Source organism: Falco punctatus (genome assembly GCF_963210335.1).
Source record: "Falco punctatus genome assembly, chromosome: 4".
Classification (NCBI taxonomy): Eukaryota; Metazoa; Chordata; class Aves; order Falconiformes; family Falconidae; genus Falco; species Falco punctatus.
Genome location: NC_137583.1, coordinates 35,849,818 through 36,078,692, shown reverse-complemented (window position 1 = coordinate 36,078,692; position 228,875 = coordinate 35,849,818). Strand labels below are relative to the sequence as shown.

General features: G+C 36.5%; 4 protein-coding genes and 1 long non-coding RNA gene across 18 annotated transcripts; 2 read left to right on the top strand and 3 right to left on the bottom strand.

Annotated features, from left to right (window-relative positions):
• Nucleotides 1–27,110: 27,110 nt before the first annotated feature.
• Nucleotides 27,111–162,772, bottom strand: SNX29 (sorting nexin 29). 4 transcript variants are annotated; one of them, XM_080383431.1, is made up of 21 exons: nucleotides 162,605–162,772; nucleotides 156,776–156,840; nucleotides 155,837–155,889; nucleotides 152,191–152,315; nucleotides 146,836–147,016; nucleotides 144,907–144,977; nucleotides 143,846–144,094; nucleotides 141,456–141,822; nucleotides 140,565–140,683; nucleotides 137,393–137,471; nucleotides 136,832–136,914; nucleotides 128,343–128,406; nucleotides 127,451–127,579; nucleotides 117,832–117,914; nucleotides 113,533–113,639; nucleotides 100,292–100,408; nucleotides 97,508–97,563; nucleotides 96,481–96,562; nucleotides 78,048–78,188; nucleotides 60,393–60,532; nucleotides 27,111–28,938 (listed from the first exon to the last, which is right to left on the bottom strand). In XM_080383431.1, the coding sequence occupies exons 1-21, from the start codon at nucleotides 162,759–162,761 to the stop codon at nucleotides 28,809–28,811; spliced, it is 2,598 nt and encodes an 865-aa protein (XP_080239557.1). In that variant the 5' UTR covers nucleotides 162,762–162,772; the 3' UTR covers nucleotides 27,111–28,808. The 4 variants fall into 4 exon arrangements, 2 of the variants coding, with proteins under 2 accessions (XP_080239557.1, XP_080239558.1); XR_013927519.1 differs by lacking the exon at nucleotides 27,111–28,938 and adding an exon at nucleotides 62,542–62,658 and having other exon boundaries at nucleotides 60,515–60,532; XR_013927520.1 differs by lacking the exons at nucleotides 27,111–28,938; nucleotides 60,393–60,532; nucleotides 78,048–78,188; nucleotides 96,481–96,562 and having other exon boundaries at nucleotides 97,545–97,563; nucleotides 100,292–100,421.
• A 1,343-nt stretch (nucleotides 162,773–164,115) lies between these two features.
• TNFRSF17 (TNF receptor superfamily member 17) lies at nucleotides 164,116–184,969 on the bottom strand. 9 transcript variants are annotated; one of them, XM_080383474.1, is made up of 9 exons: nucleotides 184,758–184,969; nucleotides 178,600–178,691; nucleotides 176,988–177,049; nucleotides 172,413–172,974; nucleotides 172,016–172,082; nucleotides 170,809–170,926; nucleotides 165,961–166,095; nucleotides 165,493–165,624; nucleotides 164,116–164,694 (listed from the first exon to the last, which is right to left on the bottom strand). In XM_080383474.1, exons 7-9 carry the CDS (start codon nucleotides 166,073–166,075, stop codon nucleotides 164,438–164,440), a joined length of 504 nt encoding a protein of 167 aa, XP_080239600.1. In that variant the 5' UTR covers nucleotides 166,076–166,095; nucleotides 170,809–170,926; nucleotides 172,016–172,082; nucleotides 172,413–172,974; nucleotides 176,988–177,049; nucleotides 178,600–178,691; nucleotides 184,758–184,969; the 3' UTR covers nucleotides 164,116–164,437. The 9 variants fall into 9 exon arrangements, with proteins under 9 accessions (XP_080239600.1, XP_080239601.1, XP_080239603.1 ...); XM_080383475.1 differs by lacking the exon at nucleotides 184,758–184,969 and adding an exon at nucleotides 180,648–180,745; XM_080383477.1 differs by lacking the exon at nucleotides 172,413–172,974.
• A 110-nt stretch (nucleotides 184,970–185,079) lies between these two features.
• GSPT1 (G1 to S phase transition 1) lies at nucleotides 185,080–210,436 on the top strand. Of its 2 annotated transcripts, none has more exons than XM_080383439.1 (15): nucleotides 185,080–185,656; nucleotides 196,491–196,538; nucleotides 196,950–196,991; nucleotides 197,736–197,963; nucleotides 198,951–198,984; nucleotides 200,537–200,614; nucleotides 202,890–203,070; nucleotides 203,441–203,595; nucleotides 204,914–205,054; nucleotides 205,790–205,883; nucleotides 206,218–206,298; nucleotides 207,994–208,167; nucleotides 208,621–208,710; nucleotides 209,054–209,222; nucleotides 209,942–210,436. In XM_080383439.1, the coding sequence occupies exons 1-15, from the start codon at nucleotides 185,356–185,358 to the stop codon at nucleotides 209,992–209,994; spliced, it is 1,869 nt and encodes a 622-aa protein (XP_080239565.1). In that variant the 5' UTR covers nucleotides 185,080–185,355; the 3' UTR covers nucleotides 209,995–210,436. The 2 variants fall into 2 exon arrangements, with proteins under 2 accessions (XP_080239565.1, XP_080239566.1); XM_080383440.1 differs by lacking the exon at nucleotides 185,080–185,656 and adding an exon at nucleotides 185,672–185,876.
• LOC308062263 lies at nucleotides 210,260–217,718 on the bottom strand. 2 transcript variants are annotated; one of them, XR_013927527.1, is made up of 3 exons: nucleotides 217,656–217,718; nucleotides 215,993–216,097; nucleotides 210,260–215,768 (listed from the first exon to the last, which is right to left on the bottom strand). It is a non-coding gene; the product is annotated as an uncharacterized lncRNA (long non-coding RNA). The 2 variants fall into 2 exon arrangements; XR_013927528.1 differs by lacking the exon at nucleotides 217,656–217,718 and having other exon boundaries at nucleotides 215,993–217,615.
• A 31-nt stretch (nucleotides 217,719–217,749) lies between these two features.
• On the top strand, nucleotides 217,750–224,257 carry RSL1D1 (ribosomal L1 domain containing 1). The gene is made up of 9 exons (XM_080383457.1): nucleotides 217,750–217,857; nucleotides 217,951–218,090; nucleotides 218,798–218,936; nucleotides 219,596–219,744; nucleotides 219,921–220,022; nucleotides 220,589–220,682; nucleotides 220,770–220,898; nucleotides 221,662–221,862; nucleotides 223,258–224,257. Exons 1-9 carry the CDS (start codon nucleotides 217,753–217,755, stop codon nucleotides 223,588–223,590), a joined length of 1,392 nt encoding a protein of 463 aa, XP_080239583.1. The 5' UTR covers nucleotides 217,750–217,752; the 3' UTR covers nucleotides 223,591–224,257.
• The last annotated feature ends 4,618 nt before the right edge of the window (nucleotides 224,258–228,875 follow it).

The window sequence follows — 228,875 nt, the reverse complement described above, 5'->3', positions numbered from 1 at the left end:
ACTGTTTTCCAATACAAAGAACGGTGAGTAGAAATGGAGGCAAAAAACATAATCAGCGTTATGGCAGGAGCTATCAAATCTGGAGGGAATTCTTTGAGGATGCTTCAGCTATTTGATAATGCAGCATTTGGGAAGGCATCAAACCAGCAACTGTCACAGCAGTAAGATTCTACATAAGGCACCAGCCAGAAAACTTCCCTTGTCAGTTATAACATCAGTTTATTCACAGTCCTGCTCTTCATTGGCTTAATATAATAAATATGCAAATTTAGTAGTTGTTAATGACAGCGGTTATTTCCCACTTTTGCTTTAAAACCCAGCAGGAAAGACTTACTGCTATATATGCATCTCTTGTTTAGCAGGCACGTAAGACCCACCAGAAGATTACAAATACTCTGATTTTCCTGAACTTCTTCAGCTGGTTATGAATTTGTTTCTTATAAACGAGTACCAGACCAGTGTCATGGGATTCTTAACATAAGCACAGCAACAGCAGCAAAAATCAGGATCTACTTCTCCCTGCAGGACTCCCTGAGGAACTGTATCTGATGACTCAGACACTTTACTACTTGTTTATAGTGTTTGTATGCATGGAGCTGTGGGAAATGATAAAAGCTGGTACCTGAGGGTAAAGGAAGAAGAATATAGAAAGATGACTGATCAAAGCAAATGTTTCTGCCTGCCTGATTACAAAAGGAACAGAAACAAAAAAAGTTCTGGGTCACTTGCAGCAACACTTACCAAGAGTGGCTGGCTACGTGTTCATCACATGGTAAAGCAGTCTGCCCAAAGAACAAGCCCTAGACTCTATGACCTTTCACACACATATATATGCTCCTAGGTCAAATCCTGTCCACCCCATCTGCAGCAGCCAAAAGTTGTCATTAAACTAACAGATGCAGGTGGTCCCTTTCTACTTCAAAGAAAAGAATGTCAATGTGAAGTCTGCAGGTAATGCAAAGATCAGAATGGAATGATTCTTCCTACCCTCACACAGAGGCAGAGCTCACTTAGCTGTTATAGGCATACCCTGCCACACGTCAAAAACGCTTTCCAGAAAAATGCAACAGTTAAGAGACTCAGTGAACAGTGAAGCCATTTCCTCATAAGAATTCACATAGCAGAGGAGGACTGCATGCAGATGCTTAAGAAAAACACAAGGACATTGCAGTGCAGCTAAGGTTCTCCCATTCAAATCTGAATACAACTGCCATGAAAAATGAGATCTCTGTGGCACAAACCAAAAACAAAGACAGCGATGCTACTGCATAGTCATCCAACAAGAATCTCTGCACATTTTTGCTACTATTGGTGTTATGATCAACACAGAACTCCCAAGGAATGGACAGAGAAGTGATGAACAGTAGGGTGTTACAGTCTCTCCCACTCTGCAGGGTCTCATTAGCCCCAGGTGGTGGATCTATGCACCCAAATTGACTTACTGTACTGACCAGTAAGCATGTACTGAAGTTGCGTAAAAGAAATTTATCTTGCAGGAATATTTTCCCAGTATACTTCACCACAAAAATATTACAAGATGCAAAGTCTGAAAGGTCTGTCATAGGCAGTAAGCGGTTTGGGAAATCTAAGACATGAAACACAGTTCTCATAGGATAATCAGACCTACTCAGATTTCTGTACAGCTAACAAGCCTTGGGGAAAAGCCTATCAAAAAGTCATTCTTGTAAGAATTTTTTTTTAAATGAAAGGAAATTCCTTGAGGAAGACACCTCATTTTTGTTACTTCATCTTAAAAGAAATTTGTAAGAGAATATGAAGTTTCTTGAAGATGAGATTCTTTTTATAAAACCAGGGAAACCCAAGTAAGATTTACATAAACTTGCAAAGCATTTAAAGATTATGGAAATAATGTTAAGAACACATCAAGAGTCTCCTTGACCCTAGATCATTCTGAGAACAGGAGCTGTGAGACAGCCTTCCTTGTAGTATTAAGCATATAAACATTTTTTTGTTACTAACAGGTCTGTGAAACGGATGAAAAGATTTTATAGTATAACTGCTACACAGATGAATAAGAAAATCCGATTTGATATCTTAGTAGACTACAGTACAAAGCAAGACGGTCCATTTTTGTCATAAGGGAAGCTTATGACAAAAGAAAGGCTTATTTCTTTTCATCCCTACTATGCAATCTCCAAAAACACCACTCAGCTGACTACAACGTTGAATTAATATCTGTAATGATAAATAGCTGTTTTGATAAAATGTTTTATAGTAAACTGTAAATCCATTTTCCCTTTTTCTTAGACATCTTAATACTAATTACGACAGAGATGCAATATTTGCATTCCTTTTGGGGCTCTATACTTACTGTTTATATGCAAATATGAAATAGAAGATTAGAGGAGTCAGAAAGCTTACTCTTCATTTGAATCCAGCATGTGTCATAAAAAGCAAGGCAGCTGGAAAGGCAAAGGAATATGAGGTAATAGAGATTTACATTGTACAATACATTCAAACAGACAAGAAGTGGATTAAATGTACATTTGGGAAATCTGAGTATTTTATTTTCTTCCCTTTTTCCTTCCACCTCCCCAGAAGCCAGAGTTTGCACCACAAATTCTCCCTTTACAATTTTTGTTTTCCACTTCCAGTTTAATATTAGTTCACTATTTACTGTTGAAAAACAAGCAAACAGAGATAACAGAAAGCCTGCTAACCTGTACAGTTCATAGTTTAGAAAACCTAATATTTGGAAGTGTGCGCACATGTTTAAAAAAAAAAAAAAAAACAACAACAAAACCGAACCAAACCAAAAACCAACCCTATGAAGACCTGAACTACTTTAATAAGAAATAATATGTGAATATTTCTGGTCTGCAGCTTTATGATCAAATAATCTTCCATCTAAACAAGGTGTCCACTACCAACAGTGTCAGAATTAAATCAGTATTAGCTATTCCAGAACTGCTTGGAAAAAACTCCTACTGTAAGAAAAGACCAATGTGACAAAGACTGCAGAAATAGTACATCAAAGCTCTACAGAAGAGACAGCAAAAAGGAATGAGAACCCAATCTCCACTACAACTAATCACAGCAAGAATGAAAAGTCTAAAAACATGGTGTCCAAAGGGTAACAACACGCATACTTGTGAAATGCCACTCACACTTGACTCCAAACACATGGAAGATAAACCCTACAACAGGATGAAAGTCTAGAGACTTCTTCAGTAAGAATCACCTAAGTAACTATAAAAGCTAAAGAACTTGGAAAACCCACCAAATTTAATTACAATTCCTGGTCTCCATGGTCTACCTAAAGCTTTTTTCTGACAGTAACAGACAAGGGACAGCAGGTCTGCTTCTGTTTATGCCCCATCTTTTAAAGATTGATGCTAGGTAACTATAGAACCAATTTGAAAAGTCACTCTCCAGGTATGAAATCAAGCAAGCCTAGGGTCCAGGCAATGATCCTGAATAGTGCTGTTGACTCAAAACCATAGGAAACGTTCATCAGGAGGCTATGATGCCTGCCCAGAATGTTTTACAGCACAGCTCTCCTTCCCACTGCAGCCAAAAGATCATGTTGGGTGCTCTCACAAGGAAAAGAAAATGACACTTCATTTTCAAACACTAAAGCAGCCTTCCCAAGCCCCCAGAGAAACAGGAAAGTGGATTTTCTATGTATAGAAAGTGTGGAAATAAGAAGCGGAGCTGGGTCTCCTACAGAGGAGTTATCCCAGTGTCTCTGATTTAGCATTACAGAAGAAAAAACAGAGGGAAAATTACCCTTTCCTCAGTCTTCATAGGAAGGGAACAACCTTTATCTTCACAGAGGAGAATGAGGACAAAAACAGACACACAGTCCTGGGTTACTGAGAAGGAAGAGCACTGCAAAGGTAGCAGTGATGTACCCAGTAATTGCCCATGACAAAGATGCACAGAACCTCATGACTAATGCTTGAATCTCTGAATGTCCCTACAGCTAACCTTCAAGAAACACACTGATCTACCTTCCTTCTTCTATTTAACCTTTACATCCTCTACTTTCATCAAGCTCATTCATTACCCAAGAGCTTGGCAAAGATTCCTGGTTCTGCTAAAGAAAGCTGTACATATGCACATTCAACACATGCTAGCTCAGAGACATTTTTTTTCCAAGCCCTCACAGCTCTGTGAAAGTCAGGAATGCAAACACCTACACTTCACAAGAGGCGTAGCTATAATGATCCAAAACACTTGCAACCAATGTGTACAAATACATCCCATCAATACTCAATGAGAAAATATGGCCTGTGACTGCCTCTGCTCCCTGAATCATAACGGATGAATTATCCTCCCACATCTAAAAGCAACAGACACTAATATTGTACTCACCATATCTTTTCTAAATGCAATATTTAGTTTCATGTGAGGGTTATCTCCCTATCTGACTTTTCTGCATGCTCACCACAATTTCTTTTTAACTAAAACAGCCATAGTTACCTCGCTGTTCTGCAGTATGCCACTCACTGTTCTGGTTTTGGCTGGGATAGAGTCAATTTTCTTCGCAGCAGCTACTGTTGGGCTATCTTTTTGATTTGGGCTAGAAACATCACACAGGGATGTTTTAGTTATTGCTAAGCAGTGCTTACACTGAGTCAAGGCCTTTTCTGATCTCTGCCACACCAGTTTGGAGGAGAGAACACAGCTGGGACAGCTGACCCCAACTGACCAAAGGGACTTTCCATACCATACGATGTCACGCTCAGTGTATAAATCTGGGGAAGAAGGAAGCAGGGGACATTCAGAGTTACGGTGCCTGTCTTCCCAAGTAACCATTACATGTGATGGATCCCTGCTTTCCTGGAGATGGCTGAAGACCTACCTGCCAATGGGAAATGGTGAATGAATTCCTTGTTTTGCTTTATTTGTGTGTGGCTTTTGCTTTGCCTGTTAAACTGTCTTTATCTCAACCCATGAGTTTTCTCACTTTTACCCTTCCGATTCTCTTCCCCATCCCACTGGGGGGGAAATGAGCAAGCAGCTGTGTAGTATGTAGTTGCCAGCTGGGGTTAAACCATAACACTCACTAATTAGCACAGGAATGGGGGATGCTTGTTTGTTTGTTTTGGTGCAATGTTTTTTTTATATCACCACTATTAACAGGCACCAGGAAGCTGAACCACACGGGATCTTCTTGTTCCACAGCTATTATGCTGCAGATCACCAGAAAATAACAAGCTATAAAGGATGTTCTAGGCCATTTTACTGCAGACACTGGAGAGTTCTGTTCTCTGACATGTTTTAAGAACTAATTGAGTAACTCCTGGTAGTCTGAACAGAGATTATTTTTCACTTACTTCGTGTTCAGAGGAATTCTGTATTCCTTATTCAAAGACAGAAGCTGTCCAGAACCCTTCATGATGAAAGAAGGTCAGGGTCAGACTTCTTCCAGTATTTCTCCTACAGAATTTCACAGACCAAGTGTATATTTAACTGTATCTGATGTATATTTCACTCACCCCAATGAAGAAACGGGTATACAAAATTGACAACGGGGAAATATTGCTTCCAGGGCTGTGTAAAAAATTATGTGCTTATGTAGTTACATAACTTCCTATTACCAGGTAGCACTCTCTACGTGACTGGGAAGCTAGAGACTTTAGGGTCTTTGTAGACTTTTCCACTTACAAAATCCAACAAATGGCAGTGTCATCAGTCCACTGAGTCACAGACACTGTAAATAAAGCAGGCTTCGCATGATAGCTTGTCATTCCTTTAAGAAATTCTGCTTTGTCAGTATCTTCCATAATACATTGTATGATGTAAAAATACACTATCACAGCTCAGGAATAACAATACGCTCTATTTGTAAGATCTTAATGACAACAGGGTTTAGTGGTTAGAGTGAAGGATTTGGAAACTGTATTCATAAATTCTTTTCTTTACCCTGCCAATGACTCCCTCTTTATCCACAGCATTAGTGGGCCTATTTTCTAATGTTGATCCATATCGTATTAGTTCAACTGAAACATAAAGACCATACTCCTACTGCAGTCCCATCTGTCACACCAGGACAGTTATTCATGTCTGTTTGTCTTTCTCTACTCCATCAATAGTTTAGGACAATTGTATTTACCAGCTTGATGGGGCACTATACAATTATATGAATCCACATATGATATGTAGTCTGCAAGCAGGTAAGATATAATTGGCTAAAGAATTATGAAGGGCTGTTACCTAAACTTGTATTAAAAATGAAAACTGAATTGAATCCTGTCCCACACCACAAATCAAGTACTTCCTGAGCCTGCAAACTTCAGATATATGGTTGCAAACTTTATTTTAGATTAATTTGACAGGGGAGTGCTGCTGAAGTAAAGCACCAAGGGAGAAATGAATACACTCAAAGACAAAAGAGCATCCAGTCTATAACATGGGCTGGATAGAAAGGGAAAGGACAAAGATTTCTAGCTTAATTTTGAAGAGCTAAGAAGTTTGCAAGTTTTCCAAGCTTTTTGAGGATTTCCATCAATAGCACAAACATAAGTTTAGAAATTAGTAATGACTATAAGTTTCAAAAACTTAATTATGAAGTTAATTCAAGTATTTTGCTGTGGAGTTTTGTAAAAAGAAGTGAACCCTTTGCAAATGAACTAATGACATTATCAGAGAAAGCAGAGGACTTGCCACATTAGGTACAAAGGGTAACTTCGCTCATCTCCCTGAGGTGATGAAAACTGCACGTGTCCTCCAGGACCTTCTACCTCACTAATTCTCACATCAAGTCACAGGATTTTTCTTTTACGAGTAACTATGCTACCTCCCTCAGTGACAAGTGTTGCACATTGAGTAAATACTACCCAAAAAATCATTTAAATTTTAACACCTCCTCCTCTATTAATTCACGAGTTCCTTCCTATTTTGTTCGCAAAGTAAGAGCAAAAGAAGCAAGGCAACTATAAAGGAAATACCGTAAAGGGTTGAGCACTGAAGAGCCCTGTGGCATTTCCCACTGAACAGACAGACATTAAACATCTGGTACCTTTCTCCAAAGCCAAACCGCTGCCCACACTGGGCTGCAGCAGCACACTGGGCGCAGGACACACCAGGCGCAGGACACACCAGGCGCAGATCAACAGGTTCACTTGTTCCCAGAACGCATTCTCCCACGTATAGCTCCATATCCCGTGGGGGGGTCACCTTAGGGCAACACAAGAGCTCAGGCTAAAAGCTCTTTTAAAAAAAAAAAAAAAATAAAAAACCCCAAGCATATGAATGCCCTGCAGGGCAGAAGCAGTGGGGGGGATGGAGGGCCGCACCACCAGCAGGCATGGCGGGTGGTGCCACTGCAGCACCCGCAGCGGGGAAGGTTCTAGAAGCCTCCGGTTGACCCCCTCGGGGATTCGTGCGGACCGGCTGCCACCGGGCGCGGGAAACAGCGGTTTGTGAAAGAAACCTGGGCCACCTGTGAGGGAGTCCAGGGCACCGCCGGCCTGAAACCAGGCCAGTTGGCAGGAAAAAGCGGGCACCCCTCTATGCCACCAAAGCAGGCGCTGTGAGGAGGCTGCTTCAGAAATCTGTGGCAAGCAATTTTTTCTGGAGGTACTTACAGAGCAGCCGCTACAGCCGCCAGGCACCCGGCCGCCCGCCCGCTCCATCCGGCGGGGCGCGCACGTTAAAGCAGCCGCGCCGGGGCGGGGCGGGGAGTGCTGGGCGCACAAAATGGCGGCAGGCGCTGAGGTGTGGAACAGGTATTCAACCGGGGTTAAAACAAAGTCAAGTTTTAATTTAGAGAATGTTGCTAGAGAAGGGCGCCGCATGGGAAGAAAGTATAGGAAAACTTTAGATTGATGAATAAGGAAAAGTTTCCACGGAAACCCTGACTGGCAGCCAGCGGTGGTGGCTGGGAGCTGAGGTGACCCCTCAGAGGAGAAAATCCCTCTGCTGCAGAGAGGTGGCATATGGTTTGTGTAGGGAGGGTAGCTTGTCAACAAAGCCTGAAACTTTGATTTTGACTGGAAAAGAGCAAGTGAAGGGTACATGAGCCACCTTCAGACACCTGAGGGAAGGCTTGGCTGCCTGAGGGTATCAGGGCTGGAAGGAGCTTCCACCTTCACACTAGCCAAATGCCACCTGTGTCCCTGCAGGAATGCCTCAGCTCACTCAAAATTACTGCTAACAGGCCCTCTGAACACACTGTCCCAGTGTCTGTAACCAGCCACAGGACTGACAGATCTGTATTGCTGTTGCTGCATTCAGATTTCAGCCCTGCTTAATATCTATCTCCATGAGAGTGAGGTGGTCAACAGGTAACCAGGAGGAGATGAAATTCAGGAGGATGACAGCAGACAGGTGAGGGAAACTGGCATTATCATAATGGCCTTTCCTCCTGCACTGCAGAGATAACACTCACCCGCTGTTCAGAAAGACCACACTCTGTGTCTGTAATATTACATAGGTAACTGTTTCTTGGCTACCATCAAGAGACTTTTCAGGTACTGATACCCTTGATCCAAAATACCTGTCAAAGATGATGACAGGAAAAATGTTGCAATCAATAACACTTACAGTTTCTCCACTTCCTGTAATACTGACCTGCTGCAAATTGGAAGGGGGCAAAAAAACCCCCAACGCTACGCTTTTTCCTTGTTCAACCTGGCAATTTACAAAGTTCATCCTTCAGTGCTGCCTCCTGGACACTGCAGATAATCCAGGATGGTAAGACAATTTGCAGATTCAGGTTTTGTTCATGAACTTTCAATTTGCCTTTCACAAGTAAAACCAATAATTGATTGGAACCAAATCCAAAGGCATCTGATTGATACAAAGGGATATAGTGTGTCACAGTTGTCCAGTATTCCAGATCTGCAGAAAACTAAGATATGCATGAAATTAAAAACCAAGCAAATCCATACATTTTAATTGTGTTTTGCCAGTACTTTATCCCACCAACATGTTACAACTGGGAAAGTACTGCTGGCTTTCAATGTTGTCGTACAAGTATTGTGCACAGATTTAACACCTACAATAAATATGTCAGTGTCGGACTCTCATTGGTGTTTATTAACCTGTGGATATGAAGATAGTTTGAGAAAAAACAGCCACTCCTAAAAATGCAGAATTTGTATGCAAGGTATGGTGACTGGCTTAGACTATCCACAATGCTGCAGGTCTTTTTGCTTGTAGAATCATACCTGTTTGTCTGAATTATGCGACATTTCAAAAACTTTGTTATTTGGGAATTCTCAAAGGAAATTCTAATTCTCAGAATTTGCTCCTTGCAAAATTGCACTGTCTGTGTGAACCTTGACTACTTATTAACTGCAGTATTCATAGATGGTGTTTTTTGTTGTTGTTTCCTAGACAACCACTCCAGGTTCCCCCCAGAGCTCTTGCTTTTGTGTTCCCTGATTAAGATGTACATGCTGCCTTTGGCTGATCTTGTTTCTGGGAATAGTATTAATTTTTGTAGGTGTGATACTGATTAACTTTTTATTTTCTTAAACAATATTAATTCCAGTATTTTATAAAGAATGATAGGATTACATGAATTTTAACTTTGCTAAATTACAGCGTAAGCTCCCTAATGTGGAAATTATTCTAGTGATTTTGCTCAAGGCAACTTTTGGTTTACACAACAGACTGATTGAATTCTACAGTTCAGTTTTCCTCAATTTTTATGCAGACTAGCCATAATTAGAACATGCCTATCTTGTCCTGAGGACTCCTAGAGTTCTCTTTTGAGTCACTCAACTATGGCATTTTCTGAGTTTGTAACTCAAGTTGTAACTCAAATAGTTATGTCAAATGCCAGACATGTGGCTCCTCCACTGTGGCTACTACTGCGACTTCTAGTCCCTTACGGAAGTTTTCCTGGCAGTACAAAGGCCATCAAATCTACCATCTTGTCTTGCCTTAGTCTTAGTGTTGCCTTGGTCTTTGGATAGTTAATTAAATTTCACTGGGTGTAAAATCGAATTGGGTGCAAGGGAAGGAGGGGTAGAAACACACATCTGTGTCTAGGTGAACCTGGCTCATTAGCTCCTCTCTTACTGCCTGGAAATGGATCCATTACTTCACTAGCCAGATAATCCTGTACTCAAATGAGTCAAAAATTTGGAAGAGGAACCATGCTTGGAAAAAAACATGAAAGTTATTATCTTAAAGTTCAGGTAGAGTTTAAGTACCTTCCTCCATAGGGAAAAAACTTTAGAATGTGCTTAATGGACTACAAAATCAGGACCCCAAGGGGAGCTAAGATCTGGCCATCAAGTGTAGTATCTCCTATCTTTGCCTACCAGACTTGCATTCCTTTGTTTCTCCAAGCACTTACTATATTAAAATATTAATATACACATTATGTGGCTTTACTAAAAATTAATTATAGATCAAGTTTTTATTAGCAAGAAGCTAGAGTTCTTGATATGATTAAAACATCTTGTGTATTGGACAAGATATATCTGATTTGTGTTTCCCAGCATTAAAAACTAAACACTTTAAGCCATATTTTCTATAGTATATATCTGGTTTGTATTTTTACAACATGGACTTTTTGTGAGATGTTTGAATCTTACAGAATTTACAAGACTGTTTAATGCATCTATTTTACTTGCTGAAAACTTCCCTCAAAATTGAGTAGGCCATTTTGCTTAATATGAGAAGCAAGAAACACTATTTCATGAAGATAAAAATGCAAGAATCTCAAGCAGAAACCATTATATGTGCTTTTCCCCAGCACCATAAGAAATAAATAATGGAGCTCATTTTTATAAATCTCTGTCAACAACTAGTACCATGTTAATTGCATTTATAAGGTGACCTGGGGCATACAAAAACATGTATTAAGGGGGAGTGGAACTGTATGATTTTATTTTTATATAGTTCTTCCTGGGGAAAAGCATCCATTTCTCTTAATGAAGCAAAGTCCATTTTGCTTCATGCAATGTATGAATGCTTTCAAGTATAACTCACTATCTGAATAATACCTGAATCCTGAAAAGTTTTTTGGAGGGGTTTAATGTATCTTAAATTAGAAAGGTTACTTCAATGGGAGACAATGAAGTCCCACAGTTTTACTGCTTGAATGTAATTCTGGAGCGTAAGGCCTTTTGTAAATATTGGACAAAATGCACAACAGGTTTTCTGTTAGTACACTGCTTTAATATTTTTTACAATACCCTTTACTGATGCCTTGTTTTCTCCTGTGGCTATTTTTGGGGGAGCATTATACACAATCAGTCAGCTTTATACATTTCAGAATTGCTTCTGATGCCTTTCTTTCACACTAAAAGCCTCTGTAGTACATTACACTGCTTTACAAACGGGAATCTCGTACCGTGTTCCTTATGTACATATGTAAATTGCTTTCATTTATTTATGCCAGTGGCCTCTACGCTCAAATTGTATGACTGCTGAATAAACAACTTTTCTCTCCGAGTTACTTTTTTCATGCCATTCATGTCGTGCTGCCGTGCAGCACAGGGTGTATGTAGCCACTAAGTGAGGTGTGCTTAACCTTGGAACATAAGTTGGTTCCCAAAACTCCTTGGGAATACCTTGGAAATCCTTTCTGCCAGCTGCCTATTGCAGAAGAAATAAGTTTGCCCAGATTTCACCAGTGAAAATTGGAGTGCCTCTCTTTTCAAGCACAACTTTGTTACAGAAAAGTGAAAGATGTCTTTATTTCCATCTTTCTGCTAATCAACTATTATGAGATCTCTGATGTGCAAACAAGCAAACATCACATAAGCAACAACTGTGGCTCTCCAAATGCTCCCCAGTTGCCATTTCCAATTAAATGTTCCTGGAATGTTCAAGCTTAATCTCAATTGTATTTCAGTTTTCATTAGGTCAAAAGTAGGCTCTTCTCTCCATCCATCAAAATTTGCTGTTTCCTTGAGAATAAGATAGGGAAAACTGGCATATAGGTTCATAATGAACATACTCTTGAAGAGGTGGGGGGTGACCTTATTTTATTAACTTTGGGCTATATTGTCATTTGTTCCATGACTTACCCATACAATGTCTTTTCCATTTTCCCTCCAAAACAACGCTTCCTCAACTGCCTGTGTCCAGCTGTAGTCTATGGCAGTATCTCTCCTACTCATTGTCTGTGTTTAAGCACATTTTTGCTTTCTTGCACTAGCACAAAAAGATAGCACCATGCAAACATTTGTTTGATACCAGCTTTCCTTTCAAAGGATACAATAACAACCTTTTCTCTTTCCTTCCAGAACAGGTATCCTTGAGGTGCCTTGCCAACTGCTAGACAGCAAGTATGCACTGCTGCTCTGCCAGTGAGCAGGCCAGACAAATTGCTTTCCAAGCTGTGTAATGCAAGCCCGAAACAGAGGAAAATAGGAGCAAGGTAAGCACAAACCAGACACCAAAGGGAGAAAAGCATCAGACAATACCCAGTTCCAAAATGATCCACTAGCATCTACATTTGCCAGATACAGAGAAACAAGTCTAAAACACATAAAGAAACATGAAAATAAATTTTGATGCTGGGAAAACTTTTGACACCAGAATAAAGGTAGTCAATTGCATCACACTTTTTTTTTTTTATTTGCTCCTTTTTTTCTTTAATTGAAAGTCCTTGTAAAGCTCTAACCCACAGGCAAAAGGGAGATAACAAATAGGAGACAAAAAGAACTCAGAGAGCAGGAGTCACAGCAGCCAGAGTCACCTTGGGATATGCCTTGGACAAAGCTGCTCTGGCTTTTTTTTCCTGTGAGGTAGCCTATGAGGAGGAGCTGTAGGCTCAGCCCTTAGTGTTTCCTGTGTACTTGTCATCAGAGAATTGTTCTCAACGTTTCTCAATATATGGTACAGTTAATCTATGGTGGCATTGATCTTAAAATACCATGTACTTCATTACAGCCTCAGCTAACCCACCTTTAATGGGAAAATGATCACTGTTTATCCCTTGTTTATAGGTAATAGAACATAATAGCTTGAACTGTTCAAAGGCTGACCATTTGTTATAATGTCAAACTCGACACCATTTACCTTACTAAAATCCAACAAAAGATATACAGCCACAAAGAAGCATTTTTTTCCCTCTGTTGTCTAGTGCATTGGCAGGACTTTGTAATTTAGATTTACTAAAACTGTGTGCTCCAGTGGAATGCAAAGAACTCCATAAATGCTGAACGCCATTATTATTATCAATGTAAATCAAAAGGTGCAATTCTGATTGAGTAACAGAAGCCAAGATCTCTCAGCAGAGAATGTTACTAGCACCTAAGACTTTAATGGTCATATCAAACCATGTCAGAAGAGCTGCTTTTCTACAGTGCAAAATCCTTTGGTTGAGGAAGATGTTTGTTTTTAAGCAAATGCCTCTCATATAGATGATGTTTTGTGAGTAATAATGTAATGATAGAGATAAAGAAAAGAGAGTAATTCCAACAATCACTAGAAGTTGAAAAGCCCTGAATGTTTAGAACAGTTGTACTGTAGTCTAATATATACAGAAGATAAACTTACTGTTTCAAAAACACAAGCAGGTATGAAGAATTCCTTTAGAAAGAAAGACTTGCTTCCCACCATCCATTTCCATCATAGGTATTTATAGGAAACTAAATCATTTCTGTCACCCCCAAATATTTTAACAAAGGCAGGTAAGGCACACGAGAGACACTACACATACAAACACATAGCCTCAAGAAACTTCTAACTCACTTCTTTGGGAGGAAGAGAAGAATGAAGGAGTCTGTAGAATTCGTGCCTTCCATTTCTACATGAGGGAACTGATGGCAGATCTGCTTCAGAGGGAAAATGTTCTAGTTATCCTTAGCACTGGAAGCAAAAAAGCTGTGACAGGATGTCCCTGAGCTATACTGCTTTAGAGATCAAATTCAGATCTCTTGCCTGGTATTGTACTGGACCATGTAGGGACATGATTATATCACTGACTCCCCTTGTAACCTGGCACAGTTAACACCCTAACTCCCCAAATATAAAAAGAAACATTTATTTTCTTTCATCTAGAACATGTAATTTATAAACTCTATTCTTAAATATATGATGTTGCGTTAGTGTTAAGGATAGATCTTTTGCATACGTGTGTGATGTGTACACACATGCAGTCACACAAATTGTTTCAGTTTTCCAGTTTCACTGTTGTTTCAGATACTCTGTTCTTTGATACGGATATAGAATTGGTGTCTATATGTAAGGGAACCTTCTTGTCAGCTGAATATTACACTGACAATGGGTCAATGCTGGCTTTTGATATCATTTGGTACGTGCATGTTACCTGATTTGTACTTTTCCTTTCTTTTCTAGTTTACACTTTGAAACAACATTAATGTTCGCTGAGGAATGTTTTTATGTATCGAAGGATACATCTAAAGGAGGCATCTAAATCTAATGGAAGTACAAGGAAAGCCTCACAGACCTCACAGCATCCCTGACCTTTCCCTCACATCTGTTCTCCTCTTCCTACGCATGCATATATACAGAGTCAAAAGATTTACAAAGCATGAAAACAAATGGAGTCATACAAGTCATTCATACTGGGTCACATCCCTGCTTTGACAAGGTACAATTTAACCTCAGACTGAACCTGATTTTCATAGACCATGGGGAACAGTTATATAACAATGAACAGTTGAAACATAAATAGACAAAGATTTTACAAACCAAAGCAAAGGCAAATTATTAACTTATTTTTTAAAATTACTTTTCACACTAGCTTATCTTGAACTAAATACTATAAAACTACAACCTTAGGAATACCATTTATATGTTAGTTCTCATCTTGAACAGATAACTTATTTGATATTTTATTGATGATCCTTATATTCTAAATAATTTAAAAAGAATGAATCTCAAGGAAGAGCTTCAGCCTTAAGAATATGTCTCTGTAGTACAGCTTTATACTGCTTTAGAACTGCATCTGTATGTGGTCGGCCCTTGCACAGCCAGAGGATTCTCATGTTTGACACTTCTCTGTGGGACACTGTTGCTGTTTCTTTTTCTGAATGTTGCAATTAAGGATTTTTCAAACTTTCCCTGATGACAGCTATAGTCAAATGTACTGAACAGGTTTTTACCTCTCTAAGCAAAAAACTTCTGTATGACAATTGTGAGATGCTATATATTGAAGGCAACCTAAAAAACTAAAAACATTAGACATCCTCCCTCCTCCTCTTTCACCTCTCTTCCCTTATTCAGATGCTTAAAATTCACTCACATTATGTCTAAATTGAACATTACATTGCTGTTTAGCAATATGTGCAATAAGATGATAATTCATAATACAAAATCCAATACCAGCTTAATGTGGTAATAGAAAACTGCTTTTACACCCTTCATTATATAGACGTGCTATATGCCTTTATAGTGTTAATGTGTGGTGCCATTTTACAGTTATAGATGAATACAAATTCAATAGAGAAGGGTAATCAGAAAGAAGAGAGACTGTTACAGTCTGTGCAGTGCTGAAGACTGACCTTGGTTATTCATGAGGTTTTTATAAAACCCCTCCCTGTAGAAGTCCAATGGCAGGAGGGATCTGATGTGAAATTCAGAGCCAATAAAGAGCACAGGGGAGTTGAATAATCATTCTTCTCTGTAAGTGTTGGACGTTACGCAGCTTGCAGACTTCTCTTGCCTATAATTTGACTCTCTTACTCATTCTATTTCAGTAAATCAAGAGATGACTCATAGAAAATCAGAATCCAGGCACAACAGAGATACCATATAACGAGTCATTTGTTTTATACTGGGAATGTTGGCAAACTTACATGTATACATGCTGACTTCTCTCCTTAGTACTCAGTTAAGCTTTTGACTGCTGGATAATCTCTTTTTACCTTAATCAATTGCACTGTGACATAAAATTTTAAAATAGGCTGGTTTTCTTATGGTAATAATGCTGTAGAGCTGACTCAAGAACAATTGTTAAGGCTAAAATTGTAATTAAAGATACATGCTTATTGCCCAATTTACTTGTGCTTCTTAAGAACTATTTATTATTTGTTTAAGGAATGTTTTCAGAGAGATTAAATTAAAACCACCATTTTTGTCTGTGAGGCCTGTTCAAAAGAAGTAACAATTGCATTTCAGTCCTGAATCCAGCATTTGAGTTTCCATATCTGATTTAAGCCTAAGCTGCTTTAAGCAAAAAATTAAATAAAAAAAAAATTCTAAGAAGCATTAAGTAAAAAAAGAAAAGATGAGAGAGCTCAGCTATCACCCAGCTGACATCTCCTAACCTCTATAAAGTGACCACAAGGCTGAAATTGGTTTGGATTTCTTTTGCTGTTGTTTGACTGGTCCTGCTCATATGTAACAGCGGCATTTGTGGGGAGTACACAGAAATGTATGTTAAACAAGAATCCAGAGACACGGTGCAACGTGCTATGTTGTAAAAAGTAAGATTACTCTTGCTTCTGCTATCCAGCGTGAGATATATTAGTAAGATATAATATTAGCATTTATATGAGCTTCACAGTGTACAGTACGTGAAAACTCCTCCACATTGCACTGGCCCCCAACCTGACTGATGAGTTTACATAAACGCTAAAGCTAGCCTCTCTCACTGTATGTCATGACATACAAAAGAGATCTTTGTGAAAGATAGCAGATGGGGTAATCTTTTAAGCTGAATATTTCATGTTCATTTCTGAATTCATTGTCCCATTCCCTCAAAAGAAATTGTCCACGCTTCAGCATTTTGTTTGGGGAGGTAATAGTTTTATCTTAGAAGGAGGTGTTTATACTTGTAGGTTCTACACTTATATCAGAAACCATAAAGATTTGTGATTCTACAGTCTTGGACTGGACCCCAAGAATTACGAGTCTCTGTTCTCCCCAGAATTACAGGAGGAAGCACTTAGGATTATAACCTTTGCTTTTGAGCTTGTGTCCCAAGCAGATCTGATGCCAAACTTTTAGAACTGACTTCAACATTGAAGGTAACTTGCTCTCATCCTCCTTATTTTCATAAGATCAGGAATACATCTCCTATATCTGTCATCAAAACACCCTGTGGTGTTTCTTTGTCTACCTTATGGTGGACACAAATACAACCAACTTCATTCAACTTTTATATGGGCAGAGGCTCCTTTCTTTTGAAGTTGTTATAGAAACAACTTGAGCCTGAATGCAGGCTGAAGGTTTCACAGAATCCTGCTCTAAGCACCTCAGAGTAGCAGAAAGAGAGCTGCCTCCACCCCACTGATCATATTATTACGTATATTAATACTTAAACCACCACTGCCTTCTCTCTTGGCGTTTTCTGCTGATCATACACAGACTGAAAGTGGGTCAAGGATATGCTGAAAAATTTTACAAGTCCAATCAATGTCTGAGTCAAAGAAACAGAGTACTGCTGCATAAAGAAGTCATTTGACACAGTAAGTTACAGTTAATATATAAACAAATAAAGTGCCTAAGTGTGGAGCGGAATTTCATGCTTTAGCACAAACAGGCCATGAGCAGAGGGTGAGTTTCTAATTAAGAGAAAATTGCTATGGTAACCAAAGGTGGTCACACATAATTGGGTGTGAAACCACATGAAGCTTCATGACAGAGGTGTCTGCATATATTATCCAGCACATTTTCTGTTTCTTAAATGGAATTCATTGTCAGGTCAGACAATATTTCCATATTTGATGTGCCTCCTTTCTGAGCAACAAAAAAATGCATCTCTGTGGGCTTCAGTGACAGTTTCAGCTCTTAGCATCCTTCCTACAGCCAAGGCAGCAGAAGTCTGGATGCAACTCCTGCATGAGCTAACAAGCAACAGAAGAAAATGACATTTTCATTGTATCTGTATGAAACGCGGGAAGGGGTCTTGGTTCTTTAGATGATATCAGAACAGCCTATGCGCAAAGGCAAACTCAAAGTGAGGATTCTCAGCCCCAACTTATTCTCGATCATGAGCCAAGAACAAAGAGAGGTATTTGACTACATGTTTCCTAACCCAATTGAATGGGACAGAGAAGCAAGATAATTCCCTGTGTTGGTGAAGCAGAGCAATCAGGGATGAAGGTAACACTGCTTCTCAAAAGTGGGACTGTGCACACTGTCTAGCTTCTGGATATCAGACTTGATACTATAGTGTCTTAGTTAAAACAGTTATTATTGAAAGTTGGTATTTTATCACAATTAGTGGGAGAGAGAAAAGTGATAGTCTTGGAGACTGAATTATTGTGTGCAACCAAGACCAGTCTGGTAGGAGCACAGGGAATGCTTGAAGCTCACAGTACGTCAGCACAGTGACACCTGCAGCAGCAGCCAATTGTAACTAACAAATTTACTTAAATTTGTGAAAGTTACTTACCAACTTAAGCACCTCCTACTAGAAAGTTTTGAGCATTATCTTAACTAATTAGATTATGCATTATCTATGCAACGAATCGTGCATTATCTGTGTAATGAATCCTAATGAAGATTAAAGGAAAATCTCATTACTTCAAATTGTTCTGGCACAAGATTTCTGATTTCTATTAAAACTCTTTCTTGAACACATGGATATGAAAGGTCAGGTCTTTGACTTACAAATCCCCATTTCTCTGTACCACCTGCACTTAAAGGGCACAGAGCTACTTGAATGCATCCAATATTCCTCTAGTCTGGATACATCTTGTAACTTCTCAGGACAAGATGGATTCAGAAATGGGGAGGATAATTAGAGCAGCTCCTCCAGACTTCCACTATTACTGCAACTGTGAGAATCTTTGAGACTCAGTTTTGTTAAGAACTGCTTCAGGATCTTAAATAGTCCTTTTTCCATTTACCTTATATTGATGGTGGTTCTCTAGGTCCATTGTATTTGGCAGTTTCTCTGTATACAAGGAGTCAATTAACAAGTTCTGACTTAACACATTTTTGCATTCCTGTTGTCTACAAAACAAGAGCCGATCTGTTCTGCATCTTTAAATGAGGTAGTGGGCTATCATTAGTCTCTCTGTATATCTGAGAAGGCTGCTCAACCGCTCTGAAAGTGCAATCTGTATACACAGTAGGGCATTAAGGCAGCCAGGAAAAGTGTATCTGACAGAAAAGTAGTCAAAGATAAGTCAAAACTCTCAGTCAGCACTGTACTGCCAATCTAGCTGTGTTCTGCTCTTTCTGCACATGCAGATTTCCCATTAATTACATCTCAGCAGGAGTTCTGCATAAAGCGATGTGGTCAGTCACTAAGAAAAAGCAGAATATCATAGTCTGCCTCTGTCATGCAGGGAGGAGAACCTTGCCCATGGTGATTAGGTACAATGGTTGACAACAGATGTTAATTATTAACATATCCAAAGGGTCCTATGGCTTAACAGAATCTGTAACAGATACGTTATCTACTTCATTGTAGTTCATCGTGGAAGATATAGTGGCAGTTTGATGTAATAGGATTTTTAAGGGTTTTTGAACGTATTCCTGCATTGCATTCCTCACTCCTTTTTCTGCTTCTTCTTGATGCATCACATTGTGTTTTCTTTGTTTTCCTTTTTTTCTAGTATCTGATTACCCACTATTTTCTGATACAGTAGAACTACTCAGAGGTACTGATCTGTTTTGTTTGCCAATTCACATGTATTTCTTTTCACCTTTAAAAAGTATCAACCAGATGGTTTCCAAAAATGCCAATTATATCTAATATATTGTTTGAAATTAAAGTATCACTGCAAAATGCCTCTCATCTTATTAACTGCTTGAAGCTATATGTATCACTTCAGATGCACAAAGAACTATGTTCCGTCACTGTATTAAACAAAAGCCTACTGAGATTTTAAGCTGCTTCAAGATAAATCTGGATGAATAGCTAAATTGCATGCTACGAAGTATTAATGTGTATCTAAAGCTCAGATCTGAAAGCAGATCCTTCAAACCGTTCAGCAGTTTCAACAGCACAGTAAAAGAACACACTGATATTTTTTTTCTGTCTCACAGTTAAGAAACAGACTTGCTTGTGTATATCAATGGAGACAAGATACATCTTTCTGATGACAAATGACTGAGGTGTTACCTGCTTTTGCTTGTAGCTGGGAAGTTACTTAACTCTATTAAATAATATTTCATTTTCTACTTCTCTGTAACCCTACATTCCCACTCCAGAAGGCACCTGGGGATCTTCACTGCTGAAAATCAGTTTTCTTATAAAAAAAATAAAATTGGGAACGTTAATAGTCATAATTTAGTTTCCTACTAGAAACTGAGACATAGAAACTGTCACTGACCTTGACACACATGCAAACGACTTAATTAATGGATTAATTGGCACTTGCAAAAGAACAGGGAACCAAGTGAGGAAGAAGAAAAAAAATTTAGGTATTTAAAAATTTGTATGAACCTGATTAACTCTTTTCTTGCTATATTAGTTTAACCTGTAAATATTTTTCACAGATCGAAGCTACATAATATGAATGTGAAATCTATTTTACCATGACGGTAATTCCCAAAGAAAGGCCTTGTATTCAACAGCTCTGGCAGATGCTAGCGGGAATCATGATAAAGAGACTTATGTCATACAAAGTTGATGACTTAGCACTCAGACACTGAGTAAAACAAACCCTTGATGTACCTCAGCTGTTTCTGAACAACATGTATCACCAGAAACAAAAATTATAAAAATATTCTTAATAGGAAAATGAACTAGTTAAAGTCAGAGTGGAAGCACTATGTAAGGATGTAAGGATTTGCCAGACACATCAATTCCAGAAAACTGGGGGAGGGCAGGTCTTTTTGATCCAACAGACACTCCAAAAATACCACAGGCTCAACACAGAAGGTGTAAAGAGCAAAAGTCGAAGTGCACAAAAAAGAGTATATAAAGCGTCACATACAATGAACACGCACGAACTGCTGCAGGCCTGGCATTTGGAACTAAATGCAAGAAGTGCAGAGGCTCACACTGTTCCGTAAGGGGCACTGTGTGCATGCAGCCAGGGCAGAGCACAACAGTTTGCACAGAAGAAAGCTCTATAGGAGGGACATCTAATGGTGCAATTAATGAATGGCCTAAATGAATGAAACAACTATAAGCTGCACATGAGTATGGATATAAGAACATCTAAAAATCCATACTTCTCAAGCAATGACAAATGCAGTGTATTGAATAAGGTATATGCACTTGCTGAGCAACTTTAAAATACTGGGAAATTAAAAACTGTTGAAATTGGCATGGATATTGTTGAATTGGAAGTAAAAAGAAAGTTATTATTGCCATTGTACTTAGAGTTCACACACAATAACAGTCTGCTGTTACAATGCAGATCAAAAAAATTGCAAGAAAAATTCAGAAAATAAGTATGACAAACACATGCCATAGTTTGCACAATGATTTTCTAGAACAAAACCAAGCATGACTTACAATATATCCAAATATCAGTTATCTGTTATTTTATTTTGGGGGATACAGTAAGTTCACTTACAATACTTAAAAGGTCATGCAGAAAGACTGATGTGCAGTCGCAAAAATCTTACATTATCTTAAAAATACCTTCGCTCTTCTAACACATCATTTGTACAAAACTTTCTCATTTCCTTAAAATTTTAGGGGCAAAAAAAACCCCAGTAAATCCTGCTCAGGTTTTTTCCTGAAAAGAGAGAAACTTTAAACCCTGTAGGCCCATACAGAAAAGCCAAGCCACTGCAACTCTCCAAATGCAATTTTTGCCTGAATTCATAGAAAAATCAGTCGTCCTTTTAAATGATCTTGTTCTTCCTGGGATTTTGAAAGTGGTAATTAAGCAGCAGCATCTCAGCATCTGGACAAGGCTGTGAGATACACTTAAATGCACATTAGGGTTATTGCATAAACCCTTTCCTTTCCAGCCTTCTCTGGCCCAGGCTTTTGAATCTAGTTGTCTTTCCCCCAGTTACCAGATTTTACTCTTCCCACAGCAGTTCAAAGGCTCATACTGCCAGACCATTAAGTAAAGCTCAAGTGGCCAAAAAACACCCCTCAGAACAGAGACTTGTTCTGCAGCATTGAAACTGAATATCTGGTACAGTGAGATCTTTGACTTTCATAGAGTCCGAAGACAAGCCCCCACCTTGGGGCTGTTTGGGGGCTGGTACCTCAAGAAGACAGAAACTGAAAGAAACTATGGCTTGAAACTTAATTAAAACTTTGTAAGCATAATTTTGCTTAAGATCTTAAATAATTGAAATGAAAAGCTTGTACTCTATTGGTAGCTAGTATCAGGATTGAAATTGTTCAGAAAGTCTCATCCATATTTGCTTAGAAACAACAAAATCCTATGGACTGCCAAGACAAATTAAGAGAAAAGTTCTGTCTTCTAAGTCCTGTAAAGATACCTAACCTACCACATGTTTTAAAAGATGCAGATATGTAAATATCACTATGAATTTTACAATAAGTGCCTTTTTTTTTTTTTTAACATGAGCAGTTCAACTAATCTGATCTTCGTATAATGGCAGTGTCTTGAAAATTTTTAACTCAATTAGCACAAGGAATCTAACAGTATTTTTCATTAAATTATAGCTTTGTCTGTTTAGTGGAAACTGATTAAATGTATACCTCACTTCCAATTTAACACTTTCATTTTCAATGAAGCATCCAAATCTAGCAGCTTGTTTTCACATGATACAGAAGCATTCAGTTATGAACTGGATATCAAAGTGTCAGTCTGAATACCCAAATGTGTCATATCTCAATAAAAGGAAATCAGACTATGTATGTGGGCTCTGAATGTAAGAAAGCCGAACACCACAAAATAATATAAATATGTTAAATCAATCCTTTCAGAAAACCTCACTTCAAGGGATTTTTTTAGTGTCTTTTCTTATAAAATTCTGGCTTGCAGCATTGTACAAGGGAAGGAACAACGAAGAGGAGGCACCCCCTGCTCTGCTCCAGCAATGAATAGAAAGGAAGGAAAAAGTTATCCTTGTAACCTTTTCCTAGTGAACACAGTTTTCATAAAAATCACCATTCTTCAAGGGGTTATCAGCTTGTACGCATATTGCAGACAGACCTTAAAACAGCTTTGGAATTCTTGCTTTCTAAAGAAGGCAATAAAATCAGAGGGAGAGTGAAATTTCCAGAGCAAACCAGCATCAGACATGAAAACAGTGCAGATCTCAGTCTCCTGATCTGTATTGAAACACCAGTTATACTGAAATTACATGTATACCATTTAATTCCCATGTAACTTCAGTACAGATGTTCTGTATTAGCAACACACAAGACAAAAACTTGCAAAACATTGTTTTCCTTCTTGTGCGAGTGATTTTTCTAATATATATTAGAATATATATTCTGCCTTCAGTGATTATAAACTGAAATGTTCAAGATTTCTTTCAATAAATACTACTTATATGATGAAATAATAAGGCTTTTAACAAATTGAAGCCTGATACCTACATACATCATTCTAGAAATGCATTGAAAAGCATGAACATAAATCACAGAAGCAATTACAAAACAGCTAGAAAGAATAAATAAGGTGTAAGCATGCTCTATTTCAAACAAGAAAAGATGTTATTTTTTATTGTCTTCTTGGTAAAGTATATTTCAACCAGATTACAACAAAATTACCACAGGATATTTAAAAAAAATACAAGAAAGCATTTAGAAAATTATATATATACACATTTGCTTAAAAAGTCTTTAATGTAAACATTAGCATAACAAGTTAAAATAATATTACAAACAGTTTATTAATACTTAGGTGAATACTGTACATATATACGCTTCAGAATTAATACTCTTTCCTACAGTTTTAACAGGAACAACAACAAAAAAAATCTCCTCCCCCCCCCCCCCCCCCCAATTAAAAGGGAAAACCAGCTTCTTCAATTGCCAGCAGGTTTGGTCCCACATACAAGATACTTCGTTAGATATCTAAGCATTAAGTAAGAAAGAAAGCATAGCCTTTCAGAATTCAATTTTCAACCACATTTATGTTTCTATAATTCTTAGTGTCTTAAATGATTAATACTCCACTCAAAAAAACAATCGCAGTTTAATTTCTGTCATGGCATAGACATAATTTCTGAAATCTTGTTAAAGAAACAGATTTCCCCTACATGGAAGTGCAATACATTTGTTTCAATGCAACAGGAAAATTATTTTTTAAGCCAGATATTTGCAGCAATTTGTAAACCTGGAAAATTCATTCCTCTCTAAACATTTCAGTGCTGTTTTCTAGTATAAATTCATGCAATTATTAACCAAAACCTAAGCCACTATTATTAATTAGAAGTATACTCTGATTATTTTTAAAAAATAAATAAATAATCTTAGGTTATAGATAACAGGACCGTAAAAGCACAATTAGTGCAGAGTAAGAAATAAATGAAATGTACAGTGTCAGACCACTGTGTAGAACACGTGTTTTATCTTCCATTCAATATGTGAAATACAAAGCAGTTTAACTGGTATTTTTAAAGATATTCTATATTTCATGTATATAATTTCATATATTAAAGTGATTCTTCCAATACCTAATGCTAAGAAACTACTGAAGTGACTAAATAATAATCAAATTAATATTCCATGTGGTACAGGGCGCTGACTGAAATATCCTAACCTACAGACACTGAAGGAGAGAAATTCTTTACTTTCTTGAGTAGCCTAACCACTTTTCCAGAAGTGACTCAAGCTCCAGTACAGAAGTATTGTTATTGCTTCCAAGGAGAAAATTTTGTTCTCATCTTAAATGTGTTTGTTTTCACATATACTGGAGTTCCAGCTAGAAGAGCACAGTGCTGTTATCAAAGATTTGCAAGGGTGTACAGGAGCAGAATTTGGTGAAAAAAAGTCTTTCTTTCTTTTAAGCAGCTGTTCCACAGGTTTCTCATAACAATTTCAAGCGGGTAACAGTATTTCTATCCACAGGTATATATTATCTGTCCTCAGAATTACAAGATAGTAAATGAAAAATGTTTTGAGTTGGGGGATGAGGGGTTTGAACCTTTGAAATGGCGTGAAACTTAAGCAGAAAGGAGATCCCTCTGTGCTTTGAAGGAAAAAGAATGGCAATATCTGAAAGTAACTAGTAACTGATTCTGTTAACAAAATATATTCTTAAATCACTTATGTGTCCTGACAGACAGTATCATTAGTTCACTTGGGGTTCACCAAGTCTCCCTTATTGTTAACTTGCTGCTCTGAGTCTGTCAACCCCATTTGTTAGTAGGTTCTCATTAATTAATTGACAGCTACCAAGCAGATAACCATTCTATACAATAAAACATTATTTTGTAACCAAAAAAAATGCTCCTTAGCAATAGGTCACAATTTTGAGCCAGTAATCGTTAACACCATTATGCCCTTTCTCTAAATACTTTTATTAATCCAATCACGATGGTTTGTGACTTGCAGTAGATTCTGTAAGAGAGTTGAATTTGATTACAACTATCACATCATCAATATATTCCATAAAAAAGACTGTCTTTGAAATTATTAATCTTCCTAAGAGTATGTGACTTAATGGATGTATCAATTTAAGCCTTTATAACTATGTCAATACTCTGCCTTACATAAACCTTGGAAATTTATTATTATTATTGGGAAGCTTGATTTAATGCAAAAGCCAAGCCGATACAATGCATTCTCTATAATGAATGACAGAATCTCTAAATAAATGAGATTCTGAAAAACCATAGTCAATATGTAATGAATACTGATAAGACAATCACATCTGCAAAAGACAGAACCGAGTCTTGCCTGGCCTGTGTTTCTTAGGAAATTGTTCATTTTGCATGTGATTGGAGATCAGCATTAAAATAAGTGTGGTGCCACTTGTTTCTACAATTTATTTTGAATAGTCATTAAAAGGTTCCAGATGAGCAGCCCTAGAGCCCTAATACATCTGAAGATAAAACAGGAGTGAAATGGAAACAGTATTATAAATTCCTTGGTACTGCCTCACACCACGCTGTAGCCTGAGGCTCGCAGGAACAACTCCAGGGACCAGCCTGTCCGAGTTCTCCGTTTTGTTGTTACAGTGCTGACAAGAACTGGTCGAATCCATCAACTCATGGTGCACCAGCCACTGACCACATCCATACAAGGGTTTAAGAACTATCAGTCAGTACCAAAGGAAATCAGATTTGTACAAAAATTCTAACTACATGCATGGAATTAGGTGACACAGAACAAACTGACAAAATAATTCAATTGATAGAATCATTGTTACAGGTATTTTATAAGAATAACATAACTATTTGGGATTCTTAATACCAGCTGGTCAACCTTCTTCAACAGTCTTTGCTGGTTCTGGTAGATAAACATTAGAAGTGGGATTTGTGACAGATGCGTACGAGTCTCTCAAAGACAGGGCATTTACAGTGTCTTGAGGTGCTAAAGATTTGGGCATTCGTATCGCCAGGTATCTACTTGCAGTCATGCAAGTACCTCACTGATCTTCAGAATAACCAGGGTTATAAAGTGGGAAAGCTATCTGGTGATGAAAGGCTTTCATTTAATTATTTTCTGAGATTTTAGAGAAATCACAGATGAGCTTTTAAATGGATTAGTAATGCACCCATGATAGTATCTAGTATCACAAAGTGAACACTGTTTGCAGACTGTAATCTTAGGAGCCGATACACCATTCAGCTAAAGGTAATTAATTGTAAAGAACAATTTGTACACAGTACACATTTGTACACAGTAAACAAGTTTAGTATTTTTGTGATCTACATATATACATTAAAAACTACAAGAAGCAAGATAATCCAGAATGAAATAAGATCCAAGTGTCTATATAAAAAAATTCCTGCTAACCAACTAAAAAGATATTTAAATTTAGTCTGCACTAAATGAGATTTCTTACCATTTTCAAGTTTCTGAATAAGGAATGCTTTAATTTCTGAATTATTTCCTGAAAATGAAGAGAGCTTTGTGTGACAGATACATCACAAGGGTTTGCACACAGTGTTTTCTTTCAGATTTACTTGCAACTCTGTGTTAATAAACGTGTGTTATATTTCTAACCTAGTCTCCACTTTCAGAAAAATTAATTTAGAATTGTTTCAAAGTGAGACCATCGTTATACCTATTTTTGCTTCCAACTAAACTATCAGCAGTGTATCAGACTGAAGAGTTTGGAGAAGCATTAAATGACAAGATACTCACGTTCTTCTTAAATAAATGTCCTGCTGTAGTTTACAGAAAACACCAACAGTAACTCATCTTATAATAAAAACAAATCGGCTAGCTCCCAGGCTGGCCTTTTGGATTTTCTTTTTATCTTTCTATTTATTTTGTAAATGAGATTCTCTTACTGACCGAAAATAGTTCCATTTCTGTGACATCATTTTACTCAGTGGTACTTCATTTACTGAAATTTCTGACCTGAAGAGTGAACTCCACTTCCCTCTGCCACATTTTGCTATTCAGTGCAATCTATAAGCTACATATTTCAATGGTAGGAATCCAGCACTGGGGGCTCACACTCAGGCACCAGCCCACTGATGCTACTCACTGTGTGTAACAAACCCCCACTCAAAATGACTGGACCACCTACCTGACAAAACAATACATGATGGTCACAGATTTGCAGAATGAAAGTTCCAGTTTGCTAGAACTTTAGTAAAGCAGTGAGGTACACAATCTGTTATTAATCATCAGCTTGTTTTTCTGCAGAGTAATACTAGATTTCAGTATCTACTGACATGAGAATTTAATATAATGAGTGGATAATAAAATGACAAGACACATCAATTTAAGTAACATTATCCAAAAAAACTTCTGAGAAGAGAGATGTTCTTACACAAAGGAAAACCAGAATATAATTGATAGAAAATTTGAACGTACACTGCTTAAACTTAATGAAGAGAAGAAGATAGTAACATATAATTAACTGCCTACGGCAGCGCAGCTAATGGATACTGAACTGGATTCCAGTTAATCCATGTCAGGACTTCCATCACTTGTAATAATTCTTGTCAATTTTTTTTCATTACTCTTACAGTAGTACCATTACAAATTACTTTTCAGTAAGAGGTGATGGGTAACAGGCACTTTCATTACAGGCAATTTTTAAGTGTCGCCATGCGAAGGGTTCTACAAAACCAGAGGAAGAATTCCAGACTGCCCTGTTAATGATGGACTGTTCTGTAACATCAGCAACAAATAACAAAATATAACCCATAACTTGAAACCACTGTTTTGTACCACACTAACTCTGTGTATCCTTGTTGTGGTGTGTAGAAATCAATGATACTGCACCCAGCTTTACAGCAAGACTGAAATTTCACTAAAAAATTATTACATTCTCTGACTTTAAAGAATTACTTCCCACAAATGAAGGCTATTGAGAATATCTAACTAGAAATGTACAAAAGCTATTTTTCCACCTGTAATGTTTTTCCCTTGTCAACTTTGTCAAGTTTTTTAAAAACCTTTGTGTGTGTCAGAGGTTACAACAAAAAAACTCCAGTCTTCCTATTTACAAAAGGTAATAAATTAGTAAGGTTCTTTTAAGCACATTCTTCTGACACATTAAGTAGTAATAATTGTAACTGTTCTCCAAAGGAAAAAAAAAAACAAACTGTCTTGACATGATACTCATGTCTCTCTGGAACAGAAAAACGTTCATGTAGAAAGGGAGACAACACAATACAAACAAGGAATTCATAGTAACAGAAGAACTTCAGAACAAAGGAGAATATGTGCAATGCAGCTTTACAAAACAAAGAAAATGCCTATCGGTTTGCTGAGCCCTGGTGAAGAGCCCTCATATTCTTTTGAGAAAGTGATTACTGCCTTCCAAAGTAGTTAATCAGGATATGACCCTTAGTAATGAATGTCTCCTTTCAGGATTTAAGTTGATGCAGCTGTAGTCTCTTCAGGAGTTTAAATTATAAATACAGGCTAGGAAGGAATCACAGAATTAAAGTACATGGTGCCAGTATTCACAATGACAAAAACAGGGTCAAAGATCACCACTCTGAGGTTCCAGGCTTCGTGGCTCTCTTTGGTGGCTGCGAGATAGTTTGGGGAAGCGTGTTGTCACTCTCGAGCGATTGCTTTTGCTTACTGGTTCTCCAGAAGGTGGAATATCACTAAGAAGACAAGAAATAAAGACAGAAGTATCTAGTTTATGTTATACGTAAATTATTCTGTAGTTATTCCAAACATGAAAAAAGCAGATGTTATGAGAGTCTGGCACATGACTGCGAAGTACGGCACACATCTTCAACTACACAGAACTGCATTCTTTCTACTGGTATCTCAAGTGTGAATTACAAAATGGGCTCTTTCAAAAATGAGAACTAGTAGAACTTTCAATACTTTATGGAAGATTGCAAATTACAGGATAAAAGCGTATCTCTATGAGTTTGCAGTTCAGAAATGGTGGGAAAAGCATTCTGAAGCGATAAAAGTACAAGCAAAATAGACAAGAGCTTGGATGATGCTCTACTTAACAATCCTCTAATAATGGATGGATGTATCATTACATGATGAAGTACATTAGTAATACATCCCTGTTGGGAATTCTTCAGTCTCTTCTGACCCACAACAGACTGCAGTCTTACATGAATGAGCCTTTTGGAAAAGACTCTGAGAAGTACATTAAGTTCATAAACAAGCAGTAACAGAAAATTCCAGCTTACCTAGGTGATATTCAGAGGCTATAGACTCCTCGGAAAACTACAGTATAAAGGGATAGCATTGTACTATTGCCATTCTTGTAGAGGACTCCACATGGTTTTTAATTATACTGCTTACATACAGATCAATAAATAAAACCCGAAATTTTGCATTTTGCAACTCAGCTAGGCAATAAAATTACACACCATACAAAGCTAAGCTTATTTTTGAAAGTTAAAAAAAACCCTTATAATGCTCATCTTCAGAGCGCGTTAACAAGTCCGTAAGGGAGGAACTGCTCATCTGCAGTTTTGGCCAGATTAAACACATAAAGATACATTTTAAAACAGTCACTGAATGTACTCTGTGTAGTTCCCTTTTTCCTGCAGAGTGACCTTCCTCACAGGTCAGGCAGCCCTGCAAAAGCCATGGGCACACGCGGCTCCACTTGAGCATTTTGAGCACCCACACGGGAGAGATCTCGGCAAAGCAAAAGCCTTTAACAAGTCCTGGGACTGAGTGGAAAATTCACTTGCGGAAAGCAGAGCAATTCTGCACGATAAGGCAGCTGTAGCACTGGTAGCCATTAGCTTGGTAACCACGATGCACACATTAGCTGTTACTCACTACAGTAATAATAAAAAATCAGTATAGAAAAAAAATGTGTCCATATGCTAAACATTCACAGAAAATAAAATTATGGTTTTTAATGGCAGTGTATTTTACTTGTCTAAATTTCTGAGCAGAACAGTCTAAAATAACCTTAGTTAAAACACCACAGGATTTTTCTAAATTAAAATTCATCGTACTCCTATTACAGTAGTTAGTCTTCCTAGATAAGCAGGAACACCCTCACATGACAAAGTTGCATGAAATACCTGTGGTATACATCCTCCTCCTCTTTAACAAGATTAACAAATTAGGTCTCTAATTCCTTATTTTTCTTGTCACTGAAATAATAAACTCTAAAAATTAATTTAGCATATGTTATTAATTCTTGGCAGACAAGGATAATTAGACTTCCAACCCTGGTCCTATGACTTCTTATTTTGAAACTCAGCAATGCTATCCAAGTTACTGTAGAGAATTCTGATCATGTGAATCCAGTTTCAGCTGTGCTCATTAGCATGGATTTCTTTTAGTGACATGAATATTATTACTCATTATTTTTATACTATTTATAAAATTGCAGCGATGCAGCGTTGACACACTAATAGTTGTAAAATACAGCATGGGATACTGGCTTCAGATGGTTGTGATTCTGTGTACAAGTATGCATTTTTCAGAACACGTAAACACAAAAGTACCTAAATATCAAATAAGCAATGGAATAAAATTAAATTTTCACCTCACTGGGCTTTTGTCAATCTGAAGTAGGTTAATTTACCAACACAATGGCCACTGCTGATAGTACTTTAGTTTTATCAGGCAGACAGACAGCTACTTTATGGATACATGGTAGTTTGCCGAAGAAAGCACAGTGTTATGTGCAATTACTATAATTTGGTGATTGCTTTATTGAAAGTACATTTTTATACACAAGCTCCTCCTGCTGGCATGTCCACAACATGACATTACTGTCAGCCCAATGGGAAGTCACGTTTCCCTTCTGGAGGAAAAATGCCAAAGAAAAAAACCGCAAAAGGTGCAAAATTAATTTCCCTAAAATGAAGAGATATGAGTTAATAGAGGTCTTCCCTGATAGGCACGGCTGAGGTAATAAGATCATCTTAGGATAATTACATGAACACCAACGTGTGTGAATGGAGGACAAAAACTGCAAGTAATGCTTCTAATTTAAATGATGCTACTACAAGATACATCTAATAATGAAATTAGAGATAATTTGTCTTCAATGTCTTAGCTAATTTTTATAATAACAATCCAAATTCGAAGACAAATCATTATGTTATGTAGGTTTACAGAAACTAATTTATATCTGAAGAATGAGATCTTCAAGCATCATCCAGCATGAAAAAGCAAACTGGAGCTGAAATGGAACTGACCGACTTCCATGGAAACAGATGTTGTATGGGGAAAAAAGTTGAGAGTATTAAAAAGAAGTCCCACTTTTAAAAGTGTATCTGTCAAGCCCCTTTCCAGCCTCCTTCCTCCAAAACCTGATGAGAAAACTTGCCATCTCACCTGTTGGTCTCAGCTCTATAGCTTTTTACTCTGAAATTAAAATGCTGACTTTCAAGGAACACCCACAAAGTTTAAACTACTAAATTTGGGGAAAATATGACTAACCAGCCCCAAAACACACGGTGACCAAATAGGAGGTAAAGATTAATCTCCCATCTCTTCTGTCTCCTGTTCTTAGATTTAATAATCCAGTTCTGGCCTTGAGCTCACATGATACTTGGAGAGTCTCTGGCACAAACCAGACACCTTTTTAAACCTATTGACAGTTCAACAGGTCAGATACTCTGTGAACGGTTGGGCAGAGATATGAAGTCCTTGACATGATCTTGTCAGCATTTCTGGCAAACGCACTTGAAGATGGGGTGGAAACGCCCATTCTTAAATCTATTTCTGCCAATCTGTGTTTGGGATTGAGGAATGAACAAGTATACCTACATGCAAAGCCTGCAAATCCTCTCATTTGTCTCATTCTGCAAAACCAGTCTCCAAGCTAGTCTTTTTAGGGTTGAGTTAGGCTTCACCTATAGTTAACGGTTTTACTCAGATTAAAATACAAATTAGAAGTACATAAATCTAAACCAGGGAGTAGCTATTCTAGAATAACTTCCCGAACAGCTACCCCACGTCCCTGTGGTAAGCAAATACTCTTGCAAGTCTGCATCTGTCCCAGTTACACTCGTTCAGTTTAAATACAAAGTTCTTCTTTCCATTCTATTATCTTCTTAGACACTGAAGTCTTAACAGGGTTTCATTTTCCAGGCTGCATCTGGCAGGCGGCTAGATGCTCACCAGGCATTACCCTACTCAGCAGCAGAATGTCCAAGTATTAAAGGCTCAAGTTCTTTTCTACATTCTCACCTTGTCCCATTCCAAAGAAAAAAAGCAACCTGCTGAGGCAATCAATTCCTTCTTCCCACCAGGTCATTGTTTAGCTTCTAAGCATTCCTGATTGATCTGCCTAGTATTTGTTTGGATACCAATTCAGTTTCATTGATTTTGTCTTGGTGTCAAGTTCTGCCTAAGGTGCATCAATAAAAATAGCTTAAAATAACTGGTCTTTTTAATCAGCTTCTAGTTTATTCATACCTTCAGTTATTGCTCTCCATGTATCAAAATGTAAACCACATTTTGTGTGTTTTTCTTTACATAGTTAGCACACAGAATGTGGTATTCTCTTAGCTGATATTGTGAACTTCTACATGAAGAAATTTAATTCCCATCTCACTGTCTACTCTTCAGGATAAAATCAGAGAAGTTTCTTTAAAAAAATAGTATAACATGTCTGCAATTAGAAATACTTCCGTACCAGCCAGAGATCAGAGACCAGAAGTAATAAGCCCATCTTGGGAGTGCAGCAAAGCTCAGGATCAAGTATTTCATATACCTCTATCTACCTCACATGTAAATGCACCTCTGGAGACATTCTAGTTTTGCTTGAGTTGTATTAAACATGCTTAAAGAAGAAAGGCAATAGCTGGCACATTAATTTGGTGACTCCTTTTTGCCAGCTTCTTGTGTTATTAATATTTTTGTTTGTCATGATAATAATCTAATTTCTGGTTATAACCCTAATAATCATTGTAGTAAACTGGATTCTGGCAGGCAGCCTCCTCAAAAAGGTAGTATTAAACAATGCCTATATTATATTAAGAGATCCTTATTAGACAATGAGAACTTACTCTGACTTGCCAATGTAATATATCTCAGCACCTTCTTCTGCCAATTAAAATCAGCTAAAACACCTGTTTAGTGGCATTATTAACTAAGACTGACTTTGTCAAATCATTTTACGTACTCTAGTAACTCCTGCTTTGCAGTCATCTGGGTAAAATCCTTGTTTCCAATTGCTGAAGTGTAAAAATAATTGGAGCCACATTTCTGCCATCACTCCCAATTTTGTAGAAATGAAATATACTATTAAGAAAGTGATCTCCATCTATTAATACAAATGACTGAGCTGGGATGTTTAGTCAGCTATTCACAGAAGAAACAGAAAGATATGGATAAAATAATCCCTCTATAGTACACTTCAACATGGAAAATCCTGAAGACACTATTAGAGCAAAGCTATCAGGTTAAAAACTGAATAATCATCTTCTGCTAAGATTAGACCTGAACTGATCAAGAAACAAAAAGCATTAATTCTAATATTCTATCCAACTTTTTATTTAATGTACATCTCCTTCTACTTCCACATACACAGTTCTAATGATGTATTCCATCTCTTCTCGCTATAAAATAATTACAAACACATATTCATGCTTCCATTTGTTATAATTTGAATGATCCTAACTTGAACATTCTCATGCTACAAATCAGTTTCCATATCAGCATGAAGATTTTCTTCATAACCATCATCTGCATTGGTACTTGCATTTTTCTTGTAAACCATGACACCATATATAATTCTGATGACCAGACCTTTTTTTTCTTCCATTAATTTGACTTTGAAGTTGGCATAACAAGATGGTTACTGTACATTGAATGTTTAGTATCCATTGGTTCTATCCTATAAATTGAATGATAATACCTCTGAATTATACTTTATTAAATGCACTCTCATTCAGGAAATGCTCAGAACCCTGTAAAAATGACCTTTCATTAGTTTACTTCTCAGCAGCAATACTTAGACCTAGTCTCATTCCTTGGCTTTCTAATGCATAACGGCATCTGCATTTGGGAAGGGTTCCTTTTCCATCTTTTGTGGAACAGAACAATGTCTCCAGCAATAATAGCATAATGCATGAATACGGTACTCACGTAAAGGATCCCTTCACACCTAACTAGAACACCAGAAACCACTGAACACATGTATAGGAAAAAGTTTGCCATAATACACTATTTATTCATAATTGTTTTGTGTATTTCAGTGATAAGCTGAAAGGCAGTAAGTTTGGCTATTCCATCCATTTCCATCTGGAAATCACCAACATCCCACTCTGTTGGGGGTTAGTTGGATTTCTGTCAGCAGTATAACATACCAGTTCTCATTGATAGGCAATGTAATGAACCAACGGTTCCTAAGCAGAACATGTTCCTGGCCTGTGTATATAACAAAATGTAGGATTTGCTTTCAGAACAGTGTTCAGTGAATACCTGAATTTATTTTTTCCTGCTAGTACTATAATTATCATCTTTAAGGAAAGCAGAGATAGATCTAGGATACATTTCTATTAAAAACATCAAGGTAACTAAGAACAGCAGACATGCATCAGGACTCACAATGCAACATATATGTGAAAATAAAAGGAGTAAACCTCTTGTTTGACAAGTAGCAATTTCAACGTGCTGAGACAGCAGTGCATTACAGTGACTAGCCAGGCACTTCCTCCTCCATATTCACAAGTTGTTTGCACGCAAAAATGACATGGAACAGAGACAACCTTAATTACCAAATTAGCTTTTGAACAGCCCACAATCAATACAACTAGCACTGGAAGTAACACAGGAAGAGTTTACAGATAGAGTGTTCTCAGACACCAGCGCATGAGAAGCCAGTAACAGGAGTTACATATTAGCGCTTGTGAGCTACCCATCTCTAATTTACACAGAACAAAAAGTGCGAAGTCAACCACCTTTCATGCGAAGGGGGGCAGGGGGAAAGCAAGCTTTACCATCTTCTCTAATTTGCCTAACTTTGCCAATATCACAGAGAAGAAAAATCTGAAAGTTTACAACAATTCTTCCTACCTGTTCATCCCTATCATTTACCTGACACTGAGCTTCTCAATTCGTCAGACTAATTTCAATTAAAAACTTGGTGCCTTACTTCACTAATATCTGACTTCTAACACCACATAATTCAGCTTCACAGGTAATGCAGCACAGTTACGCCTCCTGTTCTGGAAATCCGCCACCTACGTTTCCATTTGCTCAGGGAGCAAACAGCTGCTAGTGCTTTAGTTCCGAGCTGGGGGTAACAGCCCTGGTGTTGCTGCTGTTTCCCTGTCGAGAGGCTTTGGCCCCTCCATGCTTCTTTACTCTTCTTTGCTCAAAATTCAGCCAGGCAAGAATATTTGCCCACAAGCACTAGCATTTACACTTTTCAACATAGTTTAAATAGTCTCCATGGGAATAATGCAACTTAACTGTCTTTGCTTTGAGTTTTGCAAGTAAACTGCTCATCGTAAAAAAACAACCTGCACAATTACCGTTATTATTTTAAGAACAAAACCCTTCTTTTAAAATTACCATAAAAGCAAATGGGATGATAAAAAAAAGTTGTGATCAAAACATGTTGTTTTGATCTTCCAAGAAAATGCTTGAGTTTTAATTGCTCCATCAAGTTAAGAGGTATCAGCTGCTTCTCTCAAGTATCTTAATTTCTCATGAAGATTACAGGATGATATTAACATATGCAACAAGGCAGAAGAGAGCTGACATGACCATTCTCAGGGACAGATTCAGATTTGAATGGATGTCATCTTAACAGTAATAGCAATGAATGTGAAAAAATGAACAAACCCCAAAACTGCTTCGAGTATCCCACAGAATCATAACTCTTTTCTGGAAAATATGTTAGCAATAACAGAAGTGAAGAACAGTGCTTTATGGCAATCACTCTTTCTGGGTTTTGTTTGTATTTTTTAAATACTAAGGGCACCTTACTGCACTCCAATAATAAGCTTGATACTGATAGTGATCCATGACCTAAAAACTCAAAAATATAGGTCTTAATCTCAACCTTTAGGAGCTTTTAGATTGTTCTTAATTTTAATCTATTATTTTTAGTTTCCCTAAACATAAAAAAACCAAACCAAACCAAACAACAACAACAACAAAATCACACAGAGTTGCACAGCACATAGAAAATAGTGCGCATGGAAACATAATCACAGAGAGAGAACTGAGACTTGGCACGGTGGAATTAAACCTGTACTCTGAATAAACAAAAGTAACCAAGATGGGAAAATATTTAAATAAAGTACAGAAATTAGTATTGTCAACAAAACAACCAGGTAAATGCTGACTTTGCCCTTGGTAATGAAGACAAGGAGTAATGTTTACATTTAATCCAACACAGAACACGAAGCTAATCAAAGAAGGTATGACATTGCCCAGTAAATGGCTAAGGGAGCCAGCTTGGGATGCAACACTCTTGATTGATTAGACAGCAACTAAACAAGCATCAGGCTGTCCAGCAAAAAGACGACCACAGTATTTGGCACCCAAAATCACATTTTCTGTTTAGTCAGATTTCCATTATTTACTCTGTAAGAAATGAAATAGCAATGATAAATACAGGCTCATCTTTTTTTTAATTTCCAGTCTAAATTAGGCTAACAGGAAGCAAAATTTGCTACTGACTCCAGTAGGACCTAAATGCACAGCACACTGCTAGCCATGAGCTCCTGAAATTTGGGGTCAGTTCTCTAGGTATCATCAGATTCAGAATCTTTAAAACATGTTTCATCTTGGTCCCCCTCTAATGCAGGTAACAAATTTGCCAATGAGTTCAAATAAAAACAAATAAAATTTGCAATAAGCTTGCTCCTTGCCAGAATATTAAAGAAAAATCAATTGCAGACAGCCGTGATCAGCTGTGACTGTCATATTGCTGGCACCCATTTAGGTGCAAATCCAGCACTGCAGCTGCGTGACTGGCAACCGGGCAAGAGCAGCTTGGGAGCTACTGGAAGTTCTCAGTTCTCAGCTACACAGAGCAGCACGAAAATGGCTGCTGCGACTCAAAGTATCTGCTTCTGTAGCACAGCTTTTTATCCCATAAAGGAAGTTACTGGATCACAAGAAAGGCACTTCCATCTTTTACCTTTGAACTCACCAGGAAGTTTGTCTTCTCCTTGTCTCTCTAAGTTTTGTGGCTTTCGGCCACATGAAGATTCTGGTGTTAGGAAGACCAGCCAACCTTGACACAGGACATTTTATGGGTCTGAATAAACTTTGAACAAAATGGTAACTGAAAAAGCTGCTGAGGTACCAGTTTCCCTGGTTTAGAAACAGATCAATGAAGCATCTGCATGTAGAGGACAATATTACACTATTGTGTAATATTACAGTATTATATACTGTACCTTGTATATACAGGTACCAGAAGGCTGTAAGATGATGCAGAATTTTATCTTTGTTAGGGTAGCTCTGCTTTGCAAGCAGCAGGAGAAAAGTCTTAGAAGACACCGTATACAGCATGTGCCTACAATTCCTCCTTGCAATATTACTATACAGGCCTGAAAAGCAAAGAACTGATGCAATGTGAAGGCTATTTATGCTGTTTGTGGGTGCATAGGTGATGTACATCAACCTGACTGCAGTAACAACAGCTCTGCAGTTAGACAAGGAGCATTTTTAATCATACATACAGCCGCCCTGTGCTTAGAAAACGCTGAGCACTGGGTTTTGTTGGAGCCTTCAGGATTTAGATGCATTTGACTCAGCTATAGCACTAACAGTAAAAATATGGTAAAATATTCAGTCTGCCTGACAATGCAGACCAGCCCTATTTTATTTCCCTTTGGTCATACCTAGCTATTCTCAACAGCTAGTGCTTTGGGATTTCTCTCTTTTAATATGTAGGAGTCTTCTACTGGAAGATTTTTAAAGGAGCCAGACATTCAGAGCTGTTCAGTATTCTTGATTTACTCAGAAACTGTAGTAAGACTAATAAATTAAATCTCTTCTAAAGAATTAATTTATGAGTTCTTAAAGGTTAGAATAAAATTTCAGCAACAAGATTTCAGAGTTAAAATAGACATGGACTAGTCAGAAACAGGCTCTTTGGCTCATTTTGCAGTTCCAAAATTAAGGGATCTTATGCAAGCTGTTTACAAGGCACAGATTTCTAACACTTTCTAGAGGGAACAGCAATCCCTGCAGACCCACATACTAGTGCTTCTCCTTCTTACTATATATCATGCGTTTCACTAAACTCTTAAGTGTAAGTGTTACACTTTAAAAATCTTAATCTAAAAGTAAACCTTCATACTGCTGTTGGTATAATCAAACTCTGGAGGACTGTGTAATTAATATGTGAAGATTTGAAAAGAAATGACTCTCGTCTGCTCTTGGAGACCGTGACATCAGCCATCCCAATACCAATCATTGCTGTAATTTCTGTCTAAGATTGGGTTATTTTAGCAGGAGTAAACTGAAGGAGCCTGTTTCACTATGAAGCCTATCTGCATTAGGAAATCTGCAGCTATTCTGACCACATCATCATAGGCAAGAATAGCCTGATGTTATACTTAGACCGATGTTGTAAATACGCAAAGGACCCCAGTCACATCATCCCTGGGTTAGGGCCATACTGAAATAGTATGTGAAACGAACGTGGAGAGGGAATCTAGGCAATCTCTGCACGCTGCAGATAAACCAGAACTGTGTGATGAAGCTACCTCTATTACTTCTGCACAGACCTCAACAGTTCAGGTAACTCTGCATTTCTAAACTGCCATTTGGCCTAATCTGCACCTACAGAGAATGTATTTGGAGACCTCTAAAGCAGTGTAAAGAATATTCCTAAAACTATAGCAACAAGCACTTTCTTTACTCATTTGTTAATGACATGAAGTGATACGGCAGGGAAGTATGCGTGCATATCATTAATTTTTGTTATTAATAGATGAGTGCCTATAATTACACCAAGTTATTCTAGAATCCATCAGCTAACTGCTCATGGATTCTGCTACCACCACAGAAGTGCCAAACATATTAAAATACACCACAAAAATAGCATCTGAAATACAACAGAATTGAATGGACTATGTTTATAGCTGGCAGATTAACAAAACCAAGGAACAAAGCTTCTGTAGGATGTTTTGAATTTCAGTGATGGCCTGTAGCTAATTCATGCTGTTTTCACACGAGAAACTGATGGCTGCTGAAATATTTTTCAATACAAGTTCAAATGAGGAAAAGAAATAACCCACCTCCTTTTGAAAAACTGTGCAGTTAGGCATAAACAAACTTGTTACGGTCTGGATTAAAGCCAAGTACATGCACAAGCACAAAGATACCTCCCTTATGAAGATTATTTGCTTCATGTGTTTGAATGGATGCATCCATTTATCCATTACTGTCAGTGCTGCACAGAAAGGAGGATGAATAAACACTGGAAGACTGCAATATAAGATGTATAAACAGATTTTTCTAAACTATATTTTCATGAGTACTCCTTACTGTTTCATCTGCTAAGAGAAATGAATAAAGCTTATATATCCATCTCTCAGCAAAGCCTCGTCCACTCCTCAAAATCTTTTCCACTGTGGAAAAATTAAACTTAATTTTCGGGTTTATTCCCAGTGAAATAAGCATGACAGAACACTATACTCCAAATCTAAAAACACATGAAGAGAAAAATTTTGAAGTCATGTTATGTCATTAGCAAATTGATTTTTAAAAAAACCTGCCATTCTAGTAATTATGTGAAATTTACATATGGGAGTATATTTACGCACAGTGTGTTCTGATGTAAAGAACAGTGTATTTTCAATACTTGTTCTCCTTTGTTTTTCTCCTCCCTAACAGATTCCTCAAGGGCAACTGAACTGAGACATTGACATTTCAGGAGATCCGTAGCAAACAACAAAAACTCATGTTTGAGTTTAGCTTGCAATACTTCCGACAATGGATTACATAAATACACTACACCAAAACTGTTTGCAAATGCCATCCTGTGCCAAAATGTCACACAGAACCACCCAATATGAAAAGGGCCCTTTCCTTAATCTGCAGTGATTACTTCTGCACAAAGGCCTGATCTGCAGGCTGCAGAACACAAAGTGCTTGACTGAGGCTGGCTGTGCCCCTCTGTGACTCCCATCAGTAGGAAATGAAAGCATGCAGTGACTTACAGGAATCGTTCATTGTTTTTCTGCATCAGGTATCTTGAAAAAAATACCATTTTCAATTTCACAGAGGATCAGGAAGACAATTTGGTGATAAGACAATGGGTGTTTGGGAACTGAAGAGAGAACACAGGTCTATTGTCCTGACTAAAAGGAGATACAGCTAACCTGTTAGGGCATGTCGCTCAGACCCTAGTTCCTAAACAATAAATACAACAAATCATGTGCTTACTGGACAGTGTTGCTTTTGTATAACAAATAGACACTTACCGGTCTGTGATTTTTTCCATTCTTCCACATTTTAGAAAGTCTTGGAATAAAAGTGATTTTTTTAGATGGTCTACATTGTTGGCAAATATCTCAATCAAGCCTCCCCTTTAAAAGAATTCCAGTTGAAAATGGCAAGCCAAAGACTTTCTCTTGAACATACCCTCTGAATTTAAGCCACTGTTGTTTGTACCAGGATTTACCCGTTAGAAACTGTGTCTCTCAATTTCATCACTCTATATGATATTTCTCTAAGTAGGGATTATCTCATTGATCTCCAGACTGAGTTTTGTCCAGGGCATGTCACCCAGGCCCGGCTAGTGTAGTTTTAAGTGATGTATGTTGCCATGCAGACTGGTCGAAGTAAGTCAGAAGCTCTTAAGTTCCTTTCAACACATCAGAGTCACTCAGGAGTAGGAACAACCTCACCCTTTGTTAGAATAGTAGGGCTTCAAAAACCTCTTAAAGTGCCACAGTTGCATGGTATGCAGCTTCCAAATATATTATAAATACTATATATTATAAATAAGATTATTTGTGATTTTTTCAGTTCCATTAGTTTCTATTCATTCTGTGAATTAATATTTAAATACATATTTCCTTCTTCAGCTGTACATTTTGAATGTGAATTAAAATAAAAAATCACTAGAAATTATTTGGGCTGTGAGAATCTGTCAATAAATAAAGTACACAATCCCACCTACTCAGAGTCCTCATACTGCACTACCTAGCTGAAATCTGCTTTCAGCTGTATGTAGAATGTAACTTTGAAAATTTCTCTTCCTGGAAATGTCATGGGCTTTTCCAGTACTCTGCCATTCCAAAAAAGAGATCAGATTTTGGAGCATTTGAGCTATCACTGTACACAGTGGAATAATACATCATCAAAAGGGGTCTCCTCTAAGGCACTGTTTTGAAGATCATGAATGGTAACTAAGGGTTATGGATCCCAGAGCTCTCATATCCATCTGCACTTGCACGTAGATTGCTCTGACTGACCAGATGGCTTCTTACAAAACAACGTGTTTAGATGAACACTTTCCCAAACACTTTCTGGTGGTACACTTATTTCCTGTAAGAGACCTGCAGATGGTTCCCTTCTCCTACCTATACATTCTCAAAAATATATCTCCTGAACTAGCTATTATGCAATCTTCAGCTACATATGTGGATATTTGACTGTGAATATCCAAAGCTGGCAATTTTCTTAAAATAATCTCCACAAAGAGAAACTTAACAGGCAATTACAGATCAGCTAGTTTAAGTGCAGCTGTAGAATAAATATTACAAACTGTTTTGCAGGATTTAGTCGGCCAAAAAGTAAGACTGAAAACGACAATTTCATTACAGGGAATTCACATATAGTTGGGCAAGGGTGGTCTTGTTTAACTTGCGTTCTTTGACAATATTGCTGCCATGGCAAACAAGGGTCATTAAGTGGATATCAGTGCTTTAGGTTTATAACTGTCATAAAGTCTGATACCAGATGGTAATGTAACTCAATGGGCAGGAAACTGGCTCAAGAAGCAGCAAATTTTGTGAAAAGAAATAAGAGATATCAGAGGTGTCTGTGGGGTGTACACATGACATGAATAGTGAGGTACCTGCAACAGTCCTGAACAACCATGCAATAAATTGCTCTTATAATCTGCATTTACCACTACGTATTCATTCTAGTAACTGTCACTACAGAGACAATTCTCACCTGCTGAACAGCTTAAAAAATTATACTGAGAAAAAAATTATCTTCATATCAAATAAAAATACTCTATTCTGGCCAGTCTGCTGCTCTCTTATGACTTGAATGCTACATAAAAATATGTATTAGGATGTAACATAATATTCTACATGTTTACAGACCTTTTATATTGGAAATTCTGTGCCCATTTTAAAATATTATATTAATATTTAGGACTTTGATTGAAAAGGGACAGAAAAATACAGCTTTGGTAGTTTAAAGCATGAGAGCTCCCACATGTTCAAAGTTATGTCCCATCACACAGCAGGGACAGCAAATCCATCTAGGCATCTGCACTTGCTGACAATCCCAACATTTTAGAACATTCTTAATATTGATTGTTTGCATTGCAAACTCCTCTGTGCTCTCCTCCTCTGGAAAAGTCGGCTCCAGCAGAATAATGGGGCAATTATCATGGACAAGGGATAACTAGGAAATAAAGTGTCCAGACGCATCTAGTCTCATTTACTAGAGAATTTAGGAAACCATAAGGAAAACCAACCACTTTCTCACTAAATTCAGTATATTATTGGAGCAATTTTTCAAAAAGAATCCTACTCGAGTAGTCATGCCAGAAACCGTTTTACATTTTGAAAAGAAATAACTAGACAGTTAGAAACAAGAGTATTAGACTTCGCTTCTTACACAAATCATGCATATTTGTTAATAAGCACCAAAAAATCTGAAACACTGATAATTACTGTTATTTGAACAGGAGGAGGAAAGGAAATGCCCTGTAAGATTTCTTAGCTATTCAAGTAGAAATATGTTCTACATGCTTACAAGAAGAGTTTTTATCAGTCCTGTAGAGATGTAATCTCTTTCAAATGTAAAAATTTCAAATGTCATTATTTTACAACTGTTAGTAATCAGACAGAGACTAGGAGGTTAATGGGAAGCAGTCTTCTACATTGTTTTGTACGTTAACATTTTCATGGTTCCTTTGCAACTCTTGATTATCTTTTGTATGAGAACTAAAACATACATTTATTTTATTCAAGATTTAAGTATAACACTATGGCATTCCATCTGGAGACAAACACAATACAAATAACAAATTAACCCACTGCAGAGCCTGCTGAACTGAGAATACACCTACCTCAAACTCTCAGTGAGACTTAATTTAACAGAGACTGGTAAATTGAGTTGACAGGCAGACTTCGAGGCTCTGGGCGAGCCTGGGTGAGCTATGCAACATGCACAGACTGAGCAGCGCATGAAACTGAAAGACTAACAATGCCACAATAAATCAGAGATACAAATATGGTCAGAATCAACCATCATATTGCATCTGGAAGAGTTGCTGGTTAGCTTACCTAGGCAAGTGTTTCAGTTCCCTGTATTTTTCCATAGAGTTCATACCTTAGGCCTAGAGAATGAGCACAGTAGCCTGATACAGAAGATACCACAAACGCCTGTATTTTAAATAGTATTAAAATTGCCATCTAGATTTAATTTTGTGAGGATGCACATATGCCCCACACATGCACATTTAAAGATTTTATATATCCATTTACAGTATATTGATACCAATAAACAGAGACAACAGAGTTTTAGAATTGTACAAAGAAAATGTTTCTTATTGAGGAAATACAGATATGAATTCTAAGGTTTCAGGATGAGTGGTGTATATATACTGCTGCATGGGGAAAAAAAAATATCAATATACGAACTACCATAGACTCTGTTGAATGCTTACATAAGCAAAAATTCATTTAAAAGTACACAGACAATGAAGTTACAGAAGATAGAAGTCATTTGTTTGTGCACTTTCAAAGTTTCTAGTACTAAAAACCAAAAAGTGGACTTTGACACGTAGACATCCTGCATTATGCTGAAAGATTCCTCAGAAGTCTAAAATATGCATGGCAGCATTTTGGAGATCTTAATTTTTAGTTAAATACAATCATAATTTCTTCACTGGAGGTAGACAAATATAAAATAAAAAGAACTTGAAATAGTCTGAATAAAATTCAGTTTTAGTTGCCCTTTATTGGTGATGCTATATCTCATTAACTCTCAGCATAGCTTGTATATTCAGGATATGCTTCGCACCACTGGAAAATAGTTTATAAAGAGAGGTATGAAAATTAAATGTGAGTTAAGCCATGTTGGCTGCAATTGGTGAGTATCATTTGGCCTGGATGTAACATGGACGATATTCTGAAAAAACAAGGATGATTCTTATAAAATTCTCAACTTTAGAACCTGTCATTCCTTAGTTTAAAGGAAGTTAATTATTTGCTATGTAAAGAAAACAAAGCATTTCACAAAACTATATTCAGGGTATGAGAAGATGAGAGTGGGAGCTTATAGATCTGAGGATTAAAGGAAGACAGACAGTTTTGGCCCAGTACCCAGAGACCAGGTACACTGAATGATCACCCAGCTGGTCAGACTTAGCAGAGGAATCCCTTCCCAGTCACTTACTTGGCTTCATACATGGGGTAACAATGAATGCAGAATATTCCTTACACCAGATCTTCTCATACCAAGATCCTAGGTGGAGCTGAATCTTTTTACCCAATAAGCATCTACTAACATACCAGATTCACCTATGCATATTTTTTTCAAGGCTTACTTTCAAAGGAAAGACAAAATACCTTCTAGTGTGTAAGTAAAGATTCTATGCCCATGGTGAGCCTCTTCTTTTTTCACTATTTCAGCTACCATTGACATGTCAATAAATGAAAGCAAATCTCAATCACTTGTAATGAAATGGATTCTTTTCTGCCTGCACAAAATCCAGTAAAAGAAAATAAATCCCCTACAAGCGAGCGTTGCCATATTTCCGTTTCATTCTTTCCCACCATCTTCCTTTTGCACCTCATTTTCACATACATTCTCTTCGTTCAGTCCTGTCTTAGTCTCTTGCTTCTGTTACTTTTTATAGTGCTCTTCTGCTCTTAATCATTTATTTTCATTCCCCACCTTCTCCAGTTTTTCTTTATCAATTCACGCCAACAGCTACAATATAGTTTATTACCCAAGACTTTCCCAGGTATTGTTTGCTTCTCTTCTTTTTTTACCTAATTCTTCGCTCAACAAACTCCTGTGCTGAGTTGATTCTACACAGCTGAGTGAATCTTCTGTTGCCCAGAAGTCAAGTCATTCTCACAGCTCTCCATCTAAACCAATTCTCTCCTGAATTAATGACCTACACATCGTTATCTCTTTTAAATCAATTCACCTACTTCATGTTTCGGTTTGCCCTCATTTCACTTTTTTCTTTATTGCCATACAGACCTCAAGTTCCAGTTGACTCTCTCAGATCTTCAGCCACCCAGACCTCAATCAGAGCATGACACTGGGCTGCCCAATCTTGGTGAGGAAATCCTGTCTTTGGCACATTTGTATTCTACTGTTTTACCTTCTGAAACATATTTTGTGAAAACTACCGGTTTAAGGCTTTTTTAGTATACTTCTCCAGGCTGAAAAACCTCACTTGAAAGTTCTTACTGGACAAGTCACTCCAATTAAAAGAATGACTCCAGTGAAAAACTGCCTACTGTTGCAATTTGGACTTTTCTGGTTTATGCACTGTTGTTAAATTAATTTAAACTAGAACCTAGATACTGTGCTGCACATCCTAACACACTATGATAATGACATTCTTGGGTTAAATTCTGCTCCTACATGTCATTACTTAAATACATTAACCAGTGCTGACCGACAGTAAAAAGAGGGTTAAAGTGAGCATAAGCATATATGTACAAACCCACGATGCTTACAAGAAACATACATTAGTTCTGTATTTGAATGGCAAGTAAAGCTATCATATGGCTAGGCTGACAAGAACAACTTTATTCTTTTATTCACTTAGGAAAATCATGCCACATTACAAAGAAAAGGTTTCAAGATAGTTGTCAACGTTGCTGAAAGCAAAAAAAGGTAAACTGATTGTTCTATACCTTATGCCATAGTAAAATGCTTTCATGCTATCAAAACTGAGGACAGTACTTTGAAGTTCTGCACACTTAATATTAGCATTTCTAGTACTCCATTTTTCATAGCTAGGATGCAAAATTTGTTGCAGATTCAAAAGCAGTATAAGGAGCTCTAAAGAATATCAGATCTATTATTAATGAATTAGGTATGGAAAAAGTAGAAGTAGGATTTTTCTGTGTGTGTTTAAAATTAGAAATACTTTATGATTTAGCTAACCAAATCCACTTTGGCAAACACGCAGTAAGCATACTGGTAGGAATTAAGTGATTTTGTTGATGGGCAATAGAAAACAAGTTAATTCACATTTAGAACCTAAGCTATAGAACTCTGCAAAGGGTTTTATACATTCCCTCAGTGCAATGGCTGGATGTCTAAAAACTTGCTAGTCACCACTTTCTACTAAAATAACAAGTGATCTCCACTTTTTTTTAAAAAAAATATCTGTCTTGCCCTACAAATTGACTTCATATCTGTGTAAAATATATTTGGGAATGGATGGTAGCTACACCTTACATTTTGCAACTTATAGTCTTAAGCAGCATTATTCTAATTTACTGGGCAAATGTGTGCTGTAAAAATCCCAGCACAGAAAACTGACAGCTAATTGAGGTTTTTTACAAATGGACTTCAAAGGAGTGGGGCTCCTTTGTCATTGCTGCCACTAGAACTGAGGTAAAAAACCAATCTGACCTTCAAGGCAGGACTAAACCTTCCAACCACAGGAAACGGAAAGAAACCTCTTTCTCAATAAAAAGACACAAGCCATAGAAGCAAGACTTTTCCAAGACAGGGGGAAGGTGGTGGAGAGTCTGAGGAGTCACAGTAACGTGCAGAAGTAAGACACAAACAACTCCTTTCCTGTTCCACAAGATTTTTCCTGTCACTACTCATTGTGGAGTATCAAGAACTAGTTCTCAAATGCATCAGTCTTCCAACTAACTTGTTTTTATTCAAGATAATCTATGATCTCAGCTTTTTGGATATCATGCTGAAACCTATAAAAGGTTTGACTTTATTGGTGGTAGCCTGTACTTTTGAGTACTCAGCATTAAAATTTGTTGTTTATTTTACTACCTCATTGAAAGAAATGTGAATTTATAATAAGAGCTGATAACTGTAAAGACAGAAAAACAGGGATGGCAGAGATTAAAATTATGCTTCTGTAAGACTGGTTTAATTTTATGCTGCTTGCAAAGTGAAGAAGAGAATTACAAACGTATTCTTCCTATTTTGCTCTGCCTCAAAATTTAAACATCTTTTTTACTGGCTCTAGAACCCATTCTTTGATATCAATTTCAGAAACACCTGCTGCAGTACAGAAATGCCTGAATATATAGTGTTTGCTTTTTAACAAGGGAGTCCATGTGACTTGCTTGTTACCAAGGAAACAGGATCACTGCTGTAATGACACAAAACTTTAACTGGCTGTGTGCTCTTTTTATGAGAAAAATCTTAACCACTTCTTGCACTGCTATAAGTTTAGCATGTTAGGGACATAAACTGCACAGTTTAGAAAATCTGCCTCTTGCTAGAGACTCGTTGAGTTTACCAGCAAGCAGTGAAAGAGCAAGAGAAAAGGAAGAAGTAAATCCTACTGAGAACAACTCTTCTCTCAGAATGATCTTTCATTACTAAACATATTGTTAACTGGGAGGGAAAATGACAGAAAGTGATGATCCAATTCCAGGGGCCCACTCAAAATAAACAGTCAAAAGTATCTTGATCCAGCCAGTTCCTTAGTGAGGCTGACCAGCATCCCATCTTGACCCAAGCTGCCTACGGTAAGAAAAATGGTTATGCAAAATAATTACCTCGTACAAATGGGTAACCAGGCATAATCAAGAGTAATGAAAGGGACTCAATCTGACACTGAACTATTTCTGCATGTTATAAAGGTGTTAAATGAAAAAATATTAGGTAAATTGATGATTTTGTATTTTCATGGTAGGCAACTTGGCATTTTTACTAACTCTTAGAGCCTTTTCTGTTATTTGCAAAAGGCAGACAGAAACGGACCCATCAGAAAATGAACTGCACAGTTAAAAGCTCATTTTGTATAGCACCGAAGTTTGCCCTTACATTGAATGTGGCTTTATTCAACATACTCTCCATTTGTTTCAGAGCTTTATAAATAGTGTCTTTGTAAAGGAAACTGATATATACCAAATAGCTACCAACAGCAACATATAAAGTGCTTTTTGACTGTTACTGCCAATCCACTCGCTTTAAATTTTTGCCCCATTCTTTTAAACTATGGAAAGGAGAACATTTTTGTACATGTCTACACACATGCGAGAAATATCATACCATATCCTCTCCCTCATTTAATTCAACAATTTTAGACACAAAATACCAGGATTGCCTGCTTTAACCTTCTTATTTTCTCTGGCAGCATTAAACAAGAGTTTGTTCTGAGGCAACCGTAAAAGATCACAAGCCCTTAAATGCTTCCAAGGGTGACTGGAGAGTATTCAACTCTAATACAGTATACACTAAACTATTCTTCTCATAAGCACTGTAAAGATCACTTTGAATACAAAGAAGCACAACAAAAATCTACTTGATGGAAATCTGCTCACAAATACCTATTTCTGAGGTCCGTTGAACAATTCATAGCAATTAACTTTATAGAGCAAGTCTCACTGTCTTTACTGAGATGGCAATCGGTGTAAGAGTCATACTATTTGAAAGTGAAGTTAATTTATATTTTTTTAATGGCAAGACTCAATAATGAGACAATAAATACAACACATGAAACCCTTCAGTATTATGGAGTTGCTGTATGACATACCAGTTTTATTGCACATCACACCAAGGCAAATGACAAACACCTTTTCTTTGAGGTGTCTTAGTCCTGGAACCATACAACACTGAGGTGTTTCATTAGGGTGACTTTAGAAGGATATGTTTCTGTAAAACTTCCACTACTACCCATAATCTGCAGGAGAAAATGTTTTCAATTGTACTTATACTGAATACTGAAACACTTCTGGCTCAGTACTGCCTTAAAAGTGAAAGACAGAAAATGCAAGTGAGAGCAAGAAAGTGTAAGCAAGCGCAAGAAAATAAGCAGGCAGGAGTCAGACATGCACATGAACAGATTCTTGCACCTGAATAAAAGCTATTTACACTGGGTACTGCTGGCAAATTTCTCTTAATAAGACCAACTGCTGGAAAAAGAAATACTACCTATAGAAATGCAGCTGAGAGGAATAAAGAACTAAGAAAACCAAACAGTTTCTAGTCCTTTTTACTTTAACAATTGAGAAAAAGATTAACTACAAAAATAGTTTTGACAATATAAAACCATACATTCTGACTCCAGTTTTTTACTTTGCTTATATTTTGATCTGAAATGTAAAGGATTACATTTGTACATAAAGCAGATCTTACTGATAATTTTATATGCTTCCTGTAGAGCATTAGAAATTATGCATAATATTCTTCCTGATTAAAAATTGTCATTTAAGCTGTAGCAAGTAGTTACTTGACTGCTAACTTCTGTAAAACTAAGAGCAAAACTAAGCGGAAGCTGGCAGATATCTTGAGTGCTGACAGGTATTTGGAGTATATCTCCATCTACAGCAACTGTCTAAAGGCTGTGAATGCTGCTAGTAGTATTGTCAGTGTAACTATCCTGAAATTAGCACATCATGGACAGAAAACTCTGACTGGAATGTCTATATATTAACTCAGAAGGGTTATAAAAAGAAAATTGCATATTAAAAAAACATTGATGGGGAAGATGTCAATTCTGTCAGACATGAAATAGAGAATGCCACACTACAGGCAGGGCAGAGGAGGCGGCAACACAGGGAACATGAAAACAAATGTGGATGTATCATCACTCTGTTCACAAATCAGATTAAGGAGCTTTTCTTTCTACAATACTTTTAATGGCGTCTCTGTACTGCAAATTGCTCCTTGGGATCAAAAGGGAGAAAAGCAAATAAAATTTCTTGTTAGTACAGACACATTATTCTTACCAGCATGGGTGGCATCGTCCATAAGTATTTGAAGGGAGAGGTTTTCCATATATACACTCCTAACTGACATGAGTGTGCTGGAAAAATCCTCAAAGATAAACTAAGATTTGGTCAATTATGTACTCAAGTTGAAACAGAGCTTCCATAACTCTCCTGCAATGTCTTTCACACACAACAGAATAAAACTATGCTATGCTTTGCATTATGGAGGCAATCACCTTCCACAGATAATTGTCTTCTCCCAGCTCAATTTACAGATTTTTAGCATTTTTTCAGACCATTTAAAAAGACTAACCACTGGTAATAAAGAAAGAAATAATTCTGCAAACCTTAGGTCTGAATGAAATAAGAGGATGCAGGGCAGGACCACATGGAAAGGAGCAGCAGAGTTGCAACAAATGCTATCTGACAGACTTGACACACTTTTCCAATGACTATTCAATAACCTGCCAAATCCCAGACAGATCACTTGTTAAAATCAAAACCGACAACCATAACATCACCTTCATTTGTTTGGATAAAACTAGCTTTATAAAGCCAAATGCTTCTAGTAAGCCTCAAGTACCAGTATTTCCCTGTACTTCCTTACCACATTCAAACCACCCTTCCTTCTAACATTAAGCATTCTGTGTGTCTTTCTCCCTGCTTGTTTTTGCCCTCTTTATCACTGCTTCTGCTCCTCCTGATATATTTTTTTCCTTCCTCATTTTCCTCTAACATTCATCAACCCTCCAGAGCAGGGAAAGGCAAATTTAATACATTCGTAGAATGGCATGTAATACCCATCTTCAATGTCGATACGTGCCAAGACACAGAATAAATGACAATGTAACATGATAACACAATTCTTGCAGAATGAAGAGACATGAAAATATGAATTCTCATATACTTTGACCAAACAATTTTTGCCCTACTTCTCACATTTCAGTTAGATCAAAACAGGCACGATGCTTTTTTGAAGTTTGATGTCAAGCCTCATAGGTTATGAAAGACTAAAAACAAAACTGTCAGTTATGAAGTGAGGAATGCAGAAAACAAGAATAACAGTGAGACAGCTCTATGTTTGTTAAGAGCAATCCACTCCAAATATTTTAATTCTACCATCCACAAAAATTCCACAGAACAGTACTTTTTTGCAATGCAACTTCATGCATTATCTGAACAGGCTAATCAAATTTCAGATATTGAAGATATTTTTACTTCAACAATCATCAGTGCTTGGCAACACAGTTCTATTGAAAGATAAATACTGTGTAATGTCTCAACATAGTTTTGTAAGTAGATCAATCAATTAACATAGCAATAAATTAGTTCTATTAGCATGTTTCAGGCATTAGGAGGTGCTTTACTAATTAAGTCACATATTTAAGCAAATGCTATTCCCAGTTTGTTCATGTAAATTATATTCCTCTCTATCAGAGTGCTTGCTTACTGTTACAGAATGTAACTGAGATCTGTTAAAGTTCAGTGCCAAGTTGATAACACAAGCTGCTACTTAAGGATCCAACCAGGTAAAAATCTGGCCACTAGCCACAGTTCTTAGGATTCGTTAGCTGAATCCTGCCATCTATTCTATTAGAAGGCACGGATATGTACACAGATAGCTTTAAGAACTGTTATGCCATCACCACCTGTGTTTTTGAGAAATTAATCTAGTCAAAACTTAATTTAAAACTTTACTTCCCATCGATATTGTTTTGCAGTATTTCAGGGTTTAATTACTTATTTTAATCTTATTGTTTATCTGATCGTGCCCTAACAGCAGAATACTGGCACCACGTACACTGCAAACTGAACGGTCAGGACAGTTTTGCTGCCTCGTTTCCAATCGCCCCCAGAACTTCTGGGCTGCAACTGCAGATCCAATGTGTTACAGAATGTGCAAAACAAAAATTCAGTATAAAAATCATATTATTAGTATTTCCCAAAAAACATATGTAACTGAACACCACATAACCTACTTACGTAACTGATGCAATGCCTAACTAAATATATAACCATATTCTAACTATATGGATGTCAAAGAAATCATCTCAATGAGCATTCGGCACTCACGTATAAGTATCAATACCTGAAAATACTCCAAACTTTTTCTGCAGAATAAAATTATAAAAAACATTCACTGCTGCATTGATACAGGTGTATGTGTGTAGGCTTTTGCTTATTTACGTTATATATAGATAGTATGGAATTCAAATAAGAGGTATTCACATTCATTCAATGTATAAATTCTGTATTAACGATAATTTCAGCTATTTTGTTTATATGCTTGAGAAACATTTTTTAGAATTATTTTGCTTTTTCATAGACGCATCTGTTGTAGCTTTTCATCCGGAAGACTAGTTAACTGAGAGCTATACTGCTGCTATAAATACAGTACTATCAGCCCAGCTAAGCAAGTGCTAAAAGGAGAAAATAATTAGAATATTTTGGAAACATTTCTGTAGCTATAAAACTTATTTCTTATATATCTAAAAATGAGGCAGAGAACGTAACATGACATGAACAGCATAAAGCATAAGACTACAAAAACATTTTTCACCTTATTCAAGATTGAAATTAAAAGTCCTGCAAATGGAGAAATTTATAAAACTAAAGTTCCTTTAAAATGTTGATTAGTTTATCAAAACCTTATCTCAATACTGTCACCGGCCAAGAACACAGTAAAAGCATTGTTTTAAAAAGTCCTTCTCCTCTGTCTTTATTGTAAATACATTAATGCCTATGTATTCAAACATCTTATTTAAAATAATATTCCACAAATATTTCCGTGAAGCAATTTTAGTTCATTCTTTACACTAGAACAGTGCCTGTACCTGTCATATAGTAAACTGTCCCCTGTTGAGAGATGAAGCTATTGAATGAAATACAAATGATGGACCAGTTTGCAGTTAAGTACGAGGAAATGTTTTTATCCCTCCAAAATATTTGAAAGTAACTTTGAAAGGGTAAATTTTCAATTTCTTTAAAATGAACTCAGAGATACAATATCCATAGGAACCTCACAGTCATTTTCTTAAAAGATTTCCTTTATGCTTAAAAGCAACATTTTAAGACTAGTAATGGTATTGTATAGAAATTAACACTCTTTTTACCTCTCATACCTTTAACATACACATTTAAATGTTCTCAATAACACACTGACAATTGCAACTGAAATGCAGATAAGAAAAACCCCAAAATCCAAACCAAACAAGAATACTTTGACACACTAAAACGAAACATTTATTCTTCCACATTATTTTAACTTTATGGCCCGCAACATCAAAAGCAGATTCCTGGCTTTATATACTGTTTAGTGCTAAATAAATTTTAAGAGGAATATTTCCAGGAAAACTTTTTTTTTTTGAGTGGCTGACTGGTTGGTACTGAAATTTGCCTGTCAGTTGGTACCTGTGTCTTTCTACCATGTGTCTCATAGCTACCTTGCAGGAGGGAGGAAGCATTTACAAAATGAGAGAGGTAGAAATAGTGAATGTTTTTACTACAATTTAACTCGGTGACTCAAAGGCCACTGACGCAAAACATCTAAGAACACAACATTTGCTATCAAATATGTTGCCAGTAACGTCATCACGTGAAATGAAGACAACATATTTTTTGAACATTGCAATCCTCTAATCATCACAGAGAACTGATGACTCCTCTGGTGTACAAACATATACCACAGACAACAGTTCCTCAGAACTTGCTCTAGCCTCTGTTCTGATGATTTACTGAGCAGATTCTCTGCTTTCTTTGAAGTGTATGTTTGAGCAGCTATCACACAAGAGAACAAACACTCAGCTCTACAACTTAACAGAACATAAAACTTATAAATATCTGTAACCTGTTGCAGCATGTAGCTGTGGCCTAGAAATGAGGTAAAACAATACCCAGCAGAGTAACCTCTGAAAATATTCACAAAATTCTGTTTATATCCTTCCTGCATATATTTTAATCCAAACATTGGCATTGCCAAAGCAAAACAGTCAATAAAGTGGCAGTATTCTTATTTGAGTAACATTGCATAGCTACAAAGTGGAGTACATTTTAGTAGTTTCACACTGCTTAGGCTTTTTTTCAGTTCACATATAACATCTGTTTGACCAGCTGTGTATTTAGCTAACACCTCTGCCTGGGTTTTATGTGAAACACAACTCAAGTTAAAATTGCAGGTTGCGATTTTGGGGAATCACAGATTTATAGTTAATTTGAGGCTGGAAGGCACCTCTAGAGGTTGCCCAGCCAATCCCCCTGCACAAGGCTGCCCAGGCCTGTGCTCTGTCAAGTCTTTCATATATCCGAGCGTGGAGTGTCAATAATCTCTGGGCAACCTGTTAGAGCGTTCCATCACCCTTACAGTAAAACCAGTTTTTTCTTATTTTCCATGTTTTTCAGTTTGTGCCAGTTATGAGGATGATGGGAAGAAAATGTTCTCACTTTTTAGAAGAACATTTGATAAAGAAACCAGAGAGATAGAAAAGTGGAACATCGCAACATTTTACTGGGGTTTTTATAACTTTTTACAGCTTTTAGCTTTCTATATACTTGAAATCATATAACCTATTATGATGATTTATGTTGAAAGACTCAGTTATATGGTCCAAAGACTTGTGATCCTTGTTGCCAAAGATCCCTCTTGTTCCTCTATATGTATTTACAAAGAGCTAATGTGTGTGATATTTTCCCAATAGATTGATAAGAATGTGATTAAAACACAAGTGTACTTGTTATAACAAGTTTTATTTATCTGTAATGTACCAATTATGAGTGTAAATAAATGTTAATTTAAATAAGTATTAACAGATAGGCCTTCACCAGCTAGCAGATGCAGCAACCTAATTCAACAGTGTCAATTCTTGATTTAGGTTTTGCTCTGCATGGACTGGAAAATTTAACTTGTGATGTCAATTTTGTTATTACAAAGAACTTGTTATTCAGCCGACAAATTAGCAGAGCTAGAATCTCTTTTTTACATGAAGGCATGAAAGTGGACTATAAAGAAAGCTATTTGACCAAAGCTGTGACTGAGCTAATGCAGCATTAAAATTGGGAAATACGAAAACCAAGATTACAAATGATAGAGAATGACAACAGAAAGAATACATTAATGGCAGTTCACAGCATAAGGAATCAAAACAAATTAAATTTCCATGATTAACCACTAACATTTGATACAACAATGAAGAGAAATGCTTGCAAGCTGATCCATATTATTTTACTGCAAACTGTTAACTGTATCTGAGTTTCAAAATACAATTCTTTCTTTATAACAGTGGCAGACTATTTCATACAGATCAATTAAAATGTTTTGCCTCATCAGAGCTATGCTGATTGTATGAAATTACTGCACTTGGAAGGGAGAAATCCCCAAAGGAACAACCTCACAACAAAAATCTTAGGCAATATTCCTTCCAGCATTTAATAATCAGTGCATTCACTCTTAGAGACATTAATCTTATTTTCTGATCACCATAATCCTATTCTAGGACCTAAATCAGATCTTAAAAGTGATTAATTAAAAACTGACCCTCTAATTTGTATCTATAGGATGCCTAATCAGACATAACCATTATAGGATTTTTCATTTTCACACTGAAGTGTGGTCATTTAATTTTGCAGTGAGAAGAAACCCAGAGAGAAGACCAGATTAATTATTTTTATTATTTTATATTACATTTCTTCCTAATAGACAGATGTAATGCCCCAGAGACTTTTTATGCATATTAAGACTGTAATTTTTTTCTCCTAGACTGAGGTATCCCTATGTTCTACAGCATAGTCCTATGACTAATATCTCAATGTTTCATAACTGCTAACTCTTCCATTAATAAAGATGTAATTAGCAACTATACACACACCTGTACTATAAAGCACAAACTAAATAGAATAATCATATGTATTTACAGTGTTTTATATTAAAATACTATTAAACCAAAATATTATTAAACCTATAGTATAGAAGTATTGCAGGTAGTGTCCTGGTTTCAGCTGGGACAGATTGAATTTTCTTCCTAGTAGCTGGTACAGCGCTGTGTTTAGGGTGAGAATAATGTTGGTAACACACTGATGTTCCTCGTTGTTGCTAAGTAATGTTTATACCAAGCCAAAGACTTTTCAGTTTCTCAGGCCTTGCCAGCGAGCGAAAAGGCTGGAGGGGTACAAGAAGCTGGAAGGACACAGCCAGGACAGCTGACCCAAACTGGCCAAAGGGATATTCCATAGCACAGGATGTCGTGCTCAGCATATAAAATGGGGGGAGTGAGCTGGGGAGTGGGGATCGCTGCTCAGGGACTGGCTGGGCATCGGTCAGCGGATGGTCAGCAATTGTGTTGAGCATCACTTGTCTTTTTTTTCCCACTTGAGTTTTATTTCTGTTTCTCTTTTTGTTATCTCCCTTTCCATTACTATTCTTATATTATTATCCTTATGATTAGTAATAGTCATATATTTTCTATATTTCAATTATTAAACTGCTCTTGTCTCAACCTCCCCCCCACGCCCCGATTCTCCTCCCCATCCCACTGCAGGGGGTGGGGTGTGAAGGAGGCTGCATGGTACTTAGTTGCTGGCTGAGGTTAAACCACAACAGTAAGGTACAGAGGTTACCACTGAATAACGTAATAAGCACTTCAGAGTCCAGCACGTTCAAGATCTCCTGTTGATGAAGCTGAAAATCCATTAAGAAAGGACAATACTGGAGAAGCTGGCAACATGAAGTGAATCTGACGTGCATTTCTTTTAGATGCTTTTTCTTACCCAACAGTGCCAGGTCATGACTCTCAGAAAATAAAGGGCATTGAGAATTCAAATGATACCCTAGCAATGATGATACTTTCTAAAATGGGATCCTTCTGTCATTGCCTGAAAGATCTTTATATTAGTTTAATACTGCTGCTCTAGCTGCTGAGGAAGTCTGGTATGTCAGTAGAAAAATGCATTTTAAAACCCACTTTATCTGCTGTAGATGAGGTATATAGTAATTTTGCTCAACAGCTATGCTTTTCTGGAATCCCACTAATATTCCAGTGGAGAACTATCTAGCTAAGACAGAATGCCAACACATCTATTATTCAAGAAAAATATCCAAGGAAATAGTTCAGAGATACATACATGAACAGAACCTTTTTGTCATAATGTCCAGATATTAAAGAATATTCTCGAATCCACTACAGTCCATTGCTTCATGCAATGTGTTGAGAATTATGAAATTACCAAATGCAAAACAAGCCTCTAAAAATAAACACAGTCTTTTTGCAACCTATTGTAACGCAAAAAAGGTTAACATCAATGCAGTGCATCGGACTTGTGTTTACAAATTGTTGACAAATGGTGTTGGCAACTTTCCTTGAGCAAATTCCGTTGAACAAATTTCTTTCCTTAGAGATAATTGCTTTATTTTGTATCACAATGTTTCACATACTAAATTGTACTCATACTAAGAAACAGGTTACTTAAGTATGCTACCTTCTCAATAAAACTTTGCTCTTTCTGTGAAATCAATTGTATCAATCTCATTCAGCTCACTACATTTATTAGAAGAAAACAGGTTTGGTTTTTGTTTGGTTTGGGTTTGGGTTTTCTTTACATCAGCAAAATAGTGTAATGGTGTTTCTTCTAACCTGTGCATCATTCATACAACCCATTATGTTGGTTTGTGTTTTTGAATATTTTCCTGTGCAGGTCCCTCATACCTGGCTTTTTTTTTTTTTTTTTTTTAATAAGCAAAAACATGAGAATGTTTAGGTCTCAGGAATAAGGAAATTCTTTTCCCTTCCTCTTTTTAACATAAGTGGCTAAGAGATCATAAACAAACTATACTTGAAATGTCATTTCTCAAAGTAGAATAAAAAGATACTGTAATAAAATATTTCTGTAACAACAATGTATTAGGATGAAAAAACCACCTGAAAAGTGGTATCATTGCTTTTAGATCAGTGCTGTATTATTCATAGTTATAATGTCACAGTATGGTTACTGTTGAATTGTACAATTGATGACAGATTTTTTAAAAAATACGTGAAATTCTGACAATTGAAATTTAAAAAAAAATCCAAACCCAAAACAATATTGGTTAAAGCAGGAAAATAATACATCACAGTTCAAGTAATGAAGTGCTACTATGAATGCATTTTCCATTGATTAAGGCCAAATTTTCAAATTAATATTGCTACCTAGAGTATCCACAGTATTTCCTAATCTAATGGCTTCTGGTTGAACCGTTGTCCAATTTTGTCATATTTTAGTATTAATTGTTTTGCTATCTTTATGACTGCTTGTGGAGGTAATGATAATTACTCCAGCAACTCAATGTACACCTGAAACCATAATCATAACTTATTAAAATATCTTGGTATCCCATAAAGCTTGAAATTGAGTTTCTTTCATAATCAAACTGGTTGAGGAGGAGAAACTAGCTACCCTTAACTTACAGATGTTATACTGCATTAACACTTGTTTGCACGGAACTCAGGATCATCAGTTCTAACAAGCCAATGAAAAGATAAGACCTTCAATAGCACACTGTTTGGAATTTATTTTCCTGCTCTATGTTTAAAGCAGCAAGTTATGAAATGAAGTTGACAAGAAGTTATCAGTTCACTACTTCACATAGCTATACTTAACAGTCTTAAAATGAAATATAACTGGACAGGAAGAGCAAAAATTGAGTTAAAAATTTAATTGCAAATGTATTTTGTAATTTCCCCCTTTAAAAAAAAAAAATTAAGCACAAAATGAAGGACATTTTCTTTTAAATGACTTAACAAAAAGCCACATATGGGCCCCTCAACTTGAAGTACTTGAAACCATTTTAATCTTCACAGCGCTTAGCCAAATTCTACAAAACGGGTTCTTAGGGAGAAAAAGGTAAGTCTCTTGAGATGTTTTTCTATACAAACATAATTTTGCCATTTATAACATCATCATCATCCTCAAGATGCCTCATCAAATTGATTTTTGCTTTTTCAAATCCCGGAAAAATCAAAAAGAGATGAAGGCCACAAAATACATCTTGGCATTCTTCCATTTATCTATTACATTTCCCAGTACATCTAGCTTTCTTGAAAAAAAGTTTCAACTTGAAAATCAGAAACTCTGCACAAGACCATGCAAATAGTACAACTAAGTATGTACACTTCTACTGAAACATATGGATTTCAAACTGGGCTGGATTCTGCAAATTGATACATCCATGGACTCACAGGTATGGATGCACTATCCCTGTGCAGAGGCTTGTGGACAACAAATTTAATATGACGGCTTACTATGAATGTGTTTTTCCAATCTATAAACAATTTGTACAGGTGTAGTACTGAAAAAACATTGTACTGAAAAATTATTAGTGAAAGAAGTTAACACCGCTTTCAAAAACAAACACTCATCAACATTACTTCTTAAATAGTTCTTAATATCATTTACAAATACTCTAGATAATTATGTTTACAGCAAAATGGAAAGATTTTAGCGGATTATATCCATTGTATGATTGTATATCAAAGGGTTTGTTTTGAGATTTTGAACAGATGACTGTATTAAACTATTTCTGGACATATTCAATGTTAACATTAATGAAACCAGCACACACAGCAGCAGATTGCAAAATTCAGCAAGAAAGAGTTCAATGGCTGGACTTTTTAATTTGGTTGATAAACACTCTTAATAAATAGTGCTTCACTGTCATCCCCCCCAAAAAATTTAAAAAAAAAAAAATACAAACCCCACACAAACAAAAGCAAAACAAAACTAAAAAAGACCAAATAAAAGAAATCAAAATCACCCAATGTTTGAAGACATGTACGGATGCAGACTTCGAGGTCACTTACATATTTCTGAAAGCTTTACACAGTGATTTTTGTTCAAATTTAAATAAATAAAAATGACTATATATGTCATATATTCCTTTAAAACATAACAAATACACTTGTAATTTGAACAGGAACATTCTATTTTAAAAAAACCCACTGTTTTAAAGATTTTGAAGATGCTGGCATTATATTTCAAATTAAATTATGATGAAAAAAGCTTAGTATTTTCTGGACTACTTGACAGATACTTACACAAAAAAGGGCATCAGCTGAATAAGAGTCTCTTTTTTGGGATTGGCTGTGAATTCTGGCACAGTTTGAATAATTTTGTTCATTACGTTCCTTAAGTAATTTTGTAGCTGCTTGCGTCGCTCTTCTACAAACTTTGCATCCTAAAAACAGAAAGGAAAAAATATAATTGGCACAAAGTTTGTTTTTCAACTCTACAATGTAACTGAACAGTCCTAATAAGCATAAAATTTAATCTGTTTATGATCTATGTTTATTATGTCTATAGAAATGTATTGGCAATATGTTAAAAACCCCTTGACTCAGTCCTCAAGGGAAAAACATGCAAGCTAATAAAAAAACATCCACTGTAGGATGCCAAGTTTTCTCCTAGGCAGAATGTCTCTTCCATAGACCAGAATTCTTTTACCAACAGTAGATCTCCATAAAATACTAGTGTCTTAAAAAGGCAGTGCATAACAGCAGCATAGGCAATTTATGCGCATAACAATTTATGCAACTCTTTGAGATCCAGGACTACCAGACTTCGCAGGAGGAAACACCAACTTATGCCCACCATTTCTTCAGAATTCATACTTTTTCAATATTTGGCACACAAGCTTCAGAATGGATTAATATTTTTCCAGCTTTTTTATTTTGTCAATAAATTATTATTTTGTGATGGAGCTTTCATATAGTAGATTGCTTTTTTAAAGGCTATCTCACAACTCTCAAAAATGTTTTATTGAAGTTCCTATAGTAATTTGGTCTCATGATTTTATACTATATTGGCCCCAATAAACAAAATAATTCTGTTAACTCCACATTCTGCTGAGGGACTCACAAATTAAAAGTCTAACAACCATCAAATGCCATGCATCCTGTAATTTACATTTAACTTAAATTATTTCCCGTGAGGGATCACAATCACAGTGACCTATAATATCAAGTGTATGTATTTCACACTAATGTAAGACTATAATAGGTTTACAATGAAATCAGGCACTGACTGGTTTGTGCTACAGCCAGCACGCTGTATCTCAGGAATGCAGGCATCCTGATCACCTAGTTTAAATGTCAGAGTATGTTCTTTTGGCATGAAGCCAAAACTATTATTAGACAACGACAGCTTTCAAAGGAAGACTATTACATGTAAGATGTTTCTATCCAACCTGTATTATTTATCTGGGTAAGAAAAGCTGTTGAAACAAATTCTTGTTTCTTGGGGGCGGGGGGGCGGGGAGAGGAGACAACCCACCAATAAAACCACCATAAATACATTTGACTACACTGAATAAATTCATTGTATTAAAAAGGTTTAAACCACGGTGCCACGAATGGGATGCAAATCTGAAGATTATCCCTTCCTCAGACAATAGACACTAATTCATCATTAAAGCAGGGATGCTCTTTCGATTTCAGGAGGACTGCTGTAGAGTTCCTAGAATCTTGATTGACATTTCATTCTGTTCTCTCTCATTAGGAGAAGTTAACAGGAACAGCAATATTTTAGGAGACATAAGAAAATGAGGAAAGATTCTGAATGACATTTCACAAAGTAGTAATTTAAATTCATAGAATTAAAAAAAAAAATCAACCAATGTTAAGGAAGGTACATTTGCAAATATTGGGAACTAATTCTGTATACTGAAAATAGACTAATTTTTTAGAATTTATATAAGTCTTTCTGTTCTTTGACTTATTTGCATGTGATTACTTAATAACATGTAATTGTAATTATTGTAACATTTATAAATGCTGAAAGCATTCATACTTACAGGCTTCAAAATCTTAGGCAGTGCTTGTGTTAATTAAGTTCACAAAATTCCAAAACATACACAGATGTATTTTATTATTTTCTGGATATGAACTTACATAGATGTCCAGCCCTGTTTCACATTCCAATTTTATATAATTACATGTAATAATCAAGATCAGTGTGAAAACAAAAAAAACTTATGTATTCTATGGTTTACCATTTCTTTTTTATCAGTCACATTGGTTTTTAGCAACATACACACACTACACACAAATTGTATAGCAAGTGATTCTAGTGTTGATTTACTGATAAATGAAAAAATGAAGTCTGAAAACTCTTGGAAACCGGTACTTTATTAAGAAACAAAGCTGCATTGTTGACACTTCATGCAATCCACTCTGCAGAGTCACTCACCCAGTACTCCACAACTGAGTACAGTTACTATTCAAACAGAACAGAGCAACAGCTTGCTCTGTGCCCCGCTTCACTGACGAAGTCTGGACAAATGTGTGGAACAGAAGTCTATACAAGCTGTTGGGAAATGTTAAAGCAAAAATTTTAATATGTGGCGACACACAGTATTAGAATAAAATGGAATGCTAATAATAAATAAAAGTGTAGTGCAATACTAATTAACTAATTGACTAATGCAAATTTTAATTCTTTTTCCTCTTTCCAACTAAGATTTTTGTTCCTACTGGATTCTTTGACTAGCTAAAGGAACAGCCCTGTCTTCCCATCTTTCCACTCAAAGGATTTCAAGTATCACATCATCACATTGATTGGGACACTAATTTGCTACAGCCAATTGTGTGAGGCAGAAGACAAGAAAGTGTGGCACAGGAGATCTCACAGAAAAAGTTGTTGTTTGTGGAACAGCTTTGGTTCTGAAAGCATTAACTATATGAGTAACGGTGATGCTTGGCATGTGAGACCGTTTCAATTATGGAGTAATCCTCTCCCCCAGTCTTACTTGACCGTATAATGCAGGAAGGAGGTGCGCTGCTTTGCTCAACAAGCCTGCTTCCAGTGCAGACAGCTTGGAGCCATTCCAAAGAACCAGCCTCGCCCCCACTACGCTTCTTTGGTTCTACTTTCCTCACTTCTATCAATTATGTTTTCAAGCCCCCAAGAAAAATCTCCATTTTTCAAGTACCACATTCGTTAGCACTTTTTCAGTTCTTAACGCTTTTTGGTCACAAATCCTCAACAAAAGTATTTTCAGTGAAATAATTTCTATTATGTTAAGATTTGCTCTTAAGAAGAACCTGCATTCTTTTAGCATGACTTCTGTACTGTACATGTATTTAAATAAATACATCTTCCTTCACAGGCAGGACCACTTCGTTACAAACACAGGAGCAAAATGCTGAATGTAGGTACTTTCTAGCCCTTATGTTATTGTAAAGAATCTCATTAACTACAGATAATAATGGCACAAAGGAGTTTTCTAATTAAGACTGCCAGAACATGTTTAGGGAATGCATTGTTGCTATTTAAAATGCATCAAATTAGTGTTTATAATATAGCTATTTTTCCACCATTTAATCAAGCGAAATACAGAAAATCTCAGAAATTAAACTCAGCCTGAAAACAGTCAAAAATGTTCTTTTGGCCTGATATAAATTTGATCTCTAAAACAAACACTGAGCGATCTACCATGAAATTCTGTACCATGTACTAAAGCCCATTGTCCTTACCAGAAGTAATGTAAACCAAGGTCAAAATGATTCAGCTGTAGGTCTATACTTTATCATTAAATGTGCATTTTCCAACAGCAGGTCAGCTACTCAGAGGACTTATTTTACCACACAGTTGTTACTGCCAAGTTGCTGTAGTAATAGTTTTTGTCACGAAACAGTAAATAGAATAATTGGTAATAGAAAAACACAACTGGTTCCAAGCCTGGCCAATTTTTTCAGTCAGAAATTATAAAAAGGTAACTGTTACCCTCTTTTTATGGGACCCAATTATCTACAACTGAAATCTAGTTAGTATTTTATAGTCTGACTCCTAAATGGTATTTTTATTTATGAGCAAAAAGGGAAAGATTTTGATTTAGATTTGTAGCTGTGAAAAAACTCATACTTTCAGTACCTATCTTTGGTGATTATATGAGATTGCATCTCTACACAAATCTACACTTGCATATCTGTTCACACAGGAAACAGCAAAAATATTCCCCTAAGATCCGATACACAGATTTATGTATGCTTGATATGAATGTACTCTGGGAACAAAGTAATTCTGTTAAAATTACAACTACATATACTTTTGCAAAAAAAAAATTACATTTTCACAGTATTAAAGGTTAGATTATATAGTTTCATTTTTAGGTAAATGCATGCATGTATGGGAAGATAAAGTAACAGTACTAAACAAACACACACTTTCAAGATCTCACTGAAGAGAAATCCTGCTTAATATGGTTGAAAAAGGAGACCTGCTCTCAAAAATATGGATTGGTATTATTTCAAAGATCAAATGTATTTTCTGAAATTCCGGTAAGAAAAATGTATATAAGAAATGGAATGCTTATTAACTTTAAAATGAAAAGGCACAGCTACCTGGCCCTTTCATTTCTTCTAACTGGGGCCAGTAGCAGATTGAACAATGCCACCAAAGTTGATGATATTTAACTCTTTACTATTACTTGTAAAAGATCTCCTGCTATATTCATTGTAAGGCTTGTCCCTGATCCCGTGGCACTACAGGGGGCAAAAGAGTATGCAAAGAAGGCAGGAGGTCTGCTTTCAAGATTTGAGATTTCTTTTCAATTCAAAAGATGAATTCTACGAAGCCATATATCCTCAGTGTGAAGGATTATTTATGGACAGCTATTATCACTCTTTGCAATGATGCTGAATTTACCTTACTGTACTTGAAAAGCAGCTCCAATGTGACCAAAGAGAAAGCCTCACATATTCAACACCACCTGATTAACAAACCGTGAAAACATTCTGTGCATAGAAGAGGAACTCGTACGTGCAGGGATGCATTGCCTATAACCATAATCCACTGCGCTTCCTAACTGATCCAAGAATCTCCCTGTTAAAAAAAGGGACTCATCGTGGCCACATTTACAACCAATTCACACTGACTAAACTTATATTGTACACAAACTGTTAATTGAGACAACACACTGGCATTCACCTTCAATTTGTAGGCGTATTTTCTGAAAAATAAAGCTACTGCTGTTTCTGCACAAACTGCTGAAGTTATTTCTTAGCCACAGTTAAAAAGCATATATACTTTTGATTAAGAGTCCACAAAATTTCAGGTAACATGCAAAGCCGCTTCAGATTGCAGAAGCATCAAAACACATCTGGGAAAATACTTTTAATCTGAAATTAATGTCTCCCAAATTATTTTATGAAATTTTTTGGCAGAGAATTTGCCAAGTTTCTGCCCACAGCAAAATGCTAATAACAAATTACAAATCTCTAAAAATGAGAATACATAAAGGAAATCTTATAGACTCTCAACAGATATTAAAAGATGACGTTAAGCTGTAAAACTAAAAAGCAGAGTCTTATGTACTGTATTTTACATTACGCTTTTTTGCAGGTTTTCATCACAAGCCAAGTTCATTCCAACTTGCAGTTTAAATTGTTTCACACAACTGCTGGTCTTTCATATACTCTGTTAGTATGTAACAGATGGCAAAACACTGATATTCTTCATTATTAACAGGACAGCTCACTTAAGATGTTTCAAGTATTTTCCATGAGCTGTTGGAAATTGTATGATTGCCATGGTTACCTGCCATGATTTAGGTACAGATAAAACACTTATATTCTGGGTTTGGTGCTGTTGCAAGCAACATAAAATGCAATGCTTCTGATGTTCTAACCATTATTTATCATTCAACTACCCTCCTATTGTTAGTGTTGGGGAGAAAAAAAAACCAACAAACAAATGCAAACAACAAAACAGCTCAGGGCTCAATCCAACTCAATTAAAATAAAAGGAAATGTGGCTTTAGGACTTTACTGAGAGCTGTATCAGCCTCTGATACCACACAATGTATTCTATCTTAAATAAAGCTGACAATAGCGCTGTTCAAAGATGAACCTGCAAATGCAGAAATAAGCTCAGGTTATTCTACTGTAGCCTAATATTTTTCACCATCTTGGTCAACCAGTCTTAGCAAAATCATCTTATCAGTTTTTGTCTATTTACATGGCATCAAATGGTTAAACTCAAAACAAAGCTGGAAATCAGAAGCAGAAATGGGAGCTAATTAAACACTGAATTGCTGAGTCATCCTCACTGTTCTATGATTAAAGAATAGTTAGATAGCAAGTATTAATTTTTACAGGCTAATTGACACCTTTGCAAAGGTCACAGTAAAACATGACTTGAATACACCTGTCCTTCAGTAACTACTGCATCATGAAACAGTTCTACAAAGCTACAGTTTTGAAAACTAAATATACCAAACACTACATATTATACAAAAAAATCTCAAAATTACTGCAATTACGGAAGCTTAGATTTCTATCCTACCTATATTACCCATTTCTTTATGGCAGAATCAGGCTAGCATTATACAACAAAACAGGGTTACACAAAACTTGAAATTGCCATTTTTGCCATCCCACTGTGAGATCTTCTGTACATTCGCTGTTCAGTGGAACCAAACAGGAATTTAAGAGGATGAGATACAAAGAAGAAATCAGGGAACTGCCAGTTTTTAAAAGAAATCTTTCTTTGAACAGAGATTTACTACATAATTGTAATTACCACTCTGTGTTTCTCTACTCAAATAGTTGATCCATCTCCATTTCCATCTCCAACTATGGGTTCCTTTCCATGATACCAGAAAGTAAGTGATGCTTTTAGATAAAGTCATTTGAAAAAGGCATTGCTGCAAAACCACCCAGCAGCAGACATGCTAAGGGTGAGCTACAGTCCTGTCAACGTCCTCAGTCCAGCACAAATTTCTGTGGACAACTGCAAAATTTTTTTGAGACTTGAGGCATCTCCTGCCAGTACTATGCAGAGCTGCTCAGCACAGCCTACCTGTTCAGTAGGGGAATGGTTCTCGGCAGCTGGGCCAGCCTTCTCAGGTCACCAGAACAGCTGCAAGCTCAGTCTATGCCTCGCAAATATGGGGTTTATTCAAATGTTATTTTTTTTGAAAAAAGTCTTACCGTTTATTTTGAGTAAGAGGGTAATTTATTTATCACAACATTACAGCTACTAAGGTTTAGTCTTAGAATACACTGTTGCTGTATAGCATCCTCTAAGCAAGTCCAGAGCACAAGCATGTTAACAGACACATAAAAGCTTGTAGCCCCCCAGCCCTATGGAAACAACAGACAATCCCATTTTGCTGAATTCTTCCCCCATGCAATAGATCTCAGCCAAACTATGTCTTGTACCTCTCCAAATTGGCTCAGACATTTAGAGAATCCTGGAACAAAGTATGTTTCTTAAGATAGCTGGTATTTTCAAGCTAGCAATACCATCCATCCAAAAGGCTAAACTTTCTCAAAACCCTTTTTGAGAAAAAGTGTTAAAAATGAATAAATAATAGGAAAAAAAGAAAGCTCGTGAATAAAACTAAAAATAATCTCTTTTTAGTGTTGTGTTCAATGGCACTATTAGAAAAAGAACTCGGTAACATTATGCTAACAAAATCCAGCATCATTTAATATTCCATTATTTAAAGACACAAATGCCAACCATGTATCAATTTGTCAACTGGTCAGGAATCAACTGTTCATTAAAAAGCATCATAAACTGCAGTCCATAGCAAGACCCTTAAGGCTTATCTTTTGCTCAGCTACTGAACTGGGAAATTCTATTTCTGTTTTCTCCTCAGACCAAGTATTATCAGTCTATAATCTATATTTTTATTCAGGAGATTCAGGAAACTATGGCAACAGTTCAAGAAACTGAGATCCATTTTTTCACTAGCCTGTATTACCGTAATAACTATCAACAATATTAGTTAAAATGTGTCTCGGTTCAGTGCTTCCTCCCAACACTGCAGTTTTCTTACTTAATTTCTTTCTTTTATCAGGTTTGAAAATACCCTGAAGACCAGCAAAGACAAATTCTACATTTTAAACAACAGAATAACAACCCCAAAACTCTTTAGAAATATCATAAATACAGTGCTTACAGTGTACAAGCTTATATATATGAGCTTAAAGTGATGCTTTCCAATAAAATAATAAATTAAATAAAAAACAAAAACCAAAAAGAAACCACAGCAAAGAGCCAAACCCACAAACCAATTAATGAAAATCTGCAATTTCCCTTTCTATTCTCTCAGCAAGTAAAAGAAACTGCTTCCAAATTCCCCACAAAGTTCAGTAACAATCATTTCTTTACCACATTTCAGTAAATATTTTCCATTCCCAGTAAATACTTTCAAGCAGAACTTATGCCACTTCTCTCCTGATGGATGGTTCCAGCAAGTCAGGAGGGGGGATACTGAGAGGATACAGACGGGTGCAGACTGCCACAGAACTGCTGAAAGAGGACGGTTACAGGGAGCCACCCAACGCCCCAGATCCAACTCTCTTGACTAACCACTCCTGGTTAAGATTACAGCACTCTTGCTTAGTCTGCTGGAAACCAGAAACATCCAAGACATCTAAAGGAGATCTGCAAGAAGGCTGCTAGCTTCTGACTACTGTCTACACCTGTGGGCTAACAGTATCCAAATACGTTTATTAGAAATGTTTCAACTCTAGGAAAAGTGTGATTTTCAGGGGGAAAAAATCAGAATAATTAATAGAGCAGTTTACCATCCCAACAGCCAAACACAAGGATACAAGATGGTCTTTAAACTTTACTCTCACTCAAAAGACTAGATGCTCCTTTAATAAAAAATTTATTTAGATGCACTCTGACAGGGAGATTACTTTTTCTAAAATAAAAATTGAATGAATGAGGAATATTAATATCAAATGCCTGTTACTTGTAGTGCTTTCAGGTAAAGATATTTAACGTGGCACAAAGAGGTAAACCAGATTTTTCACGCAGGAAGTGTCCCTAGCATCTCAAACAAATATTTAGTTTCTTTCACTTCTTAAAAAAATTAACAGAGTATGTTTAATACTAGCAATTGCCCAAAAAGCTGTAGAGCAAGTAAGATAAAAATTTACTGATATTTATAAAACAATATTTTGGGAGGGGGGATAAAACCAAGCATATTGATAGGTCCAGAAAGACAGAAAAATGTGGGTAAAATTTCAAATTCAAAGAAAGAAAATTTTAGTTTTATTTCTGTAATCAGGTGTCTCTGCCAAGATCTCTCTGAAAGGAAATTTATTAATCCAAGTAACTTGGTAATTCAGCATCACCATCACAATAAGAAATAAATTTAGAAAAATATTTTTATATTTTTGCTTTATACCAGGAGGCTACTAGAATACCTAAATAATGCATGAGCAGTTATAAAACTGCAATACTTTATCTAGCAGTTGTCCAAGCAGCATGTAAATTACATTACTTTTTTTGTCCCCCATAATGTCATGATGTAAAGCAACACTATCTGAACTGTTTCTATGGGCGCTATCTTCAATAATTTGTTAAAATAAGTTGCTTATCTTAACTACGAGATTACAAGACAACAAAAATAAAAACATCTCGACAGGCATTTTTTTTTTTTTGTATGCTGTAAATAATCTGCTTCCCTTCTTCCTAAACTTCAGCAATTAACAGCAAATTTCTGTGACCTGAAAAGACTCAATATTACGCTTCAACACCGAATGAGCACATTAATGAATGCATTAATTCAGTGAGACATTCTGAAAGAGATCATAGAATCACGGAACAGTTTGGGTTGGAAGAGACCTTAAAGATCACCTAGTCCCAACCCCCCTGCCACGGGCAGGGACACCTCCCCTCAGCCCAGGCTGCTCCCAGCCCCGTCCAGCCTGGCCTTGGGCACTGCCAGGGATGGGGCACACACAGCTGCTCTGGGCAGCCTGGGCCAGCGTCTCACCACCCTCACAGTGAAGAATTTCTTCCTATGTTTAATCTAGATCTACCCCTTGTCCTGTTGCTTCCCACCCTTGCAAAAAGCCCCTCTCCAGCTTTCCTGCTGGCCCCCTGAGGCACTGGAAGGTGCTGTAAGGTCCCCCCGGAGCCTCCTCTGCTCCAGGCTGAACCACCCCAACTCTCTCAGCCTGGCTTCACAGGAGAGCTGCTCCAGCCCTCTCATCGTCTTCATGGCCTCCTCTGGGCTCGCTCCAGCAGGCCCGTGTCCTCCTCATGGTGGGGCCCCAGAGCTGAATGCAGCACTTCAGGCAGGGTCCCACCAGAGCAGAGCAAAGGGGGAGAATCACCCCCCTCAGCCTGCTGGCCACACTGCTTTTGATACAGCCCCGGGTTCGGCTGGCTTTCTGGGCTGCAAACATGTTGTCAGGCCATGTTGAACTTTTCATCCACTGGCCCCGCTACATCCTTCTCCTCAGGGCTGCTTTCAATCCACCCCCCACCCAGCCTGTATTGATACTGGAGAAGTATGAGTTGGCAAACCGTTTACCTCCTAAATTAAACCACCGAAAATGAAATATACTACTCTGCACTATGCTAGCTTTAATCTTCATGCTGAGTTTCAGGTAACCCAGACATTTCATACCACAGAACTTGAAGATGAATTGTTTGCTATAAAGTATTTGTCATATAAAAGCCAACCAATTCCTACTGACTTATTTCTGTTCTCTTAGATAGTGATATGACAAAAAAAAATGGAAATTAAGAAGAACTGAATGCTCTTTTCTAAGTGCTGTATACATGAAACATCAACTGCAGTCTTTTCCAGTAGAAACGCCAGAGGATCTGGATTCAAAATATACTCTGTAGTCCCCCTTAGTGTGTAGGTGACAGTGTCAGAAAAGAGGTATGTTGTGACTAGAAATCTTAATAATTATGCCAAATTTGAAATTATTTTTTTTCTGTCTGTATGGTACTTCAGCTAAGGTACCTATTTGAAAACTAGATTGTATTCATTTAATCTCAACAGCTACCTAAAGCTCATACTACTTTGAGGATTGAATTTTCCAGTTATGAAGTAACTTGGTGAACTTAGAGAATAAAATTTATTTTATGGCTTTAGAATGCCATAAAACACAGTGTTATAGAACTAATGCATATGGCTATACATATATGATTAATGTGATTTCCTTTCCAGATTTGAACACAATACAAATGGATCCCTTTCTTTTCTTTTTAACCACACTACAGCACAAGTATGTCTGTCAAATTTGTATTAGCTACATTTTTCTCCTAAAACCCACAAGGCAAAACAGCATATGAAAATAACTCAATATATTAGTTACATCCACTAAGAGCACTGAACATTAAAATCTACTCACTTGGAAAATCAAGAACATTACAGAATTTAAGCACCTATATTACATCATCCAAAAATCAAATTAAGGAAGCATTAATGAAAGCAATCCTTAACTTCAAATTTTTAATATATAACTTAAGGATTTACATTTGCAAAGCTTATCTCCTTTAATAAATGTATTCCAGTTCTGAAACATCAGTCATAATTTTCTACTAATTCTACTTGAAGACATCGGATATCAAAGCTTAGTACTAAGAAATATTATTTAGCCCACTGCCCCAAAGGCATTAGCTAGAAGTTTTGCTTTCTTCTCTGCTTTCTAAGTCACAGCTCCCTCTGACAATATGACTTTGACAAACTAATTTGATGAAGTATAGTTTCTTTGAGCTACTAAACCCCATAAAGTACAAAAGCACAGATATATGTACGTCTGATTTCAATGCAAGTCAACAAAACAAGTTGTGCATCACTTGTTTTTTTTCCCTTCCCTTTGGATTTAATTCCTTTTCCCTTCTCCCTCCTTTTCATTATAACTGCTATAATTATTATTATTATTGTTTTTATTTTATTTATTGAAGTGTTCTTATCTCAACCCTTGAGTTTTATATTTCTTTCCAATTCTCCTCCTTATCCCTCTGTGGGGTGAGTGAGCAAGCAGCTGCATGGTACTTAGTTGCTGGCTGGGGTTAAACTATAACAGTACTTGTCACTGGGTGGACAGGTCCTGCTGGCCCAAAAGGGCAGATCAACTTTTTACAGTAAGGAAATGCATAACAGGGCTTACACGTCAACAGCATAATGTGAAACCCTTAAGAAAATAATAAAATTGAAACTCTAATTTGAATGGCTTCAAATTACATCATATATATATACGTATACACACACAGAGCTAGGCAATTCTTGATAAACTTTTAAAAAACAGTATACATTACAAGCATACAACACAAGCTATGTTGTTTTCTTTTCTTCTAAATAAAATCTTTACCTGCTGTACCTTTCAATGCTAAAACAGTTATCCCGCAGACTGTCTTAAACGCTTCACTATCTTCAGCAACAGGCAAACAGAGCAGACACTGATAAAAAAGCAGCTGTGCTGAGGGGGTGGGGAAGGAAGCAATCTCCACTGACATAAATGGGAGAAAGATAAAGTCCCTGGTAAATAGAACTTTCAGAATTACAAGATACATTCCAGAAACCAACTTCATATATATCCTAAATGCTGTCTTTGATATTGTCATATGCATATGTGTATATATGTCTATACAAATATATAGCTTTTGAGAAACATAAACTCATTTACAAGCTTTTAAAACAATTACGCAGAGTAACGTACAATTTAGCTTAGTTACTGATAGGTGAGAGGGACACATATACTTTATTGCACCAACACGTGGCCGTGAAACAAGCTATGGCTAGAGAAACTGCTCACAGACTTCAGTTGCATGGGATAAAAATGATGAATGATGTTGCTCTCAACATTTTCTCCTAGACAGAAAACTCATTTTAGATTTCTGTATTGTTCCTCCTATGCAGCTGAGGAGTCATGGCAAAGTCACTCTCTTCTAATCTCAGAAGAGTGCTGTATATTCTTTCCATATGGGGTATCCGATGTTTTAAAGGAAAGCAAAGGATATCATGCAGTCAAGTCAGCACTCAGTGGAAAACTACCTTATTCAATTTCTACACACTCAATCACTGAATTCACATTTCCAGTGGAAGCAAAGAACCATTTCTATTTTGATGTGTCCTTTATTGGGACAATACCCTTGCAAGAGGAGACTTAATTAGGTGTTTACTCAGTTACTAAAATCCATTCTTTAACTGTTAGAATCTGCCCAAGGCAGAAGTAGCAACTGAGATTTTAAGGACAATGCAATGTTCAAAAATTAAGAGTAATAGGTCCAGTAAGTACTCCATATTATTATTTAACCATTAGTCTGAAAGAAACATTTCAAGAAGTGAGACATCAACACAGCACTGACAAACTTCCAAAGCTAAATGTAAAGGCTCATTTTCAATGAAAAAACCATAAGCTATATTTCTATGCAAAAGCATGCAGGGATCTCTTTGCAATCATGTATTAATACATATAGATGAAGCTTCTCTTCATGAGCTTCACCTAACTCAGCACACTCTAAACTAGAGCGTGCTGGTTTATAAACCAAACCAGTCCTTTGGACATTAGGAACCTGACAGGAAGGCAGTAGTCACAAGGACTTAAACAGTGAAAGTATGAATGCAAAAGATCCAAAGTACCTGAAGGCTAGCTAAAAGGCAAAAACCTATTTCATGCAAGAAAACCAGCTTGAAATTACAAGTCTTGGTATATACACCTACATTTAAAATACTTAGCAAACCACAAACCAGGCTGATAAGAGGGCACAGTGGTTTAAAATTACAAAAATAAACAGTTCAAATCTTAAAAATACAGTTCAGATTTTTAAGTTTTAAATAAAATGATCTGCAGTTTACAAAAGAAGTACAAAAATATACAATGAATATATGACATTTTTCTTATACATGCAACAAAAGAGAACAAATACATTTCTTGTTTTCACTCAAACAAAACACTGATAAACTGAAGGAAGACACTTATTCTTGTAAGGAAAATTTGACAAGTTTTGCTACCAGCACTGAAAGACCATTAGTAGAAAATATACAGCACGGGAACTGGTATGTATGAAACTTCAGACATGGTGTCTTGCAAGCATTATTGTTACATGCTCCTTCAGTAATTAAATTACCAGTTCTGGGTTGATTCAAAGCAACATTTATAAATTAATCTATTCTTTTCATTTCTTTGCATTAGTTCTAACTGACTTTATTCAAATGTTTGAACTGATACACTGAAAATAAGGTTACCAACCTGAAAGGCAAATACACATTCTTGTTTGTAATCGAAAAAAGGTTACTTTTTCAAAGCAGTGTTCTTCCCTCTTCTCTGTTCACTTTCTACTAGTTGGTGTTCTGTATATTAAATTTATGCTTTCCTCAAGCATTAAAGCTAGTTTCTAATCCTACATACATAACTTTTTGAAAGTTCATGAACATGAACTGTTCAGATAAACTGTCCCAACTTAAGGCAAAAACACATTAAAACATAACAATTAGAATATAAATATTAGATTCTTAATCCATTGTTTTACAATAGTCAAATATTTTCAGATATAACTACTTGACAATATATATGCAGTAATAAACACTTGATTTTCTCACTTTTAAGAATCCTCATTCAGCTGAAATTCTGCTTTTGTTCTGCATTTTCCCTGTGTCAAACTCTGCAACTTTGCATTTGAACCTGACCTCCCTGATTTCTATTGCAGTAAGCAGGAAAAATACGCATGTAAATTAATAGTTTTTTCTACATTATTCTCTTCTAGTCAAGTTCCCTCCTCAGGGCTCAAATATTTTGCATAGCAAAACAATGGATAGTATTTTGTGACTCTGTAGTAGTGGTTCTAGGTCATTGTGTAGAGCATGGTGTCCTCTTGTGGTCTCGGAGGTTCCCTCAATCTGAGACACGCAACTGAACACCAAATTTAGTGCTGGGTATTTAAGGGAGAAATCAATTACAGCAAAACCCTCTTTTGGTGCACTAATATTTAGATATTTACTAGATATTTACTAAATATTTACTAATATTTATTAAAAAAACCCTAAAATTAGTTTAATTTTAGCTAGCCTAAAATTAAACTAATATTTAGAATAAGCATATCACCTTCATTAGCCTCACAGTACCAAACACAGTGTATTGAAGATATGCAATGAGTAACATCAGTCAGGTACAGACCTGAAGGATATAAAAGCACATACCACCATTTTCCAAAAGCTGCAAAACAGTCATTTTTAGCCATTTACATACGGAGGACTATGTTTTACCACTGTGTTATCTGGGCATCTAGTAGCACTGAAGATTTGTGAAGGAGATGAAAACCACAGACTGATGTAAACTGAATAGAGATACTTCTATTAGCAGAATTTAGCTACTGAAACCACTCTTCAGGCACTGATTTAATATTCTATTGATTAATCTAGAAATGGCAAGGCAGATGCAATTCTATTAAAAACAGTATAATATCAGAGTGAAAAACTTTCTATGGTAACGTAACAGTATACGTAAAAGGGAACATACTTTTGTAGCCACTAAAGTTAAAAAAGTATTGAAAACAGTAGATTGATAATATCTCTTCTACTGTTTATTACCAAACATTTGCACATCTAACATCCTGCACAAATCCCTCATCCTAAACTTAAAAGTTCTACAGAATTCCAAGACAGACATTCCCACATGAATTAATTTTACATGGAGTTTTTTAACATTCCATTTACTTCAACTTGCTCTGTCATGGAAAAAAGGGCCATCTCAAGGCCATTAACTCATCTCATTCAGTCACACAGTGCAATGTGTTCCAAGGAGCTACTACTTTTGCTGGATCTGTAGGGTAATTGTTCCTGAAGCATGATTCACCACACCACAGAAAACCATGCAATATTCCTAAATGCAATATGTACCATGACATGGTACTAAAAATAGTACCACTAAAAGGACCAAAATTTGCCTACACAATGTACTGTGGAAATAAGCTCTAGTGTGATAAACTGAGGTAAGCTCTTGCAAAGCTGATGTGAAAGCACTATTTTGTGACTTGTAAGATATTTACAGCAGGTACCCAGAAATATAATCACTAATCAATTCCAATTATACAACTAGCTTATGTCTCATCATAGGAGTCTTTCAGGAGTGCAATGGATGGCACCCATTTCTTGCTGTAAAGAACAGATCTCTGAAAAAGTATCTTATATGACAGAAAGTGATCGTGGGCTTAAGCATGATTACGGTAGAATTTTGGCCCAAAGCTAAAGTACTGAAAGAATAAGCAATGCAAATTTTTTAATGAGTTGCTCAACTGATAATTTTGTACGCATCAGTTGTGCAACTGAAATTGTAATTCAATTAGTATTTAAAGTAATTAAGGATGAAAGACTATCAAAAAAAGCTTAAAAGAAGGCTTTTGTAATTTATTGAAGAGGCTGATACTCCATCACTTCAAAAAAGAATTCATTATGTAACAAAGAAGAAAATACATTGCTTTATTACAAAACTATCCATTGAAAATGAAATGAAAAACGCATGATCTAATATACAGAAAAAAAAGCAGAAAAGCTTTCATAAGTACTTTCATTTACTAGTTCAGTGGGCAATGAACAACTACATTAACTCTGGACTTTATGCCAAGCAAACAGACCTACAGATTTTATTGAAAAATTCCAGATATATTTGTATCACCACCGCTTATTCCAGATTATATGCATCACTACTCCCTTCGTATCATGTGTGCCAAGCTTAACTACTCATTTTTATGGAACACATGGGAAACACACAGATCAGAGTTACTATTTTTAAACATTCACTGACATCTGAATGCCATTAAGAAGTTTATATATATTATTTTTTCTATTTATTTTTTAAATTTTGTATTACTTCATACGAATCATCAATTATGATTTTTTTCCTATCATGGACAAGTTGCAACAGATATAATTACATGATTCTGGCATTTTAGTGATACATGTATTAATGTGGTCTTAGGTCAAATAAAATGTCATTAAGATCTTGAAGTATTTCAGTCATCATGTCAGCTTTCTTTTGATGACTTCACTGATCACTATGGTTGGTGCTTCTTAGATATTTGATACAAGAACTCAGTGATAATATGGCAAAAAAAAAAAAAAAAACCAAAGGGGAAAATCCCATATAAAAGCTAACAAATTTGATTAACATTAGCAATGTTGATTTAAGCACCCAGTGGTTTCATAGAGATGTTTTTAGTCATAAGCATGTTTTAAATGTTTTACTTATGATAAATATTTTTTTCAGATCATTCTTACACTTTGATTACTTATCAGTCCTTACTGGATTTATGGTATATATTGCAATGGGTATTTAAGCTCTTGAACTTCTTAAAGTTTTGGTGATTAAGGACTCAATTACATGATACTACATATTTACTACATACTTAGTACAATATTTACTGTATTTCTTGCAAAATCCCTATGAAAGGAAAACGCAGGAAGGCCCATTTTAAAATGGGAGAGCTAAAACACAAAGACACAGATTATGGGAATTAAGAACCCAAATGCCTTCAAAAAGCTGGTTCAAAGAAGTTACAACAATTGGTGAACAGCACAGGAAAAGTAATGAGTTTAGACTGATACTTTTTAAAATTTACAAAGATATTTAATTAATTACTGATCGGTGTTAATAGCTGACATTTATTGAAAATAATGGAGTAAAAAATTACATTTTACATATACAGCTGTCCGGTACAGTTATGGGAGTTTTGTGCATTTGTCTACTGTATATGTCATCAGTATTTCATTTAACCAAAAGAGTTTCCTTTTAAGTGAGTAGAAAAATCAATGCATTAACTATATTATCAGTGAATCTGCAGCTGATGAGTGCTGTGTGTATAAAAATAGCAGGGACTGTCTAGCACGTGTAAAAAATATCTATGACAGTCACATCTTTTTTGTGTGTGTGTGGACAGGAAAGGTTTTTTTTTCCCCAACTCTTACTGATACTATAAGTTCTTTTAAGTACCTTGTTTCCAATGGCCTTTTTTGGTGGAAAGTTAAAAGTCCTCACTTGCTGGTATTTATTCTGTAATTTATGATGCAAGCTTCTGAACTCTGCATATCTTCGATAAACATTCCATTCATCATCCTTTATCCTAATATAAACCTGCAAAATACAGATACGGAAGGAAACAATTTAAAGACAAACCATTGAGCTAATATATTCCCTTTACTCTTTACAGCTTCATGGCTTAACACCTTCACATTCATGATGAAATGGTACCAGCATTTCCAGGATTACTTACTCATAGATACATCTCTGACTGTATATTTGCTGTTTCTGTTGTACAGGTCAATCTTCTCCCTTCGTCCTTCTCCTTCTCTTTTCCTCTCTTTTTATTATATTAAACAAGACAAACATAGCTTGCTCATTTTAACAAGACTCTGGGGCAAACATGGTAGCACTTTTTGTTACCATGGTTTCCAGCATATTCTATTAGCCAGTGACCAAAGGAAAAAATATTTTTATACCACTATAAAATTGATTTCTATGTACTCAAAACAATTTTTCAACTTTGTAAATTAGCTTTGCAGCATCAGAATTGCAAAACATGATTTTACCCAAAGTATGAAATTTAGTTTACTTTCTAAAAAAAATTACATTGAAAACTAAACTAGAAATTTTATTGTTTGGAAAATAAACACAGTTCATTCTTTCTGTTTGTATAGGACATTAAGTATAATTTAACACAGCTGTAGTTTTTGTGATTTTCTGTTTTTGTTTGCCACTGAATTATTTCATGAGCATATTACCAATTACATGCTAAATATTCATGTTCTCTAGGAACATTTCATGCAGAAGTGAAATATACTTACAGAAAGCTGAGATTTCATTCATTACTAGGCAATAACCTTTCCTCTACTGAAACAAGCCCACAGTTTTAAAGAATGCTGAAATAGCACAAGTCAGAAACTATAAACCAAGCATCAAAACTCAAGATCCAGAGTGACCCTTTCCTTAGCTGCTTCTGTGGAATCTGTAGCTCATTCATTCTCATGTGTGAGTTTATCTCAGTATTTTGCATCACAAATTAAGCTGGAATGGTACTGATGACACTGCATTGCCTTGCTTCTCAAAAAACCCTCAGTAATTTAGTAAATTGTAAGGCAAGTATCAGGAGAATGCTTATGTAAAAAAGCAACAAGATCTACCACACACAGTGGGCAGTAACAACTGTATTTTCATGAATGCTAGGAAAAAATGAAATTTGGATTTTGAATCCAACATGGAATTGTAGCTTCTTGTGATGACTGAAACATTAACATGGTCCTTTCTCCTCTAGATTTGCCAGGTGCTTAGGAAAAATAAAATTTTACTAAGGACTCATGGTATTTCAGAGATCCAGTGATGTCTTGTCTTCTCCCACAGAAGCAGCTTACGCAGCCTTCCTTTGGTTTGGTCTCAAATTTATAGAAGGCTTCTGTCTTGCAACAAAACAAAATACACCATGCAACTTCTGCCAAACTATTTCACTGTAGAAAAATATTCATATATTCATAATATTTGATTCTATTGAATAACACGTGTATTTTGGGGTTACTATGTATTTCATCATGTTTCATGATGATGACAAAAATTAAATTAATATAGTAATTCCAAAATTAGCACTTCTAAGAATACAAAAGATTCAGAGATTTGTGTGAAGTACAAATGTGTATCTAAACACAAATCCAACTAGTTTTGGTACAAGAATTCAGATAGTGTAATGATGGAACCACTACAACAGGTCTACAAGAAGTATTCAGACCTTCTTTCATTTTGAAAGTAAAGCCTGGATAAAGATAATTAAACATCTACAGGACCACCTGTTTTAACAATTCAGTTCATCTCTGAAAATCCATGAAGGGAAATATGAAATGCAAGTATTTTGCATATTTTCAATGAAGTTAATTTAATGTAGTAAAAACTGTATTACATATTCTTTATTCACCCAGCTCTAACCTTTCTCCCTCCCTGCGCTCACTTCAACCAGCATATTGTCTGAAATTTTTTATACATTCCCAAGATTCATTTCAGCTTCCCTGCAGGGGGCAGGGATGACAAAAAAGCTTGAATTATTTTTAACCAAGTTATTTAATATGGAAATCCTAATTTAACTGAGCAGTTATCTTTGCACATGTGATGCGGTGAATCACACAGTTCAGTATTACCTGATAATCTGTAACCTACAGTTAAATAATTAAGGAATCCAGTAATTGGAATTTTTAAGGACTGCAAAAACATAAATTAATTTCTTAGATAAAACTGCTAACAAAATTCTTCCTGTTCTATGTAAATCAATATTGATTTCTTTTAGACAGTAAGAAACGAAAATGTAACAACTGTGCCATATTGAATTTATTGACAATCATATAATAGAGTATGAAAGGCATATTAAAGTTCATGATGTAATACACATTTAAAGCTTTGTTATCTCAACAGGGAATACTATTCACAAGCCGAGATACTTCAAGACACTTAATGCAAATTTAGTTGGGAAATCAAACAAAGTAAATCCTAAATATAAAACTGCTCGGATAAACTTATACTAGGCTAGTCATATAAGGCATATAGTCTCATTTAAAACAAATACAGATCATACAACTTAATCACAGGAATAACATGGAACAATTATCTTTGTAGACAGAATTTAAAAATAGTACTGAATCAAGCAACTTGAGATGCACGGTTTGAAATTGTCTTAGAAGTCATTATGACTATTCCTACTACCTTTAATGTATCCACAATTTCATTCATGCTGTTTTAATCAGAAATGGAATCTGTAGCTGCCAAGTACATTTTTGTGCATGTTTGTCCCAAATAATTATGCTGCACCCTAGGGCAGCACTACTTTCTACTACTGAAAATACCTTAAAAAATGACATAAATACAGAACAGTATTTTAAGATCATGTTATAGGAAGTTGAAAGGACTACTCTTAGGCTCACTATCTGATCAATTTAAAAATCAATTCCAAATCACCACATTTCCTTTCAAATGCCCATGTTTTCCAGAAATCCACTTCCTAACCTAATTAAGTAATTTTCAAGATAAAGAAAATTTACAGACCAAATCGAAATCACCACTAGACTGCTTGTTGGACTGTAGACAAAAGATACTACTTCAATATTCTTTTGTATATAAAAAAATTAATTCAGTAGCTTTTGCTTGTAACTTAGGAGCACTTTCCAATTGGGTCTGCTATATAAAGTCTGATAGGTAACTTTTTTGTAGCTATGATTTACAGCAGCTGAAAATAAAAATTTCAGTTATTAAGTATATATAATTAATTAGTCTGTTATTTTCTCATCACAAACATGTTTAAAGTCAAAGACTTGAAGAGAAATAGCAAAAACAGTAGTAATTTCCTATTTTGTTTCTCAGCCAACTACCTGCTATCTTAATATTATTGAAATGTCAAAAAACTTCTGAAAACCGATTTGAAAACACTAGTTTAATGACTGCATGCTGAAATGAATAAATCCTACTCCCATGGTACTGTTTTTTGTGCCAAAAGTTGCTTTAATATGTTAAGGAATCTTTAAGCAGTTCTGAGTAAAAAATGCTGTTAACAAATCCCAGTAACAGACTAGTAATTATTCACACAGTTCATCACTACTTGTGTATAAAAGCCTGAGGAGTAGAAAGGACAAATGCCAAAATTCCAACTCGCTTCAGTTCCAGTGCACCTTCACAGACTAAATACCTATACTCAACACTAGTTCTTCAGGTGTGCAGAAGTCTACAATGGGCTCTCTTCATTTTGGATGCAAAATATATGTTGGTATATTTAGGATTCACTTTTTGGGTCTCAAGCATTGTAGATAGAAAGAGATACTGAATGGAATATTAGAGACTCTTCTGTTGCAATGACATTCATTGTTATAGAAATATCAGATTAAGTAACAGAAAGGAACTTCCCTAAACCAAGTTATTCCTGAATCTTCCCTACAAATGTGTCACACATTTCCTGGTAAGTTGATCTGAATACATAATGAAAAATGAAATTCTAGCCAGAGAACTCTGTGCATGGGAGCTCCACAAATACAAACCTGCTCAAGTTAAAGACCCTGTGAGTCTATATCCCATTCCAGAGGCAACAAAAATGTCAGGAGAGAGAAAATGCTAATGGAAGGTAAGCAGTGAAACTCTACTAAACCGTATACAAAGTTCAATGGCACAAGGTGCGAGAGGAGTCAGAACATTTCAGCAGTAGAACACTTCAAAGGACATAACTAATACAGAGAAAGTTTGTAAAGAATCAGTGATATACTGGACAAAGTCATAGTTTTTCTTACCAGAATGAAAACAAACTATGATGGGCAGTATAGGGAATGTAAATGAGACTGATCAACACTAAGGAAGCTACTGTGACTGCCGCTGAACTCAGCATTATTGGGGTGGGTGGGAGGGCAGACAAAACAGAAGGAGCTGAGAGAAAAACTATTATTTCTTCATTATTGTATTTCTAGTGTATTACTGTATTTCTAACTTCCTTTCCCTCACTAATAAAACAGGGTTTTCTAGAAATCCTCTTGTTTGTTACACAGGCCTTTAAAATCAATGCCCAAGCATGCAACAACAAAAACAAGAAATCAGCAACTGCTTTGGTAGAGACAATGCAATCAGCATGAATACAAAAACGTTAACACACAAAGTGGCACCATACTTTTTTAGATGTTAAGTCAGCTGAACTTGACTGGTGAAAGTTTTCTTTACATTTGCTTTTAAATAACACTTCAAAAAATTCTGGAATATCATTGGTCCATAGTTTTACCACAACACTTCATTACTCAGTACAGCAAGAAAAAGGAAAGTAGACATGAAGCAGCAGAGATGCTTTAATTTTTTTGCTAGAGTTTCATTCTTGGTAAAGGAGCTATAAAATATTTCCATAAAATGGGAATATTTGCTTCAGATACAGGAATATCTGCTTAGATAGAACAGATTAAGATAAAAAAAGATGAGAAGATTAATAATCAAACCTGCTCATGCTAACAGAACATATATATCTTAAGCAGCATATTGCTAGGACTCAGCAGGATAAACCAATGAATGAATGACAGTTCTTAAATAGATTTTATGCATCTTCTAAGACTGGCAATGTGAACATTATGGGAGGATGGGAGAAGAGATTGTACAGGGAGGGACACGTTATGTGCTTAACTTTGCCTCTTTTTTTTTTTTCCCTAGACAGGACAAAGTGAGGTTGGACCAAATAAAAAAGTTACATAGAACAGACTGTTCCTCTGACTACCTATGTTGATACATCTGTTCTAACACTTTGTTGGGTTAGAAAAGCCAACAAAAACCATGCCAGGAGATGATATGGATGAAGTTCAAACTGCAGTAATTTCAGCCTTTCCCCTTCTTATAGGCAGACTCTACCACCAAAATCTTGCATCTCCTTTACCGCTCACCTTTGAAATACTCAATTTAAATAATTATATATTGTATTATATAATCATAATTTCATGTCAGGTCCAAACTGCAAGACTTGTAATGTCCCCAAATTACCTTCTGAACTACTAAAATTATTTTCTAAAATACTCTAATCCTACTGTGACCTACATTATCTTCTACCAGTCTTAACAGTAGGGATAATTTCTCTTTTATTCTTGCAAAAAGTAATCTACTAAACAGCATAAAAAACATCCTCTTCTGCTACAATTACTGAGAGGGAACATCAAGTATGAGACAGGGACTTGTAGAAGTCTAGTTCAGAATTACTGATGGAGAGCTGGAAGTAGTAAGAGGAGACAAGATTTCATCTGCATCTAAAGTTCTCCTCAACTACCTAACCCACTCATTTTCACTGCTTTCGCTATGAGTTTCCCATTTATAAAATAAACCCACGCATTTCAGAATGTCTGTTACATTTATTTATGATATAAAGGAGAGAAAAGACTAAAGAGAAATAATTTCAGTGCTCGGAAATATTAGGCAAAACTTGTTAATATCAATAAAATTTATCTATTCATTCTCTACATGTACTGAGTTTGCTGTTATAGACATTATAGAAGCCTGGAATATTCATTGCAACAACCCCCAAGTAATTGTTAATGTAACATTTGGTTAAACAAACCTTATAACCCATGATATTTCCAGAAAACGAAACTGCCAGTACTTCCGTAAAGTATTGCTAACGTAATCTAAGAAAAATTACAGACCAGTCTTTCTGTGGAAAGAAGAAAATGCATTCATTTTAACCTGAGGTGCAGACAGGTTCTGGGATGAGCTTCTAGAACTACTACTTGTTCTGTTTCTCAAATATTGGTTTATGATGATAATAAAGTTTTAAAAATCCTTAAAACTGACTCAACTGTAATGTATATCTTAATTATTCAGGAACACTAAGCTAAAGAGATTTTGATCAAAATTTACAATTTAAGAAATAATTGTTTTCAGGGAACTGGACTCTCTTTTTTTCCTATTTCATAGCATGCTTTTTTGAGAGGAGTAATGTGTTTCAATTTATTTAGGAAGCTTTTCTCAAAATTATTTCTGCACTCAAACCATATAGAAGTAGTAAAAGGTATGAAACCAAAGGGGAAGTAAATAGCAAAAAAGGAAGAACCCGTAATATTTCTTGACTTTATTGGACAATGGGATTCTGTTTAGAATATAATTTCAAGCTGAATTCTCCAAAGTTACCTTTGAAGTTTGAGAAAAGAATACAAATGCAAGTTATATTTTGACACAGCTGCAGGACTGCATTTATGGTTAAGTTCCCTCTTTGAAAATGATCCAATTTAAGAATTTCTGCATAATGAAAAACAAATGGAACAATGAAACTTTTCAGCTGTGATATGAGCAGCTTTTTGTGTGCCTTTCTATGTACAGAGAACAGAAATTAAAGTGAACAAGCTTTTATCTCAATAAGACCATTTTACCTACTTGCACATAGACTACAAATACTATATTTTCTTATGTTACATCTTCAAATTTTTGATATTTAGTTCATAAAAATGAACAATATAATGTCAAATATATGAGGAATGCACATGAAAGCATGGACCTTAAGAACCACCAATATTGTTCTACTAAACAGAAATATGTCATGCATTTTAGGCCTATCCACTCAATTACATACGTGCAGAAGTATGTTCACTGTGTTTCTGTAGCCACAGTTCTGTTTCTATTCACCAAAAACAGCACTAAAGTGACAAAAGCAGTATGCCTATGCTTTTGCTGGAAGAAATAAAAAATGTATTTATTCCAAATACAAAGCAAATCAGCACAGAAGACTTCATTCAATAACACAATTAGCTCCTTTTGACAGTGAAATGTTACTTATAATACCAAAAAATAATTAACACCATTTCACAAACATGCACTTTGAACTGATACAGTCACTGCAATGCATGACAACCACTGCAGTGAAAGAAGTTTCTGCAGGGGAGAGTATAGGTAAAACGACAGAACTGCTGGCTTTTTCTCCAAGTATCGTATTTTGGGTGCTTTGGCCAGGGAAAGGAGGATACCTCACTGATCAGTTTGTAAATACGGTAACTATTATTTATTCTAGATATTTATTGGATAAAAATTATTATCTTCTTTCTGTAGTAGGTATGAAGTAAATTGAAAATTTAATTTCTACTTTGATTTTCTTAGTATTTTTTGCATCCAGATTAGCATATCTATAAGCATAACAGTGTATTAAGTTGTATTACGATTTCCTTTACAAAAATAAATAAAAGTCTCTGAGGTCTGATCTCACCTTTGTATACTCCCTCCATCCCAGCTATTTGAATTTTTTTCTCCTTTACCTGCTTTTATGCTTCTCTGATGCTTCCTCCTGACACAGGTCCCATTACAGAAAAAGTGGGACATTCAACTTTTTTGGTTCATGCACTCTCAAACCACTCTCTTTCAAAATGCCACATGCCTCATCTTTCTCTCAAATTCTCCCAATCATTCTAGGCCATTTTCTTCTCTGCTTGCCCTGAGATGGAATGTGATTAGAAGACTATTTCCTTCTCCTTTTTGCTTGCTTCGTACTGCAGCTGCTGAAGTAATCCAATTCCTCATATATAAGGGAAACGAAAATCAGCTTTGGGTTTGAAATGTTGCCTACTTTTCAACTATTTTAACTGTCTATCCACTGTCTTCCATTGTTAAGATTTCTACCTTTGATGAAATACCAAGGCTATGCTGGCTCATGTATAAACTAAAGGTCGACAGTAACATCCGGCAGATTCCAGACTTTGCTTTCACTGTTTCATCTCTCACCCAAAGAATTTGCTGGGCACTCTCCCCTTCAAAAACTGTTGAGCATCAGATACTGTTCTCTTCCGTGTCTTTTATGCTGCATTTCTGTGAAAATTCTTCCCTCTGTTTAAGCAGGAGCATTCAGGTACTCACTGTAAGAAAGACACTGAGGTGCTGGAGTATATCCAAAGAAGGACAATGAAGCTGATGAAGGGTCTGGAGCACAAGTCCTGTGAGGAGCCACTGAGGGAACTGGGGTTGTTTAGCCTGGAGAAAAGGAGGCTTAGGGGAGACCTTATCATTCTCTACAACTACCTGAAAGGAGGCTGTAGACAGGTGAGGGTCAGTCTTTTTTCCCAGTTAACAAGCAGTAGTACAAGAAGAAACGGCCTCAAGTTGTACCAGGAAAGGTTTAGATTGGATATTGGGAAACATTCATTCACTGAAAGGGTGGTCAAGCATTGGAACAGGCTGCCCAGGGAGGTGGTGGAGTCACCATCCCTGCAGGTATTTAAAACATGTGTAGATGTGGCACTTAGGGACATGATTTAGCTGTGGACTTGGCAGTGCGAAGTTAATGGCTGGACTCAATCTTAAAGGTCTTTTCCAACCTAAACAATTTTATGATAATAGCCCCTTCATAGGAAGGTATTATGCTCTTCCATCAGAGAGGAAGCCGAGAGGAAAAACAGCACATCATTGAAAGTAATAGAAAAAGAAATATTTTGAGAAGAGATATTAGTCAATATTAAACAGTAAGACTGAAGAGACTCAAAGGAATAAAAAAGTTGTAAAAGGAGTATGTTTATTGATTATGATTTTAGGGGGTCCTATTCATATGCAAATAGCATCAGTCTTGTCTGATTAGCATATTTCTCTTTAATTTTATTTGGCATAATCTAAAACGTTTATTGCTCCACAAACAAGTAGCGATTTAAATATTGGTATCATTTTAAGAATCACAAAATCTCGGTTTCCTTATCTTAAGTGTCAGCCATTGGTAATTATAGCAACAAAAGGCATGACTAATGGCATTTGTTGTGTACTTCACAGGAAAGTGGAATCCATACGTATGCAGAAAATAACAAAGATATTCTACACTTGAGAAATAGGATAAAATAATATTATTGCAATAATATATTGCTTCACAGGCACTAAAGAAACTGCAATTAACTATCACCATCTAGAGGTCAAATGTAAATGCAAGTGTTTTTTTTTTATTCTGTCTATCCCGGTGGATATACTAGACAAAAAATTATTTTCTAATGCTAGGCTGACTGAGCAACATCAGCCTCACAAAAAAGGTTCACAAAAAAGATGGGCAGCAAAGTGCATATATCACAAATAACTAGCTGCTTTCTGATGACTGCTAACTAGAGAAGAGAGGATGTGTCTAAGAGAAGACTTGACTTTTGCCAGCATTACCCCGATTTTACAAAGCCACCTAATATTTAGATTACCTGTTTAAAGGACTAGACTTTCTTAACTGTTACTTAGTACAAAATATATTGGTTTCTTCACACATGGCTAGGTCCTTTAACACTTTTAACTAATCAGTTTACCACTTACAAATAGCCTCACAAAATTTGTAAGAGAATAAACTTCTAAAGCCTTTTCTGGGCTTCAAGTGGATAACTATAATTGTTCTAATGTTCTTGCTAGAAGATACTGTTATGACTGTCTAGTCTGAGCTCCTGTCACAGCCCAAAATTTCATCCAGTATCATCTAAATAATCCTTACAATTTGTTGATTCACAGTAAGGACATCAACTGGTCATCTAATTAATCTTTCTACTCATATGCAAAATTAATTATATCTGTCAGCACTAATGAATGACAAGACAGTAGTCAAGACACAAACTTTAAGCAAAACAAAGCTGAGCAAGTATAGAGAAAGGATGTGCTTCTGAAAACATTAGCGTGAGCTTGCCATGCATAGAAGATAAACACTAGTGGAAGGGAGGAGATTTCCTAATTATACCTATTATTCCTGTTTCAGGACTGAATTACTCATTCTTAGCATAGCATTAAAGACAAGCCATGTTCAGTTAATCCTACCCCATGACCTCCAAGTTTCTCCCATTGTACTGTTACTGCCAAGTATATTGATTTCAACAGTTTAGAAAAATCTTGGGTGAATTATGAAATGTATTTTATTCAGTACACTTAAATATGAACAAAAGGTGTAGTTTTATTTATGCAGAAAAGTTATCTATCATCCGTAATATTGCTATACAGGGATTTCCTCAGAAAGAAGTCACGTCCTTGTGTTTGGATTGATTATTTTTTTTAACTTAATTAGCTCATTTATTTTCTAGACCCACATAAACCTTCAGTATTCTCAAGTCCTGTGGCAAGACGTCTTGCACCGCAATTACATGTTGTGGAGAAAACCGCTGTCACACACTTGTTTTGAAAGTGCAAGCTGGCAGTTTCAATGGACGCTCCAATTTGCATTTTGAAACAGTTAAAAATCTCTCTGTGTCTTTCATTATTTGAAAGATTGCTATCTTACTCCCCTCTCAGTTTTCTTTCTTGCAGGCTAAAAATTTTTAATATGCTCCTCAAATGAAAAAGCCTCATTTTTTCACACATATTCTTTCCAGTTCTGATATATTTCTTTGGAGAGGACTAGAACTGCACACAGATAAACCAGAGATTATACATGGCATAACAGTGTTCTGGTTTTCTGTCCCTTTTCTAATGATTTCTAACAACTCTGGTTTTAGACTTCTCTAAACCCTTTTAAAAATTGTATCAGATTACCGACTTTAAAATCTTCTGCTACCTAAGACAGAAGCTATTTATCACTCAGTTTTCAGCTATTTCACCCTTGAATTCCTGGTGAATTGCATGTAGAGATTTATTCTTTATTTGTTCAATAAGATCTTCTACTGGTATTTCATTTAAAACAGACAATCTGCTAATTCTTCACAACGAATAATCCAGAATAGGAATCAGAGTCATAGAATGGTACGGGTTGGAAGGGACCTTAAAGATCACTTAGTTCCCCCATAACAGCTCCATGGTGAACTGAGATTTTAAAATATGCATTCTTCTGTTACTATTTTATGTTCTGAGACCTTCTTCTTCAGCTTGAATATTTGTCCTGCTGACTTTAGCAAGTGGCCTTTTCCTGACACGTACAAAAGAGACTATTAGATTTTATGCCTTTTGCAAGTTGTAAGAGGCCTGTAATACTATTTCTACTTTTTTCCTCCAGAATGTGTACATTCCTCTATTTTTCTTTGGAGGCAACTTAAATGCTTTGATATTTTAAAATTCATTTTATTTACTGCTACTTAGCCATCCTTCTCTTGGTTTTCCCCTCTGTTTTTAAAAATGGGTTATGCATTTCCTGTGAGCAATATCCACGTTTTTAAATAGTCTCCATTATGCCTGCAAACCATCTTAGCTATCCTTTTAGGGTTTTTTTTAACCATCTTCCAAATTTTTTCCCTCATTCTCTTTTTTCCAGTTAAATATTACAGTAATGAATTTTTGCTTTTGTTGCTCCTTTTACAATAGAGTTTAAATTTATTAGGTTTAGTTTATTTAAATACCTATTCCCATCTCAAACATCTGATTTTCTTTATATGTAAACCTTCCTCTACTTTTCAGTTTATAAATTTTATGATCTTCAAGTGCCAGTAACTGAGTCCTGGCATTTAAATGCATCCCTCCTGTGAAAATTTCCTTTATTCCAGAAATATATCCAAATCTTGATGAATCCAAACCTATTATTTCTCCAACATTTTTTCATTCATGCAGCAAAATACTAGATCTCCACCTCTCTGAAGCCCTCATAGTCTCCTTTACCCTATATCACTGGAAACCAAATGGAACATTATCTTCCACACCACGGCTTAGTAGCCCATCTGGAAACACGAAGTTTTCCCACCTTTCTATTTGTCAGGTAAAGTCCCAGATGATACCCGAGGGAATGACAAAATTGAACTGCCCAAAACCTACAGCCACCTCTTCTCAGTAGAGATCTTTGTCCTCAGAGGACTACTCACAATGCAAGAGAAAACAAAGCCCTAACTGGCTATTTAATTTTAAAAGCACTGTATCACAATGTTTATTTTTTTGTCTTTATTTATTGTAGTCACCATTTATTTCTTGTACTCATCTGAAAGTTCAATTATGTGAAATTAAATTCAATTAAGTGAAATTGTGGTATTTCAGAAAACAAGTGAAAAATACTGAACTTCATAACTGCACTTTAGTGCACATCCAATTCTAAACAGCTTTTTCACTTTTTTTTTTTTTAGATTTATATACCATCTAATTGTTGTAACATCCACAGCTGAATGATATAAGTCTATGGCTTTTAATTTTTCAGGCAGTATTAGATAGTGCTGAAATGTGAGCACCGATTAATCTGCTGCTCACAACTGTCCCTTTGAACTCAGTCATTCAAATTGAGCATAAAATTTGGCTACATTTCTAGACCTTGTTTTTAAATTCCTAAGATTCATAACCAGTACATTCTGCTAGTTAAACATTACTGCAAGAGTGCAGTGTAACTCTACAAGTACAGAAGTCTGATTAAAATTTCCACATCTAAGAGGATTCATTATAAAATGTTTCTTGCTTTCAGAGCCCACAACCTTATTTCTGAGCTTGCCCAGAATCCTTAATCCTTAACAGAAATTAAGGAAACTATCTGATCGTTGAAACTATGTGACAAGTATGCTGGAGCTGGAAATTCTCCCTTCTGTATTCACCAAAGAATAACATCTGGGGGTTTTTAAGGATAGAAGTTGTACTGATTTTGAACATGACATCTGGAACATGCTGAAATATTAACATGACACAAAAATGCTTTGAAACACCCTTCAAAACAGCATTATAAATCTGCATTAAATTAAAAAAAAAAAAAAAAAAACAAAAACAAAAAAACCCAAACATGTCATTCATTTATTTTCCTTGTTTAAGAAGTACAAATGCAAAACTGGCTACCCAGATTTATTTCTCCTAATTCTTATATTCTTAATAATAATTTATAAGTCCACAAAAAATAGATTACAGATATCGTGGCACTGACAGGTTCTAACTTTTCCAAACTATCTGAGGTGCTCAGCAATTCTTTCCACCCTTTTTTGGTCATTCTCAGGGCATGCGATATGTATGCAGTAGTTTATTTACTGCTAGAAAATATGCGTTTATAAGCAAAAAGGGACAGAAGAGGCACAACGGTTCTGAAGTGCATCAACAAGAAATGTGACATAGCAAGTGTCCACTGGCACACCACCTTCCTCTCCATCAAATGAAATGCTCCAGAGAGACGTAATTTCAAATCAGCAAAGGTTAACAAGGTGGGTCATTAACAGAAGGGGAAAGGAGGACAGTTTCTTTAGCTTTCTAATAACAGAAAATGCAGAAGAAATCAAGCCATGTTAGAAATACATTTATATGAACTGCATTTGGAAAAGCAATGGTCAAGGTCCATGCCCTTTTGTAGTATCTTCATTTGGCAGCAACATCTTACCTGAATAGTATTACGAATGTGATCTCATTTTCAGGCAGGCTAAGCATCTTAAGAATAATTTCCAATTAGCTTTAAGTACAGTCATAAGTGTTTAGCATATCTAAAAATTTATGTTTACCTGAACCCAGTTTCAAGCTTTGCCTGTTCCCATCAGCACACTAGCTTTCTCCAAAGTTCGCCTGACAACTTTCTCTCAGAATTAACCAGCACAACCAAGAGTCAGTTTTTACATCTCAAGCTACAGTTACTCAAGTACCCACAGAGAAATCTGAACTCCAAAAGGTGTTAGTAATGATCTCGACAACATCAACATTCTGCAATATTGCTACTTTCCTTTACATTGATATACTACAAGCAATTTCTCATGTAGCTGATACAAAGAGTTATACATGGATTTTAATTCTCTGCCATTGGAGAAATACATGATAAAGCAGCAAAAATAATGTTTATTATGAATAAGAGGACACTCAGAAATTAAATCCATCATTTATCCTAATTGTTCACTCCCAGTCCTTGTCTGTTCATTACATACTGGTAGCCTGGTAAATATCCTCTTCCATAATTTCAACATTGAATCAAATTCCCTGTAATCAGGAGCACATGTTTTGGCAGTGATTTAACAAGATAAATGCACAGTGGTGTTACTGAGGCTATTCTGAAGTTTTATAAATTAATGCTTTCCTGGTAGCTATAAAATGCAGAATATATATTCAGCAAGCACATAAGTGTTTCATCATAGTGCTATGATAGAGAATACAGGTCTATTTAGAAAAATGTCTTTTTGCCTTTTTTTTCACGTATATGGTGTTTTTTGCTAGTTATTTGCTAGACAGGTACTCTTCCCAGTCATACTCCTAGTTAATGAGATCAAAACCTGGTAGGAATGCCACTAATGTATTCTTCCATAAGGAAAGTTCCCAGCAGGTAGCCAAGATCAAAGTTTAATAAGAACTACGTAAGTTTTAGGTCACTTCTACAGGTAATTCTTGTTTTTTTTTTTTTTTATTATTATTTTTTAAAGTACTAAAAGATAAAGTTGAGAGAATACACAACTGTTCACCACAGGAATACTATGATATTCTGTTCTGTCCTTTAATTAAAGACAAACTACTCTGACCATAGATACTCTATGCCTATTGTAGATAAACACTTCTAACTTTCCACATTACCTATGTCCCATAAATTGTTAGTGTGAATAGATAACGAACAGAGCATATTCAGAAGAACATTCATATTTTTCAAATACATATACCAATACACAAAATTTTGTACGCTACGGATGCCCAACATTGTAAGTATATATTGTAGACATAAAGAACTTAAAAGTCTAAAAATTTTCTTTTTGTAAAGTTATAATTTTCAATCTTAGTATCTTGCAGTGATATTTGCTTCCTTTTTTCCTCTTCACAAGAGGTTTAGCTGCCTTTGTTTTCCATTGATGATGAGTAATAGATTAAGCCTATTAAAACCCACTCTGTACAACACATTTTCTAAAATGCCATGCCAATGATAGATAGAAATAAGGTGCAAAAGCACAATAAAAAAACTTATTTTTTGTTCACGTCACTGTAGTTAGGCCCTTAACCAAAGCAAACTGAAAGCAACATCTACCTCTACTCACTTCAGCAGATTTTGGATAAAGCCCTGAACCTCTTACAAATTGGGAAGCTTTGTATATCTCAGTATTGTTCCTATTGAAAAATAATATGCAGAACATCTATAGTATATATGATTTCTATAAAATTTCCAGGTTTTGATGATGCCATTTATATAGTCAACAAACAGTCAAACTGCATGGAAAGTATGGAACTCTTTACACACTAAATTTGATACTGAGTTACAAGTGAAATTAAAAATAAATGAAATTTTTCAAAGAATTAATTTTTTTTAATCCAGTTCTAATAAATCTTAAAGAAAAGCACTTCATTACTTTTTTAAATAAAGATACATTTGGAATATTAGATAGCAACCCTATAAATAAATTGTTTCCGTTTCATGTCTTAGTAGTAACACTAACAAAACTCGAAATACACAAGCAAGTTTAATAATAAAAAAGGATTCTTTCTTCCCAGTCAACCAAAGAGAATGCAACTGAAAAAGCAGAGAAAATCATTGTTGATAAAAATGCAACTGTTTGCAATACACATTCTTCATGACACCCTTTTTCACGCAGATACATGCCTATGTGCATGGCCTCCCTATGCAGTAATAATGTTACTGTTGAACTCAACCACTTTTAATAGTATACAAAGACAGTTTTCCTCCCACATTCCTTCATCTATCACATCTCCTCTTACTAAAGGGCTGCCCCTATCTAAACTCTGCTTATCCACAAGCAGCTGCAACAACTGTTTTGCTTCTAATTCTCACTAACTAAATGGGGAGGACAACCTGTGTGAGCAACAGATAAATTTGTAAATATAACTGAAAAAGTCATAGTTTACTTCTTATTCACGACTTACACAGAAAAGATTTTAGAGTCCTTTTCTTCACAATAAGACTCCCACTGCAACAATTCATGTCCACAATTTGATAATTAGAAATTATGTTAACTTGTCACCTATATGTGAAAGAAATGTGGAACTGTGTACACTGCAACCATATAGGCTTTCCTGAGTATCAGGAAAAGATAAGGTCAACTACTGGATCATATTCCCCCTCTCCTGTCTTTCACGTAACAGCAGATACCAGTAACATTAAAAAGACACAAAATTGAGACTGTACAGGCAGTACTGTTACACGTCATATCTCACCATCATTAACAAGCGTGCCAAGCCTAAACAGTCAGAAATGCGCTTTAAAATTACAGGCATATACACTTAATGCCTTCATTTCAATCTGCACTGCAGATATAGCTTAAAAAAAAAAAAAAAAAAGAAAAATGAAAAGCCAGAGAATGTAGAAAGTAACATATTGTTGCAAAGACAACAGACTTCGTTGTTCAGACACCAAATATCTTACAGAATTGTCTTATTTTGTTATTTGCCAGAAACTCCAATTTACATGCAACTTCAGGAGGAAAAAAAAAAACCAAACTACATTACATTCCATTTTTTTCCCAATCAACAGTCTAGATGTAAAAATCCTTGAGGAAAGACTGAACTTTAAAAACTCAAAGCTTTTTAAACAGTACACGATAGGTACCCCTTATTATAACCGTTTAGTATTCATCCACATAGGCAGCAACATCAATTCCAGACAAGACAACTACCAAATCAAGGGCAACCAAACAGCACTGGGGCAATGATGAAGTGCATAGGGGCCCAGCTGGTCTTCTAGATCCTGCTTGGGAGGTCAAAGGCTTGGCACAGGAGCACATGGGTCCTGTGGATCAATACCTGGTTGCACAGCAGGTGCCGCTGACAGATTTGGCTTTTACAATCATGGGACTATCTCCAAGGGTCAAGGACTGCTGGGAGAGATTAAATCCATCTCAGAGAGTGGGACAAGATATCTTTGTCAACATGCTGACCAACCTAGTGAGGAAATGGTAGATGGGGTGGAAAGCAAATGGTGTATGCTGATAGGAACATGAGAAACTTAAGAGATGACAAAGTAGGATGAAAAGAATAAAACAGAGCAACCCAGGAGGTGAAACCAGAGTTTCTAGTGGTCATAGAACTGCATCATTAGAGTAACAGATGTAGTGGGGTGGTATATTGATGCTTTGAAGAATTTCTGCAGTAGCAGACTCTAGTGTCTGGGTTTGAGAACATGTAGCCAGTGACAGCAGACTGGAGGAATATGTGAGAGCTAAGACACTTGTCAATAAGTTAGGTTTCCACAAACACTTGTGCACCTGAATTTTATCAATTATTCAATGTTTTTGAGCAAATAACTAACTGTTCAGTATTGTTAGCTTTCCTTTCCATTAGCTGAAGTCTTATTTTTCTTTGTCTTTTACTGGCCAAAAGGTGGGTGTTTTCCTGTATTTTTCAACTATCTGCCAACACTTCATAAATAATTCAAAATTCTACAAAAATCATCAGAGTGAGAGGAATATTAACAAGCTTCAGAAATCTTGTTCAGAGCTAAGTACACGTGGCTGAAACAAAAGTGGAAAAAATTTGCAGCTGCTAATAATCCACAAATAAAGACATACAGCCTAGGACAGAATATTAAAGTGCTTAAAGTCTGCCCTGCCATTCTATCCATGGAGGGTATAATTGTTCTGAAGCCAATAATCCAGGAATCAAAGAATAGTATAGGATTTCAGTGCTTCAACTACAAGACAGGCTAGAGTGCAAACCCCTAAATTCAGACCCAGCTGAAGAAGAGCACACTATGAACATGTCCAATGACACATAGTGAAGACCTGTTGCACGATTCAAAATATTTTCAAGTGAGCTACTACAGTAAGCCACATATGTCTGTCAAGCAACATTTCTGGTCACTGATACCCCCAAAATTGAAACAGAATAGGTACATGCATATTGAAGAAGGCATTACTGATTAATATTGAATTGTTGTACCCCCTGACCAATGCACTCATCTTACTAACATTTTTTTAAAATATTAAACTATGAAAAGCCATCCCTCAAAATACGCTATTTGTATTATCAACACAACCTATGGATGAATAATATCTATGAAGTTACTACTGTTGTTCATTACCTGATCTCTAATGAAATGATACTGACATCTTTGATTTATTAACATGTGCCATATTAGTCAGAAACTTTTTCACAGAATGTGTTAAGATGTATCACTTACCTGATAAACATGGAATGCATTAGCAGCTTTTCCACGCAGAAAGACTGAGGGAATCCAAACATTAATAAGAGCACGATTTGATCTGAGGATGAGAGAGAAAAAACTCAAAATAGGGAATCATATTTATGTATAAGAATTGCAAAGCAACTACCTCCAGTGATTTAGATAATGATCAAAGTGATCAACAAAGCAACTTAACATTTCAATTGTAGTATCAGAAAAACTGTAGTTGTGCCTGAACCTTTTATATCTGCTGTATCTAAAAGTGTTCCTTAGAATTAACATAACTGAAAAAGAGCACTGGAACAATTCCATCTACAGTGGTTTTGGTTTATTTTACAGCAAGTATTTGACAATATTTGATTATATGCATGAAACAAAAATTATTCATTTCAATAAACCCAACATTTTTATGCACAAAACTCAGCAAAAAACCAAGTTAATTAAATAACATAAGAGCACTGCACAATTATGGAGAAGCCATTTCCATCCACTCTTTGTAATTAATCTCCAAATTTCTATGATTCAAAGACACCAGCTACATTTTTACCCCTTCACCCACAAAAAGCTAGACTCATTAGTCAACTAATGCATGCAAAAATCCAAATCACAACACTCTAGAATGATCTGGGATGACCAGCTGGGATTTTTGTAGTACTATTTGTATGCACTGAGTAGGAGTTATTCTGCAAAAATGAGAAAGTCTATCACATGATGAATAGCATCCAGCATCTATCAACCCCAGAGCAACGGAAAACTAACTTTTTAGTGCTTTGTTAGAATACCAAGACCTAGTGCACTGAAAGAGAATCTTCATAAATCTAAACTCCTTGCATTCAACATTATTAAAAACTACACTAGGGTATGGACTGTGCAGCTCTCCACACTTTTTAACAATAGAACACCACAGCTGAGAATTCAGTTATTGGAAATAATACAGGAAAAGCAAACTACTGAATCTGTTTGCTTATTCTTCTTTCCCATAAAGACATTACAGAGAGAAAAATATGTTTATTATGAAACTTACATTTCAAAATCTGACAAACTCTGGTCTTCAGATGTTTGACTCAAATCTCCAGGGACCTATATTTACAAAAAAGAAATGATTCCCACACACTGGTTATTATGCTTTCTATTAAGGAAACATAATATTATAAGGAAATTACAATTCAACATTCGATTTTTTAAATGCCAATAAAAACTATTACTGAGAAACAATAAAAGAAAAATAAACAATCATGCAACAGGATTATGAACATATCACCCTTGTGAGTTCTTCATGTTAGAATTTGCTAGTTTCATGAAGAAACAAATTGGCATTTGTAAAAGCATGTAATTTTGAAAGGTATAGGAAACCCAGAAAAAAGTATCATTATTAAGTCTTTATAAGAAAGTATGCTAAACCAAAGTACACTGTGTGTATAAACAATTTATGGGAAGAGACGAAGCATATAAAAACTAGCAATCACTTTATTTTACAACCAACATTTCATTAAGACAGATACATGATCCTTCTATTTTAGCTTAGTTCTTACAAAACATTATATAGCTACAAAAGTTCATAAAGATGGCAATGATGGACCTGCAGAATCAAAAGAAGTAGCAGTTGTGAGAAAATAAGATTGAAAGAGCATTTAGAATTGGAACAGCAATAGCTTTTTACCTTACTTTAAAGCTAGTTAAACACAAAAGGCTATCTTCTCTCCTTTAAATACTGTAAAATGTAAAGTGTAAACCAGAATAGTGTTTTGATGGAGAACAGCTAGAAGTTGTGAACTTCCATAGACAGCTTCCACATTAAATTCTGGTTCAGCGTAACTCTATACTGTATGTTACATACATATTACTGTTTTTCAGAATATTTCTGCCTAAGAAACTTAAATATATATTATTGCTGATTGTAAAACAATATATATTTCAAAGGGGACTAAAGAAAATCTACTTCCCACACATTTTGACAGACCGGTTCAAGACCTCCCAATACACAAGGCATAACTGAATTCTGCCTTCCCAAGATTAAAGGGATATGGCTCAGGAAAAGCGAAGTCATTTCTGCCAGAGAAAGGAAAAGAACTGTGCAGAGCCAAGACAGCTCCAGAGCATATATACAGGGCATATATATGGAAGCCTGAATAGCTCTGCTGTCCTTTTTTAGAGGAATGAGGTGGGAAGGGCCAGTATGACCTCACTCTCAATTACCACCATCAGCTACTGTCTGTTCACAGTCCAGCCCACAGCCTGGCTTTCAGGGCTCTTGTGCCTGAACAGACATTCTTCTATCTTGCCTAAAACCTGCACCCTCTCTTTGCCTGTATCTGAAGTGGCAAATCCTACCACCAGATACATACAGCTACTTTAATTATCTTCAGTAAAAATTCTGCATATAAACCTCAAAAACAAAGTGTGGACTTTGGAAGTAAGAAAAAGCATGACATTAATGAGTTCCAGTGCTTGCACATCTGTGTTGAAACAGATTGGTTACTGATTTTGAGATGTTAATTGAAGCGTTGCTCATTGTAATGCAAAACAGAGTAATGGAGACATTACATCGAAGTACTTCCTCATACACTTCAAAGCACATTTTTGTTTTTTGTGAAACGCTTTTTGTTCTAATATTTCCCTGTTTATTGTAGGAGTTCTGAAACCCAATAACTAGAAATTTGCAAAGATAATTATCAACAATTAATTTATAAATTACAGCCACAAAAATTTATTATCAGCATTAAAAGGAAAAGAGAAAATAGCAAAGAATCATGGAAGCTATTTTTATAACTAACTGTAAATTACATACTATTTTAATAATATATTGCTAAGAACCTGGCTGATATTTTCAAACAAGTCCAAGGGGGATCAAATATTCACATCCCACAATTTTTGACAGTTACACACTTCACCAATTTTCAAAGGTCTAATTAAGGTCTATTAAGTAACAGATAACACTTTCAGCATAGAATTTTGTTTACTAACATAGAAATAAAGTATATCCACTTCTGAGGATAATGCAAAAGTCTTTAGGACTGTATTCAACTTACACTTTCATTTTGGACAGTAGCAACAAATAACAACTAGCATTTAGCTAACCCTTAAAAATATAGTATCACTTCCACTTCTTAAGTAGTTTCAGGAAGTCATTTTCTCTCAGTATCTGATACATTTAAATATCATATCAATATCTAACTACTGGATTAGAATATGGAGATAAATGGTTAAAAGCAAATTCTCTAAACAGGGACATACAGCCAAAAATCTCCCAGTAAAAAAGTACAGCTACAATATGCATGTGATTGATTTATCAGTTGTCATCTCTTAGCACAATAATGTGATTGTTTCCATCTAAAAGGCTGAAAATTATAGGTGAAATCCTGCTTCACTAATGCACACAGAACTGTCATCAGCCTCTTTACATAGACATTATGAGAAAATAGGCCTGAATGCTTCCAGTGCAAACAGAAAAGTTAGGAGCAATACCACGTAATCATATGAACAAAAAACTATCAAAATACACTGCTCTCATATGATGGACAAGTAATAGGAACATTCTTAACTCCTGTTTCCTCCCTGTTCATTTCTGAATTTCAACCCAATCTTTCCTTTTAACACAAAAAGCCAAAGTGAAGCAATAGGTGGTAGAAAACAATTGTATTGTCTGAATATATTTATGTTACATTCAACTCTGCTAAAGAGAATCAAACACTATCAAAAATACCAAGTAAGGTGTTCTTGACAGATGTGTTAGTAGCTGTTATTTCTTAATTTCATCACGAGTAATGGTTTTGGGCTTATTCCAAAATGGCAAGAAACAAACACTTACCGGCCCTCTCAAATCAATTAGTTCTTGTCTCATCTGGGACACAAGAGCTTCTTTAGCCATCAGAGCACGATGCAGCCTTTCATTGAATTCAATCAGTTCCCCATGCATTTCAGCTACCTGAAAAACAAAGCTAAGAGATAATTGTGCTCTAAACTGAAAAAACCCACACTACGGAATTTCTTAATTGTGTATCACCCTTTATTTATATTTTTTTTATTATTTTACCATACTCTCCAAGTAGTTCATCTCATTGCTAATGCATTAGTTTGAGCTGACCATTAAGAACTGACAGTTACAATAATTTTGACTCATGCCTTGAAACGTAGATACTGATACTGAATTCAACAGGACAAAATACAACTCTACATCCAATTTTATTCCTATCAGAGGAGATCCTACGGCAACCTATTCTAACAAAACACCTACTAACTTCTGTTCTCCGTTTAATTCTTTGATGAACTCAGCACACAACAGTTATAAACTAATCACAGTATTTTGAACTGGGAATAAACCAAAATGCACAAACTGCATTAAACTTCGTCAATAATTCATGAGTAATATGTTCTGCACTCTTACTTGGGAGTTTTAATAGGACTGGAGCTAGAAGTCCACTCATCAAAGGGTGTCAAAGGAATATAAATACCACAGTTATGCTGTGGCACAAGCTGCTATGCACAGGAAAACAGTGTGGCCTCAAGCATGGCCTCTGTGGACATGAAGTCTAGCTACATCTGTGCTCTCCATTTGAGAATCAAAGTGTCAATAAAGTACCAATTGATGCATAATGTTTATGGAAGTAAACAGGGCTGGATGAATGTCAAGGATGAAAAGTATACCATTTTACAGAGCAAACTATGTTTAAGTTGGGCCCCTGCCAAGAGAAGCAAGAAACATTAAAACTCAAATCAAGGTTAAAGATGACATTGAGCTCTTGAATTTTTCTTACACAGAAGTGTAAGCCTACAACTTATGGGAGAACTTTGAAAGGACAAGGGTTCCCAAACAGCAAAGATCTAAATAGTAGTAGTAGTATGTTATCATCAAGAGAATGCAATGGGGAAACTTGCAAAAATGAGGAGCAAAGCTAAAATAAACTTAAAATCTGCATTAAGCAAGATTTTTAGCTACTCCTATCAGAACCATTATACTGTAAAATTGAATTAAAGTTTCAATTATGATGGATGATCTATCAGTATATAATATACCTGGCAAGGGAGCAGTCTTGAAGGGATAATGCCACTTGTAGCCTTATAGCACAGAAATTTGAGCCAAAAAAGGGTTTGTAGAATTATTTTCTAGAGAAAAGAAAGATACTGCAGAAAACCCCATTGTTGGAAGGTTCCAAGAAAATCCTCCCTATATGACTCCTGTATTAAAGAAAAGGATACTGATGAGGGCCACTATCAGAGGTAAAGAACCAGATGAGCAGTCCCAGGACAGAGCAAGAAAAGCTACAGTTTTAACAGGAGTATTCAGATGAAACCAGCAGCAGTGACTGGTTGGCCCCTCTAATGGGCATAGCAGGCTACCACAACAATATTGTTAAACAGGTTTTTCAGGTTACAGCAGCTCTTGAAATGCCTCCCCCTATGGCCATCCAAAGTTAGAACAGTAGAGGTAATTGTGTAACATTATGAAAGCACAAATGAACAAGATGAATATCAATAAACTACCCTCAAGCACAGCACAGGGACTTGGACTACTGCCAAATCTCTTGAGAGTTCACAGTTCCCCTGCTGGAGGCACTTCACTGCTATCTATGAATTTCATGCTTTCCTTTTTTTGAATTACCAACATGCCTTCTCTCTCTTCCCCTGGGAAATTCCCCAAAACAAAGCAGTTTAATTCAATTTGTTTAATTTAGTACTTGCTTTTACTTTAGTGCTTTGTTCCAGAAAACCTGTATCCTACACATAATCAAACAGAAATAACAGCTTCACTTTGACAAGCTAGGAGCTGACATCATTGATAAAAATTAAAAAAAAATATATATATACTTGAGTTGAACTTCAAGTATTCTTTTCCAATTTCTTTCTGTATTAGAGGTAGTCCTTCAAATCCAGTAATTCATCAGTGTGGCAATTACAAAAAAAGAGCTAAACTAAGCCTAGATATGAATTGTCTAGACCGGTATCTCTCATTAATTCTGAATTTACAAACGATTCTGAAATGCTTAGCAAATTACAAGCTAAAAACCAGTAAAAGTAATTGAACTAAAACCCAACTTTCCTTGCAATGGGACAATAAAAAGTACAAAAGTTAAAGATTTCACAGAGAGATTATTTAAACCCAAATAGACAAACATATTTGTTTGCCTGATTACATAACCAGTTTTAGATTAATATTGATGCTTTATCTTACACATTGCAATACAAAAAGCTTGTAACATGTCTGAATTACCCATTTAGTTGCACCCCTCACTTTCTGAAGTCCAAAGGTTTAACATAGTATTAATATAGTTTCAACAATCAAAAGCTTTTATTATTATTATTTATAGTGTACTAAAAGCAGCTTTAATTTACTGTTTCTCGTTTTTTCTTGTCAAGCATTTCTGTTGCACTTAATTCCATTAGAGAAAACAACTTCCCAGCCTCATAATTACTCTTTTCTGCCACCTCCTGATAAAAATCAGAACATTAGGGTTCCCATGTTATCAATTAATGGCACTATATATTCATATCTTAATCGTTCATTCAACATCATCCTTGATAACAAAGGTTCTTTGACTTCACTTGTTAGGAATTAGTAAGCTCATTTTGTGAAAATAAATAAATAAATAAATAAATAAAAAATGATACCTAAATCTGTATGAACTTCTGCATTATGACTAACGTAGTAGGTGCCACTTAGCAAGCAGCTTGGCTTCACAAATTTCAAAGAGTTATGCACCAAACAAAACTGTCAACTTCACTAAAGAATGTCATTAACTCTGTATATATTATTTTCCATACTAGCTTAACCAATCATTTCAATTCAAAGTGAGGAGTGTAGTATTTAAGAATATCATAAGCCCATCTCTGATTCAGGTTAATATTAGCAGGTCATTGTTAATTACAGAGAGCCTGGGCTGGGAGGCAGAACCTCCTTGTATTTCACATACAAAAAGATGCAGTACACTACTACTAGTTGCAAATGCACAGAGAAAGTGATTGATTGGTTATCAAAAGCAATATACAAATTTATGAATGGATGCAAAACTCAGAAGTTTACATATTTGAAATCATGTTTGATTTTCCAGTGCCTTTCTCTAGAAGAACAAAATCCAATCTGATGTAATATCTTTTCTTTCCCTCTAATTTGGATGTCCTTGAAATAACTTTCTACTTGCAGACTCAATTAATATGTAAATTCAACAGCTCTCTCAAAACACTGGAAGTAACATAAATTTGTAAGTGTCCCTAGCAAAGTTAAATAATAAAATAATAAAAAAAAAATTTAACAGCAAATAAAACAGCAGATCACTTGCCATATATTATCAAAAGGACAAATTGGCAAGGATGTTACTTGTGAAAATCACTTTTATTAGTAATTAAGCTAATTCAACACTTCTTCTTGTCAAACTAAAATGTATTACCATCACAGCAAACCAAAAGGAGCAATGAGATATACTTCTGAATAGCAATAGGTTCCTCTAACTTTTCCTGCATCAAGGTCTGCTAAAAACAATAAAGAGGTCTCCTTATAATTACATCCTTTCAGTTATATTTTATGTTGCCACATCTTCCTTTATTCATTCCACTCTAAAGCTTAAGCAACAACTTTCCCTATTGGGACTTCAGTTATCTTTACAGTTGATTTTCTTCATGAAAATATGTTTAAAGCAGAAAATTTAAGTACAAATGAGGTAAGTTTGCTTTGGCCAGATATCATCGAGATTTCATCCTGGTCATATCAGAAAGCATGCTTAAAGAGCCTAAACCCTCATCATGAAGGGAAAGTGAGGCTAATGTAAAATATGGAGATTCCACACTAACAGAACTCTAAAGACCTATTGTCAAAAGAAAGTCTAAGTCTACTCCTCTGCCTGATAGCACAGCAGCTATGTTGTCCAGCATGATGGCATTTAAGAGGTACCTCCAGAGAAGTGACAAAGGTAAATACCACTTAACGTTCCACAGCAAAATACTAAGCTGTTAACTTCAAAAACAGAATCACGGAACAGTTTGGGTTGGAAGAGACCTTAAAGATCACCTAGTCCCAACCCCCCTGCCACGGGCAGGGACACCTCCCCTCAGCCCAGGCTGCTCCCAGCCCCGTCCAGCCTGGCCTTGGGCACTGCCAGGGATGGGGCACACACAGCTGCTCTGGGCAGCCTGGGCCAGCGCCTCAGCACCCTCACAGTGAAGAATTTCTTCCTATGTTTAATCTAGATCTACCCCTTGTCCTGTTGCTTCCCACCCTTGCAAAAAAGCCCCTCTCCAGCTTTCCTGCTGGCCCCCTGAGGCACTGGAAGGTGCTGTAAGGACCCCCGGAGCCTCCTCTGCTCCAGGCTGAACCACCCCAACTCTCTCAGCCTGGCTTCACAGGAGAGCTGCTCCAGCCCTCTCATCGTCTTCATGGCCTCCTCTGGGCTCTCTCCAGCAGGCCCGTGTCCTCCTCATGGTGGGGCCCCAGAGCTGAATGCAGCACTTCAGGCAGGGTCCCACCAGAGCAGAGCAAAGGGGGAGAATCACCCCCCTCAGCCTGCTGGCCACACTGCTTTTGATACAGCCCCGGGTTCGGCTGGCTTTCTGGGCTGCAAGCATGCACTGCTGGGTCATGTTGAGCTTCTTGTCAACCAACACCCACAAGTCTTTCTCCTCAGGGAGAGGAGAAACACGCTAGGAATGTTTCACCAAGCATACGATACAATCTGTCTTAGAAGGACGTGGTTTTAGAGTAGAGAAACAGACTTCTGACAACTGGCAACAAGAAAAAAATAGTAAGTTTTTTTAAAGGTTGTTTGAGTGGAACTCAGGTTTTCTTTAATATAATTTCCACCTAAAATTCATAAATGTTTTTGCACAAGCCACATCTGAATTAATGGCTTTTTGTCGGGTATACACATCTTTCCTCAATTGTCACAATATGAAAAAAAATGCGTGTCCCAAGAAATTCTAGACAGAACTGAAAACTGCTTCCATTTGCTCTCAGTGGAAGCACCGAGAAGGAAGGTATACTTTTCCGATGAGGATGCCCTTTTTCAAAAATCAACATACTTCTACATTTTTCACCAGAAATAAAGCCAAAGGTCTTCATAAAAAGAGCAGGTATCCTACTAAATACTAGTAATTTCATTTTTCTGTAAGTAAAAAACCAGTAAAACTCAAAATGACAGACAGTTCAGGCAAAACTATTGATATAGCTGTTACAGAAGGATAGAGATTTAATCTTAAGAACTTACAGTTCTTTAAACTTAAGAACTTATAAGTAGTCATGCATCCTAGGTTCGAACAGTTAGTGTTAAGGTACCTCGTTTGTTTGAAACTAATCTTTGTATACTTGTAAGCAATAAATTCAGGTTCTAACAAAGAGGTAGCCCTGCAGGATGAAGGAAAACCAGCCCAAGGCCAGTGATTCCAGGGCAAGAAAGAGTAAGAGACCAAGATAACCTGGTTTAAGATGATATATTGGGACTACAAAGGAGAACTCTAGCCAAACTCAACAAAGGAGAACTCAACTGAATAGAGGAGCAGGTGAATTTGCAGACCCTGAGACAACCAAAGACCCCTGCTCTGGACAATTGCCATGTATGAGGGGGAGTGGGAATATTGTAATTTGTTTTGGGTAATCTCATAAATATTTATGTCTTTTTCTGTGAAATTTGTTGAATATGTATACATTTACTGCATAAAAAGAGCTACCTGAGAGAAGGAAGCTATGCACATTACGTGGAGCGATCCCCTGTGCATTCAGCACTGCAATAAAGAATGCCTGCTTCATAATGCTACCTTGGTGTTAAGGAGTTTCATATTCCTGATTTCGGTGACATAACCGTAAAATGCTTAGTCATTGCTTTCTTTTTCAAAACTTCTATTTTGTATTCTTGATATTCCATCTGCAAGCAAGTTACTTGGTTCAAGGCACACTGAAGGTCCATTTAAGAGTAAGGTTGGGTTTCGGTTGTTTTGGTTTGTTGGGCTTTTGATGTGTGGATTCTTCTTTGGTTGGTTGGTTGGTTGGTTTTTTACTATAGCTACATAAGGTAAACACAAGTCACAATTCATCAAAACCAACAAGAAGAAAATAAGCTGTAGCTTTCAATTCAAAATACATTGGAAACTGTGCACATCAGATGAACTACATATTAATGCTTGAAATATTTCACAGGTTTTGTCAATTGTTCACAGTCACCAAGACTAATCCTGACATACAAAAGAGCACTAACAGAACAGGAAAAAACACTACTCTGACAGGACCTGTGCCTGGCCACAGAAATTGAAAGTAACCAGAAAAAGCAAAATCAGATACACAGGATAATGAGTTTAATAAGCTTTAATAAGAGGAGTAAAAATGACTATGTTTCTACCTGCTGCATCCTTTCATGTATCCTCACAGCAAAAGCCAAACACAAGACAAAAGTTCTAACCAATAAAGAACTACACAAATCTCTAAACAACACCATTAACTTTTGCTAGATCTTTTTAGCTTCCCATTTCACACCTAGAGGAAAGTTTCACCTCATCTACTGTGCTGAGACAGCTGTTCTGAATTGCAACTCATTATCCCTTTACCAGGATTATTTTCATGAGCTAACAGAAAGCAGTTCGAATGTGCAACCAGCATTCATAAGATAATCTGACATAAGCAATGAAGTACAGAGACACAGTTATTATCAGGAGACCACTTTTCATATACATTCCATAGCTCAACTCCAAGAGAACAAGAATTGGAGCTAAATTAGCTTTATTATTGGATACTAAAAAGCATGGACTCAAAAAAAGTAATTTTGCATGCCACAAAACATCTAGTGTAAATAACTTTGATGATTCAAATTTTTTCAAAAGAAATGTTGGCAGACTAATTTTTACCTAGCACTAGACCAGGTATTAACTGTCCTCCCATAACTTGCTCAAGTACAACAAAACCAAACTGGCACAAGTTTTTATGTTATAGCTACACAAATGCAGTTGTGGTTCCACACCTCATCCAAACCAATTGGAGCTCAGCTGACTTGACAGTGTACAGATCCAGTATTTATTAAAGACTGTGGAGCCACAAAAGCATAACAGAAATGTTTCTTTTCTTGGTCATCACAGTTTTATCCTTGTTATCCACCATACACTGTGTTTGGATTGCAATTATAAAAAGACTTCCAGCACCATCAGCCAACACCTTTCGGACCCCAGTAGTCCCCCTCCTGGGAGAGGGCTACTTAAAGTCACATCAATCTGTGCTTCACTATTCCAGATACTAATTTGCTATCACTTTGCCCTTGCTAGTTAACTCTCTGTTACTAAGCTGCTAACCATCCTTTTTTCTTTTAAATCATGATAGATTAACATAGTTAGGTAACATATTCAGCAGTTGTTGCCATCCTCTAGAGGCACCTTGGTGTTTGCTGTGTCCAAGGTTTTACAATAAGGAAATCTTCAGCAGTGACCAAAAAATACTGCTGCTCTTCATGTTCATTCATTTCGGTAGACTGTCAGATGAGTAAAGTGATCTGGATGAAAGAAAATATGTAAAAAAATAAAAAAACCTGACCAATGCGTACATTAACAAATGGATCACTGTTAAAGTGCATGGTGATTCATGAGCGCATCATTCTTGCCACAGAAAACAAAACACTTCATCTTACTCAGCCAGGACCAGTCTGTCAATGAGAGAGATGCTATACACATCATTCAGCAAACTACGTATTACATTTCAAGAGGTGCACAAAAAATAATTCTTGTCAGCTGACTTTTTCTAGTACTATTGCACTTACTAACTAAAACTGTGCATTGCACACCCTTGGGAGTAAACAGCTTATCAGAGTTGGGGGGATGGTCATTTGGACATAAATTCTTACTGAGAAAATAAATACATACATATATAAAAGCATATTTCACAATTATGAAATAAGATAAATTCTTTTAAGAAATACAAAAAAAGTCTATCCTTGTACCAAGGTGTACTGCCCAGATGAAAGCACACCTCACTGTATTTCAGTAATAGTTAAATTGACAAAAGCTACAGAAGGGCTTCCACAGAAAAAGTGCTGGCCAATTTACTAGTTTAAGACATGTTTTCTATAATGACTTCAAACACAGCTAACATCTAGTAACAAAGCTGCATGCCAAGCTAAGACCTTTAAATAAGAAAATAATAATTTCCAGAAGTATCATTGTCTGCTGATGCACTGATGTCGTTTGCCTGCTGAATGAAATCTCATGCTGAATGCAAGCATGCTAATAAAGTCAATGTCAGTAAACAGTATGACTGACTCAAGAGATACAAACAAAAGAGATCAAACTTGCAGTGTTTCTTCAATGCTAACAAGAGCCAAAGATTTTTTTTGTTTGTTTCACAAAAGCCTGTTTTTCAATCGTGTCCTCTGAGAAAATGTTAAATCTAAGCAAGCAAGCACTATTATTTAATAATTTTATTTGTACACACTTTACTATCTAGGAGAAAAAAAATCCATGTCTTTACAGAATCCTGTCCAAGAAACAAAACTTATCTTCATTGATTTCCAATAAAAAGGGTCATGCAGTTCAATGAAATGGTGCTCAGAGAAGTCTTCAACTACATTATTTAATATTTCAGAGTTTTTCTTAAAGAAAGGGTTCTTTTTATTCCTGTCTTAGAATGTCATTTACAGGTAAGAGCACATACTGTTAATATAGTGGAAGGTTCTAGGTTTACCAATACTTTGTAGAATCACTTGGGGATCACAAGTAATAAAAGAAGAAATCAAAATTATTATTAGAAGAAAAGCATGAGAAGAAAAGTGACAAGCAGTGAAATAATTCTTCTTAGAGGTGTTTTCATTTTTTAAGCAGGTAACTAAGTTGCTCTGTGGCTGTCACAGCCTTTCCACACAATCGTTTCATGCTGAAGAATAAGTAGCACTTTATGCAGACATTACCAAAATTGCTATAATGTCAAAATTCCCCATTTCAGGACCTCAGTTCAGGACATAGTAAGGAAATTACAGTATATTGTTACGCTAAACTGAGAGACAATTCTCCAAAGATGCTGAGACTTTTTGGCAAAGCTTTTAGTGATTTAAGGTACCTTCTCTGACCAGATAGCTTACTATTTTGAGATGGGATTCTGTAACAATAAAACCCCAAACCCATGCACTGCATCATGAACAAAGCCATATCCTTACATTTGAAAATCCTCCAATATTTAGAAACTTTCTTTAATTATCTGATAGGATACTACTCAAAAAATAAATCTGAGCAAAATTAATTTACAATCTATCTCCAGACTTTTTAAGACCTAAAGGCTTCTTTTGAACTTCCATTTACTAACAATGACAGCAGCACAAAGAACCTTAAAGAAAGTCACACAACTGCTTTTCACATACTATGCTATCTCCTTACTCCATTATATGTGAAAGGAATAAAATTCATCAAAAGGTGTTTAGAAAAGACACCTACCCAACAAAAGTGATACACGGCATAATTGGTTCTTTTTGTGTAATTGCTGGCTCAAAACCAATCCTCAACACAACTTGAAGTCATTTGAGAAGAAATGAAACTAAGGACATTAAAGTCGAAAATCTAGAAGGCAGTCTGAGTAAAAATAATCAGTAACATGGCCAATGAATTACTTGTTCAACAAGAAAGAGGCCATGAAAATTCATGAAGTGAAACTCTCCAGAATGGTGAAAGCTTGGCTTAATACCCAAAATTACCTTTCATAGATATTGTTTCAAATGCTTGAAACAATTCAACTTTTCAGAAGAGCTGCATAATTTTTCAGGAATTTTTAAAACATTAAACTTAACCTTTTTGACAGATGGCAGATCTCATGAATATCTAATATTCAGAAATAAACGTTCAACTCTAATCTATTGAGTGTACTTATTTGAACAAAGTGATTCACATTTTGAGTTCACATGACCAACATTTGCACCTTCCATGTCAGAAAACTAATTTCCCAACCTCATATACCAAATGCTCAGAAATTATTTTGTCAGGCCTAAAAATACAGTAGTACACCTACCACATAAAAAGGTAACTCTATGAGCTTTCCTATGAGTAGGAAAAGGTACAAGAGCATTTTCAAGGTCATTAAAAAGCTAACTGCAGGTTTCTATGGAACTTAAAACCTGAACAATTCCTAGTTAATTTATGTAGAAAAATTCCAGCTCCTAGAAATGTTTCTTGTACAGGCTTCTACATGGAAAACCTTAGAGAGCTGGAAAGGGTCTTTCCTTTTTTTAACTGTTTTTCTCCAACATTCCTGTAAGAGTAAGTGTTTCTGCAGAACAACAAGAGATTAACATACTGTGATACAAGTTTCAGTACATCAAAAGCCTGTTACTCCAGCAGAGGAGCTAGTCTCCTTATTCCCTAGTTTGACAAGAACAGTCTATTCCAGGAAACTGAAAATTCAGTGTCATTGATTGAGTCTTTAACAGAACTCTCTCGTAATACTACTTAGTACATCGTGAGCATAACCTACAATTTAACTTTGATGAAATGCAGGTTAAAGTCCATCACTAAAATTACTCTTTATAAAAAGTACAAAATCATCAAAGACTGAAACTGCAAAGAAAGTTTAAGTCTTGTTCTCTCTAGATACCTTTACTAGTTCATTACAGCCACAAAGAGAAAGCACAGAGCAACTGGAAACAGTATCTTACAGGTAACAATCTGACCACAATTAAATTTTGTCAGAAAATTTACAAACACTACAATTGTTTCAGGTTTTTTGTTAGTTTTGCTTCATTTTAAATCCTTCTTGATATCAGGTCTAACACGTCAGCAAGTTTTTAGTAATTGTTTGAGCTTAGTTGCAATGCAAACTATGAAGACCTGCTGCAAGGCAAACTATGAAGAATTTGTCTCTCCCTTGGTGCATAACACAGGAAAACGGTGATGTTACTCTGACAAACCTTCATAAGCAGGACAAAGCAAAGAAACATATTTTACCTTACATACAAACTTATGCTAACAATGGATAGCATGGACCAAAACATAACTTCTGATTACTTGAAGCACACTTTATTATTCATGGCTTGAGAGTTGTAGAATTCAACCTACTTTCTCTTCGAAAACAAACAGCATTCAAATCCCAAAGAATATGAAATCGGAAAATGTGGGAATTGCTAGAGGTATCCAAAGACCTATCAATACCCCAACAAGTTTCGAGTTGGAGGTTAGAAGAAATTGTGGTAGCTAAATAGACGTTCCACTACTATTTCTAAGGAAATAGAACATTACATAATATTAGAAACATTTTTACAAAAAAATCTGCATAATTTTGTTTTAAGCATAAAAAGTTTCTTTACTCCTTCAGAATTCTTAGTTGCAACTTTTCTCCATCCACTTGGTTAAACCAACTGATTTACAGATCATTATTAAATAACTTTGGTAAATACAAACTTTTTTACAAATATGGTAAGAAACTAAAAGTTTCTTCACTATTATGAACAAAATCATTTTCAATGCAAAAGCAGGAGGAAAAAAAAAATCTCTACTCATCAGAACTTTTTTGTCTTTTTTTTCTCTTGACAGCAAGTCATTTTTCTATGGGGAGACTTCGATATCCTGATCAGCTAACAAGAAACTCAAGGGAAACTTTGTCTTCAGTTGAAATAGTTTAATAGGCACAAAGTAACAGTTACTAAAACTGCTTAAAGTCTGAACATTTTTCAGACCAAATTCTAGCTGAATGGAACTGCCAGAATGGCATTCAAAAGTGGTATCTATCCTAGTCCTCAATCTGGAACACCACGCAGGCTAACATTTGAAAGTAACACTTCACATCTTCATTTGCAGAGAGAAAAAGTAGTAATGACTTTTGTTAAATACATCTGAATTGTTATGGGAGTTAAATGCTATTTTGAGTACGTGAAGATACTGTTACAGACTAGTGAGACTCAGATGCACACTTCCTCTTTGGAATGTGATTTGCAACAAAGTTTTGCACTGGTTGTATCCACTGTTGTGTCATCAGTGCTAGTGCTAACACTGTCTTCCACAAATTCAGAAGTGTTAGCAACAAATTTCTGAACATGCAGAACAAACTTAGTAGAACTAAGGAGGATGCTTTTAAAGCTGAAAGATAGTTTACCTGTGTTCTTAATTAAGATATTCTTTTGATAGGTACAGAACAGAGGAAAGGAGTCAGAAGAACCCAACCAAAGGTATGCATTAGGGAGGGAATTAGTTTCACATGGTCCTATGAGAAAAGGATAACCAAGTATGAATGTTTTAGAAGAACTGTATTAATCTCTTTTGATGCATGACCTGCATTTTTAGTCATCTTCATGTTAATCAGTTAATATGAGTATCCAATTTCAGAGTATTTTGGGCAAGAGAAAGACATAGATAATTGTTTTACTTTTTATAAAAATGTTCATTTAATATTTAATAGGAGATATGGGTATTAGATATTAAATTTCATTACTTTTGTCTGGAAAATCATTTGTATTTAAATATGGGATGAAACCCTAATCTTTCTTTTTTTTTCCTTTTATGAATTTTACATTAGTCTTAAAAGTGAATCTTGCATCAAGAACTTTTTCTAACATGGTCATATCAACAGAACTAGTAGATTCCATCATCCATGTCCATACTGCAGTATTCAATAAGCTACACAGTAAAGCAATATAAAAATGAAGCACAGCTTGGCAATCAGAAAACAGTATGAAAGCACAGAAAAAGCTATGGATTTGAGTATGTCCTCGGTTCAAAGCTCAACTGACAAAACAGCAATGCCTGTAATAATGTACTGTACCTTGTACATGAAACCTGTTGTCTGTGATGCTTCCAACTTCACCACCATCACTCACAACCTTAAGGAACTTTTATTTATTAACATCTTCATTTTAATATCGAACTATAAACATGTTCCCTCATTAGAAAAAGTATTTTTAATTATCTGAGTTGCTTTAAACATGCTATGAAATTAAATGAACAAATCTGTATTTTAACCACAGAAGCCTGAAAATCAAATATTTCATTGTTTTCTTTTTAAAGCTAAAATCAGACTTCTCAATATCAACAAAAATATCAACTAAGCAAAGAAACTATTTACAGCTTCAAATGTTATGTTACAATTATGATTCCATAAAATTTGTGCAGTACAAACTTTACCTCAATCAATTTTCTTTCATAAGAGCTGGCTAGTTCCTCATTGTTTTCTACTTGCTTTTGCTCTGGAATAGTAAATTCACCATCAGTGCTCCAAATGTTTGACAGAACTAAAACAAAAAAGACACCTCAAATTAAAAGGTTAAATTACATAAATATCTAAGACAAGCTATTTAGAAGTAATAGCTCTAAAAGAAACAGTTATTAGAAGTATCAAAACAGGATGAACTATTAAACAGTGTTACAAGTGCTAAAATACAAATGCTGCAGGGAGCTTTCCCATAAGCAATATTTAGACAGGAACTCTCAACAGAAAAAAATGCAAACTCAAAGCATTTGGTTGTTCTGTGACTACAGCTACCTAATATATTTAGGTAGTTAACTGCAGTTCCTCCCCAAAGCCTTTGAAAAATATGACTATGTCTCAATCTTAGGTCTTTTTTTCTATTTCTCTTCCAAAATACCACTTCATATTACTTGTACAGACTACTTACATATCATAAAAATTACAGAAAATAGGGCTGAGAATGGACATTCCATACCTCATCTAGTATTTCATGGTTTTGCATAAAGCAGAATCAGCTGTAGTTATTTCATTCCTGGCAGTTAATTGTCTAATTTATTCCTAGAAACCTCCAATAATGGAGATTTCATGCTTCCCTGCACAATCTATTTAAATTTAAGTATTATTCTCAGAAAGATTTTCTTGATAGCTAATCAAACTTCCTTCACCTGCCATTTAAGCCCATTACTTCTTTTCTTATTCTCAGTGAATGAGAACTACAGTTTATTCTATTCCTGTTCCTAGTTCTCATTTATGTATTTGATGAACACTTTAAGACATATTCTAAGTCTCCTCTTTTCCAAGTAACACAAAGTCCAATTCAACTTCTCCTCACAGATCATGAATTTCTAAAAAAAAAAGTTAGCATATATAAAGTAAAGAAGCCCTAATAAAAAAGATGTTTAACAAATACTTTAACCATTTTTCAAAATCTAAACTATATATACAACAACTATAAGGTAGATAGAAAAGACACCATAATTCATCTGACTAAATACTCTTGAGCATGGGAAGTGACTTTTGCTTCGAATAAGAATATATATATTCAGAAGTTTACTATTATTTTAAGTGAATTTTGAACCTATTTTAAGAGCTATTTATTGTAAAACTTGCTCAAATTTCTTCAGCTGAAAACTTCCAAGACCAGCATTTTCACATACATAACATTATTGTACCTATGCAGATCTGAAAAATGGTACACATCCAACTCCTGCTGGTGGCTGAGAAATCAGCATGCTCATTTATTAAATACTTAAATACCAACATCATTTGTATATGCTCAGTCTGTTGCAGTGATCAGTCATTTTGAAAGCTGCTATGACATTCTGAAATAGACACAGTTCTGACTTCTGGGCAATTTATTTATAATCACATTTGCTGAGCGTTTTGGGGGGGTTTTAAGTCACTGCAAGGCGAAGTATTATGCTGAGTTTCATTTATCAGCTTAGGAAACTGTTTAAAAGTCATACTGAACAGCATCTGAGCTGACTATTTTAGCAAACAGATTCTTCTCTATTTATAGTCATAAAAATAACAGCAAAACCTCAATTTACTTTTACTTTCAAAATAGTTTCACAGAAAGTTTAAACACAGTGTTCTAAAATCTACAATGCATTTAAGACTTTTGTTTTGATACCATCTGGAAGAAGATTAAGCATTGTTGAAATTACTCATTATAACACAGGGCAGCATTGAAGTTAGTATGCAACAGTTTACACTGCCCTGATGAAGACAATTTCCGAACATTACAGCAAGAGGAAAATTAATTTTTCCAGATTTAAACAGATCAGAACTCTATGTCCCTGTCTGCATGCAAGGCTGAAAGTCAAGAACCTTAACATATGAGCATGTAAATTAGTATATAAGAAACCAAGAAGAATTTTAACTTAAAATGACAAAAGCAGAGAAAACACTAACTTCTTAATCTTTATTTTCTTCACAAAATTGTCATAATCTCAGAACACAGTAATAAAACAGGTCTTGTAAATATACTCTGTAATCCTTCTAAGCATGTAAGGTAACTAGAAACAAAATTACTTAAGGCAAATTGTTACAGTCACTTTTAAGTTATACCACAATTGGAATTCAATAATTTGCCTTAAGTTACACAATGATACATGTACTGAAAAGTACAAATACCTCTTTGTAATAATTCCAATATTTTTAATTACGGAGGCTCCCATCTGAAAAATATGAATGCCTACAATAAGACATTGCAAGTCATGTATATAAACCATGGGTGCAAGTTTCTATAAATCTTGTAAAAGAAAAAAGTTTTTTTTGTTTCACTCCCCTTTGTTGATGTGTATCTAAACATATTAGTTCTCAGGGATTATTTACATGCTTAAGTATGTTTTTGAGTCAGAGGCCCCAGTACTACTAAAAATTTCACATAAATCACCAAGAGCAGCTAAGAGGAAAAAAATACTCGTTTTATAAAAATATGTGTGAAGTTAGAATGTAAGAAAAATTACCACACACAGTGCATGTAGCTGAAAATTATTCCAGTCACCAATGATAAGTGTTACAGAAAATTACTGTGGATTGATTAAATATCCTTTGAGCATAAAGCATACATGTATGTATTCATTTTTAGAAATGTTGGTACTGTTCCATCCCCCTTTTTCATCTATAAAATCTGACCATCCTACTCAGTTTCTATTCTTATCACTCACTAATTTGCATAATTTTAACATGGCAGAATATAGCTTGCCTTGGAATTTTTTTTTCTTTTCCTATAATTACACTCATCATGGAAACTGTCAGTATCTAATGAAGGATAATTTCTGCTATTATAAGAAGCTTAAGCGATGGTTTTCGTGAATAATTCTTAATATGAATCACTACACTCCAGCAAAGTCGGAAGTAAAAACATGTGTTCTCACTAACAAAAATCTTTTCAAGGATGAATGAAGTTTCTAAACTACAGAAAAGTATAGTAACTAGCCCTTAAGAGCAGAAAAAATATAGTATTCAATTCATACAGCCAGTTATATGACCACAATATTGACAATTAATTTTTTTTTTTTTTTAAATAGACAGACAATACTAATTTCTGAAAAGCCACCTCATCTCTCAAAACATCTTCTGTAGTCAGTGGAAATACAGGTCCTACCAGATGAGTCACAATCAGGACTCCAATTAATCCTGTCATGGACACCTCATCACCACAGAAAAAAAAACAGGTAACACTGCTAGTAACTTAACTTGTTATCTTTCAGATACATAAAATAAAATAAAAAAAAATCTGCTTATTAGTCAGAGCAACTTTGCAAAGAAAGTGAAACGTCTCATCTTAAACAGACTCTATTTCAAACAGTCCGCAAACACTGATCTCCAAAACAAGACTAACGGTATAATTTAGAGATACTAAATTTTCTCTCCTCAAAATTATTACTTCTCTGTTTCAATAACACACTAAATTCCAGGTTATTTTATAAATTACATTTTAATCCGATACTTTTTTTTTCAATAAGAAACTTTCCAGAAAAAGCTAAGCCCACCTAATCTACCAGAAAACATTCTGTAAAAGTACAAAAATGTACATCAGTATTTTTCTAAAAAGGAAAGATATCAAATATGTTACTTTCTCTATTGGGAGATATTACTCTACCATAGTTGGAAGCAATGAATAGGGCTTGTAATTATCTCTCGCTAGCCCCACTTTCATGTAAATGATTTCATTTGTTTTGGTGAAGACTCAGTAAGGAAAGCAAACATTTCTTCATTGTTTCCACTCAGCAGTAATCTGATAGTATGCCATCCCATAACATTAATTTTTTTTGTTACTGATCTGCATTACAAAACTGTTCACACAACAGCACACAGCCCAGTTAGAGATGCATTAGGGACAGCTCCCAAACCTAACTGTCATCTTTTCAGATGCTGATATTTTCCAGCAGGGGGAGGGGTGATGACATACTGGGTAGCATGTGGAAGTACGAATGATGTCCCCAGCCCCACTAGATTGTTTTGTGTAGCTGAAGTGTTGATTATGGACCAGGGCTTGCACAGGATTGTGTGGCTGGTCATCTGCACACATCCACTCCCGGATCAATCTTGTAAACCATAGCATGCCTGTTCACTGGTTTTCTTATATTGTCAGTTTTGATACAAGTCTAGGAGTCACTTCCATCATTTGGTTACTATACCTATGCTTCCAATTAAACTCTGTCTCAATGGTAACACAAACCCTGTGCATGGATTTATTATTTTTGTTTCCTTCATTTTATCCTTACCTTCCACTGTTTGACCTTCTCTTCTGAGCATTTGGACAGCTCCTACATACTTCTTAAGCTGCACTTTTAGCACCTCATTTTCTCTATTGATAAAAAGAACAGAATAAACAAATATTATTGTTCTCTCAAAATAGATGAAAGCCCCTTTCAATGGAAACAAACATACTATCTGTAACAACAAGCTTTATCTAAGTTGTGTCATCAAGATGAAAAAAATAGTGACTTACACATTAAACAATACATCAACAGCAGCCACAAACACATCAGTAAAACAGATTATCCCATAATCAAAAACTTTTCATTAATTGATGGCAGAAAAATGATGCAGTCTTATCTAAATCAACAGTCGATCAAAAAAATAAGGATGGGATACTAGAGAAGGAAATTCAGAATGGCCAGTATAAAATTAGATAATAATTTTATTAGTTGTCCAAGTATTTAATGTCAAGCAAGTAAGAATTCAGCTTTAGAAACAGACTTTATCGTTGTTAAGAAAATACCGGTACTTCAGCAACATTATTCAAGGTTAGAATTTTCCACATACCATTTCTAAATGAAAACCGTAAGAGAAGAAATTAAGTTAGTCTCTTCAACTGTTATATTTCAGTGCCTGTATCACTTTTCTTTGGAATGTACAAGTATTTAAACCAGGTACTACCACAGCTCCACCTAACAACATGAAGCACTTTAGTTTATATTTGCAGGGGAGGAGGAGGCAGGAAATAAAAAGGATTCTAACCAATTGAATTTTAAGTAAAGCTAACAAATTGCATGTCTGAAAATCCAATTATCTGCCTAAGCCCATGCAGTTAACCAAGCATGACAGAAGTGTTTATACAGAAGAAACATAAAATGTGTTGCAAAAGAGTGAATTCAGACAACTTTTAGTAGTCTTCAAGAAAATACCAGAGTAGAAATACATAGGTGCTACAGATGCAGCACGTAACACAACAAACCTGCAACTGGTAAGAGAGAATAGGCAGGTCAAAATCACACCAGAGGAGCAGCAGAAGCTCTAGGAATTATGAAAGGCTAAATATGTAATAGATTACAGAAAGCTGTAAGCAGATTATACACAAAAAGGTATGCATTTCATTTACAGGAATGTATTTCAGAAACACATACAAATATGTTTGATGGTCCTTATTATACAATATATATACACACACACACAAAATATACATATATTATATATATACACACACCAAAATGAACTGCTGCTGTTAGCAACGCCACGTTTACATATTAAAGCCCTAGACTGGTACTATATTCATATTTTTATGAATTTCAAATTAGTTTTCTGAACTACCTAACCTCAATTTTATTCAGTCCTTTATCCAATCTTAGTAGGAGATTGCTAAATAATTGAGAAGAAACTATTGATTACCCAACTATCAAATTTTAACAAAGTCCTTGATGATGTTATGCATTTTGTAATATTTTTCATTTCCTAGACAATGAAGAAAAAGTCAGTTTTTCCACCAGAGATGGACACTGATATTCAGATTAAGGAAAAAAAAAATCAGAAACACAGTTTAATTCTATATACTGTGCCAAAACAAGCCCAAATAATTCATTCATGAAAAAAAAAAAATGTATGAGAGCTAGACAAAAAGATTTCTCACCAGAAGCATAAATATGCCTGCACAGAAATAACTGTATACAATGACAATATATTAAGCATTCTCATAAAATAATCACATACCATATCATTTCTACATTTGAGAACAGACCAGTGCCTTCTGTCTGTACTAAGACAGCATTAAAAAAAAAAAAATCCAAACCATTTGTTACTATTGTGCCTATCGACTTAAAATTGTTACAGTACAGATGAACTTCAGAGAGACTTTAACTCACTTAAGGTTTTTGATTCAAGACTGAAATTCAAAAATTCAAAGCAGGATACTATGCCCCAGTCACAATTTTCTAATATCTCTTTATCATCTTATTATTTCTCATTCTTTCATTACTACTATTTAGCTAGATTTCAAAGAGGGCCCATCCTGATATACATTAATTTATAGAGCTCTTTTTATCAGGGCATGTTTAAAAAAAATTTTTCTTCAAATATTCATGAATGGTACAAGCCACAGAACACCTCAGCAACAATAAACTTGCTTATTTTTTGGAAAGCTATCTGGAATGACAAGGTATGATCAATTATATAATAAATCTAAGTTGTCAAATACCTTCAATTCCCTGCATAATTTTGAAGCAAAAACAATTACACTTCCTCTCAATTCTATTATTTTAAAATTAGCATTTAAGGAAATCCTGCCTAAAAGAAAATCAAACTACTGGAAGAATGGTAATTTTTTTTCCATACACCTAACTTCTATGTATGGAATGAATGAAAACATATCATGCAATACTACTGATAAATGCATATCCTCACCCACAAGTTAATTCATGCCAGGAAAACTAGCAACTGTTCCCTAAGGACTCTCATATCGAGAGGATAAATGTAACAGGATAACAAGCAGCATGTTCTCACATCAAAGCGAGGACAACATGGAAGAGAGCTGCTATTCATATGCAACACTGCAGTGGAACAGCCCCCCAGCTGGGACTTCTGCTGTATTCTTGGAGAAGGACCAAGGGCCCACAAGTTGAGATCTCCCCCACCTTCCTTGTGCTATAGCATCCCTTTCAAAAACCATGGGGAGACAAGGGGAACTGAAGGAGATTCGTTATTTTCCAGTAATGCCCACAAAGTTTCTGTGATAGATAGTCCTGCTTACTGACGCATGTATACATACACCAAACACACATATATATATATACACACCAAGCACAGTTAAAGTCTACTATGCAAGTCAAATTAAATACATCTTATGTTCGTCAAAATAAGATTTCTGGCTGTTAATACAAATGAATACTAGTAAGAAAGTGTTTTATAAAAGCTGACTTCCAAAAATTTTATTTAAAAAAGAATATACCTTTAAGTTATGATTTTTGTTGCAGAGCAAGAGCCCTTATAGGACTTATTTTCCTACACCTTAACAGGGCAGAGGGGGAAGCCAACACATCACACAATTGCTTCTTGAAAAAGATACAAAAATTCCTCTAGGGCTTCTGTAAAATCAGAATCGTAAAAAAAAGAATTTGAAAAAAGAGTACTTTCTCATGTATCTCAACTATAGTGGCGTGAAGAATATTGTAATTAAGTTTCTGGCACAAACATCAGATACTAACAAGTGTTTTCTGTGGAGCTTACTCTTAAAAACTTCTTATTTCTAAATTCAGGCTTACAAAACAAACAAAAAAACCCACAAAACCCAGCAGATGTCTATGTCTTGATCAAAACTATAAAGGTAATTAATTGAAATAAACAGTGTGCTCCAAGAATATGTAGAATCTATACACAGAGGTTGGTTTAGATGACTTCCAGAGATATCCTTCAACCCAAATTATCTTATGATACTGCTATGAGGTGCTGCAAGATCACAGTTCATTGTAATCATATATACCCTAAATGAAATCAGGAAAATGAGAACTATTAGTCATAGAAGTGGAAGTTGAACTATATACAATATAATGTGATTATAGTATAAAACCAATCTCTGAAAAAAAACTGTAACAACAAATAACTGCTTGTCATGGGCAAAAGGCACTGCAGCTGAGTGATAGCGGCACAGTTGGTTCTTTGGTTCAGCCACAGTGCCTGTCACTGGGGTTGAAGTAGCTGCAATGTCTGTCACTTTGTCATCAGACCCAGAAACCTTCTCTTCCCCTTGAGGGTACTGAACAGTGTTGAACAGGGCTCAGTAGGCATGGGCCAGGCCCCAGCACGTTGCAGCAATTTGTGTCTGTCTGGAATTCCCAGGGTGACACCATACATTATCCAAATATTTTACTAGTTTTTCCAGATTCTGCACTTGTTCACAGGTGAAAATCCAAAACACTGGAGGCGATCATTGTCCTAGGCACTTGCCCATACTATCCTACACACCATGCCACTCACAACTATCCAGCCTTGGGGCAGATCTCTGGGTGGTATTCTTAAATAGTTGTTTAACCCTAAACAAGACCTAGAACACATTCAGGAGACATAGCAATAGGAACATGCCTATTTGAACATCCCTGGGATGTTCAGAATTCTCAAGGGCTATTGTAACTAGCCTGGCAGAGAAGGGGAAGATGGAAGAAGGTATTTCCCCCATAAACTGGCTGTCCAAGGAGAAAAGGTAGAGTGTCATTATTAAGAGTTTCCAAGAGATGGTTCCCAAAGTACAGATGACAGCAATGCTGAGTATAAACACCAGATTAGTATCTTGACCAGTAATTTCATCATAAGCTAGTATTAACACAGTACAGCAAAATGATAACTTCAATCCAGCCCCCAGAAGTGATACAGAGCACAACAGGGAACACATAGAGCAAGTAAGCGTTACATAATGCAACTCTGAGAGCAAATAAATCAACACTGTGACCAAAAACTATTAATACAATGAATGCTTATAAAAAAACCTGTTTTAACACGCTTTGGTCAGATCTGTCACCTCAACCCTTCGTGCCCAGTGTTGGGCACCAAAAAAGACTGTTCTGTTGTGGTTTAGTCCAGCAGACAGCTAAACACTCCCCCAGTGGGATGGGAGGGATAATTAGAAAAAAGTTAAAACTCATGGGGTTGAGATAAAGGCAGTTTAAGACAGAAAAGGAAGGGAAAATCATAGTAATGATAAAACAATACACAACAAAAGTGATGTACAATGCAATTGCTCACCACCCGCCAACCAATGCGCAGCCAGTTCCTGAGCACTGGGCCCCAGCCAGCTAACTCCCCTCAGTTTTTATATACTCAGTATGACATAATATGTTATGGAATATCCTTTGGCCAGTTTGGGTCTGCTGTCCCAGATGTGTCTCCTCGCAACCTTTTCTGCCCCTCAGCCTCCTAGCTGGTGCAGTGGTGTGAGAAGCTGATAAGTTGTTGACTTGGTGTAAGCAGCAACAACTAAAACATCAGTATGTTATCAACATTACTCTCATCCTAAATCCAAAACACAGCTCTATACCAGCTACTAGGAAGAAAATTAACTCTATCCTAGCCGAAACCAGGATAAACACTGTATGTTCAATAAACTGGGAACTATTCTCATGATAGCTTTACAACATAGACATTCAAATCTAAATTATGGAAGAATTCTATCTTAGCATTGATATCATACCTAAAAAAGTAAAAAATGATTCTGTGGATAAGAAATATGAGGAAGTTGTTACCTCACAAAATAATGTATCTGACTTTTTATAAAATTTTTTTGTAACTTGTGACATGTCACGTCAACAACTAAATAAGCAGGAAGGAAAAAAAAATCACTGAATATAGGAATATTCAAATTAGTTTTCACAAGCAGGGACAAGAGATATTTTTTCCTCTCTCTAAGAAGCTTATTAAGGTTAAGTGATGTAATCATTTCAAGATGCACAACACATCATTTCACTCATCACTGAAGCGCTATGGTTCTGAATGAAGTGTTGTACAACAGATTAATATAAAATACTAAATCCAAAAGCAATGTGGCTTAAATAACACCGACATTAGGTAAGAGGAGGCTGATTAGGTTACAGAATCTTCAGTAAACAGAAGGTACATAGAAGTGTAAGATAAAGTACCATCAAATTCTCATCCCCCATTTCCCTACACAGTGCATTATCATCTTCTCTTCCTGTCTGCTTTCCTTGCTACAAAGCCTGTCCTTTGTAAAATGTTTTCCTCCAACATTTCTGAATATAAGAATATGCAATCTGAGATTATGCAATTTCACAGTCAACTTCAATAAATTTCTTTGCCTTGCAAAGGAATGTAATAGTATTCCATACAAAAAAAAAAAGAATCTCAATTAAAAAAAAGTCAGCACTGCCAAGAAGTCATTGCCACAGTATGTCCATGCAATCTGAGAAAGGCTCATTGACAAGGGGCAGAGGGAAGCCAGAAAAAAAAAAACCACAGCTTACAAAATTATACTAGTCAATTTAGTTTATTCTATCAGAAGGCTAGGAAATAGGTTGAATGCTGAGACTGCTCCTTTTGAAACATTATCATAACTGTTATGAAACAGTTATTCAAATACTTCACATGGAAGAATAAGATTGCCAGTACTTGAAACTAAAATGACCTAAGAATTTTTCTATTTTTCAAAAAGAACTTAGGAAACTCAGGAAAATTCCTCTAAGCTTCTAGAGGTCGGATCAGAGACTTTTCAGAGAATCTAGAAGACCAGCTGAATTAATCAATTTTGCAGATATCCAGAAGTAATCACTTCAACACTGACTGATGTGTCACTGAAATTTGTGTTCTCAGAGCTTTAAGGAAGATATTTACATCAAATTCTTAACAAGAGCTTTGGACCCACATATAAATATCAGCTCTCATAATGTGAAGCATATTCATTCATCAAATTACAATAGTCAGACCATTACTGAATTATTTTCCTTGCCTTGAGATGTTCAGAATGTTACAGTTGAGGAAATTGCTCTACTCCAGTCATGTGATCAATTGTTTTCAAGGTAAACAGTGCAATTTCACTACCACAAATTAGCTGAAACTTAGTTTCCTCTCACTCACTTAATCTATTATGCAGCACTTAAGAAGCAATTCCAAAATTTTTGTTTCTTCAAATTATTCAGCTTACCCAACTCCTGGTATAAGTATTATTTATTAAAAAAATTTACTACTCTTCCTATTGCACCAGCAACACCTACAGTGTAAAAAGTGAACCAACAAAAAGCATTTAGAAGAAAAACCTATATTCCAAAATAACTATATGTGAAGTTTCTTATGTTCTAGAAAACGAGTTGCAATTAATTATTAAAGGAATGTATCCAAAGTCCAATGGTGACACAAGAATTTGTTGTACCTAAGCAGCTCCCAACACTGTTTTTACCATGTGACAAGGTAAACTGACTTTCAGAAGAACTTATCAACACAACATACCCAGCCACTGTAACAATAAGAGAAATTAAATAAACTTGTTTAAAAATAATTAGCTTAAGTGAGCATCTCTTTAAATCTTGTTATAAAAGCTCCTTGTCTATTCTTTAAAAAGGTATGTGCATGACAAATATCTGATTCACTCATATGTCACTGCAAATTCTAAAACTGTGGGGGAAGTGAGTCAAAGAAATACGAATATACAATTCCTATAACCTGAAATGTGAATATTAAATGATGAAGTATTTGCATTGTCTCCATTGCCCTACATCACGTGAATGTCAAACCCACTTACCGCCTATCTTTCCCTCCCTCAAAGTGAGTAGTTCAGTTTGATGTGTCATCAAAAGCTCAATTAGTAACATTCTAAATACTTTTTTTTAAGAAAGCATTGTATTTATCATTTTCAGATACTAGTTCTGCTGTGCAATAAAAAGCTTATAGGAATGTCAGCTGTGGTAATTCACAGTTGACAAGCACTCTGCCTGCACATGCAGAAAACAAACACCTCTCTGCAATAAGGCCCAGTTTACTAACTTCAACATTTGGGATAGGTTTGTTGTTTATTACACATGCAAGTGATTCCCAAGATCTCAGGCATTGTAAGTTACTCTAGAGCTTATTTAGAATTTGAAAAAGAAAGTTGCGCTATTACAACTGCATTTACTTTCAGAAGTCTTTCTTTAGCCAAACTACATTTAGACAAGGTGAGAGTTAAAATTCTTTTCAGCATAGCTGCAGCACAAACTTAAGCTGAAGGCAAGTCTCTACTGGGGCCAATGTTTTTTAACACCTTCATTAACGACCCAGATGCTGGGACAGAGTGCACCCTCAGCAAGTTCACAGACAATGCAAAACTGGGGAGCAGCTGATACACCAGACTGGTTATGCTGCCACTCAGAGGGACCTGGACAGGCTGGAGAACTGGACTCAGATGAATCCCTTAAAGTTCAATGAGGGGAAGGAAATGCAAAGTCCTGCACCTAGGGAGGCACAGCCCTAGGCACCCATAGCACCTAGACACCTGGGGGCTGGAAAAGAGCTCTGTGGAGAAAGATTTGGGAGCTCTGGTGGACAACAAGCTGACCATGAGCCAGTAAAGCACCCTTCATGGCAAAGAAAGCCAAGAGCGCCTTGCACCACATTAGGAAGAACATTGCCAACAGGTTACTGCCAACAACATTCCCTAGAGGGGTTGTGGAGTCTCCATCTATGGAGATATTAAAACCTGACTGGAAATGGTCCTGAGCAACCTGTTCCAGTTCTAGACCTTCCTAGAGCTAGGGGGAAGCACTTGCACCACTTCAGAAACTGGTACTGTTTATACTGTTCAGCAACAACTGTTGCTGATCATACAGCGGCTAATAAAATGGTCAGCCATGAAAACCTGACAACAGGACAAGAAAAAAAAAAATCAGCCCAAGGAAAAAAGTCATCCTTAAATAATCAGATAGAAGGAAGATGGATCGGATGGAATGTCGCTAAAGAAGATGCATAATCCATTCTTTACTGCTTACATATATACATGAGGGTACGTACAGAAGGGTATCTGTGTCAGCAGCAGCAGATGCTGACAGATTCTCTATAACTGAAAGCAATAAAGGCACAAATATTCCTAGTCAATTTAACTGACACTAGGACCTCCAAGCACAATTTGTACTGACTGAAGTAATAACCTGCTGAGAAGAGAGAAGTTCACCATACTAATCTCAGTGCGGAACTATACAAGACATTTACCAGAAGAAATACTGTGGAGTAATATTAAAATGTAATAGTCCCCAAAACAAGTCCTCATTGGATCTGAAAGCTAGAATCCCAACAATCTAAGTTGTGTATTTTTGAAAAACAAACAAACCAACCCTGTTTTTTACACATGCACCGAAATAGCCATTTATACAACTAGAATGAGCATTCCATTATTCTGGGACAGTGATGTTCACAAGAAATGTTAACACAGTGCTTCTGTTCCCCTCCTCAGCACCTTATATTTAAAAGCTGTATCAGATATGAGGTTTGGAAAATACTGTTTGCAGACAGTGCTAGGTACTTTAACAACATTAATAATATCATATATCCAATAGAAGGAAGAAAATCCAGGACCTTGATATTGTGATTTGTTCCAGACTGGGCAGACAGTTATACCAAGAATCTCCCAAATATCAAGTAAAATGAAAATTAATTAAAAAAAAAAAAAGGAGGGGGGGATGGGACACAGAGGGTAGAACTGGAATATATGGAGACAGAAAAGTCATCTTACATTTACTTTACACATACATGTATTCCTTTGTATCTAGTCTCATTATCTAACTGTAGCTATATTCATGGCTTATATTTCGTAATATTAGTCTAATAACTTTTTAAATTTAAACTCAATGTTGTCCTAAGTTCAGCTCACTAATATTCTTCCCTCTGGAACTGTAATGATGTTTTTACTAATATTTTAAACTCTCACTGTTAACACTTAACAGAACAAAACCCGCAAACCCACTAAATTTGTCAGAAAAATCTTTCAAACATTTTTTTTCAGCTTACATTTCAGCTAAAGTCCATGGGATTTTCAGTCCTAAATCACTCATGTTTTTCTGAAAACTAAACTACTTTAAAATTATTTTTCCTTGTATGCAGAATTTTTTATTCCCTTCTTTCACTGCTGTTACTTTTCATGACACTTTCAGTGCTTCTTACCGTGCCAAGGCTTGGACTTTTGTGGCATGTCGTTCTTCCTGTTCTGCTACTTTCCTTCTCCAGTTGTCCATTTCCTGCCTTAGCACTGCAGAATGCTCCATCTCTCCATCAAGCAGATTTCTCAGAGATCTGGAAGAAGGCAGCAGCCTCTGTTAGAACATTGCAAATACTGCTACCTAGGAATTAGAGGATACTCTGCAAATCACAGACTAGGTTGCCCGAATGATATCAATAATGTCATCCTAATATTTCATTATTCAACATAATAAATTCACTTGATTTTATTATACAAAGATATGAAAAGCTACAAGGAAAAAGTACCCAAGCAAAACAGTTGTTAAGTGTTTACTGTTAATTTGTATTACAATCTCATCAACGCGTCCAAATCACAACCTATTATTATGGTATCTACTGTACCACCATGCAGAAAGAATTTATTACAGAAAACAGTTTATAATGTGGTTACAGTGCTTCAGCACAAGTCCATACACCTCAGGAACAATCTATAAGCAGTACACTGACACCAGAAGGGGAAAAAAGGAAATTTTCTGACTGTTTGTATATAGACAAACTTTTACTCATTTGGAAAGCTATCTTAACAATCTTTTGGCTACAAGTTTTGCTTTTGGAAAAAACATAACTGGCAAAAGCCTCCAAGATAGGAAGAGTTTTATGTGATTCAAATTCAAAGGAAAAAGTTGACCTGTAAACATTACTCTTCAGTATCAACATTTGAAAACTGAAGTATTAGGCTTAAATTTCACGGAAAAATAATATATACATAAAAAAAGATTATAAAAAGATTACACATAGCTTTACATAAAGGACAGCTTGTATTACAGAACACATTTTTTTAAATGATAGTGTCTCTTAACTATAAAAGGAAAGCTACCTATTCTGTTCTTCCAGCTCATCCTTTCTATTCATCATGGCCACAATAGCTTGACGAAGTTCATCTAAAGAGAAGGGACACAAAAAGATTAATTTCTGCATGTACTTCTGCTCTTTTCAGATCTAAAAGTCATGTACACAGTGGCACTAATTCAGTGACATGCTTAAATGATGTCAATATCTTTGCTACCCAGCAAAGCCATCTTTCAAAAGTGGTATTTAACACAGTGTCAGAAGCATTGATCAAATCAAATTAGTCTGCATCTGGATTTAATACAAATGTTTACAAGTTTGCCTGTAGTTGCAGCTGTTTTGTTTTAATCACAGACATATGGGACAATGCACCTTTTCACTACATGTATATTAATGAGATACATTATCACTTGTTTAACTTTTTCAAATTGCTTGTTTCCTTCGCTATAAATTCCACCACAAGAAATAGAGCTATTACACTGAGACCAGAGTAGAGATACTGCCATTACTTCATGCCATTTCTTCTCAAGTTCAGTCTTCAAGGTTACCTTAAAAATGATGGGATTTCTGAATCTTGTAATTTCCTATAAATAACTTTTTATTTCCTATAAATACCTTAAAAAATACCTTCTGCCATTACATCAAGAACAAAGTTTTTTAAAAAAAGTATGACAGAATTTTAGATTTTTTAAAGGCTTCTTTAGGGTTAGGTTTAACAGTGATACCAGAGCAGCTGAATACCACACAAAGTGCCACCTCAAAGCACTGTCTCACCTGGAGTCCTTCTGCTGTTGTAAAGGTTCTGTCCTATAACTGTAGAGTTGTACTACTACAGTTTATTATAAATTTAAAGAAAATATTAGGACATAGTCATCTAATCTAAAACAGATGCTGACTTCCAGACCTTGCATGAATACATGAAATACAACAGGTCCTCAAAGATCTGAATGGCTTCCAGCAAACATCAGGATGGATACATAATTTCATTAACTATCTCACATATGTTAATCAATAATTTTATGAGAGCTTCTGCAGGGACACAATTATATTAAAACACCCCTCCCAATAGTTAAATGAAACGCTCCTATGTTTATATATAATACATCAGCTAATTCTGTTCCACAAGTATTCAAAGCGATTTTTTTGTGTTTTACTGAAAACATACTAACTGAACTGGTATGACTTAATCTATTCAAGTAATCAAAGCCACTGGAAAACTTTTTTCTCCTTTACATTCAGTTCACTGATGTATCCATATCTTTCCTAATATTTTCTAGTCTTTCTTAATTTTTTCAATAGTTAGAGAAATTAAATAAAAAAATTAAGGTTGTCCTGTGGACCAGATTAAGTCTGCAAAAAAAAATGGTCAAAATGTGGAAGTTTTTACTGTGTCTATCAAACGTATCAGTCAGTGCAGACACCACAATTCTAGTCTGGCATTGGTAACCTGCTGGTAAATCCCTCCTTGCAGGATTCGGCAAGATTCTCATATCACTTGAAACCAGCCAATCCAATTTCTTCATGCTAGATTTTTTCCAAAACGTTTCTGCTTCTTTGGCCATGGAGAAAGCAGATGATTATTTTCATACCCATTCCACATTACAGCTTGAGAACTAATTGACATTAGCAAGAAACATTTCATTAGGTCATTAGAGGGATTTTGCACCCCATTAATTCAGCACAGAAAGAAGAATTATTTTTCAACAGTAACTTAGCATCTTTACATGCATTCTCTATACAGCTATCAACAACAACAACAAATCTCAATCTTGTTGAAAAGCCAAAAGTGAAATTTGTGGGTATTAAATACTAACATACAAGGGGGATAGGGGGGAAGTCTGGAGACCTGCTTTCTCCCTTGATATTTCTCACATTCAAAACCTGTACACATCAAAAGCTGTGATTATATGACTACTTTAATCAGTCTTCCTAAGGCTGTGCTTTCTGCAAAAAAGACATTCCAGCTTTACCCATCATTGCTACCATCTCCCTTATTCTAGCACTGGTGTTTACACAAATACAGTGTCCTAGCAGGAACTGATCCAGCTCAAAAATGGTTTTAGCTTTTTCTCTGTTGGGCTACTTTTCAGACAAGCAGTTGCCAAGTGATCTTAGTGTTGAGTTTAATACTGTTGTTGGCCCAACGTACATAGCAGAAAGCAGTCACAGCAGAACAGAACACTTCTTTAGTCAATAAACGTGAGGAATAAAAAGTGGAATATCATTTCTGGCAAGAGTGAAGTTCATATTGCATTGAAATGACTAGGTAACCACTGCAATTTACGTAGCAATTGCAGAAAAATTTAGAATGGAAAGATTATATATGACAAACTATGCTGTACTCCATTATTTTCCTATCTGTTTTTCAAAAGGTGGTCTATAATAGCTTCTATTGACTAGCATTTATTGGGCGGGGGGGGACGGGACGGACACGACGTGACACAGACTACAATGACACAAAAATCCCCACAAAACCCTACATTCTGAGGATTAAGTATTATATTTAGCTATAAAATATCAAACTTGGTGATCATGAAACTCAACACACTATTAGTATTCTTTCAGTCATGATGAGACACCACCACTTTGAGGGCAGACTGGAAAGGTTGGGGGTTTTGAGTCGGTTTTTTGTTTGGGTTATTTTGTGATTTGTTGGGGTGGGGGGTAGGGGTGTGACAATAGAAAATTGATGGGTTATAACAGTTGTGAAAAAAAATACGTAGTGTTGTGAAAATGGACCACGATCCATCAGCCTATCTATGCAATAAAAAAATCATGCTAAGGTTAAGGAAAACAAAATAATCCAGTAAGTGTTCAAGCCTTGGACAAATGTACAACATAAGCAAAAAACATCCGTAAAAAGCTTTCAGTACAGTAACATTCTATAACAAAATAAAGATATTTAACTATAAAGCTGAATGCAGAATCCTCCTGAAGAAAGCATCAAGACAATGGCATTTTAAATATTTCAAGAGTATCATTAAAATATGATAATGCACAATCTGAGTTAGTTGCTATTATTTCTCTGACTCTGAATAAATTAAAGCCATTGCTACTTAGACAAGTTATTGTAGCACCGGCTCTGCACTTACACCGGGATGACTACTCTGCAGTAATTGCCTGTATGCATACTCAAGTCTGTTTAAAACTGTACTGATTTATTAACATTTAAACAGTAAAGCTATTATAAATTGTCTCCATTTTTCCAATTTTACCAGCCTATTCTAACTGTAACCTTAAGTTGCCTAATAACTTAATCTTCTTTCCCTTATTTCACTCAGAATCTTCTGTGTGAGCACAGTTGAAATCCCATCTTCTCTCACTTCCCTCTCCAACACACGTAAGTAAGCAGAGCATGAAAGCATGGTTCTGTTAAAGACGATGTTTTGCATAAGAGAAGAAGAAAAAAAACTCTTGAAATAAAAGATGTTAAAATGTTTTTTGTTTCCATTTGCCTCATTTTTTCTGAGAGTCATGGAATTGACAATACTGTAGAGACACAGCAAAGCAGACTCCAAATTTCATTATCACACATAGGACAAAAATCAATGCTTAATTTAGGACCACAAAAGCAAATACACTTCATTCTCAGTATTTAGTTCAACTACAGATAGCAGTTGAGATGTGGAAGGAAGCATCAATGCAAACAACTAGTCTGGGCTAAGAGCTTAGGGTTCAAAGAAGACCTGTACAGCCTGTGCTTACCCTAGCAGCAACATTGCTTCATTGCTATACCTATGTCATTTCTTCTTGAACTGATGAGTATTAAGGGTCATATTAAATTTTATCTGTTACTCAAAACAAACACAAGAACTACACAGTTCAACACTGTATATCAATACTTCTTTACCCTCTCCATCCACAGTAAATATAAAGGAGTCATTCACTAGTATAATAAAACGAAAAAAGTTACCAAGAAAAAAATCAGAAACTATAATTTCATAATCTGTTGATGTATGTAACTGAATATAACTAAAAGGACACCATCCTATTTAATTAGATATAACATTCAAAAAATTCAAAAATTGTAATTTCTTCCTCTCACTTATACTTCTTGAAAAATTTTATCACCATGTCAGAACAGTCAGCCAAATGAAAAGAAAGTAAATCCACTACCATACACTGCGACAGGTTCACTCCAAATCTGCCAGAACATCCACAGTTCATAAGCCTTTGTCTCTGTGTTATGCTTGCCTCTGAGACAAGTGTATGAGCATAATCTAAATTTTTTCAGCAGACTTATGTCTCATTCATTGTGTGGGTTAGAAAAATAAATAAATAAATAAATCAGGGTTGTAGCAGCAACCATAAATTTGGCATTTTCTGAATTCTGGACTTCACAACCTCAATCTTTCTCCCCCTCTTTTTTTTTTTTTTTTTAACATAACACAGTGGGAGGACGGCCAAGTATACCCACTTCAGAAAACTGTTTGATGTTAGAGTTTATGTCCTACTTCTAACTGCTTTGCACTTGATATGCCATTTACATTTTGTAAATTAACATTCAAGGAAAGAGCTACACTACTGTTATTAAGGATCAGCATTCAACGCCAACATATGTAAAACTCAAGTGATAATCAGCATTTCATAAAGACATCAGAAGATAATTAGTGAAGTCTTTCAAATTATGGAATATTAAAATATATTTTTCCCATAACTTCTTAAATAAAAGAGTCTCATGTGCAAACCAATAATTCCAAACCAGGTCTTTCTTTATCAGTAATAAAATATAAAAATCAATGAATGTACTAATTAAATTTTTCATATTAAACCTCACTTTTTAAAAGACAAAAAAATATTTTTTATTACTGAAATTAAGCTGTAGTGCCTAATTACTAAGAAAGCAAATATCTGCTCTAAAACACTTTTTAATTCACTTGCATACTACATGCAAAATCTAGCTTCTAGAAGGCTTTTATAAGGTCATATTTAGAGCATGAAATACATTAAAGCACCATGCTTTAAGAAACACCTGTCAATTTCCCAGCAACCTCCAGAAAAGTCATAAGTTTCACAACTCTTCTGCTGTTTAGCCAAAGATTGGGTAAGTATGACTTGCAATCACCTGTTATGAAGAATGAGCTGTAAGTGAAATCATCTCTCAGTGTACACAAGGTCATGCAGCACTCCTCTGCAATCCTGCAGATAGAATATCAGGGTGGGCTGGGAGCAGTCTACAGGAATGATTTTTTTATTTTGCCGAGTGCAAATTTACACAGATATTTTCAGAGACAAATAAAACTTCCAGCAGACTAGTTACATCTTAAATCAAAAGTCTGACCTCTAAATACATGCTCCCTAAGCAGCCTGCACGAACATTGGCTATTAAGGCTTTATTTAGTGCTTCAAAAGCTTGTAAATATTATCCTGTCACATCATTATTAATAGGGCAAATTTCAGTAGGCAACAAATTTGACAATACACTGCTGGCCTTCTACTGCATACTAGGGTCCTGACCAAAAAGAAGTCCATAAGATGAAGTGCTGCTTTCTTCTCAATGATGAATTTTATATACCCTATTTTCACAACTGTGCTTTCAGAGAAGTCACAAGAATGTTGTACGTGTCAGTGACCAGTGGCAACCAAGTTACAGAACAGGTCAGAAGCTCTTTAGGGGACAGAGAAAGTACAAAAACATATCTTATTTATTCACTTACATAGGACAAAAATACAATACGTAGGTTTGATTATTCACTAAAGTTCTTCAGTGATCATGAAAAACTGGGGGCTTTCTCAAGAATATATGAAAAAATATGGTATAATGTACAATGCTACAACCTTTGCTGACCTTTCTGGTTAAGCTGAACTTTAACAACTGAGGAAAATTATAGTGGAAAAATTAAGTTCCCAATTATTTACTAAAAATAGCACTATAATCAAAGAACCTTGTAAAGAAGGACACAAGTACCATCCTTCTATAATGAAAGTTTTGGATCTTCCCTTTTTTTCCACTGGAAAAAAAAATACAAAAATAGGGAGACTTGTGCTGGTAGGACAGATTTTTCTGTATAAAATGATGTTGGAAATATATTCTTCCAATGACAACAACTTGAGGAGACAAAATTGTTTGTGATTCAACTATGACAAGACAAACACCATTTTTTAAAAAAGTAGAAAATGACATAATGAAAAAGGCGCATAAATATAAAACTAAAATTTAATTGCTTATAAAATTGGTTATAAGACAATCTGTGAAGTAGATCAAGTTTCCAAATGATATCTAATATACACAGTGAAACTAACTCTACAGAGTAGGATTTCTCTTGAGGGGTATTAATATACTTTTTTAATGTATCTGCTGATAAGTTAACCTAAAATGATATCTAATATACACAGTGAAACTAACTAGAGATTAGGATTTCTCTTGAGGGGTATTATTTTTTTTTTATGTATCTGCTGATAAGTTAACCTACACCTTACAAATGCGTGGAACAAATTCAGGAAAATCATTCAAAATGGCAGGAATATTTTAAATTAGAGCTTTTTATAACATAATTTTCTAGGCTGCATATCAAAAGAAACAAGAAAAGGTTAGTACTATACTAGTAAATTGGAAAGGAAGCAGGAAAGGAATAGATTTAAAAAAAAAAAAAAATCATTTCAGGCTTTGTCTTCAGAAGAAAAAAGCACAAAAATCCAGCCACTGGAGACATCATGAGCTCTTCTCACTCCACTATTGCATTCCATTTTTCTTTTCTGATGTGTTAGATTTAGTTGCTATGCAACCAAGCTATAAGCCTCAACATTTAATAATTCTTCTGCTAATTGCAATAGAGAAAAAAAGAGCTTCAGTGTCTGGCTTTGTCATAGCACTGAATTCTTCCTGTACAGAGAATCTACGACCAGTAACAATGAACTTGAAAAAAACATTTTTGTTGAATGTATCCGGGATCAGCTCTTATAAAGGTATTAACTTATATGTATAGTCAGATGAATTTTTATTATAATGATAATTAGATTACTTACTAAGTGTTCTGGCTTTACAGATAGTTTTGATGTACTTCCCCCCTTCCTTCCACCAAAACCTTCTCTGAAATGGACAACTAATGATAGTGTGTATGCTTCTGTTGATCCTGTGGTTAATTTCTTTTAGAAATTGCTAAGTATCGAGAATTGAAAATCTTAAGATTTACTTCCTATTTCATAGCTGATTTAACTACACACAGGAACTAACAGAGAAACTGAAGGAGACCAATTGCGGCCCCTGCTGGTACCTAATAAAACCTACAAAACAAAATCAGTTTTTGTTTTCCATTAAAATTCTATTACTAAAAAATGAAATAAAAATGTAAGAACGAAAGGATATCATAGTAACAACATAAGCAGAGAATATCTAGTGACAAAAGCATCACAGTAACTACCAACAGAACTCCACCTTCACCTTCAACTACATCACTTACAAGTCTCAAAGCTAGTTCCCTACTTCATAAAGTACTTTGTAAGAAAGGATTTTCAGCTTTGTGAAGCTCAGTCAGCAGATTCATGCCAGAGTCTGAAACAGTACCCAGTTAAAACGCAAGGTCTACCTCCTCTAACATTGACACAGATATTGTTTGAACATGACATTAGAACATAAGATTAGAATATTTTAAGGGTTCATTCATTTTGATGATTTCATAAATCAATCTCAGAAAAAGATCTTGGCTGCATCACTTCTAACTTCCCAAATATCATAATTTAAAAATTTCACATATTTAAATTTATAAAAAGAAACAGATAAACACACACCCTAGAGCTTTAGGAACCGAGTCATATCCACCAGTTCAGTTACAAAACTTTCTGTGTAGTGAGGAAAATAAAACCATACTGGCTTAAACTGACTAGCTGTCTAAACATGTAAGAACTAAGTCCTTGTTCTACAAGTCTGGGGGGGGGGGGGGGGGGCGAAGTTAAAGATGAGGCAAACAAACTGCCTTGCTTCTATTAATCTCTTCCTACAGCAAAGGCTATTCTATCTTGTCCAGCTCAACCTTTAACAACACTGAAAATTTGACTGTCCTCCACCTTAATCTTAGCTGAAGTTTTAGCTTAGGAAAGCCCATACCCATGTTTGGAGCAGATTCCCATATCAAAACCACAGACTGAATATACATAGAAAAAGCTCCAGGTTTTTGGGGGGGGTTCTGTCCAACTAGGCATTAATGAAAGTAGGCAAAATAAGTAAGATCACATCAGCACCAACCATTAGTGTCTTCAGAGCTTGCAGAGATTTAAAGATGTTAATCAAATTAAATCCTTATTGTTCATTTAACTACTCAAGCCACATCTAGTATAAGGATGACATTAGCTTCTCTATGGAAAGAGAAGCTAATGTCATACCAGTTGCAATGAACCATGACCCAGGATCTGTCAATTCAAAAAAATTTTTAGAGCAATCATTTCTAATTTGGCCAGCATATCAGAAATCAATGCTGTATGCCTCTCTAAACAGATCTTACCGATATCAAAATAGAAATGAAGAGTTACAGGAATTTCAAAGTTAATTCCATCAATCTAGATACATCAGGAAGTACTTACTAATTGTCATGGATTCTGGCACAGTGGCTGAAGGCAACGTATTGCTTAATGTATTCACTTGAGCTGGAGGACTGACTTCCACTCTAGTCATAAAAGCACAGTATCATCAGTAAATGAAAACAAAATCCTGAATTCAAAACTTAAGGAGAAAAAAAAAAGCATTCCAAAAATCAGAATTGTCATCATATTCACCCATATTCAATCAACTTATGCTTAATTATCCCTTAATGTTTCTGTTTAGAGTCTGATTTTAGAATACACACAAAGATCCAAATCAATAGGCCATGGAAAATACAGTAAAAAAACAACATAGAAAAACAACATTAAACCTATTTTCAAAAGCAAGAGGCTAAGTCTGCCTGTTATTTGACATGACTACATGACTTCAAGCTAATTAGGAAAAGTTCAACATATAAAACTATGCAAAAAGGGAAGTGTAGGCTTTTGCATCTGTCTTTCCAAACATTTGCAAAAGTACCCTGATAGTTCATTTTCCAGTACTGACTAGCTATGCTTGGGTATCAATAATAAGACAAAGTAAAAAACATATTTGACACGTACCTGTAAGGAAGATCAGATCTTCTTGGAACCAGTTCTACTGCATGAACATGTTCATGCCCTTCTCCATTCTCCAAGTTATCTAAAGTAGAATGCACATACATTACCTTTCTTCAGTTAACAGTACTTAAAATAAAATAAAAACAAAACCAGAAGGAAAGTAGTTAAGTTTTTTATTAGGAATACTCATCTTTACTAAAGCTTTTAAACACTTTCTTTCTCTAAGGTTGGCTTCTGCACATTCACCCTGAATGGCAGCAGGATTGTAAAGTCCCTTAGAAACACAGACATCAGTTTAGAAAAAAATTACCATTCCTAAATTGCAATTTAGATGTACATTTTACATTGATAACAGTGTTGCAAAGCTATGAGGAGACTTCTTACTGAAGCTGTATTTGCAAGCCCCAGGAGTTTAACCACCACATAGCATCTGGTCCTCATTACAAATCTGTTTGTGACTTGCAGGAAAAGAATTTGTGGTTAGTCACCGGTACATGAAACCTTGTCATATAATATATGGTTTATTATTTATAAACCAATCCTTTATACATTCTCAAGAGAGCACCACAACTTTTCTCTGGCTCCTTATGCCTGTGTACCAAACACCAGGAATCAAGACAGATGGTATATTTTTTAAAAAGCATGGATAATATACATCTGTCCACAGATCCAGAACTGTCAGGATCACAATATACACATCACTAGATCAGTCGTTAAGGTAGTTCAGGTGGAAATAAACAAAAAACACATTTTATTGATGTTTTCAGCATTTTTCTATGTAAGAATTGCAAAGTTACCATAAGCCAATCCTGAAATCATGAACTAAAATAGCACAGAACATAAAAAGCAAGAATTCTAGGAAAAAAATTAATGGAAAGTAGAGTTATATGAGAATGACTATGGAGGAGAAAGTTAATTTTGTAAGCTATAGAGTTTACTGAAGCTCAGTTCCTAAAATGCATACTCTATTTTTGTTCCAAGGAACTGAATTTTGACTCAGACTTTCTTGTCCCTAGGTACCTGGAGATATGATACACCCTGACACATCCCTGAAGCACTGCAACAGACAAACTGAAAACACAGATATTAACATACAACACTATAGATTATACTGTAATGTATTTCAAATACATGTGTCTTGTTATTGAACTGTATTAAGACCTATATACCAAAATACTGGGTTAAACTATGTATTTTACAAGAGCTCATTAAGTATGTTTTAGAAAAAATGTTGTCATAATAATAATAATAAGCCTACCAGCTACTGGGCTGAACTGCTGTCAGAAAAATCTAACCCGCGTTCCCTCCAACATAATTCATCTAGTGAAAGTGTAACTTCCAAAGTCAAGCAAACAACTGCCTAGGGCAGCTTTCAGTCTCATTAAATTGTTGTGGCTGGGGAGACGGTGACCATACCCATGTGCATCACTCCCCCTAACTGGCTGGCATTTGGGCTGCATGATGGGCTTTTCAGTGAAGACTGCTTGCCTACTCTGTCAGTTCAAGACTGTTCAGAAGGGCCCACTGACAGCATGGAAAGTTGAAATCAGGGGATCAGCAGAATTTGTGTTGATGTAAACGATGAAGATGCGTTTCACTAGCCTGATGCCATATTGTTCTGGCTTGCATGCTGAATCATAGGGTTTACCACAAAGACAAAGAGGGGCAGGAGGAGAACTGAAAAGATCTCTGTACTGTGCCAGAAGGGATCTGAATGGGCCTGATCATCATTGCTAGTAGTCTGAGCATTGTCTTCAAAAAGTTCTGAGATGAAGCAAGATGAAACAATGGTCTTTGGTATCTCCTTAATAAAAGTAAGCCCTGTTACACTTATTGTTGTCCTCTCTGGTCAACTGTCTACAGTAGGAAGTCTTGGCTTGGTCTCCTGACTTTTGATTTCAGCTACAAAGCTCTAGCTCCTGATGCCTTGTGACATTTGAGTGGCTACTAACTCCCACAGCTCAACTTCAAGCTCCCATTCCACAACCCCTCCTCCATAAACAGGAATGTTTACTTGTATTACAGATTTCAACCTGTTGCATTCAGCAAACACTTATAAACCTATTAACTTTTTCAAAGTTTCTGTATAAAATTTAAGATAACACGATGCCACAAACCACCTAATATTTTTCAAATCCATTCCTTCATAAATTAGAAAATGTGGGAGCACAAAGGAAAAAAAAAAGAAAACTTTCTACTTTTTTTGAACTACTGACATTTCTTAAGATGTACCTGTCTTAAAATACAGCAGAGGGCAGTACAGCATTATTTTATGATTCACATTATTTTTATCACTGAACTTACAGAACTGAATTATTCAATTAACGGTCCAAAAACTCTTGACCACATATAATATATAGGAAAAAATATGACATATTTTACAATTAAAATATTATATGAATGCCACTGAGAAGATTTTAAGTGGTCACTGAAATCAGAATACATACCCAAAGTTTTATCAAAGCAATGTTTTATAAATACCTAGCAAAATATTAACTTCAGGGGGGCAGAGGAGGAAGTTGGCATGGCGTGGAAGTTTTTTTGGTTTTGGTACCAATACAGATACTGGAAAAGCACCAGGTCTTCCATACCTTTGACCATTTTTATTGCTTGCTTCGAGATCTTTTCAAATGGTCCACATAATTCCTCAAGTGCAGTACCTCAAACTGCATACAATACTGCCACATTGAGGCCAACTGAACCATACTGCCAATTGAGGCCACATCAGAGCCAACTGAACAGAAATTTACAAATGACACTTTCATTTATGCACGTCCATATGAAGTGTGCTTTTACTGCAGAAGCACAGCACGACTAGTTCACTATCAGCTTGTGACCCACTGCAGTGGGTTTCCTGCAGTGCTTGCAGCCCAGAAATCCAATCTAATACTGGGCTGCATAAAACAAAGTGTAGCAAGCAGGTTGATAGAGGTGATTCTCCCCCTCTATTTTGCATTCTTGAGACCCCACTTGCATACTGTCTCCAGCTCTGAGGCCCAAGTACAAGAAAGGCATGGACCTGTTCGAGTGAGTCCAGAATAAATTTCAACTGAACCTCCCATTCCAGTTGTGCAATATCTCCTATGTCCTTACAATCCCATTGTTTCTTACCATTGCTGCATGTCAGAAATTCTGTCATAAAGTCTGCTGGAATTTGGTAAATTAAAATACCTACCTGTTTGGGAGTAAGAGCCAACAGCACTGACAGGAAATAGAACATCTGAGTCATCGTTCAGGACCTGCAGAGGAGTCCAACTGCATATCCGAGAATTGCATGTTCCTATTTCATGTGGCCTAGATTTAAAACAAACAAAACAACCTCTTTATACAGACAATATTAGTGCTCAAAATGCTTACACTCCTTTCAGAGATATCACTGCAAGAAACAAATAATCCATATTTAAAACTGCCTGTCAACTTCTTAGTCCAGACATACGTAAATTCCTTAAAGATCAGACCATTCCAAAGCAGATGAGATAAGCAGTGCTTGCCTCTTTTTCTCCAAAGGGATTTCTGTGTCAGAAATAAAGAGGCCATATTAGTATCCAAAATTATTCCTTGTCTCTCAGTTTTGTCTTGTCTTGTTTAACTACCTACTCTGATGATAACAGGCTAACTCTATTTAAAATATGCAGTTTTATTGTGAAGCCAAAATAGAGCTGGTGTCATACTAAGGAAACTTCAAATAGGCCAGAATTATAGCCTGGCTGTATCATGCAACAATTTCATCAGCTGAGAACTTCCAGAAGAACAAGTTCTGAATTCTGAAATCACAAAATTTTGGTTTTCAGTGGAACACAGAATCAAAATACCATCACCACAGTGCCCCAAATGGTTTAAACAATGGAAAAGAAAAAAAAAGGGGGCAGGGAGGAAAAAAGGTGAGGGAGAAAACAGGGCGCGGGGGGCAGGGGGGGAGGAGGCAGCGAAGGATATCTATGGTTCAGTTAGTTACATAACTTTACTAATACCCATGAAGGGGGGGGGGGAGGAAGGAGGGAAGGAGGAAGGAGGAAAAAAAAAAAGCCGTGGAAAATTCACCCCTGGCTCCTGCAACATTACTTACTTTTCAGAAGCTTCTGTTTCACCTTCTGTGTCTTTATTTCCACATGTTTTTCCATACAGTTCATCCTCATTTGCGTCTTCATCATCAATGCTCTTCACATCTAGTTTCTGGTATTCATACTCTCCGTTCATGAATACTGAATTGCTCTTCCACGAATGGTTACTTTCATTCCCATTCAAATTTCTTCTGAGAGTGCTTTCAGATGAGAATACAAAAACTGAAGGTCTGTCTACACTCTCCTCTGAACTTTCTCCTGTAATCACAGTCTTTGTGGCATCCCCCAAATTTTGCTCATCTTCCTCTTCATCAAATGAGATAATATTAGTCACTCTCTTCTTCTTTTTCCGATCTTTTTTATATTTCAAATCTAGTAGCAACATAAGGGTTTACATCATTTAGAAGAGAAACAATGTAATGAACTTTTTTTTTTTTTTACTGAACATTTAGTACATGAGTTTTTAAGAAAAAAACATTTAGATCTAAAAGGCATTTAATAATTTTTCCATACACAGGAGCTTTTAAATCTTTAACTACCATCTTTATTTCATATGCCTTACATAATTCAGATTTTAGAAGATATTTTGGAGGTGCATTTATATCAGTATTCATTTGGAACTGCAAAAAAAAGTTCAAAAAACTCATAAAATTACATTTAAAATCAAAAGTTCGCCTTCCCATCACTTTCTCCCATGGCATATGGCTAACATATGTTGCAGAGTATGTCTATACAACAGAGAAAACTTGAAACACTTCTAGGGAGAAAGAGTTAAAAAGATCAAACTCACCAACAAAATCACAGTTTGCAATCAAATTAAGTTAGTTTTGTCTACATTCTAGAAATTGAGCAGTCAATTTTCAGAAAAAGAAATTAAAACTTCCTCCTTCCCTCAGCTAATTAGCTCTTGGTCTAGAAATACACTGAAATCCTCTCTGATTACATCACATCCACACTGTGACAGCACTTGTTCTTAAATTATTACCTATTCTCACTGATTCAAACATGCACATGAAGCTAAATGATCTTGTAAAGTTGAAGCACTGTAAGAAATATCAGAAATTTACTCACCAAGACAATCACAATGGGACTAAAGTGTTTTGTTTAATTCAAGTCCAGATGTTATATATCCATAGAAAACATTAACATACTTTTAAGAGTAACAGGATGTAAAAACCCATTCTGGATGCAAATAGAATTCCAGCAAAGAACATAGAATTTAATGAAAACATCTGACTTGCTTTAACATTCCACATATAATGGCATTTGAACAAACCCAAATATTTTTAGAATATAATTTTATTCTAAGTTGTACATTACATGTACTGTATACACATGTACGGTACACACAACGTACATTATGCTGTAGAGTCATGTGCAGCATATGGTCAACTATTCTGTTATTTAGTCTTGCAAACCTATTCTATATGAACAAAGGTTATCCCAAGTCAAGTATCACCTACTATTTTAATCTCATTCCAAGTGCTAAACAACAAAAGCTTTACCACAAGTTTGTTTTGAAAAAAAAGTCTATTTTAAATGCCAATTAAAAAATAGATCTTATCCCAACTTCTATCCCAACTTCTATCCCAGATAGCAGTCACATGTGAGTTTTCTTTCCTTTTTCTCCTAATGAAAACAATTTAAAGCCTAAATCCAAACTTTGTTTCTTAATCAAAAAACACATACATCCCAGAATCTTCCTGCAGTTTTGTACCTTTACAAAGCAAAACATTCTTTCAACATAACTTCTGGAAATAAAGATGGTAAAATATTCCTTTGATTTTTTGGAATGGAAAATGTATAATGAATATCACGTTTTACTATATTAATTTCAAATTATAAGAGATTAAGACTTTAGGTCTTTGTTCGTAAGTAACATCCTACCAACTGGTTGTAACACTAAGAAGAGCGTATGATTAAATTGTCATTTGTGGTAGTTATCTACTTCATATAGGAATTCAGACTGTAAGCATGGGTGCTGCTTGACACTAAGATTTTTACCTGATAATATAAATGGCAGTGTATTTCTGACTGATAATGTGCCAAAATAAAACATATTAAACCCAAAAAATCATTACATCAGAAACCACAAGGCATAATCTTAAGAATACAAAATTGAAATTCAGGTCACAAGCAAACTACTTTTCCAGTAAGATGGTTTATCTTCCCTCTCGTAGTGATACAATAAAGCTAAAATACACATTTACCATCCACACCTATATTTCTAAACAATTTCATACTTTTTATTTCACACTCAACTAGTTTGTATGTGTAGTGCACTTATTTTTAAGGTTTCTGTTCCATAATAGCACATGAAAATTAATTTTAAAAGTTATTTAAACACACTTGAATATTTTATGTTTCTAAATTGCAACACTGCAAAAACGCTTACCAGAAATTACATTCTTTGAGAGAACAGGAAGTGGGTCAGCGTCTTGATCAGGTTTTATCAGAATCGAGACAGCTGATGATGCAGTTATTTCTCTAAGAAGGCTGCTAACACCCTGAGTGGATTCTTTCAATAACGAGGTTACATTTTGTGTTGATTCCTTTAATAAATCAGACACCGTGGGTGTGCATTTGCTCTGTCCATTTAAATCCTTATTATCAATGCTGATTGCAAAAAGAATGGAGTTCAGACCTTCAGATAAAAGAAAGCAGAAAAAAAGACCAAAAACCCACTATATATTTCATACAAAAGTTACAAAGATAGAACCTAAGGATTAACAAAACTATGACATAAAACATTTTTCCCCAAAAATTTCCCACAGTTCTCCATGCATGATTTTTTATTCTTTCATGTACCATTCATTCTTTTTTAGATTATATCCAAGCTGATGCAATCAGTTCTGAATTTATCTTGATGTCTGTTCAGCTGCACATTAAACAAGCAGTAAGTGTGGTGAACTCATTTATTTATAACCTTTTATCCATTTCACTGCAACTTTAAGTTGGTTCCTATATTCCATTAAGAAATATTCCTGCAAACTCTATCTTGCAGAACAAAGCATGTGACCATGTACCTGAGAAAAGAGCACCGCTGCGGTCAAACTCTAGTAAAGTCAATTAACTGTTATCTTACTCTCTTTCCATATATTTACCTATAATTTGGGTCTTACTATAAAGTCTATCATTGCTCTTTCTAGTCAGAAATAACTTATTTTGGTTTCTGTGCTAGTTTTTTAAATAAGGTTAGCCTTGACTGATGAAGAGTTAGAAAATTATGTGAAAGACTTTTGCGCTGTAGGAACCCAGATCTGGTGTTTCAACAGTTCATCAATTCATATCTTTAACTGGTGTAATACATTGACTATTCACCCTGAATGTGCATCTGGCACAAATTCTCCACGTAAGCAAAGAGTGTATTAGAGAAGCTCTCTGCAACCAGAAACATGTAACATCCCAAAATTAAATAGCTTTCCAAGAACAGTACCATTTAAGAGAAAGTCTTACCAGCTGCCATTGTAGGGATCATGCTAGAACGTTCTTCATCCATCATAAAAGACCAGTCTTCATAGAAGACACTATCATGTGAAGGGGGGAGGGGGAGGAAGAATATACAGTCCTATATTAACATACATTCCACTTCTAAAAGACATGAAAACTCCGAAGTGTGAGTACACCAATGGATTAAATTATATGCCACATTAAATCCCTGAAGCCCTGAAATATATAGAACTGTCTGAACACTTATCCAAGACATGCTAAATAGTATTTTTTTTATCTTCAGGTTTAGATCTACATTTTTTTTAATGGGAAAAAGCCACTGAGGGCAAGGAGGTTCATTACGTGACAATAGCAGTCACAATATTTCTCTACACCTGTACTGCACATATCTGTTTTTAAATAACTACAGGTGACCATAATAACTAAGCCATTTTGTAAAATATTAGAATGCATGAATACAAACAAAAAGATAAATTTCATCATGAGCAACCTGATCTGGTAAAAGATGTCCTTGACCACAGCGGGGGGGTTGGACTAGATGATCTTTAAAGGCCCCTTCTAACTCAAACCATTCTATTATTCCTGATTCTATGACCTCTTTCAGTATCCAAATCCACATCAATTATTCTGAATAGAGTCAACTAGGAATTTGGGTGCAAGAAAAAAAAGTTTACATGAATTTCACTGTGAACACATAAATTTAGTTGTTCTAAACTTGGTGCTTTTTAGTCACAGGATGCTGTATTTTTACTATCAGCATTCAGCCAACGAAACATAAAAACAGATAGCAAGAAAACCCTCAACCTATATTGAACAGTTTTGACAGATTCATTTTAAAGTTTCCAAAACAGATACAAACTGGGGATGTAAAGTAATTCTGCAAATCCCATTTGAATTTTGATAACATTTAAATCTTAAATATTCTGGAATAAGCATTTTTAGAAATAATATTACATGTACAATGCAGAGAGTACTGATAATCCTGATACTGCATAAGTATTGCTACAAGCATGCGAGTAATTAGTGACACTGATCCAAGTCACTAATTTCCTCATAGTGGTTTTCAGATTCTTTTTCCTTTATTGTTTCATTTGTTTTTACTTGATTTCATATCAAAATCTGTTGCAAGAAAGCTACAGAGGACTGTAACAGACTGAAAAGAAAAGGATATACTAATGAACTCAGTTCTGCCAATAATCTTGTCCAATACATCCATTAATTGATGCAAATGGAAAAAATGCTTTTCTGCTGAATCCACTGGACTTGATCATGTTCAACAGTTACTAATAACCCAGATTTTCAAAAAGAAAAAGAAAATTTCAAAAAGAGCTGCAGATGTATGAGAAAAAGGATAGGACCCAGTTAAGTACGAACTTAAGTGCGTTTTGCACATCCAAAGTACCTTAGAATTTCACACCACATAGTAAGTTATTCTCAGTAACTCTCTAACAAGAAGGTTCACAAACTGCTACAAAAGCACTTCCAAGTGATCAGCTACCTATTGCTTGACTGCTGGAGCTTTTCAATTACAGCACAAGCATTTCCAAAAGGCAACAGGCAATTACCACTGATACACTGATAAGATCAAGGCTGCAGCCGTGTACTATTTTAATGGAATGAGAGGAGCACCTCAAAGCTTGGTGTCAAGGTCTCAGTGAGGAAACTGTTGAAAGACTAAGGGAATTGAGAAAGAGGATGGAAATTAAGATGAGGATAGAAATGTATATTCTCACATGCTAGAATGAAGCCGGTTTCAGGTCACATGTTGATACAGGCACAAGCCACTATCTTCAGAACAAAAGTATGAGGTTAAGTGGCTTAACTAGCACAGCATGGTGTACTATTACAGATGGGGTTTGGTTGGTTGTTGTTTTTCATCTCAGCACTTCATTTGTCAATACACTTCCTGCATTACAAAGATAGCAAATACAGTACCTGAGTCGATTCTTATCTGCAAGCAGCATATGAATGTATCTTTCCAGGGAATGTTCATTTAATGCACAGCGCAACCAAGCACGGCCTCTACCAATATCTGTAGTAATTGTCTTCAGAGAGTAAAAGCGCTGTAGTTCATGTTTATTCAGAATTTCTTTCACATAGTACCAAAACACTGGCTCTAAAATAAAAATAAAAATATAATTGTAATAAAAACTCCACCAAAAAACTCTAACTCATACCTGAATGCATTTATATGCAATTTTATAAAACAAACAGGTAACTGTATATAACTTCGAACAAAGGTGAATCATTTACCATGTTCATACAACTCTCCAGTTAAATAGGTTATTTATTTCTACAAAACTTAGAACTTTTCACTTCATTGAAAAAGCCAAACACACGCATTAAAGGATTGTCTCACATTTTTTAATTAAATTAACATTTTAAAGCACATTTAAGCTATTATTTCATCCACAGAACAGATTCATATGTTCAGCTGGGAATATATTATGCAAAGGGAAAAGATTCTTTGAGATTCCATCTTACTGCTGATTGCAAAATGTTATAAACCAAGTCCAAAGGAACAGGTAGCTGCAGAATTTGCAGGCATGCAAATGACAAATTCATGTTACTTGAAAAAACAAGTGTGTTACATTTAAAAGGCAACAATACCCCTTTCCACTAAAATATTTTCCTTACCGTCCCCAAAAACTGATAAAAAGTTTTTCGGCAGTTGCCTCAAGTTTCTCGATTGGACATAACAGAAATCTATATCAGTAACTGTAAACGTACAAAAGAATACCTAGTATTTTACATATTCCTAACTGAATAAGAACATATTTTAAGGACATATTATTACAATTCACCTCTTACCATTTTCTCAGGGTGAAAAGAACAACCAAACATCAGACAATTCATCTGAAAGACTTGAATCATGACTATATGGTATCGTTTGGCAACTGTTAGTCACTAATGTTGCATCAAATACATACTGCTTGAAAGTATCTTAAACATTAACAATAACAGACATGTGGCTTTGGCGTTTTTATAAATAGAACTACTCAAATAACTAGAACGGTTTGAAAGCTGTTAATGTATACAGTTAGTAACATATTAGGAGACTGAATTTAAGGCAAATAGGATATTTTTAAGAGAAAAAAATCTGGAAAACCCAAGCATTACAAAAAAAACTTTAAAACACATCAGTCTCTCAAGGAAGACATACTACTCTTGACAGTTTAAGGAATGTGTTTGCTCAACTTTTTTTTTTTTTTAACAAAAAAAGAATAATTCTATTGTACAAGTGAATGGTGCACTATCACCTCAATTATTACGCTGGCTTTTGATCATAATCTCAATGTAGGCAGCATAAAGCAGATGTTTAAAGACAGGTAAAAAATTTCCTCAAAGACAGAGAAAAAAATGTACACGAGAGAAAATATATTGATCCTGCAATTCCTTGCTTATCACTTTTCTAAATATTTTTTAATGTAGTAAAAATGTTAAGAAAAGGCCATCCATGATGCTTCTCTCTCTCTGCTAAATAAAGTGCATGCAGTCAGAATTTTAGTAGTTTTTCATTACAGCTTGCAACTTCTTTTGGTGAAATACGCTCATGTGAGAGTACAGGGGATTTTATTCATATTTACATATATCAAGGATTTTTAAAAGCTTTTAAATTTGGATTATTAAGTTTTTAATTAAAATCTATCCAATAGAAATAAAGTAAGAGCATTCCATACTCTAAGTCCCTCTGTTACATACTTCATAAAAACAGTAATAAGCAGCATTTTCAAATGACTAAGTTTTCTTCTGTTGGAGTACTGGCAAATGAAAATTCAAGTCTTAACTGTTGATATTATTTTTTCATAGCAAATAATCCAATACTTTTTATTCAGAAGTAAGATCATTTTATTACCATAAAATATAATTTGTATAATTATACTGTGGGCAAAGAAGACACTGGCCCAATTCACCCAAATATAAATCACTCTGTGAAAACAGTTTATTTAATTTTAATAATGTCGTAGTTCCGATAACTGCAATACAATCAATCATTAATCAGCACCAAATAGCAATCATGTCTCAAGCTGAGAGCATAGAGATCAATTTAAAGTCAGGTTCGTTGCCACCTTATGCAAAATAAAAAGTAGTAAACAATTTAAATGTGCAGCCATTGTGCATTTCAGTGTCTTTCTGTCAAGTAACTAATGAACAATTTCATATTTGTCACAAGTGTCTCGGAGTACAACATTCTTTGCTATAGCTAGAATATTAGTTCTTTCAATTCTAATCGAGAGTATCACTAAATTAAGTTTATATTCCATAAGCCTCAGTCTATGATTTTCACTTCTAACCACAGCAACTAATAATTTTACTATATTAGCCTTCAGCATTAGTCTACAATATCCTACTATTCATAAGCAAGCTATAAGATGCAAAGTAGTAGAACTATAAACATATTGTGACTTTGCAACAATTTTGAAATACATTTCCATTTTTGGTATTGATGTGCCATGAGGCTGTGAACAAATCACACCCGTAATTCTGCCGTGGTTTACCTATCTTTAAATAGATATTACTATCCTACAGTTATAGCATCAAAGCATATACATCAATCTATGGCAATAAGCAGCACCAGAACTACTATTATGGCATCAGCACATAGCAGGCCAGCACACAACAAGTGTAAGTTAAAGCAAGAGAGGCTCAGACTGGATATTAGGAAAATCTCTTTCATCATGAGGACAGTCAAACGTTGGAACATGGTTAACCAAAGAAGTTGTACAGTCTGGAGGTTTTCAAGTCCCGAATGGATGTAGCCCCAGGCAACCTCCTTTAATCTCGCAGACAATCTTTGTAGGACTGCAGACCTCCTGAAGACCCTTCCAATTTCTATTAGCCTATGATCCTCTGATTGAGTGCAGAAAAAACACTGCTATGAACTATTACTGCTACTACTGGCAGAAAGGTTTCAGCGAGTTTGGAATCCCTGATAAAACAGTAGAAAGAGCAGCCAGAGGCAATGGAATCTATGTAGATTCTTTCAACAACATTGTCCTAATAATTTTTAACAAATACTACATCAGCTACAGTGTTCTCACATAAACTCACCTGGACTTAAATGAAGACACCCTCATATTGTTAAAAAGTAAAGACAGAACACAGTTTTATTGTTTGCTGATTTTGTTGATTGCTTAATATAAATGAGCTGCACATGCCTGTAATGACCATGCCATCAATTGATACTAAATCACACTGATATTAGGAATATGTTTACTTGAATATATATTAAAAAATTAAAATATTTTAAATAGGATTTTTAAGTCATGGTTCCAAAGAACCACTACTGGAGTTTTTGTTTAAAACTTTTATTTTAAGAAAAACAAAGAAAAAAACAATGAAGCTTTTAGATGCAAAATGATGCTACACTGTTTACAGTCATTTGAAAGTACAGTTTATCCTGAAGTACCTGTAATTTTCAAATAAAAACCACTGCTGAACAATTTTATTTTTCAGTTGCCAAAGCCTGAAGGTATAGCCTAAACAGCAGTATTCCACTATGTTGAAGAAAAAGATAACACCTGTGATTATGTTAGAATGGAAAATAAATCACAACAGGCTCATTTGCCTGAAAGTGATAAAAATGTAGAAGTACTTTGCAACTGCTTTCAGGAATTAAAAAAAAAAATAATAAAAAAAAAACCAAAAACAATACACCACTGTAACTCACAAAGATAAATGCACCAAAACCCAGTAATTTCCACTAAAAACTTCTGTCACAGTACAGCATTAATTTTGCCGCAAGGCAGCCACATTTTTGCTCTTGAACTTCCATACATTTCTTAAGTTTCTTAAAGATGACGTTTCTTACATGATGTTTTCTTCTTCAATTCTACTTCTTCAGTACCTTAGATAACTTTCCTGACTCTCCTCTTCTTCCACATCATCTCACTGACAAGGCCCCAAATGAGAGACACAATCACACAAACATACAGCTAAATTGTTACTAAGTTCCCAAGCATCAGAGATGCACCTTTGTACATATGACCACTAAAAGACAGGATCAAAAATTCCATGCACCTTGAGGTTACTAACAGACAAGAGAGAAATCATAAGAATTATACACAATGTCCTCAAATTGGAAGGCAGGCACACTACTTGCATAAATCTGAGAGGGTAACAGTGGAGAACATTCTCTGCAACAAAGCATAAGGCTCTCAATTGCAGTCTGCGGGGGGATCACAAGCAGATAACCAAATCACTACTCATTAAAGAGATGGAAACTACCCAGAGCTGAAAAAGACCACAGAGTACCAAATCCTCAATTACAAGCACACACATGGGAGAAAAAAAAGCATCCAGAAGAGCTGAAAAATCTGTAAAGATTATGTAAACAGCTGAATTTTGTTTGCTTGTTCATTTAGTCTGCAAAATGTCAAGTCTCGCCCATTACTAAGTAAAAGAGGCAAACATGGGAAACAACAAATTCCCTAAAAGCATAGCTATTTTAGATCCCAAAAAAAGCTAAGCCTGCAGGCTCTGACCCATTAGCAGGAAAGTCAGCATGCAAGACCCAACATTTCACCCTATCATCCACAGCAAACACAGTTATTACAGCAATTTTAAACCACCATTGTATCAAACTACACATTTTGCATTAAAGTAATACCCATTATATGCAGTTATCTGGTGTAACTGGAAGTTATGCTGGAGATCAAAATGTATTAACTGTTCTAGTACTACTGAACATATTTAAAAAACAATCCCCCTCTATGTGTTACATATCACAATTATTTATAGCATGTGTACCCTGTTTAAGAAAAAAAAGATACTGTACGTCAAACTTCATAGCAAAAGTGATGAAGATTAACACCTTCATGTACTTTTGATAAAAAAACAAAGGGAAACTTCAAGGTGAAGAGAAGGCAACAAAAATAAAGGAATCTTTCCTTTAAATGTGGAGAAAGTAATAAAAAACAACCCAACCAATACAAGAAATGTAAATTTGCTTTTAAAATTACATCAATACTTAAACATATGTGATGCTATAGAACTTAACAGCACAATTACACAATGTTTATGCCTACCAGAATTTAAAAGACATTTGCCAATGATATTACTCATGACAGAACTGTAGGAAGTACAGATTTCCAAACATCAAAATTTCTAGAGAAATTTGGCGTGAAAGTTAAACTACATTAAGAAAGCAATAACCATTTTCATGCTGTATTGAGTATGCTACAAACAGTCGGCAGTTTGGTGCATTGCTTAAAACCTCCATTAGAAATTATATCACTTGCTTGTGCTTATCAACTGTTTAAAATACAATAGTTGCATTTAACAAATTACCTGTTTCAGTTTTACTGGAGAAACCTGCTGCTTGTTTGATTGCTGCTGCTGTTAATGCTAGTCCTCGGCTCCTCCTCAGACCATGCTGTAACACAGCTTCAAACTGAGCACACAAACAAGTGACTCTGCAACAGAATTTTTACAGAAATCACGTGAAAACAACAATGAACTATGTTTCTACAGAGCAGGTTTATTCCAGATCTCTGAATAGAGAATGTAAAGGTGAACCATGATCTTATATGTAGTTAAAGACCCCTTGTCTACACTAATCTCATTATTTGCAAACAGTATAATCTACTTATACCCACAGTCTCATCACGACTATCTAAAGCTGGGGCACAAATTACATTCAGAGTTGGCAATCAATTTGAGAAATCATCCTCACCTGCTATAGTGGTTGTTAGCCATGTTATTTCAGGTTACCTACGGTTCATGTAATGCAATTACATTTTCATAAGTTTGCTTTGTACTACACGTGCAATGAATAATTTTCTGAGAATATACTGTAACTTCCTATAAAATCAACAGAAAATTTTGATAACTCACATTAGTCTATGTGTCTATAATAGAACTATAAGTCAAGCCTTGAAAAACAATAAATCATACATTTTAATATCCTTCAGAAATCCTAAGCATAGGAAAATAAGAAAGATTTTTCTGGAGGTGTGTTGAATCTTCAGGTTTTGATGTTGTTCTCTACAATACTAATTATAAAATTCCTGATTTTTTTTAAACATAACCCAGTTAATCAATTTTCACACAGGTACAAACACTGTAAAAACAGCAAGGTTTTAAAATTCAGCCTGCCAAAGGAATATTATTGTAACCTACAGAAAACAGTACGGCTTAAGGTTTAACAGACATGAATGCCATCTGTTTGTTTGAAATCTTACTTTCTCCAAGTTTTATTTTGCCATTAAACAAACAATAGTTAAGCTTTGAGAAAGTTGTCACCTGGCTGCCAAAGCTGATTATTAAAAGGAAGGACAGATACTTTAACTAAGTTCAAGAAAATAAATAAAAACAGTTGAGAGAGTGGCTCAGGACTCTGCCCCAGCATTCCAGAAGTACAGAGTTCTATGCAGAGTCACAAAAAAAGCACATCTCAGGAGAAGCCTGACAGAAAAAGAGGTCTACTTACCATAATTGCTCTGGACAGAAGAGCTTTTAATGTGTAATGCTTTCTACTACATCTATGTTAGGAAACTTTACTTTGTTAGGAAAACTTTACTAGTAAAGCAGAATATAATTCAAACAGTACTCAAGATGATTGTGGAGCAGTTGATTCATTTTTGCAAAAAGACTGCTGCTGTTGAAAATGGAAATTCCTCCAGATATGTGACCCCCCCAGAAAAAAAAAAAAAACAAAAGTACTTGAACTTTTCAATTCAGAAAAAGCAGAACAGAAACTAGGTTCTGTGAAAGAGCTCATATTATTAAAAATCCATATGCACTGAGAATTAAAGCTGTGCAGCATTTTACAGGAAAACTTAAGCTACTAGCAAAACAAATTTTTTTTAAAAAAAAACAGTATCCTACAATGCCCAATATACATCATATATTTACTAGATAGCATCATGGGGGCATGTTAAAATTAACAATATAGAAAAACACTGAGAAGTCTAGTGTACATAAACACAGTAGAACTCTGAACAATTATAATCTCAAAGACAAAAAAATCTGCTCAGAGAAGAAAACTTGGAGAATTATGGATTTCACTGGATTTTGATCTAAATTCTCAGACTATTCTCTTTTTCAAAATTATCTCACAATATTTAGCATAGTAACATCCTCAAATATCATGGAATTTAGGGAAAAAATCTATTAATGTAATTTCTACTTCCTTTTCAATCCTGCAACTGACTAGTTATATTCCATTATTTCACACATCTACTTAATTCTAAGGAAAATATTTACAAGTAAAATTTGGCCAGCATTGTATCTTTGGAATCCTAACCCAGAAGACAAATACTACAGTTCATCATTCAAATTATTAAATAACTGCAGTAAAGCAGTTGTTCAAGCAAACTGAGCCACAAAGCATAAATTTTAGATCCAGGGAATTTGCTCTGCATAGGAGGTACCTCCTTCTAGGCAAGTTCATGCCATGTACTACAAAGGCAAACATCATCAAAACATTCTCTCACATAATCTAAACAGTGAAGATTAAATAACTACCTCTAGTTGGTGCTTCTGTGCCAGCAGCTGTAGCTGCACAGCCAGTCCAACTGCTAGGTGCTTCAGCCCCACCATCCCTTTATCCCACCTGCACCTTCTCGCTTCCTCCCTCGCACTAGCTTCTGTCCAACAATCCCTATGCTGAACAGACCGTGTACTGAACTGTTTCCACTACGCTATTTCAACAAAACACTATTTCTGTTTCCTCAAAACACTGCAGGGTGAAACAGCCAAGAGTAGGACAAGGTGACAGTAATAGCCGAAAGTCGGACAGGCTTCAGCTGCCATGAAATAGCATTAGCCTGGAGTTTCACACACAGGTAATGCGCAGGAGCTGCATTACAAGCTCCTCCCAAAACAAGATGGGTTTGCCCTCTCACCCCTTGTTGCTTCTTCCTTCTCATCTGCACTTCCCACAACTTCTAGTTGCACCCTTGCAGCATCTCCAGCATTCACCAGATGTTTTACTGATTTAACTCACTAAAATGGCAGAAAGTTACCCCTTTTGCATTATTTCTTCTTTTATTAAATTAATTCAGAGAGAACTGGATGATCACCAGGCATTGCTTAAAAAGGTGGTGGAAGGGAGCAGTACTGAAGTCAGGGACATTGAAGAAATACATTAATCCTAGCCACCCCTTCAGTAGCAATGAATTGCTATGTTGGCTCTCCAGAAATCATGAAACCATACCCTTAGACATGTTCTTAAAGATTGAATTGGGAGGGGATTGGAGAGAATTTTATGCATCGCTTATAAATGGTCAACAAATAATTAACTTCTTCCTGAAAGGCCAAGTCAAACTTCAAGGACACAAGAAAAAGGACAAAAAAGCAACTGCATTTAATCCTGGTGTTTTATTTATCTGAGATTCTTCAATAGGACAGCTTCTGACAAAGACTCAGTAAGACACAAAAAGCACTGCAATTTTCTGTCTGCCAGTCATCTTCTTAAAAGCCTTAGAAACCAATATGCCATATCCAACAACAAATGAAACTAACAGGAAGTAAATGACATTTTTTAACTTACATTACTAAAAAGGAACATCTTACTGTACAGAAAAAGAAGAAAAACAGGTTTAAAACATCAGGAATAACAAAACCTAAGAATGAAAATTTTCTTAATAACTATGTCAAACACACTTGATGCTTAAATGTCAAGATTCAAGAAACAGGTGTATTGGTAATAAATATGCATTCATTTTTAAAAGATGTTATAGGGAAGATAAGTTTTCCCAATCTCTGTTCAGACCTCAGAATTCAGTGCTTTTGTCATGAACTCTGCAGCCACTTAAACACTTGTAACTTCACAAAAAACACTCTTAAGCTGTCAAATTTGTAACAATGAAGAATTCAGAGTCCTATGTCAGTGTGTAAACAAAAGGAACTGGGGGTTATTTGTTATGTGCCATGTTTTATCTCATTATGATACATAATCTAAGCATGTTAAAAGTTTCTTAGACTATTTTACCTGCTATCAGAGTCTGAAGCAATTTCTTTTCTTCCTCCAAATCGTATTTGACACTGCAATAAAGAGATTTTAAGAAATTTCTGTTACACTAACAAACCTGATATTCCAAAATATTTCCAAGTAAGAAACAAATTCATAATTAAAAAAGGAGGAGTACAAAATAAAACATTGGAAAATATAGTCTGCAACCAAGAAGTGCTTTACAGCATCATGTTCTACTAATGGGCTACTCTTGCAGTTCAAATACGTTCTTGCTAGCCAGAACAACATACCTGCAGGTCCCTCAATAAATTTAAAATTGAGTAAAAGTTAGTACTTTTGAGTTTTAAATGTACACCCACAAAAACAAACATGCTCCTATTCAGCTCAGTGCTACAATTACAGAAGAATTATTTTTTATAAAACACGTCATTTGCTTATTTTTGAGGCATTCTTTTGCTTCCCAAGTTCTCCTAAACTGAATCCAGTCTATGAAATTCTACTTGTGGAACTTCACATTGATGCAAGATACATACTTACATAAGTAAATATCATATTTACCTGTATTTTGATCATTCACTAAAATCCTAGTGCAAAGAAAAAACCTGCTACTGTAAAACTACCCTCTGCAGTAAGCTACAATTTAGTTCAGTCATAAGTATTACAAATACATATTTATGTTTTCTAATTTAGATTATATTTATAATATATAACATCTATTTATAATGTATAATTTATATATTTATAATACAAATATTACAATTATAATCTGTCAAGAACAAGAACTTTAAACAAATACTGCCTAGTAGTTGTTTGCTAGCACATACAACTCAGTAGTACAGTGTGAAAGACAAGATTTCTCCTTTGTCTGGTAAAGAGAAAAAAGGGGCAAAGATAGTTCCTGTTAGTACTGACAAGTCAGAGTAAGTATACTGTGGAAATGCATATCACATTTCTCACCTGTTTAACTGCATCCAGTAGTCGTTCTAGAAGAAACTGTCTTTTAGTGTCACTGTTCTGTGAACCTGAAATACCACAAAATGGTATCATTTTAAAATAAATATTTTTTTAAGAAAATACATTCAGGCCAACACCAGGACCCTGAAAACTTTCTTTCCATGCCAATTATTCTGTTAGATTTCCTAATGTATTTTCTCTAAGTAAAATGATGCAGTGTAAGTCTGCGTTTGATGTTTCAAAGTCGCCTTTCTCTAATATGCACAAATACTGTTTGAAAGAACATCTAGAGTCTTATTTTAGTAAGATTTTGGTTTCATGATATAAGATATATTGCAGCAATACCAAATACAGTATAATTGTGCACAATCATCACAGCTTATCCGTAGCTTCTTAGCACAACCACCTATGGGGCCACATTTCAAGCCTGAAACTGACCTAGTCTATGTTTTTGTTGGTTTTGAGGGTTTTTTGGTTTGGTTCTTTTTTGTTGGATTAGGTGTATGATGGCGCTTGCACTGCAACCCCATAAATGTTCATACTGGGACAACTATAAGGGTAGTGTATCATCATAGCACAAGAAAAGAATGGAAAATGAGACACAGCAGGAATATCTTCTTATTGCCACACAACCTTACTGCAGGAGTTTTAAGATAGGTGAATGGAGAGCAATTGTTACAATAAATCCCTTAAAATTTAACTACCAGCACAGTTCTTCCTGATAATCTAGTTTGTTACTGCACAAGCAACTATGCAAAACAGTCTAACTTCTCATTCACTTCAACAACAAAGAGCATACTACTTTGCTTGTCAGAATATGCTTTATATACTCCCATGAATATGTATAAAATTTATTGTCTAATTAACCTACATCACCTCTGTTATTTCTTTATTCTGAGCTTAAATTCAAAATATCCTTAAAAAAACGCTATGACCTCTCTGGAATTCAAGTCATTCTATTCTTCTTTTCCTCTCAAAGAACATACAGCTAATACATGCATTGACTAAAAGCCAGTTACCAAAACTCTGCATGACTAAGTTCAGATACTGAAAATCAAACACCATGCAATACGGCCTCTAGTAAATAGAGATGACATCAAATATACATGTCTCTTCCTCTTGCTGTCCAACACTGTGAGGTCCCAATCCCAGTTTCCTATCTTCATAATCCCATTCAAAGCACTTGCTCCTAAACCAGCAGGAAGGGGACAGAATTTGTCCTACTGAAATTTTTCTGCCTTTCATGTTAAATATGGGATTAGGAGAAGAAAAACCCCACAGTAAGTCTGTAACACACAATATCACAATAAAGAAAACAATAGGACAACTATGCCAATGCAGCTGCTAGCTAGCTATTTAGCTATTCACAGTGCTTACTTAGCTGTTTACAGTGGATTTTCAAGAAGTTGTACTTCCGATTTTGAACTCTGACTCAAACTCTGCAGACATGTGATGTATGAGGTTTGGTTCTATTAGTCAGATATTCCAGTGCATGCAAACGAAGATGAAGATCAAATGATGTTCAATGCTACTAAAGGACTCCAGAAAATAACACCATACCAAGTAGGTTTTAACTTTCAAACAACTATGCCAGTTATGCCACTGTGAACATAAGGTTAAATTCATATAATCCCTGCTACTCGTCTTTGTGCTCCTTCAGAGATTACAATTTTATTGAATTATATTCAGTGTTCTTACCACCCATTCATTACCAAAAATGGAGACACATGTCTATGCATCTAAATGCCTTATAATAAATCACATAACTGTAAAATAAGGAAAACAATTACGTTCCAAATTTTAGTACAACACTTCATGCACAGTAACACTGAATATACACAAATCTGCAGATTTTTTCTACTGTTTCAAAACACATTACTTCTAAAGTCTTATGCTAGCCACGTACCTGCAAGAACAGACATAACGCAACATTTGACTCTATATTAAGAATTTGAGACTACTTCAGGAAAAATGCATGGACTTAATAATATCATGATCTGAAAAAACATATATCAAATGAAAATACCAAGTATGTGAGTTAAGCTTGTCTTCCAAATGCAATACATGTTAGTTTTTAAATTCACATCTCTTTGGCATCTTTGTATCTATCTGGTAACACAGAAATGGTTTGGAAATAGATACCAGACTGTGAACAACATAAAAAAAATGCATAAATACAGAAAACCTACAGACAATCACTGTGCTAACTAATGTTCTAAAACACTAAACCCTGTGATGTCAAACAGCTTTAAATTTACACAGACCGAGTACAGCGTAATGCACATTTTGTCTTCATTTTACTTGTAAATTTGTACTCATAACAATTATGACTACACATGCTTACAGCCAACAATTTCCATAAACAGCTCGGATCACCTTCACCATTAACAGGGCTATGAGGCCACATAATGTATATATGGAAGGCTGGCCGAGGTTTCTGCTCAATGCATGTCTTCAGAATTCTTCTATTGCTCTGCTTACCATAGAAATCTTGCAGGTAGAAGAAAAAGAATAATCACAAAGTCTAACATTTTTTTAAAAACTGTGATATTGTGTGTTTGTTCAATCAGAGGATATATTTTCCTTTGTAATAATCCTAGAAAAATTTAGTACTATTTAGCAATGGTTTTGTTTCAAGTAGATGGAAGGTAAAAATAAGTCTCTACCAACTTTATTTAAGATTTCATTCTTTTACAGTCTTCATTTTCTAAAATAAGTCCTAAAAAAAAAGGCATGTTTTCAGACAAGAGCACCAATTAAGTGTGATCAACTCTAGTTGATTTAAAGACTAATAGTGTATTATGAACTGACCAAAATACCCGTCTACTGATTCAGAATAGCAGTAAAAAATGCAGTAACACACATACAAATTACAAAACATAGAATGCATAAAAACCACATTACTCAGAAAAAAGGCTATAATTAGACTATTGCAATAAAAAAGGAAGTTCCTACATGAGTCTAAAAATAATTGTGAAAACATAAATATAAGGTTGCGAAACCTAAGAAACTTAAAGAGACTCCTCCTCCCATCAAGTCAAAAAGGGTTAAAAATGGGCTCAGGTACTGCACCTGCCTCTGTGACCCATGTCATTTTTTGTTGTTCAGGGTCATGCTTTCCTATTTTTAAAACGAAATCCTCTCTCTACCCTGACAGAAACGTCCACACCTACAGCAGAAGAAAACTGAACATGCAAATAAAGGAAAACAGGATTTTCATCCAATTCTTTGTAGATACAGCTCTCTTCAGCACTACATGTAGCATATAGGTTTTAAAAAAATAATAATCTCAGATTGCTCTTACATACTTCTTCAAATCTTGTATGCAAAATTTCAGACTGCAATTACTTTTGCTTGCTCTAGTACAGGTTCTGAGGTTACAAGTTTAAGACAAAACAAACACAGACCTAATTTAAATACTACCTTGTACTATATTATTATGATTATACTGCCTGATCCTGAATTAGTCACATTTTTGTTTTTTTAAACTCATGAAACAATTGACAACACCTCTAAAACTTGACAACTACATAAATCTAGTTTCCTTGTGTTACTTCCCTTTAAAGTTTAGCCTATGCAACACTGTCCAATGCAAGTATGTAATTAGTAAGTAGCATTACTAATATTAAAGTAATACTGTAAGCAACAGGACGTTACTTTCACATCCACTAGAAATACACTGTAGCTAAAAAAACATACATTACAAATAATTACAGCTAAGCAACAGGACATTACATTCACAACCACTAGAAATACACTGTAGCTAAAAAAAATATACATTAAAAATAATTACAGCCCTTAGGAACAGCCCTTTTACTTTTAAGGGCAAAAATTGGGCAGGGAAGTTAAGTGTGGACAGTGCTGTTACAGCCACTAAAAAAAAAGGTCAGGGTTAAATTTTGTGATGTTAACATCAGCTATCTCCCTTATCTGAAACAAGCAAGACAACAATACACATTTCTCTGTCTTGATCTGTTCCACTTACATTATTCTGGAAAAATACTGAAAATATTCTAGAAAAGTACAGTACTGTAAAGCAGTAATGTCTGGCAAAGTGCAAAATCAGTGTTCTTTTCATTATCTTGCTGTGTAATCAAAACTGTTGGAAGAGTCATATAGGTCTTGGCAAGGGCTACACATGGGTAGGTTAGCCATGCAATTGAACTACTCGCCTTAACGTCATCTTAGGCATTATTCTATTTTAAGTAATTAAATGTCTTCTCATAAACCTGTATCTCTTTTTTAAAAATAATAATAATAATTAAAATTTAAGGTATTAAAAATAACTATGTGATGAAGCTTCATGCCCCAAGAAGTGCCACCTTGCCTTTTGAGTCACAGAATTCAAATACAACTCCCAAAGATGAGTCTCTTAGGAAGATTTAGGCTCTGATTTGCACAAGTTTGCATAAGGCTAGTCCCAGTCTGAATTCATCATTGAAGGGCTGAGGTTTTCCATGTGAAAATGCTGACTCAAAAACTTCAGAATTCGGATTTAGTCTGTATCATATCAAGATCTGACACATGTAGAAAACTTTCTTTTCCCATGGTTTGAAAGATTCGACTGTTACTTGCATTTTTCACAATGCTAATGAACAGGTTTCCTCACAATAATCTTTTCTTTTTTCAATGTCATCTCTTCTTCCATAAAAATCTTTTGTTTTTTTCTTACCACAAAGGTGAGAACAGAACAGAGAAAAATACAACTGAAGTGTTTTCATTTTTTGTTTCATTTTCAGAAACAACTGCTATCTGTAAAACATGTAGCATTTACTTACTCTGATTAACTCTTCAATTTTTTCTTACTATCTTTGGTAACAGATCTCACCATGTATTAAATCAGGGCAGGAGATAAACATACAGTCTAGCTTTCAGGTTCAGAGTGTTGTCTGCAACTTCCATTACTGAAGTTGTATAAGCAGACCCATGAAAGCATTTACTAAAGCACCTCCCTTCTTAAGGAAAACCCAAACAAACCTTGCCAATCTGTTTTATGACATATTTACAGGAAAAAAATATTAAAATTTCTTCCTCCATCCTACCAAATAACTTTCCATGCTGGCCCATTCAAGTGGCTATGCTTCTTCCAGCCCTTAAGTTTATGGGTCTCAAATCTCATGCAAAGCTTTTAAATGTTTCCCCTTACAAACAGGAATCCTCTCAAAATCCCCTCAAAAACCTCAGGATCTGGCACACCCACCCACCACTGCTTCACTCTTAGGCGCAGGCCAGAAACGAACACATTCACAACCGACTGGGTCCTCCTCAGGACCATGTTAAACAGCAACCGTACACCCTAAATACTAGAAGGGACAGCTCTTTCCACTAGTTGTGCTTCCCACCTCTCACCAACTGCATGCTGCATATTAGTAAGCTCGTATAATTTTTTATTATCATTATTGCACAGCTGAGGCAACGGAGATCCCCGAGACCGGCATCGCTTGTGCTGAGCCGGTGTCACGTTCAAGGGCAGGGCTTTAGGACTTAAAACGAGGTAAAACACCACTTCTGGGGCGCTTGGGGAGCCAACCTGAGGAGCGGGGCGTGGTGGTGCAGGCAAGGGCTGTGCCCTGTCCCGCGCCGCGGGGCCGCAGAGGCCAAGGTCCCCTGCGTCTCGTCTCGCCTCGCCACGCCACGCCACGCCACGCCACGGCCCCTAGCCCCGCCGGGGGCAGAAAGGGCCTCGGCCTGCAGGGGACAGGGCCACACCTGACTGAACAGGCAGCGGAGGAGCACAGAGCCACACCATCCCTTACAGTGCCCCAGAGACCCGGCGGCCCCACCAAGCACGCCCTGGTAGCGGAAAGAACCCCGCTGGAGCCCGCCACTCACCACTCATGGTGGCCGCAGGGCTGGCGCCCTCCGTCTGCTGGACCCTGTCCCTCCTCCCGCACAGCCCCACACCGAGCCGGCCAGCGCGCACGCTCCGCCCCGGAACTCCGCCCTGCCGCCCCGGAACGTAAACACCGCTCAGCACCGGGCTCCGCATTCTTGGTGGGGGTGAGCTCGCCTTCTCGCCTTTCCTCACAGGCGCCGGGCGCGGGCAAAAAGGCGGGAAGCTGCTCGTTTGCTCTGCGGGCGCCGCGCGGGGAAAAAGGCGGGAAGCTGCTCGTTTGCTCCGCGGGTGCGGCGCCAGCTGCAGCCCGCCCTGCAGGCACGCGGCGGGCCCCACGCTGCTCGGCCCCGGCGGGAAACGCGTGGGCCAGGCCAGGCCCCCGCCCCGGGCGCGCCCAGCAGCCCGCACCCCGACCCCCCACCCCCACACCTGCAGTGCTGCGGGGGCCTGAGGCAATATCGGGCAAGGGAAGGGTGAGGAAGATGGCGATAAAGTGTGCTAAGCAGTCCCGTGTCCGTTGTAAGCCAAAAGTCCCGGAAGGTTCCCGTTTCAAAAAACAGCACGGAAATTGTGAAATCTCTTAATGCCATAAAAACAGCAAAGGAACAAAGGCATTTTCTTAAGTGTCGTGCATAGTCTGGCTGGCTTGTGTTTGCACACTCTGTAGAGCACAATGTATTTTCCATATGCTGTGGCATGTGTGGTGCACAGGCATAACTTTGTGAGTTGCCAATGAAGTAATAATAATGAATTTATTGGCTCTGCAGGCCTGTTTCAGAGGGTTTGCTGTGTGTGGCCAGCCCTAACGCAGCTAACGCACAGCTGGCCCAAACTCCAAACTGGTCAGCCTCCTTGGGGTGCTGTACTAGCAATTGCTCCTAGATCTTGTGCAATGATTTATTAGTCCTAAAACACGTTAATTCACCGTTCATGCAAGAACCTGAAATAGACAGTTATCGACAAGTAAAAAGATTGTGGTTTCTTCTGTTCTTGTTGCAGCTTTCCAGGAATAAAACTGGCCTAATATTAGGAAAATAACTTTAATGCATGGGAGGCCAGGTGACAAAAGTACATTCCTAATTTTATGCTACACAGTAGCCTAGCGTGACTATATCTAATCAGCAGTCCTTGTAAATATGACAAAGGTAAGTAAAAAAATTCAGTAAAGTAGAAATAAATCTTTATAGAATACAGTCTGAAAAACACCTGGCACTTAAAGGAAAGTCTGCACCACCAGGAGATAGGTTGGGATTGCAGGTGTAGCACCACAACCTCCCCTGGCATGGACCCAGAGATACTATCTGAACTGGGGGGGGAGGGGGTTGGTCTGTACTCTACAAAGATATTAATCATTAGAATGTTCCTATTTCAAGCATCATAGGGGCTATTTTAAATTATTCTTTACAACATTGGGAGTGTAACGTGAGTCTTCCTTTCTGCCTCTTGGAACATTCCTTTTGTACCATCAAGCAATTTGGGGCACAAGATTAGAGTTTAACATAAAATGTATATTTGCAAACTTGTTTATTGATGGGTTTGTGTATATCTGACATAAGTAGATACAATCTCTAAAGGCAGAAAAAGCCATCCTATGTAGGGACTTTCAGAAATTAAAAATTCCAGTAACTAGATTGGTACCTGAGAATCATGGAGAAATACTTGACCAAAGAGATACTAGAATTAGAAATATATGACAATATTAATGAAAGCTCAATGGAAGATCTACAGAGATGATGTACTAGCCTTCTCCACTGACTGCAAGTATTAAGATTAATAGCTATACTGGAATAACTTATTTATTTTATGCAATAAAAATATACTTCTCATAGTCATCCAGCACCCAGAATATAGTTACAATAATCAAAAGATTTTGTGGTAACTAGAACAGTAGCTCCTTCTTCTGTAGCTGGCAATGGAAATGAAGTTTCACAACCAGTCTGAGGTTTTACCAAGCCACAGTCACTGCAAGTGCATTCTTCCACTGAATACATTAATGTTTCTCTTTGAAGTGAGTGTCTAATTCCTTCTGTATTCACACTTCTTTCAGTATTAGCCTTGAGAATATTATTCAGCTCCACAGAAGAGTCTATAAATATACAGAAGTTCATTTAATACATACATCGTGCTATACCAGACATACAGTTAAAGACCACATTTCATTGTATTCCAAATATGTTCCTAACCTTAGTGAAAGTTTTAAGATATAGTGAAAGTTTTAAGATATAGTGAAAGTCTTAAGAAGTAGTTATAGACGATAATCTTTTGTTCTATGATAATATACCCCCTATACTTCAGGATAAGCATTTAAGTAATCTAACACATATTTTCTAATTGGTTATTATTTATTGGCTGAGCACTCCACGAATATTAGTATTTGTAAACCATAAAAACGACGTAATTCTTTTCACCTTCCCAAAATACACCACATCTGCTTCTCACAGGCTAGAATATTAAGTAAAAATACATAATATCTTATAAAATGGAAAGCTAATACTGAGTTTGTATCCTGATTCTATCTGGGTAGAATTCCTTTTGCATTCAGTTAAGAAGAGGATGAAACCCTTATAAACATCTTTTACTATTGAGGGTTCATGAATGATTTCTCAAACACCAGCAAGTAAGCCAGGTATGAATATGCAACAATCCTGACATGATCCAGAACCAACAAAGAGAGATCGCTGCTTTTACAAGTTATCGTCTGGGTATTTTATTCCCTTAATAACTTTAATAACTTCATTGAGACTATTTGAGGAATACAAAACAATGCAACAAAGACAGTTGTCAGGATCTGGAATATAAATTATATGCAAAATTTATACATGGTAAGAGTAGCTAAAATATACAATGATCTAAAATTATTTCATAAAGCATCTTATTTATTCACCTGTGTTTTTCAGATTTCCTTTTAGTTGCTTTAGGTGCTTCCATTTAAACAAGACCATAAAGGTGAGCAGAGTGAGCATTAAAATTACACCTAAGCCCAAACAAATCCAGAGAACTCCACTTGGATCAGTACCTTATGGAATAGAAGAGATGCACTAAATTAATTGTAAACAATAATCAATAAACAGTAAACATGTCCAACACATAAAACTTCCACTATCAAAGGAGCAATTTCTATTTCCATTTTGAGTGACAGCTCAAGTAAAGCTTGAGAGCTTTACTCTTCTTAACACACGTACTCACGCAGGACACACTGCATATGTCTTTAATATTTTTGAGCCCATATATTATTCTGATAAACTCTTTCCAAGTTTTACAGTTCTTTAAGTTTTTATGTTTACAATTCTATGTAAAATACAACGTGAAAATGCCCAGCATAGCCACAAAGTATTGCAGAAATATTACTTACTCTTATCACAGTAGTTTTCACAGGAAGGCGGCGGTGTACTAGAACATCGAAGATGACAAGGCTTACAAGAGAGCAGCAAATTATCATAGTATTCATTTTTGGGGCAGCGTGCCATCAGGGTCAGTAATTATGGAACTGGAAAGCCACAGAAATTGTAAAAGAGTGAGGATCATCTACAAAGGGCTTTTCAGTTCTCAGTTTTAGCAAATCTAAGAACAGCTAGCAATGATAGTTAGACTTTGATCGCAGCTCTGCTACACAGTGTCATGTGTAATAAATAGGATTTAACTCTGAGGCCCCCAAGGAATTACTGTTCCTTTTTTGGCAATTCACAACTGTAGAAAAACTGAACAGCTGCACCAAGATAATTTTAAATGTAAATTTTGTCTGAAACAGAAAAGGGTTATTTATAGAAGACATTTCTTGAACAGGTGCTAAACATTACAAACTGTAGAAAAGCAAGACCTCCAAACAGAAGTTCATAATAATTGTTCTTGTCTTTAGAATTTGGTGGGTTTTTTCAAAGTGATGGGCCACAGTAATTATATTTTCCCTGTAACATGCAAACTATGCAATGCTTACTTCTTGTTCTTTTTGTCCCAGTCCAAGGAGCATAAGATGAAAAAAATAAAGGCAGGAGGCATAGCAGTAAGAAGATAAAACCAATTCCGTTTCTAGGTTTGCCACTGACCTATTCTACAACTTCAGACAACTTCCTTCATACCCATTTCCCTGTATGGACAACAATATTCAGAACACAGATGATGAAAGAATTACTTTTTGTAAATTAATGGTTTTCTGATTTTAAATGAGATACTGTTAAAGTACAAGTTCAACAATTACTTCATAATTGTGTTGTACAAAATACATCTAAGACCCTCAGTTATAACAGAAAGACAAAATCCAGAGATTCAGTCACTGGGGTATTGCTCCTCAGTTCCAAATTAGCCTTATTAATCCAGTGTATTAGGTTTTGGTCGGATCTTTTGCTTGGTTCACTTTTGGGGTTTTAGCTGGTTTTTTGCTTATAACTATAGTTATGTGAGAAGTGTAATAAGATTACATTCTAATCACAAAAGAAGAGCTATATGAATCTTTCAGTTTTGATTCAAAATATTATCTGCATTTTTTCCCTTACTTTCCCATAATGCAGAACTGTTACTGTACTAAAACTGCAGTACACAGCATGGAAAAATAGACGAGCCCTAGATTTCAGTGTTGTGGTAGAGGGTATATGAAACCTCCTTGCCAGCCAGGTGATGGGGCACACTGAGCATGCCTAGGTTTGTCTGGGTCAAGGTAGTGAGTTACATTCACTGTGTAACACTTCTGAAAATGCTAAGGTCTTCCTGGGTCTTCTCCCAGGAAAGAAAAAAAACACCTTCCATGTCAGACTGCCACAATGAAAATTATTTACACAGCTTACTTATATCCTGACTTTTTAATCTAACAGAATTTATTTTAAATACAAAGTTGTCCAAGAATATCTAGCAAGTTGCAATAACTACCTCTACCCTGTATCACTTCCACAGGTAGAGTTACAGGCTTATTTATAGTTAAATTTCTCCTTGATATAATTAATTGCCTTTTTGACTATAGAAAGAGAAAAAAAAATATTGTATAAGGATTTGTAATTTCATACCACATTACTATGTATGAGACTTATTTTCCCACAAAATGGACCATGTGGGAATACACGAGCTGGTTTTAGTGGAACAGTCTAACAAAACAATCTGTATTCTAGTCTCTAGCAGATGGAACTGCTTCTTGTGGCTTCTGCACTTGTTTCTGTAGGCCAGGTGCACAGCTGTAGGCTATTACAGACTGTTCTCCCTATTCAAGATAAGTGGATAAACAGGATTTGACAAAATCTGATTTAGGCATGACAAAAGAAAATACAGATACAGACTGTGGGTGATGCCAAATATTTCACCAGCAGTCAATGCTGGTTCTGAAGTCATAAAACTGGTTCTGGCTTGCTTCATACATTCACCATCCAGGGGAACAAACCTAAGTTATTACTAGAATATCATTCCTATTTCTGATGAAGCAGCATTTAGTAGCTTATGCATAAAATGATTTCAGGTTTTGCTTTTAAGATGCTGCTTAACCTTTTCATTCATGGAGAAGACAATCAAATTCTCAACTGTGACCTGAAGAAGGCAGATATTCATCGCAGTATCTTCATGGTACCCACAGGTAAGATAAATGAATTTCAGACAAGCTGAGTCCAATGCTTTAATCTTTTATCAATATAATTCCATTGACTTTAAATGAAATGCTCACTAATTTTACTTATTTTCCTTTGCCGTACCTTCCCATTGTTCTTGCAGTTTCATACTCCTAACTGTAACTTATACTAAGACCCCTTATTATTTTAGAAAAGAACTAGCTGACTAATTATATACATGCCTTCTGCATCTGGTTCCAACACTACATATCTGCAGCACAAGTACAGTCTTTACTGTTGTAAAATTCCTTATGAAATCACTATCTCTCAAATTCCAAAACTTTCAAACTATATCACAGCTGCTGACTGTTTCTAACATTATTTTAGTAGTCTAGCGAACCCACATCTCCACTATAAGAGATGAATGAACCAGTTCCTTAATCATTTTCACTCTTTTTTTTTCCCCAGTTGCACTGAGGGTGGGGGAGAGGACTGTCTTTGTTTCAGCTGCTTTTATTAGTTCTCTTTCCTCATTTTTTATTGTATGATAATGACACTTTTTTTTTACTGAATTGTGTAGGTATATTTATTTGGAGCACTAGCCTTCTTCAACAGGTGTTTTGCTAAACAGATAGGTTTATAGCATTTTGGTATTAATTCACAGCTTCACAAAGAAGAGAAAGAAGTTCAGATTGACAGTGGTGAGTATTTTTGCTGGGAGATAGCAAGATTCTGTTGTTAAATAGCATGTAGAATTCCCAAGTAGGCAACACAGATAATACTAAGCTTGAACAACGACAATTAATAAACCCCTTAAAGTTCAGTATTGTTACCATGAAGAAAGAAACCTTGAAATAATTGCTAGTGATAGGTTCTGTTAGACAAAACACCTTTATGTGCTACTTCAGGTGGTCTTCAGAATTTTTTTAATGGAGGAGGGATTCTACTGAGATGTATTTGTGACTTCTCCCATATGCACCCACATTCTGTAGCACTGACCAAAGAATAAAAACCAATGCTTACTTATCACTCCAGAAGTCAACACATGTAGTTCCTTTACTGTTTTCAAAAAAACAGGCCTAAGCCAAAAATGCACACAGACACTTACAAGGTATCTTCAAAAGGTATTGGCTGAAGGAGGTAGCTTTCTTTGGAAAGTCTTATTCTTAACTTTCCTGCATACCTGCATGGATAATATTTATCTGCTTCACAGGATCCATGCAAAATAATTGTATTCAAATTCACTAAGTACTTTCAATGAAAATGATTAAACCCATGCAAAGTATGAGTTCATAGAATCACAGAATAGCAGGTTGGAAGGAACCTAAAGGATCATCTGGTCCAACCTTTCTTGGCAAAAGTATGGTCTAGACAAGATGGCCCAGCACTGTCCAGCCAAATTTTAAGTGTTCAGTGTTGGGGAATCCACCCCTTCCCTGGTGAGATCATTCCAATGGATAATTGTTTTCATTGTGAAAAATTTTCCTTGTGTCCAATCAGAATCTTCCCAGGAGTAACTTGTACCCATTACCCCTGTCTTTTCCATGTGACTCCTTGTAAAAAGGGAGTCTCCATCTTCTTTGTAGCCACCCTTTAAATACTGGAACATGGTAATAAGGTCTCCCCTAAGCCTTCTTTCCTCAAGGCTGAACAAACCCAGTTCTCTCAGCCTTTCCTCATATGGCAGACTTCCCAGTCCTTTGATTATCTCTGTGGCCCTTCTCTGGACACTCTCCAGCCTGTCCACATCTTTTTTGTATAGCTGGGACCAAAATTGAACACAGTATTCCAGGTGTGGTCTGACAACTGCTGAGTAGAGTGGGATAATGACTTCATTACCTCTGCTGGTGATGCCCTTATGGATGCAACCCAGCATCCTGTTGGCTTTCTCTGCTACAACAGCACTCTGTTCACTCATATTGAGTTTGTTGTCCACCAGGACCCCCAGATCCCTCTCCACAGAGCGATTCCCCAGCCAGGTAGATCCTGCTCCACTCCTGGATTATGTTTTCCCAGGTACAAGATCTTACACTTGTCTTTGTTGAACTTTGTCACATGGTCCTACTCTACTTATTACTGTAATGTATTCTACAACTGATGCGTATTTTGTATTATACGATACTATTCGTAAACACTGCAAGGAATGGGTTCAAAGAGAGAAATGCTGATCTAAAAGCAACACAAGAAGTAATAAGATAGGTCTAGAAGGGGTGTACACACTGCTTATAACATTGCTTCTCTATACCCACTTGCTACATCCAAATATGATTTCTAAATTTCAGGGGAAATGTACTGAAGTTATCAATACAACAATGATGTAAATTAATGCTCAATGGTAAGAATACTTTCTCTGGTGCAGTTGATGCAGACATGAGTTCATCCCTGAAACTTAGAAATTTCACTTCTGAAATGTAAAGTGATACCTTTAAAGGGCCTTCTAGAAAGATGACCAGTTTTTAGCTCAGATTCTTCTGAGGTTCAAGACTAAGTCTGAAATCAAACTTCAGGCTTATATGCTCTACTAAAGCAAATAAAAATACATTATTGATAATTTACAAGTAAGATACATTCCAAAATACACTCTTATGCAACAGATATGAGGAGTGTTTTCTAGAAAACCAGATGGCTCTCAAAACACCACTCAAGAATTGTTCAAACAACTGTCTTAAATAACTCACGTAAGTCTAAGGTAGCCTGGACTGGTCTGAATCTGTTTAGGATGGCCTGATGAAACAAAGAACTGTAAGTTCATGATGTGGACCTATGTTTTTCTTTCACAACATCTTTCTGGATGATCTGAAAAAAACAGAAAGAAAAAGAAGAAAAGGAATAGCATTTCAGTGAGGTGTAAAATACACATTCTATTTCTGAGTTTGAAACTCATGATTAAACCAACATTGTTTTGCTCAAGCAGATTACGAAACTAGCATTTGTGAAAAAGTAGCTGAAGTGATATATTCAGTAAAAAGAACCCACAGCTGCTGCCCTTGCTGAGGGTGTCACTGGTAATACAGAGCAGTTCAGACGGGTAACAGAAGCAAGTAGATGATGGTAACTTTGTACAGTTTTATGTCCTCCAAGCAATGTACATTCTTTCCCTTTCCATAACCCTCTCTCTGCCCATGTTTTGACAGAGCAACACTGGCAGTTGTTTGGAAGAAATTGTATAGTCCTGATGATAATATTAAAAAAAAAAAAAGAAGATTCTCAAGGCATACTGTAAACTCAGTGCTGTTATATGGGACATTTTTAAGATGATCTATTGACGCAAGTTTCACCTTGAGGCAGGGATGCTTCCCAGTAGATGTAACCCAAATATAGGATTTCTGGGAAAAATATTAAAGAGAGGAGTGGAAGACTTGACATTACTTTGAGAGACAATTAACAATGAAAGGAACTACGTGATAGAACTTCTACTGTAGGTAGTACTGTTAGAGTCTTCATGACTACTTTACTTTTTGCTGTTAAATTCTTTCCTCTGTTTTCCTAGTCCAGAGGTGCATCTGGTTTTACTTATGGGCAATGGCTTTTCTTGTGTATGCAAAATACCTCTTTCTCCAATACAGCATGCTGTCATTGTACTTTAATACATCTGCCGTATGATATGCATGTGTTAATACTGTGATTCCTAATTGCTAATAACAAGTGTTAATATTGTGATTCCTAAATTATTTTGCCACTCAAATGTAATGATATATATTCTATATCAGACTATTTTGGCACAAAGATGATTCATGTCTTAGTAAGACTGGTCTGTAGGTCACCAAAGATTTGGTTAGATTATATATGGCTAAGGTGATTAATTGTCTTGGTGTTAGTGAAAGGCGCAGTCCTGCTTTTCACTCTACAGTATTCTGAAGCACAAGAAAAAGTTCTAGGGCTTACCTGACCACATGGCAAGCAGCTTTAATTTGTTAATCCAGTCAGTTCATGAAGTTTTACCCCCTAGGGCCTGGAAGAAAGGCCAGAAAGAGAAGAGAAGAGAAAAAAAAGAAATAGTTGATTAGCTAGCGGGGATGTGAAACTAAGTCCACCACAGAAGTAAATTTGGCAAACTAATGCACTGATGTCTTAAATTAAAAAGTCCTGTCAAACACTAAGTACGGTATAAATTAATTTGTGTCTAATTATTTGATGTTGTATATATAGGATCATAAGATATTGTGGCAGATATGCTTACACTTTCTATAACCAGCTGGCCAGAAACAGTTTTCCTATGTGGCTTGTTAGAGTTCAAACACATATATCATAAGACACAGAAGTAAATACAAAGAAGTCTCACCTTTTCAATCAAACGTGTAGATGCAGTGCTTAGGGACATGGTTTAGTGACAGACTTGGCAGTCCTCGGTTAACAGTTGGACCTGATCTCAAAGGTCTTTTCCAAACTAAATGATTCGATGATTCTAAACCTCCCCTCAAGTAAAAGGCTAAATACAGCTCATTTCATCAGAGCTCTGGAGCATAATGCTGTCTCTTATAGCAGTAATTTTCCTCCTACAGTTGGACTATTATTTCCCAAAGCTTACAGCCTTTAGAGATAAATTATTTTTTTTTTTTATAAATGTCCCCCAAAACACAGATTGTGCAGTATGAAGCAAAACATCTTTCACACATAGGAAACTGGGGAGCAATGATAGTAAAGGGTCTCTAATGTGTCATTCATATAAACAACCACCATACAAGTCACAGTCTTTTCTTAGCTATATATAGTTTTATTAATGTATGTAATGACAAAACAGAGGTGACAAATGATAGGAAAACTATGAGGAATTACAGTTGTCACAGCCCATTGCCTTTGTTTTCTGCACATCTTAACATTCCAAAGTTCTACTTCCCAAGGATCTGAAAGCAAGCATATAATCAGAAGATCCAGATAAGCAATAATTCTCCATGACAGACCTTATTACACATCTAAAATACACATTATTTCAAAATCTATGTCCTGTGGTTCACCTGCTGTTTTCACTGCCTACATGAGATTCCCCAGAACTTCTGAAGAGAAATATCTATACAGCAGTTTGGAAATTACATTTGGGGGACTATTTCTTATCATACTATAAATATCTATTTTCATAGCAGAAATTAATCTAACATAACTGTTTATCAAGTCAGTAAAACACTGCCGTGTTCACTCTCAAAAACATGTGTCAAACTGTACAAGAAAAATTCAACAGAGGATTACTTGCTGCAGTGCGCAGAAAATGTATTTTATATTTATTATGTAGATGAGTGATGGCACTTACAATAAAACTGATTTGGGGTAATGATGTGCTACCAGGAATAAGGAAGACATTTTCTATCTTAACAAGATTCTTCTGCAACCTTCATTTTTGAGTAATTTTGACAGGAGGAAGTTAATATTTAAAAAAAAAATACAAAAACAACAACCATTAAGCACTTTGTTGGGAGAAGTGTACTATACCAACTGGCTTTAATTTGACAGATGTAGTACCTGAATTTGGAAGCTGTTTATAAAGTAGAATATGGGATTCAGCCAACCAACGAAACAAAACCCAGAAACATTAAGAATAAATTCATTAAGTGACATTAAGATAAGGATATTGTTACTTAGAAACTGTAATTATATTATGTTAATAATTTATCCACTGCCTTGTATAATACACATTAAATCCTCTAAGCGGCACACCATTTTGTTACATGTAGACTATGCACAGACACGATAAAAAAAAAAGTCTGAGAGGACTGGATACTGATATTTCTCCTATAGTGATATTTACCTTTAGGGAATAATAAATATATGGCTTATTTACCAGTGAAGTTACATTTCAGCTTTTTTTCAGTTATGGGATTTACAGGGTTTGCATTGGCTTTTCACAGAATCACAGAATGATCAGGGTTGGAAGGATCTCTTGAGATCATCCAGTCCAATCCCCTGCTAAAGCAGGGTCACCTAGAGCAGGTTGCAGAGTCAAATCCAGGCAGGTTTTGAATGCCTACAGGGAAGGAGACAATACAGCCTCTCTGGGTAGCCTCTGCCAGTGCTCTGGCACCCTCAAGGGAAAGAAGTTTTGCCTCATGTTCAGATGGAGCTTCCAGTGCTGCACTTTGTGCCCGTTGCCCCTTGTCCTGTCACTGGGCACTGCGGAAGAGAGCCTGGCCCCGTCCTCTTGGCACTTGCCCTTAAAATATTTGTATACATTGATAAGACCTGTCTCAGTCTTCTCTTCCCCAGGCTGAACAGGCCCAGCTCCCTCAGCCTCCCCTCACAGGGGAGATGCTCCGGGCCCCCCATCACCTCTGCAGCCCCCGCTGGCCCCTCTCCAGCAGCTCCCTGTCTCTCCTGACCTGGGGAGCCCAGCACCAGACACCGCACTCCAGACGCGGCCTCACCAGGGCAGAGCAGAGGGGGGGATCCCCTCCCCCGTCCTGCTGGCCACGCTCCTCCTCGTGCACCCCGGGACACCACTGGCCTTCTGGGCCACACGGGCACGCTGCTGGCCCATGGGCAACGTGCTGCCCACCAGCACTGCCAGGCCCTTCTCCGCAGAGCTGCCCCCAGCAGCTCAGCCCCAGCCTGCACTGGGGCGTGGGGTTGTTCCTCCCCAGGTGCAGGACCCTACGCTGGCCTTTGCTGAACTTCACCAGGTCCCTCTCCACCCAGCTCTCCAGCCTGCCCGGCTCTCACCAAATGGCAGCGCGGCCTTTGGTGTATCAGCCACTCCTCCCGGTTAGGTGACATCAGCAACTTGCTGAGGGTACGCTCAGTCCTTCATCCAGGCCACTGAGGAATAAGCTGAACAGGACAGGGCCCAGCACTGACCCCGGGGGAACTCCACGAGCTACAGGCCTCCAGCCAGACCCCGTGCCGCTGACCGCAGCCCCCTGAGCTCTGCCATTCAGCCAGTGCTCAGCCCGCCTCACCATCCATCCACTCACCTAACCCAGGCCTCCTGAGCTGACCTGCAAGGGTGTTACGGGAGACAGTGTTACAAGCCTTGCTGAGGTCAAGGGGGACAACACCCACCACTCTCTCCTCATCTACCCAGCCAGTCATTCCATCATAGAAGCCTATTAGGTTGGTCAGGCATGATATCCTCTTGGTGAGTCCATGTTAACTACTGACAACCTTCTTTTCCTCCCCATGCTTAGAGATGACCTCCAGGATGAGCTGTTCCATCACCTTCCAGGGATGGAGGTGAGGATGACTGGCCTGTAGTTTCCTGGGTCCTCCTACTTGCTCTTTTTGAAGACTGCATTGACACTGGCTTTTCTCCAGTCCTCAGGCATCTCTTCAGTCCTCCAAGACCTTTCAAAGGTGATGGGGAGTGGCTTAGCAATACCGTCTGCCAGCTCCCTCAGCACTCAGGGATGCAGCCCATTGGGGCCCATGGAGCTGCAGGTGTCAGGTTTGCTTAAGTGATCTCTAATGTGATCCTCCACAACCAAGAGAAAGCCTTCCTTTCTCCAGACTTCCTGTCTTGCCTCCAGGGCATGGGAAGCCTGTTACATTACTATAAGTTCTAAAACTCCCCAAGATATCCTCTAAGAATAATACAATTCAGACAAGTTAAGCTGGCCTGCTGTAGTTGACATCATTATAAAGAGTAATGGAATATAATTATAAGAAGAAAAGTGTCAACTGTGGAAACAACAGAAAAAAAGAAAAGGAAAAACAGTTCTCAGATTTGCTTCTGAAATGTTTCAGTCTGACTCAAGAGTGACACCAAGGGGCAATTTATAAAGACCACTTCTTTGCTGTTCTAGTGTGATGATATCAACACTGACAACTCCTCTCTGAACTTCAAAACTCCATCTGGAAGCAGTAAAACGTCTATTTGTTGTTTAGAATAATAATTTTAGCATATTGTCAATTCTACTAGGGTCTCAAACTAAGGATTTCAAGAAATCAAATATTTTTTACTGGTGAAGGGCACATGGTTAGGTAACAGCACAGCACAGATCAGTAGGTAGTATTTTGGAGCTGTGACACACACACACACACACGGAGACACATACACACAGACACACACCCACGATTTACAACCTTCTATCACGTGAGCAGACGACCTAGAGTTACATGCTGCTTTGGCAGAATACAGGCATACCAAACACTGAGCATCCAGCCAAAGCATTTCTTGCTATGAACCCAAATTTGACTGTTGGTTTCCTTGAACATCTGGAAAAGCCTAAGACTTCCAGGAATCCTTGTCAGTGCCCATTCTTAACATGTGTTAAATTGGTATTACTTATGTGACAGAGATCAGTCACCTGAAAAAGGTAAGAAGAATTTTATCTTTCACTAATTAGAAAAAAGCTATTGTGAGTTTCAACACCGAAATAATAAAATGAAAAATCTCACCAGAAAAACAAAGAAAGTAATACTATTATGTCAATAATTAAACATATAGATTGAAATTCATCTCTCAGAACAGTAGCTTAAGGTCTATTTACCACACAACTTCAACAACAAAGCTTTGTTCTAACACTGCTTTGGGGTTTCTCTGCTCATGCTTGTGCCAGCTTTTTTGCCTGACTGTACTTCAGAAATTCTGCTGGCATAATTACATAGCACTTATCAAGAGAAAGAGAGTTTGCTGCTAGGACTATTACATTCCCTTCACAAACAACATTAGCTAGGCTGACAAAGGAATTCTTCTGGCTGTATAGTTGATTCTACATAGGTCATTTTGTGCTGGCACAGCTTTCTCCCCCACCCCCCTCACTAAGGCAACTGACCTACACTGTCAAGTCTTACAGTACGGGCTTGGTCTGAGTCCTCTCCAATTCTCTGAAGTTAGTTACAGAAAAAATCCAAAGAAAAAAGCCCCTTATAAATCACCTCATCACAACAAGCCTAAAATTCTGAGATAGCAACGTATGTGTAAAAAACTCACCACTTTTTCTTCCCAAATGTTACTGTACATCAAGGAACAGCAGTCTTACAGGGAGTTCCCTCCTAAAAAAAATAATTAAAACTTTCTGAAATGCTTATTATCAGAAATCCATATTTTGGTTAAGTGCATGTTTTAACTGTATGGCTGGGAGGAGATAAGCTGTTCTAGGAATGAGGTACACACTGCTAATAAACAAAAGGAAGGGGTTATTAAAGGATTCATTGTGTTCTTTAACTTTTACAGGCTGCACAGAACAATGCTCTTTTTAGACACAATATTGTATAATGTCATTTGGGCACAGTGCAAAATCAAGAACAATGTGGATTTTGCCTGTTTAGTTCAGCACATTTTTTAATTAGACCACTGCTTTGAAAAGAGTGATGTTGCTGTTGCTACATCTGGTATTTCCAAAAAAGATTAAAGAACAAAACAACTGAATAGAAAAATGTTCCTTAAAAATAGTAATCAAAACAGCAATCGTATAATCTTTGTCAACTAAATTTCAGACAACTTCTGTATCCCTTACTACATTCAAAGTTTATTTAGCTAGGAACAAAGTTATGGAAAAGATTAAGTGCATAGCACAGACAAGCAGTGTTAACAGATTGTAAACCCTTTGGGGAAAGAAGATACCTTTTCATTTGTCACACATTCCACATGTGCCAACATGGTTATGCAACTACTAAGGACAACGCATAAACCAATAATTGTATAAGCAAGTTTGGATTAAAGTAATACTTGTTAGAATGCCTGTGACATTTTTATGTTGGTGTAATAGTTTTTACAGAATATAAACTTCCATTTCTTTCTTCATTTCTTAATGCAAGCACTTACGTTTTGTGTTGGAAAAAATAACCTCCTACATACTACTATTTTAGTAACTTTGAAGATGGGCAAATCAAACTCAAACTGATCAGTGGCATAATGCCAACAGGAGTAAAGGAGTTACAACAAAAATAAACATGCACGAACATCTATGAATGATGTGAAATGCTTGGCATACACTAAAGTCTAACAGAAGTTTTTCTTCTGATAATTTTAACTGGATTCTCTAGCCATTCAGTGTTCAGGACAAGTTTATGTAACACACAATTACTTTATTTCAAATTCCCATCTACAGCATCACAGTGCCAATATGTGCTTTCTCTCAAAACAGGAGGGAAATCATAACTGACTTAGCCATCTCTATTCCAAATAACTCCCCATGAAAATTGCCTTCTCTGGAATAAAAAATACTGGCACAGAATAATTCTGGAGTAATCAGTCCTATTTAGAAACAAGTTCACTATTTCATTCTCACAGTTTCATAATGAAGTAATTATTTTCTGCAACAATATTAACGTGTTAACTATCTGTAGAAGAACAGCTTTAAAAATCTGTTTTTCTTTCTGTTATTCTTTCTTCATAGCAGTAATGCCATTTTGCTATTTTGCTTTAGTCAGTACCAGAACTAAAATCTTAAGGGATCTCTAATGGACAACATGCTCCCTTCAGCTGGACAAAGCGCATGAAAAACCCACATGGAACTAGTTATCTATTCCCACCTCCCTGGAGACAGAAAGACAGCATGTAAAACTTTCCATATGAAACATAACTGTTCTAAAACTCTTACCACATGTATAAGGCAGAAGGATCTGGCCTAGAGATGTTATGGAACCCAACAGTGGACATGGCAACTCCGAGCTTTTCCATGTCAGGGAGTCACTGCAGTAAGACATGGTGTGAATAAACAGCATGTTACATGCCCTGCATTAACATCCTGTATTGATATTTTCAGTGCTAAGTTCAACATTTTCATTATCTCATAAAAACATTCTAGCAAAATGATATGAGGCACAGCTGAATTCTGTTTGATAGTGAGGAGTCACTTTGTGCATCTGTGTTAGACTGTAAGACCCACTTTAAATACCAGCCACCTTTTCTGCATTTTTTTACCTCTACATCAAGCTATAAGACTGATAATTTGATGGTATCCAGAACTGCAGATTCTCTCTGTTACTTGTCTCCTGCTAGAACAATACTAGCTTACAGCAATGGAAGATCATCTCCTGAGGATCTGGCACTGAAGAGTTATCATTGTTGCTCAGTCAACTCAGCATCCTAGCCCCTGAGGTTCTCAAATTTGCCTCACTTCACAGGGAGCAAAATACCCCGTTTCCATTTATCACTTCCAGAGAATCTACATATCTTAGGCTTGTAATATATACTCTCCACATCCAACAGATTTATAGGTGAAAACAAATTTAACTTTAACAAAGCAGAAAGTTAAATTTCTTTATCAAGATGAAAGCATAAAAACAGTTGAACAGAGGTCTGGATTGTACTTAAAAGATATTTTCAGCTACTTCAGTACCTTAACTGACATAACTCCCACCAGTCCTACACCTGGCTTTCAGATCTCTAAAACCATACAGTCTCTGCCCTTCTTCAGAATAGGTTCTCTCCTGTCTCTAACCTTTCCAATCCTAACTCAGTCACTGTATACATCATTAAAGTGATTTCATTCTTCCCTTCCTTGCATGAACGTTCTTTGCTCAGCACATTCCTTCCACATTAAGCAATTCTTCTGCTACTTACAACATTTTCAACTGTCATAATGTTTATAAACTATGTACAGATTCTTCAGAACGCACACACCTAAACCCCCATCTTTGTTTATTTTGAGCTTTGATAGCAAAAAACCCCACACATAACTAACAGGTTTGATAGCAAAACTACTTCTCTAAACCACCCTTCCCCTAATATTTCAGTCTGGAGGCTCACAGTATCAAAACCACAGAAAAAATTCTGTATAAGGAATAAACTGCAATGACTGTGCGTTCAAAAAGAGGCATCTTAAGCAAAGAACTTGCTAGCACCCAACGTAATGATTTTTTCAGTCTGAACAACAAGCTAAGTAAGTAACAGAAAACACAGCTGAGAACTCTGAGCCTCCAGTTAAAGTCACCTGAAAAAAAGGGATAGCACTTGTAAAAGTTGACCGTTCAGTCTTCATTTCTAGAGATATAAAAGCAAGAGAAAGGTTGTATATACAGGCAAAAGTGAGAGACACATCACTACCTTGCAAAATAATGAGCTGAGCTTATGAAGTATCTAAAAGGTAAGGAGATAGACACAGAAAATTATAAACTGGTATTTTAGTCTATAGATCTATGTATTTCTTTTGCTATCTAAAGTAAAAACAATTAATGTTGTGCCCTTTTGGAAGTCTGCAGTATGTGCCTTAACTGTTTCAAAAGACAGGCTTTAACTTAGATTGGAGACCTTAGAAAGAAGAATCCAGCTCAAAAGTACTCATTATCAACCCACAATGAGATATGTAAGAATTAAGTTGCTAAATTCCTTTGAGGATGCCTCTTTGCAAGAAGTAATTCTACAGCTGGACTGTGGAAGAGAGCTTATGCTATGGTGCTACATTCAGAAAACCAAAGACTTTTATTTGAATCTCCTCCAATCAAATAGCTTAAAAAACATTAATGTAACACAAATACAGCAATTATGCGGGTGTCCAGCAGAGGGAAAGTAAGAGGTCAGAAACAGCATTTGTTAAATAGCAGGGTTAGAACAAATTGGTGAATAGATGTTTCCAGGTCAAGATATCTTAGTTTGGACTGCACGTGGTCTTATGCAAATATAAAACCTGCTTTATAATTCACTTACGTTTCCAGGAACCCCAGAAAAGCTTAGGATAGACTTGGCTCTTGAAAAAGCCATCATGCTGAAACATAGTATGTTTTTTGTTCTCTAGTTCTCAGCTACATCTCTACAAGCTACAAGGAAAGAGATTTTGCCAAAGGAATATTAATTTATAATCTCCTGGCACTTAATCAAACTTAAACCTAGTTCAGTATTTTCAGTTCTTTGTCAAGCCTTATTAATATTATGAAAGGTATTTAGAAAAACTCTTCCACAGCCTTCCTTCAGGAGAGATATGTCACTTGTTAGGGTGCAACCTCAATTCATGTTTTCCACAAAAACTTTCTGGACTCATTTAACTCCACCTACTTCTTCTATGTAATGCTGAACCTAATTTCTAGAATGTCTTTTAAGATTATTCCTTCACATAAACCTCACATGAAGAGGCATACTTCTAGAATGGCACTTTCATAGCCAAGCACAGTTTTCTATATTTTTCTTTTAATAATTTACCTTGTAAATTATTAAATTGTCTTTTTCCTCTTTCTAGGTAAATAACTTATTCTTTACACTTTGTTTTTAAAGGCTCATTCTGACTTCAAAGCAACTCTAAATATCATGCTACTCATCTAAGTGCATAACTAGCATATATATTTGAATACCTTTACACTTCAGGATATGTCTCACAGCGCGTCTCCTTTCCTGCTCCTCCTAATCTCAGCCAAACACTTCCTCTCCCATCTTGCAGCAGCTCAGGAACTTATCTGATCTCAAAGTAAACTGAGTCAATTCACTCATAAGCCAGCACTCTAACACTACTCTTCTTCCCCCTTCCACTGCTGCTATTTTATGGAGTTTAATAAGCTTACTCATTGGTGGTGAGCTGTTAAATTCTTGAAGTTGTTAACCTGTTTGAAGCCCTCTAGTGAAATGTATCTTTCTTTTCTGCTTCAGTTCATATAACTAAAACATCAGTATTTCATAACTATACCTGCTAAGCTGTAAAGTGCATGTGAGAACCTTGGAAGAAAGTTACTATTAAATTACAGCATAGTATTCCTAATATTACATGAATGAGGACCTCCATTTCACTGCTATAGGATTGACATCACAGGCTGCAAACTAGGGGTGAAGCTATCTTGAAATAGTTCAATAAGTTAATAGCTTGCTCTTATTGAAAAACGAAGTCCTGTTCCCCCATTCTTACTTTATACCAGCTCTGGCATTTGTCAAACGCCTCTTAAGAGTTCATTCATCTCAGTAGCACAGGAGGAAAAAGAAAGTAGATTGTTCTGTAGCTAAATTTAATGAGATGGACTGACTCATCAAAGGGCCTAGCAAGAGCTAGAAGGCAGCATGAGGATGGGTAGAGCTGTGACTATAGGGGAGACTGTTTATCTGCACCCCAGTCCCTCCACATATTAACCATGAGGTGGTCCAGCCTCTTTTCTAAGCAGTGCTTTGATACTTTAAGTCAGTCATGATGTGACAATGGATTTATATGGGTGGTTCTCAGTAAGAAAAGCTTTTTAATATTTATTAAATTATGAGGCTTGTATATTTATTCTAAACATTTTGATACAAAAGAGATTTAAACAAGAAAAGCTTTTATAATGCTTTAAAACCTCAAGAGAATGTGACCATTTACATCCCAGTAGCTACTTTGCCAGTAAAATTATCATCATTCCACCTACGTTTTGTTTTGAGTACCAGCTGTTCATAAGTGGAAAAACAAACTACTAGCCCTGTTAAAAAATGTAGTGTTTGAGTTTACACAATATCTGTGTGCGACACAGCCTGCAAAACAGGTTTCTATGCTCTGAAGGACATCTGGCATCTTCTGAAATGCTGTGGACTAATTGTTTTTATCCTAGCAAGTACCTAGGGAATAAGTACCTGTCAAGGAAGGAAGGAGTGTTGGATAACACAAGTGATTATTTTCCCATGAAATCAGTGGTAATACATGCTTCCATACCTCTGATCAAACACACATTTGGCCCCACCCCCCTACCCCACCCCCCAAAAAAAAAAAAAAAATCACAACTCAGTACTTTAGGAGCTGACAGAATGAAGCTCCATTTCAAAAACCTTCAAGAAGCCTTTTTAAGGAATGCCAAAGTGTATGTAAGAATTGCTGCCTACATGTTCCATGTGCTGGTAATCTTAAGGTAAGTTTTAATTGCTCTGAAAATATAGTACCTGCCTCCAGTTAAGGCAGGTACTTCCTGACTTGTAGGCTGTGTCAAGGCTCAAACAAAGAACAAGCTTGCAATACGGCACTGCAGTCATAAACCTGAGCTATTAAATGCTCATGATGGTAAAAAGTGGACAATAACAAGCCACCTATCAGCAGAATTCATGAAGCTTGGTTTCCACTGGATTTTTATCTATTATTCAACAGTAGTAACCCATGAGCTCCTTTGTTCCAAATAGTGTTATCTTGTTTCCATACTAAAGGAAATATATCAGATACCTACTGGTTAATAAATATCACCTAACAAGCAAAGGTTAGTATTTAAAAACAAACCAACCTACCTATATTGAGGTGTTCCTTATGATGCTTAGGAAACTTATTTCTTACTCCTGTAGCTTTACTTCTAACTGCTTTTCTCTGATAAAAAAGGATCATATCCTATTATTTCTTCTATCCCAGCCCTCAGTGGGACTGCATGTGACCTTTTTTTCTTTTTTTGAAACAGAAAATTGATTGCCATACACAGCTGAGAAACTTACTGCTAGTTTAACAGTTTAACAAAATTCTAAACTTTAGAACAGTAACACCAGTGAGCCTCTTCCTTAATTATACCCAACTTTGAACAACAGAGGTCCTGGCAATGTGTCTGAAAACTGGAAAGTAACTTGGCACTAGAGAATAACCAGAGTGGCTTTCACAGGGCCTTTAAAACTCATTCTTTTGGCTCAGAGGAGGGTAAACTCTTGGTGCTTGAAGGAAAGGCTTCCACTTAGCAGAGGTGTATAGTCTTTCATTGTGAATTACATATCTTTTTTCTTTCAAAATGAATTCTCTGAGGTGTTAGTGGGGATTCTTTTTTTAATTTTAATTTTAGAAGTGTTGGCCTGTACACTAGTGTTTTCCCTGAATATGATCAGTTGGAAGCACATTTTTCCATTAACATATGTGCATTACCTGCCACATAGAATTTTTTTGCTTGTCGAGGGCATACATGTTGCTGGTGGTGTGCGGCCAGAAACCATCTGGTTCTTGTGTCAGGATCACATCACAAAAATGCCACTTCAGGAGCATTTGTGTAGTTCTCAACCAAAACTACACTGGATTTTGTACTGAATGAAGACCTTTACAATTGAGTTTTAAGCCCATTTTCTTTCAAAACAACTCCATAACCTGCCCTGCAGTGTTTGAATACAAGTAATGCTGCAGATGACTCAGTCCTCACATGTAAGCACTCCAAGAAGCTCCCTTCTCCCAAGCACTCACTTTGTCTAGTTATAAACACTTAGGCTGAACCTTCAAAGATAAAACGCTGCCACAGCCATGGGCAGCCTACTAACCAAAATCTCCTTGTTTGCCCTCTGTTTCTCCTGGTCTCCTCCAAATATACTTCACTTCCAGCAATGCTTTTTTGTGTTTGTTGTTTTGTGTTTTGTTTTTTTAAGTACTATTAGCCTTACCAGTCAAGGGCTTCAGTACTTGACAAGTCCTACCGAACCTGCCTGAACAGGAGTTTTTTTAATGATAATAACCACGTCACGGTGTGCTGTAGAGGTGCCAAAATTGGAACTTTTAATGCATCCTGCCAGCTTACGGCTGGACACGTACAGAAACACTTGCTCTCACCTCACGTCAGAGCACAGCTCCACACAGATCTTCATTTGGGGGTTTCCTGACCCAACACCGGTGCCGTCACCGTACTGCCACCGTACCTACGCTTTCTAGGAGTAGGTAGGTGCAATTTCGCACAGGTAAAAGCTAAAACAAGCACGCCTTCACCAGACTCCAGCCGCTGAGTCCTTAGGGGAGGCGGGAAATCCAGTGATGTGGCAGCGGGCGCCGGGCCCTGCTCCCCCTCCCCGCCGCGCCCCCTGCACAGTGCCCGATACAGGCCCGGCTCCCCCGGCCGGGCAGCGTCCCACCCGGCTGCTGCCCGTCCCCACCTGGAACGCCGAGGGGACGGTGAGCCGCCACCCGCCGCCGCTGCCCCCTCGCAAACTGCACTTCCCAGGGACCTGAGGGGCGAGACAGGCGCCGCCCGAGGGAGCGCCGGCGCCCGGCCTGCCGGGACGGGTAGTTCTGACCCTGCCTGAGGCGTTTGCGCCAACTACACGTCCCGTCCACCCCGCGAAACGGGAGGCGGAGACGGTAGAAACGACAGGCGAGCGCAAAGGCTGACAGGAATTGTAGTTTCCTCACACGCAGAAAACGCAGGCAACTACATTTCCCATCTCTTCTGGGGAGGAGGGCCGCGAGGGGCTGGCGCAAGCCACGATGGGCACCGTAGTTCCCGTGCCTGGCCGCGGCCGTACTACGGGGCGAGGCCCCGGGGGGGCTGAAAACTACTAAAATGGCGGCGCGGGAGGCGGCGGGGAGGGGGTACGGCAGCCCCGGGAGGCCAGACTGCGCTCGCGTCGGGGTGGTGGAGTACACGCGGAATCGCCGGAGCGAGTGCTGAGTCGGTGCCGCCGCCGGCTTCCCCCTTACCCCGGACGCTGGGAGACGCTTCGGGGCCGCAGAGGCTTGTGGGGCAGCCACAAAATGGAGGCGAACGGGAGCAGCAGCGGGAGCAGCAGCGACTCGGCTCCCGACTGCTGGGATCAGGCGGACATCGAGCCGGGCAGCGGCGCCGGCCTGGGGTCCGCCCCGCCGGCCGCGGAGGCCGAGGCCCAGCAGGAGCTGCTCGGGGCGGCCTTCAGCCGGCAGCTGAACGTCAACGCCAAGCCCTTCGTGCCCAACGTCCATGCCGCCGAGTTCGTGCCGTCCTTCCTGAGAGGGGGCCCGGCGCCCGGCCTGCCGCCACCCTCGCCCCCACCCGGCCTGCCGCCGCCGCCGCCCCACGGTAACGGCCGCGCCGGGACGGGGCTGCGGGCGGGTGGGCGCCGCGGGCGGAGGGATGGGGGCCATGTTGGAAGGGCGCGGGGCCGCGCGGCGGAGGGGCCGGGGCGAGGCAGTGGGGCGCCCGCGGGGGAGGAGGGCAGGGCCACGCGGGGCCGGCGCGCGGCGCGGAGGGCCTGCGGCGGGCGGGGGCCGGGCCGGGCCGGCGGCAGCCCGGGAACCGGGTAAGCCGGGGGGCGGGGGCGGGCGGGGCGGCAGCGCTGGAGGGGGCGCGGAGGGCAGCGCCGGGCCGGGCTGAGGGCTGGGGCCCTGGGTGCTAGAGGCAGGAGAGTCTCGGCAGGCGGGGTGGGGTGCTGCGGGGCAGGGGTGCCGCGCAGGAGAGGGGTTTGGGGGAGGGGGGTTGCGGTGCAGTCTGGGCGGAGGAGCCGGTTGTGACGGCTGAGGCGGCCCCGCGAGTTGGGGGGCCTGGGAGGGGGCCCGCAGCCGCCGTGGCCCCGCTGGGGCGCTGGGAACCCTGCGGGGGGCCGAGCCGTGGCAGCCGCTTCGCGCTCTGCGTGCGCGGCCCCGGTGACTCCCCGGGCCTCTCCCCGGTGCCGTCACTCCCGAGGGGTTGCCCGTGGCGAGGGGCGACTGCGCGGCTCTCGACCCCCTGAAGCACTAGAGGAGTTGTCAGAGGGTTTGGTGGTAATAAATTAAGCGTTGCTGGGGAGAACAGCACTGCTTCAGCCACCAGTGGCTCAGGTGGATCCTAAATGTCTCTGAAGCTTCTATCAGGTAGTTACGATTTTCTAGTACAATGCTGACAAGTTATTATTAGGAAAGGTGGGGGTTGTCAGCTGGCCTCAGTCAATGGAGTAACTTGAAATTCACCCTGCTTTTAATTTCAAAGGATCTTTGTGTACGCAACGTTTATACTAGATTTGCTTTGCATATGGGGAAATGAAAGGAGAGCTGCTTTTTAATTTTCAGCTTCAAACTGGAGGTCCTTCCAAACATCAGACATGCTAGTTAACTGCGTGGTACTATTTTCATGTCCCTCTTGCAGCTAAGGAGTTTGAGACCTGATTGAGTATAATAGTTTTAACACCTTCCTATTTTTTTCCATGATTTTCTGTATTCCTGTTGGTACAATATGAAACAAGCTAGCATTTCAGATGTTGATTCTAGTAATTTAATTTCACTAAAGCAACTGCTTGTTACATTATGTTTGTCAAGTTTTCCTGTTGATTGTGGCTTATTTATTGCATTGAGATTTAATATGTTAATTAGTGTAGCTCTCCCTAGTATCTAAAGTTATCAGATGTTAACAGCTAAAATCTGGGGTTTTTTCATTTATGAAGGCTTAAAATTTTCGTAACAGAATATTAACTTGTTTTTTCTGTTAGAGCAAATGTTAGCTTACATGTTCTCTACAGCTATTCAGCAGTCCTGATTTTTGTCAAAAATTGTAGTTCATGCACTATGCGGGCAGGCAGTGTCTAAGTGCATTAAAATATTCATTCTAGTGTGTTTTTCAACCTTTGCAACCTGAACATAAGTCTTTTTTTTTTTAGCTATGTAATCAATACTGTGACTGAAAACTTTCTTAGGATTTTGAATGTTATTCTAATAACTTCGGGTTTTCTCTGTGGCTGCTTTGTAAGGTTTCTTCTAAGGCTTCCTATATTTAATTTTATAATTTTTTTTGGTAGGATTTGAACTACATTTCCTCATCTGCTCATTATATTTATTTCTTCATGCTCTCCTTTTCGCCACTCTTTTGCTACTTCTGAGGTCTATGATGAGCTTTGTCTTTCCAGAGACTAGAAATTACTTATAGTTTCCTGGTCATCTGGAGTGATGAGGATAGCTCTTCTTTCCATCTTAGTTGCTGAGTGCAATTCTTACATAGTGCTATAATCTACCTGGTTTGAATTCACCTTGCTTCTATATCTTCTTTAAGGTTTAGAATTTTGAGTTTCTGTAATTTGATTTGGATGTCCCTAAGATTAAGCAAACAAAAATCTGCAATTAAAAAAGAAAAGATGAGGGGGAAACCCCCCAAAAAAACCCTACTACAAGCAAAAAACCCAAAACAGTTTCTTTTTTAACTGCAGTGCTATACTTGTTACATACTTTTCCAGGTCCGATGTACTCTATTACAGAAAGTAATTGACAGGCTTGCCCTTGCAGATGTTTGTCTAAGGTGACAACTACTTTCCTGGCTAGAAGAACTAGGTGGAGCTTGCTCTGGAAATAAGTCAGAACAACATGTGATTAGACAATGGTGCTGAATAAGTTGCTTTTCAGCAGCCCAGTTTGCTTTTGCTTCCATAGGGAATTAGGTGTTTTGTGACACTCATTCTTCATTATTGTAAGAAAAAAAATACTGTTTGTCATCTGTATTGAGGTCTGTACAAACACTGATTTGTACTGGGAAGGCTAAATTAGTCTTGATTCTTAGGAAGAATCTAAAAAGCTGGGCATAAGTTTGAGGAATTAAGTGGCCTAAAGTTAACTTCTAGTAACACTTCTTCTTGGAACTTTCTCTTGGTGAGGTTTTGTTTCAGTTATAATTCCTTAGTAATTCAAAGGATGTTGTAGATCAAGATAAATGTGTAACAGCAGCATATAGAAGAATTCCACAGAACTCCTCTCCATTGTGTGGCTGCAGTGTGTAATAGTGTTTCCTTTTATGCACACTAACTTAATGTTTTTAGTAATTTTTATGAAATTCCTGTCATGTTTAGAGCACTGAAATAATGCTCACAAAAGCCATTCAGAGAAGATGTGAACTTTTCAAAATTGGGAAACTTGTGAGACCTGCGTTCCAAGTAGTTGACTTAAAAACTTCTGGTATACATGATTTCTTTTGATTGCTAATTGTATATTAGGGAGAATATCTGACCAATGTTTACCACTAATACAATTTTTGCTTGCAGATAGTTTCAGAATTAGTTTGGAATTAAATTATCATTTGATTATATGTAAAAGGCATATGTTGTTTAAATTTTTGAACCTAAGGAACAGATTAAAACCAACATGTTCCAAATGTTGTAGCTGCCAGGACTTGCATTTATCAAATTGTGTCCAAGTTGAAACTCCTTTCTGTAGAATCTCTCTTTGTTGGAGTCTATTTGAAATGTAAAATAGAGACTTCTCGATTTTTCTGTCTGCAACAGACATTGCTGTACCACAGTGCCTTCCAGTGAGCACGTCAAGTATGTCATGAACAAGTTGTGCTTCTAGGGAAACTTACTGTAGATAGCAGTTGCTGGACTAGCAAACTCAACTAAATTAAGGCAAGGTGTGATAGTCAATAAAATGACATTAGATTGTGTTAGGGCATCTAAATATTCTTAGTCACAACTGCACCTTGCATCTTTGCTGTTCTGTAGCATCTATGAGTTATTTTTATACTACGGTTTATTAATTTTGTAAGTGTATATAAGATGTAATTACATTTGGATGGATTTTTGTTTTTGTATCAAGGCATGGTTCAGAGCTGTAAGGGAATAGTTAATACACACACACACATACCAGATTAATAAGATTTCTACTATTGAAGTTTTGTTTGGATCTCAGATATGAGAGAAGTGAAACATGTCAGAAAATGTGTCAACCTGCATTCTTGTGGTTCAGTTTTTGTCGTAGTTCTTGAATATTCACAGGCTTGGTAAAATTGATCACAGCTTCCTTGTATGGGCTTTACTGTATTTTACATTAGTTTTGCTTCTTTTAGAAGTCATTTTTAAGTACTCACTGTTGACTTTGCCTGGAGCAGGAGACTGAAAAAGGTAACTTTCTGGGGCCCTTTCCAGCCTGAACTATCCAGTGATTTGAAGTATGCACTGGTTGTGGTAAGAAAAAAAGTGTCAATCTCTACAAAAGTAACAAGAACAAAGTGTGTGACAGCAGCTAGTGTAAGGAAAGATAGCATTTATCCTTTTGATAGTATTAGTGCTACTGCTTCCTTTAGTAGCTCTCTTGACCACTTAAAGTAAATTTCTGAACATATTTGTTAGTGACTACAATTTAGACAGCTTGCACCTGCAGTCTTGAGCCAGGCAAACATCTGGCTTAAGATTCAGTGCCCTTTAGATTGCTTCACTCCCTAAATATCCTCACTTGCCTGCTTGAAATAGTTATGTTTGAGCAGCTGGACATCCTCAGCCTTCAAATGCTGTAAATAAATGGATATAGCATGTATACGGCTTTCCCTGCCCTCATTTTTCTTGACCTTGTAGCTAGCTGGACATCCATATATTCCGCCCTGCCACCAATCAGAAGCAAAAGAAGGCGTTTCATTATCTTCTGCTTCAGTTCTGAAGCCTATAATCTCCAGAGTACGATGATGAGTTATCTGTATCATAATGTTCCCCAAAATTGGTCCTCTCTTGTTCTATACCATTCTCTGCAGACTGTATTTTAAGACTCTTCAGCAATTCAGAACTTAAAGAGACTTCAGTTTGCATATGAACTTGCTAAAGAAGTCTTGTTTGTCTAAAACTAGTCCGCCATTTAAGAAATTACCATATTAAAGGATTACATAGTTTATTCATATCAACATTTGAATAGCCATATGCTGATGATTTCCTCACAAGTAGGGTGTTAGTAATGCTGCTGTGAATACTTTGTAACTGTAAACTTGACCTGCTTACATGACAGCAAATCAGTGTCATATTGTGAATGCCAGTGTATGCTATAAATTCTTATTATAAAAAAATTATAATCTTGATTTGAGTTATTTGACTGTCTGGAGCAGTGTTCCTCTCTATCTGCTTCTCTTGACAGGTGAGCTGCACGACCTCTTAAAACGGTCAGTGCAGAGAAAGGCTGTATGTCTTGGCACTGACTGGTCGGATGATCAGATGCAATATACCTGTGTGATGCAGTCAAGGTGCCAGCATACTACACAGATGTCCTTTGTCTACATCTGAACTGTCCCCAGGAAGGCAGCCAGGATTGTGTTGCTCCTGTTAGAATAATTCATAATGTTTGTGGCCTTTGCTTGACTCCAATAAAAGACAGAGACAGACCACTGGGAGCTGGCTGTGGACTAGACAAACTGTCCTGGAGTCTGCAGGTAGTCTGCTGACAATGCGTTTAGCACCCTGGTTTGGGCTACTGATTTATTATACTTGAAAGCATGATCTTAAAACTTGACTGCTCTATCAAAATGAACACAAAAATAATTTGGGATAGTTCTTGGATTCTATTAGCAATCTAATTGTACAATTCCACTTTCAGAATTTTGGGATTTTCTCCTGTTTTGTGATGAGATACATACAAGCAAGAGAAGCAGCTGATTGTGTGAAGCCAAGATAGAAAAATGGGTTTATCTTGGTTTTTCATCATGAAGAAATAAAGCAGTCAGAATTTTGTCAGTGACATTTATGACTCTTTTGAAGAGGTCTGTATGAAAATGACACTGATTTTCAGTACAAAAGTTAGTTTAGACAGGTGATGCAATATTAAAAATGTGTTCTCTACAACAGTCTGAGATTTTATGTGTAAATTTTACTCTCTTTATGTGTAAATGTTAAGATCCTGAGCTTAACCTGCTAAAAAATCCATAGTACTTAGATTTATTTTGTGTTGTGTTTTGTGGGTTTTCTTAAATTTCTATTCCCACTGGGTTATGAGGGATCTTTGGTACAGAGTGGAATCCTTAACTGTTCTAATATAGAGCTTGATTTCTTGACTGTTTGTCTCAAAAATCAAGTTATCAGCTGAGCACAACTACTTGGCCTTTAAGGAAAAAGGTTTTTCATCATATTCCCTGAAAATCCCCATAAGTTTTCTTAGACTTGGTTGTGAAGAAGCATGTCAGTTTTAGATAAAGGGAATTTAAGGTGTGTCCTCACTGGGAAAGGAAAAAGGTGGGTATTTAATTAAGCTAACATCTAGTAAAATCCTATGAATACAAAGCAAGTACTAATTTTTTTGTTAATTTTACAAATTAACGTTAAAACTATTAAAGGTGCTCTTACAATGGTTGTTTTAAAAACTGGGTGTACATCTCAGTGTCCACTGGTGAAGCTAGGGCAAAGTCTCTGAAGCAGGTCATAGACCAGAAGAAAATAATTTTGGGTTTAAGTTAACTTACAAAACACCTCCCTTAATTACAGTGAACTCCTCAAAGCCTTTTCTTGATGTATATTTAAAAATAATGAATATTAAATACCTTGTTTAGCTCTAGCACTTACTTGTGTTTAAAGTATTTTTTTGTGGGTTTTTGTTAACTAAGATTCTCTGGTGGTTTTTTAATTCTGATTCTCATGCTCTGTGTGTTTGACTTGGACCTTTATTTTTTACTGTGGTGTAATTCCCTTTATGCTTTTGTTAAAAATAAAAAGGGGGCGGGCAAACATCTGCTATGGAATTCATGAAAACTGTTACTATTTTGTAAATATGTACTGAACTCAGGTATGCAGATCACACATACAAAATGGTGATGGAAATCCTAAAACAGGTGTCGAGTTTCTTTACTCTTCAGCCTTCCAGGAATTCCTGTGAAGGAATTTGATGCCTGTATTGGATACAGACCATCTAAGTCTTGTAGATAAGACAATTCTTTCAAACAGAATTTGCCTTTTTTCTTTTCTTTTTTAAAATTTCTCTCTATGCTCTGTTGTGCAAACGGTTTTATTAACTCTGTAGTCTACCTCGGTTGTTGCATTCCAGCAGTGCCTAGGTTCTTACCACCAGCAGAGCAGGCTGGGAGCTGGGAGTGCTGGCCTCTCATCACTTCTGTGAAGGCATTTGCATTGTGGCTCAGGTAACTGATACTGAGGAGTTACCAGTTAACCACTGAACAGTATCAGCTTGTGTGGAGGCATCTCTCAGCTTATTCTGTGCATCTGTTAAATACTGCAGTTTATGTAAAGATGGCAGTTGTCATTACTGCTTAGCACTTTTTACTTCAATATTGCATTGTAACTGCAGTTCTAATATTGATTCCTAGTTTACCAGCTATACTTGCTTTATGTACGAACATCTTGCTTCATCCTAGTATAAATTTAATTATAAAGCAATTTTCTATTGTATCTGTGCAAACATTCTAAGCTGTTAACGCTGTGAAGTTCCTGGCTTGTACTGGTTTAAAACAATATTTGCAGAGGTTGAACGGTAGTCATTCTACCTGTGCAGCTTTAGTTACTGTACAACAAAAATGCATGCAAGTACAAAATTATGTAATACACACCAAACTCATCAGCTGTAGTAGAATGCTGCATGAATGAAATGGGCAGAGTGGATTCTTGCAGTATTTCTTTAGGACATTAACTATAATTTAAAGAGACTAATGTTCTTGAAGTTGGGCAATTTTATTTTCTTTATTGGAGTGTGCATAGTCCTCCATTGAGTTTTATATTAAAAAAATAGTATTTTTTACTTTATTCAGACAAGACTGAATTACATAATGTTGTTGTCTGATGGTTTACCAGTAGATAAATGCATTTGTATGTATCCATTTTTGTCTTTGGCACTGACATCAAAGATATTTCAAAAGATGTCCTAGGGCCCTGATGCTCAACAGGACTAAAGATGAACTGCTCACCTCATGCAATACAGCAAATAAGGTTGCAACAACAGTTCTTGATTTAGGGTTTGAGGAGAGACAGAGTGTGGAGGACACTATGTAAAAGCTAACTGTTTATCACAAATAAATCCAAGAATTTGAAGCAGTACTTAAAGATTTGGCATCGTTTAAGACATGTTCTGACTTTAAAACTCATACAAACTACATTTTGAATCCCTCTTACATGACAAGATTCCTATCTGAATGATTTTCACAGATAAGGGTCTAGATTTTCTAGCTGAACTTGAAACATTACAGAATGTTTTCCTGTGTTTATTTTCCTGTATGTGATGTTTTCACAACAGTAGTAAACTATGTTAGACTTATATGTTGTTAGTTACTTCCCTGACTTCCAGGAAACACAAAATGAGAACCTTTGCATATCTACTCCAGTGTTTTGGAGAGGTCAGGATAAGTTACAAGGACTACTTGGAACCTTCCTCAGTTTCCCTCATCTTTAAAAGTATTTTGTTACAATGACTGTCTTTATCTCATGGGCAAAATAAGCACGGTTACATCAGTTTACTGGATTTGTGTAAATGTTTTGCCACAGGGACAGTGTGGAGTTGGGACTTCTTCTCGTGTCCTAATCCAGTATTGAGGAGTCCTAGGCAGTTCGCAACCATATTCAGAATTGTCATCTCCTTTTTATGTGATCCAAAGATTCCCTAGTTGTTTCAGAACTGAAACTAAGTTTTTTTCCTTGAATTATTGAGATTGCCTTTCTGTCCTCTCTGCCATGGCACCAGTAGTGCTCTTCCACTCAGCTGATAACACCACTTCAGAGCACTGACCCACCCAAAAGCTGGTAGGTTCTTTACAAGTTCAGTTTTTGGTCAGACCAGCTCCCTTTGTAGAGCTTCAGTGGTTACACAGGCACTAGGGGCTGACACAAGAGAAGAGCAAAATTTGGCAACCCAGTGGTCTGAGAAGCAGTGGGACGGCATCCTTCTTTTCAGGTGTCTTAAAGGCATACTTCAGGCAGTCTGTTTGTTTCTTTAATGTCAGACTTCTCTGGTGTATTTGTTTGCAGTGTACCAGTGCCTGAAATAAACAATTCCAGGTTACACCAGTTTATCAGAAGTAAACAATTACTGAAGGGGTGTTTATTTTTGTCACTTAAAGCCTGTTCCTTTTTAAATTGATTCATTATTTATTTTTTACTTGGTTTCTTTAGAATGAACTTGTTTAGAGAGCGGTTTATATTCCTTTTGTGCTTTGAAGGAACAGTGTATGTTTCATGTAATTTAGGGTCCCCTCTCAAAGCATGTCTGCCACTTGTGGGCCAGAGTGACCAGAGTTTAAGAAGTGGCTGTGGTCGTAACTGAGTATCTGTTGCCCCTGATTGTGTATGGATGCTAAACAGTACTAAAATACAATGCAAACTGGCTTACTCTCTTGTGTGCTAGCCTCATACAAGATTTAACAGATGGACCTTTTTAGGTTAACAATTTCCTACCACCTTTCTGTTATGTGCAAAGGAACTTTTTTCCTGTCTACATGCCTGCTGTACTACAGACCAGAAAGTAAAGACAGAGTTTATTACAAATGCTGTTGATAATGTATTTCTAAGAATTAAATAACTTCAACCACTTGTACAGTTTCTGTTTCAAAGCAAGCACATAAGTACTGTAATTTAATACATTTTTCATTATGGACAAACCTGAAGTGAAATCAAAAGCTTGTTGAAATGATCTTGTAATGAAAATATTTATGCATTCCAACCATATCACGTGTGAAATAGCCAACAATCTTCTGATGTGTTACAAAAGGGAGGCTTTAGGTTCATACCTAGATTCTGTGCCACCTGTTTTACCACACTCGTAAATTTGAGTCTTTTCCAGCTCTCAAATGGGAGTAATATGTCATTTCTTACAAGGAATCTCAAGGTATTCTATTCTTAAGCTTTTACTTACTATATTGAATCAATCTCTTCAAGTTTTTTAACTGTGGTTTTTGGGACCCTGGAGCACAGATCGTGTATGATAAAACACATGAGTATAGGGAACAGTTCCCTCTTCTGTGGTGCTGTGCCCACTGCGCTATTCACTGCTGGTCACTGGGTGTTGTGCTGTGACCCACATTCACCCTGCCTGCAAGCTTTGTCCTCTGGACTTCTTCCAGCTTTTGCAGCACTGCTCCAGTTTATAGAAGTCTGCAGCAAATACGCAAACAGTGCAAAAGCAAAGAGGCTTACAATCAGGACCTTCTCTGTATGTTTTTGTTCTTTTGAGGGGATTTGTTTCATCTTTAAGTCCCATCATGCATGTAGAGCAAGTAATGCTGTAAGGTCTGTGTTTTTACAATGGGATTGAAGGACAGCTGGAGTACAGCTAAATAGAGGATATGAATTTAGTATGTGGCTGAAAAAAAATAATTAACTTGTTTCAAAGAATTATAAAGTTGAATTTATACCAAGAGAAAACTAAATAGGTTAAGGTTTTGGGGATACTCATAAAAGTCCTCTTAATCATGTCAAACAATGTTCCGAAACATCAACTGGTGTAATTGTTAATTGGAACATATCACTTCTAGTAGGTTTAATAATTAGTTATAGCTCATTATATATAACTGATTGAGTGATCTGTCAAAAAAACATACTTGTGGGTTTAATATGCACATGACTGGTGAGACTGCCCTCTTGAGTAATGTGACTATATTATGGTATTTAAGAGGACTGGCAAACTTACCAGGCGTATGAATGAGCTTATCATCTCTTGACCCTAATAACTACAGAAGATCTTAAGAACTTATTCTTAATAGTGTGTTTCAATTTTCTATTTAATGCTTATGTGAAATTGAGGTGCAATATCATCGTAAGTATGCCTATAAGCTGAAGCTGGCGGAACCTTTCCATGCAGTTGTGACACCACACGCTCATTGTTTCTTTGGATACAATGAAACTGGTTTGACATATTTAAACACCAGTTAAGATACTAACACTTAAAATTAGCCAGTATGCCCAAAAAGGATGGGCAGTAAAATACTATGTACAGAAAAATCGCTTCCTTTAAAACTTGCTTTGTAAGTTTATCTTTCCATGTGGGGGGAAAAAAAAATTGGAACTGTTCTTAGAACTGGTGTAGTATTTTAACAACTTCTAGGCAGCGTTCTGTAGAAGTAATTGTGCTTGGAGGCTACATTTAGTAGTTTTCTGGGTGGGGAGGTGTTTTTTTCTTAAATATACTTCTTGCAATAAAGTTGGGAGTCTTTTATGCCTAAGTGTCGAAATTGGTTACATCAGTGTATTTTAAAATTTAAACTTCTTTCTCTGCAGGTGTACTTGTAGAGACCTCTCCAGAGGAGCAGACAGCCTCTTGTGAAGGTAATTTGTTTTCATGTTCTAACGGTATGCAATGCAGCCCCATGAAACCTAATTTTTACAAAATTTTTGCAATCTCATTTTTTAAAATCTGTGAACCTTTTCCAATCTTCATTCTCTTTATCCTCATACTACTGTTGTAAGGCAGTGTGGTTATCTATGGTTATTTACAATTTCATAGCCAGTCAAGCAAGGCACATAAAGACCAAGTGGTTTATTGAAGGTCATAATGCTTGCATGAAGCAGAATTTTTTAAATTGAGTCTGTATATTAAAGAGCATTGGCAAGTACCCAAACATTTAAAACTATCCTTTTATTAATATAGTCACTCGGTGGTTTTTTCTGTTCTTGAAACTATCATGGTAAATATGTGTTCTCAATGATCCCTTTTTATTTCTTTTCTTTTTCCCTTAGGTTCAAATGCTGCTGTTAACATGGAAATCTCAGAATCTGTTGGTAAGATGATAATTTTTCCATTTGACTATGACAGTACTATAAAATACCACAACAGTGCTTTTGCTGAATCATTGCAAACAAAATTGAAAAAAACCTTCTTGAGCCTTGGCATTTTTGGTCTTTACTAATTTTTGGTGTGTCTTTATACTTTGATTAGGAGAGAGGTAATCAAACACTAGTATGTGTTGACAGGTGCAGTTAGATTATCTGGACATTGAGAAAGCATCGGTGCTTTACTAAAAAATAATACCGTGTTACAAAACAGTCCCATTAGTATGTGTGGAATAGTGATTAAGAAAAAAACATTAAAGTGATCAGTAGTATGAGCAATCAGAACGTGGAAATTGTATCTTTCTCCTTGTATTTGTATGGCTTTTGAGAGAACTTACACCATTATCCCTCTCCATTTCTTTCTAAACATACATTAGCATGTGTCTGGATTCAGACAAGTATGATGGTCTGAGTGGATTTTCAGATATTTTTTTCCTTGTAAAATTGTTGCCTTGTTAAAACAGAAGTCTTTTAATTTCTGCGAATCGTGGTTTTCTGATGTCAACACACAAGGTAGTTTGAAAACTCCTTGTAATAATAATTTCAGAAACACGCAGCAGTTGCCCATTTTTACATAGGAAGGTGTTAACAGACTGGATAGTTGAAGTCTCTTGATTGCATCTTTGGGGCAGGAGCTTTTCTCCATAGTCATTGCTGTTAATTTTATTATCTATTTGAATATATCTAATTTAGTGGAAAATGGAGAGACAGAAATGTCCCCGGAAGAGTCATGGGACCACAAAGAAGAAACAAGTGAAGCAGAGCTAGGAAGTGGTCCTGCAGGGGATGCAGGGCCTTCTGAAGAAAGTGCTCAGGAAATGATGGAAGAGGAGGAGGAAATACCAAAACCGAAATCTGTTGTAGCACCACCAGGTGCTCCTAAAAAAGAGCATGTAAATGTAGTATTCATTGGGCACGTAGGTAAGTTGTAAGTGAATGTGGAGTAATTGGATCTTTGTGTTATGTATTATCTGGAACTCTGAGGCTTAGAAATTAATCCTGCTCTTTGTAGGGATGCATGTATTCACCGTGTCTTGAGGTTAACAAGAGCATTTGTTCTAATGAAGCTGCTCTGGAAAAATTCAAAAATTTAAAGATGGTCTTTCAGGGATAGAGTGCCTGTACTTACGATCTCTCAAGTATCTACACTATTAAGTGCCAAAGCAATGTGTCTTTATTTATGATCCAAAGAACAAAACTGGAAAGCAGTGCTTCTTTACTACTTGTTTTAAATGTTTTCAGAGCATTCTTTTTAATTAATAAATTCAAAGATGATTATTCAAAATATTAAACATTGTAGAGCTATAAACAATAGATGAACATAATTCAGGGTTAAAAGAAGCAGTTACAGCAAAATGTCCCAATTGAATAGCTTCAACAAGCTTCAGAAAAATCTTAAGTGGTGTCAAAAGTACAGAAGAGTTACTGAATCACAAGTTTTACAGGGAATTCTGTATTTTCACTTCATTTTCATAGTCTCTTATCACCTTAAAAGTACTGTAACTTAGTCCTTGGGTAAATTCAGGATGGAATCCCACAAAGTAAAGAGGCAGTGGGCAGAGATATTTATAATATTGAAGAGCAGCCTACAAAAGTTAGGGACTTTGCAAGTAAGTTTCCCACATTGTTAACGTACGCTTTTGCTGGATCATTGCTTGTTGAGGGTTTTTTTAGTTATTGATAATGCTAAGTTTATATGTATGAAAACAGAATTTTCAAAATCCAATATAATTGAATTGACAATTAATTATTACAGAAACTAGGTAGGCTGAAAGATGTATTAAAAAACTTATGATTACAATTAAAAATCACATCTTTGAAAATAAAGTTGTTCAGAATTGTTTTCTTATTTTTCTAGGATTTTTCTTTTAGACTGTGAATGACTTAATTTTTCATTTTATTTTTTAGATGCTGGCAAGTCAACTATCGGAGGACAAATAATGTAAGGAAACTTTAAATAATTTTTTTTAGATTTGCTGTTCTTGTGAATTAAAAATACATTAAGTAAAATGAGTAATATTTTTGTTATGGCTTTAGTCAGCATAGATTAATACTTTTATAATGAGAATGTTACTCTCCCTGACAATTTAGTTACTTAATGTCTTTGGAATGTCTTAATTCCAGCAGATCTAATCTTACATCGCTATAGGAGTTTCACTTACTTAGTGGAAACAACAATGCAGAAGCATACATTATTAAATTAAAAAACCTGAATCCCTTTCTTAGACCATGACTGGGTTTTGTCATTTTAAAATGCCGTTTGAAATTGCTTTCTACCCTTTGTTAAACTTTGTCCTTTTTGTGAAAATTTAAAAAAGTGAATATCCTTATTCCCTGGTGCTAACATTGTCAGGCATAATTTGATTTCATAATGCAAAATTATAATAGTTAATCTTTTAAGTCCCTTTTAGAAACAGTGGCTAGAGACTGCAGTATTTTTATGAGACAAAAGTAAATAAATGCAGCTAGATCTTAGAGTTTGTAAAAAAAAAAAAACCCCAAACAAAAACAAAAAAAAACAACCAAGAAGTTGTTTTGAAGTACATGAAGAAATAAATGCTGTCCTGCTGATGCAAAGTATTTCTGTGATTTTAAAATAATATTCTCAGCAAAAGTGGGAGGTCTTTGTCTTGGCATTTTCATCTTGTTTTGTTTTGACCAAACTGGAATGTTGAGATTGTCATGCTACATTTAACCTTCTAGGTCATACTAGAGTAAGTTAGCATTTTATTACATGATGTGTCTGAATATTCTCCTTGTACAAGGAAATGCCTATTCTGAACACTCCTACCTATGTGTAATGTTCCTAAAGCTTTTTGTGGTATTTTGTTTTTGCAGAATATCCCTTTGTTGTAAGGGGCACGTGCGTGGGAATTGGGTGCTTGTACAGACTTTGTCATTAACACTTTATTTACTGATATCACTAATTTTTCTCATAAACTAGGTAGATTACTGTTATTAGGAGACCAGGTAAAAATATCTGAGGGAAAAATATGCAAGTTTTAATGTAATAAAACTGTACACTACTTGCTGCTTTTCATAACTGATAGATCTCTCTTAAAGTATCAGTTTCCCTGTTCCATCTAAAACCAATGAAACCATACATATTTTTCTTTACATTTCAGGAATGTGTGTGTGTGAAAAGTTCTCCTATCACTATTTTGGCTTAATTTTGAAATACTGGATTGGTCTCGGAAATGAACTTAACAGATGTGGTTCCTTTTCAGAACTTGGCTCTGTGAAATATTTTACAGTTAGACTTAAAAAAAAAAGACATTCCTCATACTTCTGCTAAAGTGGTACTGGTGCACTTTTACGTACTAGATAATGGTGTGGGTTTTTGTGGAGAAAAAAATTCCACTGCTGCTTGCATCTGGCTGTTCCAGTTTTTCAAAATAATCTGTAGGGATTGTGTAAGTGTTTAAGTGTAAGTTTGGAACTATGTTTCTGCTTCATGTAAAATTGCATGTTTTTCCCCTCCTGCTCCTTCTCAGGTATTTGACAGGAATGGTTGACAAAAGAACACTTGAAAAATATGAAAGAGAAGCTAAAGAAAAAAACAGAGAAACATGGTATGAACTTATTGAGGTTAACGGCATGCTTTTCTCTTTGCACTGTGATGGAAGTGGCAAACTTTCTCATCTCTGTCCCTGTAGCACTAGCTTCCTGCTGGAATGGATTTCAAGTGTGTGGGGAGGAATCTCTTGTTCTCCTCCAGTATTTCTTTTAACTAAAACTGTACGAGACAGTGTGATTCGCACTGGAACGGGTTTTGCTGCTGCAATGCTGTGGTAAACCTAGTTGGTAAAAGGAATACAAGACAGACTCTTTTTCTCAGACAGCTCTTGGGGTCATTCTATCTGTATGCCTTTCACCTGTAAACAGCAGAGAGCTATTTAAGGGACAGAGATTAAAGCTGTCAGTTTGGCAGACATAAAGAAAGAGGAAGTGAATAGTTCTGGCTGTCAGCTTGAATCTTATTTTTATATTGAATAAAGATAGCATCTGCAGTTAAGTTTCCTCCAAGCAAGACAATGCTGCTGTCATGTGTGGGGGTTTTGCAGGCCTCTTGTTTGTTTTGGGGTTTGTTATTGTCTTTTGGTTGTTTTTTGGTCTTGTGTGTGTGTATGTAAAGTACATAGCAGCCTGTTTTTTCCCTCAAACAGCTCCTGGAAAATTGCTTTTCCTTTTAGAAACTTTCAATTTTTGGCTATGGTAGAGGCAAATAGGGGTTCAAAGGGCTCTGGAAAAAAAGCAGCTAAAGACTTCCTTAGTGGTAGAGCAGCAATGGAGCACTTGAGGGGTGGGCACTGACCTGAATTGATTGTGTTATGTGTGGGAGGGAGGAATAGGACGGGTGATATACGTTCTTTTTATCAAGCAAGCATCATTCCCATGTTGGGAGTTGACCATAGTAATAAATATTTCAGGACCTTCCTCAAAAACCCTGGACAGCTTGAAAAACAGATTTCCTGTTCCCCCTCCTCTTTTAGAGAAAGTGTTGCAGGAAGTGCCTCCTTGAATGCTATTTTTATTCTTTAAAATATGTCGTGATATACAAAGTGTGATGTATCTGTGTGTCATTATCAAAGATCTTGTTAGCTCAATTCATGTGTTGAATGTCTTGGAAGTCTTAGCAGTTTTACTTTGTGATTCAGAAAATTCCTTACTGTAGTGCAGAGTTGACATTTCAGTCAGAAATGCATCTTTCCTTAAAAAACGCTATGTGCAAAAAGGGCTTGCCATCCAGCTACCAAGCATAAAGTCCTGCTTGATTCCAGTTCACTGAGTAAAACTTGATGTTTGCCTTGGCTGAAATCTTCCAGAAACACAGGCCATGGTGAAGACTGTAATGCATAAGAGCACACGAACTGGTACAAACCAAAAGCCATCTGGCATACTATCTAGACCTCAGTCACTGACAAATAGGTACTGCCTGGGGAAGAGTGTGATTATATATCCATAATTCCCAATGTTTAGTGCTTTCTCTGACTCGGGAACCTCTTGAGCTGGAAAGGACATCTTTGTGTTTAATAGTCCCTGATGTTCCCTGGTCACTGATCAGCTGAGTTAGCAGTGTTTGTTCAGACATTATCCAGTCAATACAAAAGACAAGCTAAAGGTCTTTATAAGCTGCTGTTAATGGTGAAAAATATTGGTATGTTAAGCCAGTTCAATTTAGTTACTACTATTTTTTTTCTTCTTAGTGAGAGGATTAGTTTTTTTCTCTCTATTCACCAGTTTTCACAAAACCTGACGGAGCTAAATAATCTTTTTTTGAAATTTCCGTTCATCTGTCTTACTTGAATCTAAATTGTCAATGGCCAATGGGATAAAATATAATTAGGAGGGGACAACAGTTGACACAATCAAAGATGGGGTGACTAAAGGGTGGTGTCGATTTCATAGCCAACTTCTGTTTTAGTATGTGCAAATAAATGAGAACTGATTATACTTCTCATACTATTAATATGTGCAAATCAGAACTAATATTTTAGTTAATTATGCTGAGAAAGAATTGTTTTGTATTTAATCCAGAGGTATTTTTCAAAGAAAGTATTTGAGGTTAGGTCATACCTGGGGAACTTAGTAACTGGAAACTGTTTTTTAGAAATGCATCGCTCTAGGTATGTGAGGGAGAGCTGGCGTTGGGCACTAAATATACACAAAACATTCACTAAAAAGTCATATTGGTCTTGCAGATGCTTAAGTTCAGTAATGCTGAGCTGGTTAAATAGTTGAGCAGGAAAAAAAAAGACATTTTTTGATGAACAAATCATCATACAAAAATTTAGTAAAATTTAATACAAAAATAGAATATTTGGATTGTTTTTTGGCTTTTTTTAGGTACCTTTCATGGGCCTTAGACACAAACCAAGAAGAGCGAGACAAAGGTAAAACAGTAGAAGTGGGTCGTGCCTATTTTGAAACTGAGAAGAAACACTTCACTATTCTAGATGCTCCTGGACATAAGAGCTTTGTTCCAAATATGATTGGTGGGGCTTCTCAAGCTGATCTTGCTGTGCTGGTAAGAACAAAGCAGATTCTTATATTTTGGATACACTGTGGAATTAAGCTTTTTATTTTTATTTTTTATTTGCTTGTTTACTCTTTTGGTTAATTACGGTGGGCAAAATTTCCACTTCTTAGGTCTACCAAGTCCAGTGGTTTTTGGAGTAACTTAACAGATTCATAAAATTGTCCACAGGTGTCATGTGACTTTTATTTATGTCAGTGCAGAAACTAATGGGTAATATTGAGGACATACCAGTGCATTTTAAAAGCTTTTACTAGTTTGACTACTCAAAGTTGCTTTTCAATAAGGCAGTATTGCCCATTGTTGATTGTTCTGTTGAGAGAATTTTAGAACTTTTATTAAAATGTGTATTTTTAATTAGGTTATATCTGCAAGAAAGGGAGAGTTTGAAACTGGATTTGAGAAAGGTGGACAAACAAGAGAACATGCCATGTTAGCAAAAACAGCAGGTGTAAAACATTTAATAGTTCTTATTAATAAAATGGATGATCCAACTGTAAACTGGAGTAATGAAAGGTGAGTTTATTTTAAAATAATTAATCTTCATGAAAAGATATTGAAATAAAGTAGTTCCTAAGTAAAGTAACTCTTTGTATCCCATTTTTGCTGAAAAAATGGTAGACTGGTGGACTGAAGACAGGTTATCAAACTTGCAGGGAAACCAAGCATAGTGCCTAGGACAGTGCCTCTCAACCAGGCTTGAAGTTCCACACTACTCTGGAACATTCACTTTCAGTGTTTGGATCCCTGCAGCCGTATCTAACATTCTTGATTGCCATGTTGTTGCTAAACTCCTAGCGTAGATATGGTGAGAATAGCATTATCCTGATCACCTTATGTGTCCACCCTGTAGTATTTTAAGTTGGGGTTTATGATAAGCTGAATTGAATAAGCAAATAATGTATTAAAGTGGTCTGTGATTAGAGTCTGAGAAGGGGGGAGGGAGGGAATCTTGCAATGATATAGGCCAGGTAAAAATAACCAGAAACTCAATATGTAATATTTAAGTAATAAAAAGGATTAAGTTATTCTTTTCTGCCTTAATGCTCAAATGTTACTAGAGGGTTTAAATTTTCCTAAGGGTCAAAATTCAGGCCTTTTTATGGCTTCTGTTACACCTTTCTTCTCACGCCTTTAAGCTGGATGTGAAAGTGTAACTTGTTCCTTCCCTAGAGATACTTGTGTAATGATGGGATACAGCTTTCTTCTGCAGTGTAATATGAGTTGTCAGAGAACCTGCTGTGCGATCAAGAATCATGCAAGTTTTTGTGGAAAGCTATGAGGGACTACGCAACTTTAGATCAGCCTAGTTTGCTAAGAGAATAAGGCATGCCTAAATGTGCTGTCTTGGTCCTGCCCTAACCTTCTGACATCATTAAATTCAGCTGAAACTGGCTGAGGGGAGAAATAAATAGCATTACATCTTAGGAAATGATGTAGGAGATTGGAGGACACCAAGTCACTACTGAAGTGAAAGCCTGCAGCATGACCTCAGTAGCTGTCTGCTTGGTCTGTCCTGCTATCTTGGCCTGGGTGTCTTGCTTAAAAGCAGATATAGCATATGCTGCTGCTTACCCAGCCCAGTAATTGAGGTATATGGAGAAAACTGATGCTTTATGGAGCAGAGGAATGAGGGGGAATAGGCAAGTTGTGCTGGAAGATCAGGGAGAAGATGCAAACAGGCCGCTAAGCTTTATGATGCTTGGTTGCTGCTTACATAGTAACTTAACTGATAAAAATGAAATGCCTATGTGTTTTAGGGTTTTTTGAAGTACAGTATTATGTCATGCTGGAATAACTGAAACTTATCTTGATCTGCTTGTCATTTTAATAGATATGAGGAATGTAAAGAGAAACTGGTGCCATTTTTGAAGAAAGTTGGCTTCAATCCCAAAAAAGATATTCATTTCATGCCCTGCTCAGGACTGACTGGAGCAAACCTTAAAGAACAGTCAGAATTCTGTCCTTGGTATATGTACGTATCTGAAATTGAACAACTTGGGTGTTTGCTATATTTCAATAAATGTAAATGCTGCAGTGAAGCTAGGAAGAAATATAGCATGGTATGTCATCGGTGTCCAAGTAATTTTCTAAAGTGCTTGAGGAAATACAGTCAGGGCAATAAGAACACAGGTGTGATGAGAAGATTAACGTTAGCAGACTCTTAATAGTATTAGCAGTATTCTTTGGCTTTGCAAGTTTGAGTGCCATGCTAGCCCTTGAATTTTACAGTGATGCTGCAGTTGACATGTTGCTAGAATGAGTAATTGTTTGATGTGAACAGTTTGCTTGAAGCTGTATTATAATTACTGACAAGCCATGTCTCTCACTGGATGTCATGTTTTCCAGTATTGTTCATGGCAGTTAAAACACATTAATGAAAATCACGTTTGGACCTAGCTTATGGCTTTATATTTCCAAAACATATCACATATTCTTTTGAGAACCTTGCTAGATAAGTAATTTGTAAAATACGCCTGTAACGTAGCTTAAAACCTATATGCACTTCCTGGGTATTAACATGTTAGATAGGGTAAAGTGGGCACTACTATGGGATGCTATAATAGATGTAACTGTCTGAGAGGTCACTGTTCTTAATGATGACAGAATGAAAATCATTCCTTTTGTTGGACTGCATTTATCCATTCTGAGTAATTTTTAAATAGAAGGGTGCTCACAAAATTGAAACAAATGCCTTCTGCTCTTTTAGTGGATTACCATTTATTCCATACCTGGATAATTTGCCAAACTTCAACCGTTCAGTTGATGGACCAATCAGGCTGCCAATTGTGGATAAATATAAGGTACACATTAAAATAATAGGACTGAAAGTGTAAGTGGACTGTTTTCAGAAAGCAGTAAATAGTCTATTTACTGTGGTTTTAGAGGGTATCTTTTTTTCTTTATATGTCTGCGTTTCCAACTGTAGAATAGAGGTGGGGAGGCAAAATAAATAATTTTGGCATTATATGAGACTCTTAAACGTAGTCTTTCATGAGAACAGTTTCCCAAACGTTAAGTGTAGCAGTGCTAAATAACTTCATAGGGTTAAGTAATCATATTTAATAGTTAAGTCATGAATAGGGCAGACTCCATGAAAAAATGTTTTCAATTTTAATGTAATTTCTTTTTGTCAAGGATATGGGCACTGTGGTCCTTGGGAAGCTGGAGTCAGGCTCTATTTGCAAAGGACAACAGCTTGTGATGATGCCAAACAAGGTATGGTAAAGTTTACATAAAGAGCTTGATTCTTAAAGGTACTCATTATTTAAATCAGAAGTTTCTCTATTGCTCAGCTGAACACAACCAAGCTTTCACGTTTTGCACAGGTGATGTTTCCAGGGTGTGTGTGGATATGAATAGTTCACTTCGTCAGCATTTAGACCTCAGGTTGCCTCTCTGTAATAAACTCAATCACTCAGCTACAAGTCATAGTTTATTGGAACTGTGTTTTACTTTGCATTTTTACAGTTGGCCCAAAAAAACTTTTTCCTGCTATGGGTTAATATTACTCAAAATCTTTGTTCTTTTTTTTCTTTTTTTATTTTCCCTTGCCCAAAGGGAAATAGGAAAAAAACCGTAAAGGATACAAACAGTACATAGTGTGTTCCAATGAAAAAACTAAAGCTTGCTTTAGTTAAGAATAGGTTGTTCCTGCAGGTAGCTAGCTGTTCCATAATGTGAGATCACTATTTAGAACCATTGTGCTGTCCTGAAGAATATGAAAATATAAAAATGAAGGATGTGAAAACATAGTTGGGGAGAGGCAGCGGATGAGAGCAGTGTGCTCTACTAACAATGCTGTTTGTTTCCATTGGTTTCTTACCAAAAGGGTTTGGAAATTTTGTTCTTATCTATTCATGTCATCTTCATTTTAAGCTGACACATTTCTTCCAATTCTGTAGGCTGAGGTAGTTTGCTAGTCTCAATGTCTCGATACTCAAATGTACAGTAAATCTACAGCTTATTGAAAGTTGGCATTTCCTAATCAAAATATGCTAATTAGATTGACTTCCATGGCACCTTTCTAGAATCTGCTGAAACTAGACTTAGACAGTTTTTGAGATTATGCTTTTCAGTTTTTAAGGTAATTTAACACAGTGGCTTTTTATAAAACTGCTTGACATGCATCTGACACCCTTGTTACTTTGGGGTTGATAAGGAGAAATTAATAAACTGTAAGTGGCTTTAAACAATACAGAATTTGTATTCAGTAAATAGCCAGTGCTTTTGATGATGCTTTTTTCCCCTGTTACTTTGGCAGCTAATGAAGTTGAACTAAAATGAACTAAAATGACTGAATGTCAAGAAGTCAGACATTTTTCTGAAACTACTGCATTCTTAATTTCTCTGCCTTCTCATTATTAATTTGGTATCTTTTAGTACAAAGATATAAAAGTCAGACAAGATATTGCAACATATAGGAACATCAGATTACGGTGTTTGTTGGAGAGCAATCATTAATATACCCCTTCTCCAGGAAATCTTGTAGAATTTTGGGATTCTAGGATTCCTGGATTGTTTAATATTCAGACTGTCATATTTTGAATGTAACAAGTCTATAAAACAATGTGGCTTTTGCATTCTTCTTAGATATTATGCAACCATTGTATCTCTTGTCTCTTTATAAGTTTTAAACTTGTTTCACTTGAGGAATAGTGGATATTCTTGAAATTTGCTTTCCATTGTATACATGCTATAGAATTATAGTAAAATATATTTCTTAAATTATGCTATTTTAAATATCAGTAACTCATCAGTAACTTATTTTAAATATTCTGAAGCTTGCAGAACCAAATATAATGAATTAAACTGTAACAGAATTATTTATTGAAATCCTATTGTATTAAAATTATTTTTGTACCAGACTAAAATATTCACAATACAAAACTGCTTTTTTTTGCTTTCTTTAAGCACAATGTGGAAGTTCTTGGAATCCTTTCTGATGATGTAGAGACTGATTCAGTAGCCCCAGGTGAAAATCTAAAGATCAGACTGAAGGGAATCGAAGAGGAAGAGATCCTTCCAGGATTTATTCTCTGTGATCCCAACAACCTGTGTCATTCTGGACGCACATTTGATGCCCAGGTAGAATAAATAGCATTTAATTGCTGTATAGATGGGTGTAAAGCATTAAAATGTCATGCTTGTGTTTCACCAAATCTAAACTTCAACAGTTTGAAATTTCAGTTGAGATTTCTTATTCACAATCATGTCCCTTAATTGCCAATAATATATATACCTAACGCTCTGACATGATTCATTGGAGTTTTTAAAATACCATTTGTTTTGAATGTTAACTTCTCAATGAAGTTTTTGATACCTACAGTCATGAAAGCAAGATCTTGTCAGGCCAATTCTTCAACTTTGTACTTTATAAGCAACCAGGTTGTTTGTAATACGAGATTTTGTTTGTTGCACAAAAATGTGTTGTGTTTGTATTGGTCAACTATACATTTTAATATAGTTCTGTATTTGGTTATTCTCTGCTCTTTCATAATTGAAATGAGGAAAAATGCATTTATTTTTATTGTTTTACAGATAGTGATAATTGAGCACAAATCCATTATCTGCCCAGGTTATAATGCTGTGCTGCACATCCACACCTGTATTGAAGAAGTTGAGATAACAGTAAGTGTCCTTTTCAGTTGCGATGTGAATATAGACAGTCCACTTGTTGAGGTGAGGAGTTCTGTCATGACATATATCTGCAGAGCAACTATTGTAACAGAACTCCAGCCTTGAATGGAATCTGTGGTCAGTACTGTGACACAACCAAAAACGGCTGTAACTGTTAGCATAAGCTTGCCGAAAAGGGTGGTAAGTCATGTTTGACTTCTTTATGCAGTAAATCTTAGAAGTTTTTTTGTTTATTTCTAATTATTTTCTTTCTTAGACCACTTCAGGGTTTTTTGTAAAGAAAAAAATACCCCTTACTTTAGCACTCACAGCTATTATTTTTTTTCTTATACAGGCCTTAATCTGCTTGGTAGACAAAAAAACAGGAGAAAAAAGTAAGACACGGCCCCGTTTTGTGAAACAAGATCAAGTATGCATTGCCCGTTTAAGGACAGCAGGAACTATCTGCCTTGAGACATTCAAAGATTTCCCTCAGATGGGTCGCTTTACCTTAAGGGATGAGGGTAAGACTGCGTGATCAACACTGAAGTGCTGCAAAAATAGTTATTTGAATAGGAAATCATGCATGGCGGTGAGGTATTAAAATGCTGGTATCTAGTGGAAATCACTGTCTGGGTAGCAATGGAAAAGTAAATCTAAGCAAATTGTTGTCATTGCACAGAGTTCTTGCTAGTAACAAAAAGCTTGTTTTTATTCTAGAGGAAAAATGTACAAAAACGTGTGCCGTGAAACAAAAGGTTGAATTTGAAGAATCATTATCGCTGTTTTCGTAATGTGTCTTGGAATGTCCACCTACAATATGAATATCATAGTTTCTCTGTAGAAAGTTAAAAAAGTTAGGGGGGTTGTATGTTGGGCTTTAACTCACCCTAGTAAAACTTGTGGATTTGTGGGATGCATTTAAAATAAATTAACTTTTAAAAGCAGTAAACAGATCTGGTAAAATGACTCTGCCTTGCCTTCTCCTCAGATGAATATAGAGCGGGCTTTCCACAATCCACATTGTGTTCTTTACTGTGAGAATAGCAGGCTTACTACTTTGAAGATTTTGCTGTGCTTTTAAAATACACTGGTGGTTTCATTCTGCAATACAACAATTTATTCTCTGTATTATTTCTAATGCTCTCGAGAGCCTGTGTTTTTGGGGCAAGTTTTCATGTTCTTAGATTTACACATTCTTTTCCCAATATATGTAACTCTGCTGTTTGTCTCCTTGGTTTAGGTAAGACCATTGCAATTGGAAAAGTTCTGAAACTGGTTCCAGAGAAGGACTAAGCATTTTTCTCAATGACCCCCGCACAATACTGTGAGGAAAATCAACTCTGCAAAAGCCTACTTCACACCGCCTTCTTATTTTCTGCCCATTGATAAACTTCTCCCCATATTTTGCAAAGACAAATTTCACAGCAAAGGTCCACATTATGTCAGCTTTCTCATATTGAGAGCTCTGCTATGCCACTGTTGAGTTTTCCCAAAAATAATTTTTTTTTCTCCCAAATTCTGCTTCCTTGGAAAGATTCGGCAATAGCTTTGTAAGTGATGTGGACATAATTGCCTATAATTATGAAAATCTAAAGGATTTTTAATGTTTAATTTCCCCCACCATATATATTAAGACCTCTTTTTTTTCCAGGCAGATCATTCAGAGTGTGCGAGTGTGTGTGCACATGTTACAAAGATGACTACCATGTTAATAAACTATTCAATTTGAAATCTTTTTCGGTATTTGAATTGCTTTTGAATAATGTTTTTTATCCGGATGTAACGCAGTTGCATTAGCTTTTTAACTTTCCAGTAACCTAGATACTTGGTTACTTGGACTTTTCTAAACTCCTCAGCCTCCCCACACACACAGTTTTAAATGAGGCAATTGGGCACTCAACCAAGTTTGTATTAAAATAATTAGGATTGCCCCTTCCCTTTGTTGAATGCATTCTTAAAATTAAAAAACATTCATGCAAATGTGGCACCTTCATTAGCTTTACATTTGTTAATATCTTCAGCAAATTTAGGTTGACTTAACATCATTACTAGACACAGTAAGTCAATTTTGAAGGCTAGAACTACATATTGTGTCTTCATAAAATTTCAGCATTAATAAATTCTTAATTGCAGAAAATGTTAACAACCAGTACATCAGTGAAACTTGCAAAAATAAGAGAATTTGTGGCAATAGTGCCTATTAGTATTTATAAGAGCTGCATTTTGTGGGAGAACTGGGCCAATTAAAAAGTGCCAGTTACATAAATTACTCAGTTCAGTGTGACTTTAATTTAGAGGGCTGGATAATCCTTGCTGTTTTAAAGATCAGTCTGAACTGAGAAGGAGAAAGACTATTTAAATCCCTAATAGTTTGCACATACTGAAATATGGGAGGGTCAGAATCAAGCACAGTCTGTAAATTTTTGCATATCAAAAAGCAATGGAAGCTTATGAGGACCAGTGAAGCTTTTCTTGAGAAATTAAAGCAAAACTGGTTCAAAATAAAGCTTACTCAGTACAACTTGAAGGAGCTGCATAATAAAACTCTATTTAGCTGCACTTTGAAAATGGACTGTCTACAATTGCTATCCTGGTTCTAGCAATTAGGATGAAGGCTAACGGAATTTTTTTTTCATTTCCCAGAGCTATTAGTAGTAAGTATTAAAAGATACCTTCACAGCTTCTTCAGAATGTCTTAAACTAAACATTTTCAGTTGTACAATTGTGGTGAACCCATTTCCTCCCCAAAAAGTTTACAGTCTAGTAACTCTATCTGAATTCACAGGTAACTCAAAACTGAAACAGATTTACCTTTTTTGGGATTTTTTTTTTGTTTTGTTTTGTTTGTTTCTTTGTAACCGTGGAACTCCCATTCATTTCACTTACAGCTACATTGTATGGACAGAAAAAGTTATTGTCCTTCAGTTTCATATGACTACACTTGTAGCTACCGTAATGCATGGAATTTAAATAAATTTTATTATGTCTGCAAATCTCTGGGCTTTTATTTTTTTGGTAAATCAGAGTTTAAAAGTAACTTTATTTTTTTTCCTACCAAGTGAACAAAACCCACAGTTCCTTGGATCTTAAACTAATGAAGAAATTAAAAGCCAAGGAAACTTACAGTCTTGTTCATATTCTGGATTAACTTAAGATTTCCACATCTTTCCACTCTTTTCTTGAAGTAAGCTCATGGATTTGAAATTTGCAAAGACCATTACAATTCCTAAATTGTTAGACTTTTTAAAACTTTTTTTAAGTGTTGACATGCATATCAAGACTATATGATGCTTCAGTAGAATTTTTCTGCTTTTGAGCAAACTTATGAGGGATTCTAAAATTTCATTATTTTGAGGCTGGACTGAGTATTTATTATTAAACTGAAAAATCATATGGTGGGTTGAAATACCAGTAGATAGAAGGTCTGAGCATTTCCATTACTCATCTAGTGTATTTGATTACCATTTCCATAAATCCAGTTAACCTCACCTTGCCTGTAACAGGAGGCTAAATTATTTCAATTTCATTAACAGAATGTACATTATACAATTAAAGATAGTGCTAACCTGTAGAAGGTTTTTATTTGGGTATAAAATACTTGCATTCTGTAACAAATATACTGATATGAAAATGTAAGGCATAAATCTACACAAATTGGATGCATTTTGGGCAGATGAGCTGAAAGTAGATTGTGTTTGAATAGTCTTCAGATTACATCTCAACTTTTTCATTTCATCTCCATTCTACATTTTGTAGTCCCATTTTTACTACTATTCAGTACAATTAAATCTAGATGAAAGAAGAAAAAAATAATGTGGCTTTGTTTGAAATACTTTGCTGATTCACAGATGTAATAAACTTTTTTAAATTACTATTTTTGAATACTTCCTTTTGTGAAAACGTGGTATGCTGCTTGGAAGATGAAAAAAATAAAGGAGCTGTGCAACCACAACAGTTGAAAGGAAGGAAGAAAATTAAAAAAAAAAAAGGGAAATAGAATTTGGATTAAAGCTACAGGAACCCTAGGGGCACTGCCAGTGTAACTGTGCTAGCATATGATACTGGCAGAGTGTTCCTGGGTCCTGGTGTGGATGTAACTCATACCAGCAAAACTGCAAGTGTTTCTGCAGAAAGAAGGGATTTGGGATAATGACATTTACAGCAGTCTGTATGTGCAGTGTGGTACTGATGAGGGTCACACCTGTTCTTCCTGATTGTTGGCCAAAGTTTGTAGTGTAGATAAGGCTTAAGTGTATAGCCATGATGTAACTTATAAAAACATAAATTATAATTCTATAAATTAAGACCTTGTATGTCCTTGAACTGAAAGCCTTGGTTTATGTAACAATAATTAAATGTTAAAAAATAAATCTGAATATGCAGCAGTACTAATTATTTTGCAACAGGAAAATAATCACTTGTTTCTGCAAGTTACAAGAAGTAAAGCACACTACATGGAGGAATGGGTACACCAATCAGTTGGCTAACATTGCTATCAACTACCTGCTTGAAACCATTCCAGCTACCTTGGTCATCTTTGCAGACAATCGGGAACTGATACATAAACATGATGGCACTGGTTTCTTGAGACACTTATTCTGGTAGTAAACTGTATTCTTGAACAACAAGCTATTGATGATGGTGTAGTAGTGTTGTAAGAAAAATGGCTGCTTTAAGGAGGTTTATCTGTGGGGATATTTGCTGGTCCTGAATGTTATGCCCCTCTACAGATTTTTTTCAGTGGCATAAAAAGCCCAGCGAAAATTGCTCAATGAAGAACCTCTGTTTTAGACTACTTATGGCACCAGTCCATATATTAAAAACTATGTTAATTGAGAAATGTGTTTTTATAAGTGTTTATTACTGAATATTACCTAAGAAAAAAAGATTGTTTCAATGTCCCAAGTATTTGATTCTGTATTACTCTGGCTTTTGGTTCATAATGCAGACTGTTTAAATGATGATGTTAAAGCAGATGCAATGTACTCCAGACAAGACTGTTTTCTTCATGAACTGATACTTAAAGGCTCTTACTTATTCTGTTTTTGTATACCCTGTAGAGGATTTGGTAAAAATATACCAACAAAACTGTAGTTACTACTGAAGATTTTATATTGTGAACCTGTTTCTTTCCTTGTTTCCTTATTTTAACACTCTAAACCAGACAAAGTATTTCTTTTCCTCTGAAGAAATACTAGAAAGGAATCTAGTCTTAATATAAAATGGAAATTCATGCTAACAAACCCAAAATCTGTTGTGTGTATATATAATTTCTAATAATACTTACTTTTTCATTGGCTTTCATTACAAGTCTCAACTTCCAAAGTAAACTAGATTTTTCTACATCTCCTCTCAGTTACATATGCCTAAAAAAGTCCATACTTCTGAGTAAGAGTAACAAAGAGATACGACATACTAACTGTTGGATGAAAAAAAGGTACTTGAGGCTGTGTTCCTGTCATCTGTTAAGTCTGCAGAACTGATGATAGGCACAGGATTATAACAAGAAAACTTTGTGGTTTGTGTCACAAAGACAGGTGCCTCTGTTCTTCTGAAAAAGTAGTCTTTGAATAACTTGCACTGTAAGCATCCATCTATATGACAGTTAATTAGATTATAGCTAGAGGCTTACACTAGGATTACAAAGGAACGCAATCTAAAGAGAACTAGTGCTTGAACTCCAGATCTAGCGGGGAGATTCTCCTGAGATCTCTTTTGTAAGGCACTTCTTAGTCCTGGTTTATTTTCTGCATATTCTTTGTGCTAGTTTTCTTGCAAGAAGTACACCTGGGATTTTGACATCTGCCATCAAATAATCTGGAGGAACTTTTGGGGTTCATGCTAAGAGAATAATCTTAAACCTCAAAGAGCTGTTTACAGCAGAAACAATTGCTACTTTACATCCCTTCTGCTAGGACAAAGTATAAAATTAGGAATATATAGAAACATTCTCTTAAATAAGTAATGAGGTAGAATAGCTTGCAATTATGTCATTTTAAACCTTAGCACTTCAGTAAGTGTGACAAATGGCTTAAGGAAAAGTAGATACTTTCATAATCAGGAAAGTTAAATTGAGGGCTACAGCAGAACAGTGTACAGCAATAACATTGATGAAAGTAACAAACCTAATTTCCCTTGTAAAAGTAACTTGATTTGTGAACTTGCTAAATTAAAAGCACGTTCTTTACAGTCACTGTATGCTCTATTAAGCTGAAATATTTCTCATCCAGAGATTTGTTATTTTTCCAAGACAGCTCTATTAGCTACGTCAAACACCTTCCAAGAGAAAATGTTACCAAGTCAGTTAAACCACATCTAGTAAATTTAGTCATGTCAGACTTAAAATGTTTCAGAGGAATGTTCTTGGATGAGACTGATAAGTGAAAAATTTGAATTTGAGTCACTAATAGTTCCTTCAGTTTTATCATATTAATGCTATGCTGACCCAGTAGTGTCAAGCATCAAACATATTGTTCAATCATATCTTACAAGAGTAGCCTGGCATATTTTCAGAGACATGTCCCAGTCATCTGACTTTTGTAAAGCCTATGCAGAGATAGGAACGAGGCTAATACAATTATCAAACTATAAAACACCACAGCTAGTATCATATGCGTAAGTTCTACCAGTGCTGAAACCATTTTAATGAGTCTGCCCTATTTGGCTACCCCGCATGTTCCTAGCCTTTCAGTAATTTCTCTAATCAATACTTCATACAACTACATGGCAACAAGACTTTTCTTTTTCTTAGCCAGTTTCATTTATTTCGTTCATTTGTACAAATCACACAACAGAAAATTAAAACTTCTGTTTTCCAGGATTTTTTTTCCCCACTTTTTATTATCAGTATATGACCATATAGTTCTTTCCTAAGTCTGGGGAAGTCTTGAAGGCATCAACTGTTTCACCATGAACGCTACCAGCAGAACAAAAACACAGATAAATCATTACATAAAGCAGCTTGTCAAGAGGCTCGGGGATTTCAGTTCCTCTCTCTTTGCACTGGTGTGCTGACAGAGCAACAACTTTTGCTGGAAGGTATCTGATGAGAAGGAATACAGCCATAACTAGAAAGACAAAAAGCAGGAAAAAGTCTAGAGAAGAGTGAATGACTAGACCTCCTAATTTCATGTGTATTTAACTCCTGGTTGTGCATAGCTGTGTTATCCAGGTAGCATTTACCTGTGCGATGAAACGTAGACAGCCCAAAGCTGCCAGGACATGCACAGCACTGTGAGAATGAGGCCAGAATAGTTCCAGGCTAGATCTGATCTCAAAACAATGCACTTACACAGCAAGGAACTGGATGGAATAAGCATCCCACAATTAAACTACTTCCATGTGGTCCAACAATGCATTTTGAAACAGAAAGGGAGATGCAGCAGTTCTGCCTTTCCTGTTTGCACATAAGGAAGAAATGGTTTGGCATGTGATAATCAGTGGTAGTGACCTGGAAATAATGGAGTTCTGATGCTGAGAGGTGTGTGAGGAAGATAGTTAGCAGAGTACAGCCCTGGACTTCAGGAGACTTTGGTTTATTCATGGGAGGCAGCTCTGAAGGGCAAAGGAGCTCAGAAAATCTGGCAAAAGTTTGTTAAGGACAACCTCCTCCGGTCATAAAAACAGTCCCTCCTGATACTCGGGAAAACAAGCAGACCTATCAGGAGACTGGCTTGGCTAAACAGACAGCGTACGACTGCACTCCAGTGCAAAAAGACAGTAATACTGGAGGTAAACTTAGGGAAGAAGGAATTTAGAAACTGCTCAGGCACGTAGGGATTGTCTTATGAGAAGAAAAGCTCACATACCATTGAAATGAGCCAGGATGACAAAGGCAACAAGAGCAGCTGCTACAAAAGGCCAAACAGGGACAAGTAGGATGGTTGCTGAGTGGAGCAAGCGATTTGGGGGCCAGTTGGGCTGCATTCAAGGATGCTGAGAGCTGACTGAAGTCAGACCAAGACTGAATCTTTGAAAGGCAATCTGAGGGAGGGTCCCAATGGATGGAGAAAAGCAAATGTTCTCCCACCTTCAGAAAACACTAAGAGGAAGATCTAGGAACCACAGACCGGTCATGCTTACATGGTCCCTGGGAAAATCATGGAACAAGTCCTCTTGGAATACATTTCTGGGCACATGAAGGAGGTGCTTCGGAAGAATCAGCATGGATTGGCCAACTACAAATCATCCTGACCAACCTGGTTACTTTCTATAACAAATTTACTAGATTTGCAGATGAAAGGGAAGGAGTGGATGGCATTCACCTCAGCTGCAGCACAGCTTTCAACAGTCTCCCACAATCTTCTTGTATTCTAAACATTATGGTCTGGGTGGGGGGCCAACTAGATGGATAACAACTAGTTGGACAATGGGACTCTCAGAGCAGAGACAGTGGCTTGTACTCTACCTGAAGGCCAGTAACAGACAGACTACTACTGGGGGACGTGGTCTATTTAATATCTTTATCAGGGACCTGAAGCACGGTCACCTCAAGTTTTCAGATGACATCAATCTTGGGGATTGGTCGATATGCTTGAGGGCAGGGCTCCTGTACAGAGGGACCCAGACAGGCCGGAGGGATTAGGCAACACAAACCTTTAGATACTCAGCAAAGGCAAATGCAGTTTTGCATTTGGGAAGGCGGGAAAGGAAAGGACCTGGGGGCCGGCCAGCTGAACACAAGCCACCCAGGCGTGTTCCCTTGGAGGCAAAGGCTGCCAAGCAGCATCCCGGGCCGGACCACTACATCAACAGACCAAGGCTAGTACGACAAAAACCTGTCACCGTGAGGACGCTCAGGCATAGGCACCGGCTGCCCCGACCGCGAGCGCAGCTCCCGTCCCCGGACAACCCGCGCTGCCCACGGCCGGCCCCGCCGCCCTCGTCCCCGCTGCACCAGCTCGTCCCCCTGCCCCTCATCCGGAGAGCTGCGCGACCCTCCGGGGCAAGGCTACCTCCCGGGGCACGGCGGACCCGCCGCGCACGGCCCCGCGCAGCCCCCGCCTCCTCGGGTGCGGCCCCGCCCCGCCCCGCGCGCGCCCGCCACCGGACATGCCCCGCCGTGCCCCGGAAGGCAGCGTGTGCGCAGCCGCAGGGGCCGCACGTGGCGCTGGCGGAGCCATGGGGAAGGAGCCGGAGCACCTGGAGCGCGCCCAGGTACCGCGGGCCGGCGGGCTGGGAGCGCGGCCGGGCCGGGCCGGGCCGGGCCGGGTTTTAACCCCGGCTGCTGCCGCTGTTGTGCTGTTTCAGGTGAAGAAGGCGGTGGAGGCCCTCCTGGCGTACGCCAGCAGTAAGGCCAAGGGAGACGCGCTGCTCCTCAACGAAAGCGAGAGCGTCCACCTCCTGGTGACCGTCTGGAAGGTCCCGCGGGTGGCACAGGTCATCAAAATGTAAGGCGTTCGCTGGCGGCCGCGTAGTTACGCGGGTTGCTTGTGTCCTTGGGCTGGGGCAGGAGTGCTTCGCAGAGCCTGAGCGCCACGGAGCGGGCGGCGGCGGTGCTGGTTCCTGCGCACCCAGCGCGGGGCTTGGTGGTTACCAGTCACAAGGGATGTGATGGGCCTTTCAGTCCCGACGCTCCAGAGCAGAAATCAACCTTTTATTTGCCTTAACCCACCACCAAATCATTAGAAAGACCCCTTCTCCTTTCTTGTGACACCCAACACTGAATATGAAATGTAAGTTTTCTTTTAAACCGTAGCAAGGCTATATTGAGAAAGTTGACATCTGTTTGTCCGGGTCTCAGTATTACAGAGACTCGTCTAATGAGTGGATGCGTCGATGGTGTACGGAGAGGAGAACGGATGCTCCTCCTTCCAGGACCTTTGTGGTAATGGTGCCTGGCAGGACAGATGGATTCAGCCGTGTATCTGACTGGAGCCATGGTATAGGATTTTTTTAACGTTCATGGTTCTACGTGCTTTAAAAGGCACAGGTTCCACTGAGGATTTTTTAGTACTGAACAAAGAACAGAATCTAGATACATAGCTTCCCTGTAGTACTTGTTAAAGGGTGATGATCTCTCAGTGTAGACCTAGTTGTGAAAAAAAATTATTTCTCCTCCTAGACATTCCCTGTCCATCCCATATTCTCATTGCAGACCACTGCCTCATGGCATTCGACCAGAAACTGCTGAGGTTTGCCTCTTCACAAAGGATGAACCAAATTTATCAGCAGAACAGACTGAAAATTTCTACAGGAAACTTTTAATCCAGAATGGGATCAGAAGTGTTAGCCAGGTGAGAGAGGTACATGATGGTTTAGTGCAGTACTGCCATTTCTTTCCTCTTGTACACACGAAAAGTAGTTGTTTTCTGCAACTTTTAATATTTAAAATTTTTAATAAAAATTAAGTTAAAATGTTTTAATACTATTACTGTTTTAATCTCAGTGGTTCTGAGTTAACAATTCCTAGTAAGGTTTTTCTGCCTAGTGAAACTGCAGGTTTTCTAACCCTCAAAATTTACTCAGAATAATTTCTTCAATCTGAAACAGGATCTTTAGAAATAAGATGTAATTGCTAAATAAATGCTCAATATTTAGTTTGACTAAGCTACTGGAAAAACTTACAATATAAAATAATATTTGAGTTCTTTGCAGCCAGATTGGATAGTTTATGCTACTAGCAATACAAAAATTCTACTGTTATACTTAACCTTGATTTAGATGTTACCATGTAGTCTAGTTCTGTTTCGTGATTCCCAGTTACCGTGCAAGAGGCCCATATTGTTGGATTCTTAAAACAAAATGTACTGTATCCTTTTTCTTTTGTCTTCAGCATTCTAAAATAACGCACCATGATAAACCATTAGTGATGCAAGTTAATTCTGTGCAGTTCCAAGAAGTATCCTAAGCGACATTTTCAGCAATGGGGACTAAACTGTTACTTGCATTGCAGATCATCTCATACAAAACTCTCAAAAAAGAGTATAAAATGTTTGAAGCAAAGCGTCGCCTCCTGAACAGATTTGATCTCTTTCTATCTGATGACCGAATTAGAAGGCTCTTGCCCTCACATCTAGGAAAACACTTTTATGAAAGGAAAAAGTAGGTCTTTAAAATCTGTATATCCATTTTGTATGAAGTTTTTTAAGATGAGATGATTCTTAGTAAAGTTTTGGTTGGGTGTGTTTTGGCAGGGGAGGTGGGGGGTTGGTTTGCATGTTTTTGGGGGGTTGGTTTTAGTTGTGAGTTTTTTTTAATCCCCTGCCTTTCTTTTTCAGGGCACCTTTATCTGTAAACCTGAAAGCCAGAAATCTTGCTAAGGAAGTACAAAAACGTATCCAGGGGACTACACTCCCAGTTACCAACAAAGGGTGCTGTTAGTAAGTATGAGTAGATTAATATTTCACTTAAAATTCCTATAGTTAAGGTATAACTGTCCTTTAAGTGAAGTATTTTTATTGCATTAATATGTCAATAAAAGAGGTTAAGGGTCACCATTCCAGATATGGGCCATTTTGAACCTTAACCTGAATAAAGGAAGTGGTAGTTCTACTTAAGTTTTACTGTAAAGTTTTTCTATCTTTTTTTCCTTCTGCCTAAGGAATTTCTAGGCACCTGTCACTGTCAAAGAGCATGTACAATCTTAGAAAAATATTACTGTTAAATTAGATAAAAACTACTTCCAAAGTATTCTATTCTTGTAAGACTTTTTTCATTTATTGTGCATCTAAAAGGATCTAAATTGGCGATATGCTTAGCAATATAAGGCAGAAGTCGCATAGTCGAATACAGAAAACTTAATCCAGGTAAATCTATTCTAACTTTTATTACAAAAGACTTCTGCAATAGCCAGCCATCCTTTATGAAAGTTAATAAAACTGCATATAAGTGGGCTTTTTTCATTTCTGGGTATGCCTAAACCCAAGTATGTACTCTTCACTTTCAGTACAGCACGTATAGGTCACACTGGAATGAAAGCTGATGAGATACTGGATAATATCATTGCAGCAGCTGAGGTGATTGCTAAGAAGTTACCAAAGGTACTGCTGATTGATTGCATTAAAGCCAAGCCAGTTCATAATTCAGCCTTATTATTTTTGCATCATATACTGTGTTTGTTGTTGCAGAATTGGAAAAATGTAAAAATTCTTCACCTCAAAACACTTAAATCAGTTGCACTTCCGATTTTTACTGCAAATATCTCCAACTTGGATGAACTTGACAGCCAGCCATCTCTCAAAAAAAAGGAAGTAAAGGTAAAAAAAAAAACCAAAACAATTCCTCACACTTCTCATAAAACCAAATTAGAACGACTAGTTCTTTGGCTTCCTTTTATGCATTGTAGTGTCTGATGTGTTGGGTTTAAATGTTTTAGCGGTTGATCCAAGGCATTTATGGCTACAGGTGCATTAGGTGCTCCAGATTCCCGAGTGCTTCAAATACTTAGTAATACTAACAAAATTATGGTGAGTCCCTGATGGGTTGTAAAGCAAACTGGAAGTAAGTTTACTTTCTAGTCTTAAACTGTAGGGAGCTGAGATTCATTCTTAGAACTTTGTATTGTTTATTCATATTTGCCTTCTCAAAATACTCATTAACATATATATGGATTCAGACTATGCATTCATTATTTATTGGCTAATCAGTGGCGTCTGAGTAATTCACAAGCTCTTATATTTGTATATTTGGGGGGGGGGTACCTACTTTTTAAAAGAAAACAATTGACTATTCATTTGTATTGAGTTCTTCTTAGTATATTCTTTTGTCCAAAATAAAATTAGAGCATGAAAGACTGTAATCTTGACATTATTATTGCTTACTTATGAGCCATGTATTATAAACTTCTGAAAGTAATGTAGTTTTTTTCATATTTTACATACAGTTGACCAGTCCAGGTCTATTGAACAACAGTATTTAAATAAATGTTGCTAGACTGTCTTATTTTTAACCATATTAAAATAATTATTATATATTTAGAGATGTTATGGGGATTTGTCTGAGATGTACTTCCAATTCTAGAAGGGAAAGAACAAGAAACCAAAGAAGGCAGCTAAAGAACTGAATTCAAGCCAAGTGACTCTGGCAACTGGAATTAATGCTGCTGCTACCCAGGAGCCTATGATAAAAGAAAAAGTAGTCCAAGAACCAGGTGGTGGTGATGATGATGAAGAAATTCCACAACTGGTACCTATGCAAACAACCATCTTAGCTGAGCTGAAGGTAATAGTTTAATAAAACTGAGAAATTCACATTTCAGTTAAAACTAAAGAATTGCAACTGTTTAAATCATTTGTTGCTTCTTAAGGAACAGTGCGTGTTAACACACTGCAAGTGAACTGGATTTTTTGTGACTATATCTTGAAAACAAGAGCTGAGTGTAGGCAGGGAGGGGTGCCTTGGGGATATGGTAAGTTTGGGGATTTTTTGGTTTTGAGATTTTTTTATTACTTTATTTTTTTAGTTAAACCCTATTACAGACAAAAGCAAGCTAGTTGGTTTTGTCCTTATATGTATTTTTCTAAATAGCAGCGATTTTATCTAGGTTAAATAGCAAGCCTGAAGTCAGAAGAAATGGTAAATTATTAACAGCTTAGTACTTTAAATTATAAAAGTTTTAATTTAAAAAAAACCAAAATGTCTTGCAAAGTTAACATTTGAATGTATCATGTTCTGCCTGGGGTGCAAAACTTGAGGGAGAACACATAACATTCTCTACATAGTAGTATGCAACGTTAACAGTCACATAATATAAACTGAGAGCTAGCAGCTTGCATGAAGTACTGTATGGACTTACTGTTGCCAGTGTGGTTCATACCATTAACATGTCTGCAAAACAACCAGACTGATATACATTTAACCAGTATCTTGGAAAGATACTTGAATGAATAAAACAGTAACACACACAAATTCAGCTTGCTTATACTGCATTCATGATTGCAGCATATCCTTAAACCAACGATGTACCTCTTCATGGATGCCCAAACTAAAACTATGATTATGTGCAGGCCCACCAAAAACATTCACACAGCTTGCTTCAAGCTGCCCTCGTGCAACAGGCCTACATTATCTCACATGATGTGATTGCTAGAGCCCTGTTTCCAGAGACTTGGAATAGATGCAGGTAGAGCTGGATTGTATGAATTGTTCTGATGACAGCAGCCTTCTTTCAAGAGGGTCATTTGGGAATATGTGATGAACTCTAGGGAATGCTAAGCCTCATGCACAGGTAAGAGTGCGGTCATTTGTATAGCTGGACTTCAAATAGAGCTGATCTCTCTTTCCGGTATATTAAGCCTGGAAATGCAGCAAGAGGACTGTGGTTTACAACTGTGCCAGCAGAGGTCAGTGGCTTGACTGGCTGAGAGGATCCTTACATCTGTTAAATCTATTTAACTTTCTTAATATTTTGTTATCTTTTCATTATTTTTGTGATGTCATTCTGTGTTTAATCCCCTGCTTCCAGACTGAAATGCTGAATAGATTATTTGGGCTAGGGCACAGCTCAATTAGTGGAAAGCATTTGCCATTTATAATGGTTTGCATTGATCTTTCTTGAAAAACAACAAAGATGTTTCTTAGGTAGAATAGTAAATTTTTTGTGTGTTTCAAATACAGAAAATGGAACAGAGACCAGAAAGAGGTGAGAACCTGGGTAAGAAAGCTAAACCACGCCTCGGTAAGAGAAAGAAACAATCTCTAGCTCAGGAGACTCCAAAAACAAAACATAACGTTACAGAAGAGTGTGCAGACTTGCAGACATCACCAAAAGAGAAGAAAGCCAAGCAGCTGAGCCTGCCAAAGGAAGCAGCAAATGAAAAAGAGATGAAAAAGACTCCCAAAAAGCCTGAAGCAAAGTCTTTTGCAGCACCCAAAGCTGGCAAATCAATACAGTCAGCCAAGAAGTCTTCAAAAGCACCCAAGAAAGCGCGCAAGCCACAGTCAGCATGAATGTTGTCTGTTTTAACATGCTTTATATAGTCATTCAGTGGTGTCTTTTCAGTAGGTAAATACATTGATGAAGTAAAATACCTTCTTAGGAAAATTTGATCCCAAGAGCTTGTTTTTTACTGAGACTTTGAAACAATTCCTTTTTGTTTCTTAACTGATGAGCTGGAACAAATAAACTCACAATCTTAATTGACTCTTTTTCTTACCATCTATCTTTTCTTGGCCCAAACTAAAAGCACTCAAATTCTTGTAAGTGTCAAAGGATAGGGAGGGGACTAGTCCAAGGAAGAAAACTGAGAAATATTTTGTAAGATATATCTTCCTGAAGCATCTGTTAAGACTGGAAAAGACAAGAGCTGAAGCAAGAAGCATGCATAGCAAGGGCAGCTATCTACTTAACGTGATTTAAAACATGAAATAGCTGCTACCATTTTTTCTTGAAATTTTCAGTATCATGAAAACAGATTGACATCTATCGATCTTATTCCAGATATGTAAGTTAGCAGTATGGTAAGAAGCCAAACAATGAAACAATATATTTTTTAGCTGACTTAACCTAGAGTATTTATGCATGTTAAAAAAAATAGCCAAGCACAATTTTACTTTTGTTGTTATATGCTTTGACCATTTGTACTTTATGACATCAAGCAAAATCTCCTTACCTTCACTTTTGGGCTTTATTTCTCTGCATGCTGGTCACAATATTGTTCCATCTGAAAAACACCAAAGGCTGTATGAATTTCAGGTGTGGCAGGTAAGTGAACCCACCCCATAAAAGCATAAAAAATATACACTGCCGAACTGAAAGGTGATTAACTTTAAAGTTTTCAGAATAACCAAATTGTTGCTCTCTGTATGATTACTTCCCATTCTTTACAAAGTGAGAAATCAAGGCAGATGGTGTTGAAAAGTCCTAGTGAAGTCCTAGAAAGATGATGATGATGAAATTAGCAGTATTTTACTCAAATCTAAAACCTATCCCATCGCCTGTTTAGGACATCTCATATCAATAGACTAGCTACCTAGAAAGTAATTGGGTGTTGAATAAAAAGTGGTAAAAGAAACACTAAAGAATATGAAAAGATCCTGCTTCATCAATAGCGTGAACTTTTTATAGCTCATGACCTTTTGTTCTAGTCTACCATAAACATTTTTTTAAATCAAGAAACAAATTAATCTTAGCCAAAAAAATTAAGTCTGACTCAATGGTCCCTGTTAGATCCATGCTAAGAAAAATAACTCATCTTGTCCAGAAATAATCACATCCCTTTCTGGACTGCAAAATAATACTTCACTTCCATAACGGCAAAGTAAAAGAACAGAATAGCAAAGAAAAGAGAGAGAACTTGCCTTTTTGGAAATGTGTTTTTGCATCTAACCATGTTAAAATGCTTCTTAATTTGTAGATGTGCAGAAAATTATGAAATGAAGATCATAACTTCTGTATGAATAACTGATAGTGAGCCGTACTAGCTTGTTGGTGCTGCAAAAACATCCTTCATGTTAAAAATAATAAGTACTGCCTTGAAATTCTGCAGCACCTTGAGCCAACCTATGTTGGGACTGCAGTAGTTAGTCTTGCCTTTTCTTTAATAGCAGCACTGGAATTCATACAGCTAGGTAAGACATGTAAAGCATCTGATTGACACAGCTACAAACTAACCCATTGGGGGGGAAAATGTATATATATAAAAAGTATAGCAGAATTTTTTCCTTTTATGTTGCAGTGTATCCAGGATTTTGACAGTTAAATAAGATGTAACACTACTGATGTGATTTTTATTCTTCCTATGAGTAATGTACTCTTTTATTAAAAAAAATATATATTTAGAATTCAGAAAACTACTGGATAATAATTTGACAAAGCTATCACAGATCTTCACTTGGAGGCATTTTCAGTAGTCACCCTGGCTCAGATGCAGTAAGTTACTATTACAGGGAGGTATGTTGCTCAACTTGGTGGACTGTATGTACTGAAAGTCAGTGTTGAATGATGGAGTTAAAACTGTTACGTTTATTCAGGAAACTCTTTCTTAGTAATGTTTTTATTGCTTAAGAGACCTGGGAAAGCCTGTCACTTAGCTAATCAAGAAGGGAGGAAGTACGAAAAACTACATTCAGATTGAAACTGTGCTTATTCCTGATGCATTACAGAATTAAATTGGGTGTAAAACACAGTTGTTTTCAGTGAACTGATTTCAACTGACAAGCTGTAAGGACCAAATCACCACTTCATGTCCTTAGCACAATTGCCCTTCAAACAAAGATAACTGTATTTTCTATGTTGGCAGAAACAGCTAAGGTGGAAAACACCTCCCTGAGGGCTGAGTTTGTTTAGCTCCGAAAGGCACACTGGAGAGCATTAAGCTCAGTCTTATATAAACAACTAGTGTGCAGTACTTATGCCTGAGCCTTTGTAAGGGCATTTCTGGGAATGACCATCAAGAGACTAAAGCAAATCCTGAGTGTTTATGTATAAATTCTTATAGACCAACCATTTTTATTCCTGTAATATTTATTCTGACAGACTTTAAAAATCAAAGGTGAAAGGTTTAGTAGACATCTAAATAATTACTTATGGTACTACCTCTTTAACCTTACAACCTTTACTGTATTTAAAAATTGAAAGTGGAAAGAACTGTAAAAGCCATTTATGGTATGGCTAGTAAAATTATCAGTCTTACAATAAAGCTGTAGTACTACAAATTCTATTGGAGCCTCATAATTCTGAATGTAAACAAGAGGGCTTTGGTTAAATTCTTATGCAACATTTTCAATAGTATTATTTGTCCTTAGTTAAGGCTTTGGATTTTTTTTAATAGAAAAATCTGTCTGTTAGTTTTTTCTCTATTAAGAGTGTGGAATAATAGTATTTTAACATACACAATTGTCAAGACATACCTAAGCTCTTTAAACCCTTCAGGAAATAAAAACAGTGTTTTCTTTATGGAGCTGCATATCCTTGCATTGAGTGCTTTGTGGAACCCAGGTAATAGCCAGAATTTTTTGTGTATCATTAATGTGAGCAAGTTCATCATTCATGTCCTTTTTAGAAGTACTGAAAGCAGAGTGGCCGATGGAGGCTAGAAGGGAAGTCAATAACTTTCAAAATACCAACATTCTATTTTTTTATTAAAGTATTGTTTTATTATTAAGATTTGCTACCTGTGTTAAAAGTAAACTCTTAATTAGATTAGGACAAGCTTCTGCAAGGAGTCACTAACAAAATATTTTCTCCGAAGTGGGAACTAACTCATGTTCTGCACAGAGATAAACTGGCGTCAGGAAGCTAGTCTTTCAAAAGACTGCAGTAACTATTTGAAACAAACTACAGTGAAACAACTTAGTGCAGCCACCTTGCAACTCACTACTGCACTGGAGCCAAAGTGCCTTTCTTCCCCCAAAAACATCTGCTGAACTACTCCTTTTGCAAGAGGAAAAACTTCAAAACTACATTAACTTCTACTATGATTTATATGGCTGGGTGCTTTTTTAAAAAAAGAATTGGAGATAAAGTAATGTGTTAGTAACTTCAACAGTGTTATGTTTTGAACAACGTTGAGCTCTTGCTGAAAAAGGAATTTCAATGGACAGATAAATAAGGAGGAAAAATACCATCTGTCTAGAAAAAATGAGACTAGTTTATGCTGTAGCTGGTCTGTAAGCCTTCTGCCATGGTTATAAAAAATCATTATATTTGTATGCATGTTTGGTAGGATGAGGGTGATAATGTAACTTACACATTCAAGTTAGCCCTTCAGTTTAGCATTACTGGGAAGAACAACAGCTAGTAATAAAGCAAATATCTGAATACTAACAAACCAAAACATTGGGAGGAGGAATGCAGGTAAGAAAATGGAAACTTGTTCACAAACTCATTTTTGTAGGAGTTAATTACATTGTGGGCCCTAAGGGGAGGTAAGTTTGGTGTGCACATAGTAAGAATGCCAGAAGGCTAGAACTATGACTTAAAATAGCTCTTTTTTTTTTCCCCAAGAATCAGAGTTAAGATTATTAAAACTGAATTTTGTTTAAAATTCCCTCAGTATTTGTTATTTTATTGTAATTAGATCTGCCTTCTCACCCTATCAGTCTTCAAATTAAGCAAAACGGTCATGATTATTTGTTTCTTTTAGGACTGTATATGATTATTAGAATTCCTACTGCCATCAGGTTAAGTATGTAATCTTAAAATTAATTTGACTTCCTAGGAGTTATTCTGATTCTAATGGAATAAACCCCCCTAAACTAAGCAGGTATATGAACCTCACTCAAACTTCGCTAACTGGTACATTATCTTCTCTCTCTTACGCTTTTGAGAGGAACAAAATTTAGAAGGTTATTTAACACTGTAACACGAGGCTGCAGTAGAACCATAGTTGTTATATAAAGCAAGGTTTAAACTTTAAAATACAAAAGATACTTGAAAATAATCGGGAAGAGTAGCAGCATAGGCTTTTTGGTACTATAATTCTCAAGATAGAAATGGTACCAGTTATCAAAGTGAAAGGTATTTTATTGTTGAAGTACTTAAAATGATTTTAGCTTTTTTTCTTTTAAGAGGATTTCAGCTTGTGATTTCCTAAGGACATCACTAACACAGGCAGTCATTGATGAAGAAGTGGCTTTACCTAGTCTTGATTCTCAATGTTCAGCAGGAGCAATGTGAGCCAAACGCTATGATACGAATTGAGTCTGTAGTCTTGTTATAGTAAACTGATAGCACTAATTGTCATTGGAAGAACAGTCTTCCTCCATGGCACCATTCTTGGCACACTGTACTTCCACAAGTACGTGGAAGCTGCATACGCTTTTCAGCCTGTCAGACTTTCCATTGGCTTGGTATTTCTTGTTATTAGAACAGTGTGACTTACCCATCGTTAAAGAAGCTGTCACATAAGGGCCTCATGACAGTATGTGCACAAGAGCCTACAGCCAAATATAGTTCTTGTACTTGAGGACTTGGGGAGTGTTAAAAGATATGTACGAGGTCATTAACTGACACAAGAGTGAACTGAAATATCCATCTTGCCTTTTACATAAACTGTTTCACTTGCTACATGTTGCATTCACAACTAGTTTCCTGCTTGTTAACCTGCAGTTGTATTCTAACTACACATTCTGAGCCAACCTCCTCAAGCAGGTAGTTAGTCTATATGACTTTGCCAATGCACATTACAACTGCCTTGCAAATCACTGATGCCTAATAGCTGCCTCCTTGTCCAAGTGTGGTGGTCTCCAACATGTATGTTCATCTCAAGACCACCTGTGTGACACACCTCCCT

Coding starts and splice junctions, on each gene's coding strand:
- TNFRSF17 (XM_080383474.1), bottom strand. CDS start 166,075: ATGGCACGCTGCCCCAAAAATGAATACTATGATAATTTGCTGCTCTCT. Junction 165,625..165,960: donor TGAAAACTACTGTGATAAGA/GTAAGTAATATT, acceptor CTATTCCATAAG/GTACTGATCCAAGTGGAGTT. Junction 164,695..165,492: donor AGGAAATCTGAAAAACACAG/GTGAATAAATAA, acceptor GTATATTTATAG/ACTCTTCTGTGGAGCTGAAT.
- SNX29 (XM_080383431.1), bottom strand. CDS start 162,761: ATGCGGAGCCCGGTGCTGAGCGGTGTTTACGTTCCGGGGCGGCAGGGC. Junction 140,684..141,455: donor GAAACAGAAGCTTCTGAAAA/GTAAGTAATGTT, acceptor TTTTAAATCTAG/GCCACATGAAATAGGAACAT. Junction 127,580..128,342: donor GAGCTGGAAGAACAGAATAG/GTAGCTTTCCTT, acceptor GCCTTCTTCCAG/ATCTCTGAGAAATCTGCTTG.
- GSPT1 (XM_080383439.1), top strand. CDS start 185,356: ATGGAGGCGAACGGGAGCAGCAGCGGGAGCAGCAGCGACTCGGCTCCC. Junction 185,657..196,490: donor GCCGCCGCCGCCGCCCCACG/GTAACGGCCGCG, acceptor CTTTCTCTGCAG/GTGTACTTGTAGAGACCTCT. Junction 209,223..209,941: donor CTTTACCTTAAGGGATGAGG/GTAAGACTGCGT, acceptor TCCTTGGTTTAG/GTAAGACCATTGCAATTGGA.
- RSL1D1 (XM_080383457.1), top strand. CDS start 217,753: ATGCCCCGCCGTGCCCCGGAAGGCAGCGTGTGCGCAGCCGCAGGGGCC. Junction 220,683..220,769: donor TTGCTAAGAAGTTACCAAAG/GTACTGCTGATT, acceptor TTGTTGTTGCAG/AATTGGAAAAATGTAAAAAT. Junction 221,863..223,257: donor CCATCTTAGCTGAGCTGAAG/GTAATAGTTTAA, acceptor TTTCAAATACAG/AAAATGGAACAGAGACCAGA.